The sequence below is a fragment of the Triticum urartu genome, chromosome 1A (genome assembly GCF_056163025.1).
Source record: "Triticum urartu cultivar PI428250 chromosome 1A, HENAU_Tu73, whole genome shotgun sequence".
Lineage (NCBI taxonomy): Eukaryota > Viridiplantae > Streptophyta > Magnoliopsida > Poales > Poaceae > Triticum > Triticum urartu.
The window spans coordinates 212,352,944-212,641,301 of record NC_141873.1 but is presented as its reverse complement, the minus strand read 5'-3'; the positions used below and the strand labels follow the sequence as shown (position 1 = coordinate 212,641,301).

Here is a 288,358-nt window from a genome sequence, read left to right as displayed (position 1 = left end):
TCATATGAGTCTTCTTGAAGAATTTGTGAAGATATACCCAATTGATGATGTGGCACACAGTATCAATTGCCTCATGCCAAAAGCGAGGAGGCGTCTTGTACTCATCAAGCATAGTGCGGGCCATATCAACAAGAGTCCTGTTCTTGCGCTCTACGATGCCATTTTGCTGAGGAGTATAAGGAGCAGATAACTCATGAGTAATACCAAGTTCATCAAGATAGTCATCAAGACCAGTGTTCTTGAACTCAGTTCCATTATCACTTCTGATGTGCTTGATCTTCACACCAAAGTTGGTTGAAGCCCTCGATGAAAATTGTTTGAAGACTTCCTGCACTTCAGTTTTGTAAGTGATGATATGGACCCATGTATATCGAGAATAATCATCAACAATGACAAAGCCATATAAGGATGCATCATTAGTAAATGTGGCATAGTTGTAACGACCCGACCCAAAATCGGTCAAGTCTCTGTGTAGCTGTACCATCCCAAGATCATGCTGGCACACACAGTACATTGATGAAAAGATTCAAAGTTCAATCACACCTGAATTTATTACACGATTCTCATATCGAGTCTTTATTACATAATAATAAATTCGGCTGAAGGCCAACTCACGAGAAATAAACAAAATAAAGCTGCGGAAGCGTAGATGAATAGCGAGTCCATCCGACTCCATAGGGTAATCGCCAAGCGTAGCTCGTAGCCTCACTCCTGGTCGAAAAACTCCTCTGCAACATGAGACATCGCAGCCGTGTAGGTCAGAATTTTGAATATGCCGGCAAGTCATAGATAAAACAACAAATAATAATACTAACACTATATGCAATTTGGCTGTGGGGCTCTAAGTTTTATATTTTTGCGAAAAGGCAGTTTTCCCTACAACAAAGGTCTTGCTTGCAATTACTACAAAATGTTGGTAGTTATTGAGATGGTTCCGCCAACCAATGTCTCATTCCCAATTATTAATTAACCCCTCAATTAATTTATTTGTTCGATGTTGAGATTTCTGAAATACTCCAATTTCTAGAGGCTCAAATGTCCGTAACCGGGGACACGACTAATCGATTAGGTTGTTACTCCGCAGAGTCTTGTGCACTTTACCCGCAAGATTCGTTCCCTCCTTTATGTCCTCACACTGCATGGTGTTTGAGGATGGGATGAACGAAACAGGGTCTTCCGTAGAGTTTCTCTGGGCACTGCTGGTGCCCATCCATCTCCTACCATTCTTCTACATCTGCTGGCACCGTCCGTTCAGAGTCACGTCTAAGGACAACCCAGCCAGAGCCCATAATGGCTTGCGGCTGCACAGGTAAGCTTCCAGTCAAGGGGTATCCATCCGTTTCTTTGTGGCTGGGTGAAGCTATCCGCAAGATGTCATGGCGCTTCTCCATGCATCCCGGCCATCCGCTGGTTCCTCCAGGGTGCCCGTCAACCGTCCTCCACCCAGTAGTGAATTTGAAGTCCATATTGAGCTTGAAGTCATGGGGTTTTCATCATCTTGACTCTCACATCTCCCTTATGAATCTCTCAAGCAACCCCGTCTACGAGCATAACAAAATAATCTACATCGTCCCGGGCAATAGTAACAAGGGGAATTGGGTTCATCCTATCTCATGATACCACTCAAGACATAACTTAAAATTCTCCTACTGCATGCATGGTGGGGTGGAATAATTCTAATGCAACAAAATCATAGGTATTGTAAAACATGATCAAATGACTTGCCTGGCTGACGGTCTTCAAACGCTAGTGACTCGAGATAGCAAGCTTCGCACTCCGGAAATTCTATCGAGTCAAACAATAGCACAAATAAATATTCCACTAAACAATATAACAGCAAGCTAAAGGAAATCACACAAGCACTCAAACCAAAACCAAAGAAAACTCGAAGAACTCCAAACCAACAACTAGCAAGAAAAATAAATAAATTAAACATTTTTTCTATAAATAAAAGTTCACCCTCTGTAACTACAGAAACTAATCTAAAATAAATTATAACAGAGGTGAAATAACATCCTAAATGAAATAGAACAACAGAAAACAACAACAAGCTAAAAAACTAGAAAAGATGTTTTTGAGTAAAACTATTTTTAATAAAGACTAAAAATACCCAAATATATTCCTACTGTTAGGCAAGGTCAAAACAAAGCAGTGACAAAAAGAATCACTAAAAAAATAATCCTAACTCAAATTATAGCAGAAATACTAATCTGAGTAAAACTAATATAAAACTATTTTTATAAACTTAAACATTGCCGAATCTATTTTCTACAGAAACTACAAGAAATTTTTAAACTAACAAAAAAAGGATCAACTAAAATATTAAAAAACCTAAAAGATATAGACTTTTCAAGATTGGAACTATTCTGTTAAAAACAAAAATGAAAAAAAACTAAAACAACTAGGGCGCTAACGGGCCAAAACATTGAGCGTTCTAAAACTAAAAGGCACGCATGCGTTGAATAGGCTAATACGCGTACGGGTTAATAATAAAAAAACCGATCGGGCCGGTCTAACTAAACTAGGTAACTGAACTGGAAATAAATCGTAAAGTAAACCGATGTATTGAAAATAACCTAACCCTTCCCTAGTCTAATCCAAACCGTACATGCGAGATCTAATGGTGGAGGGGAGTTCCGATGGCTTACAGCGAACTCGACGACGACGACGGACGACGGCGGCGCAGCGGCTCTGGTGGTCCGGGGCGACGGCGGAGACGTCGGAGCGAGGCGGAGGCGGTGGTGGTCTCAGCGGTGGTCGTGGATGACGGTAAGGAGCGGCACGAGCTTGACAGAGCTCCTGGTGAGCTCCAACTCCGGCGACGGGTGGTTATGCTCAAGGCGGCGACTCCGGTGATCCCTAGGCGAAGAGAGGATGTCAAAGAGGTGTGGGAGGATGTGGTGGTTCGGGTGAAGGTGCTGGGAGGGCAGGGGAGGTACTCACGACATCGGGAGTGGCAGTGAACCGAGGTGGCGACGGCGAGATTGGTTTCGCGGGAGCGTGGGCTACGGGTGGGTTGGAGCTTAGGGTTTTAGGGGGATCAAGAGAGGGGGCTGAGGGGTTTATATAGGGCAAAGTCTTGGAGTAGGGGGCGATGCGGGATCGCGATCCCGAGAAGATCGCGGTGTCGGGCGCGCTCTGCGTGTGCTCCGGTGTGGTGTGTCGTGTGTGAGGGGAAAGAGACGGGTGGGGTCGGCGCGTCAGTGAGAGATATAGGGAAGAGGGAGCGGGCGACCGTTCGGGAGCGGCTTTGCGTGTGTGACGCGCTGGGCTGGCGGCCTCGGCGCTGGTGGGCTATGGCCTCGGCGCTGGTGGGCCGCGTCGTGTGGCTGGCTGGGCCGGTTGGCCTGGCCAGCTCTGTTTTTTTTGAATTAAGGCAGAGAGGAAAAAGAAAATAAAAAGGAATCTATAATACTTTTATATATGTCATATATATATATATATATCTAAATTCTCAGGGGAAATAATCCTACAACGTGGACATTTTTCCAGAGGCAAAACACAAACTAAAAAAACATTTTCTGGAAATCCCAAATAAAATTCAAATTTGAAATCAAACGTTTTGGCCATATTTTTCTTCTGACACTTTTGGAGTGTCATGTTTACTCCTCTCATACTTTTGCTCAAGTATTTTGTCAGGCATTTTTTTGAAATAAATTTCAATTGCCAAGTTGAATCCAATTCAAACAAAACTCAAATGCCTCTAAAAATTCCAAATGCCACACAATTTCAAACAATATGCATAGATGCTTATCTAATAATTGTAAAACATTCCAAATTGAAAATTTGGGATGTTACAAACCTACCCACCTTAAGATGAATCTCGCCCTCGAGATTCGGGTTGGCTCGCAAATAGGTGTGGGTGGTCTCGGCGGAGATCTTCTCGCTCCCAGGTGGCTTCCTCCTCGGAGTGGTGGCTCCACAGAACCTTGCAAAACTTGATGATCTTACTGCGGGTAACTCTGTTCGCAGTCTCGAGAATTCTGACAGGTTTCTCTTCATAAGTCAGATCACTGTCAAGCTGTATGGCCTCTAGGGGCACTGTCTCTCTCAAAGTAATACCAGCCATCTCGGCATGGCATTTCTTCAGCTGGGATACGTGAAAGACATCATGAACTCCTGACAGTCCTTCCGGCAGTTCCAGCTTGTATGCAACTTCTCCTCTGCGTTTGAGGATTTTGTATGGGCCAATGAACCGGGGTGCTAACTTTCCTTTAACACCAAATCTCTTGATTCCATGAAGTGGAGACACACAGAGATATGCTCGATCTCCAACTTCATACGTTATCTCCTTGCGTTTACTGTCGGCATAACTCTTCTATCTCGACTGGGCTATCTTGAGTCTATCTCGAATCAGCTTGACCTTCTCTTCAGAATCTCTGATAAGATCGGGACCAAAAAGTTTTCGGTCTCCAACACCATCCCACAACTGGTGTTCTGCACCTCCTTCCGTATAGAGCTTCGAAAGGGGCCATCTTCAGACTGGTCTGATAGCTGTTGTTGTATGAGAACTCTACGTATGGCAAATTGTCATCCCAGCTAGACCTGTAGTCTAGCACACAGGCTCTCAACATGTCCTCCAGAATCTGGTTGACTCTCTCGGTCTGTCCATCTGTCTACGGATGAAAAGCTGTACTGAACTCCAGCCTCGTACCCAAAGTTTCATGCAACTGACTCCAAAACTTTGAGGTAAGTTGTGTTCCTCTATCTGACACGATACTCCTCGGAACTCCATGTAGACATACGATCCTGGTCATGTATATCTTGGCTAACTTAGCGCTGGTATATGTAGTCTTTAGGGGAATGAAATGAGCTACCTTGGTCAAGCAATCAACTACTACCCAGATGGAGTCATAACCTGAAAGGGTCCTGGGTAATCCTGTGATAAAGTCGATTCCAAGTTTTTCCCATTTCCACTCGGGAATCGGCAGTGGTTGAGGTAACCCTGCCGGCTTCTGATGTTCCGCCTTTACTCGCTGAGTAACATCGCATACTGCTACGTACCCGGCAACAGCGGGGCTTCTGCTGAGCTCATGAGTTGTACTTTCCCTGGCCATATTTCCGCTTGCGGCTTTCAATCTGCCGCTGCTTGCCTTCAAGTATAGTGGCCTTGTCTACCAGCTCCTGGTAGTTGCTGAAGGTAGCCAACATTTGCTGCATTCCCATCTAATCATTGAGTCCCTCAAGAAACTTCTCCTGTTTTGCGACATCTATGGCCACATCATCTGGGGCATAGCAAGATAATTTGCTGAACTCATCCACATACTGCCCCACAGTACGGTTCCCCTGGCGTAAGTTGCGGAACTCACGCTTCTTCAGACTCATGGCTCCAGCTGAGACATGAGCGGTGCGGAAAGCCTGCTGGAACTGATCCCATGTCATGGTGGCGACCAGATAAGTGGCGGTGTAGGTCTCCCACCAAGAGGCTGCAGGTCCATTCAGTTGATGTGCGGTAAAATGCACCTTCTCAGCATCTGTGCATCCAACAGTTGCTACATCCCTTCCGATCTTGCGGAGCCAATCATCAGCTACAGTCGGCTCGGTGCTACTAGAGAACACCGGCGGATTCAGCCTTAGGAACTGGGTCAGGTTATCGACAGGGGGTGGTGGCGGTGGATTGCTATTGTTGTTGCCTTGGTTTTGGATGAGCATTTGCATTAAGGCATTCTGCTGTTGAATCAGCTGGGTGAGCTCCAGCGGGAAAGTGAAACCGGGGTCATGTCTCGGAGGCATCTGGTGTTTTGGCGTGGATGAGAAATTAGAATAGAACAAGGGTCTAATGAGAAAATAGCACTACCCAAATGAATGCACAAACATAATCACACCAATCATTTATTCATTCATCTCAAACAGGGTTCAATCTCGGATTACAAAATCTCACGACTAATCGAAAATAACGGCCTAACTGATCGACGAAAAATAAAATAACATGGCGGTCGACTAAATGTCTTCATCAATTATCCTTGCATCCTCTGGTGCGGCGCCCTCTGGTGCGTCGTCCTCTAGTGCGGTGCCTCCTCTTGCGGCTTCCTTCGGTGGATCTCTCTTCATAATCATCGTCATTGCTCACGAGGGGTCCATCATCTCCACTCGGAAAAAGGTCTTCTTCCAGATCCATCTTCTCCTCCAGTGTGGCAATATATTTCTCCCGGTCCTCGAGTCTATCCATAAAATCCTTGACTTCTTCTTCATACTCATAGTGGGCTTCACGTGCTGCATCCTCCAGTTCCATTTCGCGAAGATGCAACCTTTGGACCGTCTTCAAGCTCCTGCGCATCTGAATCTCTAGAGCCCTGATGTGAGCCTCCAAGTCTTGGACATATGAGCGAACAGAGCCGTCATCTATGGTGCGGATGAGCTCTCCATCTGCAGTCCTGCGAGAAATCATGGTGTGGTCTGATCCAACGAGCTCGGCCCTGTATTCCTCCTGGATGCGTCCAAGTGCAGTATGAACTGCTATGTCTCTCCCGAGGATCCAAGTGGGAGCAGTGAACCTGAAGTCAACGGGTGCCGAGAGACTTCCAAAGTCCTCCCTGGTATGTGTACCTTAATCCTATAGCAAGGGTCTTCTGGAAATGCCATGATAGGGGTCCCGATGATAGACGGCAGAGCAATCTTCAATTCCTTGATGATCTGGACCAGCCTCCTGCCGAAAAGCATTGTCTCATCTGGCTGGCAAAACTCCGGGAGCAGAACTGGGATGAACTTGACGGCCATCTAGAATGTTGAAATCGGAGAGAAGTCAGAAATGAACAGGGGAGAATTATGGAATAATAAGGACATAAAATAAAATAGTTTCTTCCTATGGCTTTCCGATCCTAGGGGTTATGTCCTACGGTCAGCGTGTGCTCTGAATACCATCTTTGTAACGACCCGACCCAAAATCGGTCAAGTCTCTGTGTAGGTGTACCATCCCAAGATCATGCTGGCACACACAATACATTGATGAAAAGATTCAAAGTTCAATCACACCTGAATTTATGACACGATTCTCATATCGAGTCTTTATTACATAATAATAAATTCGGCCGAAGGCCAACTCATGAGAAATAAACTAAATAAAGCTGCGGAAGCGTAGACGAATAGCAAGTCCATCCGACTCCATAGGGTAATCGCCAAGCGTAGATCGTAGCCTCACTCCTAGTCGGAAAACTCCTCTGCAACATGAGACGTTGCAGCCGTGTAGGTCAGAATTTTGAATATGCCGGCAAGTCATAGATAAAACAACAAATAATATTACTAATACTATATGCAATTTGGCTGTGGGGCTCTAAGTTTTATATTTTTGCGAAAACGCAGTTTTTACCTACAACAAAGGTCTTGCTTGCAATTACTACAAAATGTTGGTAGTTATTGAGATGGTTCCGCCAACCAATGTCTCATTCCCAATTATTAATTAACACCTCAATTAATTTATTTGTTCGATGTTGAGATTTCCGAAATACTCCAATTTCCAGAGGCTCAAATGTCCGTAACCGGGGACATGGCTAATCGATTAGGTTGTTACTCTGCAGAGTCTTGTGCACTTTACCCACAAGATTCGTTCCCTCCTTTATGTCCTCGCACTGCATGGTGTTTGAGGACGGGACGAACGAAACAGGGTCTTTCGTAGAGTTTCTTTGGGCACTACTGGTGCCCATCCATGTCCTACCGTTCTTCTACATCTGCTGGCACCGTCCGTCCAGAGTCACGTCTAAGGTCAACCCAGACAGAGCCCATAATGGCTTGCGGCTGCACAGGTAAGCTTCCGGTCAAGGGGTATCCATCCATCTCTTCATGGCTGGGTGAAGCTTTCCGCAAGATGTCTTGGCGCTTCTCCATGCATCCCGGCCATCCGCTGGTTCCTCCAGGGTGCCCGCCAACCGTCCTCCACCGAGTAGTGAATTTGAAGTCCATCTTGAGCTTGAAGTGATGGGGTTGTCATCATCTTGACTCTCACATCTCCCTTATGAATCTCTCAACCAACCCCGTCTACGAGCATAGCAAAATAAACTACATCATCCCAGGCAATAGTAACAAGGGGAATTGGGTTCATCCTACCTCATGATACCACTCAAGACATAACTTAAAATTCTCCTACTGCATACATGGTGGGGAGGAATAGTTCTAATGCAACAAAATCATAGGTATTGTAAAACATGATCAAATGACTTGCTTGGCTGACGGTCTTCAAACGCTAGTGACTCGACATAGCAAGCTTCGCACTCCGAAAATTCTATCGAGTCAAACAATAGCACAAATAAATATTCCACTAAACAATATAACAGCAAGCTAAAGGAAATCACACAAGCACTCAAACCAAAACCAAAGAAAACTCGAAGAACTCCAAACCAACAACTAGCAAGAAAAAAATAAATTAAACATTTTATTTTTTCTGTAAATAAAAGTTCACCCTCTGTAACTACAGAAACTAATCTAAAATAAATTATAACAGAGGTGAAATAACATCCTAAATTAACTAGAACAATAGAAAACAACAGCAAGCTAAAAAAACTAGAAAAGCTGTTTTCGAGTAAAACTATTTTTAATAAAGACTAAAAATACCCAAATAATTCCTATTGTTAGGCAAGGTCAAAACAAAGCAGAGACAAAAAGAATCACTAAAAAAATAATCCTAACTCAAATTATAGCAGAAATACTAATCTGACTAAATATAAAACTATTTTTATAAACTTAAACATGGCCAAATCTATTTTCTACAGAAACTACAAGAAATTTGTAAACTAACAAAAAAATAATCAACTAAAAATATTAAACAACCTAAAATATATAGACTTTTCAAGATTGGAACTATTCTGTTAAAAATAGAAACGAAAAAAAACTAAAACAACTAGGGCGCTAACGGGCCGAAACAGTGAGCGTTCTAAAACTAAAAGGCGCACATGCGTTGAATAGGCTAATACGCGTACGGGTTCATAATAAAAAAACCAATCGGGCTTGTCTAACTAAACTAGGTAACTAAACCGAAAATAAATCGTAAACTAAACTGATCTATTGAAAATAACCTAACCCTTCCCTAGTCTAATCCAAACCGTACATGAGAGATCCAATGGTGGAGGGAGTTCCGGCGGCTTCCAGCGAACTCGACGGCAATGACGGACGACGGCGGCTCGGGCGGCGACGGCGCAGCGGCTCCGGTGGTCCGGCGCGACGGCGGAGACGTCAGGGCGAGGCGGAGGAGTGTTGCGGAGGCGGTGGTGGTCTCAGCGGCGGTCGAGGATGACGGTAGCGAGTGGCATGAGCTCGACAGAGCTCCTGGTGAGCTCCAACTCCGGCAACGGGCGGTTTTGCTCAAGGCGGCGACTCCAGTGATCCCTGGGCGAAGAGAGGATGTCAAAGAGGTGCGGGAGGAGGTGGCAGTTCGGGTGAAGGTGCTGGGAGGGCAGGGGAGGTACTCACGACGTCGGGAGTGGCGGCGAACCGAGGCGGCGACGGCGAGATCGGTTTCGCGGGAGCGTGGGCTACGGGTGGGTTTGAGCTTAGGATTTTAGGGGGATCAAGAGAGGAGGCTGATGGGTTTATATGGGGCAAAGTCTTGGAGGAGGGGGCGACGCGGGATCGCGATCCCGAGAAGATCGCGGTGTCGGGCGCGCTCTGCGCATGCTCCGGTGTGGCGTGTCATGTGCGAGGGGAAAGAGACGGGTGGGGTCGGCGTGTTAGTGAGAGAGAGAGAGAGAGAGGGAAGAGGAAGCGGCTTTGGGTGTGTGGCGCGCTGGGCTGGCGGCCTTGGCGCTGGTGGGCTGCGGCCTCGGCGCTTGTGGGCCACGTCGGGTGGCTGGCTGGGCCGGTTGGCCTGGCCAACTCAGGTTTTTTTGAATTAAGGCAGAGAGGAAAAAGAAAATAAAAAGGAACCTATAATGCTTTTATATAGGTCATATATATATCTAAATTCTCAGGGGAAATAATCCTACAACGTGGACAATTTTCTAGAGGCAAAACACAAACTAAAAAAACATTTTCTGGAAATCCCAAATAAAATTCAAATTTGAATTCAAACTTTTTGGCCATATTTTTCTTTGACATTTTTGGAGTGTCATGTTTACTCCTCTCATACTTTTGCTCAAGTATTTTGTCAGGCATTTTTTTTGAAATAAATTTCAATTGCCAAGTTGAATCCAATTCAAACAAAACTCAAATGCCTCTGAAAATTCCAAATGCCACACAATTTCAAATGATATGCATATATGCTTATCTAATAATTGTAAAACATTCCAAATTGAAAATTTCGGATGTTACAATAGTGGTAGGGCCAAAGAGATCCATGTGAAGTAATTCAAATGGTCGAGTAGTAGTCATGATAGTCTTCGCTGGATGCTTGGCCTTGGTCATTTTTCCAGCTTCACAGGCTCCGCATAAGTGATTCTTGAGGAATTTGACATTTTCAATGCCAATGACATGCTTCTTCTTAGCGAGTGTGTGCAAATTCCTCATGCCAGCATGACAAAGTCGTCGATGCCATAGCCAGCCTTCTGAAGCTTTTGCAAGTAGACATGTAGTAGGTTGTGGTCCTGTAGAGAAATCAACAATATACAAATCACCTCTCCTAAAGCCTTCGAAGACTTTGGAATTATCAGCTTCCATGATCACAACACAACGATACTTTCCAAACACAACAACCATATCAAGATCACAAAGCATTGAGACAGACATGAGGTTGAACCCTAAGGACTCGACAAGCATGACTTTGTCCATGTGTCGATCCTTTGAGATTGCAACCTTACCTAGACCCAATACCTTGCTTTTGCCTTTGTCAGCGTAGGTGATATGCTTCAGATGTGATGGAGATAAAGCAGTGTCCATCAATAAGCTCCTGTCACCAGTCATGTGATTTGTACATCCACTATTGAGGACCCACTCAGTGGCTTTGGGTTGATCATCCTGCAGAAGAATTAGTGCAACTTACGAATTCATATACTTCATCAGTGAAGAATATGGTATTAATTTTATCAGATCAATTTCATCAAGCAATAAAATAGATAAAGCAGTAGGAGGACGTGAGAAATGAAAATTCATTTCTTCATGATTAGCTTGCGTCCTTTCAAGCACATTCAAGTCTCCAGCAAATTCTTCAAACGATTAAGTTCGTCTGGAGACCTAATCCTGCATAAGAGATTAGTTCTTTTTATTCACCACCCACATCTGAAGAGGTGGCAAAGAGTTCATCATTCTGCGAGCTCCATAAGAGAAAGGTGGCAGAGATGCCAATCCACTTCGTTTCACATAGGAGGGGTTAGGGTAAGCATAAGAGTAAGCAGAGAAATTCTTCGAGGACTTATGAACATAATGATTTGAAGAATAATGCACATATCCATAATCCTTAGATCTTCCCTGCGAAACAGACGGGTTAGCACGATGATGTTCATATGAGGACTTTGATCCTTTTGAGGAATATGATCCATGTGAGGAGTTTGGTCCGTATGAGGACTTGGATCCATATGAAGAATTTGATCTAGGGTTCCTATTCTTCACAGGTGGTGTCAGATAACATTCACCTGGAGATTTTCAAGGCACCTTTTGGGAACCCAGATTTTCTTCATAGGAGGACCGTTCCTGCAATTAGTGCCAACATATCTAGCAAATACTTCACCATTCTGATTTTTGAACAGTTTATAGTTGGAGTCAATTGACTCATCAGAAGAATATGAAGATTCACATGTAAGGCCAGATAAAGTAGATGGATCCAATGAAGGTCCCTTTGCAGCAACCCATGAGGTTTTGGGATACTTCTCAGGTTTCCAGTAGGTCCCATCAGCACTGATTTTCCTCTCAAAGGCAATACCCTCTTTCCTAGGGTTCCTGTTGAGGATCTACTTTTTAAGCACGTCACAAAGAGCCTGATGCCCTTTGAGGCTTTTGTACATGCCTGTCATATACAATTCCTTTAGCCCTGCATCATTAGTGATACTAGCAATGTCCTCAGATGAGGAATTAGTGATAGCAGTGGCAGTTGAAGAATTTGTAGCAATGGAAGTATTTGAGCATTTAGGTGAAGAATTAGTAGTTTCACATTCAATGCACTTCAAACATGGAGGAACAAATTCATCCTGAGTAGTACTGGTCTGTTGAGCAAGTAATGAATCACGCTCCTTCTGAAGATCTTCATAACTCACTCTTATCTTCTTAAGATCTTGCTTTCTTTGAAGAAATTCATAAGAAAGCTTCTCATGATTAGATAAGAGAGTGTTATGATGACTTTGAAGGGTATCAAACTTAGACTGAAGTCTCTGAAGACTATCAGCCAAAGCTTTCGACTGATCCATTTCTTCACCCAACATATCATCGCTTTTATCCAGCATGTATTGAACTTTTTCCAAAGCTCTTTGTTGTTTAGTGGAAAGGGAAGCAAGTTTGACATAACTGGGTCCAAATTCATCACCAGATTTATCATCACTGGACTCAGATAAGTAGCATTCAGTTACCTTGGCACCTTTTGCCATAAGACATGGTGCAGAGGATGATGATTCTGGATTGAAGGTCATAGCCTTGCGTGATTCCATGAATTCTTCGAACCAGGGTTCATGGTGAGATCAATGACCTTCATAGACCTCAGAGAGTCGCTCCCAGATGAGTTTTGCATGGCTGAGATGCATAACATTCCTGAACTGGTTTTGTGACAAGCTGGAGCAGATGATGTCCTTTGCCGTGAGGTTGAGTAGCGTGTACTTGCGAATATCATCAGCCTCCACCATCTTGCATAGGTCAGTAAGATCAATTTTGGTGACGGTCCAGAGTTTGCTATTTATCGCCATGAGGCGCTTCTTCATCATGGCCTTCCACTTGGGATAATTATGACCGTCAAAGATGGGGCATGTCACGGTCTTCATTCCTATGGTCGACATAACTAAAACTCCAGGTGGTTAAACAAAAATCACACAGAATAAGGGAGTACCTCGCTCTGATACCAATTGAAAGTGTGTTATATCGACTAGAGGGGGGGTGAATAGGCGATTTTTATGAATTCTTCACTGAGGAATTTCAGGGTAAGGAAATTCCTGGGTGAAGAACTACTTGTAGCGGAATAAGTACTCAGAAGTAAACATAACAGAACAAGAGCATGGTCTTCATGATGAAATGAAAACAAGCACAGAGTACAAAAAGCTTAAACACAGGATAAACAGAATGAAGACAAACAGGCTGAAGAAATTGAGCTGAGGAAATAGAGAAAGTCTTCAGCCAAAGTCTTCAAACAGATATGAACAAGCACACAACACAGAAATGAGGAAATGGAAGGATTGAGGAAATGGAACTAGGTAGCTTGGTAAAGACAATGATTTGGTAGCCCAGTTCCAACTGATGTGACAGTTGTACGTCTGGTTAGGGCGGCTAGGTATTTAAACCTAAGGACACACAGTCCCGGACACCCCAGTCTTGAACACGCAGCTCAGGGCTGAAAGTGCTAGTGATCGACTAAAGGGGGGGGGGGTGAATAGGCGATTTTTATGAAAGTCTTCAAAACATGTAAGTTTCAAAGACAAACGATAGAAATAACCCTATTATCATGCAGCGGAAGGTAGACTACACTAGGCAAACCATGGTCATGTATTCAATGAAGTGAAAGCACAATGACAAATAGCAGCTAGGTAGTAAGGATCAGGTAGGAAGATGTTGAGAAGCCAATCAGTACACGTAATCACTTAGTGAAGTCGAATGGTGATGCTATCATACAATGACTTCACAAGAACCAACAGTAAGTAAAGGGAAGGGAAGGATGAAACCAGTGACTTGTTGAAGACAATGATTTGTTGGACCAGTTCCAGTTGCTGTGACAACTGTACGTCTGGTTAGGGAGGCTGAGATTCAACTCAGAAGACCTCGTCTTCACCTTATTCCCCTTGAGCTAAGGACACCCAGTCCTCGCCTAATCACTCTGGTAAGTCTTCAAGGTAGACTTCCAAACCTTCACAGACTTCGTTCACCGGCGATCCACAATGACTCTTGGATGCTCAGAACGCGACGCCTAACCGGCTGGAGGATTCACAGTCCTCAAGTGTAATAAGTCTTCAGATCACACAGACAAGAAGACTTAAGTGATGCTTAACACTTTTTGGCTCTGGGTGGTTAGGGCTTTATCCTCTCAAGGAATTCTCTCTCAAAGGCTTCGAGGTGGGTTGCTCTCAAACAACAAAAGCCGTACTTTAACTCCGAGCAGCCAACCGTTTATGGTTGTAGGGGGTGAGCTATTTATAGCCACTAGACAACCCGACCTGATTTGTCCGAAATGACCCTGGGTCACTAAGGAACTGACACGTGTTCCAACGGTCAGATTTCAAACACACACGGCAACTTTACTTGGGCTACAAGCAAAGCTGACTTGTCCAACTCTGAACAAGATTCGCTCTCATAGTCTTCACTCGAAGACATAGGATTTTGGTTAAGCATCACTTCAGTCATTCTGACTGGTTTTCTTGGACCCCACTTAACAGTACGGTGGTTCCTATGACTCAACAAAGAAGAAAAGGAACTACGAAAGATCTAAGTCTTCGCGCTCCATAGTCTTCATGCGATGTCTTCTCTTGTCATGGTCTTCAAGGTGAATGTCTTCACTTACCACCTTTGACTTCAATGTCTTCATACATTTTTAGGGGTCATCTCTGGTAGGAAAACCGAATCAATGAGGGACTTCTACCTGTGTTATCCTGCAATTCTCACAAACACATTAGTCCCTCAACTAGGTTTGTCGTCAATACTCCAAAACCAACTAGGGGTGGCACTAGATGCACTTACAATCTCCCCCTTTTTGGTGATTGATGACAAACTAGTTGAAGTTTTCAACGGGGAATATAATATGTGAAATTGTAAAGGATAAGGAATTGTCTTCATAAGTTGCAAGGGATCCCCCTGAAGATGTGCATATAAGTAATTTGCTTTTGGAATGCAAATGCACATGGCAGGTTGTACTTGTGGAGATCCTCTTCAACTTATGATGACAGTTCATCATGCATGAAAGGTATGTCAAGATAATGACATGCATAATGGTAAATGGACGTCTGCAAAATGATCTAAGTGCGGAATTCATCATCGCACATGTGTAATTTATCATCGCATCACAAAATAGCAAATAAGTAGTAGACGACCATCGAGTTTAAGTGTTACAACTCAAAGAACCAAATGTATCAAAACAAGAGTTGTAAACACTAGGCAAAACGTAAAGTAACCACCCATATGGACCCGCTTGAAGACTATCAAACTCATAAGCTTCTCCCCCTTTTGTCAGTGAGGACCAAAAAGGTTTGAAGACATAGAGCATCTACTCGTTCCCACGAAGAGTAGGTGAAGCAGCAGGGTCGTCGGTGGTGTTCGGCGGTGCAGAAGAACTTGGGGCAGTGTCGAGGCATGCAGAAGTAGGGGGCGGTGAAGTGGCATCATCTTCGTCCTCGATCACTCTGGCATTCACAGTTGCCGCAGAGGAAGAAAACTCAGAGTCTTCAAGAGATGGAGTTCGTCGTAGCACAGTCCTTCGGGGAGGTGTGGAGTCAAACTTGAAACGTTCAGAGAAGCCATCCTCTTGAAGATCATCCTCAGAACACATAAGCGTCAGCCCTTTCCTTGTACGCCGACAAGTTTCATGGGCAACAAAGGCATTCTTGGTGGCAAGATTGCGAATGCGTTTGACATCCACCAAGAGGCTTTGCATTTGGCGCTTCAGCCAGTCATGATGCCTATCCTGTTTCTGATGAAGAGCAACCAGAAGCTCTCGGTCATTGAGAACACGAGATCGCTTCTTGGGTCGTTGGGCAATAGTGCTTTCAGTGGCTTCAGTAAGAGCACGATGAGGTGCACGTGTAGTACCAGCCAGAGGATAAACACGAGTGACTGCTTCAACTCCTTCAATGTTCTGAGTGAAACTTTGATGCTCCGCATTCTGAAGACTAAGAGGTTCCTTGGCAGGCTTAGGATAAATGGCTTCAACGGACATATCCACATCAGGCAGAAAGATCCAATGATTGCGAGCAGATGGCTGATATGAGATAGCTGAGTAGAGTTTAATCAGCCGCATTATCCATGGAGCGTAGAACTTCAAGCCAAAAAGATCAGATCCTGATGTAGCAAGTTGGCGGATGAAGAAGTCTTGTGCATTGAAGCATTTGCCATGAAGAACATAGAAGACCAAAGTCTTCATTGCACCTTCCAGCTTTGCATGTGGAGAATGTCCTTTGATGGGCCAGAGAGTTTGCCTTATGATGTGATAATAGTCCTTGGCAGATACTCAAGGTCTTCAACAAAGAACTCCTTAGGATATTCAGCATCTTGTGGCAAATTTTCATCATACTGAGCATCTGACTCATGTTCGGTTCAGGCTTCTGAAAGATGCTTTCCATAGCTTCACTGTGAAGCTGACATCCAGGTTCATAGAGATCTCCAGGAGTGGGCAGACCAGGGAGCTCAATAATATCAAAGGCTTTGGCTTCGTGATGAACATTTCCTGTCATCCACTCAAGGACCCAAGTCTTTGGATCTCTGTTGTAACCACGTATGTGAAGTGTGGCATAAAATTGGAGCAGCAACTCTTCGTTCCAGTGCTCTTTGTCGGTGATGAAAGGCAACAATCCAACCTCTTTGAAGCAATCCAGAGCTTCTTCCAGACAGGGCAGACCAGCTATTGCTTCGGTGTCAAGACGCATATGTGGGAAGATGCGACCTTGATTGTACAGAATGCATGAGTAATAGCTTCGCTGCGGATAGCTCTAGAACCAATCAGAAGATATTCATTCCCTTGAGTAGGGGTTCTTGGAGCTATTGAAGAAGGTGTTGTCTGCTTTGAAGCTGTTGACATTGAAGGATCCAGGTGCTGTTGCAGGACCTGGAAACCTGGGCAACCTTGGCATTGGCGTCTGTACCTGAGGCCTATGCTCAATATGATAGTCAAACTGAGGACCAGCAGCAGGCGCAGGAACAGAAGCAGTAGCATCATTGGCTTCGCTGACTTCTGGTTCTTGGGTTGGTGTAGGCTCCACATTTGCTTCAGCCATGACAATGTCAGTGGCTTCATTGGTGTTGGTGGTGGCAGCCTCAAGATTGTCTACCTCCACTTGATGAGCTGGAGGGTCGGGCACAGACACATTCTCCTCGAGAGCAGCTTCTTCAGTAGTTGGGGGAGTAGGAACACGTTCTTCTTCTTGGGTGTCATCGGCTGATGCAGCCGGAATGTCTTCAGCAGTTTTAGCCTCAGACTCGGAGACTTGAGACCTTGGTCCTTTGCAAAGCCTGCGTAACGCAGGCAACGCCTTTGGAGATGGAGTTGGCTGGGCCTCAAGGTCATCTTCTTCTTCTTGTCAGGGTGGTGTGACTTGTTGTTGTGGGTGATCAGCCCATGATGCATCCTGAGCTATTGGCGTCAGAGGACGACCAATGCTGATGAGTTCGCTGTGCGTAAGCACAGGCGATGATACCTGTTGGTGCTCGATCTGAGGAAGAACTACATCATCTTCAACATGGTCATGGTGACCAATGTCTTCAGCAGCGGTGGGATCAGCTGCTGGTATGTCTTCAGCTTCATGAGCCTCTGTGAAAGCAGGCTCATGGACAGTCAGTTGGCGCTCTTGATGTTCAGCGGCAGGGCGAACCATGGAGATAGGTTCAACAATTAAGGGTTCTGTGGGAGCAGCCCGATCCTTCTTGGTCTTGCGCTTCTTTTTGGAGGGAGCAGCAGAGGCTTTAGGATGTTTCCTCTTTCTGGCTTCAGCCTCAGCAGTCCTTGTCTTCTTCAATTCTGAAGCTGTAAACCTGGCTTTTGGCTTCGAGCCAGTCATGCTGGTTGGGAAGACAATGGGATGTGCTTCCTGCCTTGGTGCATCGGGTTCGGCCATAGCGGGCTTCTTGTTCTTCTGCTTTGCAGCCATCCTGGGGTCGATGCCAGGACGCCCAAAGGCCTTGCGCTTATCAGCCTCATTGTAGTCTTGCACACACCTGTCAGCTAGGCTCTTCATGCGCTCAATAGAACCTTGAGCTTCTTCATGCTTCTTGAGAAAGGCTTCTTTGAGCTCGTGCAGCATGATCTTAAACTTCTTGACCTCTTGCACGCTGAGCTTGGCCAAATGCTTCTTGAACTGAGCTTTCTCAAAGTCAATCTTCTGCTTTAGTTCAACGATGCGCTGGGCTATAGCTAACTCTGAAGCAATGGCGCCATGGAAGGCAACACTTAGGCCAATGGTAAGTTGCAGATCTTCGAAGCTGAGGTTGGGCGTGTCAAACCACTCATTGATGAAGTCATGGATAGTTGCCACGTCAAAGAGAGGCAAATTGTTGAAGATTTCTGCTTCTTCTTTGCTCTTGATCAGTTGCTCAAGAGCGTCATCTGCAAGATCTTCATCACTGGATAGATCAATTGTATCGTTGCACAGAATAGCTGCAGCAGTCAGTTCTTGGCTGGTATGTGGCAGAGGCATCTTGACTCTCGGGGGCTTGGAGATGCGTGACAGATCTTCAGACTGCACACTGTCTTCAGGAGGTGCAGTAGCCAGTGGCTTTGCCCGTGAGATTTTTGGTGCTGAGGCAGGCTTTGAAGCTTTAGGCAGCTTTGGCTTCTGCGGCTTTGGAGTAGGAGCTGGGGCTTCATCAGTGTCAGCATCATCATCAGAATGATCCACTTTGGCACCTTGAACAGAGATGTGAGTGATGAGGCCATCCAGGTTGTAGAACGGACCGACGACATTGGGTTCGGCATCGCGGGTGCCATCTGCACGGGGAGCAGAGGGACTAGGGTTGAAGTCTAGTCCCAATGATTTCTTGTTCTGCTTCGCCGAATTCTGGGCAAACTGGAAGTTGCGCTTGAACAGATTGTCGTCACGACACCATAGCAGTGACGATGGCTCAGCATCCGTAGGCTGTGGTCCACAGACCATGCAAGGATAGAAGCCTTGTTCAATGGCTTCATCTCTGGACCTGGGTTGAAGATTTCTGTATAGGATGTCTCCCCATGGTCGCTTGATGGCATTCTTCTCAGCATATTCCTTTGTCACAAACCTGTACTTGAACCACTGTTCTACCCAATATCGCCGAATCCATTGGATTCGTGTCTTGCGCTGATTGTAATCCTCTTCTGGATCTGTCTTGTACAGTTCTGAGAGGTCATCGGGCAGATCTCTTGATGTTTCACCTCGACGCTTTCTGCCACCCTTCCTTGCTGATTTCTCTGCAGCCATGAACTTTAAACTGAATGGCTTCAATATGTTCAAAGGCTTCAAGGGCTTTCGCTTGCTGGACAAACAGGAACTGGCTTGGGGAGAATTTATATGATGCTGTAAGAATTCTGCAAATGAATGCAGACTATGAGAACCAAGGGATTCTCCCACGGACATGTACCTGTGACAGCATTAAGGTGCGAGGGAAGGGGAAGAGGTCATATGCATTATCAGAAGATTTTGAAGATAAATCAGTTTAGAAGACATTGACCTCATCGTGCGAAGACATTCACTCGTAGATAAGGAGTTTGTTCCAGATTTGTACGAATCCACAGATCAGTACAAGTGAGGAATCTAACTACTTTGTGAAGCATAAGTGAACATACTAGGCATAATATGAGATGCAGTATGAAGTGGATCCAACATGTGTGAACAGAAACTGCTTGTGGGAGAAAGTGACGAATCTATAGGATCAAAGGGGCCATAAAAAGGAAGTTTTATTTACCACACAAGGAACGGCTAGACGGAGTGGAAGAGGAGGCCGAGCAGTTCGATCGTCCGTGCCCTAACTTGGCAACGGAGGACACCTACGGCGACGACGGAGAAGACGATGTCCGCAGCCGGCGTGAAGACGGTGTCGGAGAGGTCGCGGCAGCTAAGCGCTTCATCGCCGGCGTCGTCGAGGGCTAGCGGTGGCGCTAGGGTTCATGTGAGAGTGGAAGAAAGGATAATGACTGTGGTGAGGCGTGTATTTATAGGGACAGGGACGGCACATCGTTATTACACAGGTGCCCCTAGCAATTCACATCTGAAGAACACGTGGCCATCATGCAGCATATCGGAGGTTGTTCCACGTTCCCACGCACGCCTGGATTGCCGGGTGGTCGTTCCCATTTCTCCGGGTTTCAGGTGAAGGAATTGGCATTGAAAACGGACTTAATGTTTGTCTCTGTATCTTCTGCTGACAAGGACGCAGAGAAGACATTTGACAGTTTCAATAGAATGCATATGATTTGGAGAGATAGAGTTTGAGATAGAAAGCATAGAGAGGGTAGGGTCTGATCACATTCACTTAGTTCAAAAGACTCAACAAGAAGACATAGCTATAAGTGAATGCTGTAGAGGACAGAACACTAGTATATATATATATATGATCAACATAATGAAGATAATCATCAAGACATGTTGAGATTGAAACCAAACCAAATGTGAGGACACAGCAAATGTAACACCATGGGTAAAACACTTCAAACAGACGAATTTTGTGGTGGCGTTACCCACCGTATAGGAAGTATTAGACCCAGACACGGCGCACAATTATCGTGGTGCTCCAAAGTCAAATTCCACATTAATGTATTCACACCTAGAATGTATGTCTTCATTGATTGAAGATATACTTTACTTCGTGTGTTGCACATCTAAGTCATCAATATGCATAAGTGTTAGGATGTGTGCCTGATCACAGGACATTTGAGGATTCCAAGATATTTAGCTCACACCGTAACTTGCAAAATCTCTTCTCATCCAAGGGCTTGGTGAAGATATCTGCCAATTTCTCTTGAGTGTTGACGTGTATGATATCAATATCTTCCTTCACAACATGATCTCTGAGAAAGTTATGACGAATTTCAATGTGCTTTGTCTTCGAGTGCTGAACTGGGTTGTTGGCAATCTTGATGGTGCTTTAATTGTCGCAGTAGAGTGGCACTTGCTTCAGATGAATGCCATAGTCTTTGAGTGTTTGCTTCATCCACAGAAGCTGAGCGCAGCAAGATCCAGCAGCAATGTATTCACATTCAGTAGTAGAGAGAGATACACAGTTTTGCTTCTTTGAAGACCAACATACAAGTGATCGTCCCAGAAAATGACATGTGCCTGATGTAGACTTGCGATCCACCTTGTCACCAGCATAATCAGCATCCGAGAAACCAACAAGATCAAACTCTGAGGCCTTTGGATACAATAATCCTAGAGTTGGGGTGTAAGCCAAATATCGAAGAATTCGCTTCACAGCTAAGTGATGCGATTCCTTTGGCATCGCTTGGAATCGAGCACACATGCAAACACTAAGCATAATATCTGGCCTAGATGCACACAGATAAAGTAAAGAACCAATCATGGAGTGGTATACCTTTTGATCGAACTCTTTACCATTATCGTCGGGACCCAGATGATGTTTGGCTGGCATTGGTGTCGTGAAGCCTTTGCAGTCTTGCATACCAAACTTCTTTAGGCAATCTTTGAGATACTTCTCTTGAGATATAAAGATGCCGTTGCGTTGCTGACGTATTTTAAGACCAAGGAAGAACTTCAGCTCACCCATCATGGACATCTGATATTGCTCTTGCATCATATATCCAAACTCTTCACTGTATTTCTGATTGGTGCAGCCAAAGATAATGTCATCCACATATATTTGGCACACAAACAGTTCACCCTCATATGTCTTCGTGAAGAGAGTGGGGTCGAGGGAACCATATTTGAAGCCTTTGCTTTTCAGGAAGTCTTTGAGTGTGTCATACCAAGCCCGAGGGGCTTGTTTGAGGCCATACAGTGCCTTGTTGAGCTTGTATACCATGTCAGGATGTTTTGGATCTTCAAAGCCAGGTGGTTGTGCGACATATACTTCTTCTTCAATCTTGCCATTGAGAAAAGCGCTCTTCACATCCATTTGATATAGAAGTATGTTGTGATGATTTGCATAGGCCAGCAGTATGCGTATGGCTTCAAGTCTAGCCACAGGAGCAAATGTTTCATCGAAGTCAATCCCTTCAACTTGAGTGTATCCTTGAGCAACGAGACGAGCTTTGTTTCTGACAACTTGACCATGCTCATCTTGCTTGTTGCGATATATCCATTTGGTGCCTATTATATTGTGCTTCCGAGGATCAGGACGCTTAACCAGTTCTCATACATTATTCAGCTCAAACTGTTGAAGCTCTTCTTGCATAGCTTGAATCCATTCAGGTTCCATGAAGGCTTCTTCAACTTTCTTTGATTCTGTTATTGAGACGAATGCGAAGTGCCCACAGAAATTTGCTAGCTGAGTTGCCCTTGAACGAGTGAGTGGACCTGGTGCATTGATGCTATCGATTATTCTCTCAATCTGCACTTCATTTGCAACACAAGGATGTACAGGACGAAGATTTTGCTCTTGCTGATCATTGTCATTGTTAGAGGGATTGTCTTCAGGCTGAGCATTATCTTCAGGTTGATCAGGTGCGAAGATGATAAGTTCTTCTTCGGGTTGAGCTTCAGAAGGTATGATTTCTCCAGTTCCCATAAGTTTGATTGATTCACTGGATGGAACTTCATCTAGCATATTTGGCAGTTGCTCTCTTTGTGAGCCGTTAGTTTCATCGAACCGCACATCCACTATTTCTACCACTTTGTAATGAAAGAGATTGAAGACTCTGTAGGAGTGAGAATCCTTTCCATATCCAAGCATAAAACCCTCATGTGCTTTTGGTGCAAACTTTGAAGTGTGATGTGGATCCTTGATCCAGCACTTGGCGCCAAATACTCTGAAGTAGCTGACATTTGGCTTCTTGCCAGTAAGGAGCTCATAGGATGTCTTGTTCAGAAGCTTGTGAAGATAAACACAGTTGATGATATGGCATGCAGTGTCAATGGCTTCAGGCCAGAATTTTCTTGGAGTCTTGTATTCATCAAGCATCGTTCGAGCCATCTCAATAAGTGTTCTGTTCTTGCGTTTGACGATGCCATTCTGCTGTTGCGTGTACGGAGCTGAGAATTCATGTGTGATGCCCAAAGTATCAAGATATGTATCAAGGCCAGTGTTCTTGAATTCAGTGCCATTGTCACTTCTGATGTGCTTTATCTTGGCACCATAGTTGTTCATTGCTCGATTGGCGAAGCCTCTGAAGACATCCTGCACTTCAGTCTTGTAAAGGATTATATGCACCCAAGTATATATATCTTGAATAATCATCAACAATGACAAAGCCATAGAGACAAGCAGTAGTAGTAAGAGTTGAGTAATGAGTGGGACCGAAAAGATCCATGTGTAGCAGTTCGAAGGGTTGAGTCGTTGTCATAATTGTCTTCGAGGGATGCTTGGCCCTCGTCATCTTTCCTGCTTCACAGGCACCGCATAAGTGATCCTTCTTGAACTTGACGCCCTCGATGCCTATGACATGCTTCTTCCTTGCAAGGGTGTGGAGGTTCCTCATGCCAGCATGCCCTAGCCTTCGATGCCAGAGCCAGCATTCAGAAGCTTTTGCTAGAAGATATACTGCAAGTTGTGGTCCTACTGAGAAATCTACCACATACAAATCATCTTTCCGATACCCTTCAAACACTAGAGACTTGTCAGATTCCATTAGTACAAGGCAATGATATTTTCCAAACATCACAATCATGTTTAAATCACAAAGCATCGAGACAGACATTAAGTTGAAACCAAGGGATTCAACAAGCATGACTTTATCCATGTGTTGATCCTTTGAGATTGCAACTCTACCTAGATCCAATACCTTGCTTTTACCAGTGTCAGCAAATGTGATGTGACTTTTGTCTGATGGACGTAAAGTTGAGTCCATGAGAAGGCTTCGCTTGCCAGTCATGTGATTTGTACACCCACTATCAATAATCCATTCTGAAGCAGCTGGTGTCGTACCCTACAGTGTAGTTAGGGGGATAGGCTTCACGAAGAGAATTTTGAAGCAAAAACATGTGATGAACCAGTGGATTATTAAAGCTTAGATCGAGATTAGGACTGATAGGACAAGTTGCAAGCGATTCAGGAACAAAGTACATAATAAGACCATTTTGGGCATTTGATCTTGCGCCCTACAAGATGTTTAAGGTCCCCAGCAATAGTGTCAGACGATTTTGGTTTTCGGCTGGAGACCTTTCCCTGCAAAAGAGAGTTAAGCTTTCTTAGCCACCCACATCTTCAGGGGTGGCTTCGAAGCAATAAGTCTAAGTGCAGCATCTGAGAACTTTGGCTTTGGAGCCCTAGCAAAAAGTCTTGCAGGTGGACAATAGTACTCATAAGAATAATGAGAATAGTTCTTGGTCTTATGAACATGGCGGTTTAATGGACCGCGCTCATATTCATAGGCCTGAGTATGGCTTCCCTGCAAAACATTTGCGTTAGTTTGACTCAGGTGAGTCCTTTGTCTATATGAAGCCTTTGGACCGTATGAAGCCTGTGGTCTGGGGTTTGTCTTCTTCACCTGTGGTGTCATGATGACATTCACAAGAAGATTCTCCAAACACCTTTTCGGCACCCAGATCTTCTTCATAGTTGGTCCATTCCTGCAGTTAGTACCAATGTACCTGGCAAACACTTCACCATTCTGACTCTTAAACAGTTTATAGTTTGCATCAAAGGATTCATCAATAACAATGGGGTTAGCACAAGTGAAGCCAGATAGAGTGGATGGATCTGCTGAAGGTTCCTTTGCAGCGACCCATGTGGTTTTGGGGTACTGCTCAGGTTTCCAATAAGAGCCATCAGCATTCATTTTCCTTACGAACCCAACACCCTCTTTCCTAGGGTTTCGGTTCAGGATCTGCCTTTTGAGGACATCACATAGTGTATGATGCCCTTTGAGACTTTTGTACATCCCTGTTTCAAGCAGTGTCTTCAACCTAGCATTCTCATCAGCAATAGTAGTGGTGTCCTCAGCAGAGGGGTTAGTTTCCACATCAACAGTTGAAGATATTGCAACAATAGCAGTAGTAGAACATTCAGCAACAGAAGTAGTGTTATCACGCTCAATGCATTTAAGACATGGTGGTTCAAATCCTTCCTGAGCTGAACTGATCTGTTCGGCGCGAATTGACTCGTTTTCTTTTTGAAGATCTTCATGAGCCGCTCTCAATTTCTCAAGATCTTGCTTCCTTTGAAGATAATCATAGGAAAGCCTTTCATGAGCTGTTGAGAGCGTTTCATGACGACTTTCAAGTTCCTCATACTTAACGTGAAGATTTTTTATGTCTTCAATTAAGGACTGAGATCGAGTCATTTCAGCGTCTAACAGATCATCGCTTTTGTCTAATAGTTTTTGAATGTGTTCCATGGTTTTCTGTTGTTCAGTTGCAATTTTAGCAAGTGTTTTGTAGCTGGGTTTGGAACCACAATCAGAGTCATCGTCACTAGATGTTTGATAGTGAGTAGTGCGTGTGTTTACCTTGGCACCACGTGCCATGAAGCAGTAGGAAGGAGCGGAGTAGTCCTTGTCATTTGCATCGGTGTCGGTGATGAAGTCATTTTCTTCAGTGTTGAAGATGGACTTGGCAACGTATGCTGTAGCCAGACTTGCAATGCCAGAGTCGGACTCCTCCTCAGACTCCACCTTCGCCTCCTCAGAAGCGGACTCATCCTCAGAGTCCATGTCCTTGCCAACAAATGCACGTGCCTTGCCAGATGAGCTCTTCTTGTGTGATGAAGACTTGGAAGAAGATTTTGAGTATTTCTTCTTCTTCTTGTCGTCAGAGTCATACTCCTTGCTCTTCTTCTTCTTCTTCTTGTTCTCATTGTCCCACTGTGGACACTCAGAGATGTAGTGGCCAGGTTTCTTGCACTTGTGACATGTTCTCTTCTTGTAGTCATGAGCAGAAGCTTCATCATTCCTTGAGCTTGATCGTGACGACTTTCTGAGGCCTTTCTTCTTGGTGAAATTTTGGAACTTCTTCACAAGCATAGCAAGCTCCCTTCCAATGTCTTCAGGATCATCAGAACTGCTGTCAGATTCTTCTTCAGATGAGGAGACAACCTTTTCCTTCAAGGCACGAGTTCGCCCATAGTTGGGACCGTAGATGTCTCTTTTCTCAGAAAGCTGAAACTCGTGTGTGTTGAGCCTCTCAAGTATGTCAGACGGATCGAGTGTCTTGAAATCAGGATGTTCTTGAATCATCAGGGCTAGGGTGTCAAACAAACTGTCAAGTGATCTCAGGAGTGTCTTGACGACTTCATGCTTGGTGATCTCAGTGGCGCCGAGGGCTTGAAGTTCATTTGTGATGTCAGTGAGTCGATCAAACATGAGCTGGACATTCTCATTGTCATTTCTCTTGAAGCGGTTGAAGAGGTTGCGAAGGACACTGATTCTCTGATCTCTCTGGGTTGAGACGCCTTTGTTGACCTTGGACAGCCAGTCCCAGACTAGTTTAGATGTTTCCAAAGCACTCACACGGCCATACTGTCCTTTGGTCAGATGACCACAAATGATATTCTTGGCAGTAGAGTCCAGTTGAACGAACTTCTTGACATCAGCGGCAGTGACACCTTCTCCAGCCTTGGGAACTCCATTCTTGACGACATACCATAGGTCGACATCAATGGCTTCAACATGCATGCGCATCTTATTCTTCCAGTAGGGATATTCAGTTCCATCGAAGACGGGGCACGCAGCGGAGACTTTAATTATCCCTGCAGTCGACATAGCTAAAACTCTAGGTGGTTAAACTGAATCACACAGAACAAGGGAGTACCTTGCTCTGATACCAATTGAAAGTGCTAGTGATCGACTAAAGGGGGGGGGGTGAATAGGCGATTTTTATGAAAGTCTTCAAAACATGTAAGTTTCGAAGACAAACGATAGAAATAAACCTATTATCATGCAGCGCAAGGTAGACTACACTAGGCAGACCATGGTCATGTATTCAATGAAGTGAAAGCACAATGACAAATAGCAGCTAGGCAGTAAGGATCAAGTAGGAAGATGTTGAGAAGCCAATCAGTACACGTAATCACTTAGTGAAGTCGAATGGTGATGCTATCATACAATGACTTCACAAGAACCAACAGTAAGTAAAGGGAAGGGAAGGATGAAACCATTGACTCGTTGAAGACAATGATTTGTTGGACCAGTTCCAGTTGCTGTGACAATTGTACGTCTGGTTAGGGAGGCTGAGATTCAACTCAGAAGACCTCATCTTCACCTTATTCCCCTTGAGCTAAGGACACCTGGTCCTCGCCCAATCACTCTGGTAAGTCTTCAAGGTAGACTTCCAAACCTTCACAAACTTCGTTCACTGGCGATCCACAATGACTCTTGGATGCTCAGAACGCGACGCCTAACCAGCTGGAGGATTCACAGTCCTCAAGTGCAATAAGTCTTCAGATCACACAAACAAGAAGACTTAAGTGATGCTTAACACTCTTTGGCTCTGGGTGGTTAGGGCTTTATCCTCTCAAGGAATTCTCTCTCAAAGGCTTCGAGGTGGGTTGCTCTCAAACGACAAAAGCCGTACTTTAACTCTGAGCAGCCAACCATTTATGGTTGTAGGGGGTGGGCTATTTATAGCCACTAGGCAACCCGACCTGATTTGTCCGAAATGACCCTGGGTCACTAAGGAACTGACACGTGTTCCAACGGTCAGATTTCAAACACACACGGCAACTTTACTTGGGCTACAAGCAAAGCTGACTTGTCCAACTCTGAACAAGATTCGCTCTCATAGTCTTCACTCGAAGACATAGGATTTTGGTTAAGCATCACTTCAGTCATTCTGACTGGTTTTCTTGGACCCCACTTAACAGTACGGTGGTTCCTATGACTCAACAAAGAAGAAAAGGAACTACGAAAGATCTAAGTCTTCGCGCTCCATAGTCTTCATGCGATGTCTTCTCTTGTCATGGTCTTCAAGGTGAATGTCTTCACTTACCACCTTTGACTTCAATGTCTTCATACATTTTTAGGGGTCATCTCTGGTAGGAAAACCGAATCAATGAGGGACTTCTACCTGTGTTATCCTGCAATTCTCACAAACACATTAGTCCCTCAACTAGGTTTGTCGTCAATACTCCAAAACCAACTAGGGGTGGCACTAGATGCACTTACAAGGGCACTTAGTGCTCACCGTATTCCCCTTGAGCTAAGGTCACACAGACCTCGCCCAATCACTCATGGTAAGTCTTCAGGTGACTTCCAAACCTTCACAGACTTGGTCACTCGGCAATCCACAATTTCCTCTTGGATGCTCTAGACCATGACGCCTAACCGTCTGGAAGATGCACAGTCTTCAAAGGTAACAAGCGTCGGATCCATGCAGGATCAATCTCTTCAGTGATCCTCAATCACTTTTGGTTTGTAGGTGTTTGGGTTTCCTCACTTGATGATTTTCACTCAAAGTCCTCGGAGGATGGGATGCTCTCAAATGACAAGTGTCAGTTTCTCTTGGAGCAGACAACCAACTAGTGGTTGTAGGGGGCGGCTATTTATAGCCTAGGGAGCAGCCCAGCATGATAAGACATAAATGCCCTTCAATGATATGACCGTTAGGTGGGTAGATATTTTGGGACAGCTGGCGCATAGCACAGCAACGGTCGGAATTTTGGGTATCAAATTCCTCAGGGCTATCATGTTCCTCACTGTGTAGGCAATCTGCACTAGCGAATTCCTAACTCCTTAGTCAAAACAAATTCCTGAGAGACTAGAAGAACTTCGTCTCTGTCACTGAAGAAATTGACTGAGCTGTATGAAATTTCCCATGGCTTCACTAGAATGGATCGGTAGGTGTAGGATTTGAGTTGAGCATCACTTGGAAATTTTTCTTCGTATTTCCTCGACCCCCTTTAACAGTACGGTGTTTCCTATGACTCAAGAAAGAGAAAAAGAAACTACGAAAACAAAAGTCTTCATGCTTCATGTTCCTCGAATGAATACCAAGTCTTCAGGATTACACCAATTTCTTCACTTTCAAATTCTTTAGAAAGTCTTCAGAAATCCAAAGTCTTCAGTCGAAGAACTTCATTTTTAGGGGTTGACTTTCTCTGTGAATATCAAACTCCTCATAGAGTTATAGACCTGTGTACACTCACAAACGCATCAGTCCCTTAACCTATAAGTCTTCAATACACTAAAATCACTAATGGGCACTAGATGCACTTACAACTACTACACATGTCCCTAGGGGGATAGATTGGTAGAAAAAGACCATCGCTCGTACCTGACCGCCACTCATAAGGAAGACAATCAATAATAATCATGCTCAAATTTCATAGCATAACGAGAGACCATACATGCATGCTTCTGGAATCACAAACCTTAACACAAATATTCTTACTAAACAACAATTACTCACTAACATGACTCTAATATGACCATCTTTATATCTCAAAACAAATGCAAGGAATCAAACTTCTCATATATTCAATGATCCTCATGAAAGTTTTTATTATATCCCTCTTGAATACCCATCATATTAGGACTAAATTCATAACCCAAGAAAACTGCCATACTGTCTATAAGACTCACAAAATAATATAAGTGAAGCATGAGAGTTCATCAATTTCCTTAAAATATGACCACTTGAGGGCTCTAAAAGATATAAGTGAAGCACTAGCTAGAGAAACTTCCTAGCTCAAAAGATATAAGTGAAGCTCAAAGAGTATTCTAATGAATTCACGATTAATGTGTGTCACTCTCAAAAAGGTGTGTCCAGCAAGGATGACTGTGGCAAACTAAAAAGAAAATAAAGCAAAGACTCATATAATACACGATGCTCCAAACAAAACACGTATCATGTAGTGAATAAAAATATAGCCTCAAGTAATTTACCGATGGATTGTAGACAAAAGAGGGGATGCCATCCGGGGCATCCACAAGTATGATGCTTGGGTGTCCTTAAATATTACCTTGGGGTGCCTTGGGCATCCCCAATATTAGGCTCTTGACACTCCTTATTCCTTAGCCCAACGGAACTTCACTCAATACTTGAAAACTTCACAACACAAACTCAACAGAAAACTCGTGAGATCCGTTAGTATAATAAAGCAAATCACCACTTTAGGTACTATTGTAAACTCATTTCAACTTTATATTTGCATTATATCTACTGTATTCTAACTTCACCATGGTTCATATCCACCGATACAACCCATGGATTCATCAAAACAAGCGAACAACACAATGAAAACATAATCTGTCAAAAACAAAATAGTCTATAGTAATCCGAATTATTACTATACATTTGTAACTTTGCAAATTATGAAAAAATCGGACAACGTGGGTAATTTGTATACCAATCATTGTAAAAAATTCAGAATTTTTTCATTGCTCCAGTGATTTTTAAAAATTCTGCTACTAGACGTAAAAGTTTCTGTCTTTGCACAAAATCAAAGCAACTATCAACCAAATCATCCCAAATGTCTTCCTTGGCCCAAAAACTAATTTAAATAAGAACACCATCATAACAGAGACATAATGGTATATGAACATAAAAACAGAAAAGAAAAATATTGGGTTATCTCCCAACAAGCGCTTTTCTTTAAAGCCTTTTAGCTAGGCATTGATAATTTTAATGATACTCACATGGAAGACAAGAATTGAAGCACAAAGAGAGCATCGTATAGCATGTAAAAATCACATTTAAGTCTAACATACTTCCTATGCATAAGAATTTTATAACCAAACAAACTACCAAGATAAGACATATCTAGGAGATGCAAGGAAGAAAAAAGAAACAATAGCAATCTCAACATAACGAGAGGTAATTTAGTAACATAAACATTTCTACAACCATATTTTCCTCTTTCATAATAATTACGTGTAGGATCATAATCAAATTCAACAATACATATAGTTATCGTATAAAATTTTCTCTCCATATTCCACATGTATAAAAGTTTCACAATCTTCCAAGTAGTGAGATTAACATCAAGTAAAGTCATGAACAAACCCACATTTATCAAAAAGTTCATAAGACTAAACACTCTCCAAATATGTAGGAGAACCACGCTAGACCTCATGAACAAGACCTACACACAAAATAACAAATACCTGCACCCAACGCAAACAAGGGGTTGTCAATCACTTGGCGGTTAATTGCAAGGATCAAACCTCCCAGTGATAGATAGATAAACAAAAACACAAAATAAAATGATGGTAAATAAATTGAAGCAAGGTATTTTTGGATTTTAATATATATGATAAAGATAGACCTGGGAGCCATAGTTTTCACTAGAGGTTTCTCTCTTGAACATAGAATACGGTGGGTAAACAAATTACTATTGGGAAATTGATAGAAAAACGCATTGTTATGACGATATTCGAGGCAATGATCAAGTATATAGGCATCACATTTGAGACAAGTGGACCGACTCCTTCCTGGATCTACTACTATTACTTCACATCGACTGCTATCCAGCATGCATCTAGAGTATTAAGTTCATAAAGAATGGAGTAACGCCTTAAGCAAGATGACACAGTGTAGACAAAGTAAACTCAATTAATATGAATAAACCCCATCTTTTTATCTTTAGTGGCAACGATACAAATAGGACACTCTTAAAGATGGCGCTCCCACCTCCCACCTCGGCGCTGACCTCCTCACCAGCGTTCTCCATCCTTCTCCATTGATTTCTTGATCCTTTCTGGCCATCTTCCCCGGCATCTTCTTTGGATCAAGGCAATACCCATCTCCTATGGGTTCATCTAGTGGATCTACCCTTGGTTTGGATTTCTCCAAGGGTAGGGTTTTTTCTGATGAGGTTTTCAGATCTACTGGTCATACAATCCATCCGATGGGAAGAGGGAGGGCCTTCCTTGTGATTGTGTCTTTCAGTAGGCACGCCTTCCGTTTGTCAGAAGATTCTGTGGCGGCGACACTGGAAGCTGCGCTTGGTGGATCGGCAATCGATCTTCGGGTTAGTCATGTCAAGGACAAAGTTTTCTCTTTCCAAGTCTCATGCAAGCAAGTTGGTTTTATTATTATGGATCTACGTTCTTTTGCTTGTGATCTGTTCAACTATTATTTTCACCTTTGGGGTAATGGAGAACCTAATTGGGTTAGGGAACTTAAGATCTGGCAAAAGGAATGTGATGCAGAATGGATTCTGATTAGTCCTACCAAGCGTAAGTCCTTGCTAGGTTTAACGGCTATGCATAAGCCCCCGGTTAGATCTTCTTTAAAATCTTCAAGTTTAGTAAGGAAGAAGTTATCTTTTGCCACGTTTGAACAATATTCTGCTTGCAAAGGCTATAGATATCCGGCTACTCAAAATTGCATTGATACTATAGTTGATGGAGGGTATGATCTTTCTGCGCATGAGCATGTTGTCATTCGGCAATCGCCTGCTCCTGACTTGCATTGGACGGTGGCTAGGCCACCCATCGTGTTTGGTACGGTCAACTTGTTGCCGGAGTTGCACCGGCAGGCCGTAGTTCCTCCGTCTGGTCCGGTATCTGTGGATCCGCAACCCGTGGTTTCTGGGAATCTATCGGCGCAATTTGCAAAGGCGGGAACCTCTCTCATTCAAAATGGATGTTTGGGATTAGGCCCATCGCAATTGGGCAGCCCGTGTGCTGTGGCCTCAGTGACCCAAGATTGCCAAGCTTCTGTTGGGCCGGTATCTGAACCCACTCCTTCTGGACCTCCCGCTATTGGGCTGGAATCATCTCTAAGCCCCAACCCGATGGATGATTCATTAGAAATCCCATCTACACAAGAGGCAGCTCGGCAGTTTGATGCTATGGTCGATGACATGGTGGACCAGGTTTTAACCTGTACTATTTGCACTCAGAGGGGCCACCTGGCAGTCTCTTGTGGAATGCGAGCGGTTTGCTTGGCTTGCTCTCGTGTGGGTCATTCTAGACATGAGTGTAATGATTTTGCATGCTCTCATGGATTGGTTTGGAGGCAGAGCTCTTTGCAACAAAACACGAGTATTTTGGAATCCTCAGCTGATCAGGGGAAGGGAGCCGGAGTTATTGGGATATCTAGCCCTGTCACATCGCCGCCGCCCATATTGCTCCAATCTCCTCTTCTCCCCTCCAAAGAAACCCTCTGCTCCTCGCCACTGCATCCAGCCATGGCGAACTTCGAGCTTGACCCGCATCGCCTTGTGTCGCCGGGGCATCATATCATTGATGGTGGAGATCGGCGTCTCCCACACACCTTCACGCCTGCTGCTCGCCCCCCTCGTCGCCATGAAGATTATATGGTTGCTGAGGTCATGCCTGCTCCAGAAGGGCCTCTCGGGCCTGTCAGAGAGGAAGTAGTTCAGTTTCTTCAGAACAAGGGTACCTTTGTCCTCTCTTCTCAGCCATGGTTTCATGGGGTTGGCCTATTTCAAGTTCGGGATCCGTCTGTCAGATATACTTTGATTCAGCATCCACCGTTTTCTTTGGGCAATGATCGGTTTGTTAGATTCATGAAGCATGACGAGGGAGAGAATTTCAAGGGAAATCATGGTTTTTGTAAGGGCTGGCTCATGTTTGTTGGGATTCCTCTAGATTATCGCACGACAGAGTATATTTCGCAAGTAGTAGGTACTTTTGGGAAATTTCACTCTTGGGATAGTGAAGATCCGTACCTGGTCCGTACTTTGGTTGAGGCAAGCTTTCCGGATACGCCTCTGGTGCCAAGAGATGTTGTCTTTGGAGATTATGCTGAATGGGGGGTGCTCAAGTTTCTTGGACGGCTGCATGTTATGTGCTTGGGGCGGACTTTGCTGATCAAATGCCCAATGATGAGGATCCAATGCCTTTGGATGGTAATCCTCATCCAATGCCTGGCACTTAATTCCTGATAACCTACTGTTTGTTTCCTCCCTACCCAATGCTGGGGTGGAATGATGCACCTCTTGCCCCACCCCCGCCCCATGATAATGTTGTGGATGTTAACTGGGGAAATGCTCATTGGGGGGATAATGATGAGGATAATAACCAGCCTCCGCAGCCCGCTGTGCCAGAACAGGATCAAATCTCCATTGTCATTGATCAACCCGAGGGTTCAGAGTTTGTTGAGTAGCATTTTCAGGTGAATGAAGAGCAGCATCCACCTATGCTTGACCAGCTTGCTCAGAGTCATGATCAACCTGCAGCTATGGAAAATCCTTTGGCTATTGTCCCCTATCAACCACAGGTCATGCAGCACCATCAGATCTTCATTGGGATGGCTAGGATTGTGGCTAGACCTCCTCTTCCGCCCGAGATGCTTTGGAAGCGATCTTTTGAAAATTTGATGTCTGATTTTTCAGTCAAAGATGTGCCCAGGTCTATCTTCTTCAAGCCCCTGGGTACAGTCACCTACTCCAAGCGCAAGTGGTCAATTGCTTTTGATGATGCTCAAAGGATGTCTTTGTTGGTGCCAAGATTGCCCAGTACTCTGCCTCATAGTAAATCTATTGTCACTAAGCGCCTAGTTACCAGATCATTGTTTGGAGATTTACCTGTTGATGTGTCATCTGGTTCTAGTGATGGGCTATCTGCAAATGTCGTGGCTGGAGTGACTGTGTCTGAGGATTTGACAGTTAGCGATTTTGGGTCTGAGGCAGTGGAGCCCAGTGACTTGGAAGAGAATTCTTCACCTGTGGTTTTTGCCGCGGAGTCAAAGAACCGACAGAAGAACCAGCGTGGTAGACGGAAGGTACCTGCCCCTTTGGTGGACACTTCGGTGAGAAGGTGTATGAGAAGCGCGACAAAGCTGGATGGTTTCAAACCTGTCATCTTCGAGCAACTCTCACTTCAGCCAGCCAAGAGACACCCTCGGTCCAAGCCCATTGAAGAGAAGGCCCGGCCTAATTCTTAAGAAGCTACCGGCATGGACAAGTCTGAAGATACGGGCAATGACAAGTCTGAAGATGTTCCCCCATAGACGCCTCTCTTGGTGTTGCAAGCAATCAGAGTTGAGCTGGAAATTGACCCCAAACTGCTATCTCGGGAGAAGCTTATGGCTAATCCTAAGGACAACTCCTCCTCCGATAGTGCTTAAATGTTATTGTTTAAAGTTTTATCTAGGTGTAGCGAGCCTGTTAAAATTGCTTTCTTTTATGTCGTTGCTGAACTTATGCACTTTCGTCGAGACTTGGCACTTTTGGTCTGTTATGACTGGGGTTTTGTGGCACTAGGTATCATACTGTTTCTGCTACGCTATTATATATTATTTTATGAATCGAATGTCAATGCGTAACTGGAAGATTCTTTGTTGGAATGTCCATGGTTTGAACTCTGAAACACGGCAGCGTGCGGTTAGACAGAAAGTGACTGAAAGTCAGTGTGCAGTTGTATGCTTGCAGGAAACTAAGCTCTCAGATTGCCCTCGTAATTTAATTAAGAGCATTTGTCCTGTGGGTTTTGATCAGTTCATTGAATCTCCTTCAAGAGGAGCTTCTGCTGGAATTTTGACTGTGTGGCGTTCAGATTTTTTCTTGGGTACTTTAATTGAAGTTAAACCCTTTGGGATTGTGATCAGTTTTAAATCTGTGCATAATGATGACCAACGATATCTGGTGAATGTTTATGGACCCTGTCAGGGTGTCTTAAGGGATGAGTTTGTTAGTTGGCTATATAATCTAAAAGTGGAACCTGAGCAGAATTGGATGCTATTAGGAGATTTTAATTTCATAAGATCTTTGGATAATCGAAATCTTCCTGGTGGTGATGTCAATGATATCTTTATCTTCAATGATGTCTTAGGTCATTTGGGTCTGTTGGAGTTGCCACTAAAGGGGAGAAGATTCACATGGTCTATATGCAGGATTTCCCACTCCTTGAACAGCTGGATTGGTTTTTTACCTCTGCCAGCTGGATTAGTCAGTACCCCAATACACAAGTCACACCACTGGCCAAAACTGCCTCTGATCATGTTCCTTGTGTAGTTTGAATCTGTACCAACATCCCAAAAGCTCACATCTTCAGATTTGAAAATTATTGGGTACATCAACCTGGCTTTATGGAGTGTGTCCAGGAGGTTTGGCAAAAGCTTTAAACTCATATTTCAGCAATTATAATGGACAAATTAAAGTCATTGAGGTTTGCACTTAAGAAATGGCAGAAGGGTTTGTCACATATTAAAGCATTGATTGAGAAGTGCAACTGGGTGATCCTCTGGTTAGATGATTTGGAAGATTTCAGGCCCTAGTTCAGAACTGAATCCAATTTTAGGAAATTGGTGAAGATGCATCATGAATATCTTCTACATCTGCAGTTTTTATACTGGAAGAAAAGATGCACTATTAGATATATCAAAGTTGGTGAAGAAAACTCAAAATTCTTCCAAGCCATGGCAACTGAAAGATATAGAAAAAATTCAATTGCCACTCTGTAGCTATCTGATGGAACTGTTTCTTCAGACCATGAAAGAATTACCAAGGAATTTCTGGAGATTTTTAAGGAAGAATAGGAACTGTGAAGCCAATTTTGATGGGTAATGACATTCTTTCTCTTATCCCTGGAGTGCAGGGGCTGGAAGTGCTCACAAAGCCATTTGAGGTTAAAGAAATTGAACAGGTTATTAGGGATTTGCCAACTGACAAAGCTCCGGGACCTGATGGCTTTAATGGCCTTTTTATGAAGAAGTGTTGGCCCATTATTTCCAGTGATTTCATTACACTGGTGAATGAGTTCCATGCTGGAACTGCTCAGTTGGAAAATCTCAATGAGGCCTTCATTACACTGATCCCTAAGAAGTTGTCCCCTGAGACTGTTGGGGATTTTAGACCAATTTCTTTGACAAGTGTGGGTTTGAAATTCCTCACTAAGCTTGCTGCCAACAGGTTTCAGGATGAAATCACCAAATGTGTTCATAAGAATCAATATGGCTTTATCAAGTCAAGAACCATTCAAGACTGTATTTCCTGGACCTTTGAGTACATCCATAAGTGCAACCAGTCAAAAAAGCCAATCATGCTGCTCAAGCTTTATTTTGAAAAAGCATTTGATTCTATTCAGCATGAGGCAATTATAAAAATCATGGTAGAAAAGGGTTTTGATAACAAATCGATCTCTTGGATTCAACAGTTGTTGTCATCTGCAACCTCCTCAATCTTACTTAATGGTGTACCAGGAAAACATTTCAAGTGCAAGTGTGGGGTAAAGCAAGGTGATCCTATCTCACCATTGTTGTTTGTGATTGCTGATGATCTGTTGCAGACTATGATTAATGATCATCTGAACAATGGCCTTCTTTCTCTGCCTCTGGCAACTCATGACCCTGACTACCCAGTGGTACAGTATGCAGATGACACATTGCTTTTTGTGTCTGCCGATTTAGCTCAGTTGGAGGTGCTTAAAACAATTTTGAATTCTTTCTCCTTGGCAACTGGATTGCAGATTAACTTCCACAAATCCTCAATGTACACAATTAATATGGAAGCCAATGTTGCCAATGCTCTTGCTGCAGAATTTGGATGTCAGCTAGGGGTATTGCCTTTCACATATTTAGGATTGCCTGTGGGAACAACTAGGCCCAAAATTGTGGATTTACTACCTCTAGTTAACTGTATGGAAAGAAGATTAACTGCTAGTTCCTGGTTTCTGCCCCAAGGTAGCAGACTGCAGTTGGTAAATTCTGTTATCTCTTCATTGCCCGTATTTTTCCTTTGCAGTCTATCTGTACCACAAGGAATTTTAAAGCAGTTGGAAAGAATTCAGAGACAGAAAATATGGACAGGAGAAGGGGCATTCTTTGGCTGCATGGCCTCTAGTCTATAGGCCTAAGCTTAAGGGTGGACTTGGTATACTCAACCTGGGTCTACAAAATGAGTCTTTGTTACTCAAATTCCTCAACAAGTTTTATAACAAAGTAGATGTACCTTGGGTTCATTTGATCTAGGACTCTTATTATTTTCAGAGAGTTCCTCATGACACTACTTTGTGTGGCTCCTTTTGGTGGAGAGATATCTGCAAATTAATGGATAAATTTAGAGCTGTTACTTCAGTTACAGTTGGAAGAGGAGATTCTTTGCTTTTCTGGTCTGATTCTTGGGAGATTGATAACTCATGTACCCCTCTTGAGGACAGATTTCCCAGGCTATTTTCTTTCTGCTTACAAAAGAATTCCTCTGTTATGGAAGTGTTACAGACTGGTGACTTGCAGAGCATGTTCTCTTTACTCTTATCTGAATTGGCCTTTAGGGAGTTCAATCAGCTGTCTGACATTTTGACTGGGATTCCCCTGGATTTTGCTTCTAATGATTCTTGGGGTTGGAGACATGGAAAGAAAGCTAAGTATACAGCAAATAAGTACTATGATTTTGTCCATCAGCCAATGACTACCAACCCTATTCTCAGTTGGGTCTGGAAATCTTGTTGTACAATGACAATTAAGATGTTTGCCTGGCTGGTCATTATGGACAGAGTAAACACCAAGGATATGATTCAGCGCATGCATTGGAGAATTAATGATGGGCCTCGATGTATTCTTTGTCCCAAGGGAGAACTTGAGGACAGGAACCATTTATTTTTCCAATGCAACTTTAGCATGAGAGTATGGAACTATCTTGAAATATCCTGGTTGAATAGTCAGGACATGGTGCACATTGCAGTTCATGCTAGGAAGGATTTTATGTAACATCCCAAATTTTCAATTTGGAATGTTATACATTAGATCATCAATGCATATCATATTCTATTTTGCTTTTGGTTTTGATCCTAGAAATTCTACGCAACTCAAGGACCCATGGAGAGAGTTGGGGATTTCTATTTTCATATTTGAGTTTTCTCAAATTTTGAGAATAGGATCATTTGATTTTATTTATTTTATCATCAATTATTTCTATTACAAAAATATGAGAGAGGGAATAAAATACTTTCCCAAAATAAAGAAATATTGAGGATTTAATAAAAAATCAAATAAGATTTTATTTCGGAGTTTTTCGTTATTTTATTTGAATTTAGGAAAAATGTGCGTTTTTCAAAATTGCATTTAGGCCCCAAATAAATTTTCACCTTGTGCGGCTTGATTTTAGAAGCCCGGGAAAATTTATTTCGGGATTTTTGGAGTCCGTTTAGTATTTATTTTTATTTTTCTTCCGCGCGTAATTATTTATAAAAAAACGAACCGACCTACGGGCCGTGTCCTACCCGGACTCCGGCCCGACTCGCCCTTATAAGCCGGCCCACCCCAGGCCGAACCCTAGCCCCGAGCCGCCCCAAGCCCCGCCCGCCGCCGCCGCCACCAGCGCCGCCGCCGCCACCCGCCGCCGCCACCGGACGCTGCCGCCGCCGGACGCCGCCGCCGCCCGAGGTTGCCTCGAAATCCGCGCTGTATTTTTTTCGAAAAACCGTTCGGTTTTTCCGTTGGTTTTTCGTCGGTTTTTTCTAGTTTCGGTTTTTTTAAATAGATCGGTTTTCCAATTTATTTAATTAGCGAGCATTCGTCCGTTCGTTCGTTCTAACGAACGTTCGTCGTTTTTCGTTTTCTCGGATTTAAACCCATGATTTTTCTGATCGCGATTCCTGATCCGATTTTCGTTTTAGTATAACTTTTTGCTCGTTTATCGCAATCAGGCGATTCAAGCGCCTGGAGTTTCGTCTTGAAACCCTCTATCCGTTTAACCAACTTAAACAAGTTTTTGCCACTGTAAAAATTGCCTTAGATCCAGATTTGTAGAACAGAGTTGTTTTCTTTCGCCGTTTGACTTTCGTTGCTTCGTTCGATTTGATTCTTTTTGCAAACCGGAGTTCTTAAGTTGAACCTTCTGGTTAGATCTTTTATTTTACTTTTACCTGTGCATTAGATGAGTACTTATTGTATGCTTGTTTGTTTGTCTGCGATAGAATACCCGGAGTGTGCCGCCTGTTACTTCGAATCTCTAGGTTTCGCGGATCATCAGCAAGGCAAGTAACACTTTGATCATACCTTTTCTACTACCCAGTTTTATTGCATTAGATCAATCCTCAAACATTGCATGATTAGGATCTAATTAAATTGTGGGATGGGAAGTAGTTGAGGTAGTACCTATTACCTGTTTATTTTCAAACCTTTGGGGGTTACTTCTACGTTTGCTTATCATGCCATGCTATGCTAGTAGATGTGGATTGGGTGAGTGATATCCATGACAGATGTGAGTATTGTTAATTAATGGTTTATCTAAGGTGGCAACTTAAACACACATCTGGGTGGATTGAGGCACCTGGGTAATCCAGGGTTTGCCTGTTTTCTTTTGGACCGCCACCCAGGCTCAAAGGGACCATGAGTCTACTCATACTAGAAACTTCCGTGTGCAGCCACAAGCTATTATGGGCTCTAGCATAGTTGACTAAGTCGTGCGAACTCTTACAGTGGTAGACTAGTAGATGTAGGGGATGTAGGTGGTACGGTCTACCCGATCGTAAGGTGCGAGCGCTTCTGAAAGACTATGTCTCGGTCACCCGTCTTCTCAAACACCATGTAGTGCGAGAAACCCAACGGAGGCGATCGAGTCTTGTGGGGAAAAGTGCGCAAACCTCTGCAGAGTGTATTAAACTAATCATGGTTAGCCGTGTCCCCGGTTATGGACATCTTGAGTATCTAGTACCTGGATTATCATGTGAATATCAACATGTTACCCTAAATTAATTTTGTTGGGCTTTGTTAATGATGATGCTTAATTGGGATTGAGAATGCTGTCAACCATTCCCAATGTTTAACAACTACCATGATAGTTAAATAAATATATTCCTTTGCAGTAGGAAAAAATTGGCTTTACGCAAAACTGTAACCGTAGAGCTTTCCACCAGCCAAATATGCATATAGAATAGCTGTTTCACTCCATTACTCTCTATGTGTTACATTGCCAGCATATTCCATGTGCTGACCCGTTTCGGGCTGCAACGTTAATGTTGCATGCTTTTCAGATGACGATTAAGGAGTTTTAGGTCGTGGTTCTATACTCAGTGATGCCGTTGGAGTTGATGGACTCACTTATCTTCGAAGCCTTCCGCTGTTATCATTATTAGATGGCCTTAAGCCATATTTATTGTAATAAGTTCGCTATGGAGACACTCGATGTAATAAGTGTGTGATTGCTACTCTGTTATAAATCCTCCAAGTATTGTGTGGTGTCAGCATTACTGATCCAAGGATGACACCTGAGCACAGAGATCAGACTGTTTGAGGTCTGGTCGCTACATTTTAATAAGCCATTCTTCTCAGAGGTGGTCTTCCTTACTTGGTGGAATATTTGGAAAGTCAGGAATGACAGAGTCTTTAGGAATATCAGACCTACTTTCAGGCAGTGGAGGAATGGCTTTATTCATGACATCTCTCTCCTGGCACACAGAATCTAGACCAGACACAAAGAAGCCTTGATCAAATGGATTGATTTCTTGCCTCCTTGAGGTGTTTCACAAATGTACTCCTTTCTTTCTTCTTGTTAGCTTATAGTGCTTAGATCAGTCTAGCATGTATAGTCTTTCTTTTTTGTTTTCTTTTTTCTATTCTGTTCCTTTCCTTGAGGAACCTTTTTGTATTCTCTTTTTGAGCTTCAATAAAATGCTGTGGGGTGTAAACCCTGCAGTCTTCCAGGTAAAAAAGATACAAATAGGTGTCATGTCCCTTTCTATCACTGGGATTGAGCACTTCAAGATCAAACCCATCACAAAGCACTCTCCCAGTTGCAAGATAAATAAATCTAGTTGGCCAAACCAAATGGATCAATCGGAGAGAAATACATAGCTATAAAAATCATGCATATAAGAATTCCAAAAAGGCTGTAATAATATTCATGAATAATCTGATCATAAACCCACAATTCATTGGATCCCAACAAACTCACCACAAAAATAGGATTACATCAAATAGATCTCCAAAGAACATAACGTTGTATTGAAGATCAAAGAGAGAGAAGAAGCCATCTAGCTACTAGCTATGGACCCGCAGGTCTGTGGTAAACTACTCACACATCGTCGGAAGGGCTGCAAGGTTGATGTAGAGGCCCTCCATGATCGATTCCACCATCCGGCAGAGTACCGAAAAAGGTCTCGAGATGGGATCTCCAAAGAATAGAAACTTGTGGCGGCGGAAGAAGTATTTTGGGTGTCTCTTTGATGTATTGGGAATAATTGGGAATTTATAGAAGTGGAATTAGGTCAAGAGGTGCCACGAGGGGCCCACAAGCCTAGGCACTAGGTTAATAGGTTAGTCCCAACAAATAATACATAATTGCATAATAAAAATCCAAGATTGATACTATAATAGCATGGAACAATCAAAAGTTATAGATATGTTGGAGACGTATTAGGTGCCCACAACGCACCTTGCCACACCTTGGGGGGGGGGGTAGGCGTGCCCTACCTTGTGGAGCCTCTAGGCCGTCTCTTGTGTTGATTCTTGCGCCAAAAAAGCACATGTATTCCAAAAAAAATCTCCATAAAATTTTATCACCTTTGGACTTCGTTTCATAAGGTTTCTCTATGAAACAAAAAACATGCAACAAACAGGAATTGGCATTGGGCACTAGATTAATATGTTAGTCCAAGAAAATCATATAAATTGTTGCCAAAAGTACGTAGAAGTAGCAGGTGATGGTGTCTTGGACTAGGGGGTACCAACCTAGTTGGCCCAAAGTCTATGACCCGAGCTTATGGCCCACCGATCTCATAAGGAAGGACTCTGGGAGCCTCGAACCCAAACGTGATCAAGATAGACACTGCTGAAGACTTGGTGTGTACTTCAAGGACTACTCTAGCTATCAGCGTGTACATTCCTAGTTGGCTACCGACCATGTGTAACCCTAGATACCCTCGGTGCCTATATAACCGCGGGTTTAGTCAATGGGCACAGAATCACAATTACTAGCCTTAGGGTTCAGAACACAACAATGATCTCGAGGTAGATCATCATATACTCGATACTCCATCATCAATACAATCAAAGCAGGACGTAGGGTTTTACCTCTTCGAGAGGGCTAGAACCTAGGTAAACATCGTGCCCCTTGTCTCCTGTTCACCATCGTTCCTAGACCCAAAGGTCGGGACCCCTACCCGAGATCTACTGGTCTTAGTACCGACAGTAGGATACAATAAAACATTATAGATACAATGGAGACATATCAGCATCCCCAAGCTTAATTCCCGCTCGTCACCGAGTAGGTAAATGATAAAAAAGATCATTTTTGATGTGGAATGCTACCTAGCACAATCTTGATCATATAATAATGGCGTGAATATTGGGATATGAGTGATTCAAGGCAATAGTATATCATTTGACATAAAGACATCAATACTCAAGCATACTAGCAAAGAATCATGCCTTTCAAAATAAAGATGCTAAAGAATGTTACCCGTACTCATGTAATCATGTAAGCATGGCATAGCTGGGTCTTCCTAGCATAAAGTATAAATCATGAACACACTAGGGCCAAACCAAGCAATTGTATCATACTTTTTCTCGCTTTGGCTTGTTCAACTCAACTTCACACATGAGCATGAGCCATGGGCTTAGCACTTTTCATGGCAAAGAGAATGATGGTAGAGGTATATAATGGAAGACAAAAAGTTGAGAAAGTAGAGAATGATGCACCAACTTAGTAGATCGTTAGGCAATGGAGAGGCTTACAATCGATGTCAATACGAGGAGTAGGGATTGCCATGCAATGGATGCACTAGAGCTATAAATGTCTGAAATCTCCTTATGAAACTAAGTGGGTGTGCATCCAACCAACTTGGTCATGAAGACATCGAATTATTTGAGGAAGCTCTTCATCAGAACATGGTGCTATTTTGAAGCAGAAGTGTGAAAAAGGATAGTAGTGTGCCCCCTCTTCCCCCCCTTTTTTTTCCCTTTTTAGAACAATCTCATGGACCTCATCCCCACTTTTTCGAGGACTCATTAGTCTCCACCATTATTTTCCTCACTGGTAGGAGCAACACTAAACTATGATAATCACCCTTTAGTTTACTTAAAACCCAATAAACCGAAGCAATATAAATCTATATGAATGTCTCTGGTAGTGTACCAAGATGTGCAATAATCTAGCATAGAGAAGACATCAAAAAATGGATAAGCCACGGAAATATCATGCCAGCTATATTACAATCATGCAAAGCAATATGACAACGAATGCTCAAGCCATGTGAATAGTAACGGTGGAAGTTGCATGGCAATATATCTCGGAATGGCCATGAAAATGCTATAATAGGTAGGCGTGGTGGCTGTTTGGAGGAAGGATATAATAAGGCTTATGTATGATGGAGCATACCATATCATGGGGTTTGGATGCATCGGCAAAGTATGCACCAAATCTCGAGGTGAGAACAGACAATGCACGGCACCGAAGAGGCTAGCATAATATGGATAGGTGGAAGTGCTTATAATCCAAAACTCACATTAGTCATAAATTACTCACATACTTATTGTGAAAGTTTATTAGCCCTCGAAGCAAAGTAATCTTGCATGCCCCTAGGGAGGAGGTTGGTAGGAGTTAACCATCGTGCGCGCCCGATCTGGACAACACAAAGGATATCAATCAAGGATAAATGTAAGATCCCAATTTTTCAATTTGGAATGTTATACATAGGTCACCATTGCATATCATATTTTACTGCATTTCGTTTCGCGATCCTCGAAATCTTAAAGCAACTCAAGGACCCTTGGAGAGAGTTGGCGATTTCCCTGTTTTCATATTTGGGTTTTACCAATTATCGAAACGAGGACTTTTGGTTTTAATTATTTTTCTCTCCGAAAATATTTCATGTTAAAGAATATGAGAGGAGATAATATGACTTCTCCAAAATAAATGAAATATTGGAGGGAAAATATTAAAATCAAATATTTGATCTTTAGCCGGAGTTTATTGCTATTTTATTTGAATTAGAAAAATTGCACGTTTTTCAAAGTTGCATTTTAGGGCCAAGAAAATGTTCATCCAATTCTAAATATTTTATTTAGACGGAGAAAATTTGTTTTGGCATTTTTAGAAGTTTATTTTATTTTCTAGGATTTTTTTGTTTCGGCAGAATTATTATTTAAAAAAACGCGCAGAGGCCGACTGGGCCGAAGCCCAGCCGAGCCGGCCCGCTTCCCCGCCGCCGTCTCTGAGCGGGAGACCGCGCCGCCGCCGCCGCGAACCAGAGTCCGGCTAGGACTCCGTTTCCCGTGGCTTGCCCCCTCCTCCAAGTCGCCGCCCCCGTCTCTTATAAGCCGCCCCGACCCCTCCTTGAGCCCCGAGCCACCCCGCCGCCACAAGCCGCCAATCCCGCCGCCCACAGCCGCGCCGCCCCGCCGCCTTGCTGCCCCGCCGCTGGCGCCCCGCCGCCTTGCGGTCGCGCCGCCGCCGCCCCGCTGCCACGCCGCCGCTGCCGCTTGCCCGCGCCGCCGCCGCTCGCAGCTCGCCGGAGCCGCCCGCCGCGCTGGACCTCGCTGGAGGTATAGCTCCGTTCGGTTTTTTTAGAAACCCTAGTTTTTTTGGATAGATCGGTTCGCCGATTTTTTTCTGGTTTAGTTACTTTGCGGACGTTCGTCCGAACGTTCGTGTTAACGAACGGAGTTCACTCATTAGCCGCAGACAACGAACACTCATTCGTTAGCCTATTCGTCAGTTTTCTTTTTCTTTGATTTTCCACGATTATTTTAAATCGTGGTTTCTGATCCGATTTTCGTTTTAGTTTATCTTTTCACTCATTTGTCAGAATCAGGCGATTCAAGCGCCTAGATCTTCGTCTCGAAACCCTCTTTCCGTTTAACCAACTTGAACGAGCTTTTGCTACTATAAAATTTGACCTTTGTCCAGATTAGCAAATTGATCATGTTTCTTTCGTAGTTTGAGTTTCGTTGCTCCGTTCGATTTGATTCTTTTTGCAAACCGGAGTTCTTAAGTTGAACTTTCTGGTTAGATCATCTTGTTTGAGATTTACCCGTGTTTCTTTGCTTGTTTGATTATGTATGCTATTGTTTGTTTGCAATAGAACACCCGGAGTGCGAAGCGTGCTACTACGAATCCCTAGGTTTTGCGGATCATCACCAAGGCAAGTAACACTTTGATCATACCCCTTTATCACCCAGTTTTTATGCATTAGTTCCAATCCTCAAACATTGCATGGTTAGGATGTGATTAACATGTGGGTTGGGAAGTAGTTGATGAGGTAGAACCTATTGCCCTGTTATTATCAAACCCTTGGGAGTTACTTCTACAAATTGCTTTTATTGCTATGCTATGCTCGTAGACGTGGTTTGGGTGAGTGAAATCCATGACAGATGTGAGATTGTTAATTAATGGTTCAACTTAAGGTGGCAACTTGAATACACATCTGGGTGGATTTTTTGTTGGGCACCTGGGGAATCCAGTGTTGTCCTAGGATATCCCGGAGTACCCGTGTGATAATCCTATGGTCCGCCACCCAGGCTTAAAGGGAACTGAGATATCTTCATGCTAGAAACTTCCATGTGCAGCCACAAGCTATTATGGGCTCTTGCATAGTTGAGTAAGTTGCGTGAAGCTCCCGAAGAGGTGGATCAGCAGGTAGAGGGATGTAGGTTGGTATGGTCTGCCCGGAGTAAGGGGTTAATGCTTCTGAAAGTCTGTGTCTCGGTCATCCGTTTCTCAAACACCATGTAGTGCGAGAAATCCAATGGAGGAGATTGGGTCTTGTGGGGAAAAGTGCGCAAAGCTCTGCAGAGTGTATAAACTAATCATGGTTAGCCGTGTCCCCGGTTATGGACATCTTGAGTATCTATTACTTGGAGTATCCTAAGTATCTCATCACTCTAAAATAATATTGTTGGGTTGTTAATTACTTTAATTGGGATTGAGTTGGAGGAACCTTCTCAATGATGTTTCAACTACCATGATAATTAAATAAAATCTATTCCTTTGTTGTAGGAAAAAATTGGCTTTTTGCAAAAACTGTAACCATAGAGCTTTCCACCAGCCAAATATGCATGTAGTGATAGTATTATTCTGTTCTTGCTCTACTGTGTTACTTTGCCAACATATTCCATGTGCTGACCCATTTTCGGGCTGCAACGTATTATGTTGCAGACTTTTCAGACGAGGAGTAAGGTTCGTTAGGTCGTTGCCGTGCAGCTCAGCTATGCCGTTGGAGTTGATGGACTCACTTTATCTTCCAAGCCTTCCGCTGTTATCGTATTAGATGGCCTTAAGCCATATTTATTGTAATAAGTTCTCTTTTGAGACATTCAATGTAATAAGTGTGTGATTGCTACTCTGTTATAAGTCCTCAAGTACTGTGTGTGTGTCAGCATTACCGATCCAGGGATGACACTGAAGCACGGAGACTTGACCGTTTGAGGTCGGGTCGCTACAAGATGGTATCAGAGCACACGTTGAGTGTAGGACACGACGACTAAGCTAAAGCCCTAGATCACTATTCTCTTCTCATTTCTGACTCCTCTCCATTTTCTACTCTTTAGGATGGCAGACGCAAGGAACAAGTTTGCACAACCGGATGAAGAAGCACCTTCTGGATGACACTTGAAGGAAGTCACTAGGTACCTGAACATTGGAATACCAAGCTTCACCGGGACCTACAACGCCACTCTACCAGAAGAGGAGTGATGGAAGATTCAAGTTCAAGTTCCAGGAAGGACATTCACGCCAGTCACTAAGCCCATAGAGTTTTCCTTCGATGCACCAACCTGGAGTCTAGGAAAGAGTATGGCAACTCACATCACCATGGGACGCATTGGAGAAGTTTATCAGAAGGAGCTTAAGGATACTATCTATCAGATTTTTGGGCGCCGAGATGAGCAATGGGAGATGATCAGCACCAGGAAGGATAGATCAATTGCTACTTTCATCCAGGAGTTAAACCAATATATTCGTCGCCAGGAGAACCAGATGTGCGCAGGAATGATAGATCTGAAGAAGGCAATGACAAGGATCACGGAACTGGAGGAAGAAATCAAGGCTACTCATGAAGATTATGAGGAGGAAATCATCGTACTAGTGGATAAGAATGCCGACCTAACAATGAAGCTAGGAGTATTCCTGGGAGACCCCGCACCAGGAGGAGAAGACGAAGAACCCAATGAGATTCTCTCGGAGGACTTCATCATCATCGACGACACCGACTCGGACCCCGACAATAGCGATGATGATGAAGCTGGAGCAGACATCATGGAGTCTTCAACCGAAGAATATTTTTAGTAGACCACCACATCAGTAGTAGTATTCCACCATGTAAAAAGTATAGCCCGAGCACTTTTGTAACGATAGTTAGATCGATTGTATGTCCTTGTTGATTGATTGAGTGAAATGTTTGTGTTTGTCTCATGTGCATATGGGTAGTGCTTTCTCATTATACCTCATTCTATTCTAATCTCTCCCCTCTAAACCCATCAGATGCCTCCGAGACGTGATCCCGGATTTACCTTTCCACCGGAGCTCACTCAGTTGATCCAGCAGCAGAATACCCTGATGCAGTTGTTAGTTCAGAACCAAGGCAACAACAACAACAACAAAAACAACAACAACAACAATCCACCGCCACCACCACCAGTTAACAACTTAGCCCGCTTTCTAAGGTTGCAGCCGCTGGTGTTTTCCAGTAGCACCGAGCCCATAGTAGCAGATGATTGGCTCCGCAGGATTGGAAGGGAGTTAACCACTTCAGGATGTACCGATGCTGAGAAGGTGCGTTTTGCCACACATCAGTTGGATGGACCAACAACCTCATGGTGGTAGAATTACACCGTCACCTACCCTATAGCCACGGTGATATGGGATCAGTTTCAGCAAGCTTTCCGTACAGCCCATGTCTCAACTAGAGCTATGAGTATGAAGAACCGTGAGTTTCACAACTTACGCCAGGGGAACCGTACTATGGCTTAGTATGCAGATGAGTTTAGCAAGTTATCCCGTTATGCCCCTAATGATGTGGCCATAGATGCCGCAAAGCAGGAGAAGTTTATGGAAGGGCTAAATGATGAGATGAGCATGCAGTTGATGGTGGCAACATTCAAAAACTACCAGGAGTTGGTAGATAAAGCTCTCATGATTGAAGGGAAGCAGCAGAAGATTGATAACCGTAAGAGGAAGTATGGACAAGGAAGCTATAATTCAGGAGCTCAGCAGAAGCCTCGCCTAACCCCGAACTCGGGAGGACTTGTTCATAACCATGGAGGCCACACCCATAATGGAGGAAGTAACCATAATCATACTCGCCCAAGGAATGGGAATGGGAATGGAGCAAGCAACAATCAGAACCGCTCCAATCCAGCCACACCCGCGAAGAGAGACCTAAGCCACGTTACTTGTTTCAAGTGCGGGAAGACTGGACACTATGCCACAGAGTGCCCTGAAGCGAAGAATGGAAACAGCAATGGGAGCGCTGGAAAGAAGCCCAATCCATTCAACAAAGGACAAGTGAACCACATCAACGTGGAGGAGGTTGAAGAGCAGCCAGACGCGGTGATTGGTAAGTTTTTGGTTAAGTCTTTTACCGCCCTTGTTCTTTTTGATACTGGTGCATCGCATTCATACATATCAAGGGAATTCGTGGATAAGTTTAAACTACCAACCCAAACCCTTAGGACCCATCTATTAGTGAGTTCACCTGGAGCAGAGTATATGGCTAGTCGATGGTGCGACCAGATACCCTTAACCATTGGTAGCCATGTTTTTCCGTTTGAACTAATAATCTTGGAGTCACAAGGATTGGATGTGATATTAGGAATGGACTGGATGTCAAAGTATGGAGGAAGCATTGACTGTGTTAGTAAGTCAATTTGTCTCACCACCCCGGAGGGAAAAAGGATCAAGTATGTATCTAGGCATGCCCCAAGGAGTAGCCAATTAAATACCCTCACGGGAGTTGTTCAGGAGGAAGTGCATGTAGTCAAGGATTACCATTTTCCAGAGGAGTTACTAGGCATGCCAACGGATCGAGACATCGAGTTTTTGATAGAGTTATTGCCAGGCACCGGGCCTATATCGAAGAGACCATACCGGATGCCCACAAATGATCTGGAGGAGATTAAGAAACAAATCAAGGAGTTATTGGAGAAAGGTTACATTCGATGGAGCTCATCACCATGGGGAGCCCCAGTGCTTTTGGTCGAGAAGAAGGATAAGTCCCTAAGAATGGTTGTTGATTATCGTGCATTAAATGAGGTGACGATCAAGAACAAATACCCACTGCCGATGATCAATGATTTGTTTGACCAGCTGCAAGGAGCCAAGGTGTTTTCAAAGATCGATCTGCGATCTGGATATCACCAGCTGAAGATACGAGAGAAGGACATACCAAAGACAGCATTCACCACACGGTACGGGTTATATGAATATATGGTCATGTCGTTTGGACTGACTAATGCCCTTGCCTACTTCATGAGCACGATGAACAAAGTGTTCATGGAATATTTGGATAAATTCGTTGTGGTATTCATTAACGATATAATGGTATACTCGAAGAACGAGGAGGAGCACGAAGAGCATTTGCGTTTAGTTCTTGAGAAACTCAGGGAACATCAGTTGTATGCCAAGTTCGGCAAATGCGAGTTTTGGTTGAAGGAAGTTGGATTCCTTGGACATGTTATATCAGGAGATGGTGTAGCAGTAGATCCTACCAAGGTTCAGTCAGTCACTGAATGGTTGGCACCCACTTCAGTTAGCGAGATCCGCAATTTTCTTGGACTCGCAGGATACTATCGGAGATTCATTGAGATTTTTCCAAAATTGCGAAGCCAATGACGGAGTTATTGAAGAAGGATATCAAATTTAAATGGACAGAAGAATATGAAGAAAGTTTTCAGGAGTTAAAGAAACGTTTGACTATAGCCTAGTGCTGATTCTGCCGGATATACATAAGGAGTTTCAAGTGTATTGCGATGCCTCTCGCCTAGGACTTGGAAGTGTGCTTATGCAGGACGGAAGAGTTGTTTCGTATGCCTCACGACAACTGAAACCGCACGAGTTGAATTATGCCACACATGATTTGGAGTTGGCTGCCGTAGTGCATGTGTTGAAGACCTGGAGGCACTACCTTATTGGAAATCGTTGTGATGTGTACACGGATCATAAGAGTTTGAAGTACATTTTCACACAGAAAGAGCTGAACCTTAGGCAGAGGAGATGGTTGGAGCTTATAAAGGATTATCACATGAAGCTTCACTATCATCCAGGCAAGGCCAATGTCGTAGCAGACGCCTTGAGCCGGAAGAGTTATGCTAATACCCTAGTGAGCACGTGATTGCCGAAGGAGTTAGCAGATGATCTCAGGGAACTTCGATGAGATTGTTCCTAGAGGTTTTGTGGCAACAATGGAGGTACAATCTACATTGTTAGGAAAGATTCGAGAAGCTCAGAAAGATGACAAAGAGGTTGCCGAGATAAAAGAGAGAATGAGCGAAGGAAAGGCCAAAGGTTTTCGTGAGGATGAGCATGACACCTTATGGTTTGAGGACCGCGTTTATGTGCCCAATAACACAAAGATCAGGAAGTTAATACTTCAGGAGGCTCATGACTCACCATACTCGATACACCCCGGAAAGACCAAGATGTATTTGGATTTGAAGGAGCGTTTCTGGTGGATTGGTATGAAGAAGGATATTGCCGAGTATTTAGCCGTATGTGATGTATGTCAGAGAGTGAAGGCTGAGCATCAAAAGCCAGCAGGATTGTTACAGCCTATGCTGATACCCGAATGGAAGTGGGATAAACTTGGCATGGATTTTATCACCGGATTACCCATGACCAAATCAGGATATGATTATATATGGGTAGTAGTGGATCGCTTGACCAAAGTAGCTCACTTTATCCCAGTGAAAACCACCTATACAAGTGCAAAGTTGGCCAAGATATATATGAGCAGGATCATATGTCTGCATGGAGTTCTGAGGACAATCGTATCACATAGAGGAACACAATTTACTTCAAAGTTTTGGCATCAGCTGCACCAAACTTTGGGGACAAGGTTGGAGTTCAGTACAGCATTCCACCCGTTGACGGATGGACAGACCGAGAGAGTCAACCAGATTCTGGAAGATATGTTGAGAGCCTGTGCGCTAGATTATGGATCTAGTTGGGACGACAATTTGCCCTACGCGAAGTTCTCATACAACAATAGCTACCAAGCCAGTTTGAAAATGGCACCATTTGAAGCCCTGTACGAACGAAGGTGCAGAACACCGTTGATGTGGGATGAAGTCAGAGACCGACAATTGTTTGGACCAGATTTGATCAAAGAGTCTGAAGAGAAAGTTAAGGTGATTAGAGATAGACTGAAGATAGCTCAGTCCAGACGGAAGAGTTATGCAGATTCAAAACGCAAGGAAATAACCTATGAAATTGGAGATAGAGCATATCTGCGAGTGTCACCCCTGCGAGGAGTGAAACGTTTTGGAGTTAAGGGAAAGTTAGCCCCGAGATTTGTAGGACCGTATCGAATTTTGGAACGTATGGGAAAAGTTGCCTACAAGTTGGAGTTATCTGAAGGACTGTCAGGAGTTCATGATATATTTCATGTTTCACAGCTAAAGAAGTGTCATGCTGAGATGGCCGATATACCGTTAAGAGATACAGTACCCTTGGAGGTGATTCAGTTGGACAGTGATTTGACCTATGAGGAGAAGCCAGTCAGGATTCTCGAATTTGCCAGCCGAGTCACCCACAACAAGGTTATTAAGTTTTGCAAAGTTCAGTGGAGCCACCATACCGAGGATGAAGCCACCTGGGAACGAGAGGATGATCTTTGCAAAGACCACCCATACCTATTCTGTAGCCAACCCGAATCTCGAGGGCGAGATTCATCTTAAGGGGGGTAGGTTTGTAACATCCCAAATTTTCAATTTGGAATGTTATACATAGGTCACCATTGCATATCATATTTTACTGCATTTCGTTTCGCGATCCTCGAAATCCTAAAGCAACTCAAGGACCCTCGGAGAGAGTTGGGGATTTCCCAAATATCGAAACGAGGATTTTTGGTTTTAATTATTTTTCATGTTAAAGTATATGAGAGGAGATAATATGACTTCTCCAAAATAAACGAAATATTGGAGGGAAACTATTAAAAGAAAATATTTGATTTTTATCCAGAGTTTATTGCTATTTTATTTGAATTAGAAAAATTGCATGTTTTTCAAAGTTGCATTTTAGGGCCAAGAAAATGTTCATCTTGTTCTAAATATTTTATTTAGACGGAGAAAATTTGTTTTGGCATTTTTAGAAATTTATTTTATTTTATAGGATTTTTTTTGTTTCGGCAGAATTATTACTTAAAAAACGCGGAGAGGCCGACTGGGATGAAGCCCAGCCGAGCCGGCCCGCTTTCCCACCGCTGCCGCGAACTGGAGTCCGGCCGGGACTCCGTTTCCCCTTGCCTTGCCCGCTCCTCCAAGTCGCCGCCCCTCGTCTCTTATAAACCGCCCCGACCCCCCCTTGAGCCCCGAGCCACCCCGCCGCCGGGAGCCACCAACCCCGCCGCCCGCAGTCGCTCGCTGTCGCGCCGCCCCACCGCCTCGCTGCCGCGGCCGCTTGCCCGCGCCGCCGCCGCCCTGCGCTGCCCCGCCGGTCCCTGGAGCCGCCCACCGCGCCAGACCTCGCCGGAGGTATAGCACCGTTCGTTTTTTAAAACCGATTCATTTTTAAGAAACCCTAGTTTTTTTGGATAGATCGGTTCGCCAATTTTTTTTCCGGTTTAGTTACTTTGCGGACGTTCGTCCGAACGTTCGTTTTAACGAACAGAGTTCACTCGTTAGCCACAGACAACGAACGCTCATTCGTTAGCCTGTTCGTCACTTTTCTTTTTCTCGGATTTTCCGCGATTATTTTCAATCGCGATTTGTGATCCGATTTTCGTTTTAGTTTATATTTTTGCTCGTTTGTCAAAATCAGGCGATTCAAGCGCCTAGATCTTCGTCTCGAAACCCTCTTTCCGTTGAACCAACTTGAACAGCTTTTGCTACTGTAAAATTTGACCTTAGTCCAGATTAGCAAACGGATCTTGTTTTGTTCGTAGTTTGAGTTTCGTTGCTCCGTTCGATTTGATTCTTTTCACAAACCGGAGTTCTTAAGTTGAACTTTCTGGTTAGATCTTCTTGTTTGAGATTTACCCGTGTCTCTTTGCTTGTTTTCTTATGTATGATATTGTTTGTTTGCAATAGAACACCCGGAGTGCGAAGCGTGCTACTACGAATTCCTAGGTTTTGCGGATCATTAGCAAGGCAAGTAACACTTTGATCATACCCCTTTATCACCCATTTTTTATGCATTAGTTCCAATCCTCAAACATTGCATGCTTAGGATGTGATTAACATGTGGGTTGGGAAGTAGTTGATGAGGTAGAACCTATTGCCCTGTTATTATCAAACCCTTGGGAGTTACTTCTACGAATTGCTTATATTGCTATGCTATGTTCGTAGACGTGGTTTGGGTGAGTGAAATCCATGACAGATGTGAGATTGTTAATTAATGGTTCAACTTAAGGTGGCAACTTGAATACACATCTGGGTGGATTGTTTGTTGGGAACCTGGAGAATCCAGTGTTGTCCTAGGATATCCCGGAGTACCCGTTTGATAATCCTATGGTCCGCCACCCAGACTCAAAGGGAACTGAGATATTTTCATGCTAGAAACTTCCGTGTGCAGCCACAAGCTATTATGGGCTCTAGCATAGTTGAGTAAGTTGCGTGAAGCTCCCGAAGAGGTGGATCAGCAGGTAGAGGGATGTAGGTTGGTATGGTCTTCCCGGAGTAAGGGGTTAATGCTTCTGAAAGTCTGTGTCTCAGTCATCCGTTTCTCAAACACCATGTAGTGCGAGAAATCCAACGGAGGAGATCGGGATTTTTGGGAAAAGTGCGCAAACCTCTGCAGAGTGTATAAACTAATCATGGTTAGTCGTGTCCCCCGTTATGGACATCTTGAGTATCTATTACTTGGAGTATCCTAAGTATCTCATCCCTCTAAAATAATATTGTTGGGTTGTTAATTACTTTAATTGGGATTGAGTTGGAGGAACCTTCTCAATGATCTTTCAACTACCATGATAGTTAAATAAAATCTATTCCTTTGTTGTAGGAAAAAATTGGCTTTTCGCAAAAACTGTAACCATAGAGCTTTCCGCCAGCCAAATATGCATGTAGTGATAGTATTATTCTGTTCTTGCTCTACTATGTTACTTTGCCAGCATATTTCAAGTGCTGACCCATTTTCGGGCTGCAACGTATTATGTTGCAGACTTTTCAGACGAGGAGTAAGGTTTGTTAGGTCATTGCCGTGCAGCTCAGCTATGCCATTGGAGTTGATGGACTCACTTTATCTTCCAAGCCTTCCGCTGTTATCGTATTAGATGGCCTTAAGCCATATTTATTGTAATAAGTTCTCTTTTAAGACATTTGATGTAATAAGTGTGTGATTGCTACTCTGTTATAAATCCTCGAGTACTGTGTGTGTCAGCATTACCGATCCAGGGATGACACTGAAGCACAGAGACTTGACCGTTTGAGGTCGGGTCGCTACAATAAATTACGCTCCAACTTCCCCGCATGCTATAACCGACACTTTCATCAAATAGAGAATCACAAACCTTAACACCAGTATTATTACTAAATCATAATAATCCACCAATACACCCACATATTACCATCTCAATATTGCAAAACTATTGAAAGGAATCAAACTTATCGTATTCAGTGATCTACAAGCTTTAAGATGTTGTTAAGACTAACCATGTGAATGTCCAATTCCCGTTAACTCTCTAAATAGATATAAGTGGAGCCTGAGAGTTTAATTCTTTCTACAGAAGACTTGGCCGAGCTCTAAAAAATATAAGTGAAGCAACAAAGCATTCTATAAATAACAGTGCTCCCAACGTAGAGAAGTGAGCTTCCAAACTACAAAAGGTATAAGTGATGCACATGAACCATTCTATAAAGTCATACTCCAAAGATATAAGTGAAGTGCAAAGATCATTTTACGAACCAACCAAGGACTATCTCATACCAGCATGGTGCATCACTAAAAGAAAAATAAAAAGCAAATGACGCTCCAAGAATTTATGCATATCATGTAATACAAAAATCGAGACACACCGATAATTGTTGAGGAAGAAAGATGGGATACTTTCCGGGGCATACCCAAGCTTAGATGATTGAGTCTCCTTGAATATTTACTTGGGGTGCCTTGTGATACGTCTCCAACATATCTATAATTTTTGATTGTTCCATGCTATTATATTATCTGTTTTGGATGTTTTATATGCATTAATATGCTATTTTATATTATTTTTGGGACTAACCTATTAACCTAGAGCCCGGTGCCAGTTTCTATTTTTTCCTTGTGTTTGAGCTTCGCAGAAAAGGAATACTAAACGGAGTCCAAACGGAATAAACTTCACAATATTTTTTCTTGGACTAGAAGACACCCAGGGGACTTGGAGTCGAAGCTAGAAGAGGCACGAGGCAGTGAAAAGGGTGGATGGCATGCCCTAGGGGGGCCCCTACCTTGTGGCCCCCTCGGGACTTCCCTGACCTAGCCCTTCGTCCTATATACTCACCTATATTCTAAAACCCTCAGAAGCATCCACGAAAACACTTTTCCACTGCCGCAACCTTCTATTCCGGTGAGATCCCATCCTGGGGCCTTTTCCGGCATCCTGCCGTAGGGGGATTCGATCACGGAGGGCATCTATATCAACTCTATTGCCCTTCCGATGAAGCATGAGTAGTTTACCACAGACCTACATGTCCATAGCTAGTAGCTAGATGGCTTCTTCTTCTCTCTCTCTCTCTTTGAATCTCAATACCATGTTCTTGTTGATGTACTTGGAGATCTATTCGATGTAATCTTCTTTTGCGCTGTGTTTGTCGAGATCCGATGAATTGTGGATTTATGATCAGCTTATCTATGAATATTATTATTTGAATCTTCACTGAATTCTTATATGCATGATTTGATATCTTTGTATTTCTCTTTGAATTATCGGTTTGGTTTGGCCAACTAGATTGGTTTTTCTTGCAATGAACGAGGTGCTTAGCTTTGGGTTCAATCTTGCGTGATTTCACCCAGTGACAAAGTAGGGGTAGCGAGACATGTATTGAATTGTTGCCATCGAGGATAAAAAGATTGGGTTTTCATCGTATTTCTTGAGTTTATTCCTCTACATCATGTCATCTTACTTAAGGCGTTACTCCGTTCTTTATGAGCTTAATACTCTAGATGCATGGATAGCGGTCGATGTGTGGAGTAATAGTAGTAGATGCAGGCAAGAGTCGGTCTACTTGACACGGACATGATGCCCATGTTCGTAATCATTGACATGGATATCGTCATAACTTTCCACTTTTCTATCAATTGCTCGGCAGTAATTTGTTCACCACCGAATTATTTGCCTTCATGAGAGAAGCCTCTAGTGAAACCTATGGCCCTCGGGTCTATTTTCCATCATATTAGTTTCAGATCTACTATTTTGCAATCTTTTATTTTCAGATCTATAAACCAAAAACCCAAAAATATTTTATCCTTTGTTTAATTCTATTTATCTCTATCAGATCTCACCTTTGCAAGTGGCCGTGAAGGGATTGATAACCCCTTTATTGCGTTGGGTGCAAGTGTTTGATTGTTTGTGCAGGTACATCTATTGGGGACTTGCGTGTTTCTCCTACTGGATTGATACCTTGGTTCTTAATTGAGGGAAATACTTATCTCTATTGTGCTGCATCACCCTTTCCTCTTCAAGGGAAAAACCAACGCAAGCTCAAGAAGTAGCATGAAGAATTTCTGGCGCCATTGCTAGGGAGATTCGCACCAAGACAAGAATAGTCTCCCGTCAACTTGCCAATTTCTAGCGTCATTGTCGGGGAGATCTACGTCATGACTACCAAGTACCCATCTTAAACTCTCATCTCTTGTATTAAATTATTTGCTAGTTGCCTCTTGTTTTCCTCCCCCCACTTCTAAAATGATTTATGAAAAGATTTGCCCTTTTATTCGCCCTTCTTCTGTTCATCTTTTTGCTTGCTTTTTGTTTGCTCGTGTGTTAGATTGCTTGCTTTGTCATGATGAATCAAGAGAATACCAAATTGTGTGAATTTTCCAATACTAATAAAAATGATTTTATTAGTACTCCGATTACTGTCACCACTAGTGCGGAATCCTATGAAATTAACGCCACTTTGCTGAATCTTGTTATGAAAGATCAATTTTCCGGCCTTCCTAGTGAAGATGTTGCATCCCATCAGTCGTCGAATTGCCACACCAGATTTGCTAGTGTGAGGACTTAGTCGTGAGGCCAACGCATCCATGTGGTAGCTTGAGAGGGGTTGAGCGGAATCGCAAGACGCAACACAAGACAAGGGTTTAGACACCTTCGGGCCCCGGGAAATATCATCCGGTAACAACCCTACATGCTGTTAGTGGCTAGGTCTCATTATCATCACGAGGGAGTCGCCGTTAAGCCGGCTCTCCTCTAAATGTGTCTAGCCCTAGAGATTATTGCTTATTCCTTGTCCCTCTTTGGGGAGCCCTGCCCCTCCTTATATAAGTTGAAGGGGCGGGTTACATGACTAGTCCTAGTAGGATTAGGATTACTCTATTACAAGTGGAGTCCTAGTCTTGCTTCCTTTGTAGGAGAATATTCCTTATGTCTTTCCTCGTAAGCCAGCCCACCATATCATGAGCCGACCGTCTGGGCCTTGGGCTTTGTCGCCCGTCTGACTCGCCGCCGGATTACCAGTGAGTGGCCAATCTCTGGGCGGCTTACAAATGAAACACCAAGTATCAGGCGGGTCTCTGGTGAGTCGCCAAGTCCGGCCGGTTTATACTTCCGGTTGGGTTACGCCATGGGGTATATCCCTGACATTAGCCCCCAGTTTAATTTGGATTTATCCATGTTAAACTGATCTGCAACATAAACACAAGAACAAATTTGACAGGGTGTTCCGGGTTAAATATTCTTGTAAGCCGACACCTGATCATCCTTAATTCTTTGTCATTTCCTCCTAGAAAATCCAGGTCAATAGGCCGGCTTCATAATCAACTTGCTTGTAGAAGAAATATTGTAAATAAAGAATCCATTTGAGTCGGTCTTTAATGCTCTTACTTGACAAAAATATTGGTCTTCAGATATTCAGCTAATATTTAGCCGGCTTGAAAATGTAGAACCTGCCAAGTTATAATTTCCGAAATCTCCTGGTTATAAAATAGACGATGCCGGGTTATGTAATTGATCTTCCTGATTTGCTCAAAAACTGATCATTTGAAGACGTTCCTCCTTTATATGCATAATACCTGTAGCCCCCAAGTCTTAAGAGGAGAACATAGTGATAGCTTAAGACTTGCTCCAATATAAGTGTTGCAACCTTGAAGAAATCCGTGTTGTTCATCTCAGTCGCTAGTAAAAAACTGAATATTCCATATATGTAGCCCCCAAGTGCCGGGCTGTCATGCTTGCAGCAGCAACCTGGGATTTGTAATTGTCTTATGCTCACAAAAACTTCAACCGGTGTAGCCCCCAAGGGCCGGCTTAGTAAGAAAATACTGAGCTGGGGCTTTATATATACTTCATTGACAATAATATCATACGATGTAATCCTCTCCATGGGGCTCGAACCCACGTCCATAAGGTTTAGGAGCTTTGTACTCTTCCAACTGAGTAGTAGACCTTTCAATATAATGGATTTAAGATTTGTGTACCTTGAATTGTTGACATGATCAATTGGTAGCCCCCAAGGGCCGGCTCATTACGATGTGATGAGTCGGGTCTTCAATAAGGCAAGTAAAAATGACCTTGCATTAGCCCCCAAGTGCCATGGTGCGTGCTGGCAGTGACATGGGCCTTGCATATTTGATGTAACCTCAACTTGAATAATGTAGCCCCCAAGTGCCGGGTCGTAAGCCTGCAGCGACTCGAGACTATTCCTTCCATTGTAGAATAAATTATACCCATTGATTAAATAATAGCCATTGTGCTGAAGCGACTTTGAAAACCTCAATCATAATATTGGTTATTGATAACCATAATAAAAATCCAGCCATGTTGGCTATTAAAGACTTGAATAATATACCCAATGATTTATAAGCGCATGATTCCAAAGGCACAATCCAAAAATATACTGGGGACTTATAGTCGAAAGCCAGGCCGGGTTAATAAACACCAGATATTATCTTATCTCATACCGGCGACTTATAGTCGGAAGCCAGGCCGGGTTAATAAACACCGGTTAATGTCATATATGACTCATAAGGCATTATAAGCCTTATTGGTTTTTAACCATGTATTACTATGTCACAAGAGAAAAACTCAAAAAGACATTCAAATCAAAACAACAGAAAACCGAGGCTTTCATAGGCTGCCAAGCCAAAATATCTTCTTCAATGAAACTAGCATTAGCCACTGGAAGGTACGCGCTTTCCATGAGCCGGCCCTCATTGACCCAATCGACATTTTAACCCGCATAAGTTCGGTTCTTATTTAAAGATAGACTTATCAGGAGTACGCGGGGTTAGAGCAGCATCGTGCATCACATGCCGATTTATCCAAGTTTCAAGGAAGGCAGCTTTACAGTCTGAGCTTCTCCTTGCTATCCATAAACCGTGCCCTCTCATGACAAACCAGCGTTTTAACCTTAACGAGTTCAGGGTCTTGTTTAAAAGATTGACTGTTTGAGTTCGGCGGGTCAATCAGGATTACCTGATGGACAAGCATCTGGCATACAAGCAGGATAACCCGAAAGGTTTTGGTGAATACACCTGGTGTTCCAAGCCAGTTCATGAGGGTAGTAACACTATGTTCTCTTTGGTGAATACACCTATGTTTGAACAGGAAGCCCCCAAGTGCTTTGTAAGCATGGCGTATAAGCCGGACCAAGAGGGATATTCACAGCTATGCTCAATGAGCAAGAAGCCCCCAAGTGGTTTGTGGCATTTTAACCGAATCAAGAGGGATATTCACATCTATGCTCAATGAGCAGAAAGCCCCCAAGTGATTTGTAAGTGTGGCGTATTAGCCAGATCAAAGGGTAATCATAACTCCGCTCAATGAGCAGGAAGCCCCCATGTGATCAATAATATGATAAGCCAATAAGGTAGGATACCCATGTCTGAATCGCGCATCATGGCAACAGGTCCTCTTCGACAACCTTTAACTTTTTGCAAGAGATAAATTCTTCTTGAACTGGGATTTTGAACCGGATATTGAGAGCTTCAGAGATTTGTGGAAGAAAGATTTTCCCTTGAATCGGTTTTTAAGCTGGATATTAAGAGCTTCAGTGCTTTGTGGGAGAGAGATGTCTCCTGAGCCAGATTTTAAACTAGAATCTTCATTTTGAGCCGGCAATTTTTCTGACGACCTTTAAATTTTCATCAATATAACAGTAGCCTCCGGGACCAGGTTATCTTCCCTCCACTCACCCAGAGTTCTTGACTTCCTTTAAACTATCAGTCATTTACTGAGTCATGTCATCATAGCCCCCGAGTCTCAAGGCGGCTCGAGGAGTTGTCTTGAGATTCTCCATACTTGACCGTGACATAAACCAGCATATAGTTGAACAGCTGAATGCTAAAATGTGTTGTCGTTGGAGGCGAAGTGGCGAGTTATTGTATATTCTTGGCGTTGATAACGTGATGTGAATCCATGGAAACTTGAGGTGGACTATGGCAGGTTGTAAATCACCATGTATTATTTTTATCAGTAACCCGGCCAGCGGTTTACCCCAGCTGATTGTTGATGTTTTGAACAAACTTCAGTGGCAGTGACTTGTGCGCCCACCCCTTGAACCATCTGGTGTAGGCGGAGGCTGACATTATAATATGATTTGCTCCAGAATTGTTTGAAATAGACTAGACTGCAGGGTGGATAGTAAAGATGACCGTTGTCATTTGAATCAGTACACGCGCAGGCGAGTCACCACCGCTCTTGCAGTGAATAATTGTTCTGCATAAACAATATCGCAAGCTGGAGTAATTTGTTCTTTTAAAGAAAGCAATATGTAATATAAAAATATACTAGATGGATTTCACCTGATATGTTAGGCCGGAAATTATACACCGCGGAGTTGATGATCACCGCATCGAAACTGAAATCAACCATGGCTGAGTCGGCCGGGGGAGCAGACATATGAATCGGCTGCGGCGCTGTAAACCGGCGCGGACAAGCAAATTGTCCTCCATGTTGGAAGCCGGTGCGGACGCGTGAACCGGTCACGAGGGCGGACGGGCGAGTCGGTCGGCGCGTTGATGAATATCGGACCGCGACACGTCTGTCCGTGAAGCCGCGCGACACAACCGAACGTGCATCCGTGGTAGAACACCACCCCTTTTTCTTTTAATGGTCGCCCTTCGTAAAAATATTACAGGCCAGAGTAATTTTTGTCAGATGAATTAACATGTACTGATAAAATATTACAGGCCGGATGCTGATGCTGGATAATGCATAGTGCTGCTTTTGTTTTTGACAGAAAAGTTGATTGGTTCCCTGTCTTCTAGTGCCTGAGGTCTCCACGTGACCTTCTCTTTCCTTTTTTTAAACAAGTACAAAACGGTGCACACACGGTCCCTCGAGCAGAGCTTCTCTTTGTTAACCAGCAGAGGCAAGCCATGGCAGCAGACAACAACTCTCTGATATGTCTCCAACGTATCTATAATTTTTGATTGCTCCATGCTATATTATCTACTGTTTTGGACATTATTGGGCTTTATTATCCACTTTTATATTATTTTTGGGACTAACCTACTAACCGGAGGCCCAACCCAGAATTGCTGTTTTTTTGCCTATTTTAGGGTTTCGAAGAAAAGTAATATCAAACGGAGTCCAAACAGAATGAAACCTTTGGGAACGTGATTTTCTCACCGAACATGATCCAGGAGACTTGGACCCTACGTCAAGACACAAAAGAGGAGGCCACGAGGTAGGGGGGCATGCCTACCCCCCTAGGCGCGCCCTCCACCCTCGTGGCCCCCCTGTTGCTCCACCGATGTACTCCTTCCTCCTATGTATACCTACGTACCCCCAAACGATCAGATACGGAGCCAAAACCCTAATTCCACCACCATAACTTTCTGTATCCACGAGATCCCATCTTGGGGCCTGTTCCGGAGCTCCGCCGGAGGGGGCATCGATCACGGAGGGCTTCTACATCATTACCATAGCCCCTCCGATGAAGTGTGAGTAGTTTACCTCAGACCTACGGGTCCATAATTATTAGCTAGATGGCTTCTTCTCTCTTTTTTGATCTCAATACAATGTTCTCCCCCTCTCTTGTGGAGATCTATTCGATGTAATCTTCTTTTTGCGGTGTGTTTGTTGAGACCGATGAATTGTGGGTTTATGATCAAGTCTATCTATGAACAATATTTGAATCTTCTCTGAATTCTTTTGTGTATGATTGGTTATCTTTGCAAGTCTCTTCGAATTATCAGTTTGGTTTGGCCTACTAGATTGATCTTTGTTGCAATGGGAGAAGTGCTTAGCTTTGGGTTCAATCTTGCGGTGTCCTTTCCCAGTGACAGTAGGGGCAGCAAGGCATGTATTGTATTGTTGCCATCGAGTATAACAAGATGGGGTTTTCATCATATTGCATGAGTTTATCCCTCTACATCATGTCATCTTTCTTAAGGCGTTACTCTGTTTTCATTAACTTAATACTCTAGATGCATGCTGGATAGCGATCGATGAGTGGAGTAATAGTAGTAGATGCAGGCAGGAGTTGGTCTACTTCTCTCGGACGTGATGCCTATATACATGATCATGCCTAGATATTCTCATAACTATGCTCAATTCTGTCAATTTCTCAACAGTAATTTGTTCACCCACCGTAGAATACTTATGCTCTTGAGAGAAACCACTAGTGAAACCTATGGCCCCCAGGTCTATCTTCATCATATTAATCTTCCCATACTTTGTTATTTACTTTGCTTTTATTTTACTTGGCATCTTTATCATAAAAATACCAAACATCTTATCTTATCATATCTATCAGATCTCACTCTTGTAAGTGGCCGTGTAGGGATTGCCAACCCCTAATCGCGTTGGTTGCGAGGATTTATTTGTTTTGTGCACGTACGAGGGACTCATGCGTAGCCTCCTACTGGATTGATACCTTGGTTCTCAAAAACTGAGGGAAATACTTACGCTACTCTGCTGCATCATCCCTTCCTCTTCGGGAAAAAACCAACGAAGTGCTCAAGAGGTAGCAAGAAGGATTTCTGGCGCCGTTGCCAGGGAGTCTATGCAAAAGTCAATATACCAAGTACCCATGACAATCCCTATCTCTTGCATTACATTATTTGCCATTTGCCTCTCGTTTTCCTCTCCCCCATTTCACTCTTGCCGTTTTATTCGCCCTCTCTCTCTATCCTCCCTCTCTTTCTCTGTTTGCCTCTTTTTTGCCTGCTTGCTTTTTCTTTGCTTGTGTGTTAGTTTGCTTGCTTGTCACGATGGCTCAAGATAACACTAAATTGTGTGACTTTACCAATACCAACAACAATGATTTTATTAGCGCTCCGATTGCTCCTCTTACCGATGCTGAATATTGTGAAATTAATACTGCTTTGCTGAATCTTGTCATGAAAGATCCGTTTTCCAGCCTTCCTAGTGAAGATGCCGCTACCCATCCAAATAGCTTTGTTGATTTGTGATATGCAAAAGAAGAAAGATGTGGATAATGATATTGTTAAATTGAAGCTATTTCCTTTTTCTCTTAGCGATCATGCTAAAGCTTGGTTTTCTTCTTTGCCGAAAAATAGTATTGATTCATGGAATAAGTGCAAAGATGCTTTTATCTCTAAGTATTTTCCTCCCGCTAAGATCATCTCCCTTAGAAACGATATTATGAATTTTAAGCAACTTGATCATGAACATGTTGCACAAGCTTGGGAGAGGATGAAATTAATGATACGTAATTGCCCTACTCATGGTTTGAATTTGTGGATGATTATACAAAAATTTTATGTCGGTTTGAATTTGCTTCTAGAAATCTTTTAGATTCGGCCGCGGGAGGCATTGTAACATCCCAAAATTCTAAATTTTGGAATGTTATATTAAATAAATAGTTTTGATTGTTTGTTTGATTGTTTGGGTGATTGATTGATTGAAATTGAGTGGAATTTGAAACTTTTTGAAAAGTTGATTGAGAGGGAATGAAATGACTTTCCCAAACTTTCACTTTGCATTTTGATCTCAAAGAATTCAATTTCAATTCAAACACAAAAGCCTAGAGTGAAGATGACATGACTTCTTCCATTTGAAATGAAAAAGGGTTTTGAAAAGATTTGGATTCCATTTGGACATATTTCAAAGCTTTATGCAACTCAATGATTTTCATGAGAGAAGATAAAATGACTTCTTCAAATTATATGAAATAGAGTTGGAAGTGGTTTGAAATTCAAATTCAAAACCATTTAGGAGTTATTTGGGTTTTATTCAAATTATTTTTCTCCAAAAATAAATTATTTGGAAATTATGGTAAAATGATTGCCTACAATATAAAATTGGAGGAAAGTAAATTTGGAATCATTCTGGTGTTTTAAAAATGATTTTTATTGGGTTTTATTTCAACAACATCATTGTTTGACTTTTGTGAGTTTTTTGTGTATCTTATATGTACATGAAAATATGTTCATGTTTTAGGAAATTTTATTCTGAAAATTTTGGTATATAATACGTCTATATAAAATTCTTATTGTTTTTCCTTTATTTTTCTTGTGTGTGCTTATATTTTTTTTTTCATAAACGGCCGAAGCCAGCAGTGCCCAGCCTGAGGCCCATCTCTCTCTCCCTCCGCCGCGGCCCACAGCGGTCCAGCCCGCGCACGCGCCCGAAACCCCTCCCCACCGGTCGCCCGCACCTCTCCCTCGTTCCCGCACTCACTGACAGCGGGGCCCGCATCATCTTCTTCCTCCGCAAGCCCCGCCGGAGCCAGATCGCACCAGCCGCGCCGCCGAATCCCGTGATTCTCGGGATCCTTTCCCCGACTCACCCCCTCCTCCAAGAATCCCCCCTATATATATACTCTCCCCCTCGACCCGTTCCCCTCCTTTCCCCGCACCAATAACCCCCGCCTACTCCTCAATTTCTCGCCGGAGCCGAAGCCGCCGCCGCGCCATTGCCGCCCCACCGAGCTACTCCGACCCCCTCGCCGCCTCCCGAGACCATCTCTTCACTCCCCTCGCTCGTCCGCACCCCCCGCAGTGCCCTCTCCCGAGCCCTAAACCCACTGGAGCGCCGCCAGCCGACGACCACCGTACGCCCTCGCTGCCACGAGCTCGCCGCCGTCCGTCTCCGTCGTCCCCGAGCACACCGGCGACCATCGTTGGAACTGCCTTCGACCGCTGCATCCCCTTGTCTCCTCCGCCGACCCCGCCGACGACCGAAGTGACACCGCCGACGACGTCGGAGCCGCATCGCCAGCGACCACCCCACTGTAAGCCGGTCAACTTCCCACCTCCGTTCGATCTTATTTCAACGCTCTAGATTAGATCTATCGAATAATTAGGTTTTTTTTCTATATAAATCGGTTTAGTATGGTTTATTATCTTTTTAGATCGAACCGTCTCGCTGGTTTCTTTTTATTAAACATGCATGCACGGTTTTGTTAAGTATCGCCTGGGCGCAGTTTAGTTACCGAACGCCCACCTGTTTAGCCCGATAGCATGTAACACCCTCGATGCGACTATATCTCCCACGTGTCGAGGCACGACTTAGAGACATAATCGCATTGAAGGCATATGTCGCAAGTTAGGAAATCTTCACAACATCCCATGTAATATCATAATAAAAGGGAGATAACATAGTTGGCTTACACTCGCCACGTCAATCAAGTACATAAATAACATTACATCATCCATACACTCAAGGCCCGACTACGGCGCCAAAATAAAAGAGAACCCAACATGCGACACGGTCCCAATCACCCCCAACTGCGCACCACTACTGATCATCGGGAAAGGAAACGTAGTATCGTTGAGAGTCTTCGTCGAACTCCCACTTGAGCTCACACGCGTCTCCTGGAGCGGAATCATCAGGCCCTGCATCTGGTGTAATTGTAATCTGTGAGCCACAAGGACTCAGCAATCTCGCACCCTCGCGATCAAGACTATTTGAGCTTATAGGTAAGGCAAGGTAAAATATGAGTGGAGCTGAACAAGCGACTAGCAAGTATGGTGGCTAACTTATTCGCAAAAGAGAGCGAGAAGAGGGGGCAAAGCACGAGAGAGAAACTAGAGAACAACCTGCGCAAACATTACTCCAACACCATGTCCACTTCCCGGACTCCGCCGAGAAGAGGCCATCACGGTAACACACTCAGTTGATTCATTTTAATTAAGTTAAAGTTCAAGTTATCTACAACCGGACATTAACAAATTCCCATCTGCCCATAACCGCGGGCACGGCTTTCGAGAGTTCAATCCCTGCAGGGAGTCCCAACTTAGCCCATGACAAGCTCTCACGGTCAACAAAGGAATAGACCTCCTCCCAAGACGTTCCGATCAGACTCGGTATCTCGGTAATTCAAGACACTTCGACAGGTTAAAACAAGACCAGCAACACCGCCCGAATGTGCCGACAAATCCCGATAGGAGCTGCACATATCTCTTTCTCAGGGCACACTCAGATTGTCTTAGGTACGGGTAGGCCAGCCCAGAGTTTCCCCTGGTGGCCACCGGTAGCTGACAGGTGGACCAACACTCAGAGGAGCACTGGCCCGGGGGGGTTAAAATAAGATGACCCTTGAGTCTGCAGAACCCAAGGGAAAGAAAAGGCTAGGTGGCAAATGGTAAAACCAAGGTTGGGCATTGCTGGAAAAGCTTTAATCAAGGCGAAGTATCAAGGGGTTCCCATTATAACCCAACCGCGTAAGGAACGCAAAAATCCGGGAACATAACACCGATATGACGGAAACTAGGGCGGCAAGAGTGGAACAAAACACTAGGCGAGAGGCCGAGCCATCCACCCTTTACCAAGTATATAGATGCATTAATTTATCATGGCAATATAATGATATCCCAACAAGTAAATAAATGTTCCAACAAGGAACGCCTCCAATCTTCACCTGCAACTAGCAACGCTATAAGAGGGGCTGAGCAAAGCGGTAACATAGCCAATCAACGGTTTGCTAGGACAATGGTGGGTTAGAGGTTTTACATGGCAATTTAGGAGGCTTGCAAGCAAGTGGTAGGCATCGTAGCAATGGCATAGCAAAAGAGCGAGCAAACTAGCATAGCAAAGATAGTAGTGATTTCGAGGGTATGATCATCTTGCCTGCACAGTTGTCAGAGTTGACTGGATCCTCAAAAGCAAACTCAACGGGCTCCTCGTTAGCGAACTCGTCTCCCGGATCTACCCAAACATGACAAACAAGCAACAAGGATACAATCAACCACGTGCAAGACCAAGCAATATGATGAAATGATGATATGCTATGCGGGATGCGATGCGGGGTGCAAAATGCAAGATATGACAGGAAATGCATGAACCTGGCGCCAACTTGCAAATCCAAGTGTGCCACTAGAAAGGTGAGATGAAATCGCTTGAAAATGATATAAAGAATGCCGGAATCGGAGTTACGGTTTGGAAATGGCAAGCGATTCAAATATGACACCGGTCTGCGATCTACAGCAAGTAGGCATCTAAATGCAATGAAATGAACATGCTACAGCACCCAAACATGACAACAAAATACATGGCAGGGATGCACACAAGATCCTTAACAAAAGTCTAGCACTGAGCTACGGCCAATTCATCCATTAGGAGGTTCAAACAAGCATGGCAAAAACGCAAATGGCAAACAGATCTCAGACTTAGTGAAATTAACACTTGTCTGGAATTTCAGATCATATAGCCCTCTTCGGAGCAACAAAACAACATGCTACAGGACCTGAACATGACAAAGAAAGACATGGCATGGAGCTACTCAACAAGCTTAACAAAAGTCCCTTAGTGACCTTGAGCCAAAAGGTATCACAAAATATACTAACAAGCGCACGAACATAGCAAAAACATAATAAGTTTTCATACTTAGTGAAAACTGGGACATGCTGAAACATAACTCACGAAGGCATGTTTACGAGCTCGATGCACTCACCACGGTGCAAGTCATGGCAAGACAAGCATACATCCCTTAAGAAGGCACAAAATAAAAGCTATACATGGCAAGAACAATGGCATAGCATGCACGGATCAATTACAATAACATCGGCAAAATCGCAAACAAGTTAACGATCTGCCCAGATTCACAACGAAGCAAAAGTAGAGCTCGATTGACTCAGGCTAGGGTCCTCCATAATTGCAAAAAAAGACATGGATGGATAGAGAACTACAAGTTTAACAAAACTCCCTTACTGATCATCCTCAAAAGAAGCACGGATCACTAGGAAACAACAAGAACATATGGCATCGTGAGATAAACAATCCCAGGACTTTGTGAAATTACTAAGTCCCTGAAAACAGAATTACCGGGTGCCTCACTTTGCAAGCTTGCACAAGTCACCACACACATCCTAAAAATACATGGGTTGCACCCCTGGAAAGATGACAAAACTCTTAACAAAACATATGAAGAAGTCAAGGGCATATCATGCACACATTAATCATGGCAAAAATGACAAAAGTGCTAAACGGAGTAACAGATCTGACAATTAACTCAAGTAGCCCTCTTCTAACAGCATTTCGGGCATCAAGATGAACTCAAATGAAAATCATGCAATGTAATGAAATGATGTACCCTCTTAGATGAACATTTTGATATGCTATATGCCCAAATCGGAGCTATGGATGCAAAGTTACGGGGCCCCGAAAAGAGACACTTGGATCTGCAGATTTCAGGACTTATGAAAAAAATGACCTAGATCTAGGGTTACTGTAGCCGACGCGGATCTGGATCGGGGCGCGCCTCCCGAGGTTCGACGCCGGCCCTGTTCGCCGGAGTTGAGGACGAGGATGGCAGCGTCGGCGAGGACGGAGAAGAGGCGGCGGGGTCGTGGCCGGGCACGGACGGGCGGCGGCGGCGGCGCCGGGCTCGGCTCCGGTCAGCGGAGGCCCGCGACGGAGCGGCGAGCTCCGGGCAGCCGGAGAAGCGGGCGGCGGCGCCGGGCTGGAGGAGCCGCGCGGCTGAGGCGGCACGGAGGGAGGATGGCGCGGGCCGGTTCGGGCGGTGGAGAGGGCCCGCGATGGGCCGGCGTGCCGCGGCGGCGGCGCGGGCGGGAGCCGCCATGTGGCAGCGCGCTAGCGGCTGCGGGCGTCGGCGGCGGTGCGTCCGGTCGGCACGGACATGTCCGGTCGCGCGAGGTGGGAATTAGGGTTTTCGGGGGGAGAGGAAGATCCGGATTTCGGGGGGGTGTTTAAATAGGCATAGAGGGAGCTAGGAGAGTCCAAATGAGGTTCGGTTTTCGGCCACACGATCGTGATCGAACGCTCTAGGACATGGAGCAGAGTTAGGTGGGTTTTGGGCCAAAATGGAGGGGTGTTGGGCTGCAACACACACGAGGCCTTTTCGGTCTCTCGGTTAACCGTTGGAGTATCAAACGAAGTCCAAATGGTATGGAACTTGACAGGCGGTCTACCGGTAGTAACCCAAGGCCGCTTGGCAAGTCTCGGTCCAATCCGGAAATGTTTAATCCCCACACATGAAAGAAAGCTAGAAATGGCCACCGGAGGAGAACGAAGCGCCGGAGTGCAAAACGGACAACGGGGAAAATGCTCGAATGCATGAGACGGACACGTATGCAAATGCAATGCACATGATGACATGATATGAGATGCATGACAACGACAACAACACACGGAGGCAAAAACCCGAACCCGAGGAAATAAAATAACTTAGCGCCGGAAACGGCAAGAGTTGGAGTAGAAATAGGGAAAGTTATATCCGGGGTGTTACAACACTCCACCACTACGAAAGGATCTCATCCCGAGATCTAGGACTGAAAGAACGCCGGGTACTCAGAACGGAGGTGATCCTCGCGTTCCCAGGTAGCTTCATGGTCGGAATGGTGTGACCACTTGACTTTGAGAAATTTGATTGACTTGTTGCGAGTCTTGCGTTCAGTCTCTTCAAGAATAGTAAATGGGTGCTCACGATAAGAGAGATCTTCTTGGAGCTCAATGTCCTCGAAGTTAATGGTGCGGTCAGGAGTCTTGAAGCACTTTCGAAGCTGAGAGACATGGAACACGTCATGAACATTTGCAAAGTTTGAAGGAAGCTCGAGTTGATAGGCGAGGTCGCCTCTCTTGCTGACAATCTTGAATGGTCCCACGTATCTAGGGGCAAGCTTCCCTTTGATACCGAAGCGACGAGTACCTTTCATAGGCGAGACACGGAGGTAAACATGATCTCCGATCTCGAAAGCCAAATCACGGTGCTTACTATCATAGTAGCTCTTCTGGCGGGATTGGGCTACTTTGAGGTTATCTTGAATGACTTTGCACATTTCTTCTGCTTCTGTGATTAAGTCATTACCCAAAAGCTGACGTTCACCGGTTTCAGACCAGTTGAGACGGGTACGGCACTTCCTGCCATACAAAATTTCAAAAGGGGCCTTGCCCGAACTTGCTTGAAAACTGTTGTTGTAGGAGAATTCAGCATAAGGAAGACAATCCTCCCACTTCATGCCAAAGGAGATCACACAAGCCCTGAGCATATCTTCAAGAATCTGGTTGACACGCTCGACTTGACCGCTTGTTTGGGGATGGAAAGCTGTGCTGAAGCGGATGTTGGTGCCCATGGCCTTCTGAAAAGAATCCCAAAACTTCGAGGTAAAGATGCTGCCACGGTCTGAAGAGATCACTTGAGGAATATCATGCAGAGAGACAATACGAGAGGTATAGAGTTCCGCCAATTGAGCTGCAGTGATCGACTCTTTGATAGGCAAAAAGTGAGCCACTTTGGTGAGTTTGTCGATGACAACAAATATAGCATCATTTCCACGCTTGGACTTTGGAAACCCAGTCACGAAGTCCATCTCAATGTGGTCAAACTTCCATTCTGGAATGGCAAGAGTTTGGAGGAGACCAGCTGGCCTTTGGTGTTCTGCCTTCACTCTTCTGCAGACATCACATTCATTCACGAATTGAGCGATCTCGCGCTTCATTTGAGTCCACCAATAAGCTTGCTTAAGGTCCTGATACATCTTCGTGCTCCCAGGGTGGATGGAGAGGAGAGAATTGTGAGCCTCGTTCATGATCACTTTACGGAGGTCACCTTTGGGCACAACAATACGATCCTCGAAGAAGAGAGTGTCCTTGTCATCAAGGCGATAGCGCTTGTACTTGGACTGACTCTTGGCAATCCAAATCTTCACCTTTTTCACCATAGCATCGAGAAGCTGAGCTTGGAGAATCTGGTCTTCTAAGGTAGGAGATACTAGAAGGTTGGCGAGGAATCCTTGAGGAACAACTTGCAGATTAAGTTTGCGGCAAGCTTCACAAAGCTCGGGTTGATAAGGCTTGAGAATCAGACTGTTGCAGTAAGCTTTCCTGCTCAAAGCGTCAGCAATCACATTGGCCTTGCCTGGAGTATACTCAATACTTGGATTATACTCTTGAATCATTTCGACCCGTCGAGTTTGTCTGAGGTTGAGATTAGGCTGAGTGAAGATGTACTTGATACTCTTGTGATCAGTGAAAATGTCCACTTTTCTTCCCAATAGAAGATGTCTCCAAGTCAAAAGAGCATGCACAACTGCAGCCAACTCGAGATCATGAGTGGGGTAGTTCTTCTCATTAGGCTTCAACTGGCGAGATGTATAAGCAACAACTTTCTTCTCTTGCATCAATACCACACCAAGACCTTGGAAAGAGGCATCACAAAAGACCTCGTACGGCTTGGATTCATCAGGTGGAGTCAGAACTGGGGCAGTGATCAATTTTTCTTTCAAATTGTTGAAAGCAATATCACACTCCGGAGACCAAACGTACCTGACGTGCTTCTGGAGAAGATTTGAGAGAGGCTTCGTGATCTTAGAAAAGTTTTCAACGAATCTTCGGCAATAGCTTGCGAGACCGAGAAAACTGTGGAGTTGCTTCACGTTCTGAGGAGGTTCCCAATTCACAATTGCAGACACCTTCTCAGGATTCACGGCAATGCCCTTGGCAGAGATGATATGACCAAGATAAAGAACCTCATTAAGCCAAAATTCACACTTGGAGAACTTGGCGTAGAACTGATGTTCCCTCAGCTTGTCGAGAACCAAACGCAAGTGCTTGACATGATCTTCCTTATTTTTGGAGAAAACCAGAATGTCATCGAGATAGACCAAAACGAAGTCATTGGTGTAGGCGTTGAAGATGAAGTTCATCATGCGAGAGAACGTCGGAGGAGCGTTGGCGAGGCCAAAAGACATGACAGTGTATTCATATGAACCAAAGCTTGTTCTGAATGTTGTCTTGGGAATATCTTCTTCACGAATGCGAATCTGGTGATAACCCATACGGATATCAAGCTTGGAGAATACTTGGGCACCTTTGAGTTGTTCGAACAGCTCATTGATGTTGGGAAGTGGGTATTTGTTCTTGATGGTCTTCTTGTTCACTGGACGGTAATCAACACAAAGTCGGTCCGTTCCATCCTTCTTCTTCACAAAAAGAACACCACAACCCCACGGAGAAGAACTAGGCCGGATGAGACCCATTTTCTCTTGCATATCGAGTTGCTTCTTCAGCTCCTTCAACTCTTCAGGTCCGAGCTTGTAAGGATGTTTGCACATAGGTTCCGTGCCAGGCTCAAGATCAATAACGAATTCAACTGGCCGGTGCGGAGGCATTCCTGGGAGCTCTTCTAGAAAGACGTCTTGATATTCGCAAACGACTGGAATTTGAGAGATGGCATCGAGTTCACCCTTCTCATTGAGAGAAAACAGACGGATAGTATTATCCCGAGTGGCAAAGACAATTACATCCTCAGACGAATGAGTCAATTGAATCTGCCTGGCAGCACAATCAAGATGTGCCTTGTGCTTAGAAAGCCAATCCATCCCGAGAATAAGATCAATATCCGAGTCATTGAGAACCGTTGGAGAAGATTGAAACTTGTAATCACCCAAAGTGATAGTAACATCCGGAGCAATGGAGTTAGCATGCATGCGCTTACCGGGAGAGACAACTGCTAAAGGACTAGGCAAAATTTGCAAAGGCAAACCATGCTTAGATGAAAACGGTCTCGAGATGAAACAATGCGATGCACCCGTGTCAAAAAGAACTTTTGCAGGAATATCATTAACAGGAAGGTTACCCATGATCACATCTGACGAGTCCTCTGCCTGAGCTGCATTCATCAAATTGACCTTGGCATGCTTGGGATTATGCTTGACCACCGATGTACTTGCCGATCTGACAGGAGGAGGAGGAGGAAGATGCCTCTGGTTGAAACACTTGTTGGCATAGTGACCCTTCTGTTGGCACTTGTTGCACGTGACCTCTGAAAGTGGACGGTGATACAGAGCACTCGATCTTGGAGCTTGAGATGAAGTCTTGTTCTGAAAGCCAGGGTTGGGTGGGTGGGAAGAACCACTGCCACCTTTGCTCTTCTGCTGAAACGGCTGATGGAACAGAGGAGGAGGAAGCCAAAACTTCTTCTGCCTGGCCACTTGAGTAGAGGAAGAAGGAGTAACATCTCTGACTCGCTTCTTGGAAGCATCACACCTCAACTGAGCAGCCTCTTGCTTCAGTGCCATGTTGTAGAACTCATCGTACCTCAAGGGCTCAAAGAGAACAAGAGCGAGCTGAATATCTTCTCTGAGACCCCCCCTGAACTGATATATCATGCTCTTATCATCAGGGACGTCCTGCTTAGCAAAGCGGGCGAGCTTCTGGAACAACTTGTTGTAGTCATAGACAGACAAAGAGCCTTGCTTCAGATTGCGGAATTCCTCACGCTTGCTTTCAACCACGCTCTAGGGAATATGATGAGCTCGGAAATCTCGACGGAAATCATCCCAAGTGATAACACGTCCACCTCTGGAGTCCTTGTACTGCTGGAACCATTCTACAGCTTGATCTTTGAGTTGGAAGGAAGCGAACTTGACAAAGTCCTCAGGCCTGACGTTACTGCACTCGAAATGCTTACACAGATCCACAAGCCAATCGTCAGCATCGGTTGCCTCAACACAATTGCTGAAAGTCTTTGGCCCATTAGCAAGGAACTGGTTGAGTGTAGCAAAGTGACTCTAATTGTTGCCTTGATTCCCATGACTGCCTTGATTGCGCTCTTGAAGAATTTGCATGATCAGCTGTGTGTTTGCATTGGTTGCGGCCATCACAGCTTGCCATGCCTCTGGAGGAGGTGGAGGTGGTGGCGGATCAGGATTCGGAGTCATGCGCGTTGGAGGAGCCATCCTAAAGAGGTTGACCACCATTAGCACATTGACAGATAAATATTGAAGCTGAATCCAGCGGAATGAAAATTGCAACATATAGTCTTCACATCCGAACAAAATGAACGAATGCATTCCTCTTGAAACAGTCACATATCCATAAATTGAGAAGCCATGTAGAATTAAGATAGAGAAATAAATCAACAAGGTATGGATCAAGAACGAATAATCGGTAAGAAATCCCAATCTCAAACCAATATCCGTGGAAGAAGAACTAGAGCTACTAGAATTCCCACCTATGAAACTTCCAAACCTTTCCGGTTATGCAATCAGGTGTTGGGGATACAGGGGAAGCATAATATCTCACCCAAACTAGCAAATCCTACATCCAGCTGTATCCATCCTTCAACACATAACCAAGAAACCTTCGGAAACCATCTACCTCAACCTTCGAAAAGCATCCGTTATACAAGTTATGGCGATACTCCCGAACTCCCGCCCCAGTACTGGGTTGCGTCGAGGTTATCTCACCAACGAACTGCATAAAAGAGATTTTCGATGTCGGCGTACTAGACTCAGGTATTCCAGAACTGCAACGATAAAATTATGATGACAACACCTCAGAGCTCAACTCCTCGGGACACTTCCACTAAACCCCTGACAGGAGGCACCAAGACAATGTTCTCATCATAAAACCATCGGAACGATTCCAAGATACCCGCGTGATCCTAATTTTTTTTTGTGAAATTTGAGAAGAGAAGAGTCAAAACTCTACGTCAGGATGCCTTACCAGAGCGATGAGGAGACTGGGAAGTAAAAAGAATTCCTAAAATCTCTGATATATAATTCCTAAAGACTCAAAACATTTTTCTAGACACAACTCGGCCGCTAAAAACGATCAAGCAATGGGGCTCCTAAGGTCGGGGAAGGCTCTGATTACCAACTTGTAACACCCTCGATGCGACTATAGCTCCCACGTGTCGAGGCACGACTTAGAGACATAATCGCATTGAAGGCATATGTCGCAAGTTAGGCAATCTTCACAACATCCCATGTAATATGATAATAAAAGGGAGATAACATAGTTGGCTTACACTCGCCACGTCAATCAAGTACATAAATAACATTACATCATCCATGCACTCAAGGCCCGACTACGGCGCCAAAATAAAAGAGAACCCAACATGCGACACGGTCCCAATCACCCCCAACTGCGCACCACTACTGATCATCGGGAAAGGAAACGTAGTATCGTTGAGATTCTTCGTCGAACTCCCACTTGAGCTCACACGCGTCTCATGGAGCGGAATCATCAGGCCCTGCATCTGGTGTAATTGTAATCTGTGAGCCACAGGGACTCATCAATCTCGCACCCTCGCGATCAAGACTATTTGAGCTTATAGGTAAGGCAAGGTAAAATATGAGTGGAGCTGAACAAGCGACTAGCAAGTATGGTGGCTAACTTATTCGCAAAAGAGAGCGAGAAGAGGGGGCAAAGCACGAGAGAGAAACTAGAGAACAACCTGCGCAAACATTACTCCAACACCATGTCCACTTCCCGGACTCCGCCGAGAAGAGGCCATCACGGTAACACACTCAGTTGATTCATTTTAGTTAAGTTAAAGTTCAAGTTATCTACAACCGGACATTAACAAATTCCCATCTGCCCATAACCGCGGGCACGGCTTTCGAGAGTTCAATCCCTGCAGGGAGTCCCAACTTAGCCCATGACAAGCTCTCACGGTCAACAAAGGAATAGACCTCCTCCCAAGACGTTCCGATCAGACTCGGTATCTCGGTAATTCAAGACACTTCGACAGGTTAAAACAAGACCAGCAACACCGCCCGAATGTGCCGACAAATCCCGATAGGAGCTGCACATATCTCTTTCTCAGGGCACACTCAGATTGTCTTAGGTACGGGTAGGCCAGCCCAGAGTTTCCCCTGGTGGCCACCGGTAGCTGACAGGTGGACCAACACTCAGAGGAGCACTGGCCCGGGGGGGTTAAAATAAGATGACCCTTGAGTCTGCAGAACCCAAGGGAAAGAAAAGGCTAGGTGGCAAATGGTAAAACCAAGGTTGGGCATTGCTGGAAAAGCTTTAATCAAGGCGAAGTATCAAGGGGTTCCCATTATAACCCAACCGCGTAAGGAACGCAAAAATCCGGGAACATAACACCGATATGACGGAAACTAGGGCGGCAAGAGTGGAACAAAACACTAGGCGAGAGGCCGAGCCATCCACCCTTTACCAAGTATATAGATGCATTAATTTATCATGGCAATATAATGATATCCCAACAAGTAAATAAATGTTCCAACAAGGAACGCCTCCAATCTTCACCTGCAACTAGCAACGCTATAAGAGGGGCTGAGCAAAGCGGTAACATAGCCAATCAACGGTTTGCTAGGACAATGGTGGGTTAGAGGTTTTACATGGCAATTTAGGAGGCTTGCAAGCAAGTGGTAGGCATCGTAGCAATGGCATAGCAAAAGAGCGAGCAAACTAGCATAGCAAAGATAGTAGTGATTTCGAGGGTATGATCATCTTGCCTGCACAGTTGTCAGAGTTGACTGGATCCTCAAAAGCAAACTCAACGGGCTCCTCGTTAGCGAACTCGTCTCCCGGCTCTACCCAAACATGACAAACAAGCAACAAGGATACAATCAACCACGTGCAAGACCAAGCAATATGATGAAATGATGATATGCTATGCGGGATGCGATGCGGGGTGCAAAATGCAAGATATGACAGGAAATGCATGAACCTGGCGCCAACTTGCAAATCCAAGTGTGCCACTGGAAAGGTGAGATGAAATCGCTTGAAAACGATATAAAGAATGCCGGAATCGGAGTTACGGTTTGGAAATGGCAAGCGATTCAAATATGACACCGGTCTGCGATCTACAGCAAGTAGGCATCTAAATGCAATGAAATAAACATGCTACAGCACCCAAACATGACAACAAAATACATGGCAGGGATGCACACAAGATCCTTAACAAAAGTCTAGCACCGAGCTACGGCCAATTCATCCATTAGGAGGTTCAAACAAGCATGGCAAAAACGCAAATGGCAAACAGATCTCAGACTTAGTGAAATTAACACTTGTCTGGAATTTCAGATCATATAGCCCTCTTCGGAGCAACAAAACAACATGCTACAGGACCTGAACATGACAAAGAAAGACATGGCATGGAGCTACTCAACAAGATTAACAAAAGTCCCTTAGTGACCTTGAGCCAAAAGGTATCACAAAATATACTAACAAGCGCACTAACATAGCAAAAACATAATAAGTTTTCATACTTAGTGAAAACTGGGACATGCTGAAACATAACTCACGAAGGCATGTTTACGAGCTCGATGCACTCACCACGGTGCAAGTCATGGCAAGACAAGCATACATCCCTTAAGAAGGCACAAAATAAAAGCTATACATGGCAAGAACAATGGCATAGCATGCACGGATCAATTACAATAACATCGGCAAAATCGCAAACAAGTTAACGATCTGCCCAGATTCACAACGAAGCAAAAGTAGAGCTCGATTGACTCAGGCTAGGGTCCTCCATAATTGCAAAAAAAGACATGGATGGATAGAGAACTACAAGTTTAACAAAACTCCCTTACTGATCATCCTCAAAAGAAGCACGGATCACTAGGAAACAACAAGAACATATGGCATCGTGAGATAAACAATCCCAGGACTTTGTGAAATTACTAAGTCCCTGAAAACAGAATTAGCGGGTGCCTCACTTTGCAAGCTTTCACAAGTCACCACACACATCCTAAAAATACATGGGTTGCACCTCTGGAAAGATGACAAAACTCTTAACAAAACATATGAAGAAGTCAAGGGCATATCATGCACACATTAATCATGGCAAAAATGACAAAAGTGCTAAACGGAGTAACAGATCTGACAATTAACTCAAGTAGCCCTCTTCTAACAGCATTTCGGGCATCAAGATGAACTCAAATGAAAATGATGCAATGTAATGAAATGATGTACCCTCTTAGTTGAACATTTTGATATGCTATATGCCCAAATCGGAGCTACGGATGCAAAGTTACGGGGCCCCGAACAGAGACACTTGGATCTGCAGATTTCAGGACTTAGGAAAAAAATGACCTAGATCTAGGGTTACTGTAGCCGACGCGGATCTGGATCGGGGCGCGCCTCCCGAGGTTCGACGCCGGCCCTGTTCGCCGGAGTTGAGGACGAGGATGGCAGCGTCGGCGAGGACGGAGAAGAGGCGGCGGGGTCGCGGCCGGGCACGGACGGGCGGCGGCGGCGGTGCCGGGCTCGGCTCCGGTCGGCGGAGGCCCGCGGCGGAGCGGCGAGCTCCGGGCAGCCGGAGAGGCGGGCGGCGGCGCCGGGCTGGAGGAGCCGCGCGGAGGGAGGATGGCGCGGGCCGGTTCGGGCGGTGGAGAGGGCCCGCGATGGGCTGGCGGGCCGCGGCGGCGGCGCGGGCGGGAGCCGCCACGTGGCAGCGCACTAGCGGCTGCGGGCGTCGGCGGCGGTGTGTCCGGTCGGCACGGACATGTCCGGTCGCGCGAGGTGGGAATTAGGGTTTTCGGGGGGAGAGGAAGATCCGGATTTCGGGGGGGGTGTTTAAATAGGCATAGAGGGAGCTAGGAGAGTCCAAATGAGGTGCGGTTTTCAGCCACACGATCGTGATCAAACGCTCTAGGACATGGAGCAGAGTTAGGTGGGTTTTGGGCCAAAATGGAGGGGTGTTGGGCTGCAACACACACACGAGGCCTTTTCGGTCCCTCGGTTAACCGTTGGAGTATCAAACGAAGTCCAAATGGTACGAAACTTGACAGACGGTCTACCGGTAGTAACCCAAGGCCGCTTGGGAAGTATCGGTCCAATCCGGAAATGTTTAATCCCCACACACGAAAGAAAGCTAGAAATGGCCACCGGAGGAGAACGAAGCGCCGGAATGCAAAACGGACAACGGGTAAAATGCTCGAATGCATGAGACGAACACGTATGCAAATGCAATGCACATGATGACATGATATGAGATGCATGACAACGACAACAACACACGGAGGCAAAAACCCGAACCCGAGGAAATAAAATAACTTAGCGCCAGAAACGACAAGAGTTGGAGTACAAATAGGGAAAGTTATATCCGGGGTGTTACATAGCAGTAGGCCACGTAGCTAGTGCCCGATTGTCTTTTTATTATTATTTTCGTTTCTGTTTTAAAAACAGAATAGTTCTGATTTCATATTGCTTAGAACTTTTATGTTTTAGATCCAAATTGATTGATTCTTTTTGCACCGTGTCACAAATTTGTTGAAGTCTCTGTTTGTGTACTTGGATTTCAATTTTGAGTAGTTGTAGTTTGAATTTGCATGAATTTGCCTCAAACACTATTTTGGCCATAACTTGGGTTTGAAAGTATATTTTAAGTCGATTCTTTTTGCTCCTGGTCACTAGGACTTTTGCCAATCCAGTAGATTATAGTGATTTATTTTTAATTTATTTAAATTAGGGTTTTAGTGAAAAACAGTACTATTTTCTATGTAGTTTTGTTTTGCTTGTAACTTAGTAAGTTTTGTTTAGATTTAATTAATTCGTTTCGCAAAGTTCTGTTGATTGAATTATACATATGTTAGACTTCGGTACATAATTTTAGAAATTATTTTTATTAGTTTTGCTACTGTTTAGGATTTCAGCTTAGCATAGCTAGTATATAGTGTATGTAATAGCTAGTATTGTAGTTTTTGTTGCTAGAAATTATTTTAGATAATTTATTTATGTTGTTTTAATGGAAATATATTTTATTTTCTGCTAAAAAATTGTTTAGATTAATTTAGTGTGGTTATGAAAGTTATTGGTTGATAGTGTGTGGGTTTTCCCTAGTTTTCTTTAAAGTTTTCTTTGGATATTTATTTTGGTCTTCTCTGGTTTCATTATTGTTTTCTTTATTTATTTTATTTAGTTGGGTGTTATTTTGATTGATAGTATTGATTGCTAGAATTGATTGCTTATGTGAATACTATGTTTAATTATATAGATTCCAACGGAGGGACGAATAGTTCTACAAGTCATTAACTTTGAGAGCGTATTTATCTTCATCAACTTACCAGGCAAGTTCACTTTGACCTTGTTCTCCATACCTATGTTTATTTGCATGTAGTAGCACCCTTTCAACAATCTCTCCAGTAGTTTTATTGAATCTTGTAGTTGAGTAGAATGCACGAGGTAGAAACCCATCCCCCTGTTACCAAACCCGGGACGTTACATAGTTTTAATGCTACACTATAGTAGACGGGGTTTGGTATGAGTGCATGAGAGTGCTGTGAAGAAGGAGGACTCTACGTCAATGGCGACAACTTCATGATGGCACCGGCAAGGACTGCATCTTCAGGACTCCTCAAGATTTTGAGACTCGAGACAAGAATTCAATACACACTACTGGGTGAAGGACGGTTGAGGGGCACCCTGGAGAAACGAGTGGTTTGCCGGGATGCATGGAGAAGCACCATGACATCTTGCGGAAAGCTTCACCCAGACTCAAAGAGACGGAAGAATACTTCATGCCCGGAAGCGTACCTGTGCAACCGCAAGTCACTATGGGCTCTAGCTTGGTTGACCTTAGTTGTGACTCTGGCTGGGACGGTGCTAGCAGATGTAGAACTACGGTAGGATTGGATGAGCACCAGACAGTGGTCAGAGGAACTCTTCGGAAGACCATGATTGGGTCATCTTGTTCTCAAACACCCTGAAGTGCGAGAATGTAAAGAGAGGGATCGAATCTTGCGGGTAAAGTGTACAAACCTCTGTAGAGGGTTAAAACCTAATCGATTAGCCGTGTCCCCGGTTACGGACAATTTGAGCCTCTGGACTTGGATCTATCTCGGAACTCTCAACACCGGACTGCTAAATTAATTGTGGGCAACTTATGATGATTTGGGCTATGAGACATCGGTTGGCGGAACCATGTCATGATAGAAGACTCCATAGTACAGACTCTAGATAATTCCTTTGTTGTACGGAAAATAAACCAGCTTTTACGCAAACCAAACTCAGACCCAGAGCCACAAAGCCATATTGCATATAGAATAGTTTTATCAATCTGCTTTCTCTTATTGTGATCTTGCCGGTACATTCTATGTACTGACCTACACGGCTGCAACATATCATGTTGCAGATATTTTTCTTCGACGAGTAAGAGTTACGATACAGGGTTACGGTCTACACTCAACCTGCCGATGGTGTTGATGGGATCCACACCCGTTAATTGTTTCCGCTAAGACTTATAAGGTATATATCAATTTTACGTTATTTACACATGTGATTGCACTTTGAAATATACATTGATGTACTGTGTGCGCCAGCATACTAATCCAGGGATGGCACAGATACAGAGAGGCTTGACCGTCTAAGGTCGGGTCGCTACAGATATGGTATCAGAGCACATGTTGACTGTAGGACGTGACCCTAGAAACTGGAAAGCTCCTAGGACATGAAATCCCTAAAATCTTATTTTCGAAAAAACATCCCTTACTTCTTATCTTTTCTGATTTTATAAAATATCCTCTCTTACCTCAAATAGTTAGAACATACCCCTTTACCTTTCGACCACACGAAGGATCAACTCTAGCTGCTCCAAGAAGGACAAGATATCGGACAACCGATGACCATTTCAGAGTAAACAGGATTTGACCATGCATTAGAAGAGTTGAAACTACACTAGTTGAAGACTCCGACGACTTGAGGAATCATAAGAATTATTTGACCGTCAGAGGACGAAACCCCTGTTATACACTTACGTTAGATGCGACGATTTGTGAGCTATCATTTGTTTGATGTTTTTCCGACAGCCACAAAATAAAACTCGTTTCATCAAAACTATTATTTGTATTGTGTGTATCCCTTCCTACCTCTCTCTTATATAATCCTAAAACCCTTGGACCCAGTAGATGATGAATGAAGTTGGACTGGTATTCTCTGGACCGAAAACCCAGCCGGAGGCAGAGCTATGGATTTAGAACATGGAGAATCACTTCGGGAGCAATTTGGTTTCAAGGAAGAATGAAGTATCATACGCTCTTTAGTACTTTGAAGGAAGTGCTGCAACATGGTGGCAGATGCATCAAGCTATACATGGATGGAATGGAGCAAGGACTTGGGAAGAATTCAAGAAGACTCTGACAAGATCCCGTCTTATCCGGAAGCACCATGATACCCCAAGAAATAGATCTTGTGCCTACAAGATTTGCGGAGAAATAGGACACACCCACGAGGAACACAAGGATGGATGCCCTCATTGTGAGGAGAAACACCCAGCTGAGGAATGCCCAACTAGTCAGGTGACTTGTTTCTTGTGTGAAGGAACCACCCACTACCCAGCTCAGTGTCACATTTACCCCACGGTCCAACAAACTATTCAGAAGCAGGAAGAAGGAATGAAAGAAGCCCTCCGAGAAGTTATGAAAGAACCTGTGATTAAGGAAAATGTTGAAGACCCTGATGGAGAAAGCCTCAACAGATTTTACTCCAATGCATGTTATTCATGTGGAGAAGAAGGACATTTTTCACAGTATTGCACCAATGAAAGAAAAGTGTATCTGGGATACTTCCCGACAAAAGCATTGGAGTTTGATCCACAGGGAATAGAACGTTTGATCAGAACAAAGAAAACCAGGAAGAGAAAACAAAGACACCCTCAGAACAACCCAATTTCTGCAAAGAGGGACAACAGTCATATTACCTGTTTTGAATGTAAGGACATCGGGCATTATGCCAATGATTGTCTCGAAAGGAAGCAAGGAACTCAAGGAGCAAGCACCATCACCAAGAAGCCTCGAGACATGCCGGAAGTTATTTTTTTCGTTGCAAGGAAGCAAGACATTTTGATAGGGATTGTATAAATCATGAGAAAGCTGGAGCTGAGTAGTGGAGATGTTGATATCAGTAATAAGGGTAGTATGGAAAACACTTTTTCATGAGAATGCGGGGTTGAGTTATGTAATAGATTACTCAGAGATTGTAATAATTCATGACTCAATAAAGTTGATATGTCATATGCTGAAAGGCTTTAAGGAGTTGTTATGTTTTATCTTGGAAATTAATATTCTGGGTGAACATGGAAGAAAATGAGTTGTGATGCATAAACTGGATGTTGGAAATTGAGTTTGAAGTTTTGTTTGGATGATATGAATGTGTACCCAAGGAGATATGTACCTTATTCTAATCACCATTTTTGTTTTACAACTGCAGATGACGACCCTTTATGAGTCTTTCCTTAAGGGCCCGGAAACGATCATGACCCTGACAAGTGATCATGATTACCCGAAGATCCTGAAGGACATGATGAAGCATATTCACCTTGAAGGAGATGCAGTCTACAAAGGCCACCCCTTCATGCAAAAGGGAGTGGAACTTTGGTATGTGGATGTACACCTCCACCGTATGAAAGGAGTTTGCCCAACGACGATGGGGCATTACTTTTTCATCTCACGTGTACCACAAGCAACTTTCTTCGACGCTGTTCGTGAAGCAGCCATGGAAGCCATACGCCAGATCGTAGAAATACTTGAAGCAAGACTACGTTATACTCAAGAATACCTAAGAGAAGTGCATGCAGAGATGATGGAGATGAAGCTCAAGGCCACCACGATGAAACAGAAGATTGAAGATTTCAAGGCGCATGTCGCACAATTCCAGTGGGACTGAAGAATCCTCAAGGAGAAAAAATTTAATAAAGTTGGACGTAATGCCTGACCATACCAAACCATGTGGGTGGCAGCATTTGTAATAAAGTACTTTTTGGATTTTGGATTTACGAAAAATGGTTGAGGATGTAATAAAATATTTGATATGAAAATAATATGATTTATGGATAAACTAGTGCATTTTTTTGGTGTGGCAGTACTTCGTAAAGACACATGATCAATGAAGAAAGAAATGTGTTATTCATGACGGTCCATAGAAGGGAGCAGGACCAAATAAGTTGGAGTTTTGTATGATCGTCACCACAAGGGTATGAGGGAGGAAGTACTATTGGATTTAAAGGAGATGTAATGTTGGAATATGGAATGATAATCCTCGAATAGATGAGTTAAAATTGTACACGAGTTGAAGTGGGCCATAACCCACAGGCCCAGGAGTTAATAAGAAGCAAGCACACTCTTGCTGAAGGAAGATATTTTGGAAGAAAACTCTGAGTTAATCAGCCAACATTTTTAGGAGGATACGAAAACCCGAGAGTTATGAAGAAACGTTAGATGTCTGGTTCAGCTTGCAGAAATAATGGATTTATTCAAACTCAGTTCGTCGACAAGAGAAATTCTGCAATGCTTGTGAGTATTCCCAAGTGTTAGAATACATGATTCGATGTCTGCATATGTAGTAATGGTTCAAGTACGGTATGGATTGGCCCCCATACTGGAGACTTCTATCATGAATTATCATATGTTGATGGAAAATCAGAGATCCTTGAAAACCTTAGAAGAGTGTCGACACAATAAGCCAAAACCATAGAATGGTAGGATGATTGATCCATGTACCAGGCAACCGTTGCCAATCGTAGGATATACGGTGAGATTCAACCAAACCCATTTTTCTGCAGGAGAAACCATACATGGTTGACCACCATGAGAATTTTGATAGTTATTTAGTATTGGCGACAGACCAGTCAGCTAAGAAGACCCAGTCTCAGAAGAAACTCACCATGATGGAAGGACACAAGAAATTGTGGAAAAGGTATGCCTCTACCGAGAGAACCCAGAGTAGGAGTTATCCCGAAGAAATAAGAAGACCGACACAATCAACCCAAAGAATGGAGTACATGAGTTTTGTCGGAACCATATCCATGCTTTTAAGTGTGGTAGCACATTAGACCCTTTCGACCAAAATATTTGCTAGAAGACCCCCAACCCCTAACCTTTTCTTGCCAGCCTCTTCGAATCTCGAGGACGAGATTCATTTTAAGTGTGGTAGGTTTGTAACATCCCAAAATTCTAAATTTTGGAATGTTATATTAAATAAATAGTTTTGTTTGTTTGATTGTTTGGGTGATTGATTGATTGAAATTAAGTGGAATTTGAAACTTTTTGAAAAGTTGAATGAGAGGGAATGAAATGACTTTCCCAAACTTTCACTTTGCATTTTGATCTCAAAGAATTCAATTTCAATTCAAACACAAAACCCTAGAGTGAAGATGACATGACTTCTTCCATTTGAAATGAAAAAGGGTTTTGAAAAGATTTGAATTCCATTTGGACATATTTCAAAGCTTTATGCAACTCAATGATTTTCATGAGAGAAGATAAAATGACTTCTTCAAATTATATGAAATAGAGTTGGAAGTGGTTTGAAATTCAAATTCAAAACCATTTAGGAGTTATTTGGGTTTTATTCAAATTATTTTTCTCCAAAAATAAATTATTTGGAAATTAGGGTAAAATGATTCCCTACAATATAAAATTGGAGGAAAGTAAATTTGAAATCATTCTGGGGTTTTAAAGATGATTTTTATTGGGTTTTCTTTGAACAACAACGTTGTTTGACTTTTGTGAGTTTTTTATGTATCTTATATGTACATGAAAATATGTTCATGTTTTAGGAAAATTTATTCTGAAAATTTTGGTATATAATACGTCTATATAAAATTCTTATTGTTTTTCCTATATATATATGTATGTATATATATATGTATATATATAAATGGCCGAAGCCAGCAGTGCCCAGCCTGAGGCCCATCTCTCTCTCCCTCCGCCACGGCCCACAGCGGGCCAACCCGCGCACGCGCCCGAAACCCCTCCCCACTGGTCGCCCGCACCTCTCCCTCGTTCCCGCACTCGCTGACAGTGGGGCCCGCGTCATCTTCTTCCTCCGCAAGCCCCGCCCGAGCCAGATCGCACCGGCCGCGCCGCCGAATCTCGTGATTCTCGGGATCCTTTCCCCGACTCACCCCTCCTCCAAGAATCCCCCCCTATATATATACTCTCCCCCTCGACTCGTTCCCCTCCTTTCCCCGCACCAATAACCCCCGCCTACTCCTCAATTTCTCTCCAGAGCCGAAGCCGCCGCCGCGCCATTGCCGCCCCACCGAGCTACTCCGACCCCCTCGCCGCCTCCCGAGACCATCTCTTCACTCCCCTCGCTCGTCCCCCCCCCCACGTGCCCTCTCCCGAGCCCTAAACCCACTAGAGCGCCGCCAGCCGACGACCACCATACTCCCTCGCCGCCACGAGCTCACCGTCGTCCGTCTCCGTCGTCCCCGAGCGCACCGGCGACCATCGTTGGAACTGCCTTCGACCGCTGCATCTCCTTGTCTCCTCCGCCGACCCCGCCGATGACCGGAGCGACGCCGTCGACGACGTCCGAGCCGCATCACCGGCGACCACCCCACTGTAAGTCGGCCAACTTACCACCTCCGTTCGATCTTATTTCAACGCTCTAGATTAGATCTATCGAATAGTTAGGGTTTTTTCTATATAGATCGGTTTAGTATGGTTTATTATCTATTTAGATCGAACCGTCTCGCCGGTTTCTTTATATTAAACGTGCATGCATAGTTTTGTTAAGTATCGCCTGGGCGCATTTAGTTACCGAACGCCCACCTGTTTAGCCCGATAGCAGTAGGCCACGTAGCTAGTGCCTGATTGTTTTTTATTATTATTTGTGTTTCTGTTTTAAAAACAGAATAGTTCTGATTTCATATTGCTTATAACTTTTATGTTTAGATCCAGATTGATTGATTCTTTTTGCACCGTGTCACAAATTTGTTGAAGTTTCTGTTTTTGTACTTGGATTTAAATTTTGAGTAGTTGTAGTTTGAATTTGCATGAATTTGCCTCAAACACTATTTTGGCCATAACTTGGGTTTGAAAGTATATTTTAAGTTGATTCTTTTTGCTCCTGGTCACTAGGACTTTTTCCTATCTAGTAGATTATAGTGATTTATTTTTAATTTATTTAAATTAGGGTTTTAGCGAAAAATAGTACTGTTTTCTATGTAGTTTTGTTTTGCTTATAACTTAGTAAGTTTTGTTTAGATTTAATTAATTCTTTTCGCAAAGTTTTGTTGATTGAATTATACATATGTTAGACTTCGGTACATAATTTTAGAAATTATTTTTATTAGTTTTGCTACTGTTTAGGATTTCAGCTTAGCATAGCTAGTATATAGTGTATGTAATAGCTAGTATTGTAGTTTCTGTTGCTAGAAATTATTTTAGATAATTTATTTATGTTGTTTTAATGGAAATAGATTTTATTTTCTGTTAAGAAATTGTTTAGATTAATTTAGTGTGGTTATGAAAGTTATTGGTTGATAGTGTGTGGGTTTTCCCTAGTTTTCTTTAAAGTTTTCTTTGGATATTTATTTTGGTCTTCTCTGGTTTCATTATTGTTTTCTTTATTTATTTTATTTAGTTGGGTGCTATTTTGATTGATAGTATTGATTGCTAGAATTGATTGCTTATGTGAATACTACGTTTGATTATATAGATTCCAACGGAGGGACGAATAGTTCTACAAGTCATTAATTTTGAGAGCATATTTATCTTCATCAACTTACCAGGCAAGTTCACTTTGACCATGTTCTCCATACCTATGTTTATTTGCATGTAGTAGCACCCTTTCAACAATCTCTCCAGTAGTGTTATTGAATCTTGTAGTTGAGTAGAATGCATGAGGTAGAAACCCATCCCCCTGTTACCAAACCCGGGATGTTACATAGTTTTAATGCTACGCTATAGTAGACAGGGTTTGGTGTGAGTGCATGAGAGTGGTGTGAAGAAGGAGGACTCTACGTCAATGGCGACCACTTCATGATGGCACCGGCAAGGACTGCATCTTCCGGACTCCTCAAGATTTCGAGACTTGAGACAAGAATTCAATACACACTACTGGGTGAAGGACGGTTGACGGGCACCCTGGAGAAACCAGTGGTTGGCCGGGATGCATGGAGAAGCACCATGACATCTTGCGGAAAGCTTCACCCAGACTCAAAGAGACGGAAGAATACTTCATGCCCGGAAGCATACTTGTGCAACTGCAAGTCACTATGGGCTCTGGCTTGGTTGACCTTAGTTGTGACTCTGGCTGGGACGATGCTAGCAGATGTAGAACTACAGTAGGATTGGATGAGCACCGGACAGTGGTCAGAGGAACTCTTCGGAAGACCATGATTTGGTCATCTTGTTCTCAAACACCCTGAAGTGCGAGAATGTAAAGAGAGGGATCGAATCTTGCGGGTAAAATGTACAAACCTCTGTAGAGGGTTAAAACCTAATCGATTAGCCGTGTCCCCGGTTACGAACAATTTGAGCCTCTGGCCTTGGATCTATCTCAGAACTCTCAACACCGGACTGCTAAATTAATTGTGGGCAACTTATGATGATTTGGGCTGTGAGACATCGGTTGGCGGAACCATGTCATGATAGAAAACTCCATAGTACAGACTCCGAATAATTCCTTTGTTGTAGGGAAAATAAAACCAACTTTTACGCAAACCAAACTCAGACCCAGAGCCACAAAGCCATATTGCATATAGAATAGTTTTATCAATCTGCTTTCTCTTATTGTGATCTTGCCGATACATTCTATGTACTGACCTACACGGCTGCAACGTATCATGTTGCAGATATTTTTGTTCGACAAGTAAGAGTTACGATACAGGGTTACGGTCTACACTCAACCTGCCGATGGCATTGATGGGACTCCACACCCGTTGATTGTTTCTGCTGAGACTTATAAGGTATATATCAGTTTTATTTTATTTACACATGTGATTGCACTTTGAAATATACATTGATGTACTGTGTGTGCCAACATACTGATACAGGGATGTCACAGATACACAGAGGCTTGACCGTCTGAGGTCGGGTCGCTACAGGCACTTTTATGGAAATCACTTTAGGAGAAGCTACTAAACTCTTAGATAATATTATGGTTAATTATTCTCAATGGCATACTGAAAGATCTACTAACAAAAAGGTGCATGCGATAGAAGAAATTAATGTTTTGAGTGGAAAGATGGATGAACTTATGAAATTATTTGCTAATAAAAGTGTTTCTTCTGATCCTAATGATATGCCATTGTCTACTTTGATTGAGAATAATAATGAATCTATGGATGTGAATTTTGTTGGTAGGAACAATTTTGGTAACAATGCGTATAGAGGAAATTTCAATCCTAGGCCTTATCCTAGTAACCCCTCTAATAATTATGGTAATTCCTACAACAATTCTTATGGAAATTATAATAAGATGCCCTCTGATTTTGAATCTAATATTAAAGAATTTATTACTTTGCAAAAGAATTTTAATGCTTTGATTGAAGAAAAATTGCTTAAGGTTGATGAGTTGGCTAGGAACGTTGATAGAATTGCTCTTGATGTCGATTCTTTGAAACTTATATCTATTCCACCTAAGCATGATATCAATGAGTCTCTCAAAGCCATGAGAATTTCCATTGATGAGTGCAAAGAAAGAACCGCTAGGATGCGTGCTAAAAAAGATGCCTTTATAAGAGCGTGTTCTTCTAGTTCCTATGAAAATAAAGATGAAGATATAATAGTTATTGATGTGTCCCCTATTAAATCTTTGTGTTGCAATATGAATCTTAATAATGATGGGACTGAATATGATCCACCTTTACCTAGAAGACGTTCCAAGAATTCAGAGTTTTAGATCTTGATGCTAAAATTGATGAAAGTGGGATTGAAGAAATTAAAACCCTAGATGTTGTTAAACCACTATTTTGGATTTCAAGGAATTTAATTATGAAAATTGCTCTTTGATTGATTGTATTTCCTTGTTGCAATCCGTGCTAAATTCTCCTCACGCTTATAGTCAAAATAAAGCATTCACTAAACATATCGTTGATGCCTTGATGCAATCTTATGAAGAAAACTTGAATTGGAAGTTTCTATCCCTAGAAAACTTTATGATGAGTGGGAACCAACTATTAAAATTAATCTTAAAGATCATGAATACTATGCTTTATGTGATTTGGGTGCTAGTGTTTCCACGATTCCCAAGACTTTGTGTGATTTGTTAGGATTCCGTGATTTTGATGATTGCTCTCTAAACTTGCACCTTGGGGATTCCACTATTAAGAAACCTATGGGAAGAATTAATGATGTTCTTATTGTTGCAAATAGGAACTATGTGCCCATATATTTTATTTTTCTTGACATAGATTGCAATCCTTCATGTCCTATTATTCTTGGTAGACCTTTCCTTAGAACGATTGGTGCAATTATTGATATGAAGGAAGGAAATATTAGATTCCAATTTCTGTTAAGGAAAGGTATGGAACACTTTCCTATGTTTAGATTGTGGTTTTTGTGTTTAATTAGTGTTTGTGCCAAGTAGAACCGTTGGGAAGACTTGGGGAAAGTCTTGTTAATCTTGCTGTAAAAAAACAGAAACTTTAGCGCTCACAAGAACTGCTGCCATTTTTATTTGGAAAATGATATTTAGTTAATTATTTTTTCAGATGATTAACAGATAAATTACTCACATCCAGAAATTTATTTTAGAATTTTTGGGGTTCCAGATCTTGCGCTAGCTACAGATTACTACAGATTGTTCTGTTTTTGACAGATTCTGTTTTTCGTGTGTTGTTTGCTTATTTTGATAAATCTATGGCTAGTAAAATAGTTTATAAACCATAGAGAAGTTGGAATACAGTAGGTTTAACACCAATATAAATAAATAATGAGTTAACTACAGTCCCTTGAAGTGATCTTTTGTTTTCTTTCGCTAACGGAGCTCACGAGATTTTCTACTTTAAGTTTTGTGTTGTGAAGTTTTCAAGTTTTGGGTAAAGATTTGATGGATTATGGAACAAGGAGTGGCAAGATCCTAAGCTTGGGGATTCCCATGGCACCCCCAACATAATGTAAGGACACCTAAAAGCCAAAGCTTGGGGATGCCCCGGAAGGCATCCCCTCTTTTTGGCTACTTCTATCGGTAACCTTACTTGGAGCTATATTTTTATTCACCACATGATATGTGTTTTGCTTGGAGCGTCTTGTATTATTTGATTCTTTATTTTTTAGTTTACCAAAATCATCCTTGCTATACACAGCTTTTGAGAGAGCCATACATTATTTGGAATTTGTTAGAATACTCTATGTGCTTCGCTTATATCTTTTGAGTTATATAGTTTTGCTCTAGTACTCCACTTATATCTTTTAGAACACGATGGTGGATTTGTTTTATAGAAACTATTGATCTCCCATGCTTCACTTAGATTATTTTGAGAGTCTTAAATAGCATGGTAATTTTCTTAAATAATCCTCATATGCTAGGTATTCAAGATTAGTAAATTTTTTTCCTAGGAATGTTTTGAATACTAAGATATGTTTGATGCTTGATGATTGTTTTGAGATATGGAGGAAATAATATCAAAGTCGTGCTAGTTGAGTAGTTGTGAATTTGATAAGTGCTTGTGTTGAAGTTTGCAACTCCCGTAGCATGCACATATGGTAAACGTTATGTAACAAATTTGAAACATGAAGTGTTTTTTTGATTGTCTTCCTTATGAGTGGCGGTCGGGGACGAGCGATGGTCTTTTCCTACCAATCTATCCCCCTAGGAGCATGCGCGTAGTGCCGAGGTTTTTGATGACTTTTAGATTTTTGCAATAAGTATGTGAGTTCTTTATGAATAATGTTGAGTCCACGGATTATACGCACTCTCACCCTTCCATCATTGCTAGCCTCTTCGGTACCATGCATTGCCCTTTCTCACATTGAGAGTTGGTGCAAACTTCGCCGGTGCGTCCAAACCCCGTGATATGATACACTCTTTCACACATAAACCTCCTTATATCTTCCTCAAAACAGCCACCATACCTACCTATTATGGCATTTCCATAGCCATTCCGAGATATATTGCCATGCAACTTTCCACCATTCCGTTTATCATGACACATTCATCATTGTCATTTTGCTTAGCATGATCATGTAGTTGACACATTCATCACACATAAACTTCCTTATATCTTCCTCAAAACAGCCACCATACCTACCTATTATGGCATTTCCATAGCCATTCCGAGATATATTGCCATGCAACTTTCCACCATTCCGTTTATCATGACACATTCATCATTGTCATATTGCTTAGCATGATCATGTAGTTGACATAGTATTTGTGGCAAAGCCACCGTTCATAATTCTTTCATACATGTCACTCTTGGTTCATTGCATATCCAGGTACACCGTCGGAGGCATTCATATAGAGTCATCTTTTGTTCTAGCATCGAGTTGTAATCATTGAGTTGTAAATAAATAGAAGTGTGATGATCATCATTTTCTAGAGCATTGTCCCAAGTGAGGAAAAAAGAAGAAGAGAAAGGCCATATAAAAAAATAAAAAGGCATAAATAAAAAAATGATGAGAGAAAAAGAGAGAAGGGACAATGTTACTATCCTTTGCCACACTTGTGCTTCAAAGTAGCACCATAACCTTCATGATAGAGAGTCTCTTGTTTTATCACTTCCATATACTACTGGGAAATTTCATTATAGAACTTGGTTTGTATATTCCAACAATGGGCCTCCTCAAGTGCCCTAGGTCTTCGTGAGCAAGCAAGTTGGATGCACACCCACTAGTTTCTTTTGTTAAGCTTTCATACATTTATAGCTCTAGTGCATCCGTTGCATGGCAATCCCTACTCCTTGCATTAACATCAATCGATGGGCATCTCCATAGCCCGTTGATTAGCCTCAATGATGTGAGACTATCTCCTTTTTTGTCTTCTCCACATGACCCCCATCATCATATTCTATTCCACCCATAGTGCTATGTCCATGGCTCGCGCTCATATATTGCGTGAACGTTTATAGGTTTGAGATTGCTAAGGTATGAAACAATTTCTTGGCTTGTTATCGGGGTTGTGCATGATGAGAGCATTCTTGTGTGACGAAAATGGAGCATGACTAAACTATATGATTTTGTAGGGATGAACTTTCTTTGGCCATGTTATTTTGAGAAGACATAATTGCTTAGTTAGTATGCTCGAAGTATTATTATTTTTATGTCAATACGAACTTTTGTCTTGAATCTTTCGGATCTGAATATTCATACCACAACTAAGAAGAATTACATTAAAATTATGCCAAGTAGCACTCCGCATCAAAAATTCTGTTTTTATCATTTACCTACTCGAGGACGAGCAGGTATTAAGCTTGGGGATGCTTGATACGTCTCCAAGGTATCTATAATTTTTGATTGCTCCATGCTATATCATCTACTGTTTTGGACATTATTGGGCTTTATTATCCACTTTTATATTGTTTTTTGGACTAACCTACTAACCGGAGGCACAACCCAGAATTGCTGTTTTTTGCCTATTTTAGGGTTTCGAAGAAAAGGAATATCAAACGGAGTCCAAACGGAATGAAACCTTCGGGAACGTGATTTTCTCACCGAACATGATCCATGAGACTTGGATCCTACGTCAAGACACAAAAGAGGAGGCCACGAGGTAGGGGGCGCGCCTACCCCCTAGGCGCGCCCTCCACCCTCGTGGGCCCCCTGTTGCTCCACCGGCGTACTCCTTCCTCCAATATATACCTACGTACCCCCAAACGACCAGATACGGAGCCAAAACCCTAATTCCACCGCCGTAACTTTCTGTATCCACGAGATCCCATCTTGGGGCCTGTTCCGGAGCTCCGCCAAAGGGGGCATCGATCACGGAGGGCTTCTACATCATCACCATAGCCCCTCCGATGAAGTGTGAGTAGTTTACCTCAGACCTACGGGTCCATAGTTATTAGCTAGATGGCTTCTTCTCTCTTTTTGGATCTCAATACAATGTTCTCCCCCTCTCTTGTGGAGATCTATTCGATGTAATCTTCTTTTTGCGGTGTGTTTGTTGAGACCGATGAATTGTGGGTTTATGATCAAGTCTATCTATGAATAATATTTGAATCTTCTCTGAATTCTTTTATGTATGATTGGTTATCTTTGCAAGTCTCTTCAAATTATCAGTTTGGTTTGGCCTACTAGATTGATCTTTGTTGCAATGGGAGAAGTGCTTAGCTTTGGGTTCAATCTTGCGGTGTCCTTTCCCAGTGACAGTAGGGGCAGCAAGGCACGTATTGTATTGTTGCCATCGAGGATAACAAGATGGGGTTTTCATCATATTGCATGAGTTTATCCCTCTACATCATGTCATCTTGCTTAAGGCGTTACTCTGTTTTCATTAACTTAATACTCTAGATGCATGCTGGATAGCGGTCGATGAGTGGAGTAATAGTAGTAGATGCAGGCAGGAGTCGGTCTACTTGTCTCGGACGTGATGCCTATATACATGATCATGCCTAGATATTCTCATAACTATGCTCAATTCTGTCAATTGCTCAACAGTAATTTGTTCACCCACCGTAGAATACTTATGCTCTTGAGAGAAGCCACTAGTGAAACCTATGGCCCTCGGGTCTATCTTCATCATATTAATCTTCCAATACTTCGTTATTTAATTTGCTTTTATTTTACTTTGCATCTTTATCATAAAAATACGAAAAATATTATCTTATCATATCTATCAGATCTCACTCTCGTAAGTGGCCGTGTAGGGATTGACAACCCCTTATCGCGTTGGTTGCGAGGATTTATGTGTTTTGTTCAGGTACGAGGGACTCGTGCGTAGCCTCCTACTGGATTGATACCTTGGTTCTCAAGAACTGAGGGAAATACATGCGCTACTCTGCTGCATCATCCCTTCCTCTTCGGGGAAAAACCAACGCAGTGCTCAAGAGGTAGCACTCTCCACAAGGCCATAACAGCGGCTGAAATAGGCGACGACTCGCCATGGGGCCGCAGCAGAAAATGGAGCGAGGCCTGCTGGTTAATAGGTCGGCTCGTCATGAGGGCAGCCCAGAGGCCACAGGTACGTCGGCTCAAGAAATCAGCAGTGGACAATTTGGCGCAGTTCAGCGGCTCAAGAGCTGCAGCGGTAGCGCGTTAAGACGGCGGCGGCTCACCCCTGCTGAAGTTGATGCGGCGCTTCGCGTGGCAATTTTTAGGCGGCTCGGTGTGGCTGCTGGCGATTCAGAGGCAAACAAAGGCAGCGGCTCTCAGGAGTGCACTGCTGCTGCGACGGATCCTGCCGCCACTGATTCTTACTCCCGTGCCATGGGTCCGCTGCAATGGCGTGCTAGTTTGGCTTTCCATTGACCAGAAAGTACGCTGACATGCACATGAGCTCGAGCCAAGACGAACGTGGTATATGTGCATGAAACAAAGTACACCTTTTTGAGAACCCATGTGATCACCAAGTAGTACTTGTGGTTGATGAAATTATCTTTGGCCTTTACCCAAAGTGTTGTAGCATGAGCAGTTTAGTTGACGCCTTAGAGTTTTAATCAGCAAAACAATGCACCATAGTAGAAATTGATTGTCTCGGTGATTTCACAACTAACCAAGACACAACGCAGGTAATCCTGACGGTTTGATTGCATAAGAAACCGAGTTGGGGCTGACCTCTGCTACCGTGTACGAGTTGAATCAGCAGAAGAAATACTTCTCGGTCTCGATAACGTCTGACAATGCAGAAAAAACGATCTTGCTCCGGATTGATCGATCACTAGGTTTTCGTCGATGGCGGCTCACAGAACGCTCCAACCACAAGGTTGTCCGGCGACAGGTTTTTCTCCGCGATCATTCCGTGCCGACTCTTTTCATCAGATCAATTGCGAGCTTCTTGATCCCTAAAAGAAATCCCTGCAAGAACTCAACACCATCGTGCGCGAGCCCCACGGTGGGCACCAACTGCCGTCGAATTGCCACGGCAGATATCCTAGTGTGAGGACTTAGTCTTGAGGCCAACGCATCTATGTGGTAGCTTGAGAGGGGTTGAGCGGAATCGTGAGACACAACACAAGAAAAGGGTTTAGATAGCTTCGGGCCCCATGAAATATCATCCCGTAACAACCCTACATGTTGTTTGTGGCTAGATCTTATTATCATCACGAGGGATTCACCGTTAAGTCGGCTCTCCTCTAATTGTGTCTAGCCCTAGAGATTATTGCTTATTCCTTGTCCCTCTTTGAGGACCCTGCCCCTCCTTATATAAGTTGAAGGGGCGGGTTACATGACTAGTCCTAGTAGGATTAGGATTACTCTATTACAAGTGGAGTCCTAGTCTTGCTTCCTTTGTAGGAGAATATTCCATATGTCTTTCCTCGTAAGCCGGCTCACCATATTATGAGCTGACCGTCTGGGCCTTGGGCTTTGTCGTCTGTCTGACCCGCCCCCCGGATTACTAGTGAGTGGCCAATCTCCGGGCGGCTTACAAATGAAACACCAAGTATCAGCTGGGTCTCTGGTGAGTCGCCAAGTCCGGCCGGTTTATACTTCCGGCTAGGTTACACCGCGATGTATATCCCCGACACCATCTAAATAATTTTGTCGAGTTGCGTGATATGCAAAAGAAGAAAGATGTGGATAATGATATTGTTGAATTGAAGCGATTTCCATTCTCACTACGAGATCGTGCTAAAACTTGGTTTTCATCTTTGCCTAAAAATAGTACTGATTCATGGAATAAGTGTAAAGATGCTTTTATTTCCAAGTATTTTCCTCCCCTAAGATCATCTCCCTTAGGAACGATATAATGAATTTTAAGCAACTTGATCATGAACATGTTGCACAATGTTGGGAGAGGATGAAATTGATGATACGAAATTGCCCTACTCATGGTTTTAATTGATGATACAAATTTTTTATGCCCGATTGAATTTTACTTCTAGAAATCTTTTAGATTCGTCCACGGGAGGTACTTTTATGGAAATTACTTTAGGACAAGCTACTGAAATCCTAGATAATATTATGGTTAATTATTCTCAATGGCATACCGAAAGATCTTCTACTAGTAAAAAAGTGCATGCGATTGAAGAAATTAATGTTTTGAGTGGAAAGATGGATGAACTTATGAAATTGTTTGCTAGCAAGAGTGATCCCATTGATCCTAATGATATGCCCTTGTCTACTTTTATTGAGAATAATAATGAATCTATGGATGTGAATTTTGTTGGTAGGAACAATTTTGGTAATAACGAGTATAGAGGTAATTTTAATCCTAGGCCGTTTCCTAGTAATTCCTCTAATAATTATGGTAATTTCTACAAAAATTCTTATGAAAATTATAATAATATGCCCTCTGATCTTGAGAACAATATTAAAGAACTTATTAGTTCACAAAAGAATTTCAATGCTTTGGTTGAAGAAAAATTGCTTAAGATTGATGATTTGGCTAGGAACGACGATAGAGTTTCTCTTGAAATTGATTCTTGAAAATTAGATCTATTCCACCCAAGCATGATATTAATGAATCTACGAAATCTATGAGAATTTCCATAGATGAGTGAAAAGAAAGAACCGCTAAGATGCGTGCTAAGCGAGATTGGTTTGTAAAAGAGCATTCTTCTAGTTTTTTGTGAAAATAATGATGAAGATCTTAAAGTGATTGATGCGACTCCTATTGAATATTTGTTTTCTAATATAAATCTTGATAAAGATGGGACTGGAGATGATTCAACTTTAGTTAAAATGTGTCCCAATAATTTGGTGTTTATAGATCTTGATGCAAAAATTGATAAAAGTGGGATTGGAGAGGTCAAATCTTTAAGTAGGGATGCACCCACTCTTTTGGATTTCAAGGAATTTAATTATGATATTTTTTCTTTAATAGATTGTATTTCCTTGTTGCAATCCATGTTGAATTCTTCTCATGCTTATAATCCAAATAAAGCTTTTACTAAACATATCGTTGATGCTATGATGAAATCTTTTGAAGAAAACTTTATGATGAGTGGGAACCTACTATTAATATTAACATTAAAGATTATGAGTGCCCTGCTTTGTGTGATTTGGGTGGTAGCGTTTTCATGATCACAAAAACTTTATGTGATGTGTTAGGTTTTCGTGAATTTGATGATTGTTCTTTAAATTTGCATCTTGCGGATTCCACTATTAAGAAACCTATGGGAAGAATTAATTATATTCTTATTGTTACAAATAGGAATTATGTTCCCATAAATTTCATTGTTCTTGATATAGATTGCAATCCTATATGTATTAATATTCTTGGTAAACCTTTCCTCAGAACAATTGGTGCAATTATTGATATGAAAGAAGGAAACATTAGATTTCATTTCCATTAAGGAAAGGCATGGAACATTTCCTAGAAAGAAAATTAAGTTGCCATATGAATCTATTATGAGAGCTACTTATGGATTGCATACCAAAGATGACAATATCTAGATCTATGTTTTTATGCCTAGCTAAGGGTGTTAAACAATAGCGCTTGTTGGGAGGCAACCCAATTGCCGGTGCAACAAACCCTGGGTCTGTTGCCTAGACTCTGCATAGGCATGGGAGATTACGGCACCAACCCAAGTCAGGGCAAAAGAGACCAAGATCTTCAAAGAACCAACATGCAGATCAAGAGGACCAAGATCAAGCCAGAGAAGCGGGATGTCACCAGGAGAAAAGTCTCCCTTGCCGGGCAGGCGAGCTCGGCGAGGGCGGGGTTGACCCTGGAAGAGAACATCCTAGACGTCCCGGCAGGGCCTGCCGGGACTCGTGGAGGCAAAACCACCGCACCCAACTACTCCGCCACGACCGACATCATCAATCGATGCGGTGTTAAGCTGCAAAGTGACTAAGTGACATCCATTCGCCACATGGCGGCCTCTTTCTACAGGAGAAGCCTACAAGAGACACCCGTGAGCAGCAGTTATCACAGGAGATAGGGCTTCTATAGAGGGAACTTAATATCGTTGCAGCAGCTGGTAGATCCCATGGTTCGGTTGGGGTAGATCCCGACGTGCTTGCTCACAGGGATCGTAACCATGACATTCTGCTTCGAAAACTTGTTGACTCTGTAGAAAGCAGTGATAAAGTACTTGTAGAGATGTCAAGGCTACTGATATTAGAAAGCAGGTTCCATGTTGGCAGCAACTTCAATCTGGAAGATTCTAGGTCTAGTCTGGAAGCCAGTTTCGCCAACGAAGCAGAAATTGTTTTTACAACAGTGTCAAGCAGCGGGTGCAAGTTATTTTCTCACCTTAGTAATTGTTTTGATATGGTTGTTATCGATGAGGCTGCTCAGGCAAGTGAAGTTGGAGTCCTCCGTCCACTTGCACTTGGTGCCGCTAGATGTGTCTAGGTAGGTGATCCACAGTAGCTCTCTCCCACTGTTATTAGTAAAGCGGATGGAACTTTACTCTATAGCAGGAGCCTTTTTGAGAGGTTTCAGTAGGTTGGTTGCCCTACCATTTTGTTGTCAGTGCAATATCGGATGCATCCCCAGATCCGAGAGTTTCCATCACGATACTTCTATCAAGGCCGCCTTATAAACAGTGAAAGTGTTGTCAAACTGCCTGATGAGTTGTATTACAAAGATGCATTAATGGCACCGTACATATTTTATGACATCTCACATGGTCGTGAGTCTCATAGAGGTGGATCATCTTCATACCAGAATGTTCATGAACTTCAGTTTGCATTGCATTTATATGAGCATCTTCAGAAGCTTGTGAAAGTTAATGGTGGTAAGAAGGCATCTGTTGGTATAATTGTTGGGGAACACAGTAATTTCAAAAATTTCGTATGCACATGCAAGATCATGGTTATGCATAGCAACGAGAGGAGAGAGTATTGTCTATGTACCCTCACAGACCATAAGCGGAAGCATTATGACAACGCGGTTGATGTAGTCGTACGTCTTCGCGATCGACCGATCCTAGTACCAAAAGTACGACACCTCCGCGATCTGCACACGTTCGGCTCGATGACGTCCCACGAACTCATGATCTAGCAGAGTGTTGAGGGATAGCTCCGTCAGCACGACGGCATGATGACGGTGATGATGATGCTACCGGAACAGGGCTTCGCCTAAGCACCGCTACGATATGACCGAGGTGGATTATGGTGGAGGAGGGCACCGCACATGGCTAAGAGATCAATGATCAACTTGTGTGTCTATGGGGTGCCCCCTGGCCACGTATATAAAGGATGGAGGGAGGAGGAGGCCGGCCCTCATAGGGCGCCCCCAAAGTGTGGAGTTCTACTTGGACTTCTAGTCCTAGTAGGATTCCACCTCCTACATGGAATAGGAAAACGGGAAGGGAGAAGGAGAAGGAAGGAAGGGGGCGCCCCCTTTGCCTAGTCCAATTCGGACCAGTCCATAGGGAAGGGGCACGTCCACACTTGAGGCCTTTCTCTCCTTTCCCGTATGGCCCATTAAGGCCAATACGAATTCTTGTAACTCTCCGGTACTCCGACAAATACCCAAATCACTCGGAACCTTTCTGATGTCCGAATATAGCCTTCCAATATATCGATATTTACGTCTCGACCATTTTGAGACTCCTCGTCATGTTCCCGATCTCATCCGGGATTTCGAACAAACTTCGGTGATCAAATCACATAACTTATAATACAAATCGTCACAGAACATTAGGCGTGCGGACCCTACGGGTTTGAGAACTATGTAGACATGACCGAGTCACATCTCCGGTCAGTAACCAATATCGGAACCTGGATGCTCATATTGGCTCCTACATATTCTACGAAGATCTTTATTGGTCAAACCGCATAACAACATACGTTGTTCCCTTTGTCATCGGTATGTTACTTGCCCGAGATTCAATCGTCGGTATCTCAATACCTAGTTCAATCTCGTTACCAGCAAGTCTCTTTACCCGTTTCGTAATGCAACATCCCATAACTAACTCATTAGTCACATTGCTTGCAAGGCTTATAGTGAGGTGCATTACCGAGAGGGCCCAGAGATACCTCTCTGACAATCGGAGTGACAAATTCTAATCTCGATCTATGCAACTCAACCAACACCATTGGAGACACCTATGGAGCACCTTTATAATCACCCAGTTACGTTGTGACATTTGGTAGCACACAAAGTGTTCCTCCGGCATTCAGGGGTTGCATGATCTCATTGTCATAGGAACATGTATAAGTTATGGAGAAAGCAATAGCAACAAACTAAACGATCATCGTGCTAAGCTAACGGTTGGGTCAAGTCAATCACATCATTCTCTAATGATGTGATCACGTTAATCAAATGACAACTCATGTCTATGGTTAGGAAACATAACCATCATTGATTCAACGAGCTAGTCAAGTAGAGGCATACTAGTGACATTCTGTTTGTCTATGTATTCACACATGTACTAAGTTTCCGGTTAATACAATTCTAGCATGAATAATAAACATTTATCATGATATAAGGAAATATAAATAACAACTTTATTATTGCCTCTGGGGCATATTTCCTTCAGTCTCCCACTTGCACTAGAGTCAATAATCTAGTTCACATCGTCATGTGATTTAACACCAATAGTTCACATCTTTATGTGATTAGTTCACATCTCCATGTGACTAACACCCAAAGGGTTTACTAGAGTCAATAATCTAGTTCACATCTGTCGGGGATATACCCCGCGGTATGACCCGACCGGAAGTATGACCCGGCCGGACTTGGTGATTCATTGGTGACCCGCCCTGGTTTGGCCACTCACTAAGTGACCCGCCCGGATTTCTCCACTCACTAATGACCCAGCCGAGCCAGGTGACTCATTGGTGACCCGGCCGGCGGACCAGAGGAGCAACAAGACCCGGTGGCCCAAGCAAACAGTTCATGGAAGGCCGGCTCGTATTATGGTGGGCCGGATTAAGAGGAAAGCATAAGGAATACTCCCTTACAAAGGAAGCAAGACTAGGACTCCACTTGTAATAGAGTAATCCTAATCCTAATAGGACTAGTCATGTAAACCGCCCCTTCAACATATATAAGGAGGGGCAGAGCACCCCAAGAGGGAGAAGATTGACAAGTTCCACAAGTTGGACAAGTTAGGTTTAGACAATAACTCTCGAGATAGAGCACTCTTGTAACCGTGATCATCATCATAAATATCAATGAAGCAGGATGTAGGCTTTTACCTCCACCGTGAGGGGCCAAACCTGGGTAAAACATCGTGTCTCTCGTCCCGCTCAACCCCTCTCAAGCTACCACATAGATGCGTTGGCCTCGCGACTAAGTCCTGACACTAAGGACATCTGCCGTGACAATTCTTCGACAGTTGGCGCCCACCGTGGGGCCTGCGCACGGTGGTGTTGAGTTCTTGAAGGGATCTTTTTTATGGATCGAGAAGTTCACAATTTTTGGGCTCAACGAGAGCCGGCGTGGAAAATCCACATCAACTATAAAGTTCATCAGTCAAGATTGATGAAGCGTTCTGCGGCAGCGGATATGAAATTAAGATTGATTTTAGGGTTACATGCTGTACGGCCGCCTCACGCGTCGTGGTAATCCGAAGAGTCCAAAACAAAAGTTTTTGGTGACAACAGATTTTAGGGTTGTGTGCTGTACGGCAAGGATGATTACAAGTCGCCGAAGAAAGCATATCACACCGGAAGTACCGCAGTCGTCCCAAGTTTTTTCACTGTTCCACGTCCGTGATTCTTAGACTTCAAGTCCTAAAGGGAATAAATTGCTGCTGCTGCTACCTTTCCTTGACGTGAAGATTGATCAAGTTCAAAAGTACGCTGTAGCATCTTCGACTCATACGTGATCTGAAACCAAAGTCAGTTATTTCCTTTGGTCAAGCTTTGATTGATACACGCACACAAGGAAGCTACCAAGAGACGGAGACCGAGTCAAGAAATATGGAAGAAAATTACTATGTGAGTCCGCCTAAGAGAAAAAAAATTCAAAGGACAAAGGGGCCATGACCCGGAAACAGGGCCGGCCACGACCCGGACTCCTCGGCAATTTGAGTTTCCACTGCTGAGCTGCCCGCGGCCCTGGGCCGCCACGCGGAGCTGCCGTCGACCGCGCCAGGCTAGCATCACCACTGCCCTGAGCCACCTTGTTGAGCGGCGCGGCGCCTCGCGCGTCCGCCGCCATTTTCGCCCTTGTGGAAAGCCGCCTCGTCTCGAGTCGCCGCTCCCGCCGGGTTCTGTCTCTGAGACGCCGGCCTTATTTCTTCCAACAAGAGCCACCACGGCCCCTACCGGAGCAGGCCTCGGGCCACCCCTGCTTGTGGGTTGCTGCCTCCACTGGCGTCACTTCTGTAGGTGCGCCAAGTCGCTGTATGGCCTCTCCTTGTTAGCAACCCACTACTCAGATACACTCAATCACTTAGGCATTACAAGTTTGTGGTGGTTTTGATGTACATCGAGAGAGGATTGAGAGGAGCCAGAGGTAGAAGAAAGAGAGCCAGAAGAAGCCGCCGCCACCAAGCCTGATCCTACGCGGATGGTCTGCTCGTTGCTTCCTCCTAGGTATAAGTAGCTGCAGCGCTTGAGGATTCCCAGTCGGGCCAGGCCCAAGTGATGTCCAGAGGCAAGCTTACATACACGTATGGGCTAGGGAAGGGCCCTGACATCCCCCCTTTCTTCAAATTCGGCTTGACCCCAAGCCGACTCCACCGAGAACCGCCCGGATCCCATTGCACTCAATGGTCTTTGACTGGCTCGACGTCCCGGTGGTGGCCGAGGACATGGTAGACTTCAGTGAGATATTTGTAGTTGTGATCATTGTCGGCATCGTTGTGGCTGAAGTCGTGGTAGTAGCGGTGGCGCCAAAGTCGTGGTAGTAGCGGTGGCCAATGGGGGCTTGCTCAAAGAATGTAGCCAGAACTGTGACACCCCTCCCTCGTTGAAATTTTTCTCGCCGCAACCACGCACCAGATATACCAATGTTATCTGGAAGGAGCAAGAATCCTCTAGCAGAAGTATGTAACCCCGGATCCTTTGAATAGAGTGCAGCACAAAAACAAGATGGAACACATTCAGCATGAATTGGGGCATCTAAGACTGGTATACATTGGCCGTGTAGCACTCTTGCACACAAGGTCGGCTGATTACAAATCTGTGGAACATTTTCCTCGATAAATATATGAGCAGAACTACTTGAAAACCATTGCCGTTGTGAACCTGTGACTAGGACATGCCAAGAAATTCCATTGATATGTCGGTCAGGCAAAAACAAAGACTGAATCACCTCTGATTTTGTTGTGTGGCAGAAGAACATACTGGGTAATAATCATGCGATAAGCACTTCCTTGCCACCAAATATCATGCTGTCATGTGAATAAATTCCACTCCTCTCAAATTCTTCTTTTCACAAAAAATGCCAATTCATTGATATATCCATACGCATCATAGTGCCCTGCACTACTTCATGACCACCACTGATTTTGGTAACACATCCCAGGCTAGTACGTCTTCCATACTCATACTGACGCATTTGATCTAAAATACTAGTACGAGGACTAGCTGTATAAGGCTCAACTCCAGACTGCCCCAATATACCAATATTGGCCACAGATGATGAGACCTCCCTTCCATGAAGGATGGCGCTTGCCTGACCAAAAACTTCCAGCCTCTGTAACACTCCCAGGATGGCCATGGAAGCGGTCGCAACTTTATTCTGCTGTACATGTTCTCAAGAGGAGGACCAATTAGTGAAGATGCGAACCAGCCGGGAGTGAAGCTCAGCTCATCTAGAAGACGGGATGGTGTAGGCAGTGGCCGCACCCATCGATGCACAGTTTGGAACAGGATTGACGCTGCCCATCGTGTCCATGACGACAGACTGGAGTTGGTGTCAATGTAGTCATCTGGTGGGTCACCGGTAAGTAATGCTGACCGCACCTGCACAGCTTGGCAATTGCATGAAAACGATGGCCATGGTGGCTTCAGTTGGATTGTCTGTTGACTGAAATTGAACAGTGATCCTGGCTTTGGTTGGCTCTCACAATCGGCGCCAGGTATGTCATAACCTTGTAGCTCAGTTGAAACAGACAACCTCCATTCCGCAGCACTCGAGTTCACATTCTCCATTAATTGCAGTATCATCTGACGAGGAATAGAAATGACTCTTAAGATCATATGGATGCAACAAACAACCTTCTCAGAATGTCGTGGTTTCTGTTGCTTAGTTTGCAGATACCTCCATGATTCTCTTTGGAAATTTAGAACACCAAAAAAATGCTTCATCGCATAAGTAACTAGCTACCCTACATACTTCAGATGCACATCTGCCTGAAAGCAATCAATAGACGGCCATGGTCTTGGCCTGAACATGCGCCCTTTTTGACTGATCAACACTCGCAAAGGTGGAGGCCATAGCTCATAATCCAGATTAGCAAAAGGTAGTACTACCAAGCACTGTGTCATTGTCTTCAGACAAATAGTAAACAACCACTGTATTTTTACAATCTAAGGAAAGCACTGACTGGAATCCTCAATTACACGGGTAATAGGCCATTGTGAATTAGCAGTAATAAACACTCTGGTCATACGATTGCTATGCTTGAGCAAATAACCACCTGGATTCCAAGGGAATAATGACAGTGTGCAATCTGAATCAAACTGCCCCGATGAACATAACTCACCGAAATTAGCTCCTACTAGTGGTGGCCATGTTAGACACGGTTCAGACCTCATATGCTCCTCAAATACCAACTGGGCCTCGAACGAAACAAAACATGCGTCTCGGGGACTGAAATGTCCATACCAAGTTGATGGGTTCAGGACGAGTGTAAGTACTGTCAGCTTTGCATCATCTTTGTGCTCCTTCACATTAGCAGCAGCGTCTTCAGGCTTGTCAAACGGCATTAGCTCCAACACTTGCTGTACATCCTTGTGTCTTGATGGCAGTGAATATTCAGGGCTGCCGGAGTTGGAGCTAGGCCACACCAGCGACCCAGTGAATGCAGACGCGGTGGGAGAGCTGACATCGATGGCGACAACACCTTGGCATGTGCCACACACCTCCAGGGACACGATCTCAGGGAAGATTTCGATGGGGGTCACCGTATGCGTGAGCTCCGCAATGGCATCATCCAGGACGAGTCTCAAACCCTCATTGAGGATGTCGGTTGTGGCGACCTGGTGCGAGCGTTCCATCGAATAGGTGATGTGCGCCATCGCGATGCAGGCAGGGGGCGCGTCATGGATGACCTGGAGGACCTCCTGGGGCTTGGTGGTGGAGGAGATGCCGTGGAAGACGGCGAGCTCGGTGACGACTTCTGGAAATGCCACCACAGATGTGTACTCGTCCGTGCCCACGACCGGGACGTGGCAGTCGCTGTTGAGGGAAGACTTGGGCGTGCTGGTGCTGGCCGCCACAGGGATGTTGACGGCCCCGACGGACTCTTCGTCATGACCAGAGATGGCCACGGTGGAGTTGTTGAGGTCGACCACGGGCTCGGGGCCGAATGCAGCGGCGGTGTCACGGTTGTCCTTGACAACGGTTGGTGAAGGAGAAGACGGGGCTGGCAACACGTCGAGTGTAGCGTACCACATCTGCAGGCGACAACACCGATAGTAGATGCAGCGGCCATCCCAGTACGCGAATGCGTGAGCCGCTGCGTGCGCCGAATTGAATTGAACATCCGCCGCTACACAAGGCTCTCCATCCTCCGATTTTGTTTGGGGATACACCACCAACTGCTCTACACCAAAGGGAGCGAAGAGGGAATACAATACATCGGTAGTGATTGGGTAAATCGCTTGCTCCACGACCAAGCTGAGAACCTGATGTGAGGACATTTGGTGGCTAAACATTTGATCGAACAGGTTGAAGGTGGTGATTCGGGAAAAAAATTGGGGGCAGGAAGAATGGTGGCCTGGCTCTGAATACGAGATGTTAGCAACCCACTACTCAAATACACTCAATCACTTAGGAATTACAGGTTTGTGGTGGTTTTGATCTACATCGAGAGAGGATTGAGAGGAGCCAGAGGTAGAAGAAAGATAGCCAGAAGAAGCCGCCGCCGCCAAGCCTGATCCTACGCAGATGGTCTACTCGTTGCTTCCTCCCAGGTATAAGTAGCTGCAGCGCTTGAGGATTCCCAGCCGGGCCAGGCCCAAGTGATGTCCAGAGGCAAGCCCACATACACGTATGGGCTAGGGAAGGGCCCTGCCACTCCTCAAGCTGCCGAGAGCCGCCTCGGCCTCACTTCGCCTCGCTTCCCGTGTGGCCTCGAGCCTCCAATCGCCACCTCCATCTTGACCTGGCGTCAAAATTCGTTGTTTGCCTCTGCGACTATGGGTCACACGTCGCCTCCACTGGTCTGCCTAAGCCACCCCGGGCTCTGCTTGAGCCGCCGCCACACGCCGAGTCGCCTCGATCATAACCTGCTACATCGCTCCTCTATCGCGGTCGGCCGCAGTCGCTGCCCTTCATCTTGAGCCAGTTGATGTTGAGTCGCCCCGTGTCACGCTGGCCCTGCTGCTTTGAGTCACCTGTCCGAATCAGACAAGGAAACCGGGAAGGCGCAGGTCCAGACTACCTCTACTCCCGAAGATTGAGAACCTCGCCAAGATGATAGAAGATTTTGAGATAATGTTAGTGGTGAGAAATGATCTGAAGATGCAGCCATGCAGCACTGTGTTTAAAAAATTCAAATAGAGAGCACCAAGGTCAGACGGAGAGTTGTGTCCAAGTTAAGCATAAAGCAAGGAACCTATGCTTGTTTTTCAACTATGAGTGCGTGCGCTGAAGCTATGGCGGATAAACACCAATACTATGCAATCAGGTGTTGCTGTTGGTTTTTCGGGTTAAAAATAAATAAACGCATTTTGCGCCGGAAGCCGCCTCGGGTTGACCTCGTTTCTACGGCCTTGCCATCCTCCATCGTCCTCATTGCAAGTTTATATTCTAACAAAACTGAAAAAAGAATGAGCACCTATCTAAAGGAATGTACAGCGGGATTCAGTGTTCAACAGTGGCCAAGTCGCCACTCCCAGCGCGCCCTCGCTGCAAAGGTTAATTAAACTCAATTAAGCCGGCGGTTGTCGTTACACTGTCTCAATATCAAGACTGCAAGCAGAGTCAAAGAGCAGCAGCTATGGTCGGACGTTCCTTCTGTAAACTCTGCCGAGCACTGTCCATTACTTCATGCGAGGATCAAGGAGAAAAGCCACACAAGTGGTCATCAATTTGTGCTATTCAATACTAATAGCCGCATGCGTGTCAAACGAGTTGAGGCGGCCATTTTACACGACGAAGAACAGACTGTCAAGACAGACTCCCACACAGTACCAACTTCGTTGTTACATCACTCACAGACATTTTGATGGACAGTAAATCACATGGAAATCATCTACGTAAGCAACCCACTGATATATTGCTCGATCTAGCACTCAACTCACGAATTCAGGTAGCAATTTAGGGTTACAATCTCTGGATACAAGAATTGGGGAAAACAGAGAAAGGGAAAGAGAGCCGCCGTCGGTTCTGTGCCGTGATCCACTGGATACCTAACTCCAGCGGAGAGATGCGTATAAGTAGCTGGTGGCATCACACCCAATCGGGGCCGCTGATGTTACAGTTGGGCCGGTTCTGTCTGATGGGCCGAGCTGCAGGCGAGGCCGGCCCATTGCTGGGTGCTGGCGTTGGGCTACTTGTGGCCTTGACACCCCCTCCTTCTTATGATGAGGCTTGCCCCCAAGCCTCTGCAGCAGGGAATCAAGCTTGTAGTTCTTCCTTGTCTTCCCAGGTGTCGCCGATCGCTGCGGTGTCAGACCATCGAACCAGGACTTGTTCAACCATGCTGTCATGCTTGCGATGCCAGCACGAAGCTAGGACCTGGACTGGGACTAAAGGTATATCAGTAGCAATGGGGAGTTGTTGTTGAACCGACGTACCTGGCAGGACAGCTTTTCTCAACAGCGAGACATGGAAAACAAGGTGAACAGTTGCGTTCGATGGTAGCTCCAGTTGATAAGCTACTGGATTAACCTTGGCGATGATGGAATATGGTCCATAATACCGGAAAGAGAGCTTGTGATTAGCTCGTTTGGCCACTGAAGTTTGCACATACGGCTGTAGTTTCAGATAAACCTTGTCGCCGACCTCGAACACACGCTCAGAGCGCTTCTTGTCTGCCTGCTGTTTCATACGCAAGCAAGCTTGCTGTAGGTGTTGTTGCAGAAGGTCTTGAATGGTGGAGCGCTCATCGAGCCAAGTTTGCAACGTGGGGACAGAACAGCAAGAGGTCGCAGTGATGCCCCAATGGCGAGGTTCACGACCAAACATAGCCATGAACGGTGTCATGCCAATGGCCGAATGCGGCGCGGCATTGTACCAGAACTGTGCCAGGGGAATCCAATGACTCCATCGCTTGGGGCATGAATGCGTGAAACAGCGAAGGAAGGTTTCAAGGCACTGGTTTACGCGCTCTGACTGCCCGTCAGTTTGCGGGTGGTTTGATGTGCTCATGTGGAGATCAGTACCAGCATGGTGAAAGAGTTCTTGCCAAAAATGGGAAGTAAAAACAGGATCACGATCTGAAACAATGGATTGAGGGAGCCCATTGACAGGATAGATCGTTGCATGTAGAGGAGGGCAACGTGCGAAGCAGTGTACGGGTGGGCAAGCGGCAAGAAGTGAGCAAACTTGGTCATTTTATTGACCAAAACCCAAATGCAATTGTACTAACCTGATTATGGGAGACCGTCGATGAAATCCATCATGATCATATCCCAGGAAGCAGTGGGTATAGGAAGAGGATGGAGCAGCCCTAGTGAAGCCACTCGCTCAGTTTTCACCTGTTGACAGATTTGACAGCACTGAACGTACTGAAGGATATGAGCCTTCATTTTCGGCCACACGAATAACCTCCCGACACGCTTGTAAGTGGCTGGGAACCCCGAGTGCCCTCCCACCGGGCTATCATGAAATGCAGAGATGATCTGTTGCTGTAGAGCTGTGCTGCCCCCGAGCCAGATGCGGTCTCTGAAACGCAAGAGTCCTTGCGACAAGCTGAAATGTCCTTTTGGGTCAGGTTGAACAGCCAACTGTTCCAAGAGGCGTTGAGCTTGAGGATTGGAATTGTAACTTGCGACAATATCGTCGAGCCATGCTGGTTGGCAGCTCGTGATCGCCATAGCATGCTCCGAGTGGTGTAGGCGAGATAGGGCATCTGCGGCTCCGTTCTCCACGCCCTTCTTGTACACAATTTTGTACTGCAAACCCAGCAACTTGGTGAAAGCCCGCTGTTGCCACGGGGTCGTGAGCCTCTGTTCTTGCAAGTAGACCAAGCTGCGTTGGTCTGTCTTGATGATGAACTCTGCAGATTGCAAGTATGGTCGCCACTGGTCGACTGCAGCTATCACTGCCAGGTATTCCTTCTCATACGTGGATAATCCTTGGTACTTGGGGCAGAGTCCTTTGCTTAGGAAAGCGATCGGGTGTCCTTCTTGCTGTAAAATTGCTCCAATGCCTGTGCCGCACGCGTTAGTTTCCACTGTGAATTGTTTCTGAAAATCAGGCAGTGCAAGCACCGGTGCTGTGACTAGTCCTTGTTTGAGTGTCCGGAAGCTTTGTTCTGTATTATCTGTCCAGACAAATGGCGCCCCTTTCTTGAGAAGGTTGAAAAGAGGTCGGGCTATGATCCCAAAGTGCCTCACAAAGCGCCTGTAGTATCCTGCCAGCCCCAAGAACTGTCTGACTCCCTTCACATTTGTAGGTGTAGGCCACTCTGACACAGCTTCGATCTTAGTGGGATCTGTTGCCACTCCGTCCACGCTGATTACATGCCCCAGGTAAGTTATTCTCTGTTGGCCAAAGCTGCATTTGCTTCTCTTCACCTTCCACTGGTCACGGCGAAGGAGCTCAAACACTTGCCGGAGGTGTTCTGCGTGTTCTTGCAAGGTTTTGCTGAATACCAGTATGTCATCGAAGAAGGATAAGACACACTCGCGCATCAACGGGTGAAGCGTGCCTGTGATAGCACCGTTGAAAGTAGCGGGTCCTCCAGCAAGGCCATACGATAGGACTCTGAATTCAAAGTGCCCGAAGTGTGTCTGAAAGGTAGTTTTGAACTCTTCTCCTTCTGCCAGCTGGATTTGATGATAACCTGCCCTTAAAGTCCAGCTTGGAGAACCACTTAGCCCCGTGTAGTTCGTCCAATAACTCCTCAATTAGAGGCACCGGGTATTTTCCCACTATCGTCATTGCGTTGAGCTGTCTGCAGTCGATACAGAGTCACCACGTACCATCTTTTTTCTTGACTAAGATAACTGGCGAGGAGAAGGGACTGTGGCTACGCTGAATGACGTCCGATTGCAACATTTCCTGTACTTGTTTCTCAATCTCATCTTTGTGCTCAGGTTTGTGTCTATATGGTCTCAAGTTCACTGGTTGTGCTCCTGCCATGAGTGGTATTCGGTGATCGCAATCTCTGGGTGGGGGAAGTCTAGTGGGTTCACCGAACACATCTTCAAACTGATCAATATCCCTCTGAATGTTATCTGGTGTGGGTGTGTACACTTCATCTTCTTCAGTGATCTGATACAACTGCACAACCTGTGCTATCGACCCCTGTTTGTGCAAAGACTGTAGCTGCAAGGCATTGATCTTCGGGCAAGCATCCACACGCTCTTGATGGCCACGTAACTGCGCGGGTCCACGCGGTGTGGTAATCAGCAGATGTTTGCCACACTAGTCCACTCTCATTGGGATGTGTTCTTCGAGCCAGTCCATGCCCAGTATGGCGTCATACGCGCCCAGTGGCAATACCTTCATGCCGGTGCTGAATTCATGCGTCTGAGACACCCAACTGCAGTGCGGTATGTGAGAGAAACAGCAGAGCTCACCCCCATCTGCCACCTTGATACGACAGGGTCGACGAAGAGGTACGACGCCCGTCAGACCTGATGCGAGGCGCGCGTCGATGAAGGACGTGGAACTTCCAGAATCCACTAGCAGTAACACCTCGTGGCCTTGGAGCCATGCGTGAAGACGAATCGCCTTCGGTGACATGCCACCAGTGAGGGCATGGCGCGATATCGCCATTGCCGTTTCGGCTGGCGGGTCGCCGAGCGGCGGGTGCGGTGAATCACCGTTGGAGTCAAGGCCGAACAGTTCGAGCAACTCCTCGAGGACGTGGAGTTGTACGCTGGCAGGACAACTGTGATCCTGGCTCGAGCGCTCTCCGCACTTGAAGCAGAGGCCCTTGGCACGATGGTACTCCCGCAGCGCCTTGAGCTTGGTGCCGTCCGCGCGGCTGGCCTCTACGACGCGCCGATCCGTGGCCATCGGTGTTGTTGGCGGCCGTCCTTGTGGTGGTGGAGGGGGAAGTTCCATGGGCATCTGGGACGCACTGGACTAGGACGCGCACGCTCTCGCGAAGCACCATCCGCCACCTCCTCTTGAAGCAAGGCCAAGGCGCAGGCAGTGTCGAGGTCAGGTGGTCGCTGCACTAGCACCACCGCTCGAATGTCGGGTCACAGTCCCTCAAAAAAACGGGTAAGATAATAGTAAGGATGTATGGATTCAGAATATGCAGATAAATGACTAATGATCAGTTCAAATTGCTCAATGTAACCAGCTACTATTGTTTTCTGTGACAGTGAATAAAATTGGCGGATCAAGAGTTGGTGACGGTTGTGACCGAATCGAGTACACAACAGAGTCGAGAAGGATTCCCAATCGAACTTCGTCAGTTTCTTCTGCACCGATTGTAGCCACACCGATGCAAAACCAGAAAAGTTGAGTGCTGCCATCGGAACCCAGAATTTCTCATGGACATCGAACATCTGGAAGTACTGCTCGCAAAGAGTTTCCCATAAACGCGGATTTTCACCCGTGAATTGGGGAAACCCGATCGATGGATGGGCCTGCCAATCCCAGCGAGGATCTGACTATCATGCACATATGGAGATGCGATGGTAGACTGAATGGGAGTTTGGGACTGACCGTTGGCCGGGGTGGCCACTGATGCGAACATCGGCGCCAGTCCCCGTGGCAGAACGTCGATGCCGCGGTCGATCGACCCGAGGGCGTCGCCCTCCGCGCTCTTGCTGATGCCGACGTGGTCACGCAGCGGCGCTGGTGGTGCGGGTGGTGGTGGTGCCGGCGCCTCTGCCTGTCGCTCCTCCGTTATTGTTGCGGGCCGCGCTTGGAGCTCAGCTACCGCTGCCGAGAGCTGATCCACGCGCCGCTCCAGATCAGGGCGCCACTGGCCCAGATCGTCCAGCTTGGTGGTGTGGGAGCGGATGTCGGAGTGGATCGCATCGAGGGAGTTGGTGAGCTTGTCGAAGTACTCCTTGAAGGAAGGATCCATGGCGCTGAGTCGATCCTTATTGATTTCTGTGCCCTTGTCTCGATTAGATGCGCCAGGGTGTGGATCGAAGGCTCTGATACCAGATGTAAGAAACCGACTGATATATTGCTCGATCTAGCACTCAACTCACGAATTCAGGTAGCAATTTAGGGTTACAATCTCTGGATACAAGAATTGGGGAAAACAGAGAAAGGGAAAGAGAGCCGCCGTCGGATCTGTGCCGTGATCCACTGGATACCTAACTCCAGCGAAGAGAGGCGTATAAGTAGCTGGTGGCATCACACCCACTCGGGGCCGCTGATGTTATGGTTGGGCCGCTTCTGTCTGATGGGCCGAGCTGCAGGCGAGGCCGGCCCGTTGCTGGGTGCTGGCGTTGGGCTGCTTGTGGCCTTGACAATCTATCGTCCAAATATGTGAGGTGCTATCTTTTCTATATATCATCAGCACATATTAAATTGTTAAAAGAACAATTACTCTGGTCCATGATATTTCTTTTCGCAGGACCATTATTGCTTACAAAGGTGTCGCATAAAGGATGCGCAAGAGCATTATTTGTGCAAGTCGCGGCCCCCGCTACATCCGCACGCGTGACTGACTCATCGTCCGCGTCCATATTTGTCCCTCCCGTGTCCGGGCTGTTTCCAACGCTGTGGCCGTCTCTCGCGACCGCATCGGCTTACAATGCCATGGACAACTCGTCCGTCCGCGCCGGCTTACAACAAAAAGGACAGCTTGCACGTCCACACCGACTTACAATGTCGTGGCCAGCTCATCTGTCTGCTGTCGCGATCGATTTGCCCATGATTATTTTCAGCTTCGATGTGGTGATCACCAACTCCGCGGCGGATATTTCCTGGCCTAACATATCAGGTGAAACCCATCCATTATAATTTTATATTATATATTGCTTTCTTTAAAAAAGCAATTACTCTGGCTTGCAAGTTCTCTAGTGCAGGACAAATTATATCACTAAGATATTGAATGACTCATACCGGTTTATATCACGATCAAATATGGAGAATCTCAAGACAACTCTTCAAGGCGCCTTGAGACTCGGGGGCTACAATGACATGACTCGGGAACTCCGGGTCATGGGAGGGAAGATAACCCGGTCCAGGAGGCTACCGCCATATTGGTGAAAACTTAAAAGGCCGTCAGAAAATTTCCGGCTCAAAATAAAGATTCCGGTTTAAAATCCAGTTCAAGAGACATCTCTCTCCCGCAAAGCTTTGAGGCTCTCAAATCCGGTCCAAACATCCGGCTCAAGGTAAATTTGTCTCTTACAAAGCTTTTTCTCAAATCCCGTTCAAATATCCGGCTCAAGGACAATCTGTCTCCCACGAAGCTTTGAATCTCAAAATATCCGGTTTGAAATTCTGGTTTAAAAAGAATTCATCTCTCGTAAGTTCGAGTTTTCAGAAAAAATTACAGGGACCAAAGAGAGTTTGTTGCACAGCAAAAACTCAAACATAGGCACCCAGCGAGCATAGCTCAGAAATATATCACTTGGGGGCTTCCGACTTATTGAGCTAAGGTATGATTACCCTTTGATCCGGCTCATAGCCACATTTACAGGTCACTTGGGGGCTTCCTGTTCAAACATAGGTCGTATTCGAACCAAAGAGAACATAGCTGTCGTAACTCTCTTGATCGGCACACTACCAAACTCACTAGGGGGCTTCTTGATCGTATTCGAATCATAGCTTAACCCCTTTTGGGTCCGACTTGGATCGTATTCGAATCATGGTCGTTTAAAACCCCTCAAGGTCATTTGGGAGCTTCCTGTTCAAACATAGGTCGTATTCGAACCAAAGAGAACATAGCTGTCGGTACCCTCTTGATCGGCGCAACGCCAAAGCCACTGGGGGCTACATGATCGTATTCTAATCCTAGCTTAACCCCTTTGGAACGGTTTACTGATCATATTCGAATCAGAAACCTTGATTTTTATTTGGTATAAGTTTTTTGCAAACAATCTTTGGTTTTGTCTTGAGACCTTTTTGCTCATATCTGAAGTATATATGTGTGGTTTCTGTTAACCCGGATCGACTTTTGACGATAAGTCGCCATATATGAAAATCATAAACATTTGGAAGTTTTGGCTTCTAAAGAATGGGTTATCACCCTTACTGCACAGGTATCATAAACCGGCAGTTCAATTCAATATCACAAGGACCGGTTTTCCAAACCGGATTATATTATTCAAATCTTTAATAGCCAACATGGCTGGAGTTTTATTATGGTTATCAATAACCAATATTATGATTGAGGTTTTCAAAGTCGCTTCAACGCAATGAATATTATTTTATCAATGGATATAATTTATTCTACAATGGAAGGAATAGTCCCGAGTCGCTGCAGGCTTACGACCCGACACTTGGGGGCTACATTATTCAAATTGAGATTACATCAAATATGCAAGTCCCGTGTCACTGCCAACATGCACCATGGCACTTGGGGGCTAATGCAAAGTCATTTTTAGTGGCCTTATTGAAGAACCGACTCATCACATCATAATGAGTCGGCCCTTGGGGGCTACCAGTTGCTCCTGTCAACAATTCAAGGTACACAAGTTTTAATCTATTATATTGTAGGATCCACTGCTCAGTTGGTAAAGCACAAAGCTCTTAACCTTGTGGACGTGGGTTCAAGCCCCATGATGGGGGTTACATCATATGATGTTCTTTTCAAAGAAGTATACATAAAGTCCTAGATCAATATTATCTTACTGAGCCGTCCTTTGAGGGCTACACTGGTTGAAGTTTTTATGAGTATAAGGCAATTACAAGTCCTAGGTTGCTGCAAGCATGACAACCCGGCACTTGGGGGCTACATATATGGAGTATTCAGTCTTTACTAGTGACTATGATGAACAACATGGATTTCTTCAAAGTGGCAGTAGTTATATTGAAGCAAGTCTTAAATCATCACTTTGTTTCTGCTCAAGACTTGGGGGATACAGGTAATATGGATATAAGGGAGAAAATCTTCAAATTCTCGGTTTTGAGTAAACCAGATTGACCCGGCGTCACCAATAACTATAACCCGGCGTCGGCAACAATTATAACCCGGTGCTATCAATATTTATAAACTGGGTATTTTGACAATGATAACCGGCAAATTCTACAAGCCGGCTGAAAGTCAGATGAGTATTTCAAAACCAATATTTTTTAAAAACCGGCGCTTTGGAAGCCGATTCAAGTGGATTATTTCTTACAATATTCCTCTACAAGAGACCAATATCAGCAAATTGACTCTGAAGCTGGCCTATTGACCCGGATTTCTCAAAAAGAAGTATCTGGATTTTTTGCATTCACAAAGTTTGAACATATCTACTAAAGGGGATTTTCTATGAGTTCATGGGCATGTATCAAGAAGGAAATGACAAGGACTTAAAGATGACCAGGTGCCGGCTTACAAGAATTGTTAACCCGGATCACAACCTGTCAAATGTGTTCTTGTGTTTATTTTGCAAGATCAGTTTAACATGGATAAATCCAAATTAAACTAGGGGCTAATGTCGGGGATATACCCCGCGGTATGACCCGACCGGATGTATGACCAGGCCGGACTTGGTGATTCACTGGTGACCCGCCCTGGTTTGGCGACTCACTAAGTGACCCGCCCGGATTTCTCCACTCTCTGATGACCCGGCCAAGCCAGGTGACTCATTGGTGACCCGGCCGGAGGAGCAGAGGAGCAACAAGACCCGGTGGCACAAGCAGATGGTTCATGGAAGGACGGCTCGTATTATGGTGGGCCGGATTAAGAGGAAAGCATAAGGAATATTCCCTTACAAAGGAAGCAAGACTAGGACTCCACTTGTAATAGAGTAATCCTAATCCTAATAGGACTAGTCATGTAAACCGCCCCTTCAACATATATAAGGAGGGGCAGAGCACCCCAAGAGGGAGAAGATTGACAAGTTCCACAAGTTGGACAAGTTAGGTTTAGACAATAACTCTCGAGATAGAGCACTCTTGTAACCGTGATCATCATCATCAATATCAATGAAGCAGGATGTAGGCTTTTACCTTCACCGTGAGGGGCCAAACCTGGGTAAAACATCGCGTCTCTCGTCCCGCTCAACCCCTCTCAAGCTACCACATAGATGCATTGGCCTCGCGACTAAGTCCTGACACTAAGGACATCTGCCGTGATAATTCCACGACAACATCGCTATGTGATTAACACCCAAAGAGTGATCATGTTTTGCTTGTGAGAGAAATTTAGTCAACAGGTCTGCCACATTCAAAGCCGTATGTATTTTGCAAATTTTCTATGTCTATAATGCTTTGCACGGAGCTACTCTAGCTAATTTCTCCCACTTTCAATATGTATCTAGATCGAGACTTAGAGTCATCTAGATCGGTGTCAAAGCTTGCATCAAGGTACCTCTTTACGACGAACTCTTTGTCACCTCCATAACCGAGAAACATTTCCTTATTCCACTAAGGATATTTTTGACCGCTGTCCAGTGATCCACTCTTGGATCACTATTGTACCCTCTTGCCAAACTTATGGTGAGGTACACAATAGGTCTGGTACACAGCATAGCATACTTTATAGAACCTATGACTGAGGCATAGGGAATGACTTTTCATTCTCTTTCTATTTTCTGCCGTGGTCGGGTTTTGAGTCTTTACTCAACTTCACACCTTGCAACACAGGCAAGAACTCCTTCTTTGACTTTTCCATTTTGAACTACTTCAAAATCTTTTCAAGGTATGTACTCATTGAAAATATATCAAGCGTCTTGATCTATCTCTATAGATCTTGATGCTCAATATGTAAGTAGTTTCATCGAGGTCTTTCTTTGAAAAACTCTTTTCAAACACTCCTTTATGCTTTCCAGAAAATTCTACATTATTTCCGATCAACAATATGTCATTCACATATACTTATCAGAAATGCTGTAGTGCTTCCACTCACTTTCTTGTCAATACAAGCTTCACCGCAAGTCTATATAAGACCATATGCTTTGATCACTTTATCAAAGTATATATTCCAACTCCGAGATGCTTGCACCAATCCATAGATGGATCGCTGGAGCTTGCACACTTTGTTCGCACCTTTAGGATTGACAAAACCTTCTTGTTGCATCATATACAACTCTTCTTTAAGAAATCCATTAAGGAATGCAGTTTTGACATCCATTTGCTAGATTTCATAAAATGTTGCAATTGCTAACATGATTCAGACAGACTTAAGCATCGCTACGAGTGAGAAAATCTCATCGTAGTCAACATCTTGAACTTGCCGAAAACCTTTTGTGACAATTCGTGCCTTCTAGATAGTAACACTACTATCAGTGTCTGTCTTCCTCTTGAAAATCCATTTATTCTTAATGGCTCACCGATCAACGGGAAAGTTAATCAAAGTCCATACTTTGTTCTAATACATGGATCTCATCTCAGATTTCATGGCTTCAAGCCATTTCGCGGAATCTGGGCTCATCATCGCTTCCTCATAGTTCGTAGGTTCGTCATGGTCAAGTGACATGACCTCCAGAACAGGATTACCGTACCACTCTGGTGCGGAATGTATTCTGGTTTACCTACGAGGTTCGGTAGTAACTTGATCTGAAGTTTCATGATCATCATCATTAACTTCCTCATTAATTGGTGCAGGAATCACTAGAACAGATTTCTATGATGAACTAATTTCCAATCCGGTAGAAGGTACAATTACCTCATCAAGTTTTACATTCCTCCCAATCACTTCTTTTGAGAGAAATCTTCTCTAGAAAGGATCCATTTTTAGCAACGAATATCTTGCCTTCGGGTCTGTGATAGAAGGTGTACCCAACAGTTTCCTTTGGGTATCCTATGAAGACGCATTTCTCCGATTTGGGTTCAAGCTTATCAGGTTGAAACTTTTTCACATAAGCATCATAGCCCCAAACTTTAACAAATGACAGGTTATGTTTCTTGCTAAACCATAGTTCATATGGTGTCGTCTCAGCGGATTTAGATGATGCCCTATTTAACGTTAATGCAACTGTCTCTAATGCATAACCCCAAAATGATAGTGATAAATCGGTAAGAGACATCATAGATCACACCATATCTAATAAAGTACAGTTATGATGTTCGGACACACCATTACGCTGTGGTGTTCCAGGTGGCGTGAGTTGCGAAACTATTCCGCATTGTTTCAAATGAAGAACAAACTCATAACTCAAATATTCTCCTCCACGATCAGATCACAGAAACTTTATTTTCTTGTTACAATGATTTTCCACTTCACCCAGAAATTCTTTGAACTTTTCAAATGTTTTAGACTTATGTTTCATCAAGTAGATATACCCATATCTGCTCAAATCATCTGTGAAGATCAGAAAATAACGATACCCGCCGCGAGCCTCAACACTCATTGGATTGCATACATCAGTATGTATTATTCCCAATAAGTTAGTTGCTTGCTCCATTGTCCCAGAGAACGGAGTTTTAGTCATCTTGCCCACGAGGCATGGTTCGCAAGCATCATATGATTCATAATCAAGTGATTCCGAAAGCCCATCAGCATGGAGTTTCTTCATGCGCTTTACACCAATATGACCTAAACGGCAGTGCCACATATAAGTTGCACTATCATTTTTAACTTTGCATCTTTTGGCTTCAATATTATGAATATGTGTATTACTACGATCAAGATTCAATAAACCATTAACCTTGGGTGTATGACCTCAGAAGGTTTTATTCATGTAAACATGATAACAATTATCCTTGACTTAAATGAATAACCGTATTGCAATAAACATGATCCAATCATATTATGCTCTATGCAAACACCAAAAAACATTTATTTTAGGTTCAACACTAATCCCGAAGGTAAAGGGAGTGTGCGATGGTGATCTTATAAACCTTGGAATCACTTCCAACTCACATCATCACCTCGCCCTTAACTAGTCTCTGTTTATTTTGCAACTCCCGGTTCGAGTTACTACTCTTAGTAACTGAACCAGTATCAAATACTGAGGTGTTGTTATAAACACAAGTAAAGTACACATCAATAACATGTATATCAAATATATACTTTTGTTCACTTTTCCATCCTTCTTATCTGCTAAGTATCTAGGACAGTTCCACTTCCAGTGACCATTTCCTTTGCAGTAGAGCACTCAGTTCCAGGCTTGGGTCTAGCTTTGAGATTCTTCATAGGAGCAGCAACTTGCTTGCTATTCTTCTTTTAAGTTCCTCTTTCTTTCCCTTTGCCCTTTTCTTGAAACTAGTAGTCTTGTAACGGTGCATACTCAGGGAGAACACTTATACCTTGAAATTTAGTGAGAGATCATCTTATAATGCTACCGCCGAACTAAGAAAAATAAGATACATAAAGGATAAACATCACATGCAATCAAAATATGTGACCTGATATGGCCATCATCATCTTGTGCCTTTGATCTCCATCTTCAAAACACCGTCATGATATTTATCGTCACCGGCGTGACACCATGATCTCCATCATCTTGATCTCTATCAATGTGTCGTCACATGGTCGTCTCACCTACTATTGCTTTTGCAACTATTGCTATCGTATAGCGATAAAGTAAAGCAATTATATGTCGTTTGCATCTTATGCAATGAAGAGACAACCATAAGGCTCCTGACAGTTGTCGATAACTTCAAAAAAACATGGTCATCTCATACAACAATTTATATCTCATCATGTCTTGACCATATCACATCACAACATGCCCTGCAAAAACAAATTAGACGTCCTCTACTTTGTTGTTGCAAGTTTTACGTGGCTGCTACAGGCTTCTAGTAAGAACCGTTCTTACCTACGCATCAAAACCACAATGTAGTATAGTGATTGATTATTGATCTTTAGAAAGAACCCTGTTCATTGAATCCGATTTAACTAAAGTTGGAAACAGACACCCACTAGCCACCTGTGTGCGAAGCACGTCGGTAGAACCAGTCTCGCGTAAGCGTACGCGTAATGTCGGTCTAAGCCGCTTCATCCAACAATACCGTCGAATCAAGAATCAACCAGTGATGAAAAAATATGTATATACCCACGCCCACAACTCCTTTGTGTTCTACTCGTGCATATAACATCTACGCATAGACCTGGCTCGGATGCCACTGTTGGGGAATGCAGTAATTTCTAAAATTTCCTATACACACACAAGATCATGGTGATGCATAGCAATGAGAAGGGAGAGTATTGTCTACGTACCCTCATAGACCGTAAGCGGAAGTGTTATGACAACGCGGTTGATATAGTGCGTCTCCGTCGTATCTATAATTTTTGACTGTTCCATGCCAATATTATTCAACTTTCATATAATTTTGGCAACTTTTTATACTATTTTTGGGACTAACATATTGATCCAGTGCCTAGTGCCAGTTCCTGTTTGTTGCATGTTTTTCGTTTCGCAAAATATCCATATCAAACGGAGTCCAAACGGGATAAAAACTGACGGAGATTTTTTTTGGAATATATATGATTTTTGGGAAGAAAAATCCACGCGAGATGGTGCCCGAGGTGGCCACGAGGCAGGGGGCGCGCCTGCCCCCCTAGGCGCGCCCCTCACCCTCGTGGGCCACCTGTAAGGAGGTTGATGCCCTTCTTTCGCTGCAAGAAAGCTAATATCCGTATAGAGATCGTGTTAAAATTTCAGCCCAATCGGAGTTACGGATCTCCGGGAATATAAGAAACGGTGAAAGGGAAGAATCTGAGAACGCAGAAACAGAGAGAGACATATCCAATCTCGGAGGGGCTCTCGCCCCTCCCATACCATGGAGTCCAAGGACCAGAGTGGAAACCCTTCTCCCATCTAGGGAGGAGGTCAAGGAAGAAGAAGACGAAGGGGCCCCCTCTCCCCTTCTCTTCTGGTGGCGCCGGAACGCTGTCGTGGCCATTATCATCATCACCGCGATCTACACCAACACCTCCGCCATCTTCACCAACATCTCCATCACCTTCTCCCCTCTATCTACAGTGGTCCACTCTCCCTCAACCCGCTGGACCCTCTACTTGAACATGGTGCTTTATGCTTCATATTATTATCCAATGATGTGTTGCCATCCTATGATGTCTGAGTAGATTTTCGTTGTCCTATCGGTGGTTGATGCATTCCTATGATTGATTTAATTTGCTTGTGGTTATTTTGCTGTCCTTTGGTGCCCATCATATGATTGCACGCGTGGATCACACCCTAGGGTTAGTTGTATGTTGATAGGACTATGTATTGGAGGGAAAGAGTGACAGAAGCTTCAACCTAGCATAGAAATTGATGCATACGGGATTGAAGGGGACCAATATATCTTAATGCTTGGTTGGGTTTTACCTTAATGAACATTAGTAGTTGCGGATGCTTTCTAATAGTTCCAATCATGAGTGCATAGAATTCCAAGTCAGGGATGACATGCTAGCAGTGGCCTCTCCCACATAATACTTGCCATCGGTCTAGTAAAGTAGTCAATTGTTTAGGGGAAATTTCGCAACTCCTACCACCACTTTTCCACACTCTCTATATTTACTTTATTGTTTCTTAATCTAAACAGCCCCTAGCTTTTATTTACTTGCTCTTTATTATCTTGCAAACCCATCCAACAACACCTACAAAGTACTTCTAGATTCATACTTGTTCTAGGTAAAGCGAACGTCAAGCGTGCGTAGAGTTGTATCGGTGGTCGATAGAGCTTGAGGGAATATTTGTTCTACCTTTAGCTCCTCGTTGCGTTCGACACTCTTACTTATTGAAAACTATTGCGATCCCCTATACTTGTGGGTTATCGTGTGGTCGTACATCTTCACGATCGACCGATCCTAGTATCGAAAGTACGACACCTCTGTGATCTGCACACGTTCGGCTCGGTGACGTCCCACGAACTCATGATCCAGCAGAGTGTCAAGGGAGAGCTTCGTCAGCACAATGAAATGATGACGGCGATGATGATGCTTGGTTGGGTTTTACCTTAATGAACATTAGTAGTTGCGGATGCTTGCTAATAGTTCCAATCATAAGTGCATAGAATTCCAAGTAAGGGATGACATGCTAGCAGTGGCCTCTCCCACATAATACTTGCTATCAGTCTAGTAAAGTAGTCAATTGCTTAGGGGCAATTTCGCAACTCCTACCACCACTTTTCCACACTCGCTATATTTACTTTATTGTTTCTTAATCTAAACAGCCCCTACCTTTTATTTACTTGCACTTTATTATCTTGCAAACCCATCCAACAACACCTACAAAGTACTTCTAGTTTCATACTTGTTCTAGGTAAAGCGAACGTCAAGCATGCGTAGAGTTGTATCGGTGGTCGATAGAGCTTGAGGGAATATTTGTTCTACCTTTAGCTCCTCGTTGGGTTCGGCACTCTTACTTATCGAAAACTGTTGTGATCCCTTATACTTGTGGGTTATCAAGACCTTTTTCTGGCGCCGTTGCCGGGGAGCAATAGCGTGGGGTGAATATTCTCGTGTGTGCTTGTTTGCTTTCTCACTAAGTAAATTTTATTTGCCATTCTTAGTTGTTCTATATCTTTAGTTATGGATATGGAACACGAAATACCAAAAACATTAGGTGTACCTGATACTCATGGAGATGGGGAACCTCCTAAAACCCTCGATGCTGGTTATGTGAAAAATATTATGTACTACTTTAATAATCCTGAGAAAACCCCATTCAATTATGTAATGGGAGTAACGTTGGATCAACGTGAATACTTTAGGGATTACCGCTTGACACGAAAAGGGAAACTATTATGGGATCAAATTCATATATTGAATTGGTATGCTAGGAAACTATGCTTGAGATATGATTATACTTGTTGGTCTAAGGTAAAGGCTCCACACCTTCCCTTTTCATGTAAATTTAATGATAATGAAACCTTAGCTTCTTATGCTAATGGTATATATGATTACTATGACATGGAACAAATAGAAGAATTTGTTGCTTTTAAGGGTGCTTATAAAATTGAATCTTTGTTTGAAAAGCATGAAGCTTATGATGATGATGTTTATAGGCCTGAAAATTTAGCTATCTTAAAATATTGCTATGATAATTATGAATATAATTCCTATATTAATGCGCTTATTGAGAAAGTCTCCGCTGTCCAAGAAGAGACTAATATTTTGCAGGAGTCTATGGAAGAAGAAATTAATGAAACTGTGAGCTCACTGGATGAAAAAGATGAGGAGGAGAGCGAAGAACAAAAGGAGGAAGAGCGGATTAGCTACCCGTGCCCACCTTCTAATGAGAGTAACCCTCCAACTCATACATTGTTTAATTTCCCTTCATGCTTACCAGAGATGATTGCTATGATGATTGTTATGATCCCGTTGATTCTTTTGAAATATACCTTTTTGATGATGCTTGCTATGATTGTGGCCAAGATGCCAATATGAATTATGCTTATGGAGATGAACTTGCTATAGTTCCTTATGTTAAAAATGAAATTGTTGCTATTGCACCCACACATGATAGTCCTATTATCTTTTTGAATTCTCCAAACTACACTATATCAGAGAAGTTTGCTCTTATTAAGGATTATATTGATGGGTTACCTTTTACCGTTGCACATGATGATTTTGATAAATATAATATGTATGTGCTTGCTGCTCCTACTTGCAATTATTATGAGAGAGGAACCATATCTCCACCTCTCTATGTTTCCAATATGATAAAATTGCAAGAAACTGTTTATACTATGCATTGGCCTTTACTGTGTGTGCATGAATTGTTCTTTTATGATATGCCGATGCATAGGAAGAGAGTTAGACTTCGTTGTTGCATGATATATTTTACTTTGTGCTCACTACTAAATTACAAATCATTGTTGATTAAAATTGGCTTTGATATACCTTGGGATCTGGGTGGATCCATTACTTGAGCACTATATGCCTAGCTTAATGGATTTAAAGAAAGCGCTGCCAGGGAGACAACCCAGAAGTTTTAGAGAGTCATTTATTTCTTTTGAGTGCTTTCATATAGTTAAAAAACAACAAAAATAAAGAGGGGAACCCAAAACTTCTTCAAAAAGGAAAGTGAAAGTGAGAAAGACAAGCATTGTTGAAGTGGGAGAGATCCTTGAACTTTGTTCATGCTCACGGCAACTTTGTGAATCTTGATTACAGAAACTTTTCAACAAAAATAATTATCCCCTTGTACAATTCCATTGTATTATAAAAATAATGTGCCAAGGTTTGCCTTTAGGATGTTTACATTTGCTTGATGGTTTGTATGGTGCAGGATAGAGCTTTGGCTGTAGTGTGCGATTTTAAATTTTTAGCTGGAACGCCAAATGGTTCTGATTCTTTTTGCGCTGTTTTCCTATACAAATTTTTTATTTTTCCTAATTTTGGTAGAATTTTTAAACTATCATTAGTATGGCGAATGTTCAGATTATTACAGACTGTTCTGTTTTAGACAGATTCTGTTTTTGATGCATAGTTTGCTTGTTTTGATGAAACTATCAATTTATATTAGTGGATTAAGCCATGAAAAAGTTATACTACAGTAGACACAATGCAAGAATGAAATATGAATTGGTTTGCAACAGTACTTAGAGTAGTGATTTGCTTTATTATACTAATGGATCTTACCGAGTTTTCTGTTGAAGTTTTGTGTGGATGAAGTGTTCGATGATCGAGAAGGTCTCGATGTGAGGAGAAGGAAGAGAAGCAAGAGCTCAAGCTTGGGCATACCCGAGGCACCCCAAGTAAATATTCAAGGAGACTCAAGCGTCTAAGCTTGGGGATGCCCCTGAAGGCATCCCCTCTTTCTTCAACAAGTATCGGTATGTTTTCGGATTCGTTTCGTTCACGCGATATGTGCAATCTTGGAGCATCCTTTGCAATTAGTTTTCATTTTTCTTTTATGCATCATGCTTGTATGAGTTAGTCCTTGGTTGATTTATAGAATTCTCTATGCACTTCACTTATATCTTTTGAGTATGGCTTTAGATAATGCTTCATGTGCTTCACTTATATCATTTGAAGTTTGGATTGCCTATTTCTCTTTACATAGACAACTGCCATTTGTAGAATGCTCTTTTTCTTCACTTATATTTGTTGGAGCATGGGCATCTCTTTTGTAGAAAGAATTAAACTCTCTTACTTCACTTATATCTATTTAGAAAGATGACAGGAATTGGTCATTCACATGGTTAGTCATAAAATCCTACATAAAACTTGTAGATCACTGAATATGATATGTTTGATTCCTTGCAATAGTTTTGCGATATAAAGATGGTGATATTAGAGTCACGCTAGTTGGTGGTTGTCAATTGTAGAAATACTTGTGTTGAGGTTTGTGATTCCCGTAGCATGCACGTATGGTGAACCGTTATGTAACAAAGTTGGAGCATGAGGTATTTATTGATTGTCTTCCTTATGAGTGGCGGTCGGGGACGAGCGATGGTATTTTCCTACCAATCTATCCCCCTAGGAGCATGCGCGTAGTACTTTGTTTCGATGACTAATAGATTATTGCAATAAGTATATGTGTTCTTTATGACTAATGTTGAGTCCATGGATTATACGCACTCTCACCCTTCCACCATTGCTAGCCTCTCTAGTATCGCGCAACTTTTGCCGGTACCTTAAGCCCACCATATATCTTCCTCAAAACAGCCACCGTACCTACTTATCATGGCATTTCTATAGCCATTCCGAGATATATTGCCATGCAACTCTCATCATCATCATATACATGACTTGAGCATTCATTGTCATATTGCTTTGCATGATCGTAAGATAGCTAGCATGATGTGTTCATGGCTTGTCCATTTTTTGATGTCATTGCTACGCTAGATCATTGCACATCCCGGTACACCGCCGGAGGCATTCATGTAGAGTCATATCTTTGTTCTAGATATCGAGTTGTAAAATTGAGTTGTAAGTAAATAAAATTGTGATGATCATCATTATTAGAACATTGTCCCATGTGAGGTTATAAAAATAAATGTGGCCAAAGAAGCCCCCCCCAAAAAAGAGAGAGAGGCCAAAGAATACTACAAAAAAAGAAGAAAAAAATGAGAGAAAAAGAGAGAAGGGGCAATGTTACTATCCTTTTACCACACTTGTGCTTCAAAGTAGCACCATGTTCTTCATATAGAGAGTCTCTTGAGTTATCACTTTCATATACTAGTGGGAATTTTCATTATAGAACTTGGCTTGTATATTCCAATGATGGGCTTCCTCAAATGCCCTAGGTCTTCATGAGCAAACAAGTTTGATGCACACCCACTTAGTTTCAGTTTGAGCTTTCATATACTTATAGCTCTAGTGCATCCGTTGCATGGCAATCCCTACTCACTCACATTGATATCTATTGATGGGCATCTCCATAGCCCGTTGATATGCCTAGTTTATGTGAGACTATCTTCTCCTTTTTGTCTTCTCCACAACCACCATTCTATTCCACCTATAGTGCTATGTCCATGGCTCATGCTCATGTATTGCGTGAAAGTTGAAAAGGTTTGAGAATGTCAAAAGTATGAAACAATTGGTTGGCTTGTCATCGGGGTTGTGCATGATGTGAGTATTTTGTGTGGTGAAGATGGAGCATAGCCAGACTATATGATTTTGTAGGGATAACTTTCTTTGTCCTTGTTATTTTGAAAAGACATGATTGCTTTATTAGTAGGCTTGAAGTATTATTGTTTTTATGTCAAATGATAGACTATTGCTTTGAATCACTTGTGTCTTAATATTCATGCCATGATTAGATTACATGATCAAGATTAGGCTAGGTGGCATTCCACATCAAAAATTATATTTTTTATCATTTAACTACTCAAGGATGAGCAGGAATTAAGCTTGGGGAAGCTGATACGTCTCCGTCGTATCTATAATTTTTGATTGTTCCATGCCAATATTATTCAACTTTCATATACTTTTGGCAACTTTTTATACTATTTTTGGGACTAACATATTGATCCAGTGCCCAGTGCGAGTTCCTGTTTGTTGCATGTGTTTTGTTTCGCAGAATATCCATATCAAACGGAGTCCACACAGGATAAAAACAGACGGAGATTTTTTTGGAATATATATGATTTTTGGGAACAAAAATCCACGCGAGACGGTGCCCGAGGTGGCCACGAGGCAGGGGGGCGTGCCTGCCCCCTGGACGCGCCCCTGACCCTCGTGGGCCACCCGTAAGGCGGTTGATGCCCTTCTTTCTCCGCAAGAAAGCTAATATCCGGATAGAGATCGTGTTAAAATTTCAGCCCAATCGGAGTTACGGATCTCCGGGAATATAAGAAACGGTGAAAGGGAAGAATCTGAGAATGCAAAAACAGAGAGAGACAGAGAGACACATCCAATCTCGGAGGGGCTCTCGCCCCTCCCATACCATGGAGGCCAAGGACCAGAGGGGATACCCTTCTCCCATCTAGGGAAGAGGTCAAGGAAGAAGAATACGAAGGGGCCCCCTCTCCCCTTCTCTTCCGGTGGCGCCGGAGCGCTGCCGTGGCCATCATCATCGTCACCGCGATCTACACCAACACCTCCGCCATCTTCACCAACATCTCCATCACCTTCCCCCCTCTATCTACAGTGGTCCACTCTCCCTCAACCTGCTATACCCTCTACTTGAACATGGTGCTTTATGCTTCATATTATTATCCAATGATGTGTTGCCATCCTATGATGTCTGAATAGATTTTCGTTGTCCTATCGGTGGTTGATGAATTGTTATGATTGATTTAATTTGCTTGTGGTTATGTTGCTATCATTTGGTGCCCGTCATATGATTGCACGCATGGATCACACCCTAGGGTTAGTTGTATGTTGATAGGACTATGTATTAGAGGGCAAGAGTGACAGAAGCTTCAACCTAGCATAGAAATTGATGCATACGGGATTGAAGGGGACCAATATATCTTAATGCTATGGTTGGGTTTTACCTTTATGAACATTAGTAGTTGCGGATGCTTTCTAATAGTTCCAATCATGAGTGCATAGAATTCCAAGTCAGGGATGACATGCTAGAAGTGGCCTCTCCCACATAATACTTGCCATCGGTCTAGTAAAGTAGTCAATTGTTTAGGGGCAATTTCGCAACTCCTACCACCACTTTTCCACACTCTCTATATTTACTTTATTGTTTCTTAATCTAAACAGCCCCTAGCTTTTATTTACTTGCTCTTTATTATCTTGCAAACCCATCCAACAACACCTACAAAGTACTTCTAGATTCATACTTGTTCTAGGTAAAGCGAACGTCAAGCGTGCGTAGAGTTGTATCGGTGGTCGATAGAGCTTGAGGGAATATTTGTTCTACCTTTAGCTCCTCGTTGCGTTCGACACTCTTACTTATCGAAAACTATTGCGATCCCCTATACTTGTGGGTTATCGTGTGGTCGTACATCTTCACGATCGACCGATCCTAGTATCGAAAGTACGACACCTCTGTGATCTGCACACGTTCGGCTCGGTGACGTCCCACGAACTCATGATCCAGCAGAGTGTCAAGGGAGAGCTTCGTCAGCACAATGAAATGATGACGGCGATGATGATGCTACCGGAACAGGGCTTCGCCTAAGCATCGCTATGATATGACCAAGGTGGATTATGGTGGAGGAGGGCACCGCACATGGATAAGAAATCAATGATCAACTTGTGTGTCTATGGGGTGCCCCTGGCCACGTATATAAAGGATGGAGGGACGAGGAGGCCGGCCCTCATAGGGCGTGCCCAAAGTGTGGAGTCCTACTAGGACTCCCTAGTCCTAGTAGGATTCCACCTCCTAGATGGAATAGGAAAAAGGGAAGGGAGAAGGAGAAGGAAGGAAGGGGGCGCCCCCTTTCCCTAGTCCAATTCGGACCAGTCCATGGGGAAGGGGCGCGGCCACCCTTGAGGCCTTTCTCTCCTTTCCTGTATGGCCCATTAAGGCCCAATACGAATTCCCGTAACTCTCCAGTACTCCAAAAAAAAATACCCGAATCACTCGGAACCTTTCCGATGTCCGAATATAGCCTTCCAATATATCGATCTTTACATCTCGACCATTTTGAGACTCCTCGTCATGTCCCCGATCTCATCCGGGACTCCGAACAAACTTTGGTCATCAAATCACATAACTCATAATACAAATCGTCACAGAACGTTAAGTGTGCGAACCCTACGGGTTCGAGAACTATGTAGACATGACCGAGGCACATCTCCGGTCAATAACCAATAGTGGAACCTGGATGCTCATATTGGCTCCTACATATTCTACGAAGATCTTTATCGGTCAAACCGCATAACAACATATGTTGTTCCCTTTGTCATCTGTATGTTACTTGCCCCGAGATTCGATCGTAGGTATCTCAATACCTAGTTCAATCTCGTTACCGGCAAGTCTGTTTACTCGTTTCGTAATGCAACATCCCGCAACTAACTCATTAGTCACATTGCTTGCAAGGCTTATAGTGATGTGCATTACCGAGAGGGCCCAGAGATACCTGTCCGACAATCGGAGTGACAAATCCTTATCTCGATCTATGCCAACTCAACAAACACCATCAAAGACACCTGTAGAGCACCTTTGTAATCACCCAGTTACATTGTGACGTTTGGTAGCACACAAAGTGTTCCTCCGGCATTCGGGAGTTGCATGATCTCATATATAGTCATAGGAATATGTATAAGTTATGGAGAAAGCAATAGCAACAAACTAAACGATCATCATGCTAAGCTAACGGTTGGGTCAAGTCAATCACACCATTCTCTAATGATGTGATCTCGTTAATCAAATGACAACTCATGTGTATGGTTAGGAAACATAACCATCATTGATTCAACGAGCTAGTCAAGTAGAGGCATACTAGTGACATTCTGTTTGTCTATGTATTCACACATGTACTAAGTTTCTGGTTAATACAATTCTAGCATGAATAATAAACATTTATCATGATATAAGGAAATATAAATAACAACTTTATTATTGCCTCTAGGGCATATTTCCTTCAATGATCACTCCATATAAGTTGCAGTTGAAGTGTCTTCAGCAGGAATTTGAGGAGGTCATGAATACTGAGGAAGGGAAAGATATCTACATAAACACAGTAGATGTTTTTCAAGGCCAGGAGCGTGATGTGATTATCATGTCATGCGTGTGTGCTTCAAACCATGGCGTGGGTTTTGTTGCAGATATACGGCACATGAATGTTGCTCTAACTCGAGCTAGGAGAGCTCTATGGGTACGTCTCTCTGTCCTCTTTCAAAAAATGAATCAAGACCACTGTACTGCTACTTCAAAACATGCTATGAACAAATGCTATAGTACTAATAGTTATTCGTCATTTTCTAGGTTGTTGGTAATGCCAATGCTCTCATGCAGTCAGAGGACTGGGCGGCGCTGGTAGCAGATGCAGAGGCCAGAAAATGTTTCATGGACTTGGATAGCATCCCTGTTAAAAGGGAGAGAGAGGTTTGGTGGAATTGTTTGTTGTATTTCTTGAGCCTCGTGGGCATATATATATAGGAGTACAACGATCTACTTGGAGTACAAGAGAAACCAGAACAAATCATAGTCTATCTCGTCTTTCCTAATAAACATCATACTCAACATCCCCCCGCAGTAACAATGATAGCGATGCAGACGGTGACAGTGGAGAAGAATCCGAAGGCAAGCCAACGGACACCCCCCACAGTCGTAACGGTTGATGCATCGCAGAGTCGTGGCTGGAGTGGAAACCAACGAGGTTGTTCAAGCAAGGCGGCAGCCCTTTGTGCCGTTTGTCGAGTGATAACCAACAAGTATAGGGGATCACAAAAGTTTTCGAGGGTAGAGTATTCAACCCAAATTTATTGATTCGACACAAGGGGAGCCAAAGAATATTCTCAAGTATTAGCAGCTGAGTTGTCAATTCAACCACAACTGGAAAACTTAATATCTGCAGCAAAGTATTTAGTAGCAAAGTAGTATGGAAGTAACGGTAAAAGTGGCAAAAGTAACAGTATTGGTTTTGTAGTGATTGTAACAGTGGCAACGGAAAAGTAACTAAGCAAAGATCAATATGTGAAAAGATCGTAGGCAATGGATCAGTGATGGATAATTATGTCGGATGCGATTCCTCATGCAATGGTTATAACATAGGGTGACACAGAACTAGCTTCAGTTCATCAATGCAATGTAGGCATGTATTCCGAATATAGTCATACATGCTTATGGAAAAGAACTTGCATGACATCTTTTGTCCTACTCTCCCATGGCAGCGGGGTCCTATTGGAAACTAAGGGATATTAAGGCCTCCTTTTAATAGAGTACCGGACCAAAGCATTAACACTTAGTGAATACATGAACTCCTCAAACTACGGTCATCACCGGTAAGTATCCCGATTATTGTCACTTCGCGGTTAACGGATCATAACACATAATAGGTGACTATAGACTTGCAAGATAGGATCAAGAACTCACATATATTCATGAAAACATAATAGGTTCAGATCTGAAATCATGGCACTCGGGCCCTAGTGACAAGCATTAAGCATAACAAAGTCATAGCAACATCAATCTTAGAACATAATGGATACTAGGGATCAAACCCTAACAAAACTAACTCGATTACATGATAAATCTCATCGAACCCATCACGGTGCAGCAAGCCTACGATGGAATTACTCACGCACAGCGGCGAGCATCATGAAATTGGTGATGGAGGAAGGTTGATGATGACGATGGCGACGGATTCCCCTCTCCGAAGCCCCGAACGGAATCCAGATCAGCCATCCCGAGAGAGATTAGGGCTTGGCGGCGGCTCTGTATCATAAAATGCGATGAATCCTTCTCTCTGATTTTTTTCTCACCGGACGTGAATATATAGAATTGGAGTTGAGGTCGGTGGAGCACCAGGGGGCCCACGAGGCAGGGGGCGTGCCCAGGGGGTAGGCGCGCCCCCCACCCTCGTGGGCAGGGTGTGGCCCCCTGGCTTTCATTCTTTCACCAGTATTTTTTATATATTCCAAAAATATTCTCCGTTGATTTTCAGGTCATTCCGAGAAATTTTATTTCTGCACAAAAATAACACCATGGCAATTCTGTTGAAAACTTCATCAGTCCGGGTTAGTTCAATTCAAATCATGCAAATTAGAGTCCAAAACAAGGGCAAAAGTGTTTGGAAAAGTAGATACGTTGGAGACGTATCAACTCCCCCAAGCTTAAACCTTTGCTTGTCCTCAAGCAATTCAGTTGATAAACTGAAAGTGATAAAGAAAAACTTTCACAAACTCTGTTTGCTCTGGTTGTTGTAAATATGTAAAGCCAACATTCAAGTTTTCAGCAAAGATTATGAACTAACCATATTCACAATAACATTTGGGTCTCATGTTTACTCATATCAATGACATAATTAACTAGCGAGCAATAATAGTAAATCTGAGATGACAACACTTTCTCAAAACAATCATAATATGACATAACAAGATGGTATCTCGCTAGCCCTTTTTGAGACCGCAAAACATAAATGCAGAGCACCCCTGAAGGTTAAGGGCTGACTGGAAATTGTAATTCATGGTAAAAGAGATCCAGTCACAATCATACTCAATGTAAACTAATAATAATACATGCAAATGACAGCGGTGCTCTCCAACTGGTGCTTTTTAATAAGAGGATGATGACTCAACATAAAAGTAAATAGATAGGCCCTTCGCAGAGGGAAGCAGGGATTTGTAGAGGTGCCAGAGCTCGATTTTGAAATAGAGATGAATAATATTTTGAGCGGTATACTTTCATTGTCAACATAACAACCGAGAGATCTCGATATCTTCCATGCTACACACATTATAGGCGGTTCCCAAGCAGAATGGTAAATTTTATACTCCCCACCACCAACAAGCATCAATCCATGGCTTGCCCAAAACAACGGGTGCCTCCAACTAACAACAATCCTGGGGCAGTTTTGTTTGCAATTATTTTGATTTGATTTGAGCATGGGACTGGGCATCCCAGTGACCAGTCATTTTCTCGTGAGTGAGGAGCGGAGTCCACTCTTGATAATAACCCGCCTAGCATGGAAGATACAGACAACCCTAGTTGATACATGAGCTATTCGAGCATACAAAACAGAATTTCATTTGAAGGTTTGGAGATTGGCACATGCAAATTTACTTGGAATGGCAGGTAGATACCGCATATAGGAAGGTATGGTGGACTCATATGGAATAACTTTTGGGGTTTAGGGAGTTGGATGCACAAGCAGTATGATCGCTTAGTACAAGTGAAGGCTAGAAAGAGACTAGGAAGCGACTAACTAGAGAGAGACAACAGTCGTGAACATGCATTAAAATTAATCAACACTGAATGCAAGCATGAGTAGGATATAATTCACCATGAACATAAATATCGTGGAGGCTATGTTGATTTTGTTTCAACTACATGCGTGAACATGTGCCAAGTCAAGCCACTCGAATCGTTCAAAGGAGGATACCACCTTATCATACCACATCACAACCATTTTAATAGCACGTTTACACGCAACGTAAACCATTATAAACTCCTAGCTACTTAAGCATGGAATGAGCAACTATAATCTCTAATTGTCATTGCAAACATGTTTCATTCATAATAGGCTGAATCAGGAACGATGAACTAATCATATTTACAAAAACAAGAGCGGTCGACTTCATACCAGCTTCTCACATCTCAATCAGTTCATCATATATCGTCATTATTGCCTTTCACTTGCACAAATGAATGGTGTGGATAATAATAATAGTGCACGTGCATTGGACTAAGCTAGAATCTGCAACCGTTTAATTCAAGCGAGAAGACAAGCTAATATGGGCTCTTTGTTAGATCAACAATAATGCATATGAGAGCCACTCAACATTTTCGTCAAGGTCTTCTCCTCTCAACCCCCAAAGAAAAGAAAAGAAACAAAACTATTTACACAGGAAAGCTCCCAACAAGCAAAAAGAAGAACGAGAAATCTTTTTGGGTTTTCTTTTTAATTACTACTTCTACAAGTATGGAAAGTAAACTAGCTAAAACTACAACTAATTTTTTTCTTTTTTCTTAAGGTTTTTCAAACACACAAGAAGAATGCCAGAAAAGAAAATAAACTAGCATGGATAATACAATGAAAAAGTATGAGCACCGACAAATGGCATGAGTGTGTGAACATGAATGTAATGTCGGTGAGAAATATGTACTCCCCAAAGCTTAGGCTTTTGGCCTAAGTTGGTCTATGCCCATGGCTGGCCTGGTAGAAATCCAAAGTTGTAGCTGGGATCATACTGAGATGCAGCAGCTATTGCTTGACGAGCTGCAGCTTGGAGGCAAGCTGCCTCCGTCCTCCTCTTGTACTCGTTCGCCTCCTCCCTAGTTATAAGATATCTCCCTTTTGTATGAAAGTCAAAGAAAGCAAGAGCAGGGAGAGCAACATGGACAGTGCAACGCCAGTCAAAGATTAGTCGGTACTGGAGGAACTGATCGTTCCTCTCAACAAAGTGATGACGAACCATAGCATTATAATCTAAATAAGCAGGAGGCAATTCAATATCATTCTCATGTATGGGTATCTCAAGAAAATTAGCTACACGAGTTGCATAAATTCCACCAAACAAGTCTCCGATAATACTGTTATGATGCAACCTACGTGCAACAATGGCCCCAAGTTATATTGTTTATCACCTAATACAACACTCTTGAGGATAGTAAGATCTGGAACACACATGTGACATGCCTCATCCTTACCATTAATGCATCTACCTATAAAGAGAGCAAAATAATGTATGGCAGGAAAATGAATGCTCCCTATGGTAGCTTGTGTTATTTCTCTAGATTCCCCCACAGTGATACTAGCAAGAAATTCTTTAAATTCAGATTTGCAAGGTTCACTAATACTACCCCATTGCGGGAGTTTACAAGTAGTATTAAAATCTTCTAAGTCCATGGTATAAGATTTATCATAGAGATCAAATAGGACAGTGTGAGAATTGCGTGATGATGTAAATTTAAACCTTCTCACAAAGGAATCAGTTAGGTGATAATATTGGGGGCACTTATCTGACACGAAGCCCTCAAGTTTAGCATTACGCACATACGCGTCAAATTCCTCCTTAATTCGTGCTTGGACCATAAAATCATATGATAGCCATTCACAAGGCCGCACTTGAGCTTCTCTTGGTAGTTCATAATCCGGCTCACGTATCGTGGGCCTGGGTCCTTGCTTCTTTGAGGAACCACCTTGGTACATTTTCATAAACATATTTCTTACTTTGAAAATTTTCTGAAATTTTTAGTAACTCAAAATGAAAGTGAACCAAACTCAACAAAATTGATAGCAACTACTCCTACAAGTGCCTAGATGCTATATCATGCATTAAAACTACTTTTGACCACATAAATTTGACATGCAAGCTCAAGAACAGGGTCACCTAAGCAGCAAAAAAATTGCAATAAATAAAGCACTAGAACAAAAACTAATTGGACCATTGGAGGAGTCACATACCGAAGAACAATCCCCCAAAGCAGTTTTGTGAATGGAGCTTTGAGCAGGGAGATCGAAAATGGCAGCAAGATCAGCTAGAACACGGGTTTGAGCTGGTGGATGATTTTTTCTGGAGGAAGACGAAGTGTGTAGGTGCAAGAATAAGTGGAGGGGACCCACGTGGGGTCCACGAGGTAGGGGGCACGCCCACGGGGGGTAGGCGCACCCTTCACCCTCGTGGGCACATGGTGGGTCCCCCTGGTGTGTTCTTAGTGCAAATAATTCTCAAATATTCCAGAGAAAATCATATTAAATTTTCCAGGCATTTGGAGAACTTTTATTTTTGGGGTATTTTTTATTGCAAGGATAATTCAGAACAGACAGAAAATACTATTTTTGCTTTATTTAATATAAATAACAGAAAGTAAAAAGAGGGTACAGAAGGTTGTGCTTTCTAACTTCATCCATCTCATGCTCATCAAAAGGAATCCACTAACAAGGTTGATCAAGTCATGTTAACAAACTCTTTTCGAATAACATGAAACCGGAGAATTTTCGAATAACACTAGGTTACCTCAACAGGGATATGCATGTCCCCAACAATAAGAATATCATATTTCTTCTTGACAGTAGGAAGGGGAAATTCAAAACCTCCAATAGTAATTGTCGGAATTTTTCCAATAGAATTGATACTGTGGACTTGAGGTTGTTTCCTCGGAAAATGTCCCATATGCTCATTACGATTAACATGAAAAGTGACATTGCCTTCGCTGCAATCAATAACAGCCCCTGCAGTATTCAAAAAGGGTCTACCAAGGATAATCGACATACTATCGTCTTTGGGAATATGAAGAATAACAAAGTCCGTTAAAATAGTAACGTTTGCAACCACAACAGGCACATCCCAAATACCGACATGTATAGCAGTTGATTTATCAGCCATTTGCAAAGATATTTCAGTAGGTGTCAACTTATTCAAATCAAGTCTATGATATAAAGAGAGAGGCATAACACTAACACCAGCTCCAAGATCACATAAAGCAGTTTTAACATAGTTTCTTTTAATGGAACATGGTATAGTTGGTACTCCTGGATCTCCAAGTTTCTTTGGTATTCCACCCTTAAAAGTATAATTAGCAAGCATGGTGGAAATTTCAGCTTTTGGTATCTTTCTTTTATTAGTAACAATATCTTTCATGTACTTAGCACAGGGATTCATTTTAAGCATATTAGTCAAACGCATATGCAAAAAGATAGGTCTAATCATTTCAGCAAAGCGCTCAAAATCCTCATCATCCTTTTTCTTGGATGGTTTAGGACGAAAAGGCATGGGTTTCTGAACCCATGGTTCTCTTTCTTTACCTGCTTCCTAGCAACGAAGTCTCTCTTATCATAACGTTGATTCTTTGATTGTGGATTATCAAGATCAACAACAGGTTCAGTCTATACATCATTGTCATTGCTAGGTTGAGCATCAACATGAACATCACCATTAATATTATCACTAGGTTCATGTTCATTACCAGATTGTGTTTCAGCATTAGAAATAGAAATATCATTGGGATTCTCAGGTGTGTCAACAACAGGTTCACTAGAAGCATGCAAAGTTCTATCATTTTTCTTTTTCTTCTTCTTAGAAGAACTAGGTGCATCAACATTAGTTCTCTGAGAATCTTGCTCAATTCTCTTAGGGTGGCCTTCAGGATACAAAGGTTCCCGAGTCATTTTACCCCCTCTAGTCACAACTCTAACAACATTATCATTTTTCTTATTATTTAATTCATTGAGCAAATTATTCTGAGATTTAAGTACTTGTTCTACTTGAGTGGTAACCATAGAAGCATGTTTACTAATAAGTTTAAGTTCACCTTTAACTCTAGATATATAATCACTCGAGTGTTCAATCATATAAGCATTACGATTCAATTGTCTACCAACACAAGCATTGAAGTTTTCTTGTTTAACAATAAAATTATCAAACTCATCCAAGCATTGGCTAGCAGACTTATAACGAGGAATATCACCTTCATCAAATCTATAGAGAGAATTTACCTTTACTACCTATGTCGGGTTATCAAGACCATGTATCTCTTCAATAGGTGGTAAATTCTTAACATCTTCAACTTTAATACCTTTTTATTTCATTGATTTCTTTGCCTCTTGCATATCTTCAGGACTGAGAAATAGAATACCCCTTTTCTTCGGAGTTGGCTTAGGAGTTGGTTCAAGAAGTGACTAATCATTTTCATTACTCAACATATTATTCAATAGCAATTCAGCTTGATCAACAGTTCTTTCCCTAAAAACACAACCAGCACAACTATCCAGGTGGTCTCTGGAAGCATCAGTTAGTCCATTATAAAAGATATCGAGTATTTCATTTTTCTTGAGAGGATGATCAGGCAAAGCATTAAGTAATTGGAGAAGCCCCCCAAGCTTGTGGGAGACTCTCTTCTTCAATTTGCACAAAATTATATATTTCCCTTAAGGCAACTTGTTTCTTATGAGCAGGGAGATATTTAGCAGAGAAGTAATAAATCATATCATGGGGACTACGCACACAACCAGGATCAAGAGAATTAAACCATGTTTGAGCACCACCCTTTAATGAGAATGTAAATAACTTAAGGATAAAGTAATAGCGAGTTTTCTCATCATTAGTGAACAGGGTGGCTATGTCATTTAATTTAGTAAGATGTGCCACAACAGTTTCAGATTCATAGCCATAAAAAGGATCAGATTCAACCAAGGAAATTAACTCAGGATCGATAGAGAAATCATAATCCTTATCGGAAATACAAATAGGTGAAGTAGCAAAAGCAGGGTCATATTTCATCCTAGCATTCAAGGATTTTTCTTTAAGCTTAGCTAATAATTTCTTAAGATCAGATCTATCATTGCAAGCTAAGAAATCTCTAGCAGTTTCTTCATCCATAACATAACCCTCAGGCACAACAGGCAATTCATATCTAGGGGGAGAATCTTCATAATCACTTTCATCAATATTATCAGTTTCAATAATTTCATTCTCTCTAACCCTAGCAAGTTGTTCATCAAGAAATTCACCTAGTGGCACAGTGTTATCAAGCAAGAAGTAGTTTCATCATAAGTATCATGCAAAGCAGAAGTGGCATCATCAATAACATGCGACATGTCGGAATGAATAGCAGGTGTAGGTGTCGCAAGTTTACTCAAAACAGAAGGTGAATCAAGTGCAGAGCTAGATGGCAGTTCCTTACCTCCCCTCGTAGTTGAGGGAAAAATCTTGGTTCTTTTATCTTTCAAGTTCTTCATAGTGATCATCAAATATAAATCCCAAGTGGCTCAAAGAATAGAGCTATGATCCCTGGCAACAGTGCCAGAAAATAGTCTTGATAACCCACAAGTATAGGGGATCGTAACAGTTTTTGATGGTAGAGTATTCAACCCAAATTTATTGATTCGACACAAGGGGAGCCAAAGAATATTCTCAAGTATTAGCAGCTGAGTTGTCAATTCAACCACACCTGGAAAACTTAATATCTGCAGCAAAGTATTTAGTAGCAAAGTAGTATGGAAGTAACGGTAACGGTGGCAAAAGTAACAGTATTGGTTTTGTAGTGATTGTAAGAGTGACAACGGAAAAGTAACTTAGCAAAGATTAATATGTGAAAAGCTCGTAGGCAATGGATCAGTGATGGATAATTATGTCGGATGCGATTCCTCAGGCAATGGTTATAACATAGGGTGACACAGAACTAGCTCCAGTTCATCAATGTAATGTAGGCATGTATTCCGAATATAGTCATACGTGCTTCTGGAAAAGAACTTGCATGACATCTTCTGTCCTACCCTCCCATGGCAGCGGGGTCCTATTGGCAACTAAGGGATATTAAGGCCTCCTTTTAATAAAGTACCAGACCAAAGCATTAACACTTAGTGAATACATGAACTTCTCAAACTACGGTCATCACCGGTAAGTATCCCGATTATTGTCACTTCGGGGTTAACGGATCATAACACATAATAGGTGACTATAGACTTGCAAGATAGGATCAAGAACTCACATATATTCATGAAAACATAATAGGTTCAGATCTGAAATCATGGCACTCGGGCCCTAGTGACAAGCATTAAGCATAGCAAAGTCATAGCAACATCAATCTCAGAACATAATGGACACTAGGGATCAAACCCTAACAAAACTAACTCGATTACATGATAAATCTCATCCAACCCATCACCGTCCAACAAGCCTACGATGGAATTACTTACACATGGCGGTGAGCATCATGAAATTGGTGATGGAGGAAGGTTGATGATGACGATGGCGACAGATTCCCCTCTCCGGAGCCCCGAACAGACTCCAGATCAGCCCTCCCAAGAGAGATTAGGGCTTGGCGGTGGCTCCGTATCATAAAACACAATGAATCCTTCTCTCTAATTTTTTTTCTCCCCGAACGTGAATATATAGAGTTGGAGTTGAGGTCGGTGGAGCACCATGGGGCCCACGAGGCAAGGGGCGCGCCTAGGGGGACGGGGGCGGGTAAATGTGCCCCCACCCTCGTGGACAGGGTGTGGGCCCCCTGGCCTTGATTCTTTCGCCAGTATTTTTTATATATTCCAAAAATATTTTCCGTTGATTTTCAGGTCATTCCGAGAACTTTTATTTCTGCACAAAAATAAGACCATGGCAATTCTGCTGAAAACAACGTCAGTCCGGGTTAGTTCCATTCAAATCATGCAAATTAGTGTCCGAAATAAGGGCAAAAGTGTTAGGAAAAGTAGATACGTTGGAGATTAGTGTCCATACCCATTAAGCTTTTCTAGTCTTGATACCCAAGGTAATGGGATTTCTGAGTCCTCGTGGCTCACATCTTACTACAACAATAGTTGCAGGTACATGTAATGCAATGATCTGACATGAGAGTGATGCTTGATTGCTTTTGGAGTTCTTCTTCTTCTTCTATGATCAAGGGATAGGTTCCGGGTCGGGAGCTTGAGATTAGCAGGGTGGATGTCATTCTTCTTTTTTGTTTGGTTTCATCCATAGTCGGATCTTGATCTTCTGTATGATGATTGCTATGTATTGATGAACTGTTGTATTCATGATGTAGTTTATGGCGAGTGTAAGCCTTTATCTTGTATTCTCATCTATTCAATACATGGTATGTTGTAATGCTATCCACCTTGCTATGCGCTTAAAATGCGGTTGTGCCCCAATCATGAATTCATCATGTGATTGGGATAGAATCACATCTTAGGCGCTACAGAAGAAAGAGATGAAGAAGCTATAGCTGTGTAGCTGATGCTAGGTGCTGTGGTGGTTAGCGCCTCATGCCAATGACTCGAAGGACGTAGGATCGAATCGTAACAAAAACGTGTATAAATTTTTGTTTATGACAAAAAAATGGAATGGGCCGAGTCTAGCTAACGCTACTGCAGGCGCCGGTTTGCAGAAATAGCCAATAATCGGCGCCTGCAGCGCTAAATAGGAAATGCCGGGGGACCGGGGTGGATCCGTGTAGAGAGAAGGGAACAACCTCCATATGATATGAATATTACAGGAATAGAAAACTTGTAGGAACAAAGATGACATGTATCTCAAATCCTGTGGGCCATTGCTAAAAAAAGCAGCCGATTGATTTTCTAGAAAAATCATCCGCTTAATTAGACATTCGGTATGGCACCGGTGGCCCCCAATCTCAGCAAGGCAGCCTGGCGTCTTCCCTCCTCTGTACCCATCCACCATGCAATTCAGTTCAACAACCCATGTCTACTCTGAAGACAACAGCCCATCATGATACCTACGCCTACGACATCTCGGGACCGGAATCGCCGGCGACCGTTGCATCGCATCTCTTAGAGCTGCCGGTGACCGCTGCAACGTAGCACCAGGAGCCACTCGAGGGCTGCTCCATTGCAACACCGATCCCGACATCTCCGAGAAGCTTCATTGCAGCTCCGACGAAGCTTCACTGCAGCCCCGACGGAGTCCGTTCTGACCCCATCACTGCTCCAATGACTGGGCTGACCTCCGATGCAGGCCCGAGCGACGTCCCATCGCAACACCAAGCACGACATCTCCGGTGAAAGCTTCATTGCAACCCTGGCGGAGTCCATTCCAACCCCAATCGCAGCACCAACGACCGGGCGGCGCTCCATGGCAGCCCGGGGTGGCGCTCCAATGCATCCTCGACGGCGTGAAAATAAGCTCGAACACATCACCTGCTCCGTGGGGCGTTGCATCACCGGTGTCGAGCAGCGCCCACCTCTGGCCTTCGTGCTGCCTTGCAACAACAGCAGTGAGCAGCCTAACCTCCCTCATGCGTGCTGTGTTGCAGCAGTGGCGACGAGTGGCGCCAGCCTTCGGTCTTCCTGTTGCGATGCAACAGTGGTAGCAGCGCTATGCTTGTGGCCCGTGCACCCATGGCGAGCAGCAAACTTCTGCTTCCAACTTGCAGGAATGGTGGTGCGCCCCCAAAGCGAGGAGCACACAACTCATGGTGGCGTTTGCCCTTCGCACACAGCAACAACTCCTATTTGGGCGGGGTGCATCTAGTGGTGGTGGTCGTTGTCCATCCAGGTTTGCAGCAGTGACGGCTAGTGGTCAGCGTCGCCATGGGCATCTCTCCCTCTCAGATGCAACAAAAGAGGAGGTGGGGAGAGGAAAGAAGATGAGGGGGAAACGCGTGGAAGAGCAGCCGTGTGAAGGAGATAAGCTCGAGGGTAAAGCAGTGGCCTCATTCTCTCAGGAACATGTGTCGAGCATAGCAACCAATTTACGTGACGCTGTTTTCAGCCAGCTGAGTTTAAACTTTTCCAATCATGTGAATAGGAATCGGACAAGAGATGTCATTCATATCATAGAATTTTTTTCATCGAGTGGCTAATGTTTATTTTCCTTTCATCGGGTATGTTGGGCGAAGGCAGAGGGTAGCCTCGATGTCCGGGATCTCCAAATTCTCCAACAACTCCACGCCGTTGTCCCGTCATGTTGGACGTCGTGGGTCTGGGGCGAGCTCAGGGATCGCCCACTCATCGAAGCTCATGGGTCACCCTTGGTCAGGGCGCACTGGGGGGATTCCGTGAGCATGTGCCTCTCTACAGGTCCCTCACTCGAGTCATGGTGGGGGACGGCCAGAAAACTACTTTCTAGGCCGACCACTGGCTTCCCTGTGGGCTGCTCCGGTGCACCTTCCCCGTGCTCGCCACCCATGCCACACGCCCCGAGGCGTCAGTCTAGACGGTGTGTGCTCTCGGCCTCGATGTCATCCTCGTTCCTTGGCTCACTGCTGCTGCGGTGAGGGAGCGTTTGGTGCTCCCCCCTCATCGGGGAGCCCTGTAACGATGCCCCCTAATCTCTAGAGGATGGTGTTGTGTCGTGCGCCATGGGATGGCCTCGCCTCCAGGGCAGTGTATGCGCTCGCCTGGTTCGATGGCGAGAACGCCTCTAATGCTGCCTTCCTTTGGAAGTCGCCTGTGTCGTCGCGTGTCCGTTTCTTCGCATGGCTTCTCATGCTCGGGCGGATCCACACACGCGACAATTTGCTCAAGAAAAACATCATCATCCCTCGCGAGGCTGGGTGTCTGAGTGTGGTGTTGCTCTTGAGACGCCCGATCACCTCATCTTTGGCTGCCCCTTCACGTGCGCTTTTTGGAGCACCCTCCGCCTATGCACGGCCGGGTGTATTGTGCGGGAGCTTCACCTCTTCGATGCCTCCGCTGCTTTTAGCGAGGAATCGCCGGACGCCTTCATCCTACTCTTGCTGGCACCTCCGGAAACGGCAAAACACTGTGGTCTTCAGGGGCGAGATGCCCCCCTCTCCGCCGTCTGGAAAGCATGCTGTGCGTTTCTGGGAAGATTGGCGCAGGCACGTGGATGCCTGGTTGTGTGCCCTTGCTCATGGGGGATAGTCCCCCCTATCGGTGGGATGTTGTAACAAAAACCTGGTGGCCTCACCCCATGCTCTTGTCAATATTGTTCACTCAATATATATATATATATATATATATATATATATATATAGGTGGGGAGTTCTCTCCTCCCCATGAAAATTTCAAAAAACTTGCTTGTATTTTGCTTTATACTATGTTCCTGCCTTATTTCCCCATAAAAAAATGTTCCTCGCATATTTTAGGTCAGTCTAGAAGAGCATGGTGTTTCAGCACCCATGATCATATGCACATTTTATCCTGTGCGCTCGTCTCATTGTGTGGATTCAGGAAATGCTAATTGATGGGATAAGTGCTGGCGCTAGAAAATTGGCCATATGGCAGAGATACGTTGAGTTAGGTAGCAGTCCGATGGGACACCATGCAAAAGCGTTGTATTGCTTCCTATTTTTTGGGTGTCAGCATTGGGCTGGGTAGCTAGTCCATGAAAAGGTTTGTGAGTTTGAGATGGGCAGTAGCACGGAATGTTAGTCCATGACGTTGGTTGGCATCCGAGCTGTAGAACAGAATTTGACACCATGCCATTGGTGAGACTCCGAAACAATATCTCGTGGGCGTAGGGGGTGGGACTCCCTGCTTATTCGATAAAATTTTGGACTACGGTGGCTTTGAGGTCGACCGAGATTCACCGGAGTTTATGCCGCAACGAAGATGTCTGGGATTATACATATGATAGAAAGAACAATGGAGAGATAAAGTTGAGATCAATTCTAGGCACAACTGCAAAACTTGACTGACAAAGAATGTGGATAAAACAAATTGCATTGGGTAGATGACAAAGCATTCCGACATAGGGGGTCACTAGAGGTGGATGGAGTAAGGCCTAGTAGTGATGGGTCGCCTGGTTGTTGTAGTGGCTAGAGGGTGCAGACTGACTCCAAGGAAACACATTAGGAATGTAACATCCCAAAATTATAAATTTTGGAATGTTATATTAAATAAATAATTATGATTGTTTGTTTGTTGTGTGATTGATTGTGTGAAATTGAGTGGAAATTGAAACTTCTAGAAAGCTGAATGAGAGGGAATAAAATGACTTCCCCAAAACCTTCATCTTGCAATTTTGATCTCTATGAATTCAAATTCATTTTATTACAAAACCCTAGAGCGAAGATAATATGACTTCTTTCATTTAAAGAAATGAAAAGGGGTTTGAAAATTATTTGAATTCCATTTGAAATATTTCAAACTTAGAAATTTTAAGCAACTCAATGAGTTCATGAGGGAAGATAAAATGACTTCTTCAAATTCAAAGAAAGACAGTTGGAACTTTCAAAGGAATAATTTGGAAGTCACTCTGAAGTTATTTGAAACCCATTTTCCATTTGAAGTTGTTTGAAGTTCCAAATTCAAATCTAGTTGGGAGTTATTTGGGTTTCTATTCAAATTATTTTTCTCCTAAAAATAAATAAATGGAAATAAGGGTAAAATGATTCCCTTCAATACAATATTAGGAGAAAATAAATTTGAAATAATTTTTCTATTTTAAAAATGTTTTCATTGATTTTAAATGCAACAGTAGCATTGTTTGACTTTTATGAATTTTTATAAAATTTATTTGAACTTGGAAAATATTTCATCTTATTCTTGGTATTTTTCTCAGCATTTTGGTATATAATATGCCTATGTAGAATTTCTAATTAATTTCTTTGTGTTGGAGTTTTCTTTTTGTTTTAAAAAAACCGCACGCGCACTCACCCACGTGCGCGCGAGCTCATCGGCCTAGCCATAGGCCAACGAGGCCATGGCCCAGCCACAGCGCTAGGGCAGCCAGCGGCCAGCCAGGCAAGCGCCAGGAGGACAGCGCCCCATCACTGCACGCACGAGCCGCCTGCTCCCCCCTTCGCTCGCTACCCGCTGCTGCGGCCAACGCATGGGGCCCGCACATCGTCCCTAACCTCCCGCTCGCTCTGCTCAGACAAAGCTCGCACTGTCACCGCCCGCAACCACCGCACGACGCCCTCGGGGATAAATCTTATCCCGCAGCCCAGCTCATCCTCTCCGCGCCTATAAAATCCACGAAGCCCCCTCTCTCCATTCAGCCACTTCGCTAGCCTTCCCACCACTCATAGCCGCTGCCCCGTCGTTTCGCTTCTTGCCGGAGCCGAGCTTCTCGTCGGCGTTTCCGTTGCCGGTGGTGCACCCGAACCTCTTATTCCATATCAATCAACCTGCCTCGCCATCCCGCGTAATTTTGACCTGTTTTTGCCACCTAGGTCTCGCCGGAGGCACCGTCCCGACGACCTGCGTCCTCGCCGAAGCACAGAGCCGCCGTCCTTGCACAGCACGACCCCGACATCCCCGACACGAGCCACCTCCACCACCATACTGCCCACGCCACGCCCGTTTTGTTCATCTCCTTCCCCATCACCGGAGGCCACCCGCAGCCGTCGCCCCGTCTGCCCTCCGTCGCCCGAGCCAACACCACTGTCTCCTGTACGACGTTGTTGCTATTGTGTGCCACTCACCCTCCCCGTTCGTTTAGTTTTTTATTTGTAGTATTAGATTGGTTTAGTACTAGATCGGTTAACCCGGTTTTAGTTAAACCGAATGGTTTTGATTAAAACCGATTGTTCGTTTTTTTGTTAGCCACTACATATTGTTGTTTTATTTAGCGGTTGTTCACCGTATAAGTCCTGCAGCGGACAACTTCCAGCCTATAGAAGTTTGCACATGGCCAGGGGCCTGTTTGCAGTTATTTATTTTTCTGTTTAGTCCCCGAGTTTTACTGATTTGTCCCCTAACTTCTGATGGTCGTATCTTTTTAACCGTAGATCCAAATTAGATGAAACCAGCGGCAAATTCTTCTTCATGATTAGATCTATCCAGTGGTGTCATTTTTGTAAACCTTTGTCAGATTCAAATTTGAAATTATTCAAATTTGAATTCAAACTTTGAATGGCCATATCTCCTAAACCGTAGCTCAGTTTGAGTTGATTCATTTTGCACTTTGTCACCGTAGCCCAACCCTACCACTTGGATCATTGTCACAACGTTTTTTCACACAACTATGATCTGTCTATGATAGTTTTAGTACTATGCTTTATATGCATGATAGATCACGTCACGGTTTTGAACCTTATGTCACTTATTGTTTTCCACCTAGAATTATTTGCATGCAAGTTATGTGTGTTGGATTCCCATTTGGTTTTTTGAGTCGTTTTTGTTGCATGTTATTGCTCTCCCGAATGATTGCTTATGTATGTTATTTTACTTTGACGATACACTGTCCGGAGTGCGAAGCCGAGTCCTATCGTTCTGATGCAGAGCATCGCACGTTCATCCCCATGTACACTCCGACTACTCTCCAAGACCCAAGAGAACATAAGACGAGACGTCAACTAGGCACCATTGGACACAAGGTGAACTTGCTCCTTTTCGAACAATCACTTTCCATATGTGAGACATGGCTACTACCTCAAACATGTGTGCTATGCATGACCAGGAACCAAGAGGAAGCCCATGGACAAGAAGGCAAGGACACCAAATGCGAGGAACAAGAAGAAGGGCCACGGAAGAAGCTCCAACCACCGGACGATCGGTCGGGACCGGACGTCCGACGCCTGAAGACCCACCGGACGACCGGCACAGACCGGACGACCGGCGATCCCGCACCCGAGCCAAAATGAGCGAACGTCCGACAAGTCCCGGACATCCGACACACTCCAGCGTCCGGACGTCCGACCGCCCCCGGAAATCCGGCGCCACCTCATCCGATCCAAAACGCCGCACGTCCGACAAGTACTGGACGACCGGACCCTCGCGAGCCATCGGACGTCCGGTACATATCGGATGACCGGCCCCTGGCTGTGTCCAGTATTGCGGGCCGAAGCCCATGTACACCTCACTTACCCCTTCGTGTCCCTAGACTATATATACTCCTCCACTACCTCCTAGTTAGAGTTAGCATTGGTTTAGCTCATATTTAGAGATAGAGCATTGCTCATCCACATCGGATCTACTCCATGAGAGAGACCGCGGCGCCTCTTTGGAGAAGATCCCTTTGGATTCAAGACCCCGCTACGAGAAGATCCCTTTGTGGATTCAAGACCTCCTCACGGAGAAGACCGGCTACCTTTGTATCATCCTTAGTTGTTCGTGGATCATGTGATTTCTTATGTACTCGAGGATCTAGCACATGTGTGACTATTTCTTGTTGGTTTAGTGTTTCTCTCATGTTTCCCCCATTTTTCCATCGTTTCCCTCCTTGTGTTCTTCATGTTCGTCGCAGGATCCGCTCCTTTCATGATAGATCGGGCCGATTAGGGTTCTACCCTACATCATCTTGGTATCAGAGCCAGGTTGATCACGATTTGGGAGCCTCCCTCTTTGTTTTCTAGCCTTCTTTTGCTTGATTTCGTCCTAAATTCGAAAATCACCACCAAAAATAGCCCCAAATATTTTAGATCCCCATCGCATTAGTGGTTGCTTGAGGAGTGATTTGAGTCTCCTAAGGTGTCTAGGCTACTTAGGGACGATTGCTTCTTCATTAACCACCACCACTTCCACATAGGCTTACCAACCATACACTTCTTCCACACTGACTTAACCCAATTTTGTTTGTGATGTGAGTTGTGTCTCCTAAGGTGTTTCGGCTACTTAGGGACCGTGCTTCCAACTCCGACACCGTGTATAGTTGTAACATCCAAAATTTTCAATTTGGAATGTTATACATAGGCCATTCATGCATATCATATTTTGTTGCATTTTGTTTCGCGATCCTCGAAATTCTAAGCAACTCAAGGACCCTCGCAGAGAGTTGGGGATTTCACCGTTTTCATATTCGAATTTTATCAAATATCAAAACAAGGATCATTGGATTTATTATTTTTCTCTCCAAAATATTTTCATACTAAAAGATATGAGAGGAGATAATATGACTTCTCCAAAATAAATGAAATATTTGAGGAAAAAAATATTAAAATCAAATATTTGATTTTATTGCTATTTTATTCTCATAGGAAAATACACGTTTTTCAAAATTGCATTTTATGCCCAAATAAATGTTCACCTTGTCCGGCATATTTTTAGAGGACGGGGAAACTTTATTTCGGGATTTTTGGAGTCCGTTTAGTATTTATTTTGTTTCTTTCTCTGTGCGAAGGAATTATTTAAAAAAAAATTCAACCGACCTACCGGCCGCGTCCGGCCCGGACTCCCTAGGCCAAGCCGCCTTATAAGCCGCCCGAGCCGCCATGAGCCGCAGCCCACCCCGCCGCCAGCCCGCTCGCGCCTCCCAAACCCTACCCGCCGCGCCGTGCCAGCCGCCGCCGATGACTTCGCCGGAGTCACCACTGTTTTTTTTCCTTGCCGGTTTTTTTGGTAAACCCTAGATCTAGATCCGGTTTTTTTAATTTTTCGGTTTATTTCTTTAGATCGGTTTTTTTGGTTCGGTTAAATAGCGGACGTTCGTCCGTACGTTCATTTTAACGAACGGTTTTCGCCCGTTAGCCGCACACAGCGAACGTTCGTTCGTTAGCCTGTTCGTCAGTTTTTCTTTTTCTCGGGTTTTTCATGATTATTTTCGATCATGATTTCTGATCCGATTTTCGTTTTAGTTTTTCTTTTCACTCGTTTATCGGAATCAGGAGATTCAAGCGCCTAGATCTTCGTCTCGAAACCCTCTTTCCATTTAACCAACCTGAACAAGATTTTGCTATAGTAAAAAATTGACTTTAGTTCAGATTAGTAAACGGATCTGGTTTTCTTCGCAGTTTGAGTTTCGTTGCTCCGTTTGATTTGATTCTTTTTGCAAACCAGAGTTTTTAAGTTGAACTTTCTGGTTAGATCTTATTAGTTGAGTTTTACCCATGCATCTTTGCTTGATTGCTTATGTATGATATTGTTTGTTTGCGATAGAACACCTAGAGTGCGAAGCGTGCTACTACAAGTCCCTAGGTTTTGCGGATCATCAGCACGGCAAGTAACACTTTGATCATACCTCTTTACTACCCAGTTTTATTGCATTAGATCAACCCTCAAACAATTGCATGGTTAGGATCTGAATAACTTGTGGGTTTGGGAAGTAGATGAGGTAGTACCTATTCACCTGTTTATATTCAAACCTTTGGGAGTTACTTCTACATTGCTTATATTGCTATGCTATGCTCGTAGACATGGATTGGGTGAGTGTATCCATGACAGATGTGAGTTGTTAATTATTGGTTAACTTAAGGTGGCAACTTTAATATACATCTGGGTGGATTTCTTGTGGGCACCTGGAGAATCGAGTGTTGTCCTAGGATATCCCGGAGTACCCGTGTGATCATCCTACAATCCGCCACCCAGGCTCAAAGGGATCATAAGACTATTCATGCTAGAATCTTCCGTGTGCAGCCACAAGCCATTATGGGCTCTGACATAGTATGAGTAGGTTGTGTGACCTCTTTCAGTGGTGGGCTTCTGAAAGACTATGTCTCGGTCATCCGTTTCTCAAACACCGTGTAGTGCGAGAAACCAAACGGAGGCGATCGAGTCTTGTGGGGAAAAGTGCGCAAACCTCTGCAGAGTGTACAATCTAATCATGGTTAGCCGTGTCCCCGGTTATGGACATGTTGAGTATCTAGTATTTGGATTATCCTATTGTATCTCATCACCCTAATTTAATTAGATGGGTTAATGAATTACTTTAATTGGGATTGAATTGGAGGAACCTTCTCAATGATGTTTCAACTACCATGATAGTTAAAATAAAACGTATTCCTTTGTTGTAGGGAAAATTTGGCTTTTCGCAAAAACATATTAACCATACAGCCTCCACCAGCCATATTGCATATAGTGTTAGAATTATTATGTTCATTGCTCTAGTGTGTTACATTGCCAGCATATTCCATGTGCTGACCCATTTTTCGGGCTGCAACGTATCATGTTGCAGATTGTTCAGCCGAGGAGTAAGGTTCGCTAGGTCGTTGCCGTGCAACTCAGCTATGCCGTTGGATTTGATGGACTCCCTTTATCTTCCAAGCCTTCCGCTGTTAACGTATTAGATGGCCTTAAGCCATATTACCGTAATAAGTTCTCTTTTGGAGACCTTCGTTGTAATAAGTGTGTGGTTGCTACTTTGTTATAAATCCTTCGAGTACTATGCGTGTTAGCATTACCGATCCAGGGATGACACTGAAACACGGAGACTTGACCATTTGAGGTCGGGTCGCTACAAGATGGTATCAGAGCACACGCTGAGTGTAGGATACGACCACTAAGCTAAGCCCTAGATCACTACTCTCTTCTCATTTCTGACTCCTCTCCATTTTCTACTCTTTAGGATGACGGACGCAAGGAACAAGTTTGCACAAAAGGATGAAGAAGCACCTTTTGGACGACACTTGAAGGAAGTCACTAAGTACCTGAACATCAGAATACCAAGCTTCACCGGGACTTACAATGCCACTTTACCAGAAGAGGAGTGCTGGATGATTCAAGTTCAAGTTTCAGGAAGGACATTCACGCCAGTCATTAAGCCCATAGAGTTTTCCTTAGATGCACTAACCTGGAGTCTAGGAAAGAGTATGGCAGCTCACATCGCCATGGGACGCATTGGAGAAGTCTACAAGAAGGATCTTAAGGATACTATCTACCAGATTTGTGGGCGCCGAGATGAGCGATGGGAGATGCTCAGCACCAGGAAGGATAGATCCATCGCAGCTTTCATCCAGGAGTTAAACCAGCACATTCGTCGCCAGGAGAACCAGATGTGCGCAGGCATGATAGATCTGAAGAAGGCAATGACAAGGATCTCCAAGCTTGAAGAAGAACTCAAGTCTACACACAATGGATACGAGGAGGAGATGACGATACTAGTGGAGATAAATGACGACCTGACAAAGAAGCTAGGAGTATTCATGGGAGACCCCGTGCCAGGAGGAGAAGACGATGAAACCAAGGAGATTCGTTGTGAAGACTACATCCTCATCGACGACACCGACTCGGACCCCGATGATAGTGATGATGACTATGTTGATGAAGCTGGCACAGATATCATGGAGTCTTCTACCAATCAACTTTTCTAGTCGACTACCATATTAGCACTAGTATTCCACCATGTATATAGTATAGTCCGAGCACTTTTGTAACGATAGTTCTAGACCGATTGTATGCCCTTGATTGATTGATTGAGTGATATGATTGTGTTTGTCTCATGTGAATATGGGTAGTGTTTTCTCACTAGACCTCATTATATTCTATTTCTCTTCCCTCTAAACCCTTAGATGCCTCCGAGACGTGACCCCGGATTTACCTTTCCACCGGAGCTCACTCAGTTGATCCAGCAACAGAATACCTTGATGCAGTTGTTAGTTCAGAATCAGGGCAACAACAACAACAACCAACCGCCGCCACCACTAGTTGACAACTTATCCCGTTTTCTGAGGCTGCAGCCGCTGGTGTTTTCCACCAGCACCGAGCCGATAGTGGCAGATGATTGGCTCCGTAGGATTGGAAGGGAGTTAATCACTGCAGGATGCACAGATGTTGAGAAGGTGTGTTTTGCCGCACATTAGTTGGATGGACCAGCAGCCTCATGGTGGGAGAATTACACTGTCACCTATCCTATAGCCACTATTACATGGGACCAGTTTCAGCAGGCTTTTCACACAACCCATGTATCAAAAGGAGCTATGAGCATGAAGAAGCGTGAGTTTTGCAACTTACACCAAGGGAACCATACTGTGGGGCAGTACGTGGATGAATTTTGTAAGCCATCTTGCTGTGCCCCTAATGATGTGGTCACCGATGCCGCAAAACAGGAGAAGTTTATGGAAGGGCTGAATGATGAGATAAGCATGCAATTGATGGTGGCAACATTCAACAAGTACCAGGAGTTGGTAGACAAGGCTCTTATGATTGAAGTGAAGCAGCAACGGATTGAGAGCTGCAAAAGGAAGTAGGGACAAGGGAGGTACAAATCAGGAGCTCAGCAAAAGCCTCGTTTAACCCCGAACTCGGGAGGACTTGTCCATAACCATGGAGGTTACACCCACAATGGAGGGAGTTCTCACAACCACGGTGGCCCCAAGAATGGAAACAGGAACGGAGTAGGTAGTAATGAGAACCGCACTAACCCAGCCACACCCGCCAAGAAGGACCTAAGTCACATTAATTGTTTCAAGTGCGGGAAGACGGGAAACTACGCCACTGAGTGCCCTGAAGCAAAGAATGGGAATGGCAATGGAAGTGCTGGGAGGAAGCCCAACCCTTTCAACAGGGGACAAGTGAACCACATGAACGTGGAGGAGGTTGAGGAGCAGCCTGATCCCGTTATCGGTTAGGTTTTGGTTAAGTCATTTACTGCAATCGTTCTTTTTGACACTGGTGCATCGCATTCATACATATCAAGGGGATTTGTGGATAAGTATATAAACTGCCCACTAAAGTACTTAGGACAACTATGCTAGTAACCTCACCCGGAGCTGAGTATATGGCAAGCAGTGGATGTTTTCAGATGCCACTAACCATTGGAAGCCATGTTTTCCCCTTAGACCTGATAATTTTGGAGTCACAAGGATTGGATGTGATACTAGGAATGGATTGGCTATCGATGTATGGGGGAAACATCTATTGCGCGAGTAAGTCGATATTGCTCACCACCCCGGAGGAAAAAAGGATCAAGTATGTATCTAGGCATGCACCTAGGAGGAGCCAAGTAAATACAGGGGAGTTGTTCAGGAGGAAGTGCCTGTAGTAAAGGATTACCCAGATGTTTTTCCAGAGGAGTTACCAGGCATGCCACCAGATCGAGACATCAAGTTATTGATACAGCTATTGCCAAGCACCAGGCCAATATCTAAGAGACCCTATCGGATGCTCGCAAATGATCTAGAAGAGATCAAGAAGCAGATTAAGGAGTTGTTGGAGAAAGGTTACATTCGACGGAGTTCATCACCATGGGGAGCCCCAGTGCTATTGGTTGAGAAGAAGGATAAATCTCTAAGAATGGTTGTTTATTATCGTGCACTGAATGAAGTGACAATTAAGAAGAAATACCCCCTGCTGATGATCAATGATTTATTCGACCAATTGATAGGAGCTAAAGTGTTTTTGAAGATCGATCTGTGATCAGGATATCACCAGCTGAAGATTTAAGAGAAGGATATACCTAAGACAGCTTTCACCACAAGGTACGGGCTGTATGAGTATACGGTCATGTCTTTTGGATTGACTAACTCCCCTGCCTATTTCATGAGTATGATGAACAAGGTGTTCATGGAGTTCTTGGATAAGTTTGTTGTGGTGTTCATTGATGATATCTTGGTATACTCGAAGAGTGATGAGGAGCACAAGGAACATCTGCGTATGGTTCTAGAGAACCTCAGGGAACATCAGTTGTATGCCAAGTTTAGCAAATGTGAGTTTTGGTTGAAGGAAGTTGGATTTCTTGGACATGTTATATCAGGAGAGGGTATAGAAGTAGATCCCACCAAGGTTCAGTCAGTCACTGAGTGGTTGGCACCCACCTCAGTTGGTGAGATCCACAGTTTTCTTGGACTCGCAGGATATTATCGGAGATTTGTTGAAAATTTCCCTAAGATTGCAAAGCCTATGACGACATTGTTGAAGAAGGACACTAAGTTCCATTGGACTGAGAAATGTGAAGCAAGTTTCCAGGAGTTGAAGAAGCGTTTGACTATAGCCCCAGTGCTGATTTTGCCGGATATACGCAAGGACTTCCAAGTGTATTGTGATGCTTCACGCATAGGACTTGGAGGAGTACTGATGCAAGACGGAAGAGTTGTTTCGTATGCCTCACGACAACTTAAACCGCATGAGTTAAATTATGCCACACATGATTTGGAGTTAGCAGCTGTAGTGCATGCACTCAAGACCTGGAGACATTTTCTCATCGGAAACCGTTGCGATGTATACATGGATCACAAGAGTTTGAAGTACATCTTCATACAGAAGGAGCTTAACCTCAAGCAGAGGAGATGGCTGGAGCTCATAAAGGATTATGATATGAAGCTGCATTATCATCCAGGAAAGGCCAATGTTATAGCAGACGCTTTGAGCAGTAAGAGTTATGTTAACACCCTCGTAAGCGGGAGATGCCAAAGGAGTTAGCCAAAGATCTTAGGGAACTTCGATTAGGGATAGTTCCTAAAGGCTTTGTGGCAACATTGGAGGTTCAGTCAACATTATTGGAAAAGATTCGAGAAGCTCAGAAGGTTGATACTACAGGAAGCTCATGACTCACCATACTCGATACACCCCGGGAACACCAAGATGTATTTGGATTTGAAGGAGCATTTCTGGTGGACTGGTATGAAGAAGGATATTGCCGAGTATGTAGCCGTGTGCGACGTATGTCAGAGAGTGAAGGCAGAGCATCAGAAGCCAGCAGGATTGCTACAACCTATGCCGATACCCGAACGGAAGTGGGATAAACTTGGCATGGACTTTATCACCGGATTACCCAGGATCAAATCAGGATATGATTCTATATGGGTAGTGTTTCATCGCTTTACTAAAGTGGCTCACTTTATCCCAATAAAAACCACATATACAAGAGCGAAGTTGGCCAAGATATACATGACCAGGATCGTATGTCTGCACGGAGTTCCGAGGACCATTGTATCCGATAGAGGAACGCAGTTTACTTCAAAATTTTGGCATCAGTTGCACCAGACTTTGGGCACCAGACTAGAGTTCAGCATAACATTTCATCCGCAGACGGATGGACAGACTAAGAGAGTCAATCAGATTCTGGAGGACATGTTGAGAGCTTGTGCACTAGACTACGGATCTAGTTGGGATGACAACTTGCCCTACGCAGAGTTCTCGTACAACAACAGCTACCAGGCCAGTTTGAAGATGGCACCGTTTGAAGCCTTGTATGGGAGAAGATGCCGAACACCGTTGATGTGGGATGAAGTTGGAGACCAGCAGTTGTTTGGACCAGATTTGATTAAGGAATCTGAAGAGAAGGTTAAACTGATTCGAGATAGACTGAAGGTAGGTCAGTCAAGGCAGAAGAGTTATGCAGACTCAAAGTGCAAGGAGGTAGTCTACGAAATCGGAGACAGAGCGTATCTGCGAGTTTCACCTTTGCGAGGTGTTAAACATTTTGGAGTCAAGGGAAAGCTAGCCCCGAGATTTGTGGGACCATACCGTGTTTTGGAACGCATGGGGGAGGTTGCCTACAAGTTGGAGTTACTCGAAGGACTGTCAGGAGTTCATAATGTGTTTCACGTTTCCCAGTTGAAGACCACTAAGACATACAGTACCCCTGGAAGCAATTCAGTTGGACAGTGATCTGACCTATGAAGAGAAACCAGTCAAAATTCTTGAGATTGCCAGCCGAGTTACTCGTAGTAAGGTTATCAAGATTTGCAAAGTTCAGTGGAGCCACCATACCGAGGATGAAGCCACCTGGTAACGAGAGGATGATCTTCGCAAAGACCACCCACACCTATTTTCTAGCCAACCCGAATCTCGAGGGCGAGATTCATCTTAAGGGGGGTAGTTTTGTAACACCCCAAATTTTCAATTTGGAATGTTATACATAGGCCATTCATGCATATCATATTTTGTTGCATTTTGTTTCGCGACCCTCCAAATTCTAAGCAACTCAAGGACCCTCAGAGAGAGTTGGGGATTTCACCGTTTTCATATTTGAATTTTATCAAATATCAAAACAAGGATCATTGGTTTTATTATTTTGCTCTCCAAAATATTTTCATACTACAAGATTGAGAGGAGATAATATGACTTCTCCAAAATAAATGAAATATTGGAGGAAAATACTAAAAACAAATATTTGATTTTATTCGGATTTTATAGCTATTTTATTTACATAGGAAAAATACGCGTTTTTCGAAATTGCATTTTAGGCGCAAATAAATGTTCACCTTGTTCGGCATATTTTTACAGGACGGGGAAAATTTATATCGGGATTTTTGGAGTCCGTTTAGTATTTCTTTTCTTTCTTTCTCTGTGCGACGGAATTATTTTTTTAAAAAAGTCAACCGACCTACGGGCCGTGTCCAGCCCGGACTCCCCATGCCAGGCGGCCTTATAAGCCGCCCAAGCCGCCCCGAGCTGCAGCCCACCCCACCGCCAGCCCGCCGGTGCCTCCAAAATCCTAGCCGCGCGCCGCGCCGCCTCGCCGCGCCAGCCGCCGTCGCCGTTTTTTTCCTCGCCGGTTTTTTCCGGTAAACCCTAGATCAAGGTCCGTTTTTTTTAAAAAAATTCGGTTTATTTCTTTAGATCGGTATAGATCGTTTTTTCGGTTTGGTTAAATAGCGGATGTTCGTCCGTACGTTCGTTTTAACGAGCGGTTTTCGCCCATTAGCCGCAGACAGTGAACGTTCGTTCGTTAGCCTGTTCGTCAGTTTTTCTTTTTCTTGGGTTTTTTGCAATTATTTTCGATCGTGATTTTTGATCCGATTATTGTTTTAGTTTTTCTTTTCGCTCGTTTATCGGAATCAGGCGATTCAAGCGCCTAGATCTTCGTCTCGAAACCCTCTTTCCGTTTAACCAACTTGAACAAGATTTTGGTACTGTAAAAATTTGACTTTAGTTCAGATTAATAAACGGATCTTGTTTTCTTCGCAGTTTGAGTTTCCTTGCTCTGTTTGATTTGATTCTTTTTGCAAACCGGAGTTCTTAAGTTGAACTTTCTGGTTAGATCTTCTTAGTTGAGTTTTACCCATGCATCTTTGCTTGATTGCTTATGTATTCTATTGTTTGTTTGCGATAGAACACCCAGAGTGCGAAGCGTGCTACTACAAGTCCCTAGGTTTTGCGGATCATCAGCAAGGCAAGTAACACTTTGATCATACCTCTTTACTACCCAGTTTTATTGCATTAGATCAACCCTCAAACAATTGCAGTTTAGGATCTGATTAACTTGTGGGTTTGGGAAGTAGATGAGGTAGTACCTATTCACCTGTTTATATTCAAACCTTTGGGAGTTACTTCTACGTTGCTTATATTGCTATGCTATGCTCGTAGACATGGATTGGGTGAGTGTATCCATGACAGATGTGAGGTGTTAATTATTGGTTAACTTAAGGTGGCAACTTTAATATACATCTGGGTGGATTGCTTGTGGGCACCTGGAGAATCGAGTGTTGTCCTAGGATATCCCGGAGTACCCGTGTGATCATCCTACAATCCGCCACCCAGGCTCAAAGGGATCATAAGACTATTCATGCTAGAATCTTCCGTGTGCAGCCACAAGCCATTATGGGCTCTGGCATAGTATGAGTAGGTTGTGTGACCTCTTTCAGTGGTGGGCTAGCAGATGTAGAGGGAAAGTAGGTGTAACTGTCCACCCAGAGTAAATAGTTAATGCTTCTGACAGACTGTGTCTTGGTCATCCGTTTCTCCAACACCATCTAGTGCGATAAATCCAACGGGGGAGATCGAGTCTTGTGGGGAAAAGTGCGCAAACCTCTACAGAGTGTACAATCTAATCATGGTTAGTCATGTCCCCGGTTATGGACATGTTGAGTATCTAGTATTTGGATTATCCTATTGTATCTCATCACCCTAATTTAATTGGATGGGTTAATGAATTACTTTAATTGGGATTAAGTTGGAGGAACCTTCTCAATGATGTTTCAACTACCATGATAGTTAAATAAAACTTAGTACTTTGTTGTAGGGAAAAATTGGCTTTTCGCAAAAACATATTAACCATACAGCCTCCACCAGCCATATTGCATATAGTGTTAGCATTATTATGTTCATTTCTCTAATGTTCTACATTACCAGCATATTCCATGTGCTGACCCGTTTTTCGGGCTGCAACGTATCATGTTGCAGACTTTTCAGACAAGGATTAAGGTTCGCTAGGTCATTGCCGTGTAGCTCAGCTATGCCGTTGGAGTTGATGGACTCACTTTATCTTCCAAGCCTTCCACTGTTATCCTATTAGATGGCCTTAAGCCATATTATCGTAATAAGTTCTCTTTTGGAGACCTTCGATGTAATAAGTGTGTGATTGCTACTCTATTATAAATCCTTCGAGTACTGTGTGTGTCAGCATTACCGATCCAGGGATGACACTGAAACACAGAGACTTGACCGTTTGAGGTTGGGTCGCTGCAATAGTACACCACCTTACCCTCCATTTCCGCATTGCGTACCATCATTGCATTTCCGCAATCCCATTGAGCTTCCGCAACCATCACCACTATCCCACTACCACCATTTGACATTCGACATTTGCGATTTTGAGTTCGCGGTTTTTCTGTTTCCTAAGGTGTTTCGTCTACTTAGGGACGAGTATCCTTCATCTTGGTATCTCCATCAAGATCACCGCCACTCATCATCGCCACGGACGGTAACCTCCATATCATCTTGGTATCGTGGTATCCCTCCATTGTATATTCCCTTGCCATTGCATTGATAACCCCTAGCCCATTTTGTGTTACTTGCCTATCGAGACTGGCCATTTGAGTATTGCCGGCAATGTTACTTGTGCACATTAGTGATCTACACCATACATTCCATACATACCATATCATATTGGTATCATATCATCTCATGTGCCTCAAGTTTGTTCCCGCATATACCCAATCGCTATCTTGGTTTGTGCATTCCGCATTGTGGCCATACAAAAAAAAAGAATAGAATAAGCTTTTAAGCAAAGAAGAGAAAGCGCAAAGAAGCTTGTAAGCAAGTGCCATAGCATCATACCCCACTACATAAGATTGTCATATCCGATCATCTTGGATCACCACCGGAACATCATACACATATCATACTTGGGATAGAAAGTTCATACATTTTGCATCTTATAGGTTGTGCACAAGTGTCGTATCCGCCTATTGAGCAATCGTGCTAGCGTCTCTCTTGAGTTGTGCAACACGAGCGTTTTCCGTGGATTCCACATTTTGTGCCCATCCTTGGTTGCACGACCCCATTTATCTATCCGTGTGTGTGTTTCCGTGTGCCATTCATTGCTATCGGTCTACTTGTTTCACTTGAGAATTTGTGAATCTCTTTCAACATTATTGACTCTTGCTAACATTTTACATTAAATTTTTGTGCCACTATCCTCACTAAGCTCCACCATAAGCCTTACTTGTGTAGGTGTGAGAAACCGACAAGAATTGGTACCAATTGTGCTATTTCCTTTTCCACATTGGAGTGATCATTGATCCACTTTCAACTTCGGTCAAGGTACATTTGGTATTCGTTCTTCTCTTTCTACCACTCACATTTTTCTCTTGGAGTGATGGATAGGCAAGGCATTTCATCTCCGGTCTTCCACAACAACGACGGTGTGAACAACTACATCACCAAAGCGTCAATCTTCGACCTACAATGACAAATGCAAGGTGCACAATCAAGATTGCGAGAGCGCATCGAGAACCTCTCCATCGACATTCGCCACTCCGAAGAGAGGAAAAGGGTCTACATTGACAACAAGCTTTCCGCACAAAAGGAGGAGCAAGATGCAAGGATGGAGGAGATTCGGGCCTTGATCAAGTCTTCCTCCCCTTCATCATCTTCAAGGCGGCGACGAGCAAGTCAATCATCTTCGGAGCGCCCAAGCGATGCAAGCGCAAGTCGTCCATGTCCACATCTCCATGACGACCAACATCACGTTCGTGATCCACATCGTCATGAAGGGCAAGTCACCTCCAAGCAACATGTGCACGACGACGACGAACGACATCTACTACAAGCTCAAGCACGACAACAACACCATCATCGTGATGATGCTCCAAAAGTGCAAAACTACAAGTCCCAACAAGCCCTACTTCACGCCAAGGCCAAGCTTCGAGAGCACAAGAGAAGACCGCGAGACAAGCACCACCAAGAGCACGCTACGGCTAATACCACCACCACTTCGGCATCTTCGCCAAGTGTTCTCAAGGCATCTTCGCCTTCGGACGTACGACATCTTTGCCTACTTCCCATGAGTTCACCTACATCGACATCTTCAAGTACAAGGCGACCACCTACGAGTGAGGGCGACACTTCCATCTTCAGAAGCCCCTCAAAGAAGATGGCCGAGCATGGGAATTTCCCTTCGGTCATGGAGACAAGCTACGAGGTCCCACATCATATGGGCCTCCAACAACAATACGGTGACAAGACGGTCGAGCAAGGTCCATCCCCTTCGACCATGACGACGCACATGAACCTCTTCAACAACATGAAGACGACGCCCATATTGGACTCATACTCCGAGTCAAGTTACGAGACCGCACAGGAGACCTTACCTTTGGTCTTAGAGGAGAGTGATGATGTGCCATCTTTGGCCTTCATCCACGGCTACGACTACGACATGATTGAGCATGGAGACATTTGCACCTACATCTCTCCGACACCAACATATGCCGAGATGCCCCAGTTGCCATGTGAGGAGAGCCACCACCACATGAGTGACATGAGTGACTCCACCACACGTGACATTGAGAGCATTTCCTATGAGAGGATGAGTGTGACCACCACTAGCCCCACACTTGAGAGCATGCCACACATCCTATGTGAGGTTGAGAGCCATTTGAGTGACTCCACCAACCATATGAGTGACTCCACCAACCATATGAGTAAGAGCATCCAAGAGGGAGTGAGTGAGCCACAACACTTAGTGAGTGAGGTAGTTGACACGGCACGTGAGGCCACTATGATTTCTAACGACTTAACCTCTACTCCGAATGTGTTTTCTTCTTTGGTGCTAGGTCTCCTACATGACGACACGCCTATCCTCGACAAGTCCATGCCTCCAATGGAGACAATGATGGCCATGGTGGCCGATGATGCACCCCCCACATGGTTCCATCAAGATGAAGATGACCACGACTCGGTTTTCGACACCTCACCTACAATACATGAGCAATGATCAAAAGGTAACATAGGTGATGGTGCTTCTCTTGTCCCACTAGTGGACTATTTTACCAACGATTGTGTGCATGATGTTGATCCACCTATTCCCATGCTTCATGCTAGTACGAATTATTCATGTCATGACTTACCCATTTATGATGAATATGATGATGAGCATGTTGATTTGCCTAGTTGTGATGCCATGCTACATAGGATATCATGTGAAAATTCTTTTGGTCACATCATGTTTGACAATCCATTAACCTTGTCATATGCTATGAGCGAGATCTCCCATATTCAATCTCAACATAGTAACTATGCATGTCCCATTAAAATAAATCCTATTTGCACTTATGGCGTAGATGACAAGATGATGGTAATTGGATTTTGTTTTTCCTGTGATGATCTTGCCATGCTTCCTTTACATGATTTGGGCAATTCATCTAATATGCCATGCCATGATCACATTGTTCCAAATATGCATTGTTTTGGATGTTGTCAATATTCTCCATGTGATGTTTCCACTAATGACCATGAGGAGACCCCCATAGTTTCCTCATACATATTAGGATATTTTGATGCATTCCATACATTGCATGATTCTCATAATTGCTTGCACCTTATGCATTACATGAATAACAATGCTCTACATATTTCTTGTGATGCATTACACAATTTGAGTCTCTATTATGATATACATAACAAAAAACCTATCATGATGGATGACATGTTTCTATATCACGCATCTCATTCATTTGAGCATTGGCTATTTTGTGCTAACCAACACTTGCACATGCGCATCATGATGGATGATGTGTACATCTACCACGCACACACAATTTTCCCTTTGTCTTTGTTTTGTGTAGGTACTCACGTATACTCGTCAATCTCTCAATCCCAAGAGTTGACGAAACGAGCTCTTGAGAGCAAACATGAGTTGGAATCCCGTGAACTATCCTTCCCACCACTCTCTTCATGCAACGACTATGCGCATCTCTCTCACTTGGCTCTCACACAACTATTGGCTATATACCGCTTATCGCTTCATGCTCATTTTACCGTGTTCACTTTGCATGCTACGTTTGCTTCTATGCCTTTGCCATGCAATTGTGACCCTTGCTTGCATCTACCCATGATTCACCATTATGCTACTCCTATGTGTATTTGCATGCTTGGTGGAGATCCTTGTTGCTATTGCCATGTTTATCATGTGCCTCATGCTATTGATGCTATTTTGCTCATATCCCCCTTTCATGCTTGTGCTATGTCGTGTGAATTATTCATGCACACTATTTGCACCCATGACATGCTTGCTATGATTCCCTCTAGTATGTTGCATCTTCTCACTACTAGCTAACACCACTTGATTTCTATGATTGCTTGCTTTGTCGCATCACCCATGTTCCATTATTACTTACTTTCTTGGGTTGATGACGTATATGTTCATGCCTCTCACATGATATATTTTGTTCATTGTCACTTGCCTCCAATTGTTGCATTTATGCTTATTGATCGTGGAGACTTGGACACTTTACCTGTGATGCATGCTTGCTTGATTGAGCCTATTGTATTTGGTTGTTCTCGCATCATATGCCTCCATACTATGAAATGCTCCCTTGTCCTTTCTTATGATGAGCATGATGCATCCACTTGTTGGGTATTTTACCACATGAATGATAGGTTTTGCATCTCCGCTAACCTCATTTGTTTTTCCGAGTGTTTGTCATGTTCTTTCATTTTGAAGGATTCACAAGGCGATACCATCATGAGATAATTTGGTCATGTGAAGGCATACACGATGTGCAACACCAACATTTGCGAGAATCTCCTAAAGGTGAACTCCTTCCCTTTGAGCCATCCTCAAATATGCATATTGGATGGGTCACTCTTTCATTGTTGTTTCCTTCTTGTTGTCTACATGATACATCTCACGAACGGAGGAACGACATTGAAGATTGGCTCTATGGACCTTCACATTGATGAGCGCTCAGACTTATTGGAAGCACCTTCCAACCTCCACTCATGCCCCGGCATTGAGCATTGGTACACCAACACCTACATATTTGTTAATTGTGCTCACACATGTCATGCTCATTGGACATATCATACACATGACAAATTTGCATCTTATGCATGGATTGACTCACATTATGATTGCCTTTTTGCATCTTGTATTCCAATGTCATCCATGATATATGAGCTTGTGCATTTTCTTAGCAAATTTGTTGTGATCTACCTTGATTGCATATTCATACATCATGATCTTATTGCCTACCATCAATTGCATGATGACATCACATTGAGCATCCATTACCATCTTCACGCTATTGATAAACCGTCTCATTATGACATCATTTTGCACCATGGTTGCATTGATCATACTCTTGCTTTTGCTCCCATGAATGCTGTGCATACATTTCCATATCTTTTGGATAAGCTTCATGCACCTTGTCATGATCACTATTGTCGCACGGACACATGTTTACTTGATGGACACTTTGTGTGCGCTAACCATTGTATTTCCGAGTGTCGCTTGTGTTTGCTATTTTTGCATGTCTATCACGCCGGACACACCTTGGAGTACTTGGATTGCGCAATGCTTTCAACTCCATCCAACTACAAGTCCGTCCACGACATCCATTTCCATGGTGATGAGGATCATGATCCGAGGTTGGATCTTTCCCAAGGGGGGGGGAGATGATGCGGAGCATCCCACGTTCATCCCCATGTACACTCCGACTACTCTCCAAGAACCAAGAGAACATAAGACGAGAGCTCAACTAGGCACCATTGGACACAAGGTGAACCCACTCCTCTTCGAACCATCACTTTCCATACGTGAGACATGGCTACTACCTCAAACATGTGTGCTATGCATGACCAGGAACCAAGAGGAAGCCCATGGACAAGAAGGCGAGGACACCAAGCGCGAGGAACAAGAAGAAGGGCCACGGAAGAAGCTCCAGCCACCGGACGACCGATCGGGACTGGATGTCCGACGCCTGAAGACCTACCGGACGACCGGCCCGGACCGGACGATCGGCGATCCTGCACCCAAGCCAAAATGAGCGGACGTCCGACAAGTCCCGGACATCCGACACACTCCAGCGTCCGGACGTCCGACCGCCCCTGGAAATCCGGCGCCACCTCATCCGAGCCGAAATGCCGGATGTCCGACAAGTACTGGACGACCGGACCCTTGCGAGCCACCGGACGTCCGTGTCAGGACCCCGATCCTAAGTCACACCGATCTAGCATGTAATACATCATATCACTTTGCGGCCTCACGCACGGTATTCCCACGGGTGCCACCTTACCTGGCCCGGGACCGTTTGCGCCTTTTGGCTCACGTATATGATAGTGTCGCTAGCATCCATATGACAAAGAACCCGGGCCGACATGGCTAGTCGTGAACCCAAAGCGGCGCTAACCCATGAGGACAGGCATACATGAATCACGTCGAGCATGTCGGTCATCAACGTGTGAATCCGGGCTGTAGCACTGGGCTAACAGGACTCCCATAATCACCGCGTGACATTTCCCCGAAGGGACAGACACAGGAACGAAGTGAATCACATGCCGGCCAGTCAAGTGTCCAGAGCAGTAGTGCTGGGCTAGCAGGACTCCGGTGAACCGGGCTATAGCGGACTACTATGGCTCAGGAAGCACTAGACTACATTTCCCCATATGAGAGGCTGCCAAGGATAAACAACTAGATTGTCGGATCCCAATCATACCAAGCATTTCAATCATACACACAATATGCCCGATATGAGTACATACAACATGGCATCACAACATAACTCTACGACTCAAGTATTTATTCATTAGGCTCTGAAGAGCCAGATATTACAAACATGGGTCTCATGACCCAACATATAGAGCATACAAGCAACAAGCACATGCGGAAGCTTAACTTGTCTGAGTACAGACAACTACAAATGAAGAAGGCCGAGAAGCCTGACTATCTACCAGATCCTGCCAAGGGCACAAGATCGTAGCTGAGGTAACAAGCTAAACGTCGAAGTCCACACGGAACTACTAGCGAGACTGACGTCTCTCTGCAAAAAAAAGGCAAACGTGAGTACAAATGTACCCAGCAAGACTTACATCAGAACTAGCTACATATGCATCAATGTCAATAAAGGGGGTGGTGGAGTTTGACTGCAGCAAGCCAGCTTTGACACGGTGGCTATCCTGAACTACAACTGCAAGTAACTCTTTTGAGGTGGCGCACATGAGTCCACATATTCACCATATCAATACACCACTATGGATCCACTTCCGTCTCCCTACGAGAAGGCCATCCATAGCACTCACGCTTATCTTGCGAGTTTTAGAGTATCCACTTTCACTTGTCTATGAACTGTTATAGGCAACTGTAGGATCGAAAGTATGTCTAGAGGGGGGGGGTGATTAGACTACTTGACCAAATAAAAACTTAACCTTTTCCCAATTTTAGTTCTTGGTAGATTTTAGCTAATTTAGGACAAGTCAAGCAATCATCACATAATTCAAGCAAGCATGCAAAGAGTATATAGGCAGCGGAAAGTAAAGCATGCAACTTGCAAGAATGTAAAGGGAAGGGTTTGGAGAATTCAAACGCTATTGGAGACACGGATGTTTTTCCCGTGGTTCGGATAGGTGGTGCTATCCTACACCCACGTTGATGGAGAATTCAACCCACGAAGGGTAACGGTTGCGCGAGTCCACACAGGGCTCCATCCAAGGGTAACGGTTGCGCGAGTCCACACAGGGCTCCACCCACGAAGGGTCCACGAAGAAGCAACCACCCACAAAGGGTCCATGAAGAAGCAACCTTGCCTATCCCACCATGGCCATCGCCCACACAGGACTTGCCTCACTAGCGGTAGATATTCACGAAGTAGGCGATCTCCTTGCCCTTACAAACTCCTTGGTTCAACTCCACAATCTTGTCGGAGGCTCCCAAGTGACACCTAGCCAATCTAGGAGACACCAGTCTCCAAGAAGTAACAAATGGTGTGTAGGTAATGAACTCCTTGCTCTTGTGCTTCAAATGATAGTCTCCCCAACACTCAACGCTCTCTCATAGGATTTGGATTTGGTGGAAAGAGGGTTTGAGTGGAAAGCAACTTGGGAAGGCTAGAGATCAAGATTCATATGGTAGGAATGGAATGTCTTTGTCTCAACACATGAGTAGGTGGTTCTCTCTCAGAACATATGAGTTGGAATGATGTGTGTGTTCTGATGGCTCTCTCATCGAATGAGAAGAAGGTGGAGGGGTATATATAGCCTCCACACAAAATCCAACTGTTACACACAGTTTTCCAATCTCGGTGGGACCGAATCAACAAACTCGGTCGGACCGAAAATGTAAACCTAGTGACCGTTAGTGGTTTTCGGTGGGACTGACATGCAACTCGGTAGGTCCGATGTGGTTAGGGTTTGGGCATAACGTAATCTCGGTGAGACCGATCACACAAACTCGATGAGACCGAATTTGGTAATTAGCTAACCAGAGAGTTGGTTAGGCAAACTCGGTGGGACCGATTTGCTCTTCCGGTGAGAGCGAGTGGAACTTGGTGAGACCGAAAAGTTACAAAGGGGAAACACTGAGTTTACATTGCAATCTCGGTGGGACCGATTCGCTCTTTCTGTGGGACCGAAAAGTTACGAAAGGGAAACAGAGCAACCCCATCTCGGTGAGACCGAGATCCCTATCGGTAGGACCGAATTGCTAGGGTTTGGCAGTGGCTAATGACAAGTGAAACTCGGTGGCGCCGGATAGGAAGAATCGGTAGGACCGAGTTTGGCTTAGGGTTTAGGTCATATGTGGATATGGGAAAGTAGTTGAGGGTTTTGGAGCATATCACTAAGCACATGAAGCAAGAGGCTCATTAAGCAACACCTCATCCCTCCTTGATAGTATTGGCTTTTCCTAAATACTCAATGTGATCTTGGATCACTAAAATATAAAATGAAGAGTCTTGAGCTTTTGAGCTTGAGCCAATCCTTTGTCCTTAGCATTTTGAGGGTTCCACTTTCACATCCATGCCATGCCAATCATTGAGCTTTCCTGAAATAATCATCTTGGAATAGTATTAGCTCAATGAGCTATATGTTGTTATGAATTACCAAAACCACCTAGGGATAGTTGCACTTTCAATCTCCCCCTTTTTGGTAATTGATGACAACATATAGATCAAAGCTTCGACAAATGATAATAAGCATGAAATATATCGTCGCTTTGAGAAGTATGTGATAAGTAAGAGCTCCCCCTAAATTTGTGCATATTTAAAATTTGCTTTGGACTGCAAATGCACAAAGAGTTAGAGTCATGGGTTACTCTTCCATGTCACATACATCTTGGTGGAGCGCTTAAAATGATAAGAATGAAATACATGCACTCATCACCAAGAAAAGTGAATGATCACACAAGATAGATAAGATGATAATATTAAGCAAACATTAAGTGTAGCTTATGATCAAACACATGATCATCAATGTCTCACAAATAATGACGTAGTATCCCAAACACTCAAAAGCAAACAAGTGAAAAACCACCAAATAGAGCAAGAGAGAAAAGCAACACACTCTCTCTCTCTCGAAGCCTATGATCTATACATCTTCTCCCCCTTTGGCAACAAGTTACCAAAAAGTTCCTAGAAAATGCATAGCACTAGATCGACGCTCAGGCTTGATCTTCAGGTGGTGGTGGAGTCCGGATCACTCCAAGGATGAAGGCTTCGGTACATGCTGAAGTAGTCGTTGGAGTTGGAGCTGAAGTAGATGCTGGAGCTGGTGGAACTGAGGCTGTAGCTGGTGCTGAAGTGGTGGCTCTGGTGTCAGCAACTGGCACGGCAGATGACCTCAGGCCTCGTGGCACTCTGGCAAAGGTATGAGTGGTAGTCCTGCCTCTCCTCTCCTGCATGTCCTCCTGGAGCTGCTCCACTGCAGACTGAACTTCTGTTACCTTGACATCCAGGCCATAGAACTTCTGTTCCATGATTCTCTCTAGGCTCTGCTGATTCTGAGTGAGGGTGGCCAGACTTTGCTCAATCCTCAGCGTGGATGCAATCAAGTAACCAAGCTGCTCTTGTTTGGTCTTCAAGAAGTATTCAGATGCCTCCTCTTGGGTAGGCATCTTGGCAGCTTTCTCCTTCCTCGCCTTCTCCTTCTTTGCAAATGCTTGGGCAGATGATGGCTCGTTCTCAGTCATGACAACTTCATTGTCCTCGAAATCTGGACGGATGGGCAGGTGTTCCTTGTCCAACAGATATATGCCCGTGCCCATCTTGGAGTTGATGAGCTCCTGAATTTGAGGGGCATATCCACAGCTCCTCTTCTGATCTGTTGCAGTCCTCTTAATTGTTTCCACTATGAGGCTCATCACCTTGAACTTCTGAGGCACATCAAACACATGTAGCAAGTTGATAGCATGGCCTCTGATCATCTTGTGATCTCCAGACTTGGGCAATAAGGTGTGCCTTAGTATCCAATTGATCGTAGGCAGTCCTGACAAAAGGTAATGCACAGAGCCAAACTTGAAGGTGTCAAGAGCTTCATTGGGAATTTCCTTGTACATATTGGACATGGAGTTATGGTCCATCTTCTTCTTGGCATAGATATCCAAGTCATCATCTTGCTCCTCTGGGGCATTTATGATCTGTGCCCACTCAGCAACTATGGATTGGTACCTTGTACCCTCAGACATCCATGTGATCCTCCCATCTGGATAAAAGTGTGCCGTGGAGTAGAATTGCATGATCAGTTCCTCGTTCCACTTTGTGAGATTCTGCCCAACAAAGTCAGCTACTCCACAAGCATTAAAGCTGTCAAATACTCCTGGGTAGTGCTCCTCCTTCTCCTTGATGTAGGTCCAATCAACCCAATGCATATCACAGACAATGGGCTTCTTATCTAACAGCACAGTCTCATAGAAATCCTGCTGCTCCTTGGTGTGAAACCTGTAGTCCACTGCTGTCCTTCTCCTTGAAGCATACGGGTCTGCTTCTCTCCATTTCCTCAGCCCTGAATCTCTCCTGAGCTTCATATCCTCAGCCACAGGATGAGCATCGTTGTGGTATGGAATCTTGGGCTTTAGCTTTCTCAGGACATTCTCCTCCTCATCCTCAGCAACAGTCTCAGGCACTGGGGCCTTGTTCTTCTCAGCTGCAGGAATGCTCCTTGTATTTCTCTTTGGTTTTGGCTTGGAGGCAGCTTTGGGCTTAGATGCAGTAGCCCCTGACCTTATGGCATCACCCATCAGCTTGGGTGCCTTGGGTGCTGGTGCAGCTACCTCTTCTTCCTCTTCTTCTTCCATGATGGAAGCTTTTCCAAGCACTCTAGCCACAGTCTTCTTCACCCTCTCCTTCCTTTTCTTGCCCTCAGCTGCAACTGGCTCTTGGGGAGTGGGCTTCTCAGTTGAGGCTCTTGCCTTTGACATGGGCTGCCTGCCTGCTGGCCTTTTGATTATCAGACCTGGCTTAGTGCCTTGAGCTGGCTCAACTCTCTTGGAAGTGGCCTCTTCCTCTGCCACATAGTCCTCATCTTCGGAATCTGAAGTCCTCTTCTTCCTTTGTCTCGTGGCAGCCTTTGGCAAGTTACTAGGAGTGCTCCTGCTGCCTTCATCAGATGAACTGGAGGGACTAGTGCCCTCACTCATCACCACTTGCTGTTCTGACAGATTCTGGCTATCACTCTGGTCTGACATGCTGCAAACTGATTGCTGACCCTGTGAATAGATTATAGATGAGATAGAAAAGATGAGCATCACAAAATGCAGATATTTTTGCAAAAGAATGATCCAAAAACTTAGTTTTAGTTTCCCACTGAAATCATCTCGGATCTACCGATTTTCAAACTCGGTGATACCGAATCAGTTTTGGAACCTAAACGAGTGAACTCGGTAGGACCGAGTCACAGTTCGGTGGCACCGAGACTGCTAGGGTTTCACTGAGTTCAAAAATCGGTCACACCGATAAGTAATTCTCGGTCAGACCGAGTCTCACTTGTGCAATGGCATAAGCCAAATCGGTGGGACCGAGTTTTTCAACTCGGTGGGTCCGAGATGGTTTCGGCGGAAACCTAAACCTAGAATTTTCGAATCAAACCTAATCTACGGGCGTTTTGACTGGATAGAAGTTTCTCAAACGTGGCAAGAATCAATATGATCACAATGTGCTAGGAATCAGATTGAGGAATAGCACAAAGATCAATTCCATACCCTAGTTCGGCAGGGACTTGCTACGGCGGCAACGGCCGGGCAGAATTCCCATTGACGGCGACGGAGACCAGCGACTGGAGGCTACTGGCGGCGAGAAGACGATCCGGAGACCTCGAGAGCAGAGCAGGCTATCGCGCGGGCGAAGGGGTTCGGAGAAATTTCCAAGTTTTGCCCGTGACTATATATAGCCCGACCCTGTCGGTGTGACCGAGTGGAACGACTCGGTGGCACCGAGATTCATAACTGCGTGCAGTTACTGAAACTCAGTGTGACCGAAAGGTTCAAATCGGTTGCACCAAGATCGAAAACCTAGATCAACTTAATGATCTCGGTAGGACCGAAAGTGGAGTATCGGTCAGACCGAGAATCATAAAGAGGTTTTGGAAGTTTAAGTCTATGACGAATCGGGGACTCCGAGCGCTCCTCACACAGAGTGGTTCAAATCTGACTTGATCAAATTTTGTGATGCAGCATGAATAGAGTTTGAGACGAGAAGAGCATAGATAGCTAGAGGAGGTTCTTAGGCATTCTAGTCCATCCACTTGGCAAAAGAAGATAAAACCAAACAATCAAAACAACAAGTGGATGTCCTCGAATGAGTAAAATTGCAATCCAGTATGCTCACACAATAAGATGGCAAATGAAATATGTGTCAAGGCATGCACAACCAATTCTAGCATCTATCAAGCAATTTGCGATGACTAGGTCATGTATATATGAGTATATTGACTTAGGAGTCAAGTGAGAGCACTTGATCATAGGTCATACTCATCATTTAAGCTCAAGTGGGGTTACCACTTTTACATAAAGCATTGTTTTGTTCACATCTTTAGAGTTGCTTTAGCTCAAGTCTTAGAGTAAAGCTCCCCCTAGATGTGATATCCCCCTTAAGAGGGATGAACTAACCTTGGGTTTTGTCGATGATGACTTCATGTAGATATTGAAGATGTGGATGCTCAATGTTGATGTAGATCTCTTGGAGCTATCCATTTGAGTGAATTGCACTTTCAATACCTACATGGGTTAGTCCCACAAGGAACAAGCAAGGATATCCATAGACATAGAGTGATGCACACAAAAGATGATGTCCATGAAAACTTTTTAGGTTACCTTGTCCCTTGTTTTACCAACAAGAGGGTTTGTGACTCCTTGAACTAGTGCAAGATGTGGAAGTTGATTGCACTTGTTCTTGCCAAAATGATAAGAGTGAATTATGTTGGCGGAGTCACCCTCAAGAACTCTCTAGTTCTTCTTCTTTTGGATCCACATCATCTTGATGGGAATCCTTGGAGTTGTAGTCGTACTTGATGAAGTGGAACTTGAAGTAGTCTTGGGAATCCACTTGACTAAGGTCTTTGGAGCTTCTTCAAATGCATCGATTTCCTCTTGAAGCTTGTCCTTGCCTTTTTGCTTGTAGTCTTGTGGTGGAAGATCATCTTGAGCTTGTGTCCCCTTGAAAGAAGTATACTTCTCTTGTTGAGGGACAAACTTTGTCTTAGGGTATTGATCTTCTTCCCACTCAACTCCATTGGCATTGAACTTTCGTTCAAAACCAACACCTTGATTCCTCCGGTGCATTCCTTGCTTGCGCACAATTTCCTCGAATTGCTTACTCCCGGCAAGGCTTTTGTACACTCCTTTCTCTATAATTCCCTTCAATAAGCTATTTTCTTGCTCAAGTGTAACTTGGCGAAGAGAATCATTAGTGGAATCAAGAGAACTACTAGAAGCAACAATATTGGATTTAGCATGATCATTGTTACTACTAGAGGAAGAATCTTTCTTGTTAGACTTGACTTGAGGCATGTAAGTGGATAAGAGTAAACGCTTGGCAATGTAAGAAGAAATTTTCTTGCGGAGATCATCATTGATTTCTTTTAAGAACTCATGCTCTTGCTCAAGATTGAGCTTTTCAAAGCGTAATTTCTCATGAGCTCTTAAAAGTTCTCGATGATCTTCGAAGATAGTGTCATGAGCTAACTTAAGAGTTTTTAGTTCTTTAGTTAGGGCCTCAATCTTCTCCTTATCATTGTCATTCGTTTTATCTTGATTAGCATGTTTAATTGACATTTCATCATAGTATTCATCACTAGAGTTGTCAACAAGCAAATCATCACCCAACAAGTCATCTTCATCACTATTGAAATCAACATACTCGGGGTGTGTTACCTTAGGACCTTTGGCCATGAAACATCTTCCAATTCCCTCATTTGGTGAGTCAAATCTGTCGTAGGAGTTGGTTGACACAAGTGCTAGACCGGCAACACCTTCATCTTGAGTATCTTTGGAGCCGGAGTAATAACTTCTCTCGGAGTGGCTGTCGGAGTCGGAGCCGGATACCCATTCACCAACATGAGCTTGATGTCTTCGTCTTGTGTAGCTCCTTGATGATTTTTCCTTCCTTTCCGAATCCTTGCTTCTCCGTGAGTATCTTCGTTCATAACGATCATCTCTACTCCTTCTCTCTCTTGGTGGTGATTCTTTGCTTCTTTTTGGAGAATCTTCTCTTCTTTTGTAGGCAGCCGTACACTCATTTGAATAGTGTCCGGGTCTTCCACAATTGTAGCAGTTTCGCTCTCGACTAGAAGATCTTTTGTCATTGTAGGACCTTGACTTGAAGCTTCTATCTTTGCTTCTACTCTTGTAGAACTTGTTGAAGTTCTTCACCATTAAGCTCAATTCTTCATTGAAGTCTTGTTTCTCACTTGATGATGTAGGGGCTTCACATGAGGCTTTATAGGCACCACTTGATTTGTTGTGAAGCTCAATTCTTCCAGTCACTTCCGTTGGCTTGAGATCTTTGTAATTGGGCATCATTTGGATCAATGTGCACATGGTATCATATTTTCCACCCAAGGCTCTTAGAATCTTCTTGATGCTGAATTTATCGGTCATCTCTTCACTTCCTAAGCCAGCAATCTCATTTGTGATGAGAGCAAGCCTAGAGTACATTTCGGCGACACCTTCACCATCCTTCATCTTGAACTTGTCAAGTTGGCTTTGAAGCACATCCAACTTGGATTCCTTGACGGAGTCGGTACCTTCGTGCATATCAATCAAAGTGTCCCAAATTTCCTTTGCAATCTCAAGACGGCTGATTTTGTTGAATTCTTCGGGGCACAATCCGTTGAAGAGAATATCACAAGCTTGAGCATTGTATTGCAACATCTTCAACTCATCCGCGGTTGCTTCACGGTTCGGTTCTCTCCCATCAAAGAAGTCACCTTGCAAACCAACACACACAATAGCCCAAACGGCAGGGTTATGTCCAAGAATATGCATTTTCATTTTATGCTTCCAACTAGCAAAATTATTACCATCAAAGTAAGGACCTCTACGGTGATAATTTCCCTCGCTAGACGCCATACTCTCCTAGGTTGTGAAACCAAGGCTATGACCACCAAAGGCTATGGAGATCAAGCAAATGGAGACCAAAGCTCTGATACCATTTGTACGATCGAAAGTATGTCTAGAGGGGGGGTGATTAGACTACTTGACCAAATAAAAACTTAACCTTTTCCCAATTTTAGTTCTTGGCAGATTTTAGCTAATTTAGGACAAGTCAAGCAATCATCACATAATTCAAGCAAGCATGCAAAGAGTATATAGGCAGCGGAAAGTAAAGCATGCAACTTGCAAGAATGTAAAGGGAAGGGTTTGGAGAATTCAAACGCTATTGGAGACACTGATGTTTTTCCCGTGGTTCAGATAGGTGGTGCTATCCTACATCCACGTTGATGGAGACTTCAACCCACGAAGGGTAACGGTTGCACGAGTCCACACAGGGCTCCACCCAAGGGTAACGGTTGCGCGAGTCCACACAGGGCTCCACCCACGAAGGGTCCACGAAGAAGCAACCACCCACAAAGGGTCCACGAAGAAGCAACCTTGCCTATCCCACCATGGCCATCGCCTACACAGGACTTGCCTCACTAGCGGTAGATCTTCACGAAGTAGGCGATCTCCTTGCCCTTACAAACTCCTTGGTTCAACTCCACAATCTTGTCGGAGGCTCCCAAGTGACACCTAGCCAATCTAGGAGACACCAGTCTCCAAGAAGTAACAAATGGTGTGTAGGTAATGAACTCCTTGCTCTTGTGCTTCAAATGATAGTCTCCCCAACACTCAACGCTCTCTCATAGGATTTGGATTTGGTGGAAAGAGAGTTTGAGTGGAAAGCAACTTGGGAAGGCTAGAGATCAAGATTCATATGGTAGGAATGGAATGTCTTTGTCTCAACACATGAGTAGGTGGTTCTCTCTCAGAACATATGAGTTGGAATGATGTGTGTGTTCTGATGGCTCTCTCATCGAATGAGAAGAAGGTGGAGGGGTATATATAGCCTCCACACAAAATCCAACCGTTACACACAGTTTTCCAATCTCGGTGGGACCGAATCAACAAACTCGGTCGGACCGAAAATGTAAACCTAGTGACCGTTAGTGGTTTTCGGTGGGACTGACATGCAACTCGGTAGGTCCGATGTGGTTAGGGTTTGGGCATAACGTAATCTCGGTGAGACCGATCACACAAACTCGATGAGACCGAATTTGGTAATTAGCTAACCAGAGAGTTGGTCAGGCAAACTCGGTGGGACCGATTTGCTCTTCCGGTGAGACCGAGTGGAAGTCGGTGAGACCGAAAAGTTACAAAGGGGAAACACTGAGTTTACATTGCAATCTCGGTGGGACCGATTCGCTCTTTCGGTGGGACCGAAAAGTTACGAAAGGGAAACAGAGAGTTTGCAACCCCATCTCGGTGATACCGAGATCCCTATCGGTAGGACCGAATTGCTAGGGTTTGGCAGTGGCTAATGACAAGTGAAACTCGGTGGCGCCGGATAGGAAGAATTGGTAGGACCGAGTTTGGCTTAGGGTTTAGGTCATATGTGGATATGGGAAAGTAGTTGAGGGTTTTGGAGCATATCACTAACCACATGAAGCAAGAGGCTCATTAAGCAACACATCATCCCTCCTTGATAGTATTGGCTTTTCCTAAAGACTCAATGTGATCTTGGATCACTAAAATATAAAATGAAGAGTCTTGAGCTTTTGAGCTTGAGCCAATCCTTTGTCCTTAGCATTTTGAGGGTTCCACTTTCACATCCATGCCATGCCAATCATTGAGCTTTCCTGAAATAATCATCTTGGAATAGTATTAGCTCAATGAGCTATATGTTGTTATGAATTACCAAAACCACCTAGGGATAGTTGCACTTTCAGCAACCCAGAAGTCCATTACCGCGGACACGGCTATTCGAATAGATGATGTTAACCCTGCAGGGGTGTACTTCTTCACACACGCTCTCACCACTTACCGCCGTTTACACGACATGTACTCGACAACCTTCAAGCGGAAGCCCAACGAGAGTGTCGGCCACAGCCTACCTAAACACTCAAGTCTATAGTCCAGGTTTATCGCCTATCCAGGTTCCATCCGCAGGGAGTCCGGCCGAGGTTTCCACATACGGCCCCGAACGATGTGTACAGGGTTCCGAGACACCAAACGGGCGCCCGGCATGCCCGGCCACGGTGTATCTACCGCATCATAGCCCACCCCTAGGGTCAACGCTACGCACGGCCGCCAACACATATCCTATAAACATCAGAAACTAGTTGCAACTCCTGGACAGAGGACAAGGGTGATCAAGAAGCCGAGAGGGTCCATTGGTTTCGGGCCCAATGCGTGGTAGTAATTGTTTCATGGATCACAAACACAGAACTCAGTTCCCAAGGACGGTTTCAATGAGACAACCCACCATGTACTCCTACATGGCCTCTCACCGCTACCTTTACCAAATCGTGTTCACACACTTAGCTCACACACAGTAGGACATGTTCACAACTTTCCAATTCATCCCCGATGAATCAGACCTGACTCAACTCTAAGCAGTAGCAGGCATGACAAACAAGCATGAATGAGTAGGTACATCAGGGCTCAAACAACTCCTACTCATGCTAGTGGGTTTTATCTATTTACTGTGGCAATGACAGGTCATGCAGAGGATAAGGGGTTCAACTACCGCAACAAGTAACAGATGATCGTTGTTGTCCTAATGCAGTAAAAGAGAGCAGGAGCGAGAGAGTGGGCTTGTATCGGAATGAACAAGGGGGTTGTGCTTGCCTGGCACTTCTGAAGATAACATTGAGTCTTCATCAGTGTCAACGATCACAGCATTGGAGCAGCATCTACCGAGAGGGGACAATTACCGGCAAACAAGGAAGGACACAATCAATGCGATGCAACAATATGATGCATGATCATGACATGGCAATATGCTCTTGATTGAGCTAATGCAACTAACAACAGGTTAAATGGAGTTGGTTTGAACACTAGGTTCAAATTCAAATTCAAACTATGAATTCAAATAATGCATTATCATGTTTTGGACTAAACAGTGAGGTTAAGTTGCTCAAACATGCATGAAAATGGTACAGATGGATTCCTTGAATTTTTCTGATAATTTTTCATATATAATTTATCTCATTTGGAGTTACGGTTTAATTTCTATGATTTTTTTGAAGTTTAAGCCATTTTCTGGAATTTTCTGAATTATTTAGAATTAACTAATTCCAGAAAATGAATTATTGCATCAGCATTACGTCACTATGACGTCAGCTGGTCAACACGGTCGCCTAGAGTCAAACTTGACGGCTGGGACCCACTGATCAGTGACTAGGCTAATTAACAGAGACTATTAGTGCTAATTAAATCCTAACTAAAAGTGTCAGTGGGGCATGGCCCACATGTCAGTGGCAGTGAGGTGGTAATTAGGTGGGGGGGTTAATCCTAACGACAGACACATCGGCAGTCGCCGGAGTTTCACCGACGGCGAGCAAAACGACGGCGGCGCGGCTCGGGATTGCACTACGGGCGGTGGTTTGGCGTGCTGGGGGCACTAGGGAGGAGCTCTTGCTCTCGCGCATCCAGCGGAGGCAGCAGCAGGTCACGGGGTTCCCGGAGTCAACGACGGCGAGCTCCAAGGCGGCGTCCGGAGTTCGGGCGAGATGCGAGTGAGAGCTAGGGGGCACGGGAGGGCGAGCTGGGGCGTGCTGCGGGCTCGTGGGGAGGCACTGAGCGCAGTGGTGTGCTCGAGTGTGAGCTCCAGCAGCCGTAGCCATGGCGGCAACATGGCCGGCGGCGAAGAGCTCTCGGGCTCGTTACGAGCGGCGGCTAGAGAGGGAGGTAGAGTACGGGGAGAGGGGGAAACGATGGTGGAGCTCACAGCGCATCCGATGGAATTGTCAGAGAGCTCGGGGACGCGCTGGTGACGGCGAATCGACGACGGCGACGCTCGGTGCAGGAGGTTGAAGATGATGTTGAGGGCGTCGCTTCAGGGCTCTCCTGGTGGCGTGAGTCGGTGAGGAGGTTGGCGACGAGGTGCAGGAGCTCGGGAATAGCTCATGGCATCGTCGGGACGGCGGTGGTCGCGACAAATTGCGTCGGCGATGACGAGCTCCGCTCGGGCGCGTGCGGGAAGAGAGCAGAGGATGGAGGGCGCTCGAGGGAGAGACGGGAAAGTGACAGGGGACCGAGGAGGGTCGCGTGGCGATGCTAGAAGGGCCGAGGCGTCGCGATGGAAGAAGGAGGTGGCCGGGCGTACGCCGGCGCGCGGCGAGCACGCGCCCTGCGTCCGACTGGCGCGAGGTGGAAGACGCCTCTGCCCCTGGTAGGCTGGGCTGTCTTACCGGGCCGCCAGCTGGCCAGGTAAGTGGGCTGCCAGGTAAGTTCTGTTCTGTTTTAATTTTTTGTTCTGTTTTCTTTTATTGAATCATTTTGCCACTAATTCAAATTCAAAAGAATTTCAAAACAGTGACAAAACCCTTTGAGTAATTTTATGTTGCTAGATGGACTTTCCCAACAGCACATAAAACATTTCAAAAGTTAATTGAAAACATATCCCATATATTATGAATATAATTCCAAATTCAAATACAATAATGATTTAAATTCAGTGCCAAAATAATTCCTTAAAAATGTTCAATATTTTTGGTTTGGATATAAACCCTTGCCAAAATTATCAAACATTAATAAAGGCCATTTTGGTTTCACTGAATGCAAGCTTAAGGGTTCTTGCCCCTTTTTTTATTTAAGTTTTTGAGGCTTCCACTTTCCTCAATTCAAGTTTCAGAAATTTAGACATGATGCAGGATGCTTATGAAACTAATTGCAATCAAATTCTAGGGCTGTGACAACTCACCCCCACTAAACAAGAATCTCGGCCCGAGATTCGAGACGTGAGGTAAGAAGGAAGGGGGGGGTCACAAAACTATCGCAGTGTTCTCGATCCAACTGCCCTTCCCGAGGATGTTGATTCATTGCATCACCTTGATCTCGACGTCTTGCTTTGAGAACTACATCCAACATGACAACGAGTAGAAAGGGAGAATTTAAGAGGAATCGACCTTCCTGAGGTTCGAGCAACTTAGGATCATCTTAATGATCACAAGAACAACTCATGGAATGAGACATGGTAACTTCTCTGGAGCTGAGAGGCAAAACACACATGGACAGAGATGGAAGGTAATAGATGACAATGGTTCAAATTGGTAGGCAACAATTCCACGCTGGAATAGGATGGTGCATGGTTTCAAGGTAGCGAGGAGATTGATTGCCATGATTCCACAACGGGGCACCTTAGGGGAGGTGACTCGTAAAATTATTACCTTAAGTGGCAAAAAGAATTACTTTTGATACAAAGATCATTGAAACTCTTTATACCAGCCTAAGGCAATCACATTCGATCATTGGAAGGGGTTCGAAAGAATGGCATACTCCGACTAGGATGGATGATGTGGACTACCTTGTTGATGACAACGCAATGGATGATTTTTGCTTATCATCGGAAATGGATGGGGCCTATGGTAAGTCCACTTTTGAAGATGATCATGAACAACAACTACTGAGGTGCAAGCTGGGAACAAAATGCAAATGTTGGGAATGATTCTGGTAAATGGGGAGAGCTCAACAGTCTAGAGTGAGTCCACTGTTTGAAAAGGTTATAACATAACCGAGGAACATGAAGCAAATCCCAGTTAATGCCAATGATAAAACCTAGTGCTTGCGCGTGCTCTCAAGAACTTGAGCATCTCCATATTTATCAAGGTTTTACCAATATCCATGTCAAGGATCCTAGCGACACAACATACCACCATGATGAATGGTGATGGATAATGCAGATGCAAAGGAAGATAACACTTTCTCAGATTTCACCTTAGCGAGGCCAAGGAAACAAAATCTGGATGATCGACCGAGAGACATTTAGCACTCCGCTTGTAATGTTCTCCTTGATGTGCTAGGATAACCCATTTATTGATACGGTTTGGTATCTAGGAAATCAAGTAAAGGTCGGACTTCGGGAGCACAAGAATCCGTAAGGATTAACTACGGAGGTAAATCCTACGAAATCCTCATGGGGAGGTGACCAACTTTCTCAATCAAGATACTACAATAATAGGCCTTCCGGCTAGGTGTGTTGGCCACGACTTCCACTTTACCGGTTATCGAGACCAATATTATAGTTCTTGGAAAATGCTCCAAACATCATATCTGCCTGAGATTCAGATCTGGTTGGTGTCAGGATATTCCAGACTCATCGAGTATAGAAAAGAAAATGAAGGTTTGCAACACAAATCGATGAGACGACGTTATGAGATTCTCGGGGAATGAACTACGATAGTAAGCTCCAAAACATGAGCTGGTTCTGCTACAAACCTGTGAACCCGTTGTCCAAGACAAGCATGACCACGTAGTAGTCTTATAGTAAAACACTACCGAGTTCGGTGGGGAACCATCATCAAGGATATCGAAGTCCTTACATAAGTCTTGCTCTTAGGAAGGAACTTCTTCTCCTTGAACAAATAAATTAGTGGCTTGGTGTGCTAGGGAATACATATGGAGTGGAGGTAATCAATCTACCAAACCATAGAATACTTCGCACGTATGCATGACTGATTTGGGATGATTCTAGAGGAAACAAAAACAAGCTTTCTTGAATTCACGGCGACAACTTACATCTAATGGACGTGAATCAAAGGAAGTCACTTCTTTCATCCAAACATATACCTCATGAACGGGACACGAGGGCAACGCTTACAAAGTTTCCAACACTAGCTTAATGTTCAACATGAATCATGGAGGAGACAAGATGCTGCTGATGGGCTCAACAAAAACTCGTCGAAATTTCCATATCACTGGACTTCCACCATCATGTGAACACGGTGATAGCATTGGTCAGACCAAAAGATGTAATGGTGTATGCTCGAGGGATCAACCACGAGTAAGACAACATTACGAACATCGTTGATTCTGATTTGACTTGACGATAGCCCATACCCAAGTCAAAGTTTTGATACAACAATAGGTCCAACAACTGATCACAAGGACCAATCGATGAAGATATTATCTTTCTTCAACACACACACAAGGATATCCCTTAAGAGTGAACTAAGTAGATTAAGCTTTTATCTTCCAACTCTCCAAGTTGTTGTTAAGCTTAGCCAACTAGCTCAGGGGTATCCAACACAGGTTCTTGGGGAAAAGTGGTTTATCGGAAAACCAACTTGTTCACGAACTCAACATAACGGTCAGGTGACAACCTGGTAACACTTCCGAGAAGATATTCGGAAAATCACGAACCACCGATATGTTATTAAGCTCGAGAACAATCTTGCTTTTCAGGGCAAGACGATATGATCAAGGAGCGAGGGATTCACAGTCCTAACTCATTGGTCAATGAGTGCACCCGAAATATGGACTAGGTAGCACGGTCAATCTTAGGATGGTGATTTAATTACCAGCACACTAAGAATGAGAGTATTGTCCATTAACTACCAAGCAACGGAGTTGCTAGGAATATTGCTTTCACACACCACGGTTCACTTGTCGGCACTCCGGTTATAATAACACGGAACTGAGGAATGAACAATGATGGCAAGAAGCATCACTGCGTCAAGAGTTCATAAGAGGTGGTGCAATTCTCATGACAGTCCTGACATAAAAGGGGTAATACTCCAGGGTAGAACAGAGCAAAAGCTGGATGGCATTTGATCTGCAGAACACAACTGCTTTGACCCAATCCTGGATATGGATGAGGTACTGGAGTTTGTTTCTCCTAGTCATTCTGAAATAGAATGGCTCGACGGACCACGAGAAAAATAAGCATCGATAACACGAATGCACAACTAAAGAGGGACAACTCAAAGGAACATATATTTTTTCTGAGTTGTGGATGCATAGATTAGTATGTCGAACGAGTTCAACATATTTCTTCCGGATAACCCATGCGGAGAGGTAGGATTGACAGAGTCACAATATAGAATGGGGAACTCATCGAGAGCCCTCCTGTTGTGATCTTTTGATCCAACAAACTTCTTCCATAAGTGGTTCATAGTATTTGGAAGGAGGAAATACCACGGACCTCGAGGACTATCGCAAAGGTTACTAATATCCTAAAGAAACTAGCAACACTATCAACATGAGATAAGTAGGGTGAATCTCGGGTTCAAAACCCAGGAGTAGATTGCCTACTACTAAGTGGCATCACGGGATGCTTTCAAGAATGGTGGCCAGAATCATCACACCGGGAACACAAAACATGGCTAGATTACTAGGTGACACCCTAAACACCTAGGGTCATAATAATAGCTCCAACATATATGTCGAGGCAATAGAGTACCTCAACTGACAGGTAGTATGATTAATCTGGCCCAAATGGACATCAGGAACGGAAAGAAAGGGTTTGCAAATGCATCAGACTATGTAGAAACCTGGGATGACTCGGACAACATAACGGCTGTAAATGCTCAAAATGATTTGAGACATCCTGTAAAACGGTGGCATAACCACTCAACATCACAATATCAATGTTCTGCGATCAACTAAGAACACATGGAAGTAGTAGAAACAGAACTGGGGCTTAACTCAACAATCCTAGACAACTACGATTTAGTAACACGTCATCCTGAGAGATAGAAGAGAAGCCTAGTTCTTACCCCCCGTCAAAGAGAAGAGGTTAACTCAGATCAGAAGGCCATGAGGTATAAGGAGTAAAAAGAGCCTTACGTTCCCTTCCCCAATCAATTCCCTTACATAACTAAAGCATTTCTAGACTCAACTTCGATCAGTTTGGCTTGGTAATCCTACAGGCAGTCAGGCTCTGATACCAACGCTGTCAGGACCCCGATCCTAAGTCACACCGATCTAGCATGTAATACATCATATCACTTTGCGGCCTCACGCACGGTATTCCCACGGGTGCCACCTTACCTGGCCCAGGACCGTTTGCACCTTTTGGCTCACGTATATGATAGTGTCGCTAGCATCCATATGACAAAGAACCCGGGCCGACATGGCTAGTAGTGAACCCAAAGCGGCGCTAACCCATGAGGACAGGCATACATGAATCACGTCGAGCATGTCGGTCATCAACGTGTGAATCCGGGCTGTAGCACTGGGCTAACAGGACTCCGGTAATCACCGCGTGACATTTCCCCGAAGGGACAGACACAGGAACGAAGTGAATCACATGCCGGCCAGTCAAGTGTCCAGAGCAGTAGTGCTGGGCTAGCAGGACTCCGGTGAACCGGGCTGTAGCGGACTACTATGGCTCAGGAAGCACTAGACTACATTTCCCCATATGAGAGGCTGCCAAGGATAAACAACTAGATTGTCGGATCCCACTCATACCAAGCATTTCAATCATACACACAATATGCCCGATATGAGTACATACAACATGGCATCACAACATAACTCTATGACTCAAGTATTTATTCATTAGGCTCTGAAGAGCCAGATATTACAAACATGGGTCTCATGACCCAACATACAGAGCATACAAGCAACAAGCACATGCGGAAGCTTAAATTGTCTGAGTACAGACAACTACAAATGAAGAAGGCTGAGAAGCCTGACTATCTACCAGATCCTGCCGAGGGCACAAGATCGTAGCTGAGGTAACAAGCTAAACGTCGAAGTCCACACGGAACTACTAGCGAGACTGACGTCTCTCTGCAAAACATAAAATAGGCAAACGTGAGTACAAATGTACCCAGCAAGACTTACATCAGAACTAGCTACATATGCATCAGTGTCAATAAAGGGGGTGGTGGAGTTTGACTGCAGCAAGCAAGCTTTGACACGGTGGCTATCCTGAACTACGACTGCAAGTAACTCTTTTGAGGTGGCGCACACGAGTCCACATATTCACCATATCAATACATCACTATGGATCCACATCCGTCTCCCTACGAGAAGGCCATCACTAGCACTCATGCTTATCTTGCGAGTTTTAGAGTATCCACTTTCACTTGTCTATGAACTGTTATAGGCAACCCAGAAGTCCATTACCGTGGACACGGCTATTCGAATAGATGATGTTAACCCTGCAGGGGTATACTTCTTCACACACGCTCTCACCACTTACCGCCGTTTACACGACATGTACTCGGCAACCTTCAAGCGGAAGCCCAACGAGGGTGTCGGCCACGGCCTACCTAAACACTCAAGTCTATAGTCCAGGTTTATCGCCTATCCAGGTTCCATCCGTAGGGAGTCCGGCCGAGGTTTCCACATACGGCCCCGAACGATGTGTATAGGGTTCCAAGACACCAAACGGGCGCCCGGCATGCCCGACCACGGTGTATCTACCGCATCATAGCCCACCCCTAGGGTCAGCGCTACACACGGCCGCCAACACATATCCTATAAACACCAGAAACCAGTTGCAACTCCTGGACAGAGGACAAGGGTGATCAAGAAGCCGAGAGGGTCCATTGGTTTCGGGCCCAATGCATGGTAGTAACTGTTTCATGGATCACAAACACAGAACTCAGTTCCTGAGGACGGTTTCAATGAGACAACCCACCATGTACTCCTACATGGCCTCTCACCGCTACCTTTACCAAATCGTGTTCACACACTTAGCTCACACACAGTAGGACATGTTCACAACTTTCCAATTCATCCCCGATGAATCAGACCTGACTCAACTCTAAGCAGTAGCAGGCATGACAAACAAGCATGAATGAGTAGGCACATCAGGGCTCAAACAACTGCTACTCATGCTAGTGGGTTTTATCTATTTACTGTGGCAATGACAGGTCATGCAGAGGATAAGGGGTTCAACTACCGCAACAAGTAACAGATGATCGTTGTTGTCCTAATGCAGTAAAAGAGAGCAGGAGCAAGAGAGTGGGCTTGTATCGGAATGAACAAGGGGGTTGTGCTTGCCTGGCACTTCTGAAGATAACATTGAGTCTTCATCAGTGTCAACGATCACAGCGTCGGAGCAGCATCTACCGAGAGGGGACAATTACCGGCAAACAAGGAAGGACACAATCAATGCAATGCAACAATATGATGCATGATCATGACATGGAAATATGCTGTTGATTGAGCTAATGCAACTAACAACAGGTTAAATGGAGTTGGTTTGAACACTAGGTTCAAATTCAAATTCAAACTATGAATTCAAATAATGCATTATCATGTTTTGGACCAAATAGTGAGGTTAAGTTGCTCAAACATGCATGAAAATGGTACAGATGGATTCCTTGAATTTTTCTGATAATTTTTCATATATAATTTATCTCATTTGGAGTTACGGTTTAATTTCTATGATTTTTTGAAGTTTAAGCCATTTTCTGGAATTTTCTGAAATATTTAGAATTAACTAATTCCAGAAAATGAATTATTGCATCAGCATTACGTCACTGTGACGTCAGCTGGTCAACACGATCGCCTAGAGTCAAACCTAATGGCTGGGCCCACTGGTCAGTGACTAGGCTAATTAACAGAGACTATTAGTGCTAATTAAATCCTAACTAAAAGTGTCAGTGGGGCATGGCCCACATGTTAGTGGCAGTGAGGTGGTAATTAGGTGGGGGGGTTAATCCTAACGACAGACACGTCGGCAGTCACCGGAGATTCGCCGGCGGCGAGTAAAACGACGGCGGCGCGGCTCGGGATTGCGCTACGGGCAGTGGTTTGGCATGCTGGGGGCACTAGGGAGGAGCTCTTGCTCCCGCGCATCCAGCGGAGGAAGCAGCAGGTCACGGGGGGCCCGGAGTCGACGACGGCGGAGTTCGGGCGAGATGCGAGTGAGAGCTAGGGGCACGGGAGGGCGAGCAGGGGCGTGCTGCGGGCTCGTGGGGAGGCACTGAGCGCAGTGGTGTGCTCGAGTGCGAGCTCCAGCAGCCGTAGCCATGGCGGTGACATGGCCGGTGGCGAAGAGCTCTCGGGCTCGTTACGAGCGGCGGCTAGAGAGGGAGGTAGAGTACGAGGAGAGGGGGAAACGATGGCGGAGCTCACAGCGCATCCGATGGAATCGTCAGAGAGCTCGGGACGCGCTGGTGACGGCGAATCGACGACGGCGACGCTCGGTGCAGGAGGTTGAAGATGATGTTGAGGGCGTCGCTTCGGGGCTCTCCTGGTGGCGTGAGTCGGTGAGGAGGTTGGCGACGAGGTGCAGGAGCTCGGGAACAGCTCGGGGCATCGTCGGGACGGCGGTGGTCGCGGCAAATTGCGTCGGCGACAACGAGCTCCGCTCGGGCGCGTGCGGGAAGAGAGCATAGGAGCGAGGGCGCTCGAGGGAGAGAGGGGAAAGTGACAGGGGACCGAGGAGGGTCGGATGGCGATGTTAGAAGGGCCGAGGCGTCGCGGTGGAAGCAGGAGGTGGCCGGCGTGCGCCGGCGCGCGGCGAGCACGCGCCCTGCGTCCGACTGGCGCGAGGTGGAAGACGCCTCTGCCCCTGGTGGGCTGGGCTGTCTTACCGGGCCGCCAGCTGGCCAGGTAAGTGGGCTGCCGGGTAAGTTCTGTTCTGTTTTAAATTTTTGTTCTGTTTTCTTTTATTGAATCATTTTTCCACTGATTCAAATTCAAAAGAATTTCAAAACAGTGACAAAACCCTTTGAGTAATTTTATGTTGCTAGATGGACTTTCCCAACCACACATAAAACATTCCAAAAGTTAATTGAAAATATATCCCATATATTATGAATATAATTCCAAATTCAAATACAATAATGATTTAAATTCAGTGCCAAAATAATTCCTTAAAAATGTTCAATATTTTTGGTTTGGATATAAACCCTTGCCAAAATTATCAAACATTAATGAAGGCCATTTTGGTTTCACTGAATGCAAGCTTAAGGGTTCTTGCCCCTTTTTTTATTTAAGTTTTTGAGGCTTCCACTTTCCTCAATTCAAGTTTCAGAAATTTAGACATGATGCAGGATGCTTATGAAACTAATTGCAATCAAATTCTAGGGTTGTGACAGTCCGGTACCTGTCGGACGATCGGCCCCTGGCTGTGTCCAGTGTTGCGGGCCGAAGCCCATGTACCCCTCACTTACCCCTTCGTGTCCCTAGACTATATATACAACTCCACCACCTTCTAGTGAGGGTTAGCATTGGTTTAGCTCATATTTAGAGATAGAGCATTTCTCATCCACATCGGATGTACTCCATGAGAGAGACCGTGGCCCCTCTTCGGAGAAGATCCCTTTGGATTTAAGACCCCGCTACGGGAAGATCCCCTTGTGGATTCAAGACCTCCTAACAGAGAAGACCGGCTACCTTTGTATCGTCCTTAGTTGTTCGTGGATCGTGTGATTTCTTATGTACTCGAGGATCTAGCACATGTCCGACTATTTCTTGTTGGTTTAGTGTTTCTCTCGTGTTTTCCCCCGTTTTTTCCCTCGTTTCCCTCCTCGTGTTCTTCGTGTTCGTCGTGGGACCCGCTCCTTTCGTGAAAGATCGGCCGATTAGGGTTCTACCGTACATCACGTTCTCTATAATTCAACTACCAACATCAAGGCAAGTTCACATTTGACCATTATTTCAATTACCTATGCTTTATTTATGCACTTAGTCCTTTACGGTAGGATTGCATGGTAGGAATTTATGCCGAATGGCTATGCTTTTACCTAGTAGTTCATTTGAGGTATTCTGAACTATACAACCTTGTCACCACCATGTAAGTTTATTTCTGCCTCGCTAATGTAGACGTGGATTGCGAAATGTTCATGGCGAGCCTTGAGTGACAAAGTAGTAATCAGGACCAAGACTTAAATGAACAACCTGGGCGGAAACTTGGTTTGAATGGTGGCGAAGTATAGTGGGGGCACGCATGGGAAATCCATGGTGGTGCACCACTAGTAGTTCGTCCGCCCAGGATCAAAGGGATCAAACATATTTTCATGTCTAGAAGCATACTTGTGTAGCCACAAGCCAATATGGGCTCTGGCTTAGTTGAGTAGTTAGTGTGACCTCTTCCGGGATAGTCTAGCAGATGTAGAATGAGTAGGTGTACCGGCCTATCCATGGGTTAAGGGGAAATACTTTCGAAAGACTATGTCTCGGTCATCCTGTTCTCAAACGCCTGGCAGTGCGAGAACTTCAAGGGAGGCAATCGAGTCTTGTGGGGATAAGTGCGCAAACCTCGGCAGAGTGTTAAAACCTAATCGATTATCCGTGTCCCTGGTTACGGACAACTTGAGCATCTAGTAGTGGAAATGCTGGGAGATCTCATCACCCTTAAGTTAAAAAGTTGGGTTTTAAATGAAACTTTGGGAATGGTTGAGTTTGGTTTGCCAACTCATCCTATGCAATGTTGTACTACTAGAATAATATCTTTTATTCTAGGGAAAAACTAGCTTTATGCAAAAACTAAACATAGAGCTTTCCACAAGCCAAATTGCACGTACAAATAGGGCCATTATTCTTATGATGTGACTTGCTAGTACATTCAATGTACTGACATACAGTTCTGCAATGTCTTATGTTGCAAGAATTTCTACGACGAATAAGAGTTATATTGTAGGGTTACGGTCTACACTCAACTTGCCGTTGGCGTTGATGGGACTCCACACCCATTCGATTGTTTCCACTGAGACTTATGAGGTATATATTAGTTTTACGTTATTTATACATGTGATTGCACTTTGATATATACATTGATGTACAGTCTGTGCCAGCATACCGATCCAAGGATGGCACAGATACATAGAGGCTTGACCATTTGAGGTTGGGTTGCTACAGAGATGGTATTGGAGCACATGTTGACTATAGGACATGACCCTAGAAATTGGAAAGCCATAGGAAAGGAAATCCCTAAAACTTTATTCTCAAAACATCTTTTACCTCTCATCTTTTCTGATTTTATCAAATAGTCCCTCTTAACTCAAATAGTTAGAATATACCCTTTACCCTTTTATCACCGGAGGATTCAACTGAAGCGACTCCAAGAGGGACAAGTTATCGGACAACTGATGGCCACTTTAGATTAAAAAGGATTTCACCGTGCATTTGAAGAATTGAAGATACAACATTGAAGACTCCAAAGACTCAAAGAAAAGAAAGACCCTGAAGAATTCCAGTATTTATTTGACCTTTAGAAGACCAAACCCCTGTTATATACTTACGTTAGATGCGACGATTTGTGAGCTGTCATTTATTTGATGTTTTTCCGACAGCCACAAAATAAAACCTATTTCTTAAAAACTATTGTTTGTATTGTGTGTATCTCTCCCTTTTCTTCTCTCCTATCTCATCCCAAAACCCTTGGACCCAATAGATGATGAAGGAAGACGGACTGCTATTCTCTGGACGGATGACTCAGTTGGAGGCAAAGCTATGGATTCAAACATGGAGGATCACTTTGGAAATAAATGATTACAAGGAAGTATGAGGTTCAATATGCTCTTCAGTATTTTACCGAGAGTGTAGCAACCTAGTGGAAAATGCATCAAGCCATACAAGGATGCAACGGAGCAAAAAACTTGGGAGGAATTCAAGAAGACTCTGTTGAGATCCCGTCTTATTCGGAAGTACTATGATAACCCGAAGAAGAAACCATGTGCTTGCAAGATTTGCGGAGAAATAGGACACACCAATGAAGAATGCAAGGATGGATGCCCTCATTGTGAAGGAAATCACCCAGCTTAAGAATGCCCAACTGGCAGGTTACGTGTTTCCTGTGTGAAGGAACTATGCACTACCCTGCTCAGTGTCACCTTTACCCCAAGGCACAATAAATTACCAAGCAGCAGAAAGGAGCCCTCAGAAAAAAATTCAAAAGAACCAACGATGAAGGAAGATGTTGAAGACTCTGATGGAGAAGGCCTAAACAAATTTTACGCTCATGCCTTCTATTCATGTGGAGAAGGACATTTTCACGGTATTGCACAAAGGAAAGAGAAGAGTATCTCGGAGACTACCCGATAATAGAAGTGAAGTTTGACCCTCAGGAAATAGAAGCTCTGATCATTATAGAGAAATCCAGGAAGAGAAAATGAAGGCATCCCCAGAACAACCCAATTTCTGCAGAGAAGGACATGAGACATATCACTTGTTACAGGTGCCAGGATCTAGGTCATTACGCTGATTAATGTCCAGAGAAGAAGCCAAGAACCCAAAAACAAACACCATCCCCAAGAAGCCCAAAGACTTACCGGAAGTTATTTGTTTTTGTTGCAAGGAAGCCGGACATTATGCTACTAAATGTCCCGACAAGACGAAAGCCAGAGCTGAGTAGTTGAGATTTTGATATTGGTAATAAGTGTAGTAGGGAGCAAACTTATTTTCATGAGTACAAAGAGTTGAGTTATGTAATGGGTGCTCAGAGATTGTAATGAATTCATGAATCAATAAAATTAATGTGCCATGATTTCATATGTTGAATTGTATTAGTTGTTACTCTATGAACAAAGGTTTTGGACCAGTTTCGAGGATATGAGAAATATGGTTTAGGGATGAATTTGTGAATTTCATTTTAAGGGTGGTAGTACCCTATGAGGACACTTGACCCATGGAAAGAAAAATCTATTCCGCGGAGTGAAGTTTGGACAAAATAAGTATGAGTTTTGTTTTGATATATATGTTACCCCAAGAATACGAATGAATGAAATAATGTTGGATTTAAAGGAGATGAAATGTTGGAATAAGGAACAATTGTAACTCCAAGGATGGGATAAAGTAATACAAGTGTTGACGTGGGCCATAACCCACATGACCCATGATTTGAAAAGGAACAAGCACAACCTTGTTGCAGGAAGAATTATGGAAGAAGTTGTGATTTCATCAATAGACGTTCCATAGGAGGTTACGTAAACCCGAGAGGTGTGAGGAAACGATAGAGGTTTTGCTTGGCTTGCAGAACCAATGGATTTACCCGAACCCAGTTCATGGAGAAGAGAAGTTCTGCAATGCTTGTGAGGATGCCCAAGTGTTACAATACGTGATTAACTATCTGCGTATGTAGTAATGATTCAAGTACGTGATGGATTGCCCCCCATACCGGAGACTTCTATCATGAACTATCATATATTGATGGAAAATCAGAGAGCCTTAAAACCCTAGAAGAGTTTCGACAAGCCAAGACAAAAACCTTAGAATGGCAGGACGATGGAAACCCTATACAGGAACCCGTTGCCAATCATAGGATATACGATGAGATTCAACCCAGACCCATTTCCTGTAGGAGAACCAGTAATTGTCGATCACCATGAGATTTTCGATAGTTGTTTAGCATTGGCGACAACCTGACAGGTAAGAAGACCCAGAATCGGAAGGATCTTATGAAGGAAATATTCCCTAGAGGCAATAATAAAGTTTATATTTTATATTTCCTTATAGCATGATAAATGTTTATTATTCATGTAGAATTGTATTAACCAGAAACTTGATATATGTGTGGATACATAGAAAAAACACTGTGTCCATAGTAAGCCTCTACTAGACTAGCTCGTTAATCAAAGATGGATAAATTTCCTAACCATATACATGTGCTGTCATTTGATGAACGGGATCAAATCATTAGGAGAATGATGTGATGGAAAAGACCCACCCGTTAGCTTAGCATATTGATCGTTCAATTTTATTGCTATTTCTTTCTTCATGTCAAATACATATTCTTTCGACTATGAGATTATGCAACTCCCGGATACCGGAGGAATACCTTATGTGATATCAAATGTCACAACGTAACTGGGTGATTATAAAGATGCTCTACAGGTATCTCCGAAGGTGTTTTTTTGGGTTGGCATAGATTGGTAGTAGGATTTGTCACTTCGAGTATCGAAGAGGTATCTTTGGGACCTCTCGGTAATGCACATCATAAGAAGCCTTGCAAGCAAAGTAACTAATGAGTTAGTTGCAGGATGATGTATTACGGAACGAGTAAAGAGACTTGCTGGTAAAGAGATTGAACTAGGTATGTAGATACCGACGATCGAATCTCGGGCAAGTAACATACCGATGGACAAAGGGAATACCGTATGTTGTCATAACGGTTCGACTGATAAAGATATTTGTAGAATATGTAGGAGCCAATATGACCATCTAGTTTCCGCTATTGGTTATTTACTGGAGAAGTGTCTCGGTCATGTCTACATAGTTATCGAACCCGTAGGGTCCGCACGCTTAACGTTCGATGATGATATAGTATTATATGAGTTTTGTGATTTGGTGACTGAATGTTGTTCGGAGTCCTGGATGAGATCACGGACATGATGAGGAGTCTATAAATGGTTGAGAGGTAAATATTGATATATAGGACGACGGTATTCGGACACCGCAAGTGTTCCGGAGGGTATCGAGTACTTATCGGGTCACTGAAAGGTGTTTTGGGTACCCCGACAATCCTATGGGCCATATGGGCCTTGTGATGGAACACACCATCCCACAAGGGGCTGGTGCACCCTATAAGGCTATAGGAGGAGGAGAAGGAAAGGGGGAAAGGGAAAGGAAAGTATGGATTAGGATTCCCACTTCCTTCCCTCACCCCCTCTTTCCTTCCCCTTCATGCATACATGGAAAAGGGGGGCGCAGGCCATGGCAAGGTCCCTAGGGGGCGGCGGCCAACCCTAGGGCGCTGAGGGAGTCCTGGATTAGGGGGTATCCGGACAACCGGATTATATCCTTTGGCCGGACAGTTGGACTATGAAGATACAAGATTGAAGACTTCATCCCGTGTCTGGATGGGACTCTCCTTGGCGTGGAAGGCAAGCTTGGCAATAGGGATATGTAGATCTCCTTCCTTGTAACCGACTCTGTGTAACCCTAGCCCCCTCCAGTGTCTATATAAACCGGAGGGTTTTAGTCCGTAGGACAACATACAATCATACCATAGGCTAGCTTCTAGGGTTTAGCCTCTTCGATCTCGTGGTAGATCAACTCTTGTACTACTCATATTATCAAGAACAATCAAGCATGACGTAGGGTATTACCTCCATCAAGAGGGCCCGGACCTGGGTAAAACATCGTGTCCCCTTCCTCCTGTTACCATCCGCCTTAGACGCACAGTTCGGGACCCCCTACCCGAGATCCGCCGGTTTTGACACCGACATTGGTGCTTTCATTGAGAGTTCCTCTGTGTCATCATCGTTAGGCTTGATGGCTCCTTCGATCATCGATAGCGATGCAGTCCAGGGTGAGACTTTTCTCCCCGGACAGATCTTTGTATTCGGCGGCTTCGCACTGCGGGCCAACTCGCTTGGCCATCTGGAGCAGATCGAGAGTTACACCCCTGGCCACCAGGTCAGGTTTGGAAGCATAAACTACACGGCCGACATTCGTGGAGACTTGATCTTCGACAGATTCGAGCCCTTGTCGAGTGCGCCGCACGGTCACGGTGAGGATGATTTAGCTCCACCATCGGATAGTGTTCGGGAAATCGCACCGGCGACCGCTCCGACCCTCAATTCAGAGCCAGTTGCGCCATCCAAGAACGGGTGGATAGACCCCTCCACGGAGGCCGCATCTTCAGCGGCGATCGAGCCAAATACCGACCTTACCCTTCATGGGAGCGGTGATGCCGAACTACCGGATTCTTCCCCGACCATGGACTCCGAACCGCCTGCGCCCGTGCCTATCGAATCCGACTGGGCGCCGATCATGGAGTTCACCTCCGCGGATATCTTTCAGCACTCGCCCTTTGGCGACATACTGAACTCATTAAGGTCTCTGTCCTTGTCAGGAGAGTCCTGGCCGAACTATGTCCGGCAGGATTGGGATGCGGATGATGAAGAAATTCGCCGCCCACCCACCACACACTTAGTAGCAACTGTCGACAATTTGACCGACATGCTCGACTTCGACTCCGAAGACATCGACGGTATGGACGACGATGCAGGAGACGAACAAGAACCACTGCCCACAGGGCACTGGACAACCACCTCATCATATGATATATATATGGTGGACACACCCAAAGAAGGCAATGGCAACGGGACAGCAGAGGGTGACCCCTCCAAGAAGCAACCCAAGCGCCGACATCAGCGGCGCCGCTCTAAGCCTCGCCAAGGCAAAAGCAGTGATACCGGCACAGGAGATAATAGCACCCCGGACAGTGCCGAAGATGACAACAATCCCCTCCAGCAAGATTTAGATCAGGAGGATGGAGAAGCTAGCCCTTCCGAGAGAGCGGCAGATGGAGAGTCGGAGGATGATAATTACACGCCTCCCTCCGAAGACGAGGCAAGCCTCGACGATGACGAATTTGTCGTGCCTGAGGATCCCGTCGAGCAAGAGCGCTTCAAGCACCGGCTTATAGCCATGGCAAATAGCCTTAAGAAAAAGCAACAACAGCTTCAAGCTGATCAAGATTTGCTAGCTGACAGATGGACTAAAGTCCTTGCGGCCGAGGAATATGAACTTGAATGCCCCTCCAAGAGTTACCCAAAGCGTAGGTTGCTACCCCGACTAGAGGAGGAAGCATTAAAACCTACATCTCCAGCGTATGACGCGGCTGATCGGCCACCTCGTGGCCGCGGCAAAGAGGCATTTCAGCCGAAAGCTCAGCCCGCACCCCGACGCCACTCAAATAAAAATGTCAAGGCATGGGGAAACACGCTAGACTTGCGAGACGTGTTGGAGGACAAAGCAAAACATGCAAGATCGATCTACGGATCACGAGGGCGCGCCACTATGCGAGACGAAAACCATCACGCCGGATACAGTAAAAGTAAATCCGGTCGGGCCGAACACAGCGGACAAGACTCACTTGAGCTGCATCGTGATATAGCCCAGTACAGAGGCGCCGCACACCCCCTATGCTTCACAGACGAAGTAATGGATCACCAAATCCCAGAGGGTTTCAAACCCATAAATATTGAATCATACGATGGCACAACAGATCCTGCGATATGGATCGAGGACTTCCTCCTGCACATCGACATGGCCCGCGATGACGATCTACACGCCATCAAATACCTCCCACTTAAACTCAAAGGACCAGCTTGGCATTGGCTCAACAGCCTGCCAGCAGAATACATTGGGTGTTGGGAAGATCTGGAAGCCGCATTCCTCGACAATTCCAGGGCACTTATGTACAACCACCAGATGCCGATGACTTGAGCCACATAGTTCAGCAGCCAGAGGAATCGGCCATGCAATTCTGGACACGGTTCCTGACAAATAAAAATCAAATCGTCGACTGTCCGGATGAAGAGCCCCTAGCAGCTTTTATGCACAACATCCGCGATGAATGGCTCGCCCGACACCTTGGCCAGGAAAAGCCGAAATCTATGGCAGCCCTCACGACACTCATGACCCGCTTTTGCGCGGAGAGGACAGCTGGCTGGCTCGCAGCAATAACATATCAAAGAGCCATGGTACTTCAGATACCAAGGATAGCAATGGTAGGTCACATCGCAACAAACATAAGCGCCGCATCAACAACGACAATACCGAGGATACGACAGTCAATGCCGGTCTCAGAGGCTCTAAACCCGGTCAGCGGAAAAAGCCATTCAAAAGAAGCACTCCGGGCCCGTCCATTTTGGACCGTATAATCGATCGCTCATGTCAAATACATGGCACCCCCGACAAGCCAGCCAACCGCACCAACAGGGAATGTTGGGTGTTCAAGCAGGCCGGCAAGTTAAATGCCGAAAACAATGATAAGGGGCTACATAGCGATGACGAGGAGGAGCCCCGGCCGCCGAACACGGAGGACAGAAGAGGTTCCCCCACAAGTGCAGACGGTGAACATGATATACGCAACCCACATCCCCAAGAGGGAGCGGAAGCGTGCGCTAAGGCACATATATGCGTTGGAGCCAGTCGCCCCAAAGTTCAACCCATGGTCCTCTTGTCCGATCACCTTCAATCGCAGGGACCACCCGACTAGTATCCGTCATGGCGGATTCGCCGCACTGTTCCTAGACCCAATCATCGACGGATTTCACCTCACTAGAGTCCTTATGGACGGCAGCAGCAGCCTGAACCTGCTTTATCTGGAAACAATGCGCAAAATGGGTATAGACCCCTCAAGGATCAAACGCACAAAAACGACCTTCAAAGGCATCATACCAGGTGTAGAGGCCCATTGCACAGGCTTAGTCACACTGGAAGTGGTCTTCGAATCCCCGGATAACTTCCGAAGCGAGGAGTTAATCTTCGACATAGTCCCATTCCGCAGTGGCTATCATGCATTGCTCGGGCGAACCGCATTCGCGAGATTCAATGCGGTACCGCATTATGCTTACCTCAAGCTCAAGATGCCAGGACCTCGGGGGGTCATCATAGTCAATGGAAACACAGAGCGCTCTCTCCACACGGAGGAGCACCCTGCGGCCCTCGCAACAGAAGCACAAAGCAGCCTCTTCAGGCTATCCACCAGTTCGGTGATTAAACACCCGGACACCGTCAAGCGCGCCCGGAGTAATCTGCAACAAGACCGCCTGGCACGTTCTGAGCTCGCATAGCAATGCGGCCCCCACCCCATTCCTAGCCAAATGGTGAAATCCATGCCACACGTACATAATTACGCATTGAAAATACCATGGGCATAGGTGGGGGGGAACGACTACGACACGCCCCAAAACGTGGCTCAACCGCACTAGGGGCTTCCCGCTTTGTTACTTTTTCTCTCTTTTAGGACTTTACTCTCTGGGAACCCCGTCTGGCAGTACGATTGCCGGACACACGATACAGCAACCAAGGAGGCAGAAAGCTACGTCGCACCATGGAACTCCCAGGTGGTCTCTGATAACGAGTGAAATACCTGCTTTATATACCATTCCTCAGCTTGCCCTTGGAGGGGACATGTCAAATAGTCCTACTTTTTGCTTATCACACTACTTGTAACGTTCCGCTTCGACGCACCTTTTTGAACAAACAATGCATAACACTAGACTATTACCGCATTCTCTATTCTTTTTTTATATATATGTTCATTCATGACATTCAGCACCCGTACACTCTGCTATGGCCAATACGCCAGGGGCTTAAGCATACCCCATAATACGGTGTGAGAAGTCTGAACACTTTCGACAGTACGGCACCCAGAACTTATAGAATTATATGCATAAGCTCCGAATCATGTCTTGGGTCAATAGTTGGGTTTGCCCGGCTCTCATGTTTTGGTACCTTACGTTCCGCTATATCGACTAAGGTAGCACTAGGAGAACTACTGCGATTGTGCCCCGGTTCATCTGGGCAAGCACCTCAGTAGAGAAAGCTAAAACTGACTGTCATGTTAAGGTGAGAGCTGGTTGCTGTTCGAGAGGTCTCGAGTCCCTAAAGACTTATGCCGCTTAGGGCGAGGAGTCGGCTTTGTCCGGCTTAGGCGTGTATAGCGCCCCGAATTCGGCCTTCCGAATACTAGGGGCTTCGCCAAAATTTAAAATTGTAGACTTCTATGGCTAAGTGAGAGTGATAAAGCATTATAGTCCGATTGCCTTTTTCGTTGCGCTGAGCACCCCCCTCGAAGGACCCAACAATGGAAAAAAGAGTTCTTAGATTTATCCCGAACACCCCAGCACTGGTGGCATGGGGGCAGGAGCCGACGACTGGCCATCTCTCAGATTTGATAAACAACCGCACAGAAGGTAATATTTTAAATTCAAACAAGCGTTGCATAGCGCATATGAACAAGTTTTCATAATACAGGATCACACGAGCAAGTTCATTCAAAAATTACATCCTTTGCACACTCGTCCGCCACAGGACGGGCACCCTTCAGGAACCCTCATAATACATTTCGGGGTGGCGATGCTCCTTGCCTGTAACACCCCGGATATAACTTTCCCTATTTGTACTCCAACTCTTGCCGTTTCCGGCGCTAAGTTATTTTATTTCCTCGGGTTCGGGTTTTTGCCTCCGTGTGTTGTTTTCGTTGTCATGCATCTCATATCATGTCATCATGTGCATTGCATTTGCATACGTGTTCGTCTCATGCATTCGAGCATTTTCCCCGTTGTCCGTTTTGCATTCCGGCGCTTCGTTCTCCTCCGGTGGCCATTTCCAGCTTTCTTTCGTGTGTGGGGATTAAACATTTCCGTATTGGACCGAGACTTGCCAAGCGGCCTTGGGTTACTACCGGTAGACCGCCTGTCAAGTTTCGTACCATTTGGACTTCATTTGGTACTCCAACGGTTAACAGAGAGACCAAAAAGGCCTCGTGTGTGTTGCAGCCCAACACCCCTCCAATTTGGCCAAAAACCCACCAAACTCTTCTCCATGTTCTAGAGCGTTCGATCACGATCGCGTGGCCGAAAACCGCACCTCATTTGGACTCTCCTAACTCCTCCTATGCCTATATATACACCCCCATTCCGAATTCGCGGATCCTCTCCCCCCTAACCCTAAAAAATCCCAGATCCGCCGCCGCCGGACGTGTCCGGAGCGGGCCGGACAACGTCCGCTGCCCCCGCGCCCAGTCAGAAGCCACCACGTGGCGAGCCGCCGCCTCCGCCGCCGAGGCCCGCGAGGCCCATCCGGAGCCCTCCCGGCCCGAATCGCCCCGCCGCCGCCTACCGCCAGCCGCCGCCCTCCTCTTCGCGCCCGGCCGCCCGAGGCGCCGGAGCCGCCGCGCGCCGCTCGCCGCCGGCTGGTCGCCGCCCGAGCCGCCGCAGGAGCCCGCCGCGTCGCCCCTAGCTCCGGCGGGTCCTAGCTCCGGCCGCCGCGAGGCCCTGCACCGCCGCCCCGGCCGCCGACGACCTCGCCTCCGCCGGCCGCCGTCCTCGACTTCAGCGCCCGCCGCCGCCTACCGCCAGCCGCCGCCCTCCTCTTCGCGCCCGGCCGCCCGAGGCGCCGGAGCCGCCGCGCGCCGCTCGCCGCCGGCTGGTCGCCGCCCGAGCCGCCGCAGGAGCCCGCCGCGTCGCCCCTAGCTCCGGCGGGTCCTAGCTCCGGCCGCCGCGAGGCCCTGCACCGCCGCCCCGGCCGCCGACGACCTCGCCTCCGCCGGCCGCCGTCCTCGACTTCAGTGCCCGCCGCCGCCGTCGTGAACAGTGCCACCGGAGTTTGCCTCGGTTTCCATGCAAACCCTAGATCCAGATCCGGAGGTCGAATTTTTCTCTAAGTGCCAGAATTCTTGATCCAAGTTGCTCAGTTCGAGGCTCCGTAACTTTTCATCCATAGCTCCGATTTGGTCGTATAGCATATCAAAGTGTTCATCTCAGAGAGTACATCATTTAATTCCATTTCATCATTTTCATTTGAGTTCATCTTGATGCCCGAAATGCTGTTAGAAGAGGGCTACTTGAGTTAATTGTCAGATCTGTTACTCCGTTTAGCACTTTTGTCATTTTCGCCATGATTAATGTGTGCATGATATGTCCTTGAGTTCTTCATATGTTATGTTAAGGGTTTTGTTTTCTTTCCAGAGGTGCAACCCATGTATTTTTAGGATGTGTGTGGTGACTTGTGCAAGCTTGCAAAGTGAGGCACCCGGTAATTCTGTTTTCAGGGACTTAGTAATTTCACCAAGTCCTGGGATTGTTATCTCACGATGACATATGTTCTTGTTGTTTCCTAGTGATCCGTGCCTCTTTTGAGGATGAACAGTAAGGGTGTTTTGTTAACCTTGTAGTGATCTATCCATCCATCTCTTTGTTTGAAATTATGGAGCAACCTAGATTGAGTCAATCGAGCTCTACTTTTGCTTCGTTGTGAATCTGGGCAGATCGTCAACTTGTTTGCGATTTTGCCGATGCTATTGTAGTTGATCCGTGCATGCTATGCCATTGTTATTGCCATGTCTAGCTTGTATTTTGTGCCTTCTTAAGGGTTGTATGCTTGTATTGCCATGACTTTCAATGTGGTGAGTGCATCGAGCTCATAAACATGCCTTCGTGAGTTATGTTTCAGCATGTCCCAGTTTTCACTAAGTATGAAAACTGATTATGTTTTTGCTATGTTCGTGTGCTTGTTAGTATATTTTGTGATACCATTTGGCTCAAGGTCACTAAGGGACTTTTGTTAATCTTGTTGAGTAGCTCCATTTCATTTCTTTCTTTCTCATGTTCAGGTCATGTAGCATGTTGTTTTGTTGCTCCGAAGAGGGCTATATGATCTGAAATTCCAGACAAGTGTTAATTTCACTAAGTCTGAGATCTGTTTGCCATTTGCGTTTTTGCCATGCTTGTTTGAACCTCCTAATGGATGAATTGGCCGGAGCTCAGTGCTAGACTTTTGTTAAGGATCTTGTGTGAATCCCTTCCATGTATTTTGTTGTCATGTTTGGGTGCTGTAGCATGTTCATTTCATTGCATTTAGATGCCTACTTGCTGTAGATCGCAGACCGGTGTCATAATTGAATCGCTTGCCATTTCCAAACCGTAACTCCGATTCCGGCGTTCTTTATATTGTTTTCAAGAGATTTCATCTCACCTTTCCAGTGGCACACTTGGATTTCCATGTTGGGGCCAGGTTCATGCATTTCCTGTCATATCTTGCATTTTGCATCCCGCATCGCATCCCGCATAGCATATCATCATTTCATCATATTGCTTGGTCTTGCACGTGGTTGATTGTATCCTTGTTGCTTGTTTGTCATGTTTGGGTAGAGCCGGGAGACGAGTTCGCTAACGAGGAGCCCGTTGAGTTTGCTTTTGAGGATCCAGTCAACTCTGACAACTGTGCAGGCAAGATGATCATACCCTCGAAATCACTACTATCTTTGCTATGCTAGTTTGCTCGCTCTTTTGCTATGCCATTGCTACGATGACTACCACTTGCTTGCAAGCCTCCTAAATTGCCATGTCAAACCTCTAACCCAACATTGTCCTAGCAAACCGTTGATTGGCTATGTTACCGCTTTGCTCAGCCCCTCTTATAGCGTTGCTAATTGCAGGTGAAGATTGGAGGCGTTCCTTGTTGGAACATTTATTTACTTGTTGGGATATCATTATATTGCCATGTTATCTTAATGCATCTATATACTTGGTAAAGGGTGGAAGGCTCGGCCTCTCGCCTAGTGTTTTGTTCCACTCTTGCCGCCCTAGTTTCCTTCATATCGGTGTTATGTTCCCGGATTTTTGCGTTCCGTACGCGGTTGGGTTATAATGGGAACCCCTTGATACTTCGCCTTGATTAAAGCTTTCCCAGTCATGCCCAACCTTGGTTTTACCATTTGCCACCTAGCCTTTTCTTTCCCTTGGGTTCTGCAGACTCAAGGGTCATCTTATTTTAACCCCCCGGGCCAGTGCTCCTCTGAGTGTTGGTCCACCTGTCAGCTACCGGTGGCCACCAGGGGCAACTCTGGGCTGGCCTACACGTACCTAAGACAATCTGAGTGTGCCCTGAGAAAGATATATGTGCAGCTCCTATCGGGATTTGTCGGCACATTCGGGCGGTGTTGCTGGTCTTGTTTTAACCTGTCGAAGTGTCTTGAGTTACCGAGATACCGAGTCTGATCGGAACGTCTTGGGAGGAGGTCTATTCCTTCGTTGACCGTGAGAGCTTGTCATGGGCTAAGTTGGGACTCCCCTGCAGGGATTGAACTTTTGAAAGCTGTGCCCACGGTTATGGGCAGATGGGAATTTGTTAATGTCCGGTTGTAGATAACTTGAACCTTAACTTAATTAAAATGAATCAACTGAGTGTGTTACCGTGATGGCCTCTTCTCGGTGGAGTCCGGGAAGTGGACACGGTGTTGGAGTAATGTTTGCGCAGGTTGTTCTCTAGTTTCTTGCTCGTGCTTTGCCCCCTCTTCTCGCTCTCTTTTGCGAATAAGTTAGCCACCATACTTGCTAGTCGCTTGCTGCAGCTCCACTCATATTTTACCTTGCCTTACCTATAAGCTCAAATAGTCTTGATCGCGAGGGTGCGAGATTGCTGAGTCCCTGTGGCTCACAGATTACTATTACACCAGATGCAGGGCCTGATGATTCCACTCCAGGAGACGCGTGTGAGCTCAAGTGGGAGTTCGACGAAGACTCTCAACGATACTATGTTTCCTTTCCTGACGATCAGTAGTGGTGCCCAGTTGGGGGTGAACGGGACCGTTGTCGCATGTTGGGTTCTCTTTTATTTTGGCGCCGTAGTCGGGCCTTGAGTGTATGGATGATGTAATGTTATTTATGTACTTGATTGACGTGGCGAGTGTAAGCCAACTATGTTATCTCCCTTTTATTATCATATTACATGGGATGTTGTGAAGATTGCCTAACTTGTGACATATGCCTTCAATGCGATTATGTCTCTAAGTCGTGCCTCGACACGTGGGAGCTATAGTCGCATCGAGGGTGTTACAAGTTGGTAATCAGAGCCTTCCCCGACCTTAGGAGCCCCATTGCTTGATCGTTTTTAGCGGCCGAGTTGTGTCTAGAAAAATGTTTTGAGTCTTTAGGAATTATATATCGGAGAGTTTAGGAATTCTTTTTACTTCCCAGTCTCCTCATCGCTCTGGTAAGGCATCCTGACGTAGAGTTTTGACTCTTTTCTTCTCAAATTTCACAAAAAAAAATTTAGGATCACACGGGTATCTTGGAATCGTTTCGATGGTTTTATGATGAGAACATTGTCTTGGTGCCTCCTGTTAGGGGTTTAGTGGAAGTGTCCCGGGGAGTTGAGCTCTGAGGTGTTGTCATCATAATTTTATCATTGTAGTTCTGGAATACCTGAGTCTAGTACGCCGACATCGAAAATCTCTTTTATGCAGTTCGTTGGTGAGATAACCTCGACGCCACCCAGTACTGGGGCGGGAGTTCGGGAGTATCGCCATAACTTGTATAACGGATGCTTTTCGAAGGTTGAGGTAGATGGTTTCCGAAGGTTTCTTGGTTATGTGTTGAAGGATGGATACAGCTGGATGTAGGATTGGCTAGTTTGGGTGAGATATTATGCTTCCCCTGTATCCCCAACACCTGATTGCATAACCGGAAAGGTTAGGAAGTTTCATAGGTGGGAATTCTAGTAGCTCTAGTTCTTCTTCCACGGATATTGGTTTGAGATTGGGATTTCTTACCGATTATTCATTCTTGATCCGTACCTTGTTGATTTATTTCTCTACCTTAATTCTACGTGGCTTCTCAATTTATGGATATGTGACCATTTCAAGAGGAATGCATTCGTTCATTTTGCTCGGATGTGAAGACTATATGTTGCAATTTTGTTGGATTCAGCTTCAATATTTATCTGTCAATGTGCTAATGGTGGTCAACCTCTTCAGGATGGATCCTCCAACGCGCACGACTCCGAATCCTGATCCGCCACCACCTCCACCTCCTCCAGAGGCATGGCAAGCTGTGATGGCCGCAACCAATGCAAACACACAGCTGATCATGCAAATTCTTCAAGAGCGCAATCAAGGCAGTCATGGGAATCAAGGCAACAATCAGAGTCACTTTGCTACACTCAACCAGTTCCTTGCTAACGGGCCAAAGAATTTCAGCAATTGTGTTAAGGAAACCGATGCTGACGATTGGCTTGTGGACCTGTGTAAGCATTTCGAGTGCAGTAACGTCAGGCCTGAGGACTTTGTCAAGTTCGCTTCCTTCCAACTCAAAGATCAAGCTACAGAATGGTTCCAGCAGTACAAGGATTCCAGAGGTGGACGTGTTATCACTTGGGATGATTTCCATCGAGATTTCCGAGCTCATCATATTCCGCAGAGCGTGGTTGAAAGCAAGCGTGAGGAATTCCGCAATCTGAAGCAAGGCTCTTTGTCTGCCTATGACTACAACAAGTTGTTCCAGAAGCTTGTCCGCTTTGCCAAGCAGGACATGCCTGATGAGAAGAGCATGATATATCAGTTCAGGGGTGGTCTCAGAGAAGAAATTCAGCTAGCTCTTGTCCTCTTCGAGCCCTTGAGATACGATGAGTTCTACAACATGGCACTGAAGCAAGAGGCTGCTCAGTTGAGGTGTGATGCTTCCAAGAAGCGAGTCAGAGATGCTACTCCTTCTTCCTCTACTCAAGTGGCCAAGCAGCAGAAGTTTTGGCTTCCTCTCCATTCCGTCAGCCGTATCAGCAGAAGAGCAAAGGTGGCAGTGGTTCTTCCCACCCACCCAACCCTGGCTTTCAGAACAAGACTTCGTCTCAAGCTCCAAGATCGAGTGCTCCGTATCACCGTCTACTTTCAGAGGTCACGTGCAACAAGTGCCAACAGAAGGGTCACTATGCCAACAAGTGTCTCAATCAGAGGCGTCTTCCTCCTCCTCCTCCTGTCAGATAGGCAAGTACAGCGGTGGTCAAGCATAATCCCAAGCATGCCAAGGTCAATTTGATGAATGCAGCTCAGGCAGAGGACTCATCATATGTGATCATGGGTAACCTTCCTGTTAATGATATTCCTGCAAAAGTTCTTTTTGACACGGGTGCATCGCATTGTTTCATCTCGAGACCGTTTTCATCGAAGCATGGTTTGCCTTTGCAAATTTTGCCTAGTCCTTTAGCAGTTGTCTCTCCCAGTAAGCGCATGCTTGCTAACTCCATTGCTCCGGATGTTACTATCACTTTGGGTGACTACAAGTTTCTATCTTCTCCAACGGTTCTCGGTGACTCAGATATTGATCTTATTCTCGGGATGGATTGGCTTTCTAAGCACAAGGCACATCTTGATTGTGCTGCCAGGCAGATTCAATTGACTCATTCGTCTGAGGATGTAATTGTCTTTGCCGCTCGGGATAATACTATCCGTCTGTTTTCTCTCAATGAGAAGGGTGAACTCGATGCCATCTCTCAAATTCCATTCGTTTGCGAATATCAAGATGTCTTTCCAGAAGAGCTCCCAGGAATGCCTCCGCACCGGCCAGTTGAATTCGTTATTGATCTTGAGCCTGGCACAGAACCTGTGTGCAAATGTCCTTACAAGCTCGGACCTGAAGAGTTGAAGGAGCTGAAGAAGCAACTCGATATACAAGAGAAAATGGGTCTCATCCGGCCTAGTTCTTCTCCGTGGGGTTGTGGTGTTCTTTTTGTGAAGAAGAAGGATGGAATGGACCGACTTTGTGTTGATTACCGTCTAGTGAACAAGAAGACCATCAAGAACAAATACCCACTTCCCAACATCAATGAGCTGTTCGAACAACTCAAAGGTGCCCAAGTATTCCCCAGCTTGATCTCCGTATGGGTTGTCACTAGATTCGCATTCGTGAAGAAGATATTCCCAAGACAGCATTCAGAACAAGCTTTGGTTCATATGAATACACTGTCATGTCTTTTGGCCTCGCCAATGCTCCTCCGACGTTCTCTCGCATGATGAACTTCATCTTCAATGCCTACACCAATGACTTCGTTTTGGTCTATCTCGATGACATTCTGGTTTTCTCCAAGAATAAGGAAGATCATGCCAAGCACTTGCGTTTGGTTCTCGACAAGCTGAGGGAACATCAGTTCTACGCCAAGTTCTCCAAGTGTGAATTTTGGCTTGATGAGGTTCTTTATCTTGGTCATATCATCTCTGCCAAGGGCATTGCCATGAATCCTAAGAAGGTGTCTGCAACTGTGAATTGGGAACCTCCTCAGAACGTGAAGCAACTCCGCAGTTTTCTCGGTCTCGCAAGCTATTGTCGAAGATTCGTTGAAAACTTTTCTAAGATCGCGAAGCCTCTCTAAAATCTTCTCCAGAAGCACGTCAAGTACGTTTGATCTCCGGAGTGTGATATTGCTTTCAACACTTTGAAAGAGAAATTGATCACTGCTCCAGTTCTGACTCCACCTGATGAATCCAAGCCGTACGAGGTCTTTTGTGATGCCTCTCTCCAAGGTCTTGGCGCAGTATTGATGCAAGAGAAGAAAGTTGTTGCTTATACATCTCGCTAGTTGAAGCCTAATGAGAAGAACTACCCCACTCATGATCTCGAGTTGGCGGCAGTTGTGCATGCTCTTTTGACTTGGAGACATCTTCTATTGGGAAGAAAAGTGGACATTTTCACTGATCACAAGAGTCTCAAGTACATCTTCACTCAGCCTAATCTCAACCTCAGACAAACTCGATGGGTCGAAATGATTCAAGAGTATAATCCGAGTATTGAGTATACTCCAGGCAAGGCCAATGTGATTGCTGACGCTTTGAGCAGGAAAGCTTACTTCAACAGTCTGATTCTCAAGCCTTATCAACCCGAGCTTTGTGAAGCTTTCCACAAACTTAATCTGCAAGTTGTTCCTCAAGGATTCCTCGCCAACCTTCTAGTCTCTCCTACCTTAGAAGACCAGATTCTCCAAGCCCAGCTTCTCGATGCTATGGTGAAAAAGGTGAAGATTGGGATTGCCAAGAGTCAGTCCAAGTACAAGTGCTACCGCCTTGATGACAAGGACACTCTCTTCTTCGAGGATCGTATTGTTGTGCCCAAAGGTGACCTCCGTAAAGTGATCATGAACGAGGCTCACAATTCTCTCCTCTCCAACCACCCTGGGAGCACGAAGATGTATCAGGACCTTAAGCAAGCTTATTGGTGGACTCGAATGAAGCGCGAGATCGCTCAATTCGTGAATGAATGTGATGTCTGCAGAAGAGTGAAGGCAGAACAACAAAGGCCAGCTGGTCTCCTCCAACCTCTTGCCATTCCAGAATGGAAGTTTGACCACATTGAGATGGACTTCGTGACTGGGTTTCCAAAGTCCAAGCGTGGAAATGATGCTATATTTGTTGTCATCGACAAACTCACCAAAGTGGCTCACTTTCCGCCTATCAAAGAGTCGATCACTGCAGCTCAATTGGCGGAACTCTATACCTCTCGTATTGTCTCTCTGCATGGTATTCCTCAAGTGATCTCTTCAGACCGTGGCAGCATCTTTACCTCGAAGTTTTGGGATTCTTTTCAGAAGGCCATGGGCACCAACATCCACTTCAGCACAGCTTTCCATCCCCAAACAAGCGGTCAAGTCGAGCGTGTCAACCACATTCTTGAAGATATGCTCAGGGCTTGTGTGATCTCCTTCGGCATGAAGTGGGAGGATTGTCTTCCTTATGCTGAATTCTCCTACAACAACTGTTTTCAAGCAAGTTCAGGCAAGGCCCCTTTTGAAATTCTGTATGGCAGGAAGTGTCGTGCCCCTCTCAACTGGTCTGAAACCGGTGAACGTCAGCTTTTGGGTAATGACTTAATCACAGAAGCAGAAGAAATGTGCAAAGTCATTCGAGATAACCTCAAAGCAGCCCAATCCCGCCAGAAGAGCTACTATGATAGTAAGCACCGTGATTTGGCTTTCGACATCGGAGATCATGTTTACCTCCGTGTCTCGCCTATGAAAGTTACTTGTCGCTTCGGTATCAAAGGGAAGCTTGCCCCTAGATACGTGGGACCATTCAAGATTGTCAGCAAGAGAGGTGACCTCGCCTATCAACTCGAGCTTCCTTCAAACTTTGCAAATGTTCATGACGTGTTCCATGTCTCTCAGCTTCGAAAGTGCTTCAAGACTCCTGACCACACCGTCAACTTCGAGGACATTGAGCTCCAAGAAGATCTCTCTTATCGTGAGCACCCAGTTGCTATTCTTGAAGGGACTGAACGCAAGACTCGCAACAAGTCAATCAAATTTCTCAAAGTCAAGTGGTCACACCATTCTGACCGTGAAGCTACCTGGGAACGCGAGGATCACCTCCGTTCTGAGTACCCGGTGTTCTTTCAGTCCTAGATCTCGGGACGAGATCCTTTCGTAGTGGTGGAGTGTTGTAACACCCCGGATATAACTTTCCCTATTTGTACTCCAACTCTTGCCGTTTCTGGCGCTAAGTTATTTTATTTCCTCGGGTTCGGGTTTTTGCCTCCGTGTGTTGTTGTCGTCGTTGTCATGCATCTCATATCATGTCATCATGTACATTGCATTTGCATACGTGTTCGTCTCATGCATTTGACCATTTTCCCCGTTGTCCGTTTTGCATTCCGGCGCTTCGTTCTCCTCCGGTGGCCATTTCTAGCTTTCTTTCCTGTGTGGGGATTAAACATTTCCGTATTGGACCGAGACTTGCGAAGCGGCCTTGGGTTACTACCGGTAGACCGCCTGTCAAGTTTCGTACCATTTGGACTTCGTTTGGTACTCCAACGGTTAACCGAGGGACCGAAAAGGCCTCGTGTGTGTTGCAGCCCAACACCCCTCCAATTTGGCCCAAAACCCACCAAACTCTGATCCATGTTCTAGAGCGTTCGATCACAATCGCGTGGCCGAAAACCGCACCTCATTTGGACTCTCCTTACTCCTCCTATGCCTATATATACACCCCCCATTCCGAATTCGCGGATCCTCTCCCCCCTAACCCTAAAAAATCCCAGATCCGCCGCCGCCGGACGTGTCCGGAGCGGGCCGGACAACGTCCGCCGCCCCGGCGCCCAGTCAGAAGCCGCCACGTGGCAAGCCGCCACCTCCGACACCGAGGCCCGCGAGGCCCATCCGGAGCCCTCCCGGCCCGAATCGCCCCGCCGCCGCCTACCGCCAGCCGCCGCCCTCCTCTTCGCGCCCGGCCGCCCGAGGCGCCGGAGCCGCCGCGCGCCGCTCGCCGCCGGCTGGTCGCCGCCCGAGCCGCCGCAGGAGCCCGCCGCGTCGCCCTAGCTCCGGCCGGTCCTAGCTCCGGCCGCTGCGGGGCCCTGCGCCGCCGCCCCGGCCGCCGGCGACCTCGCCCCCGCCGGCCGCCGTCCTCGTCCCCGCCGTCCTCAACTTCCGCGCCCGCCGCCGCCGTCGTGAACACTGCCGCCGGAGTTTGCCTCGGTTTCCATGCAAACCCTAGATCCAGATCCGGAGGTCGAATTTTTCTCTAAGTCCTAGAATTCTTTATCCGAGTTGCTCAGTTCGAGGCTCCGTAACTTTCCATCCGTAGCTCCAAATTGGGCGTATAGCATATCAAAATGTTCATCTCGGAGAGTACATCATTTCATTCCATGGCATCATTTTCATTTGAGTTCATCTTGACGCCCGAAATGCAGTTAGAAGAGGGCTACTTGAGTTAATTGTCAGATCTGTTACTCCGTTTAGCACTTTTGTCATTTTTGCCATGATTAATGTGTGCATGATATGCCCTTGAGTTCTTCATATGTTTTGTTAAGGGTTTGGTCATCTTTCCAGTGGTGCAACCCATGTATTTTTAGGATGTTTGTGGTGACTTGTGCAAGCTTGCAAAGTGAGGCACCCGGTAATTCTGTTTTCAGGGACTTAGTAATTTCACCAAGTCCTGGGATTGTTATCTCACGATGCCATATGTTCTTGTTGTTTCCTAGTGATCCGTGCCTCTTTTGAGGATGATCAGTAAGGGTGTTTTGTTAAACTTGTAGTGATCTATCTATCCATCTCTTTTTTTGCAATTATGGAGCAACCTAGCTTGAGTCAATCGAGCTCTACTTTTGCTTCGTTGTGAATCTGGGCAGATCGTCAACTTGTTTGCGATTTTGCCGATGTTATTGTAGTTGATCCGTGCATGTTATGCCATTGTTATTGCCATGTATAGCTTGTATTTTGTGCCTTCTTAAGGGTTGTATGCTTGTCTTGCCATGACTTTCAATGTGGTGAGTGCATCGAGCTCGTAAACATGCCTTCGTGAGTTATGTTTCAACATGTCCCAGTTTTCACTAAGTATGAAAACTGATTATGTTTTTGCTATGTTCGTGTGCTTGTTAGTATATTTTGTGATCCCTTTTGGCTCAAGGTCACTAAGGGACTTTTGTTAAGCTTGTTCAGTAGCTCCATGCCATTTCTTTCTTTGTCATGTTCAGGTCCTGTAGCATGTTGTTTTGTTGCTCCGAAGAGGGCTATATGATCTGAAATTCCAGACAAGTGTTAATTTCACTAAGTCTGAGATCTGTTTGCCATTTGCGTTTTTGCCATGCTTGTTTTAACCACCTAATGGAGGAATTAGCCGTAGCTCAGTGCTAGACTTTTGTTAAGCATCTTGTGTGAATCCCTGCCATGTATTTTGTTGTCATGTTTGGGTGCTGTAGCATGTTCATTTCATTGCATTTAGATGCCTACTTGCTGTAGATCGCAGACCGGTGTCATATTTGAATCGCTTGCCATTTCCAAACCGTAACTCCGATTCCGGCGTTCTTTATATCGTTTTCAAGCGATTTCATCTCACCTTTCCAGTGGCACACTTGGATTTCCAAGTTGGGGCCAGGTTCATGCATTTCCTGTCAAATCTTCCATTTTGCATCCCGCATAGCATATCATCATTTCATCATATTGCTTGGTCTTGCACGTGATTGATTGTATCCTTGTTGCTTGTTTGTCATGTTTGGGTAGAGTCGGGAGACGAGTTCGCTAACGAGGAGCCCGTTGAGTTTGCTTTTGAGGATCCAGTCAACTCTGACAACTGTGCAGGCAAGATGATCATACCCTCGAAATCACTACTATCTTTGCTATGCTAGTTTGCTTGCTCTTTTGCTATGCCATTGTTACGATGCCTACCACTTGCTTGCAAGCCTCCTAAATTGCCATGTCAAACCTCTAACCCACCATTGTCCTAGCAAACCGTTGATTTGCTATGTTACCGCTTTGCTCAGCCCCTCTTATAGCGTTGCTAGTTGCAGGTGAAGATTGGAAGCGTTCCTTGTTGGAACATTTATTTACTTGTTGGGATATCATTATATTGCCATGTTATCTTAATGCGTCTATATACTTGGTAAAGGGTGGACGGCTCGGCCTCTCGCCTAGTGTTTTGTTCCACTCTTGCCGCCCTAGTTTCCGTCATATCGGTGTTATGTTCCCGGATTTTTGCGTGCCTTACGTGGTTGGGTTATAATGGGAACCCCTTGATACTTAGCCTTGATTAAAGCTTTTCCAGCAATGCCCAACCTTGGTTTTACCATTTGCCACCCGGCCTTTTCTTTCCCTTGGGTTCTGCAGACTCAAGGGTCATCTTATTTTAACCCCCTCGGGCCAGTGCTCCTCTGAGTGTTGGTCCACCTGTCAGCTACCGGTGGCCACCAGGGGCAACTCTGGGCTGGCCTACCCGTACCTAAGACAATCTGAGTGTGCCCTGAGAAAGAGATATGTGCAGCTCCTATCGGGATTTGTTGGCACATTCGGGCGGTGTTGCTGGTCTTGTTTTAACCTGTCGAAGTGTCTTGAGTTACCGAGATACCGAGTCTGATCGGAACGTCTTGGGAGGAGGTCTATTCCTTCGTTGACCGTGAGAGCTTGTCATGGGCTAAGTTGGGACTCCTCTGCAGGGATTGAACTTTCGAAAGCCGTGCCCGCGGTTATGGGCAGATGGGAATTTGTTAATGTCCTGTTGTAGATAACTTGAACCTTAACTTAATTAAAATGAATCAACTGAGTATGTTACCGTGATGGCCTCTTCTCGGCGGAGTCCGGGAAGTGGACACGGTGTTGGAGTAATGTTTGCGCAGGTTGTTCTCTAGTTTCTCGCTCGTGCTTTGCCCCCTCTTCTCGCTCTCTTTTCCGAATAAGTTAGCCACCATACTTGCTAGTCGCTTGCTGCAGCTCCACTCATATTTTACCTTGCCTTACCTATAAGCTCAAATAGTCTTGATCACGAGGGTGCGAGATTGCTGAGTCCCTGTGGCTCACAGATTACTATTACACCAGATGCAGGGCCTGATGATTCCACTCCAGGAGACGCGTGTCAGCTCAAGTGGGAGTTCGACGAAGACTCTCAATGATATTATGTTTCCTTCCCCGACGATCAGTAGTGGTGCCCAGTTGGGGGTGAACGGGACCGTTGTCGCATGTTGGGTTCTCTTTTATTTTGGCGCCGTAGTCGGGCCTTGAGTATATGGATGATGTAATGTTATTTATGTACTTGATTGACGTGGCGAGTGTAAGCCAACTATGTTATCTCCCTTTTATTATCATATTACATGGGATGTTGTGAAGATTGCCTAACTTGCGACATATGCCTTCAATGCGATTATGTCTCTAAGTCGTGCCTCGACACGTGGGAGCTATAGTCGCATCGAGGGTGTTACATTGCCCTGCGGCGGCCCCTCCTTCACCAGCTTCTCGACGTCCATCTTGGCCCAGTGCACCTTCACACGGGCAAAAGCTCGGCGTGCACCTTCGATGCAGACGGACCACTTTATGACTTCCAGCCATGGGCAGGCATCCACAAGCCGCCTCACCAGGCCGAAGTAGCTGTTGGGAAGGGAGTCGCCAGGCCACATCCGCACTATAGGGCCCCTCATGGCCTGTTCGACCGCCTTGTGCAGCTCGACCACCTGCTTTAGCTGGTCGCTCATAGGCATCGGGTGTTCGGTCCCAGTATACTGAGACCAGAACAACCTCTCCGTCGAGCTTCCCTCCTCGGCCTGGTAGTACTTTGCGACATCCGACACACTGTGGGGCAAATCTGCGAATGCTCCTGGAGAGCTCCGGACTCGGGTAAGTAACAAGTAATTTATTTTCACATGCTTGCTTTGCATAATGAGTGCCTTACCCGCTGCTATCATCCTCATCACCTCAATTTCCTGGAGGGCCTTTTGGGCTTCAGCCTTGGCATGCTTTGTGCTCTCGAGGGCCGCGGCAAGCTCGGACTCTCGCGTCTTTGAGTCAAGCTCCAAAGTTCGTGCTTCTTCACGAGAGCCTGGAGCTCTTGCTGCACCTCGCCCACCCGTGCCTCTTGTTCCTCCCGCTCGGTGCGCTCCTTGGCCGCTTTGTTTTCGGCCTCGGACAGCGCTTGCTTCAGGGTCGTCACTTCAGTCGTGGCCTGTAACGCCCTCGATGCGGCTATATCTCCCACATGTCGAAGCACGACTTAGAGGCATAACCGCATTGAAAGCAATGTCGCAAGTGAGGTAATCTTCACACAACCCATGTAATACATAAGGGAAAGAGATACATAGTTGGCTTACAATCGCCACTCCACACAATTACATAAATAAAGCATTACATCAACCAAATACATACAAGGTCCGACTACGGAACCAAAATAAAAGAAGACTACCCCAATTGCTACATAGATCCCCGATCGACCCCAACAGGGCTCCACTACTGATTGACTAGACGAAAGAACGTAAAGGACAAGATCTTCATCGAGCTCCTCCTGAGCTTGGTTGCGTCACCTGGAATGGCATCATCGGCACCTGCAAGCTGGTTTTGGAAGTATCTGTGAGTCACGGGGACTCAGCAATCTCGCACCCTCGCGATCAAGACTATTTAAGCTTATGGGTAAGGTAAAAGTATGATGTGGAGCTGCAGCAAGCGACTAACATATTACGTGGCAAACATACGCAAATGAGATTGAGAAGAGAAGGCAAAGCGCGATCGAGAAACTATGATCAAGAAGTGATCCTAGAACAACCTACGTCAAACATAACTCCAACACCGTGTTCACTTCCCGGACTCCTCCGGAAAGAGACCATCAAGGTTACACGCGCGGTTGATGTATTTTAATTAAGATCAACTTCAGGTTTTCTACAACCGGACGTTAACAAATTCCCATCTGCCCATAACCGCGGGCATGGCTTTCGAAAGTTCAAAACCCTGCAGGGGAGTCCCAACTTAGCCCATCACAAGCTCTCATGGTCAATGAAGGATATTCCTTCTCCCGAGACATTCCGATCAGACTCGGTATCCCGGTTCTACAAGACATCCTCGACAATGGTAAAACAAGTCCAGCAACACCGCCCGAATGTGCCGACAAATCCCGATAGGAGCTGCACATATCTCGTTCTCAGGGCACACTCAGATGAGACATCCTACGAGTAAAACCAACCCTCAAGTTGCCCCGAGGTGGCCCCGCAGTCTACTCGGTTGGACCAACACTCATAGGAGCACTGGCCCAGGGGGGGTTAAAATAAAGATGACCCTTGAGTCTGCAGAACCCGAGGGAAAGAAAAAGGCTAGGTGGCGAATGGTAAAACCAATGTTGGGCATTGCTGGAGGAGTTTTATTCAAGGCGAACTGTCAAGGGGTTCCCATTATAACCCAACCGTGTAAGGAACGCAAAATCCGGGAACATAACACCGATATGACGGAAACTAGGGCGGCAAGAGTGGAACAAAACACCAGGCATAAGGCCGAGCCTTCCACCCTTTACCAAGTATATAGATGCACTAATTAAATAAGTGATATTGTGATATCCCAACAAGTAAACCTGTTCCAACAAGGAACAATATCTCCATGTTCCAACAAGGAACAAACTTCAATCTTCACCTGCAACTAACAACGCTATAAGAGGGGCTGAGCAAAGCGGTAACATAGCCAAACAACGGTTTGCTAGGACAAGGTGGGTTAGAGGCTTGGTTCAACAATATGGGAGGCATGATAAGCAAGTGGTAGGTATCGCAGCATAGGCATGGCAAAAGAGCGAGCAACTAGCAAGCAAAGATAGAAGTGATTTCGAGGGTATGGTCATCTTGCCTGAAATGCAGCAAGGAAGAAGAACGAGTCCATGAAGAAGACAAACGGACGAAGTCGAACGGATCCTCACAAACGCGACGTTAACGGAACTAACCCGAAGGAGCAACACCGGAAAGAAGCAAACAACATAGTAAAACAACCCTCACATAAACATGGCATGATGCACAATCAAGTATGATGCATCTCCGGTTTAAAGAAGCATGGCATGGCAAAGTGCAACAAATAATACTACAAATTAAGTGGAGCTCAATATGCATCGGGATGCATATTGACGAAACACCACATCAATTATTTAGTTCTCTCTCGGTTAGGGTACTCAACAATATTAAAGGTTGTTAAACATGGCAAGAGAAGAAGCAAAAGGAAATTATCTAACTAAACAAGTTTAAATGGGGCCAGAACAAACAACAATTCCGGCAAATCCCCATATGCATTAGTAAATAAATGCAACAACAAACTAAACATTTTAATTGTTGTTATCATGATGCGGATGACATGAACAAGTTTATGAAATTTTTATTTAAAGTTTACAAGAGCATTATGAAGCATTTGTCATCGTGGCGGAAACGAAAGGGGTGCCACGGCAACGATAACGAAAATGGTGCCACGGCAGCGTTCCGGTTCCGGTAATCTCGATTGAGATACCGATGCAAAGGAGAAGTGTGGGGATGCGTGTAAAAGATGGTGGGGCGCTCCCGCATACCGGGTGTCCCATGAGTAGATGACATGGAAGCGAGAGACACTACAGACATGGTGCAGACAAAGGGTGCAACTCATACAACACGCAACATTCGTCCACGACGGTCGTCTCGAAAGTTATACCTTTGAGGCGTGCCCTATCGGAGGGGTTCAAGTTCGATGCGGTGTAGGGGAAGTAGACGTTCTCGGGACGTTCTGTAGTGGAAGTAGGGGTTCACACGACGGTAGTCGAAGTAGTCGTCCTATCGTTCATCGGCGATCATCGGAGCGGTAGTGGAAGTAGAGGCTCACGACGTCTTGTCGAAAAACACGGCGGCGGTAGTCGTACACAATCGTAGATGTTCAGGGTCGTCGGGGTACTTGTCGGTCGGGTCTTGACGGTCTCGTTTTTGCGACGGTAGTCGTGCTAGTCGGCGGTAGTGAAACTTGATGGTCCGAGGGCTCCGGGCATCGTGGTACTTGTCGCAACACCGTGTAGTCGTACATTTGAAGAGGAACTTGGCCATCCAAATGGTCACACTTGTTGTCGTGGAACTTGTCGGTCCATGAAGTCGATCTCCCGCGTCTGGTCATACACGTATCGACGAGGTACTTAACGTTTCGGTCTGCAGTCGTTCGAGCGTCTGTGTGGTCTTGCCGGTGGGGTACTTGGCGCTTGCGGTCCAACTCCAAGGTCATAGTCGTGTAGTCGAACTTGACGAAAAAAATGGGTCTCGTTGGGGACTTTGAATCCATCGGGAACTTGGTGGTACTTGGCGTTTCTCGGTCCTGTGGTTCGTGGTGTAGCCAAACTCGAGGAGGTCCAAGGAGGCACCAGATGGAGGTGGAGGCTCCAGCTCGGGGAGGAGGTCGAGGCCGACAGGTACGGGCGCGCAGGCCGATCCGGGCGGAGGCACGCAGGATCCCGTCGGCGGCGTGGCCTTGAGACGACGCGCCATGGGGATTGGTTCCCTGGATGGCATCTGGCGGCGCTGGAAGAAAACATCAGCGGGGTTGCGAAGAGGCAAGGTGGAGGAGGAGCTGGCGGCGCTGCAGGCTCGCGGCGAGGAAGGAGGCACAGGCGTGCGGGCATGAGCTCGGGGCAGTGGCACCATGGCATGGCCCAAGGTCGCGAAGAATGTGGGGACGTGGGGAGGAGGCGAGATGGCGCGGCAGTGGCCTGGCTACCATCAAGGAGACGGGCGGCAGCTTCAATGGCCGGCCGGCGAGGCCATGGCCTTAGCGCAGAGGAGCCACCCCGGGGGAAGAAGAAGGAGCGGAGGACGACGGGGTTTGGAGGAGGATGAGCGAGGGGCGCGAGGGTGTAGGGCGGCGGCCTACGGGCGACTGAAGAGAGGAGGAGAGGGATCGAGGGAGGAGCGAGATGAGGGAGAGATCGATGGGGAGCTGGGATCGGGCAGAGGAGGGAACGAGCGCGGTGCCTCCTCTCCTGGCGGCGCGAGGGAGGGGTCGAGAGGGAGAGGTGCGCGAGGGATCGGGCTAAGGCAGCGCTAGGGTTAGGATTAGATGGGCCGGTGCGGGAGGCCTAGTGGGAGGAGGTCTAACAGGCCGGATGGTGATGGAGAGGCCCAGGTGGGCTGCGGCTGGCCCGAAACTGCTGTTTCCTCTTTCTTTAATTTTCTTCAAGCAGAAAATAAATAGAAAATCACAGGGGAAAAGGAGAGGTGTATGAGAAATATAAAAATATGCTCATGACCTTGAATTCATGCCCTATTTGATAAAATTGGTTTGGACATTTTAGAGGTAGAAAAATAAAACAAGTTTAAATATGATTCAAACTTGAGGCATTTTTGAACCTAACCAAAACAACTCCAAAGGATTTGAAATTTGACAGAGAGCGTTTAGGCATGGAGAACTAGCACCAGGAAAAGAATGAACATTAATGGAGGAGCAGGAAAAGGACACTTGCCAAAATGAAAGAAAGAAGAAGGAAGGAGCAGGGCAAGATGGCACTTGCAAAAAGAAAGAAAAAAGAAGGAAGGAAAAGGTGGTGATGCATGGATCTCAAATGGGGCATGCAACAAAATGTCATGCATGAAATGATGCAATGCAAAATATGCAATGATGAATGCAACAAGCTAAACAAATCACACAACGAAAACCCGGAAACCCTGGAAGGCAACTGGAGCTCCAGTCTTGGGGCGTTACATGGCCCCTGGCACATCCATGATGATCCTATCATTTTTGCAACCGCATCTTTATATATATATATACATATAGACAAGGTATTACTTACCTTTGTTCTCCTCGAGCTGCCTCTTGGTAAGGCCGAGCTCTTTCTCGGACCGCTGGAGGTTCTGCTTCAGTGCGGCGACCTCCGCAGTCAGTGCGGCAGAGGTTAGTAGCGAAGCCTGCATTTGCATATAGACATACTTATATTGGACTCCTGCAGATATTATTTGATCCTCTATTCGGCTTTTCTTTGTGAACACCAAACAGAGCATCAGGGGCTACTGTCTATGCGATAATATTTTCCTATATTTTAAATACTTACGTCAAAGCCTGTTAGAAGGCTGGCACAGGCTTCAGTCAGTCCGCTCTTGGCGGACTGAACCTTCTTGATCACTGCACTCATAATAGTGCGGTGCTCTTCATCGATGGAAGCGGCGCAGAGCGCTCCCAGCAGGTTGCCCGGTGCCTCTGGATGGACAGAGGTCACCGGCATGGGCGGCTTGCCCCTCTTGGAAGGGGGCTGCCTGCCAGAGTCCGGAACCACTGGAGGTTCCGGCACGGTGTTCGGCTGAGGTCCGAACTTGGAGCCCTTGGGAGTCTTGCTCCCTTTGCGCCTGGAGTCCGGCAGGTCGCCTTGAGGCGCCTCCAGGACTATCTCCCCCCGGCTCGGTGCCCCTTGAGACAATACCTCGACATTGTCCATAGGGCGAGGAGAGGAGGCGGGTGGAAGTGACTCACTATTCACATCCGACGAGTCTAGGGAACCGTCCGACGAGGATACGTCGATACGGGCTTGGGGCGGACTGCATGATCATATTCGACGTTAGGAGAAGCAGTGCAGTAAAAGTATGCTATGAGTTACTCGGGTATCCGAATACTTACGACTTTGCTAGGGGTTTGGCCCTGAGTAACCACTCGTCTTCACTGTCGGCGGCGGTGGTGGAACAGTCCGGAAGAAGAGTCCTCCCCTTCTTGGACCCTTTGGCCTCCCCGGTTGGGGCGGCCTTCCTTTTCTTGTCTCCCCCGGCTGGAGGGGGAGAATCTTCATCTTCCTCCCCCTCGTTTTCACGGGGGGAGGGCGTCTCGGAGTTATCGGACAATGAGTCCGATACCACCTGGCACCGGGAACTCTTTCGGGTTCCCGTGGCCTTCTTCTTGATCTTCTTCTCCGGCACCTCATAGGGAGCCGGAGTCCGCATCTCCGTGAGGAGAGCGTCTGCAGGGTCTTCGGGCAGAGGGGCCGGACAGTCAATCGGCTCCGATGTCTCCACCCAGTCCTGTCAAAGGCATGGGAGCTCAGACCCCGCACATGGTTAAACTATGGAAAATAAAATACCCTACAAGATGTACAGAACTTACCGGATTCGCAGGGCGCATCACGCTTAGCCCGCGGTCCTCGGTAAGGGGAGAGGGGACCTCGACGCCCTTGAACAGCACCTTCCAGACGTCCTTATGCGTCATTTCGAAGAGCTTGCGTAGAGTCTGGTGCTGGGCCGGGTCGAACTCCCATAAGTTGAAAGCCCGTTGTGGACACGGGAGGATCCGGCGGAAGAGCATGACCTAGACTATGTTGACAAGCTTGAGTTTCTTGCTTATCATGTTCCGGATACACTTCTGGAGTCCGTCCAGCTCCACCGATGAGCCCCAGGACAGGCCCTTCTCCTTCCAGGAAGTGAGCCGCGTGGGGATTCCGGATCAAAACTCAGGGGCCGCCACCCAGTTAGTGTCGCGCGGCTCGGTGATGTAGAACCACCCCGATTGCCACCCCTTTATGGTCTCCACGAAGGAGCCCTCGAGCCATGTAACGTTGGGAATTTTGCCCACCATGGCTCTGCCGCATTCCGCTTGTTGGCCGCCTACTACCTTCGGCTTGACATTAAAGGTCTTCGGCCACAGGCCGAAGTGGGGCCGGATGCGGAGGAAAGCCTCACACACGACGATGAACGCCGAGATGTTAAGGATGAAATTCGGGGCCAGATCATGAAAGTCCAGCCCATAATAGAACATAAGGTCACAGACGAATGGATGGAGGGGAAACCCCAGTCCGCGGACGAAGTGGGGGAGGAAAACCACCCTTTCGTAAGGTTCTGGCGTAGGGATGATCTTCCCCGTAGCTGGCAGCCGGTGCACGATATCCACGGCTAAGTATCGGGCCCCGCGTAGCTTTTTGATGTCTCCCTCCGTGATGGAGGAGACCATCCACTTGCCTCCCTCTCCGGACATGTTTGGAGAGAGTTGAGGAGAAGGATGTGGACTTGGGTGCTGGAGCTCGAGTGTGCGAGAATGGATGAGCAAGGAGGAAGAAGGCATGGGTAGAAAAAGGTGAACCCTTATCCCTTTATAAGAGCGGACGAAAGTATGCGCCCCCACCAGCCTGGTAAAACTCGCTTATCCCCCAAGCACCGTAATTGATGGCGCGGTTGGGTTACCCACGTCCGTATTGATGGGAATCCCGTAATAAGGGGACACGATCTCTACTTCGACAAGACGTGCCAAGGAAACCGCCTCGCGAAACACGCTGAGGTTGGTTGTGAAAAACGATTCGAATGGTGACCTGGCTGTGGTGTGATGTCACACTACGGAATGCGTCGGCAGATTAGAATTGTAAAAATATTATTCTCTCTACGGTGGTGTGTGGAACTTGTTTTGCAGAGCCGGACACGATCCTCGTGTTCAAAATATTCTATGAAGTATTCGGAGGAGGAACACGCCTTGCAATGCCGAAGACGATCTGCGCGCTGGACTCATCGTCACTGAAGCCTAGTTCAGGGGCTACTGAGGGAGTCCTGGATTAGGGGGTATCCGGACAGCCGAATTATATCCTTTGTCCGGACTGTTGGACTATAAAGATACAAGATTGAAGACTTCATCCTGTGTCCGGATGGGACTCTCCTTGGCGTGGAAGGCAAGCTTGGCAATATGGATATGTAGATCTCCTTCCTTGTAACCAACTCTATGTAACCCTAGCCCCCTCCAGTGTCTATATAAACCGAAGGGTTTTAGTCCGTAGGACAACATACAATCATACCATAGGCTAGCTTCTAGGGTTTAGCCCCTTAGATCTCGTGGTAGATCAACTCTTGTACTACTCATATTATCAAGAACAATCAAGCAGGACGTAGGGTATTACCTCCATCAAGAGGGCCCGAACCTGGGTAAAACATCGTGTCCCCTGCCTCCTGTTACCATCCGCCTTAGACGCACAGTTCGGGACCCCCTACCCGAGATCCGCCGGTTTTGACACCGACAGGCGCCCTTTACTGCCTCTCCTCCCCCTCCCACCTATATATTTGTGGGGAGGGAGTGCCGAGGACACACAACAACAATCATAGCCGTATGCGGCGCCCCCTCCACAGTTTACACCCCTGGTCATAGTTTTACGGTGCTTAGGCGAAGCCCTGCAAGAATCACCTCACCATCAATCACCACACCGTTGTGCTGACTGAGCTCATCTACTTCCTCGAAACCTTGCTGGATCATGAAGGCAAGGGACATCATCGCGCTGAACGTGTGTAGAACTAGGAGGTGTCGTACGTTCGGTGCTTGATCGGTCGGAGCTATAAGAAGTTCGACTACATCAACCGCGTTATCAAACGCTTCCGCTTTCGGTCTACGAGCGCACGTAGACACACTCTCCCACTCTCATTGGTAAGCATCTCCTAGATAGATCTTGCGTGAGCGTAGGAATTTTTTTGTAATCGCTTGCTACGTTTCCCAATAGTGGCATCCGAGCCATGTCTATGCGTAGATGATATGCATGAGTAGAACACAAAGAGTTGTGGGCGGTGATGGTCATACTACTTACCACCAACGTCTTATTTGGATTCAGCGGTATTGTGGGATGAAGCGGCCCGGACCAACCTTACATGTCCACGCACATGAGACCGGTTCCACCGATAGACATGCAACTAGTTTTGCATAAAGGTGACTGGTGGGTGTATGTTTCTCCTACTTTAGTTGAATCCAATTTGACTGCGGCTGGTCGTTGAAGAAGGTTAAAATAGCAAACTTGACTAAACACCGTTGTGGTTTTGATGCGTAGGTAAGAACGATTCTTGCTAGAAGCCCGTAGCAGCCACGTAAAACTTGCAACACCAAAGTAGAGGACGTCTAACTTGTTTTTGCAGGGCAAGTTGTGATGTGATATGGTCAAGACATGATGTGATATACGTTATTGTATGGGATCATCATGTTTTGTAGAAGTTACTGGCAACCACAAGAGCCTTATGGTTGTCTCTTTATTGTATGAAATTCAAACGCCATGTAATTGCTTTACTTTATCACTATGCGTTAGCGATAGTTGTAGAAGCAATAGTTGGTGAGACGACCGCGACGCTACGATGGAGATCAAGGTGTCAAGCTAGTGACGATGGAGATCATGACGATGCTTTGGAGATGGAGATCGAAAGCACAAGATGATGATGGCCATATCATGTCACATATTTTGATTGCATGTGATGTTTATCTTTTATGCATCTTATTTTGCTTAGTACGGCGGTAGCATTATAAGATGATCCCTTAACTAAATTTCAAGGTATAAGTGTTCTCCCTGAGTATGCACCGTTGTGACGGTTCATCGTGTTGAGACACCATGTGATGATCGGGTGTGATAGACTCTACGTTCACATACAACGGGCCCAAGACAGTTTTGCACATGTGGAATACTTGGATTAAACTTGACGATCCTGGCATGTACAAACATGGCCTCGGAACACTAGAGACCAAAAGGCCGAACGTGAATCATATAATAGATATGATGAACATAGAGATGTTCACCATTGATGACTACTCCATCTCACGTGATGATCGGCCAAGGTTTAGTTGATTTGGATCACATATGATTTAGATGACTTGAGGGGTGTCTATCTAAGTGGGAGTTCTTAAGTAATTTGATTAATTGAACTTAATTTGTCATGATCTTAGTCCTGATAGTATTTGCATATCTATGTTGTAGATCAATAGCTCACGATATAGCTCCTATATATTTGTGATATGTTCCTAGAGAAAAGTTGAAAGATGATAGTAGCACTAATGCGAACTGGGTCCGTGATCTAAGGATTATCCTCGTTGTTGCACAGAAGAATTATGTCCTTGATGCACCGCTGAGTAACAGAGATATTGCAGGAGCAGATGCAGACGTTATGAACATTTCACAAGTTCGATATGATGACTACTTAATAGTTTAGTGCGCCATGATTTATGGCTTAGAACCTGGACTTCAAAATTTTTTTGAACACCACAGAGCATATGAGATGTTCCAAGAGCTGAAATTGGTATTTCAGACTCATGCCCGTGTCAAGAGGTATGAGACCTCTGACAAGTACTTTGCCTACAAGATGGAGGAGAATAGCTCAGCTACTGAGCATGTGCTTAGAATGTCTGGGCACTACAATCTCTTGAATCAAGTGGGAGTTAATCTTCCAGATAAGATAGTGATTGACAGAGTTCTCTAGTCACTATCACCAAGCTACTAGAACTTCGTGATGAACTATAATGTGCAAGGGATAACGGAAAAAAAATTCCCGAGCTCTACGTGATGCTGAAATCGGCGAAGGTAGAAATCAAGAAAGAGCATCAAGTGTTGATGGTTAACAAGACCACTAGTTTCAAGAAAAAGGGAAAACAGAAAAGAAAGGGAACTTCAAAAAGAATGACAAACAAGCTGCCACTCCCGTGAAGAAGCCTGTCGGTGTCAAAACCGGCGGATCTCGGGTAGGGGGTCCCGAACTGTGCGCCTAGGATCGATGGTAACAGGAGACGGGGGACACGATGTTTACCCAGGTTCGGGCCCTCTCTATGGAGGTAATACCCTACTTCTTGCTTGATTGATCTTGATGAATATGAGTATTACAAGAGTTGATCTACCATGAGATCGTAATGACTAAACCCTAGAAGTCTATCCTATGAGTATATGGTAATGAATCTGTCCTATCCGGACTATGCCCTCCGGTTTATATAGACACCGGAGAGATCTAGGGTTACATGGAGTCGGTTACATAGGAGGAACTCTTCATAATCAGTTGCCTGGCTTGCCTTCCATGCCAAGTAGAGTCCAATCCGGACACGGATATAGTCTTCGGTCTTCGTGTCTTCACAGCCCATTAGTCCGACCCATGGATAACAGGCCAGACGCCCGAGGACCCTTTAGTCCAGGACTCCCTTAGTAGCCCCCTGAACCTGACTTCATTGACGAGGAGTCCGGCGCGCAAAATGTCTTCGGCATTGCAAGGCGGGTTCCCCTTCTTTCGAACTTCGAAGATAGTCTTCGGACGTGATGATTGTATCCTAACCTGTTACACACCATGCACAACTTCAGAGAGAATATATATTTTCCACACGAGTTTTATCCACTGACAGCTTTCGGCAATGTGATATCATGCCCGTCTAGTCATAATTTCAAACCGTTTTTCTTCTGCCATCCCACGTTTCAAAACACGGTTGCTACTGGCATGTCTTGTCGAAGCAGAGATCGTGTCCCCTTTTTGCGGGTTTCTCATCAATGCGGGCATGGGTAACCCAACCGTGTCGTTTACACGGCCCTTGGGAATAGGGGAGTTTAAGGCGAGTAGAGGGGCTTTCGACATTCGCGACCTCTACAAGGGGGTAAGGACTCACTTCTTCCACCCACGCCATTTCTCTTCCTCAGCCCTTCCGTCCCTGAGCTCCAGCGCCCAAGCTTCAGATTCTCTCTCGTTCGAAGAAATACTCAAAAGATGTCCGGATCCGGAGCTGGAGGTAGGTGGATGACTTCTTCCGCCAGGAAGAAGGATATCAAGGATCTCCGGGAGGCCGGATATTTGGCCAAAGAGATCACTCATCGACTCCCGGCCAAGGGACAGATCGTCTCCACTCCAGAGCCCCATGAGAGGGTTGTGTTTCTCACAAACTTCGTCCTTGGGCTTGGGTTCCCCCTTCACCCATTCGTCCGCGGGTTGATGTTTTACTATGGGCTAGATTTTCATGACCTAGCCGCTAACTTCATCCTCAATATCTCGGCGTTTATCGTCATTTGTGAGGCTTTCCTCCGCATCCCGCCTCACTTCGTCATGTGGCTGAAGACCTTCAATGTGAGGCCGAAGGTAGTGCGCGGTCAACAAGCAGAGTGCGGAGGCGCCATGGTAAGCAAGATGCCCAACGTCACCTGGCCCGAAGGCTCGTCCGCGGAGACGGTGAAGGGGTGGCAATCTGGGTGGTTTTATATCACCGAGCCGTGCAACGACAACTGGGCGGCAGCCCCATAATTTCGATCTGGATCCCCGATGCGGCTCACTTCTTGGCAAGAGCGGGGCCTAACCTAGGGGCCCTTGGCCGAGCTGACAGGGCTCCAGACATGCATCCAGAACATGATAGAGAACAAGATCAAGGTTGTCACCTTAGTCCAGGTTATGCTTGTTCATCGGATCCTTCCGTGCCAACGCCGGACTTACAGTTTGTGGGACTTCGAGCTGGCCAAGCACCAGATGCTACTGGAGCCCTTTGGCACAACGCACGAAGAATTCTGGAAGGTGCTATTCAAGGCCGGCGAGACGCCACCGCCTGCGACCGAAGACCGTGGGCTTAGCTTAAAGCGTCAACCCAATCCGGTCAGTTCCTTTAATGTCTTTAAGGAGTATCTCCTACCAGCATATTTGAGGGAAAACTTAAGCTTCCTTCCTCCATTTTCAGGCCTGGATTAAGTTGGCCGAGAGGATTAACTGTCCGTCTCCGCTACCCGAGGACCAGGTATGCCCATTATTGAAGAAGATGCTGTTCCCCACGCCTTATGAGCTGCCGGAGAAGATGGCTAAGAAGGAGGTCCGAGGGGCCAAGAAGGACCTTTGTCGGGAAAGCACTCCGGACGAGACGTCCAAAAGTGAGACTTCCTCTTCGTCCACCGACGACGGTGATGAAGAGGAAGAGGAAAATGACTCCCCACCTGAAGCGGGGAGGAAGAAGAGAGCGGCCTCCACAAGCCCGGAGGCGGAAGCGCCTAAAAGGGTTAAAGGCTCCCTCGCGGATAACTCCGCATGGGACGTCGACAGAAGTCAGGAACGACCTCGCCGGAGCAAGCCCCGTGCCGCTTCGTGAGTACCAGAATTCGCAAAAGTCTAGCCTTCTTGGTTTGTAATATTGACATATTGTGAACTTTTGTCATTGTAGTCCGACACACGGTGACTCTCCTCGATCCTCGACAGAGGATTCGCTGGACACAAAGGAGATGGCTAGCATACCTACGCCACCTGCCCATTCTGTGTCACCCATGGGAGATGACGAGGTGATGTCCAAAAAGGCCTTCCCAGGCCGGGGGAGGTTCATCGGGTTGACGCCCCAGGATGACTCCTCGGGCGCCGGACACATGAGGGTAAAAGCCCCCAGGAAGACTGGTGAGGGGGTCCTAGTTCCCGTCGGACTTCAGCCGGATACCATTTTGAAAATCTATACGGCTCCGGGGTCCAGCGAACGACATTCCCCCCAAGGAGGGAGCGTGCCTGTTCCACTGGTGACCTCTGTCCAACCAGAGGCACCGGATAATCTGCTGGAGGCGCTGTGAGGCGCCTCTATCGTGGATGAACATCGTGTCCTTATGGACACGGTAATAGAGAAGGTTCAGTTTGCTAAAAGCGGACTGACTGAAGCCTGCACTAGCCTACTAGGAGGCTTTGAGGTAAGTAATGTGTTTATAGGAAAAATATCACAGTATAGACATTAGCCCCTGATACTCTGTTTGGTGTTGGGGAAGAAAAGCCTAACCGAGGATCAAAAAATCGCAGGAGTCTAACATGAGTTGTCTATGTGAATAAGCAGGTATTGCTACCGGCTACCACTGCTCATCCTGTGGAGGTCTCCGGATTGAAGCAGAAATTGGAGCAGGCCGAGGAGTAGCTCGGCCGTGTGAAAAAGCAGTTGGAGGATAGCCAAGGTATGTAGTAACCCGTGGGTACATTTCGAGAAAATGAATAGTCCGACCGGACTGAGAGTGTCATAATCTTTATTAGGAGCCGCGGCCGAGGTGGCAACCCTGAGGAAGGCGCTGGCCGAGGCTGAGGACAAAGCGGCCAAGGAGCGCGTCTTTCGCGAGAAGCACGAGACCCGGGTTGGCGAGGCGCAGCAACAGCTCCAGGGCGTGATAGAAAAATTCGAGGCCCTGGAGCGCGATTGTAAGGTGCAAGAAGCCGAATTGGCGAAGGCTCGTCAGAGCACTCGGGATGCAAGAGCCGAAGCTCAGAGCGCCCTCTAGGAGATTCAGGTGGCCCAACAGATTGTGACGGGTAAGACCTTCACCATACTAAGCAAGTATGTAGAATCAACGTCCCTTCTACTTACCCTGAATTTCGGTTTTCCAGGGGCATTTATAGGTCTACCGCACAATGTATCGGATGCGGCCAAGCATTATAGAGCCGAGGAAGGGATGTCCACGGCGAAGCTGTTCTGGTCCCAATATCTGGGATCCGAACATCCGGTACCCTTCAGCGACCAGCTAAATCAGCTGGTCGAGCTGCACCAGTTGGCAGAGTTAGCCATGAAGGACTTTATAGTCCGGCTGTGGCCTGCCGATCCCATACATGACAGCTATTTCAGACTTGTGTGGCGGCTCGTGAGTGCCTATCTGCGGCTCGAAGCCATGAAGCGGTCGGTCTGTATTGAAGGTGCACGTATGGCTTTTGCCTGCGTCAACACGCTTTGGGCGAAGCTGTATGCCAAGAAGCTGATGACCGAGGGTCCGCCGGAGGGCAAGGAGCATCGTCGACCCGAGCACTATTTTGATGGTGTCCTGGAGGGCTCCCGTCTTGCAGCGGAGAAGTGTTCGAAGGATATTATATTCCCATGAGAACATATAAATTTTCTTGCCCTGTAATATGGAACAAAGATGTTATGTAATATAATGTTAATAATTTTGAATTTTACCTCCTGTGCGGCTGTTTATTAAATCTGAGGGATGACCAATCGTCGGCTTCAGCCCCCATGTAGATAGTATGGGGGTGTTCGGGATATATGTAAACACTCTATACTCCACATCCCGGTCCTTAAAGGAGATGTTTAGCGCAACGAACAAGGCAATCAGAGTATGCGGCCTTTACCGCCCTCACTTAGCCATAGGAGTTTGACAATGAATAAAGTTTGGCGAAGCCCCTGGTGTTCGGAAGGCCGAATTAGGGGCGCTATACATGCCAAATCGGAAGAACCGATTCTTCGCAAGAAGCGGAAAAAATCTCCAACGATTTGGAACCTCACGAACAGCTGACCGGCTCTCGCCACATCATGACAGTCAGTTTTTGGCTTTCTCTACTGAGGTGCTCGTCCGGAAGAACCGGGACACAATCACAGTAGTTCTCCATTTACTATACTAGCCAATATAGAAGAACGTAAGGTAGTAAGCACAGGAGCCGGGCAACCCAACTATTGACCAAAGACATGATTCGGAGCTAGTGCATATAATGCTATAAGTTCGGGGTGCCGAACTATACTGAAAAAGAGTTCGGACTTTTATTGTCGTGATGCTGGGTATAATGAAGCCCCTGGCGTATTAGTACGTACCATGGTGTACGTGTGCAATGAGTAATAGATAGTGAGGTGAGGGAACGGAAAAGATTAAGTAATGAGCTGACGCCACCATTTATTCACCTTTGTAGTATAATCGGTACGTCGAGGCGTACTTTGTACCAGTAATGCGATAAGCAAGTAAGGCTATTTAACATGTCGTAACCAAGGGTGAGCTGCACGTGGGTATGTAAAACAAGTATATTAATCATTTATTAGAGACCACCTGGGGGTTCCCTTGTATGTCAGAGCTCGTTGCCTCCTTGGTGTGTTCTGCAATCGGGTCGTCCGCATAGACCTTGAAAAAGGAAAAGAAAAACCCGTAAAAAAGAAAAAGCAAAAACGTGTGAATCCCAGGGTCTATCAAGCCGTACTGTGGATCGCGAGCGAGTTGTGCCTCCGTCCGTACCCATGGCCTTTTGAGTGCGTAGTTTAAATGCGCGTGGTACTAACACCATTGCCTCGTCAGGGCTGGGACGGAGGCCAAATTGCTAGTTTGGCCTGTGATAAGCCGAGCTGTCATGCTGCAGTGTAGTCTGGACTATCTAGTGGTGTCCAGGGGCTCGGCAGCAAGATTATAGCGCTACTTGAGAAGGCCACTCTGTACTTTTGCTGCTAGGGCGGCGGTGTGCTCTTCTGTACAGAGGGAGCGCTCCGTATTTCCGTTTACCGCAATGACACCACGTGGACCAGACATCTTCAATTTAAGATAAGCATAATGTGGCACCGCGTTGAATCTGGCGAATGCAGTTCGTCCGAGCAGAGTGTGATAGCCGCTGCGGAATGGGACGATATCAAAGATTAGTTCTTCGCTTCGGAAGTTATCCAGAGAACCGAATACTACTTCCAGCGTTATTGAGCCCGTACAGCGGGCTTCTACGCCTGGAATTACTCCTTTAAAGGTGGTCTTTGTTGGTTTGATTTGTGAGGGGTCAATTCCCATTTTCTGCATTGTGTCTTGGTAGAGCAGGTTGAGGCTGCTACCACCATGCATTAGGACTCGAGTTAGGTGGAACCCGTCAATAATTGGGTCAAGAACTAGTGCGGCTGAACCGTCGTGGCGGATACTAGTGGGGTTGTCTCGTCGATCGAAGGTGATCGGGAATGACGACCACAGATTGAATTCTGGTCACATCCCTAGTTCTGGTATGACCTAGGCTAGCCTTCTTGTGAGCATCATGTTTAAATTCAATTTAAATTTGAAATGGGGATTTGTGAAACCCTCAGAAATCATTTCTAGTAATGACCCAGATAAAAATTGTTCCAAAAGGGACCAAGAAAATGTTCATGTTGCTCTCTCAAAATTTTGATGAGAGGTAAAATTCAAACAAATATTTTTAGGAGCTCATAAATATTTATTTTGGCCATTTGGAATTAATGCATAATTAACTGCATTGGATATATATATATATGTTATATATATATATATATATAATATATGTCCAAAAATTATGCTACTTGTTGAGGAGCTCTGGAATATTACCACTAGCCCGTACAAAAATTGGCATAAGAAAATAAATTGATTTAATATTTTACTAAATCGGAACAAATTGCCAGAAAAATAAAAAAGAAACAAAAATGAAAACTTACCTGTGCTCACCTGAGGCCTGGCACTGTGCGGCCCAGCTGGTCGGCCCAGCCAGCTGGCCCTGCCAGTCGTCGGGAGGACAGGGTTGTGTGCTCGCCCCCCGCGCGCGCGCGCTCGGCCAGCTCCTGCTTGCTGCTGCTACTGGAGGCCTCTACGAGCACCACGTGACCCCCAGTCCTCTCTCACTCTCTCTCGTTCTCCCTCCTCCCATGGATCCCTCTCTCCCGACCCGCCTGAGGGGAGCTCGTCACCGCCGATCGCTACCCGCGCAGCCACCGCCTTCCCCTCGCCCTCTCTTCGTGTCCGGGTGCTCCGCCTCGTCGCCTGCATCGTCCTCGACGAGCCTAGCAACCAGGGACGCGCTCCATCGCCGCTCCCATCGTCGTCTTCACCTCCGGCCGCCCGAGATCGCCGTCGCCGTTCTGGCCGCACCAGTGCATCCCCGAGCTCACGCACGACGCCGTCGAGACCGCTGTGAGCTCTCCTCCGTTTCCCCTCCTTCCTCGTGCTTGATTTCGTGTCGTAGCCTTGCTAACCGTCGAACCCGCGAGCGCCACGTCACCGACCATGTCGCCGCCGTGGCCAGGGCCACCGCAGCTCACACCCGCGCACGTCACCGCACTCAACAACCTCCTAGAAGACCAACGCCGCCTCCCACAACTCCTGCTGTGCCCCGGAGCACCCCGCGCACCTGGCCAAACTCCGGCCACCGCACTCGTCGTCGCCGGCGCCACTCCGGACACTCCCCGGCCGTGCCACCACCACGGTTGGATGCGGACGAGCATTCGCATCCCGTAGCTGTGCTCCGCGCGCCAAATGGTGCTCTGTAGGCGAATCCCGCAGCGCACCGCCGCGTCTGGACTCGCTGGCAGCTAAACGCCGGCGACCGCTGACCCGTTAACCGGCGTGGGTTGACCCCACCGCCCGGTTTGACCTCCCCCTCTCTCTCACTGACTTGCGGGCTCCGCCTGACTAATTACTCTAGTTAGCACTAATTAACTAGTTAGGCTAGTTACTACAGTCACTGACTAGTGGGCCCTGCCCAGTTAGTTAGGGCTAACTAACTTAGTTAGTTGACTAGGTCACTGACCAGTGGAACCCACTGGTCAGGTTTGACCTTGTCAGTCCCGTTTGACTCGCCGACGTCATGCCACTATCATGCTGATGCAGTTATTCATTTCCTAGTATTAAAATAAATCAGGAAATTCCAGAAAAGTAGCTAAACTTCAAAAATTCATAGAAACTCAACCGTAGCTCAGAATGAAATAATTTATATATGACAAATTATCAGAAAAATGCAAGGAATCCATTTATGCCAGTTCCATGCATGAAAAACCAACTTATACCTGCTGTATAAGTGAAAACATAATATGGTCCTTTTAAATGCTTCATTTGAATTTGCATTTAAATCTTTGATTCAAATGGGCTTCAACCAACTTGGTAGCATCTTGCATTAGCCCAAACACTAGCATTTGCACATATCATGTTCATGCATCATATTGTTGCATTTGTTTGTGTATTGATTGTCGGCACCATTTCTTCTCGATAGGTTCCACTCCGGAAGGTGTACCCGAGTACCTGTCAGAGGAGCAGTGCCCTTCGTTGATCTATCAGGCAAGCAATCCCCCTTGAGCATTTTGATAAAATCCTTCTCTCTCGCTCCTGCTCCTTATACTACATTAGGACAACAACGATTCAACTGCTACTTTTCTGCTGTGGTAATTGAACCCATTCCTCTGCATGACCTGTCATTGCCACAGTAAATATTTGAAACCCACTAGCATGAGTAGGAGTTGCTTGAGCCTTGATGTCTCATCCATGCTTGTTTTCTTTATGCCAGCTATGCTTAGAGTTGTGTCAGGTCTGATTCATCGGGAATGAATCGGAGTGGTGAACATGTCCTACCGATAAAGGCTAAGTGTGTGAACACATTTTGGTAAAGGTAGCGATGAGAGGCCATGTAGGAGTACATGGTGGGTTGTCTCATTGGAATCGTCCCTAAGCATTGAGTTCTGTGTATGTTATCCAAGTCCAGTTACTACCACACATTGGGTTCCGGTTATCCGGCTCCTCTCGGCTTATTAATCTACTTGATCTCTGTCTAGGAGTTGCAACTAGTTTCTGGAATTTGTAGGTAGTGCTAGTTGTCTACCAGGTGGTGTCCGACGGGACAGGCTTGGGACAGACTAGGCACCGTGGCATGGTGTACCAAGTGGCACCCAGATGGTGGGCTTGGGAACACTCACACATCGTTTGGAGCCGTACTAGAGACTTCGGCCAGAAATCCTTGCGGATGGAACTCGAATAGGCGATAAACCTGGATGAGAGACTTGTGTGGTTAGTCAGGTCATGGCTGACACCCTCGCCCAGCTTCCGCTTGAAGGTTGCCGAGGTACATGACGTGTACATGGGGATAAGTGGCGGGAGCGTGTGTGAAGAAGTACACCCCCGCAGGGTTAACATTATCTATTCGAATAGCCGTTTTCCTCGGATATGGAAACTTGGAGGACTTATGTAGTACATAGACAACTTGAGGTGGATACTCTAAAATACGCAAGATAAGCGTGAGTGCTATGGATGGCCTTCTCATAGGGAGACGGGAACAGATCCATAGTGGAGTATTTGATATGGTGAATATGTGGACTCGTGCGTCTTCTCACCTCAAAGAAGTTTCTGATACTCGTAGTATAGGTTAGCCACTGAGCCAAAGCTGGCTTGCTGCTGTTAAAACTCCACCACCCGCTTTGTTGATAATGTTGCATATGTAGATAGTTCTGATGTAAGACTTGCTGAGTACCTTTGTACTCACGTTTGCTTATTTATGGTTTGCAGTTGGATACACTAGTGACTTCGACGAGTAGCTTGTATCCCAGCTACGATCTTGTACTCTTGGAAGTGTCTTGTTTAGTCAGGCTTCATAGTCTTTTCCTTTTGTAGATGTCTGTACCCAGACATGATATGCTTTCGCTTGTTGCTTGTACGTTCTGACTGACGGGTCATGATGACCCGCTGCTTGTAATAAATAATATGTTGGCTCCTCTGAGCCTTGTCAATATATGAGTTGTAGAGTTATGTTGTGATGCCATGTTGTATCTATACATATCGAGCATATTGTGTGTATGATATTGAAATGCTTGGTATGTGTGGGATCCGACACCTAGTTGTTTATTCTTGGTAGCCTACTTTATGGGACAATGCCTCCTAGTGCCTCCACTGAGCCTTGGTAGCTTGCTACTACTCCGGAACACATGGATTGACCGACATGTGTCCTTCTTTGCTCCTGTGTCTGCCCTTCGGGGAATGTCTCGCGATGACTACCTGAGTCCTGTTAGCATTGCTACAGCCCGGATTCACTCGCATGTTGATCGACATGGGCATTACTGGGTCATGTATGCCTGTTTCCATAACTTAGTGCCACCTTGGGTTTACGACTAGTCATGTCGGCCCGGGTTCTCTGTCATATGGATGCTAGCGACACTATCATATACGTGAGCCAAAAGGCGCAAACGGTCCCGGACCAGGTAAGGTGGCACCCGTGGGAATACCGTGCGTGAGGCCGCAAAGTGATATGATGTGTTACATGCTAGATCGATGTGACTTAGGATCGGGGTCCCGACAATTTTGGGGCGACTGGCTCTACCGCATAGACGTCCCTGAGTGCGCGCTTGCGCTCCCTTTTGTGGATATGTGTAATAATATCGTGTTCACTGTTTTAACTTGAGGGGGAAATCTCTTTTGCCCCCCGGTGTTTGGCTGCCAAGGCTCTTCGTCATCGTTCTCGCTCTGTTATTCCCCTTCTCTGCCTCTGCTATTTGCTTTGCTGGCTTGTTTGAAGACCCGATAATCTCTATTGTTATGGTTGGCCGGTTTGTCTGGGGTGCCATGAATTTGGCAAGGATGATCAAGTATGCGGTCCAAGCTGGAATGTTTTCCGTTGCTCCTTTTATAGGGCTTCTTTCGCTGGCCGGACTTGGAGCCACTGAACCCGGCATGAACTGTTGTGTCATCGGTGTTATCACCATTGTTTCGGCGTTTGTTTCTGTTGCGCCGAAGCTTGCCGGTGCTATTCTTGGCCTCGGAGGGGCTTGTTTCATTGGCCGTATTGTTATTACGGGCCAGCCAACTATCCTCTCCCGCGCAAAAGTGGGTCATGACTGCCGTGAGGGCTGCCCTGGACTTCGGCTTTTCTTGACCGAGGTGGCGTGCTAGCCATTCGTCACGGATGCTATGTTTGAAGGTTGCTAAGGCCTCGGCGTCCGGACAGTCAACGATCTGGTTCTTCTTGGTTAGGAACCTAGTCCAGAATTTTCTGGCTGATTCTCCAGGTTGTTGAACTATGTGGCTTAAGTCATCTGCGTCTGGTGGCCGGACATAAGTTCCTTGGAAGTTGTCAAGGAAAGCTTCTTCCAAGTCCTCCCAGCTGCCGACGGAATTTTCAGGCAGGCTGTTAAGCCAGTGCCGAGCTGGCCCTTTGAGCTTTAGTGGGAGGTATTTAATGGCATGCAGATCATTTCCTCGAGCCATGTGGATGTGGAGGACAAAGTCCTCGATCCATACTGCGGGATCGGTTGTGCCATCGTAAGATTCCATATTGACGGGCTTGAACCCCTCGGGGAATTCATGGTCCAGTACTTCATCTATAAAGCAGAGAGGGTGTGCAGCGCCTTTATATCAGGCTGCGTCGTGGCGTAGTTCCGATGGAGTCCGTCTGTGGTGTTCGGCCCGGGCGTGGTTATATTTATCACGTCCGAATAAGTAGCCCTCCTCGTGCCTTGAGGCATGTCCTCGGGATCCGTAGATTGATTTTGTGTGTCCTGTTCTATCGTCCAGGTTTTAACGGAGGTCGTATGTGTGACCCCGAACTCTTCTGTCTCTATTTTTGCGAGGCGGTGGGGCAGGCTGTTGTTCGACCTGAGTTGCCTCTTTGTCCCGACCGCGGGGTGGCCGGTCGGCCGTCTTGTCTCGACCACGCGGTGGTCGTTCCGCATTACGCGAGGGAGATGTGTGTTCCGGTGCCTCCTCATCAAATTGAGGTAGCAGTTTGCTTTTCGGGTAGCTCTTGGCTGGGCGCTTGAGGCTGTATTCCTCGGCTGTCAGGACGTCGGTCCATCTGGCGAGGAGCAGGTTTTGTTCAGCTTGAAGCTGTTGCTGCTTCTTTTTCAGGCTCCTTGCTGTGACTATGAGCTGGAGTTTAAAACACTCCTGCTCCATAGGGTCCTCCGGCACGATGAATTCTTCGTTGCAGAGGCTTATCTCCTCTTCGGAGGGTGGATGGTAACTATCATCATCTGAGTTATCTTCTATGGCCTGTTCATCGGGGTTGTTTTGTGTGTTGTCATGTTCCTCCTATTCAGATGCAGCGCCGATAGGGTCTTCATTGTTTTCGGCGTCGCCCGGAGTACTATTCTCTCCGGTGCCGGTGTTGCCATCCTTTGAGCGACGATGCTTAGAACGGCGTTTGGGGCGCCAACGCTTGGACTACGTCTCGGAAGTTTTATTCTTATCTGGCTCTTCTTTATCGTTGCCAGATCCTTTAGGTGTATCAACCATGTACACGTCATACGAAGAGGTGGCCGTCCAATGTCCAGTGAATGGCGGGTCTTGGCCTTGCTCCCTGTCGGCATCGTCGTCCATACCGTCAATGTCTTCGGAGCCATAGTCAAGTATGTCGGTTAAGTCATCGACGGTGGCTATGAAGAGGGTGTCGGATGGGAAGCAAAATTCTCATCGTCCGTCTTTAGCTCGAACCGGACATAGTTCGGCTGTGAGTCTTCCCCCAAGGACAAGTTCTTCAAAGAATTTAGTACGTCACCCAAAGGCGAATGCTGGAAGATGTCTGCGGCGCTAAATTTGAAAATTGATAACCGATCCAGCTCGATGTCCGCAGATGCACCTCGTCCGGAACGTATGGCCGGATACGAGTCCAGAGTTTCCTCGACGCAAGCATTGTAGGATGGTGAGTCCGTGTGCGGCTCCAACACCGCGGACTTTATGGCCTCGGAGGGGATAATCTACTTCGGTACTAAGGCCATTGCAGCAGTCGGATCCATCTCCTGGGTGTGCTCCCATGACAGATTTAAGTCATGTTCATCGGAGAGAAAGGGAGCGATCGCCGCGGACTCAAATCCATCGAAGATCAAGTCTCCACGGATATCCGTGACGTAGTTTAAGCTTCCAAACCTGACCTGATGGCCAGGGGCGTAGCTATCGGCCTGCTCCAGACGGCCAAAAGAGTTGGCCCGCAGTACGAAGCCACCGAACACAAAGATTTGTCTAGGGAGGAAGGTTTCTCCCTAGACGGCGTCATTACTGACGATCGAAGGGACCATCGAATCCTTGCGTCGACGGCACAGTGGAACTCTCAATGAAAGCACCAATGTCGGTGTCAAAACCGGCGGATCTCAGGTAGGGGGTCCCAAACTGTGCGTCTAGGATCGATGGTAACAGGAGACGGGGGACACGATGTTTACCCAGGTTCGGGCCCTCTCTATGGAGGTAATACCCTACTTCCTGCTTGATCGATCTTGATGAATATGAGTATTACAAGAGTTGATCTACCACGAGATCGTAATGGCTAAACCCTAGAAGTCTAGCCTATGAGTATATGGTAATGAATCTGTCCTATCCGGACTATGCCCTTTGGTTTATATAGACACCGGAGAGATCTAGGGTTACATGGAGTCGGTTACATAGGAGGGAATCTTCATAATCAGTCCCCTAGCTTGCCTTCCATGCCAAGTAGAGTCCAATCCGGACACGGGTACAATATTCGGTCTTCGTGTCTTCACAGCCCATCAAAGCCCAAAGCTGGAACCAAGCCTGAAACTGAGTGCCTCTACTACAAAGGGACTGGTCAATGGAAGCGGAACTGCCCCAAGTATTTTGCAGATAAGAAGAATGGCAAAGTGAACAAAGGTATATTTGATATACGTGTTATTGATGTGTACTTTACTAGTGTTCATAGTAACCCTAGGGTATTTGATACCGGTTAAGTTGCTAAGATTAGTAACTCGAAACATGAGTTACAAAATGAACAGAGACTAGTTATGGGCGAGGTGACGATGTGTGTTGGAAGTGATTCCAAGGTTGATAAGATCACCATCGCACACTCCCTCTACCTTCGGGATTAGTGTTGGACCTAAATAAATGTTATTTGCTGTTTGCGTTGAGCATGAATATGATTGGATCATATTTATTGCGATACAGCTAGTCATTTAAGTCAGACAATAATTGTTGTTCTGTTCACATGAATAAAACCTACTATGGTCATACACCCAATGTAAATGGTTTATTGAATCTCGATCGTAGTGATAGACATATTCATAATATTGATGCCAAAAGATGCAAAGTTGATAATGATAGTGCAACATATTTGTGGCACTGCCGTTTAGGTCATATTGGTGTAAAGCGCATGAAGAAACTGCATGTAGATGGACTTTTTGAATTACTTGATTATGAATCATTTGATACTTGCGAACCATACCTCATGGGCAACATGACTAAAACTCCGTTCTTTTGAAAAATGGATCGAGCCAATGACTTATTGGAAATAATACATACCGATGTATGTGGTCTGATGAGTGTTGAGGCACGCGAAGGGTATTATTATTTTCCAACCTTCACAGATGATTTGAGCAGATATGGGTATATCTACTTAATGAAACACAAGTTTGTAACATTTGAAAAGTTCAAAGAATTTCAGAGTGAAGTGGGGAATCATCGTAACAAGAAAATAAAGTTTCACAACTCACGCCACCTGGAACACCACATCGTAATGGTGTGTCCGAATGTCATAACCGTACTTTATTAGATATGGTGTGATCTATGATTTCTCTTACCGATTTACCACTATCGTTTTGGGGTTATGCATTAGATACAACTGCATTCATGTTAAATAGGGCACCGTCTAAATCCGTTGAGACAACACCATATGAATTGTGGTTTGGTAAGAAACCTAAGCTGTCATTCCTTGAAGTTTGGGGTTGCGACACTTGTGTCAAAATGCTTCAGCCTAATAAGCTGAACCCAAATCAGAGAAGTACGTCTTCATGGGATACCCTAAGAAAGAAATTGGGTACATGAGGCAGTCCTGGATTAGGGGGTCTCCGGACAGCCGGACTATATTCCTTGGCCGGACTGTTGGACTATGAAGGTACAAGATTGAAGACTTCGTCTCGTGTCCGGATGGGACTCTACTTGGCATGGAAGGCAAGCTAGGCAGTACGGATATGGATATCTCCTCCTTCGTAACCGACCTTGTGTAACCCTAACCCCCTCCGGTGTCTATATAAACCGGAGGGTTTTAGTCCGTAGGACAACATACAATCATACCATAGGCTAGCTTCTAGGGTTTAGCCTCTCCGATCTCGTGGTAGATCAACTCTTGTAATACTCATATCATCAAGAATAAATCAAGAAGGACGTAGTGTTTTACCTCCATCAAGAGGGCCCGAACCTGGGTAAAACATCGTGTCCCCTGCCTCCTGTTACCATCCGCCTTAGACGCACTGTTCGGGACCCCCTACCCGAGATCCGCCGGTTTTGATACCGACATTGGTGCTTTCATTGAGAGTTCCTCTGTGTCGTTGCCGTTAGGCTTGATGGCTCCTACGATCATCGATAGCGATGCAGTCCAGGGTGAGACTTTTCTCCCCGAACAGATCTTTGTGTTCGGCGGCTTCGCACTGCGGGCCAACTCGCTTGGCCATCTGGAGCAGATCGAAAGTTACGCCCCTGGCCACCAGATCAGGTTTGGAAGCTTAAATTACACGGCCGATATCCGTAGAGACTTGATCTTCGGCGGATTCGAGCCCCTGCCTTGTGCGCCGCACAGTCGTGATGAGTATGATTTAGCTATACCATCAGACAGTGTTCAGGAGATCGCACCGGCAACTGCTCCGACCCTCAATTCGGAGCCAATCGCGCCATCCCTGGACGGGTGGATAGACCCTGCCACGGAGGGCATACCCTCAGCGGGGATCGAGCCAAATATCGACCTTACCCCTCATGAGAGCTGTGTTGTCAAATTGTCGGATCCTTCTACGGCCACGGACTCCGAACCGCCTGCGCCCGTTCCTATCAAATCCGATTGGGTGCCGATCATGGAGTTTACCTCCGCGGATATTTTTCAACACTCGCCCTTCGGTGACATACTGAATTCACTAAGGTCTCTCTCCTTGTCAGGAGAGTCCTGGCCAAACCATGTCCGGCAGTACTGGGATACGGATGATGAAGAAATTCGTCGCCCACCCAGCACCCACTTAGTAGCCACTGTCGACGATTTAACTGACATGCTCGACTTCGACTCCGAAGACATCGACGGTATGGACGACGATGCAGGTGACGAATAGGAACCACTGCCCACAGGGCACCAGACGCCCACTTCATCACATGACGTATACATGGTGGACACACCAAAAGAAAACGACGACGAGGAACGGAAGGACGCAACGAAGGGTTGTCCCCTCGAGAAGCAGTCAAAGCGACGGCGTAAGTGCCGCTCCAAATCCAGCCTCGGCAGAAACAACGATCATATAGACCCAACGTTAGAGCAGGGTGAACCATCGCCAGACCAGGCAACACGGAGAATCAAACCGAACAACCCGACTCTGTCAAAGATAATAATCCGGATGACATCACACTGGACAGACACCCGGAGAAACAGAATGCCCATCAATGGCTTGTTGCCACCGCGAGGAGTCTAAAAAAGCAGAAGCAAAGGCTCAAGGTTGCGCAAGACACACTCAGAATCAGATGGAGTAAAGTAGTCAATACAGCAGCGAAGTACGACGGTAATCGCCACACCAAGAGCTACCCAAAGCGGAAGTTGCTACCTGAATTCGATGAGAAGGCCTTAGATCCCCCACAACCAAAAGTTAAAACAGCCATCTGGCTGGATAGACGACCTCACAGCCAACATAGAGCGCCAAACAACGCCGCACATAAGCCAATACGCGATCCACGCGAGGGCTCGCATCAAAAGGATGGCGCAACTAGATCCATCTATGGACCACACAAGCGCGCTCCAGCATACAATGCAACACAACAAACATCCGAACACCACGGTACACCCAGATACAGGGGTGCCGCACACCCCCTATGTTTCACCGACGAGGTGCTGGACCATGTTTTTCCAGAGGGATTCAAACCCGTAAACATAGAGGCATACGACAGAACAACAGACCCCGGGGTCTGGATTGAGGACTATATCCTCCATATCCATATGGCTCGAGGAGATCATCTCCACGCCATCAAGTACTTACCCCTCAAGCTCAAAGGGCCAGCTCGGCACTGGCTTAAAATCCTCCCCGAAAGCTCCATTGGAAGCTCGGAAGAGCTTGAAGACGCTTTTCGGGAAAATTTCCAAGGGACTTATGTCCGACCTCCGGATGCGGACGATTTGAGTCATATAACTCAACAGCCGGGAGAGTCAGCCCGAAAGTTTGGAATAAGTTTCTAACTAAAAAGAACCAAATAGTCGACTGTCCGGACGCCGAAGCCTTGGTAGCTTTTAAGCACAGCGTCCGAGACGAATGGCTTGCCAGACACCTCGGCCAAGAAAAGCCGAGAACAATGGCAGCATTAACGAGCCTCATGACCCGCTTTTGCGCGGGCGAGGACAGCTGGCTAGCCCGATGCAGCACCAGCGACCCAAGTACATCCGAAGTTAGAAATGGAAACGGGAAATCACGACGCAGCAAAAATAATAAGCGCCGGAATAAAGAAGACATCCCGAAGAGCACGGCGGTAAACGCCGGATTCAGAAGCTCTCGGCCAGGTCAGCAAAAGCCGCCCTCTAAAGGCGCCAGAGATGAACTGTCCAGCCTAAACAAAATTCTGGACCAAATATGTTAGATCCATAGCACCCCCGATAAACCTGCAAATCATACCCACAGAGAATGTTGGGTCTTCAAGCAGTCTGGCAAGCTCAACACCGAACATAAGGGGAAGGATACACCAAGCGAAGACGAGGATGAGCCTCGCAAGTAAAGCACTGGGGAACAGAAGAAATTTCCACCAGAAGTCAAAATAGTCAACGTGTTACACGTGATAAAGGGGAGAAACAAAGTGGCACTCCCAGATAAATATGCCCATGGGCCTATCACTGCGGAGTTCTACCACTGGCCGTCTCAACCGATCACCTTCGACCATCAGGATTACTCGGCAAGTATCCGGCGCACAAGATGGGCTGCCTTGGTATTATATGCAATAATTGACGGATACCACTTCACATGAGTCCTGATGGACGGTGGCAGTAGTCTAAACCTGATATATCAGGACACAGTCCGCAAAATGGGGATAGACCCAACGAAAATTTACCACAGCAATACTACCTTTAAAGGAGTAACGCCAGGCCCAGACGCTCATTGCACGGGCTCCCTGCTACTAGAGGTTATATTCGGCTTCCCTGATGACTTCCATAACGAAAATTTAACCTTCCACATTGCTCCGTTCCAAAGTGGCTATCAAGCACTACTTGGACGCGAAGCTTTCGCTCGCTTTAATGCAATACCGCATTACGCTTCCCTCACGCTTAAGATGCCCGGTCCACATGGCATCATTATAGTAAATGGAAATATTGAGCAATCCCTGCGCGCCGAAGAGAGTGCGGCTGCCTTGGCAGCCGCACACTAAAACGGCCTCACGAACTAAAGCATTCGATATGTCGTCAAGACCACGGACACGGTTAGACGAGTCCGGCGCAGCTATACGTAATTCATACAGGTTTGATGGCCACACCCCTATTACAAATACAAGGGGCTCAACGCGCATAGACAAATGGCAATTTTTACTCATCTTGAATTGTACATGGTTTCTTTAAACCTACATTTTTGCACGACAACTTTTCACCTAAGTTCCTCTCTTTTACAGATGACCATCGTGCTACACCCGTCTAGGATACGGCACAACGGAGACATAGGCACAGACATGCAGCAGGGACCCGTTCCAAGGATTCCTTTTAGATTAAGACCCTGCATCAACCTTTTTTACTGTCTCTTGTTGATACACATCCCTCGGATTCTCAGTACAATTGAGAAGGATGCTGACGTCTTGTCATATGGCCACATTAGAATAATGCACGTACCTGGACACCAGGGGCTTCTTACAAAGGGCACTGTTTAGGCCCAGTTTACACCATAAAGACCGAATACCTTAGGGAGTGTTCGGCGTCGCGAGTTTGGCCTTATATGCATCAACTCCGAATCATGTCTTTGGTCAAATGTTGGGTTTGCCCGGCTCCTGTGTTTTGCTGCCTTACGTTCCGCTCTATCGGCTAAGGCGGCACTAGGAGAACTACTGCGATTGTGCCCTGGTTCATCCGGACGAGCACCTCAGTAGAGAATGCCGAAAACTGACTGTCATGATATAGCGTGAGACTGGTCAACCACTCGATGACCTATCAGAATCTTAGAATTCCTTCGCCTTAACGAAGGACCGTTTCCCGGCCAGGCATGTACGCACCCCGAATTCGGGTGAGTGCGGAGCTACCAGGGGCTATATAGTAGCCCCACTGTCAAACTCCTCTGGCTAAGTGAAAGTGTTAAAGCATTATAGTCCGGTTGCCTAGTTCGCTGCACTATCACCTCCTTAATAGGACCGAGACGTTGGATTAAGTGTGAACACGCGTCTTCTGCGAACACCCTCGCATTATATGCGTGGGGGCTGAAGCCGACGACTGCAATCTTTCAGGTTATATACATATATACATAAACGGCCACACAGGAGGCATCATATTACTTTCGGGCAAAAGTATAAATACATCCTTGATAAATTTAATAAAACATTGTTTTTACAATGGGAATACATGTCACTCAAACATAATATTCTTCGAGCACTGGGCCTCTATCAAACAAGCACCCTCAAGAACTTCTTCAAAATAGTGCTTGGCAGCCACTCGGCCTATGGCCGAACCCTGCGCCGCAACAGTGGTAGCATCCATCTCCGCCCAGTATGCGATGACACGGGCAAGGGCCATCCGCGAGCCATCTATGCACGCGGACCTCTTCATCGCATTGATGCGTGGCACCGCACCAAGGAACTGCTGCACCAAGCTAAAATAGCTATTCGGCTTCGGCCTTTCTGGCCACAGATGATCCACGACAGACCTCATGGCGAGTCCGGACTATCTATTGAATTCGGCCCATTCGGCAAGTTGATCAGTCAATGGAAGCGGACGCTCTGGAACGTTAAATTGCGACCAGAAAAGCTTGTCCACTTCACGATCTATTTGATCTCGGAAGTATTCGGCCGCATCGACAGCGCTCGCCGCTAAGTCCATATATGCGTCGGCCGAACTCCACAGCTGATCCAGAGGGGCATACCACGGATCGCCGAACTTCCTCCGCAGCATAAAGGGCTTCTTAGCCACAATGTCCCCGGCTTCACGCAGTTCCTCCTTCTTCGCTCTCATTGTAGAGCAGGTGTCTTTGGACGCATTGTGGCCTTTTCAAGGTCCGTAGCCTTCGCGCGGCTTTCTTCTTCAAGAAACTGGCAGCGGTCGGCAGTGTCTTTTAACTTCATAGCCATTTTGGCCATTTTCTCTTTGCTCTCGCTATGAGCGGCCTTCTCGGCTCTCAACTCTTTGGCCGCCTTCAAAGCGGCCGCATTACTACTCCTTGGTTGGTCCTTGGCTCGGGCAAGCTCCGCCCGCAAAGCCTCCACGGTGGCAGCTCCATCTGCAGTCACAACATATTAAAGATACTGGCATCACGCTGCTCTTACTATGTGACATCCACTATAAATATCACCTACCCTGGGCCTCGTCAAGCCGCTTGTTAACAAGCTCGATGTCGGCATCCGCCGCATCCAGTTGCCGCTTTAGTTTGGCAACCCCATCAGTTCGGCTAGCCACCGGAGCTTCAGACACCTGCACATAATGGCAGTCTGATTATTACCTGGGACTACGATCCTCTGTTCGCTGCCGTTCTCGACGACAACTAGAGTCTCAGGGGCTACTATCTACACAGGACGCACCTAAAAATGTGCGGTACTACAACAAATGCATATCATTCCACGTACCTCAAAGCCCGTCAGTAGACTCATAAAGGCTTCATGCAACCCGTTTTTGGCGGACGAAATCCTTTCAACCACCGTACACATTAATGTATGGTGCTCTTCTGAGATAGTCGCTCGCTCTAGCAGACCCTTCAGTATGTCCGACCACATACCAGGTGGTGCCAGAATCTTTTGATTGCTCTCTTCAAGAGCCGGATACTGATGGCTTCGGGTGACCATGGGATTACCTTCTAGCCTTGCCGGATCCGGAGAAACTCTCCGTGATGACACTTCAAGATCGCCCGCTTCTTGAGCCAAGGAGTCTGGGGGAGGCGTTTCGCTCTCCATCATCTCCGAAAGAAGATCCCCCGAAGACGAGCTCTGCTGAGAAGGGCTCAGATCTGAACTGCATGATAAATGCTTCTGTTATCTTCCTCAGAAGTAAGGTAGTATATCTTCACTATTAAGTACTTTTTGATTACTTACAGCTCGTTAGAGGGCTGATCCCCGCACAGACTTTGTGCGGCAAGAGCACCCTCTGAGGCGGGACACTCTGGTGGAGTTTTCTTCTCCTGTTTGGAAACCTTGGTTTCCGGATCATCAGAGGTAGTCCTCTTCCTCCCCCGGGGCGAGGGAATGTCACATTCCTACCCCTGGCTATCCTCCCTCACGGAGGCGCTCGTTCCCTCAGTTGGAATAGGTAGCGGTGGAGGCCCGCTTTCGCCCTCTTTATTCCCCCCTTCATCTTCCTTTGAGGGCACCAGGCAAGGTGCTGGCTCAAGCATCTTTTCCAGCACCGGATTGTCCAAGCCTTTGGGAAGGGGGGCCGAACACCGGATCATCTTCGCCTTTGTTATCCAATCCTGGTGAAAAAGAGATTCTTCAAAATGATGTCATGATAAATGAAAGACAATGTGTTCGGCTAGAGAATTACTTACTTGGGCCGCGGTGCCATTGCTGCTCAGGCCCGCGTCCTCGGAGGTTTCCGGACACTCTATTTGGGGTCCGAAGAACAACTTGAACATCTCCTCGTGCATCAGGCCGAGGAAATTCTGAATAGCGCGTGGTCCTTCTGGGTTGAATTCCCACAAGCGGAGGGGCCGGCGTTTGCAAGGCTGGACTTGACGAACCAGCATGACTTGCACTACCATAACCAAACTAAAATCTCCCTTGAAGAGATCCCGGATGCGGCTCTGCAGTATGGACACATCCTTGGCTGGACCCCAGCTCAGCCCCCTGCTGATCCATGACATCAGTTGTGGTGGAGGGCCCGAGCGAAAGGTGGGGCAAGCTACCCACTTGGCACTTATGGGAGCGGTGATGTAGAACCACACCTGTTGCCATGATCCGGACACCTCTGGAAAGGAACGTTTTGGCCACGGAGCTCCAGCAATCTTGCTTATTAATGCACCCCCGCACGTTGCATACTGCCCCTCGATTGTCCTCGGCTTCACATCAAAGGTCTTGAGCCGCAGGCCGAAGTGAGGGGTAATGCAGAGGAAGGCCTCACATACGACAATAAATGCCGAGATGTGGAGAAAGGAATCAGGGGCTAGATCGTGGAAATCAAGCCCGTAATAGAACATCAAACCCCTAACAAAGGGATCCAGAGTGAGGCCTAGTCCTCGAAGGAAGTGGGAGATGAACACGACGTCCTCATTGGGTTCAGGAGTAGGGACGACCTGCCCTCGGGCGGGCAGCCGATGTGAGACTTCGGCGGTCAGGTATCTTGCCTCCCTCAACTTCTTGATATCCTCTTCAGTGACGGAGGAGGGCATCCATCGACCCTGGAGGCTGGATCCGGACATGATTGAAGGTCTGAAGCACCTGACCTGGGCTTTGAGTGTTCGAACTCGAGGCGGGGGAAGGATTCGATTGAGCGCGGGAGGAAATAAGTAAAAGCCTTGACCCTTTATAAAGAGGGTGAATATCAAGCGTCCTCCTCGTGGCCGTTTGGACTTGCCTAAAATCTAGGAGTCCTAGGCACAGTTGGGTTACCCACAACCGTATTGATGAGAATCCCGTAATAAGGGGGGCACGATCTCTGCTTTGACAAGACGTGTCAAGAAACTGCCTCGCGTTATGTGTGGGGCTAGTTAAAGAAAAACGGTTCAAATAATCACCGAGCCATGGCATGATGTCATGTTGCCAAAACATGTCAGCAGATTAGATTTGTGGAAATATTATTCTCTGTACGGTGGTATGTGGAACTTATTTTGTAGGGTCGGACACTATCCTTTTATTCGAACTCTTCTGTGGTGTATCCGGAGGAGGAACCCTCCTTGTAATGCCGAAGACAACACTGCGGGCCGAACTCATTGTCATTGAAGCCTGGTTCATGGGCTACTGAGGGAGTCCTAGATTAGGGGGTCTCCGGACAACCGGAATATATTCTTTGGCCGGACTGTTGGACTATGAAGATACAAGATTGAAGACTTCATCTCATGTCCGGATGGGACTCTACTTGGCGTGGAAGGCAAGCTAGGCAGTACGGATATGGATATCTCCTCCTTTGTAACCGACCTTGTGTAACCCTAACCCCCTCTGGTGTCTATATAAACTGGAGGGTTTTAGTCCGTAGGACAACATACAATCATACCATAGGCTAGCTTCTAGGGTTTAGCCTCTCCGATCTCGTGGTAGATCAACTCTTGTAATACTCATATCATCAAGAATAAATCAAGGAGGACGTAGGGTTTTACCTCCATCAAGAGGGCCCGAACCTGGGTAAAACATCATGTCCCCTGCCTCATGTTACCATCCGCCTTAGACGCACAGTTCAGGACCCCCTACCTGAGATCCGCCGGTTTTGACACCGACAGTACACCTTCTACCACAAATCCGAAGGCAAGATATTTGTTCCCAAGATTGGAAACTTTCTAGAGAGTGGGAGGAAAGTAGAACATGATGATGTAATTGTACCTTCTCTCAAATTAGAAAGTAGCTCATCACAGAAAACCGTTCTCGTGATGCATGCACCAACCAGAGAGGAAGCTAATGATAATGATCATGAAACTTCAGATCAAGTTACTACCGAACCTCATAGGTCAACCAGAGCATGTTCCGCACCAGAGTCGTACGGTACCTGTTCTGGAAGTCATGTGACTAGACCATGATGAAACGACGAACTATGAAGAAGCAATGATGATCCCAGATTGAGATAAATGGCTTGAGGCCATGAAATCTGAGATAGGATCCATGTATGAGAACAAAGTGTGGACTTCGGTTGACTTGCCCGATAATCAGCGAGCCATGGAGAATAAGTGTATCTTCAAGAAGAAGACTGAGATTGATGGTAATGTTACTGTCTACAAAGCTTGACTTGTCATGAAAGGTTTTCGACAAGTTCAAGGAGTTGACTACGATGAGACTTTCTAACCCATAGCGATGCTTAAGTCTGTCCGAATCATGTTAGCAATTGTCGCATTTTATGATTATGAAATCGGGCAAATGGACGTCAAAACTGCATTCCTTAATGGATTTCTTAAAGAAGAGTTGTATATGATGCAACCAGAAGGTTTTGTCGATCCTAAAGGTGCTAACAAAGTGTGCAAGCTCCAACGATCCATCTCTGGACTGGTGCAAGCATCTCGGAGTTGGAATATATGCTTTGATGAGGTGATCAAAGCATATGGTTTTATATAGACTTATGGTGAAGCCTGTATTTACAAGAAAGTGAGTGGGATCTCTGTAACATTTCTGATATTATATGTGGATGACATATTGTTGATTGGAAATGATGTAGAATCTCTGGATAGCATAAAAGGATATTTGAATAAGAATTTTTCAATGAAAGACCTCGGTGAAGCTGCTTACATATTGGGCATCAAGATCTATAGAGATAGATCAAGACGTTTGATAAGACTTTCAATGAGTTCATACCTTGACAAGAGTTTGAAGGAGTTCAAAATGGATCAGTCAAAGAAGGAGTTCTTGCTTGTATTGTAAGGTCTGAAGTTGAGTAAAGACTCAAAACCTGACCACGGTAGAAGATAAAGAAAGAATGAAAGTCATTCTCTATGCCTCAGCCATAGGTTCTATAAAGTATGCCATGCTATGTACGAAACTTGTTATGGACCTTGCCATGAGTTTGGCAAGGGGGTACAATAGTGATCCAGGACTAGATCACTGTACAACAGTCAAAATTATCCTTAGTTACCTTAAAGAGGACTAAGGAAATGTTTCTCGGTTATGGAGGTGATAAATAGTTCGTCGTAAAGAGTTACGTCGATGAAAGCTTTGACACTAATCTAGATGACTCTAAGTATCAATCTAGACACGTATTGAACATGGGAGCAATTATCTAGAGTAGCTCCATGCAGAGTATCATAGACACAGAAATTTGCAAAATACATATGGATCTAAATGTGGCAGACCTGTTGACTAAACTTCTCTCACAATAAAAACATGATCACACCTTAGTACTCTTTGGGTGTTAATCACATAGCGGTGTGAACTAGGTTATTGACTCTAGTAAACCCTTTGGGTGTTGGTCACATGGCGATGTGAACTATGGGTGTTAATCACATAAAGATGTGAACTATTGGTGTTAAATCACATGGCGATGTGAACTAGATTATTGACTCTAGTGCAAGTGGGAGACGGAAGGAAATATGACCTAGAGGCAATAATGGAGTTGTTATTTTATATTTCCTTATATCATGATAAATGTTTATTATTCATGCTAGAATTGTATCAAGTGAAAACTTTATATATGTGTGGATACATAGACAAAACACTGTGTCCCTAGTAAGGCTCTACTAGACTAGCTCGTTAATCAAAGATGGTTAAGTTTCCTAACCATAGACATATGTTGTCATTTGATGAACGGGATCAGATGATGTGATGGACAAGACCGACCCGTTAGCTTAGCATATTGATCGTTCAGTTTTATTGCTATTGCTTTCTTCATGTCAAATACATATTCCTTCGACTATGAGATTATGCAACTCCCGAATACCGGAGGCATACCTTGTGTGCGATCAAACGTCACAACGTAACTGGGTGATTATAAAGATGCTCTATAGGTATCTCCGAAGGTGCTTTTTGGGTTGGCATAGATCGAGATTAGGATTTGTCACTCCGAGTATCGGAGAGCTATCTCTGGGCCCTCTCGGTAATGCACATCATAAGAAGCCTTGCAAACAAAGTGAATAATGAGTTAGTTTTAGGATGATGTATTACAGAACGAGTAAAGAGACTTTCCAGTAACGAGATTGAACTAGGTATGTAGATACCGATGATCGAATCTCGAGCAAGTAACATACCGATGGACAAAGGGAATAACGTATGTTGTCATAACGGTTTGATCGATAAGGATCTTCATAGAATATGTAGGAGCCAATATGAGCATCCAGGTTCCGCTATTGGTTATTGACTAGAGAAGTGTCTCGGTCATGTCTACATAGTTCTCGAACCCGTAGGGTCCGGACGCTCAACGTTCGATGACGATATAGTATTATATGAGTTTTGTGATTTGGTGACCGGATGTTGTCCGGAGTCCCGAATGAGATCACAGACATGACGAGGAGTCTCGAAATGGTCAAGAGGTAAAGATTGATATATAGGACGATGGTATTCGGATATCGGAAGTCTTCCGGAGGGTATCGGGTCACCAGAAGGTGTTTCGGGTACCGCAGCAATCCTATGGGCCATATGGGCCTTGTGAAGGAACACACCAGCCCACAAGGGGCTGGTGTGCCCTATAAGCCTATAGGAGGAGGAGAAGGAAAGGGGGAAAGGGAAAAGAAAGTGTGGATTAGGATTCCCACTTCCTTCCCTCACCCCTCTTTCCTTCCCCTTCATGCATACATGGAAAAGGGGGGCGCATGCCAAGGCAGGGCCCCGAGGGGGCAGCGGCCAACCTTAGGGCGCCCCTAGCCACCTCTCCTCCCCCTCCCACCTATATATATATGTGTGGAGGGGGCACCTAGAATACACAACAACAATCTTTAGCTGAGTCCGGCGCCCCCCTCCATAGTTTACACCCCCGGTCATAGTTTTATGGTGCTTAGGCAATGCCCTGCGAGAATCACTTCACCATCACCGTCACCACACTGTCGTGCTAACGAAACTCATCTACTTCCTCGACACCTTGCTGGATCAAGAAGGCGAGCGATGTTATCGCGTTGAATGTGTGCACAACCTGGAGGTGTCGTACATTCGGTGCTTGATCGGTAGGATCTAGAAGAAGTTCGACTACATCAGCCGCGTTATCAAATGCTTCCGCTATTGGTCTACGAGGGTGCGTAGACACACTCTCCCCCTCTCGTTGCTATGCATCTCCTAGATAGATCTTGCGTGAGCGAGGAATTTTTTTGAAATTGCATGCTACCTTTACCAACATCTTATTTGATGCATGGACTCCAGATTTTTAGGAAAAGGTCATGCCCTTACCGGAAGAGCACAAGTGAAGGAGTTATTTCGGAGAATATGAGAAGATCAACACAGTCAACCCAAAGGATGGAGTATATGAGTTTGGTTGGAACCGTAACCATGCTTCTAAGGGTGGTAGCACCCCATACCTTGTGTTGATGAATGGATTTTCAAGAAGACCCACCCCCAAACCTAACCTTCTTTCCAGCCTCTCCGAATCTTGAGGACGAGATTCATTTTAAGGGTGGTAGTTTGTAACATCCCAAAATTCTAAATTTTGGAATGATATATTAAATAAATAATTATGATTGTTTGTTTGTTTTGTGATTTATTATGTTAAATTGAGTGGAAATTGATATTTTTTGAAAGTTGAATGAGAGGGAATAAAAGGGCTTTCCCAAAACCTTCATCTTGCATTTTTGATCTCCATGAATTCAAATTCATTCCGTTACAAAACCCTAGAGTGAAGATAATACGACTTCTTCCATTTAAAGAAATGAAAAGGGGTTTGAAAATGATTTGAATTCCATTTGAAATATTTCAAACTTAGAAACTTTAAGCAACTCAATGAGTTCATGAGGGAAGATAAAATGACTTCTTCAAATTCAAAGAAAGAGAGTTGGAAGTTTCAAAGGAATAACTTGGGAGTCACTTTGAAGTTATTTGAAACTCATTTTCCATTTGATGTTATTTGAAGTTCCAAATTCAAATCCAGTTGGGAGTTATTTGGGTTTCTATTCAAATTATTTTTCTCCTAAAAATAAATAAATGGAAATAAGGGTAAAATGATTCCCTTCAATAGAAAATTAGGATAAAATAAATTTGAAATAATTTTGCTATTTTAAAAACATTTTTATTGATTTTAAATGCAACTATAGCACTGTTTGACTTTTATGATTTTTTATAGAATTTATTTGAACTTGGAAAATAGTTCATCTTATTCTTGGTATTTTTCTGAGCATTTTGGTATATAATGTGCCTCTGTCGAATTTCCAATTAATTTCCTTCTGTTGGAGTTTTCTTTCTCTTAAAAAAACGCACGCGCACTGACCCACGCGCGCGCGAGCCCACCGGCCCAGCCACATGCCAGCGAGGCTATGCCCTAGGTGCAGCGCTAGGGCAGCTAGCGGCTAGCCAGGAAAGTGCCAGGAGGCCAGCACCCCACGCATGAGCCGCCCGCTCCTCCCTTCGCTCACTACCCGCTGCTGCCGCTGACGCATGGGGCCTGCCCATCGTCCCTAACCTCCCGCTCACTCCGCTCGGATAGAGCTCGCACTGTCACCGCCTGCAACCACCGCATGACGCCCTCGGGGATAAAGCTTATCCCGTAGCCCAGCGCATCCTCTCTGTCCCTATAAAATCCCCGAAGCCCCCTCTCTCCATTCAGCCACTTCGCTAGCCCTCTCACGACTCGTAGCCACCGCCCCGTTGTTTCACATCTCGCCGGAGCTGGAACTTCTCATCATCATTTCCGTCGCCGGTGGCGCACCTGAACTCTTATTCCCTGCCAATCAACTTGCCTGGCCATCCCGCGTCATTTTGACATGTTTTTGCCACCCAGGTCTCGCCGGAGGCGCCGTCCCAACGACCTGCATCCTCGCTGGAGTATAGAGCTGTCGTCCGCATGCAGCATGACCCTGACATCCCCGACACGAGCCACCTCTATCACTGGACCACCCACGCCGCGCCCGTTCCGTTCGTCTCCTTCCCTGCCGCCGGAGGCCACCCGCAGTCGTCGCCCTGTCCGCCGTCCGTCGCTAGAGCCAACGCCACTGTCTCCTGTACGATGTCATCTCCACTTTGAGCCACTCTCCCTCCTCGTTCGCTTAGTTTTTTATATATTTGTAGTATTAGATCGGTTAACCTGATTTTAGTTAAACCGAACGGTTTTGATTAAAACCGATTGTTGGTTTGTTTTGTTAGCCACCGCATAGTGTTTTTCTTATTTAGTGACCGATAGCCGTATAAGTCCCCGCAGCGGACAACTTCCAGCCTATAGAAGTCTGCCACATGGCCAGGGGCCTGTTTGCAGTTATTTCTTTTTTTGTTTAGTCCCTAATTTTTAAAAATTAGTCCCTAAACTCCGGATAGCCGCATCTTTTTAGCCGTAGATCCATATTAGATGAAACCAGTGGCAAATTCTTCTTCATGATTAGATCTATCCAGTGGTGTCATTTTTGTAATTTTTTGTCAGATTCAAATTTGAAATTATTCATATTTGAATCCAAACTTCAAATGGCCATATCTCCTAAACCGTAGCTCAGTTTGAGTTGATTCTTTTTGCACTTTGTCACCGTAGCCCAACCCTATCACTTGGATCATTGTCATAACATTTTTTTCACACAACTATGATATGTCTATGATAGTTTTAGTACTATGCTTTATATGCACGATAGATCACATGACGGTTTTGCACCTTATGTCACTTATTTTTTTGCACCTAGAATTATTTGCATGCAAGTTATGTGTGTTGGATTCCCATTTGGTTTTCCGAGTCATTTGTGTTGCATGTTATTGCTCTCTGGAATGATTGCTTATGTATGTTATTTTACTTTGATGAGAGACTGTCCGGAGTGCGAAGCCGAGTACCATCGATCTCTAGAATTCAACTACCAGCATCAAGGAAAGTTCACATTTGACCATTCTTTCAATTACCTATGCTTTATTTATGCACTTCGTCCTTTGTGGTAGGATTGCATGGTAGGAATTTATGCCAAATGGCTATGCTTTTACCTAGTAATTCATTTGAGGTAGGTCTAAACTATACAACCTTATCACCACCGTGTAAGTTTATTTCTTCCTCGCTAATGTAGACGTGGATTGGGAAGTGTTCATGGCGAGCCTTGAGTGACAAAGTAATAATCAGGACAAAGACTTAAATGAACTACCTAGGAAGAAACTTGGTTTGAATGGTGGCGAAGTATAGTGGGGCACGCATGGGAAATCCATGGTGGTGCACCACTAGTGGTCCGTCCGCTCAGGATCAAAGGGATCAAACATATTTTCATGTCTAGAAGCTTACGTGTGCAGCTACAAGCCAATATGGGCTCTGGCTGAGTTGAGTAGTTAGTGTGACCAATTCTGGGATAGGCTAGCAGATGTAGAATAAATAGGTGTACCGGCCTATCCGTGGGTTGAGGGGAAATACTTTCGAAAGACTATGTCTCGGTCATCCTGTTCTCAAATGCTAGGCAGTGCGAGAACTTCAAGGGAGGCGATCGAGTCTGTGGGGAAAAGTGCGGAAACCTGTGTAGAGTGTTAAAACCTACACTACAAAAAAGACACATCCATGACATTTTGGGCCGAATGAATTTTTTTTCTGTCATACATATGACACTTCTGTGACGATAATTGTGACAAAACCCGGTATCATCATAGATGTGGTGGGCTCCTACTTCTATGACAAAAAATCATGACAGAAAATGGGCTTTTCATCCTGGGCGGGCGGGAGACGCAGCTGCATGACATTCTTTGGGCCGTCCATGATGGAAAAAACCGTGGTAGAAGCGAGGGGGAGGAAATTTTCGAGGAGTTCCCGGTTATGGTGGGAGGTCGGGGGCCGAGCGATGCGCGTTTATCTCATACACGTACGCGCGTGTGTGTGAAGCGTTGGCTCTATCTGAACCCGAGCGATTGCACTGCAGGCTACACATTACTGAACCCGAGCGATCGATCGATGGCTGTTAACTGAACCCGATCGAGCGATTCCTTCGCTACTGCTGCTAACTAAAGCCGATCGATGGGATGAACAATGAGCGTTGCGGGAGGGGGGTGGATGAACAGTGAGCGGTGGCGTTGCCTTTGGATGAACAGGACCCCGTGGTGTGGTGGAGGGCTAGATGAACAGTAGACGGTGGAGGGGTGGTTGAACAGGACCCCGTGGTGTGGAGGGCTGGATGAATAGTAGACGGTGTAGGGGTGCCCGTGGAGGGGTGATTGAACAGGACCCCGTGGTGTGGAGGGCTGGATGAACAGAAGACAGTGGAGGGGTGGTTGAACAGTAGCCGGTGGAGTAGCGCGCGGTGGAGGCTGCATGAACAGGTGCCCGTGGAGGCTGGATGAACAGGAGCCCGTGGAGGCTGGAGGAGGTCGACGGTGGAGATGAACTGTATCCCATGGAGTCCCGTTTTGCAGTACACCACACCCCTCCCGATGAACAGGACCCCCGTTTCGACCGTAGCGCTCCAACACAAGTCCGTTTCCTCCGTTTTGCGGTACGCCACACCACTCCCAATCAACAGGACCCCCGTTTCGACCGTAGGAGGTCCGTGTCCTCCATTTTGCGGTATGCCAGACCCCTCCCGATGAACAGGATCCCGTTTCAAACGTGGTCGGTCGAACACAAGGTCGTTTCCTCCGTTATGCGGTACGCCAGGCCTCGTTTCCATCGCCTATTCCGTCCAAGCCCTCCCGATGAACACGATGCATTCCGTTTCCTCCCCATGAACACGACGCATTCCATTGCCTCCCCCTGAACACGACGACGATGTTGTTTCTCCGTTCCGACCCAGCCATGTACACGAGCCCTGGCCGTACGTATGCACGAGTAGGCGTTCGAGACCCCGCCCGTATGTACACATACGTGGCCATATTTTCTTTCTTGCACCCTGGCCGCTGTACGTACGTGTACATGCTACGTGCGCGCCTCTACTACGACACGTGCGTGCCTCTACTACGACACGTGCGCGCCTCTACATCGACCAGTATGTATGTACACGTTCGTGACCAGAATGACAACGCTACGTACGCTTCGACCAGGTGGGTCCCGACTGTCAGGCACTTCCTTGCCTGCGAAGATGTAGCTGGTGGGGCCCAGCAGTCAGGGGGCGAATCATTTTGTTTTTTTCCCAGACGCACTTCCTTGCGTGCGAAGGTGTAGCTGGTGGGTCCCAGCAGTCGGGGGCCTGGTGGGTCCCAGCAGTTAGGGGGGCGAATCATTTTTTTGCGAATTACGGTGGTCCGTCCGGTGGGTCCCCGCTGTCAGGTGGAGGAATAATTATTTTGCGCGTAATAAGGAGGCACTTCCTTGCGGCTGCTGTTGACCCAGCTGTCAGCCTCTCCACGTATAGTACTCTTTTGATGGAAGTCGGTCGTTGACCACGTTGACCATGCTGCACTGAGAGGACCAGGGCGGTGGTTTGGACGACGGCGAGGCCTAGGAAGGGGATGACGCGGAGCCGGGAAGACGCAGAAGTGGAAGCCCGCGTGGAGAGGAGTACGAGGGTTCACTGGTTCAGCTGTGGTGTGAGGCTGCCGTCGCCGCAGAATAACAGAGGGTGTGGGTGAGTAGAGGGATGGCCTGGCCAACAGTGGGAGTAGTACGGGGCGGTGAGGCCTCCGCGGCATCACAGCCGGCCACAGGAGGCAGGAGCACGCGACACGACCGGCGCTGCTTTGGGCGGCTGGAGCAAGAAAACCAGAGGTTGAAGAAGCACTACGGCTGTTGGATTGACATCGTATGATCACTGCAGCTAGAATCATTTATATTGACTAAGTTGACAAATCCCTTGGTACGCGTCAACTTAGTAGGCCCACAGCTCGGATTTGGCAGAGAACATATAGCCCATTTGCGATTTGTAAGAATGTACATCCCATTTTTTAATTCTAATGGAATTTACTACAGCCCATTTACAGTTTGTTAAAAGTACAGCCCAACTTCTAGCTAGAACAACGATTAATAATTTCAAACAACCGCTCAAAACAGAATTAAAAAAAATCCCACATTTTGATGGGATCCGAAATATTTTTATCCGAAATTTCTAGTCAGGTTAAATATAATTTCAAAATAAAGTTCTATTACGTTAAAATCCAATGAAATGTTGCGCACGCAACAAGTAATGAAATTAAAATTTTCAAATTCCAAAAATAATATATTTTCAAACTAATTACGTGTTTGGTGCATAGTAACTGTCTAGTTATTATAATTACATCCCATTTATTATTGTTAAGCCTAATGCATACCTCCTAGGAAAGTTTGCAGCCCACCGGGGCGGAGAATAACAAGTTGACCCGGATATTATGTACAACTGTCGGCCTAGTTGCATTGCTGATGTTGAAAAAAAGCTATTTTTATACACACATTAAAAAAATTGTATAGATAAGGAACATTTTTATACACACATTTAACAATTTTCAAATACATGATTAACACTTTTTAAAACATATTTTTTAGTCAACAGTGGGCCCACAGCGAGCGGTGGAGGTCACAATACACATATTTTTTCAATACATGATTAAAACTTTTGCAAAAACAATTAGCCCACAGCGAGCCAATTAGCTCCAGTCGGCCCACAATGGGCCGACAAGGGCCAGTCGGCCAGCTGTAGGCCGAGTGGAATCCAATCGGCCTACTGTGGGCCGACTAGGCCTAGTCGGCCTGCAGCAGGTGGATGGTGTATTATTTTTGAAAAAAATTTACCCAGCGTAATATTTATGAAAATTAAAAAAAATGTATTATTTAAAAAATAGCGAAAAAGGCATGTGTAGTACAGTACAACCTAACATGGTTACTCAGCCCACATTCAGCGACGGCGGAAAGGCCCAAACAAGGCTTCTGTACAACTTTTTGAACTCACTGAGCTCAATTAATAACTTAAGAAAAAAGTTAGATTACAGTGGAACCTAATTAAAAGCTGTCACGAGCAAATAAATAATTCAACGGGTCCCACTTGTGCGTGTGCGCGCGCGCGTGTGTGTGTGTGTGAGAGAGAGAGAGAGACCCATCGGCCGATGCTCGTAAATACATCTTTCAGCCATATATGCATTGCTGATGCTCAGTAAAAACTTATATAGTTGACACAATCATATAGAAGATCATAGCACACTGAACTTGCATACAAAAATTTCACGCAGGCGGCACAATCAGGATGGAAGCAGTGGATCGCTATGGGAAGGGCTATGTTGAAACCAATGAAGTCGTACATAACGGTTCATCGTCTTTATCAATGATAGGGAAATATCTTGAATGTTGTGCAAAGAAAACAGAAAGACAACACAATAAGTTCTCCTAGCACATTAAGTTGACGTATATCCCTTTCTAAGAAAAGTTCAGGTACAAAATTAGAACAGGTCACAATCAAATGTACTGGCATATCAGTGCTTCACACCCATAGCTCAGATTTAACTAGTATCTAACAAGATTCAGTTGTTACCTCAAATTAGAGCACATCCAGGCAGCCAGCCCCGCCTCTTCTCCCAAAGAAGCAGTGGCCTCCGCCGCGCGATGGAGTAGGCCCTGTGCCATCCATCGTTCCAAGCAACACGAGGAAAGTCTGACGTTGACTCCTGTAATGGACGTCATCGACGGACCCTGGCACCAGCGGCGGCGGCAGAACTTTGATTGATGGATTGACCACTTCTTCGACATGCACGAACACTCGATACTGGTACATTCCTAACGTGGTCCGCGGCGGCCTTGGTGGCGACGAATAGTACAACCCCGGTTCCTGCACCGGTATCTCAACACCAATCACCTTTAGTATGGTGGACGGCTTATTCATCCATGCCATAACCGTCAGAGCCCAGCTGTCTGGAGGAACAAACATACTTACGAGCTCACCTCCAAGGTCGTTGATAAGCTCATTCATGGACTCGCTGTTCCAAGCATGTCGAGGCATGCCGTGGAAGGTAAGCTTTGTTAAAAACTCAAGCTCAGAGGGCACCGAGCCCCATCGTGTCACCGATCAAAGCTCACCAGCGCGCCATCGCAGAACAAACGCCGGGAAGATTCGGACACACGACTGCAGTCAAATGTTGTCCGGAACCTGACGAAGAAATCAGCCGGTGGCGGACAGACTTCAACGAGCAAGTCACTTATTTGGATGTCATGCGCAATGCCAAGAGCTTTGACAAGGTCATCCAGTGAGACGGGAGGCCGGTCGCCGTTGATGGTTACCATCAGCACTTTGCCGGCAAACTGGTCGTCAAGCTCCGCCATGCCACTATTGAGCGACAGCACGCAGTGACCGAAGGCAGGATGGACCTCAGGATCTCTGGCTCGGAGATCCGCGTTGACCGGAGACATGATAGTGCGCTTGAGTATAGGGAGTACACGAGGGGGATTTGGGGGAATTGGAGTAGGAATCGAGATTCCAGAGGTGGGGGAGGGGCGGGAGACTGCAGATGAAAAGGTAGCATGAATTTTGAGCACACGCCAATACGCTCTCGGCGCGCAAGCGCACAAAAACACCGGTGGCGCCCACATGTCGGCCTAAGAGTCCTTATTCATTCTTTTTTTGGAGAGCCCAGCCTTTTTTTTAGGATCTTTTGAGAGCCCGGCCTGAGAGTCATAATTGACCTATTTGGCATTGCGTTACTACTCGGCCCATATTCAACGACACCTCACTGGCCCAAACAAGTGTACATCATCGAAAAGACACTGAGCTCAAATTATATAACTTGAAAAAAGGAGATATACTCTGAACACTAAAGAATGGTGATGCCCTCATTTAGACCACCAGTAGTTCGAGACAATAAACAGTTCGAAACAACGATATATACAAGATTCAAACACTGACTAGTGACTACTGCTGACATAAACAACAAGACATGATAGTTCATAAGAAGTCTTGCTACACCACCAAAACGTAGCCATCTGCAGCGCTCAGACTCTCATGATCCAGACGAGAATGACATTCTAAATAGAAGCAACTATTACATAGTAAGAGTGACATAGACGAGGATGACCAAATGACAAGGAATATGCATAACAAAAGAAAGAACTACCCATCCAGAACCAGCAGCAAAGACAACAAAGTCATTCAAAGAGATGATCCAACACCATCATAATTTGCAGCCCCGCTTCAGTGAGCAGTGATCCAGAGACACCAGTACTCCACCCTTTCGATGCAACAGCCCAATTACCTATCAACCTAAAGGCTCAAACCACATCACTACCTGTCATAATTGAGACATCCAAGGATCAAAGTTAATCCGAATGCCTTTGTCATTCTCACCTTCTTTTGGCTGCAGGCTGTATCGTTGACAATCAGGGGAGTTTGCTCCCAAACTCCTAGGGCTCGCCGTGTAGACACAGTTTTCCATAGCAAACAGAGCCTCTCTGCCGTCAAGGTCCTTGCCAACGGTGATCTCATGGTTAATCGGATAATTTAGTCCGAGAAACAGAGAGTGTGAACCAAGGCTGTTTACCCGCCTCCAACTAAAAAATCCTAAAGGCCCCAACAAGCTGGTATCCTGCTCATAGACATATCAGCCACTGTACGGATACTCACGTATCACACGGTGCTTGTATACAGTGGGGTTTTTGCAATATAACTTTTCCGGCTCGTGTGTCCGAATGATCATCAGTCTTTTGCCGTCGTCTGATCGAGCGAGGAACCAGTTGTGCTTCCCTATTTTTGGCAAAGGTGGTGTGATTACAAAGGGCAGTAACTGTAGGGACACTACATCATATCAAAAAGGACATGCATTGTTAATGTAAGATCAGCATTGTTCAGAGTATGAGTAGGATAATGCAAGAAACAACATTGATATGTCCCTGTTGGAACTGGGAGGAAAATACAGGGAAATGTATACTTGGTTTGGAAATATAGAAGTGCCATGCATGGTTATACTTATGTTATCTCGCAATTGATTCTTCACAGGAAACTACCATGTCATGCATGTTATGTAATCATGTTCTGTCCTCACAAACAAATTCTTCAAGGTAACTAACAGACCATGCATTGTTATATACTCGTGTTCTGTGGGCAAAAATTTTGTGAGGATATTATTCTAGCCATTGATTGCTGAAGGGCGAATATAGGTATGTACGCATGGTAAGCATTGCAGGATTTCACTACTTCCAAATATAGAGTTCTCCATATGCACATTTACTTCCCTAATGTATGGTTAGATGAAACCAGCAGTGTGGTGCATGTTTCTACATCATGAAAATGAGGAAACTAACATGGCCATTGATACACACTCATATTTAGTAGTAGTATATAGATTACTGTAAAATAAGGATAATATCCATATATTCCTGACCGTTTGATTATTCAGGGTACAAATTGGCTGTAATGAGATGGTCACAATCGCATGAATTAACTCATTCCAAATATAGCTAATTTACGACGTCTCTAATACATTGCCATAGTTCTACTCAAATTCTGCTCAAACAGAGATATGCCAATCATCAGAAAAAGTTCAAACAGTGTCATGGCGTCATCATTAACATGAGAGAAAACAACTTACACGCGCCGTCCCAGCAATACGTGGTGCCATCTACTTTGTCGATCGCATAGATGATGCCATTGTGTTCAATAGCATCACAGAAGTGTGTATCAGCTTTGATGATGATCCACTGCGAGCCGAGTTGTCTCCAGCTAAAGAAGGCACCGGCGTAAAGATAGGCAAGTCCGCGGTCGAACAAGGAAATTAGCTTGAAGTCTGCGTAATTCGCATGTCGTGTGGGCACTTGGCAGATTACAATCTTCTGGAAAACAAGGCCCGTCCAACTGACTTAGTAATCTAGATGACTTGGACTGCGATGGTAATACTCTATATAATCCAACAAAGGAAGGATAATCTCATGGGAGGTCTGGAAGTTCACGAGCACCAACTTTTTACCGTCTTCTCTGAAGGCAGCCATCCAGTGGGAGTTCATGCCAACCCAGTACATACCTGCCAAGAAGTTTCGGGCGATGGTGATCGGATCGGTGTCGAGGGAAATGATGTACGGCGACGCACTACATACCTGCAAAGAAGTTTTGGCTAATGGAGATCAGATTGAAGTCGAGGGGCATCATGCACGCCTCCATATCATGGTGAGCCAATCTCGCAAGACCAGATAGCAGCAAGCAGGGTGTCTTGAAAAGCTTAGGCCTTGCTTCGACGATGGCCGTGTGCGTGTCCCTCGAGCATGCAGCCAGCCGTAGGGCGCTCAACATATCCATACACGAACAACAGAGGTCGAGGATGTCACTGGGGAGATTGCTCCAATCGCAGCTCATATGGATGTTGTGCGGTTCGCGTTCGGCCATGGTGGAGTTTGGAAGGGGGCTTAATTTATGGGGGAGAAGGATGTCGGTGCTGGAGCGGCTAGCGAGGTAATAGTGGTACTGGGGGAGGCAAGTGAGGCAACGGTACACTGGGGCACAGTGAGATGGAGACGGAGAAGGAGATGGAGTGGTGCTATGGGAGGGAGAGGGAGACGAGGCGAGGCGCCAATGTGCTGTACAACAGCGGTGACATACTGCACTATGCATAGGGTGAGGCTGACTTTGGTAACCCGAACATGCCACCTGGACTAGTGTCAGGCGCAGGGTGTTGTCACTTCACTGTGAGGACCGGATGAATAGTATTTTGACCATCAAGTGTACCACAGTTGTACTACTAGTACTACTACTACTACTACTACTACTACTACTACTACTAGTAGGTACATGAGTACTCCAGTATTTCATAGCGTAAATAGGTCTCCCGTGCTAGCATGCCTGTTCACTTCATCGTTCAGGTATCATCCATATTGCGAGCAGAACCAAATTCTCGTGCATGCCCAATCAACGCTCTGCCGCGATGCATGCAGTGGTCATTCTGGTGCATCAAGGACGGCATGCAGATCGTTCCACACTTGAGAAGAGGAAAAATGGAAAGGTAGAACGCGGCAGCAGAGGAAGAGAATGCTGGCTATCGAGGCTGGGAGGGGATCGAGCAGGAAGTTAATGCTCCATGCCTAAAGGTTTTGGGAAAACCTATTTTCATAAGGTGACTTATACTCACCTAAACGAAGGGAGTATTCCTTAACCAGAGAATGTTGTGTCTCCCACTCACGCGCTCAAAAAAAACTACGACACATTTCTTTATCTGTTTGCATAGGTCCCACCTATTAGGAAGGATGGGCACGTACACGAACAGGTACGACTCATCAGTCTACCCGCATAGCCTTTTCGTTTAGTCTACCTAGCCATCTAATCAACTGCCTGCACGCCACTTCTCCCATTTACTTCTCCATCCGGAACCGATTCTCCTCGGCTTCTTCACCTCCCCTTCGTCTTCATTTGCATCCAAACCCCACTGCATTCACATTGTTTTAACCTCTTTAAATAATCATCTACTACTTCAGTTAGACTAGCCATCTAATCCTAATTCTACAAACCATAGCCCTCCGTTCTAGCGGTTCCAAATGGCGATAGAGATCGAGATGCAGGTTTTTAGCGTCCAACATGTCCTCGTTGAAGGCTCGATGCGCATAGTTGCCACCGTCACCGTCCACCCAAGGGTTGTTCGGCAGTGGATCAACAATGTATCCAACTCCCTCGAAAAGGTAGAGACGAGGGTCATTGGTCTCGACGCAGAGTACACGGAGCGCGCCCCTGGGAAGATCCAGCGCACCGTCGTCCTTCAGCTGTGCCTCGAAGATGAAGTTTTGGTGGACCACATCATACACTCGCCCTCCATACCAGGTGAGCTTCATGATTTCTTGTCTCGGGAGGACGTATACTTCTGTGGGGCAGCCATCGAAGGGGACAAATAGAAGCTGGAGCCGTACAACCTTAACTTGAATAGCATCGCTGACCTACAAACCAGAATCAAAATTCCTGTAGAAGTTTGTGATGAACAGACACCATCCCTATTTGACGTAGCAAATTTTGTGATTGGTACAAATCTTCAGAAGGGTGACGAGATGGTGGCATTAAGGTCGTCTGGATGGGAGAATTATCCCTTGACGTACGAGCGGATAAAATATGCTGCCCTCGATGCCCGTGTGAGTTTCGAGATAGCTGCAAGGTCCAAAGAGCTTGTTGCGAAGCCGTCTCCCACAGAGAATGAGAACAACAACAACAACAACAACAACAACAACAACAACAACAACAACAAGAAGAAGAAGAAGAAGAAGAAGAAGAAAAGGCTGCACCAGCAGGAGGGCATTATGGATGGATGAACTATTTCCTCTCTTGTAAAAAAAATTATTCCCTCTTGGTGTATATTGATATAGATGGACTATTTCGATGGTGTGCATGTCTTTGGAACATAGTAGTAGCGTGGGTCTTCTTGACTATAAGGAACTATTTATCCGCATATATAGCTTTCTCTGCTACTCCTTCCAGTGATCGGTATGCAGTGCATGTGTCCGTAGACATGACAACTTGTCCATGGAAGTTCAACTACGGCGACCATCACATTTCATCTCGCGATTCCCACTATGCCTCTCCAACCCACGGCACCACGCCCCCCGATGTGCGCCTCACCCCTCTCGGCCGCACCGCCCCTCTGGCTTTGTGTGCATGACACGTGGGCCACCTAAAATGCGGCGAGCATCAAGTTTCTACCACAGCCACCCGCGATTCCCACGATGCCGCTCGAAACCATGAAACCACACGTCCCCCGACCTGCGGCTCACCCCTCTTGGCCCCACTGCCCCTCTGCCTACAGGAGCATTACATGTGGACCAGTCACCTATCGGTTCCACATGTTATTGACTCAAAGGTGGGTGTAGTAAGGCGCTAAAGCTCAGTCCCGACGACCCTGAGAGGGAAATGTAACTCCTGCGCCAGGGCTTGTGGTGCTCCCGCAGCACGAACTCGTGCCAAACTTGAGATTTGTTTCTTTACTATACATGCACGCAACAATTTAATGGACATTGTAATCTCAACATGTGATGGGGAGCTCTAAATTTGAATTTGAAACTTATAAAACGAAAAGATTCAAAACAAATAAACTGGGAGAGAGGGAGTATATCGTAGGATGTGTCCCATACAAAAGAAGTCGCCTGGTTTGTCACCATGAAGATGCGGTTAGAAAGGAGCACAGCGTCTTCCTACTCGTACGGCAACAAATCTGCTGCAGACAGCATGGTCCGCCTTTGACCGCCATGTGCAAGGTTTGTGCTATCTTATTCAATCTCACCGTGGTTCCATCGTACCAATTCATGCGGTGGCCCGTTGCATGGTTGATCCCAATGTTGGACAAAGGTTCTATGGGAACGGTTTCACCGTTGTAAATGTTGTGCAAATTGATGTTGGTACCCTCCTGTACATATGCAAGCCAATCTCCACTCGCACCGAGCCTAACCCGTGAAACAGTGGGCAGGGGGAGAATTAGGAAATGTACACGGAAGTAGTCTTTAGAATGCATTTACTACGTGATCAAACTCATCTTACCTGCTCATCGGAGGAAATCCGAGTGCCCCTCAATGTCGGCATCTCAAGGGGCGTCAACTTGCAACTACGGCCATGCCGCGCTGGACAGACCCCCAAGGAAACATCCTCGTGCGTTCTATGCGACATCAAGATGCATTTGTATGAGTATTTATATTGTGAGAGAAAAGGATGAACGAGGGAAGGCCTCTAGAGATAGAGATGGAAACTACTACTACCAATGTGATGGCCCGTGCGTTGCAATGGATCCAAAGTAGTAGAATAATACTTGTTCACGTGCTTGAAATATAAAGATTGTTGATTCGTTGCATACGTTGATCTTGACATCCTCGCTTTTGAGATCTTCATCCACGCGATGATGACAGAAAGAAACTATACTAAGATTGATCTTCTCAAAGATCGAGCTATACAAGATCCACTCGTGGAATGAGATGTTGAATCATCTTGAGTTGAGACACAGAACACATCGAGAGGGATGGAAGAACAAACGACAGGGTTTGATTTGTGGGCAGCAATTCCACGCTTAGAAATATGGTGGATGGTGTCAAGGTGGCGAGGAGATAATTTCCATGGTCCCGTAATGGGGCACCTTGGGAAAAGTGACTTGTTGGATTGTTCCCTTAAGTGGCAAAAAGAATTACTTTTGATCCATAGATCATTGAAACTCTTCATACCAACTTAAAGCAATTTTCAATTGATCATTTGAAAGAGCTCGAAGAAATGGCATACTCGGACTAGGATGAATGATGTGGACTACCTTGTTGGAGACAACACAATTGATGATTTGCTTATCATCGGAGACGGATGGGACCCATGGTAAGTCCACTTTTGAAGATGATCCTGGACAACTACTACTGAGGTGCAAGCTGGGAACAAAATGCAAATGCTGGGAATGATTCTGGTAACTGGGGCAAAACTCAACAGTCGAGAGTGTTTCCAATGTTTCAATGGTTATAGAATCATCGAAGAAACTAAGAGCACAAGGATTCCTAAGGAACAACTTCTATAATAAGTCGTACGAAATCCTCATGGAAAAATGGGCAAGATACTATAATGACAGATCTTCTGGCTAGGTGTGTCGGCCAGAACATCAACCCTGTCAGGACCTACATCATAGATCCTGGAAAAGTTCCAACCATCATATCTTCCTGAGATTCAGATCTGGTTGGTAATAGGATATTTCAGACAGCATGTCTGGAAAAGAAAGTTTGCAACGCAAACCGACGAGATGACGTTGCAAGATTCTCAGAAAATGAACTACGATAGTAAGCTCCAAAACATGAGCCAGTTTTGCTACAAACCTGTGAACACGCTGTCCCAGACAAGCATGACGACATAGTAGTCTTATAATAAAACACTACCGAGTCCAGATGGGGAACCATCATCGAGGATATCGAAGTCCTTGCGTAAGTCTAGCTCTTAAGAAGAAACTTCTTCTCCTTGAACAAATCAATCAGTGGCTTGGTGTGCTAGGGATTCATATAGAATGAAGGTTGCAAGTCTCCAGACCACAGAATACTTCTCACGTATGCATGACTGACTTGGGATGACTCTAGAGAAAGCGAAACAAACTTCCCCAAATTCATGGCGACAACTTGCTTCAAATGCACGTGAACTAGAGGAAGTCACTTCTTAAACCAAACATATGCTTCATGAGCTAGCATGAAGAAATGCTTTCAAAGTTTCCAACACTAGCTTAATGTTCAACATGAATCATGGATAAGATGAAAATATTGTCGATGGGCTCAACAATAGGTCATCCAGATTTCCGTGAAGATGGAATTCCGTAATTATGTGAACAAGGTGATAGCATTGGTCAGACCCGAAAAGATATAACGGTGCATGCTCGAGGAAACCCACGAGTAAGACAACATTATGAACATCGTTGGTTCTCATTTGACTTGACGATAGCCCACACTCAAATCAAGGTTGGGACAAGACGATAGATTCAACAACCGATCCCGAGGAACAATCGATGAAAATATCATCTTTCTTCAACACACACACACACACAAGGATATCCCTTGGAATGAACTGAGCCGGACAAGCTTTCATTTTCCAACACTCCAAGTTGTTGTTCAGCTTAACCAACTAGCTCAGGGTATCCAACACAGATTCCTGGAGAAGAGGGTGGCTACAAGAAACCAACTTGATCACGAACTCAACATAGCGGTCAGGTGACAACCTGGTAATACTTCCGAGAAGATCTTCGGAGAATCACGAACCACCGATATGTTACTAAGCTAGAGAACAATCTCGCTTTTCAGAGCAAGATGATATGATCAAAGAGCGAGGGATTATCACTGTCCTAACTCATTGGTCGATGAGTGCACCCGAAAATATGGACTAGGTAGCACGATCAATCTTAGGATGGTGATTTAATTACCAGCATGCTAAGAATGAGAGTATTGTCCATTAACTACCAAGCAACGGAGTTGCTAGGAATATTGCTTTCACACATCATGGTTCACTTGTCGGCATTCTGGTTATAATAACATGGAACTGAGGAATGAACAATGATGGCAAGAAGTATTACTGCGTCAAGAATTCATAAGAGGTGGTGCAATTCTCATGACAGTCCTGACATAAAAGGGGTAATACTCCAGGGTAGAACAGAGCAAAAGCTGGATGGCATTTGATCTGCAGAACACAACTACTTTGACCCAATCCTGGATATGGATGAGGTACTGGAGTTTGTTTCTCCTAGTCATTCTGAAATAGAATGGCTTGACGGACCACAAGAACGACAAGCACCGATGAACGAATGCTCACATACTCTTGACTATCAACTAATAGATGAAGGTCGGAATATAACTGAAGGGGGACAACTCAAAGGAACATATAACTTTCTGAGTTGTGAATGCATAGATTAGTATGTCGAACGAGTTCAACATATTTCTTCCGGATAACCCATGCAGAAAGGTAGAACTGGCAGAGTCACAATTTAGAATGGAGAACTCCTCAAGAGAACTTTGGTTGTGATCTTTTGGTTCAAAAGAACTTCTGCCATAAGAAGTTCATGGTATTTGGAAGAAGGAAATACCACGGACCTCGAGGACTATCGCAAAGGTTACTAATATTCTAAAGAAACTAACAAACACTAACATCATGAAGTAAGTAGGGTGAATCTCGGGTTCAAGAACCCAGGAATAGAATACCTACTACTAAGTAGCATCACGGGATGCTTTCGAGACTAATGGCCAGAATCATCACACTGGGGATGCAAAGCATTGCTAGATTACTAGGTGACTCCCTAAAACACCCAGGGTCATAATAATAGCTCCAACATATATGTCGAGGCAATAGAGTACCTCAACTCATCGATTAGTGTGCTTAATCTGGCCCAAAGGACATTGGGATAGGAAGAAGGATTTACAAATGCATCATACTAATTAGAAACCTGGGATGACTCGAACAGCATAACGGCTGTAACTGCTCAGAAAAATATTTGAGACATTCACAAGGATTTTCATAGTCACTTAACAACATCATATCAAGGTTCTGGTACCAATTATGAACATATCGAAGTAGTAGGAACTGAACTGAGGCTTGAACTCAACAATCCTAGGCAACTACGGTTTAGTAACACGTCATCCTGATAGATAGATGAGAAGGCCTAGTTCTTAATCCCCATAGAAAGGAAGAGGTTAACTCAGATCAGAGGGCATGAGGTATAAGGAGTAAAAAGAGCCTTACGTTCCCTCCCACAATCAATTCCCTTACATAACTAAAGCATTTCTAGACACGACTTCGACCAGCTTGGCTTGGTAATCCTACAGGCAGTCAGGCTCTGATACCAAAGCTGTCAGGACCCCGATTCCAAGTCACATCGATCTAGCCGGTACCACCTCATATCAGTTTGCGGCCTCACACACGGTATTCCCACGGTGTCGCCTTACCATGGCCCGGGACCATTTGCGCCTTTTGGCTCACGTATATGATAGTGTCACTAGCATCCATATGACAGAGAACCCGGGCCGACATGGCTAGTCGTGAACCCAAAGCAGCACTAACCTATGGGGACAGGCATACATGAATCACATCAAGCATGTCGGTCAGCAACGTGTGAATCTGGGCTGTAGCACTGGGCTAACAGGACTCCGGGAACCCGAGCTGTAGCAGGCTAGGCAGGACTCCGGATGTCACCGCGTGACATTTCCCCGAAGGAACAGACACAGAAACAAAGTGAAGCACATGTCGGCCAGTCAAGTGTCCTGAGCAGTAGTGCTGGACTAGCAGGACTCCGGTGAACCGGGCTGTAGCGGACTACTATGGCTCATGGAAGCACTAGACTACATTTCCCCATAAGAGAGGCTGCCAAGGATAAACAACTAGATTGTCGGATCCCACACATACCAAGCATTTCAATCATACACACAATATGCTCAATATGTGCAATACAACATGGCATCACAACAAGACTCTATGACTCAGAGTATTTATTCATTAGGCTCCGAGGAGCGAGATAATACAAACATGGGTCTCATGACCCAACATTCAGAGCATACAAGTCAAACACATGCGGAAGCTTAACATGTCTGAGTACAGACATCTACAAATGGAAAAGGCTAAGAAGCCTGACTATCTACCAGATCCTGCCGAGGGCACAAGATCGTAGCTGAGGTATCAAGCTAACATCGAAGTCCAGCGAAACTACTAGCGAGACTGGAGTCTCTCTGCAAAACATAAATTAAGCAAACGTGAGTACAAAAGTACTCAGCAAGACTTACATCAGAACTAGCTACATATGCATCAGTATCAACAAAGGGGGGTGGTGGAGTTTAACTGCAGCAAGCCAGCTTTGACTCAGTGGCTATCTTAAACTACGACTGCAAGTAACTCTTTTGAGGTGGCGCACATGAGTCCACATATTCACCATATCAATACACCACTATGGATCCGCTCCCGTCTCCCTACGAGAACGCCATCCATAGCACTCACGCTTATCTTGCGCATTTTAGAGTATCCACTTTCACTTGTCTATGAACTGTTATAGGTAACCCAGAAGTCCTTTACGGCGGACACGGCTATTCGAATAGATAATTTATAACCCTGCAGGGGTGTACTTCGTCACACGTGTTTCCACCACTTAGCGTCTGCACACGACATGTGCTCGGCAGACTTCAAGCGAAAGCCGACGTGGGTGTAGACCACGACCTGACTAACCACACAAGTCTCTAGTCCAGGTTTATCGCCTATTCGGGTTCCATCCGCAAGGAAATCCGGCCGGGGTGTCCTCAACGGCCCCAAACGATGTGTACAGGGTCCCGAGACGCCAAACGGGCGCGCGGCATACCCGGCCACAGTGTATCTACCGCATCATAGCCCACCCCTAGGGTCAGCGCTACACACGGCCGCCAACACATAACCTACAAACACCAGAAACTAGTTGCAACTCCTGGACAGAGGACGACAGGGGTCAATAAGTCGAGCAGGGTCATATTTCAGGGCCCAATGTGTGGTAGTAGCTGTTTCATGGATCACAAACACAGAACTCAGTTCCTAAGGACGGTTTCAGTGAGACAACCCACCATGTACTCCTACATGGCCTCTCACCGCTACCTTTACCAAATCGTGTTCACACACTTAGCTCACACACCGTAGGACATGTTTACACACCTCCAATTCATCCCCGATGAACCAGACCTGACACAACTCTATGCAAAAGCAGGCATGACAAACAAGCATGAATGAGTAGGCACATCAGGGCTCAAACAACTCCTACTCATGCTAGTGGGTTTCATCTATTTACTATGGCAATGACAGGTCATGCAGACGAAAGGGGTTCAACTACCGCAACTTGTAACAGCTGAATCGTTGTTGTCCTAATGCAGTAAAAGAGAGTAGGAGCGAGAGAGTGGGATTGTATCGGAATGAACAAGGGGGTTTTGCTTGCCTGGCACTTCTGAAGATAGAATAGCTCTTCATCGGTGTCATCGATCACGTCGTCGGAAACAACGTCTACTGAGAGGGGGCAATTACCGGCAAACAAGGAAGAATACAATCAATGCAATGCAACAATATGATGCATGATCATGACATGGCAATATGTTGTGATTTGGGCTAATGCAACAGAAAGTCATTTAAATTGAAGTGGAATTCAAAACTATATCAAATTCCAACTCCAAACCTATTATGAAATTTGCCCTAATCATGTTTCATCCTAAACAGTGAAGTTAACTTTCTCAAACATGCATGAAAATGGTACAGATGGATTCCTTGAATTTTTCTGATAATTTTTCAGATATAATTTATTTCATTCTGAGTTATAGATTATTTTCTATGATTTTTAGAAGTTTTAGGTATTTTCTGAAATAAATAAATCATTTAGATTTATTTAAAATCCAGAAAAGGTTTTACTGCGTCAGCATGACGTAAGGGTGACGTCATTAGGTCAACTGTGGCTGGCCAGGTCAAACCTGACGGTTGGGCCCCACTAGTCAGTCTCACAGTTAATTATTTGGGTTAACTAAACTAACTAAACAACACCGGGCCCACTGGTCAGTGACTAACTAAACTAACTTAATTAAGTTTAGCTCTAACTAACTGGTTAGCCGGGCGAGGCCCGCATGTCAGTGACTCAAGGGTCAAACAGAGGTCAACCCCGGGTCAAACCCGGCGCTAACTGGGCTTTGACCCACTGTGGGGCCCGCTGTCAGTGAGTAGGTGCGGTCCAGCTAGCGGGGATTAGCACTAATGACCCCGCCATGTCAGCTGTCGCCGGAGTTGGCCAGCGGCGACCAAACCCGCGGCGGCAACGCACCGGACTTGCGCTAAAGGCGACGGGGGCAGTGGCTAAGGGCATCGGGGCGTAGCCCGGGCTCGCCCGCATCCAGGGAGGTAGGTGGGTGGCCGTGGGGGCGCCGGAGCTCGCCGTAACGGAGCTCGCGGCGGCGGCTAGAGCTCGGGTGATGATGGATTCGTCGCTACGGTGCACTAGAGGGGAAACCGAAGGGTGCTACGGGCTCCTGGGGGTGCAGCGAACACGGTGACGCGCTCGGGCGCAAGCTGGGGTGGCCCTGGCCACGGCGGTGACGAACTACGAGGGCGATGAGCTCTCGGGTCCGGCAGGGCAGCTAGCTAGGGGACGAAATCGAGTGCACGGAGTGAGGGGAGAGGAAGAGGAGCTCATGAGGAGTCGGATGAGACGCTAAGTGGGCTCGGGGACGGCTTGGTGACGACGGAACGGCGACGGTGATCTCCGGACAGAGGCGGCCGGGACGAGCTTGATGGCGACGCTTCCGGGCATCCGGGCTTGCTTCCGTCATCGAGGAGATGTAGTAGACAATGGCGGAGCTCCCAGAGACGGAGAGGGGTCGAGGGGTGGCCGGCGGACGCCGTGGCAGCGAGCAGTGGCGACGGGCATGCTCGGTGGTGGGGAAGAGAGCAAGACAGGGGAGGGGAGAGAGAGCAGCGAGTGAGGGGGAGGAGAGAGGGGTCTCGGGGGGGGGGGGTGCGTGGCAACGCCAGGGTGATGGGGAGACGGCAGGGAGGCAGCAGGAGGTGGAAGCAGGAGGTGGCCGCGGGTGCGCGCGCCGCCGACACGCCTCTGCCTACTGGCAGAGGTGGGTGATGACTGGCACAAGCCAGGTGGGCTGGGCCAGCACAGGTGAGGCCCAGGTGGGTTTCTCTCTCTCTCTCTATTTTTCTTTTCTATTTTTCTGTAATCTTTGTGGCTTTTCTAAAAATACCTAGACCCTTTCAAAAATCACCAAACTAAACATGACCACTGTATAGAATATACCCAACATGGAACATTTCAATTTAGGATTACTTGGGCATTTAAAATATTTACTAGCATTTAAATGCCCAAATTCAAATAACATATGATTTAATCTAGAGCCCAAATATGTCATGCAAAAATGTGCATCACCTCTGGTTACTGTTTCCAGTTTTTTCCAAGAATGATGAACATTTTTTAAAGCCATTTGGATTTACTGGAAATATTTTGGTTGAACCTAGTGAATTCCTTTAATGCTAGGGTTTAGGCAATCCCCATTTCAAGTTTCTTTCAAAGTTTAAACATGATGCACACATGAAGTTACCCTAGTGCAATGCCAGAAGCTAGGGATGTGACACATGTGCATTGCACGCATGAGATTCTGGTGGTTTGTGCATTATGCTTCTACATGAGGAACTTTCTGGATTCTAACATGTGGCAAAATCTGGTGGAATGTAAGGTTAGGCAAGTTTGATTAACTTAGGCGAGTGATTGATTCAAGCCACACTTTAGGCCAGCCACACTAAGGCCCCACATGACATACACACAAAAAATGTGGCAAGATTCCCTTAGGCTTGCCAACTTGTTTCTCTCGTTTTGAAGAACTAATAACTTTGCCTAAGCTTAGTTGTGGCAAAGTTAGGGTCTGTTTGATTCAAAGGATTTTCATAGGATCTTTGAAGGATTAGAATCCTTAGGAATTTTTCCTACGTTGGTCGTTTGATTCGTAGGATTGAATCATGTCGAATATTTTCCTAAGGATTCATTTGTACTACGTTTCACAGGAATTCTAACATGCACTCCAACCTCTTGAAAGAAATCCTTTGTTTTTCATGTGACATAATCAAACAAACTCAAATCCTATAGGGATCCAATGAACATGCCATTCCAATCCTACTTTTTCCTATTCCTGTGTTTCTGCAATCCTATGAATCAAAGAGTCCCTTAGTCATGAATTAAGTTCAACCATGGAGTCTTCTAGATTATACATGTGGCAGAATCTGGTGGATGATATCCAGCGGCCAATAGTGCTCGGATTTGCCATCTTTGTACCGTCGGATTGGCTTCATCCAACGACCAACTTTCAAAGTTTTTCACACACTATATAGGGGGTATAGATATAGATGTGCTGGTCCATTGCAATGGATCCAAAGTATATATATCTATTTAGTGGAGTGCACTCTAAACACATTATCTATTTATTTTTCTCTAACCTTCCGTAGCCATGCAACCAAGCCACATAATCTTCATGGGTCCCCCCCACATCATATTATTCATACTACGTTGATTGAAAAAATGATAAATCACCCAAAACAAGATCTTCCCGCTTTTTGTTCCTACGATGTTGTGCCGTGCACGTACCTAGTAGTTGTATAGTGGTAGTACTAGTAATATAGTATTAGGAGTACAAACTTGGTACTAGTAGGAGTAGTACTAGTACGAAATGCTCCTACTCTATCAATGAGCCCCGTCTGACACCAAATTTCTTGGCTTCCGTGCTACAGCTAGATCTTCACCTCGTTTCTTTTTTCCAACCCGGCGGCAGGCGGGATGTCGGTTTGCTCAACAGTGGTCCCACATGAAAGTGAAAATGCTAGGCAACACGCCTTCCCTAAGCCATGTGTCGTGCCGGACGAGCCTTGTTGTACTCCCGATTCCCGGGCATGTGGGGGTGCAACGCGAACGCGGCAGGCCTTTTCCTTTTACCAGCAATGTGCTCGTGCGTTGCGACGGATCCAAAGTAGTAGAATAGTAGTATTTGTTCACACACTTGAAAGAAATCACTATTGTTTTGATATCCTCCTAATATATTACTCCCTTCGTACCTAAATATTTGTCTTTTTTGAGATTTCAAATGGACTATCACATACAGATTATATAGACATATTCTAGTGTTTCTAGCAAAAGATGCCCGCGCATTGCACGAAGTTGATGGAAAAGGTAAGCACAACTTATAAATTAACGGATGGAGTACTAGTTACAGTGATGCATATAATTAAGCAAAGGGATCGCACATGTCGGTATTGACTGGAACGAGAATGCAACAACATAATAAGAATTAAGGCCATGATGATGCGATCGCAGTGGTGGCTACAGTAGGCAAGAAGAAATATGGATCCATGAACGTACGACCTCCTCCTCCTCCTCCTCAACTTAGTGCGCCGGGCCACCGACTGGCGGCTAAGGAGCGGCGGCTTTTGTGGCAAGGTCGAGGTGCTTCTCAGCAAAGGCATCCAAGGCTTCCAGCCGGTTGAGGAAGGCCAACGTCGTAGCGTCCTCACTGGCCTGGTAGATACCTATGTACACGATTTCCTCGTAGATGTGGATGTGTAGGTTGACGAATTCTTGCAGGGCGAGGCACCTCGCGACGAGCGCGACCTCCAGGTGGACATTCTTTGTGACATCGGCGGGCAGTCGCAGGGCCACCAGTGCTTGAAAGAGGTTCTGGCCATGGAGGCCGATTAGGGTGGCAGGCAATTAGGAGCCCGACACGCGGGCTGGAGGAGTACGGTGATGTCGTCCGCGAGCTTCTTGAGGACGGTGAACTTTTGCTGGTGGCAACGATCATCTGGTCCAACTGAGAGTCGTAGTTGGCGTCAAAGGCAGCCATCCACCAGCCGGTCTCCAACACCGTCTGGAGACGATCCTCGGCGCCATGCCGCAGGCCGGCGTTGTGGACCATCTAGCGGAGCCACTGGCCGCTCACGAGCATCGCCGCCATGGGTCTGGAGTGAGCTCTTTTGCACTTAGTGTAGGTGCTTAGGCAAATGCTTAGGTGCATATGATGTGGTAGATGCATTGGAATGGAGGGGCTCCTTTATATTAGGGCAATGAGGGCAAACTGCATTGCATTCACCATGCAGCCTCTTTTCCAGGACCTCCTCCCATTACTTCCCTCATGCATTAATTGAAGAAGGATGCATTGGCCGTTCAACATATCGGGAACCGCTACTCCCTCCCTCGTCTGCATTAAAGCCCGCTGTCAAATCGAATACTCCCTCCGTCTAGGTGAGTATTAAGTCGTCTTACGAAAACCAAATACTCCCCTATTCCTAAATATAGGGTGTATAGTTTTTGGCATGGAAATTAAAGAATGCACGTGAAGGGAAAATTTCACAAGTTTTGGATGAGATTACACCTGACTAATTGACATGAGAAAGTAGAGGAGCTTGCCTTGTATAAGAAAATGTAATCAAATCCCTAAGAAAATTATCCAAATGAGCGGTGCAACGTAATACACCTTATATTTTGTATTTTTTCTCAAGGAACGGAGGAATCAACCAAGAAGAGATGTGGGGCTTGTATGCTTTTAATGACTTGAGACTATCAAACATGACATGCAGTGGTCAGTTTGTTGCACAAGAACAAATACAACCCACGTCAGCACACATGCATCTTATATAGCATCACATCCAATGGCTATAAAAGATGAATGAGACCAAATTATATCTCATCTAGATGAGTTCTAGCAAAACTGTATTAATAATACTTAGTACTCCTGCGCCATGTATCATATATTAGTATCATGTAGTACTTTATTTATTTATGAGGTATCCAGATGGCACCGCACCACCAAGAAAAGAGGGTAACATCAAAATTATGGACTACTTTTTTGAGTATGTTGGTAAGGTCCGGTCATAGTCACTTGTTCAAATCTCTAAAAAGACAAATACTCCCTCCGTCCGGAAATACTTGTCATCAAAATGGATAAAAGGAAATGTATTTAGACGTATTTTAGTTTTAGATACATCTCTTTTTATCCATTTTGATGACAAGTATTTCCAAACGGAGGGAGTAGAAAATAGAGTTGGTGATGATGGTGTGCGTGCCATCCTGCAATATAGGCTGTCGGATTTATATCTAACAGATAGGAAAGAAACTATGGCAATTTTTCAAAAATATACCCACACGTATCTCCACGTTCGCAAATAAGGCCTTCCCTCGTTCAACCTTTTCTCTCACAAGATAAACTACTCATACAAATGCATCTTGATGTTCCGTGCAACGCACGGGCAGCTTGCTTATTTCTTTTAAAATAGTTGCTGCGATAATTGGGTTGAAGTGATATATTTTATGTCTGCCCTAAATGATTTCAGATTCACTAGTAGTAACAAAGAAAAGGTTGCCTTGTTAATTAACAGAAAACAAGGTGAAAACTATCACATGAGGCCGGTAAAAACAAGGCACATTGGGTTCAGCGTCGTCGTCACTACAGTTGTGCGCGCGCGAGAAGTCTACATATCCAGGGGGCTACCGAGCGAGGCACTGAGACACAATGTTTGAGAGAGAAACCAATTGATAGATTATGATCAGATCGAGTTGTCACCCTTCTGCTGTCATTGTTGGGGGGGAGGAGGGAGAGAAAGACGTATCGAGAGTGTGCGCGGTAGGCACAGAGGCACAACTAGCGAGTGTGTGTGTGTGTGTGTTTGAAAGAGGAGTAGATAGATTATTATCAAGATCGATGTGCCACCCTACTCCTTCGGAGCCGGGTAGTGTGTGTTTGTATGTTTGAGAGAGAAGCGAGTCGATAGATTAGTATTAAGATCGAGGTGTCACCCTACTCCTTCGGTGTTGGGAAGTGTGGGTGTGTGGGGGGGGGGCAGTGACACTCACATATCTCTACTCTTATAAAAAACAGAGTTGGTGATGATGGTGTTCCTGCCATCCTGCAATATAGGCCATCCAATTTATATCTGACGGACAGGAAGGAAACTATGGCAATTTTGCAAAAAGATACCCACACCCCTCTCCGCATTTGCAAATAAGGCATTCCCTCGTTCATCCTTTTCTCCCACAAGATAAACTTCTCATACAAATGCATCTTGATGTTCCGTGCAACGCATGGGCATCTTGGTAGTAGGGGGAAGAAGTTTGTGTGACACATATCTAGCTATATTAAGGGATAGGTATATAGCATATGTGTGAGAAACATTAGTGGCTGTGGGTGGGCGGAATTAAAGGGGTGGGCGTGTTAGACATAGATAGCATGTGTGTTTCTGTGTGAGAGACTTGTAGGATGGGGTAGAAAGACGAATTTAACCCTGACGGAGGGAGAGAAATACACGAAGTGCGCGTGTGTGATTCTGATGACCATAGGGAAATGACATATGTATGCGTGTGTGAGAGATTGCACAATTCATTCACGTATCACTATCTAGCGATCGTGGACGTGCATCGCTTGAACATAAGTCAATATCTACTTCGTATCGTGGCCAAAGGTACAATATCGATTCAACGCTATAAAGATTGGACACTCACATATCACATTTTTTCTATTTAAATACGCCTTTTTAGTTGTGCATGCCAAAGTTACAGTGATGTTTCTTCGAACAACCAATGTAGCTATCATGAACATGCACCATTGTTACTCTTGCATTCAAATTCATTAGTCATGGATGATTTAAGTTTCTATTTTGAAGTAATATATGTAATATTCATATATGAATTCAATGGGTACACAATTTATGAAATGGAGGCTATGTAATCATATGAGGTAACACTTTTAAGTAGCTGACTACAATATCCATTTCTTTTTGTGCGCCTCTACACTAACACGTCAATGCATTATGTTTAAAGTAAATAACCAATGACACTAACTTATCTATTTGCACGAGAAATACATAGGCTGAGCGTTTGATCCCTTTTTTGTGAACATGCCACTACACCCGTACGATTGGCCGCGCCCGTGTGAAAGTACCTGATAATTCAATTGGCGTGCGCGAGCTCTAGTAATCGGTCCAGTATGTATAGCAGCAGGAGCTAGTGTTCGGGTTTTCACCGGAAGGCAGACAGAGGGAGGAGGCATTCTATCTGTCTTTAGATGGCAATGCGGAGATTGAGGAGTTGTTGGAGCGCGACCGCATGGCGGAGGAGCAGGAGTTGTTGGAGTGCGACCGCCTGGCGGAGGAGCAGCGTATCACCGATTTGCGCTGCCAACGGGACATGGAGCAGCAGCGCACCGACGCTCTGAGTCGCGAGCAGAGCGCCCGCAACTGGGCCGACTACGTGGAGGCCGGTGCCCGGCAAATAGCCCTGGAGGCTGTCGGGCACGCACGCATTCGCGACGCCGATTTTTACTACCAGCTCGTCAAGTGGGTTTCCCGCTTGGAAGCCGAAGCTTCGGTGGACCACGCCGGCATGGAAAGGGCCAACGCGCGTGAGCAACACGCCCTATCGCACCTCTGGCAAGTCTGAGGAGAGGCGGTGGACGCCAGTGCCGGCGTTTAGCATGGACAGCAGATGGCGGCCGGCATTGTCTAGTTAGCTAAGAGTAAGTTAGTACTTGTATGCTACTAGAGTGTTAGTGGGAGTAGATAGTTAACTTGGCTATGATGGTTGTCAACGTGGAAGTTCAATACTCTATATGTGGATGAGACCTGTTACTTTGTTCTGAATGTTGAACTTTCTATTTGAACGTATGGAATGGGCTGTTATTTTTTTAAATGGGTTGTATTTGTCCTCCACAGTTTAGAGGCTGACTTGTGGAGCTAGCAAGTTGACACGTACACAATCAGGAGATGATTGTACGTGGAGAGGATAACAGCAGGGACCCGCCAAGGTCATGGCAGTACGCAAGCAAGTGCCCCCTTATTTCAAGCCAATAAAAAATGGCTCCTCCTAGTGGATTTCTGACATCTGGGTCACATACCATTGTCAACGTAGTCAATAAACGAGAGAATTGCACAACGAGCGGCTGACACCAGGGACCCAGTAGCTCGCCCAATTTTTTTGTTTTGGGTTAATTTGATAAATGCCACTCCAAATCTGGTGTATCCGAGAAATGCCACTGCAATTTCCAAACTTTGAAAAATGCCATTTCATGCCATTTCTAGTGGCATTTTTCGAAGTCTGGAGTGGCGTTTTTCAAAGTTTGCAAACTGCAGTGGCGTTTTACAAAGTTTGCAAAAATTGCAGTGGCATTTTTCAAAGTTTGGAAATTGCAGTGGCATTTTCATGAATCGCCATAATTGGAGTGGCATTTATCTAATTTGTTTTTGAGACGGAAGCAGGGTGTCAACTGGGATGTGCGGGACACTCTGGCCTGTCTAGACAACCTTTTCTTTTATGTTTACCGCAGACCAGCCCAGTAGTTTTTTTCTTTTTGAAAATGGCTAGCCCAGTTCTGTTGTGATTTGTCAAGTAAGTCGCTTTATCTGGCCTGTTGGGCTGCAAATCTTTCAAGACGAGGAGAGCTTCATTCGGCTGGCAGAGAAAATGGCCTATCAGTAATGAGAAATGGGCTGTACATTTTTAAAACACATCAAACCGGCAATTATTTTCAAATATCTTTTTTTCATTTCGAGATTTTAAATTGCATTGATTTTTATGCGTGGACAATTTATTGGATTTTATATTGATATACATTTATTTTTAAAATCGGTCTGAATGTGACTCGAAATTTCAGGATTAAAAAACAGTTCAGACCCCATAGACATATGCAAAATTTCGTATAATTTTTAACCGGGGCCACAATATGGGCTGTAATGCTAACATAAAGAATATTGGCTCCAAAAAACCCGTAAGAATTAGCAAATGGGCTGTAAATTATTTGAAATAATGGTAGTTGGGTTGTATGCTATTTTCCACAGATTTGAGGCTTTCCATAGATGGCATGTATACTATTGGATGTCCATCCAACGGCTGTCGTGCTTCTTCAATCTCTGCTCTTCCTGCTCCAGCCGCTCAAACAAGCGCCAGCGGGACTGCCTGATCCCTCCTCCCCGCGGCCGGCTGTGCTACCGCGCAGGCCTCACCGCCCCACCGTACTCCCATCGTTGGCCTAGCCATCCCTCTACTCACCCACACCTGCTGTTATTCTCCGGTGACGGCAGACGAACTAGTAAACCCTCGTACAGTCGTACTCCCCTCCGCGTGGGAAACAAAAACAACGGCCGAGTCTTCCCTGCCTCCGTGTCGTTCCCTTCCTAGGCCTCGCCGTCGTCCATCGCCCTGGTGCTCTCGGCGTGGCGTGGTCAGCGTGGTCAACGACCGACATGCATCTGAAGTGGACTGTACGTGGAGAGGCTGACAGCTAGGTCCACGGCCGCACGCAAGGAAATGCCTCCTTATTACGCGCAAAATAATGATTTCCTCCACCTAACATCTGGGACCCACCGAAACGGCCTCTGTATTTCACGAAAAAACATTACCGCCGCTGACAGCTCGGACCCACCAGCTATATCTTCGCACGCAAGGAAGTGCCTCCTTATTTCGCACAAAAAAATGAATACTCCCCCTGCTAGCTGGGACCCAGTATAGTGGGCCTACTAAGTTGACGGGGACGAAGGGCTTTGTCAACTTAGTCAATATGCATGATTCTAGCTCGACTGACCATAGGATGTCCATCCAACGGCCGTAGTGCTTCTTCAACCTTTGGTCTTCTTGCTCCAGCCGCCCAAAGCAGCGCCGGTCGTGCCGCCTGCTCCTGCCTCCCGTGGTCGGCTGTGCTGCCGCGGAGGCCTCACCGCCCCCATACTACTCCCACCGCTAGCCAGGCCATCCCTCCACTCCACTCACCCACAGCCCCTGTTATTCTGCGGCAACGGCAGCGCAGCCGAACCAGTGAACCGTCGTACTCCTCTCCGCGTGGGCATCCACTGCCGTGTCTTCCCCGGCTCTGCGTCGTCCCCTTCCTAGGCCTCGCCGTCGTCCACCGCCGTGGTGCTGTCGGCGCGGCGTGGTCAATGTGGTCAACGACCGAATTCCATCGGAAGAATACTGTACATGGAGAGGCTGACAGCTGGGTCCACGGCAGCCGCAAGGAAGTGCCTCCTTATTACGCGAAAAATAATTATTCCTCCACCTAATAGCAGGGACCCACCAGACGCCCACCAGTATATCACGGAAAAAACGTTTTCCCCTGACTACTGGGACCCACCCGATGGGCCACCGTATTTCATGAAAAAAAACGTTCCCCCTGCTGTCAGCTTGGACCCACCGGAAGTGCCTCCCTATTATGCACAAAGAATGAATACCCCCCTGCTAGCTGGGACCCACTTTGGTGGGAGGCTGACTTGTGGGCCTACTAAGTTGATGGGGACGGAGGGCTTTGTCAACTTAGTCAATATGCACGATTCTAGCTCCAGTGACCGTACGATGTCCATCCAACGGCCGTAGTGCTTCTTCAACCTCTGGTCTTCTTGCTCTAGCCGCCCAAACCAGCGCCGGTCGTGCCTCGTGCTCCTGCCTCCCGTGGCCGGCTGTGATGCGGCGGAGGCCTCACCGCCCCCTACTACTCCCACCGCTGGCCAGGCCATCCCTCTACTCACCCACACCCCCTGTTATTCTGCGGCGATGGCAGCCTCACACCGCAGCGAACCAGTGAACCCTCATACTCCTCTACGCATGGGCATCCACTGCCGCATCTTCCCCGGCTCCGTGTCATCCCCTTCCTAGGCCTCGCCGTCGTCCACCGCCCTGGTGCTCTCGGCGCGGCGTGGTCAACGTGGTCAAGGAACGGCTTCCATCGGACGTGGACTGTACGTGGAGAGGCTGACAGCTGGGTCCATGGCTGCAGCAAGGAAGTGCCTCCTTATTACGTGCAAAATAATTATTCCTCCACCTGACAGTGGGGACCACCGGACGGGCCACCGTATTTCGCGAAAAAAACGTTTGCCCTGACTACTGGGACCCACCAGCTACATCTTCGCATGCAAGGAAGTGCCTGACAGTCGGGACCCACCTGGTCGAACCGTACGTAGCATTGTCATTCTGGTCGCGAACGTGTACGTGCATATATACTGGTGGATGTAGAGGTGCGCACGTGTCGTAGTACAGACGCGCATGTAGCATGTACACGCACGTACAGCGGTCAGGGTGAAAGAAAGAAAATACGGCCACATATGTGTACATACGGGCGGGGTCTCGAACGCCTACTCGCGCATACGTACGGCCAGGGCTCGTGTACATGGCTGGGTCAGAACGGAGAAACAGCGTTGTCCTCATGTTCATGGGGAGGCAACGGAATGCGTCGTGTTCATGGGGAGGCAACGGAATGCGTCGTGTTCATCAGGAGGGCTTGGACGGAACAGGTGATGGAAATGAGGCCTGGCGTACCGCAGAATAGAGGAAACGGCCTTGTGTTCGACCGACCACGTTCGAAACGGGATCCTGTTGATCGGGAGGGGTCTGGCGTATCGCAAAACGGAGGAAACGGACCTCCTACGGTCGAAACGGGGGCCCTGTTCATCGGGAGGGGTGTGGCGTACCGCAAAACGGAGGAAACGGACTTGTGTTGGAGCGCTACGGTCGAAACGGGGGTCTTGTTCATCGGGAGGGGTGTGGCGTACCGCAAAACGGGACTCCACGGGATACTGTTCATCTCCACCGTCGACCCCCTCCAGCCTCCACGAGCTACTGTTCATCCACCGTCGACCTCCTCCAGCCTCCACCTATGACTGTTCATCCACGGGCTCCTGTTCATCCAGCCTCCACCGTGCGCTACTCCATCGGCTACTGTTCAACCAGCCCTCTCCACGGCCTCCTGTTCAACCACCCCTCCACGGGCTACTGTCCATCCTGCCCTCCACCATCTACTGTTCATCCTACCCTCCACGGGGTGGTCCTGTTCATCCAGCCCTCCACGGGGTCCTGTTTATCCAGCCCCAACCGGCTCGATCGATCGGGGTCCTGTTCATCCAGAGGCAACACCACGGGGTCCTGTTCATCCACCCCCACCGGGAACTGTTCATCCAAACCCCCCCCTGCAACACTCACTGTTCATCCAGAGGCAGCATCGATCGGCTTCAGTTAGGAGCAGTAGTGAAGGAATCGCTCGATCGGGTTCAGTTAACAGCCATCGATCGATCGCTCGGGTTCAGTAACGCATAGCCTGCAGTGCAATCGCTCGGGTTCAGTTAGAGCCCAACGCCTCGCTCGGGTTCAGTTAGAGCCAATGCCTTGCACACGCGCGCGTACGTGTACGAGAGAAGCGCTCATCGCTCGGCCCCCGACCTCCCACCGTAACCGGGAACTCCCCGAAATTTTCCTCCCCCTCGCTTCTACCATGGTTTTTTCCGTCATGGACGGTCGAAAGAATGTCATGCAGCTGCGTCTCCGGCCCGCCCAGGATGAAAAGCCCATTTTCTGTCATGATTTTTTGTCATAGAACTAGGAGCCCACCACATCTATGATCATACCGGGTTTTGTCACAATTATCGTCATAGAAGTGTCATATGTATGACCGAAAAAAAATTTGTTCGGCCCAAAATGTCACGGATGTGTCTTTTTTTGTAGTGAGATGGGCCGTACAGGGCCGCTGGAGGAGCCACGCCGCGGGCCACAGGCAGGCAAGTCTGGGGACCCCTGTTCCCAAAACGTCGACAGTAGCCAATTACTAAAGCTCGCACACCAAAGGTATTGATGTCCTCATCGCTTGAACATAAGTCAATATCTACTTTGTATCGGGGCCAAAGGTACAATATCGATTCTACGCTATAAAGAGCTTGTGGGTGTAACAATGGTATTGATGTCCTCATCGCTTGAACATAAGTCAATATCTACTTCGTATCATGGCCAAAGGTACAATATCGATTCAACGCTATAAATATTGGACACTCACATATCACATTTTTTCTATTTAAATAAGCCTTTTTAGTTGTGCATGCCAAAGTTACAGTGATGTTTCTTCAAACAACCAATGTAGCTATCATGAACATGCACCATTGTTACTCTTGCATTCAAATTCATTAGTCATGGATGATTTAAGTTTCTATTTTGAAGTAATATATGTAATATTCATATATGAATTCAACGGGTACGCAATCTATGAAATGGAGGCTATGTAATCATATGAGGTAACACTTTTAAGTAGCTGACTAGAATATCCATTTCTTTTTGTGCGCCTCTACACTAACATGTCAATGCATTATGTTTAAAGTAAATAACCAATGGCACTAAATTATCTATTTACACGAGAAATACATAGGCTGTGCCTTTGATCCCTTTTTTGTGAATGCGCCACTACACCCGTACGATTGGCCGCGCCCGTGTGAAAGTACCTGATAATTCAATTGGCGTGCGCGAGCTCTAGTAATCGGTCCAGTATGTATAGCAGCAGGGGCTGTGGGTGTAACAATGGTATTGATGTCCTCATCATCCTCCCCTTCTTGAAATGAAGTCGTCCTCGCCGAAAGTTCATCGTCCTCACCCAAATAAGGCTTCAAATCAGCAATGTTAAAAGTGGGACTAACCCCAAAATTTGTAGGCAGCTCAAGTTTATATGCATTATCATTTATTTTCTCTAACACCTTAAAAGGACCATCAGCACGTGGCATTAGCTTTGATTTGCGCAAATTAGGAAATCTATCCTTACGAAAATGTAACCAAACAAGATCTCTAGGTGCAAACACAACATGTTTTCTACCCTTATCTCCAGCAAGTTTATATTTAGCATTCATACGCTCAATGTTTTCCTTAGTTAACTCATGCATTTTTAAAATCAATTCAGCACGTTCTTTAGCATCAAAATTAACCTTCTCCGAAGATGGAAGAGACAACAAATCAATAGGTGCACGACGTAGGAAACCATACACAATTTCAAAAGGGCACATCTTAGTAGTAGAATGCAATGAACGATTATAAGAAAATTCAATATGAGACAAGAATTCTTCCCACATTTTCTTGTTATTCTTCAAAACATCCCTAAGCATAGTAGACAATGTTCTATTGACTACTTCAGTTTGTCCATCAGTTTGGGGGTGACAAGTAGTACTGAAAAGCAGCTTAGTCCCCAACTTAGCCCATAAACATCTCCAAAAGTGGCTAAGCAATTTAGTATCACGATCTGAAACAATAGTATTAGGCACACCATGCAAGCGAATAATTTCACGAAAGAACAAATCAGCAACATTAACAGCATCATCGCTTTTATGACATGGTATAAAGTGTGCCATTCTCGAGAACCTATCCACGACAACAAATATGCTATCCCTCCCCTTCTTTGTTCGAGATAAACCTAAAACAAAGTCCATAGATATATCCTCCCAAGGAACACTAGGTACAGGCAAAGTCATATATAAACCATGAGGATTGAGTCGTGACTTAGCTTTTTGACATGTAGTGCAGCGAGCAACAAAACGCTCAACATACCGTCTCATCTTTGGCCAAAAGAAATGTGTAGCAAGTATATCCTCTGTCTTCTTGACGCCAAAGTGTCCCATTAATCCTCCTCCATGCACCTCCTACAACAAAAAAAACGAACGGAGCTAGCTGGAATGCATAGCTTGTTAGCACGAAACACAAATCCATCGTTAAGAACGAACTTGTTCCAAGTTCTCCCTTCCTTACAATTCTGCAATACATCTTTAAATTCAGCATCATGAACATATTGATCTTTGATGGTCTCCATACCAAATATTTTAAAGTCAAGTTGTGAAAGCATAGTATAACGACGAGACAATGCATCAGCAATAACATTTTCTTTACCCTTCTTGTGTTTAATGACATAAGAGAAAGTCTCAATGAATTCAACCCATTTAGCATGTCTACGGTTCAGTTTTGCTTGACTTTTAATGTGTTTCAAAGATTCATGATCAGAATGTATAACAAATTCCTTGGGCCATAAATAATGTTGCCATTTTCTAAGGTCTGAACAAGAGCATATAATTCTTTATCATAAGTAGAATAGTTCAGACTAGGCCCACTCAATTTTTCAGAAAAGTATGCAACAGGTTTGCCATCTTGTAATAACACACCTCCTAATCCAATTCCACTAGCATCACATTCAAGCTCAAAAGTCTTATTGAAATTAGGAAGTTGGAGTAAAGGAGTATGTGTCAACTTATCTTTCAATACCGTGAAGGCTTCTTCCTGTGCGGTACCCCAAACAAAAGGCACATCCTTCTTTGTAAGCTCGTTGAGAGGTGCAGCAATGGTGCTGAAATCTCCCACAAAACGCCTATAGAAACCAGCGAGGCCAAGGAAACTCCTCACTTGTGTGACCGTTTTGGGCTGCGGCCAACTCTCAATAGCTTCAATCTTGGCTTTATCAACTTCAATTCCCTGTGGAGTAACAACATAGCCAAGAAAAGATACTCGGTCGGTGCAAAAGGTGCACTTTCCAAGGTTACCAAACAAACGTGCATCACGTAGAGCAATAAAAACGGCACGTAAATGTTCCAAATGTTCCTCCAAAGATTTGCTATAAATCAATATGTCATCAAACTAAACTACCACAAATCGTCCAATGAAAGCACGTAAAACTTCGTTCATTAACCTCATGAAAGTACTAGGTGCATTAGTTAACCCAAAAGGCATGACTAACCACTCATATAATCCAAACTTAGTTTTAAATGCCGTTTTCCATTCATCTCCCAATTTTCATATGAATTTGATGGTATCCACTACGCAAATCAACTTTGGAGAATATTGTAGAGCCACTCAATTCATCAAGCATATCATCTAGCCTAGGAATAGGATGACGATAACGAATAGTAATATTATTAATGCCTCTATAATCAGCGCACATACGCGATGTACCATCCTTTTTCGGCACTAAAATGATAGGAACAACACAAGGACTAAGGGATTCGCGTATATAACCTTTGTCGAGCAGTTCTTGTACTTGACGCATAATCTCCTTCGTCTCCTCTGGATTGGTATGGTATGGTGCACGGTTGGGTAATGATGCACCGGGAATTAAGTCAATTTGATGCTCAATCCCTCGAATAGGTGGTAATCCCGGTGGCACGTCTTGTGAAAAGACGTCAGTGAACTCCTGCAAAATGTTAGTGACAGCAGGAGGCAAAGAGGAAGGCACGTCCTCGAAAGAAAATAATGCCTCTTTGCACACAAAAGCATAGCAAACAGATTTGCTAAAATCTAGATCATCAATATCAGATTTGGTGGCAAGTAAACATGCACTTTTCAATTTAATTTCAGAAGCAACACTAGATTGTTTATTATTAGGCTGCATTTGTTGCTCAAATTCTTTTGCCACAATCCTGTTTTGCTTTATTAGCTCTATTAATATAATCTTTCAAAATGGAATCAGGAGTCATAGGAAGCAAAGTAATATTTTTATCCTTATGAACAAGAGTATACTAATTGTTTCTACCATGGTGTACAGAATTTTCATCAAATTGCCATGGTCTACCAAGTAATAAGGAACATGCTTGCATAGGTACCACATCACAATCAACATAATCAGCATATGTAGAGATACTAAAATGCACACGAACAGTACGTGTTACCTTAACCTTGCCGCTGTTGTTGAACCATTGGATGTAGTAAGGATGTGGATGTGGTCTTGTGGTGAGAGATAGCTTCTCCACCATCTCCATGCTAGCCAAGTTATTGCAGCTCC

At 45.3% G+C, this 288,358-nt stretch overlaps 3 pseudogenes; 1 reads left to right on the top strand and 2 right to left on the bottom strand.

Moving 5' to 3' along the window:
- Positions 1-11,112: 11,112 nt before the first annotated feature.
- Positions 11,113-12,824, bottom strand: LOC147990620 (uncharacterized; annotated as a pseudogene).
- An 86,547-nt stretch (positions 12,825-99,371) lies between these two features.
- LOC147990619 (putative helicase MAGATAMA 3) lies at positions 99,372-217,658 on the top strand (annotated as a pseudogene).
- Positions 217,659-234,648: 16,990 nt separating this feature from the next.
- On the bottom strand, positions 234,649-237,191 carry LOC147990618 (uncharacterized; annotated as a pseudogene).
- Between the last annotated feature and the right edge of the window lie 51,167 nt (positions 237,192-288,358).